The 288,358-nt window shown below is 40.7% G+C and overlaps 1 protein-coding gene across 1 annotated transcript; it reads right to left on the minus strand.

Moving 5' to 3' along the window:
* Positions 1 to 884: 884 nt before the first annotated feature.
* On the minus strand, positions 885 to 240,494 carry LOC309601730 (leucine-rich repeat transmembrane neuronal protein 4-like; the record flags this gene model as incomplete). The annotated part of the gene is made up of 4 exons (XM_082334894.1): positions 885 to 1,106; positions 81,734 to 81,808; positions 238,582 to 240,128; positions 240,419 to 240,494. 4 exons carry the CDS (start codon positions 240,492 to 240,494, stop codon positions 885 to 887), a joined length of 1,920 nt encoding a protein of 639 aa, XP_082191020.1.
* Between the last annotated feature and the right edge of the window lie 47,864 nt (positions 240,495 to 288,358).

The raw sequence follows: 288,358 nt of genomic DNA on the forward strand, positions 1-288,358 counted from the left end.
TTTCCTTCTGATCCATTTCAAGCACATCACTTCCATTTTGGTTCCCAAACGTCCATTAATTTTTCTTAACAAGCACCGCTGGACTGTAAATATGAGTCTCGTTACTCCTTTGCATGTTTTCCCCTTTTTTAGAGCCCGAAAAGTAATTATAGTGTCAACAATGAAGCACAATAAAATCAAAAGCACCCTCCATAGTGTACAGCCTGTGTCTTAAATGTACATGCACCCAAGTTTCTTTGTTTCTGCTGCATCAATTGCCAATGTCCTTTTGGTTCAACATAAGCTTTAATACCCATGTCTGAAGTTTGAAATATTAGCGCTTGATCACTAAAAAAAAAAACCCAACAAAAAAACAAACCCCCAAAAGAAAAAAGAAAATAGATATCGATCTTTTGTTTCTTTAAAAAGAACAAAAATATTAAACAAATCTTTGAAGAGTAATAAACACTTAATAAGGAAACATGGCTGACCTACCCCACCCAAACCCTTGCCCTCCCCACCCCCTTTAATTTTTACCTGTGGTTCTCCTTCCCTGGAACTGTGCAATGTAGAAAAATCAAATATACAAACAAAACTCTTAATCCGTCCCTTTATGTAGCTAGAGTGAAATCTATTTTTTTTTAATAAGAACTTGACAATCTGTCTTTAATATTTACATTGAGGAATTTGTTTGAAAGTTTAAAGCAAAGAAAACCCTGAAGTTCTCAGTGTGTACTGCAAGATAGCATTTCCACAGTCTGCGGAGTTTGCTTTATCCCCTTCCCTTTGTCTGTGTTGGAACATTTGTAATTGGAATGGTAGATTTTAGTTTCTGGTCTCTTCTGAGATGAAAGGTCCCTCAAAAGAACTCCCCACTCTGCCCCCTGAAGAAGTTGTCGCCATCATTAGTTTGGTATTCTCTCAATGTAAATGGCTGGAGCAGCCGAACGTGCGATTGTAGCTATGAAGCTGTGGTCTCGACTGAATTCCAGGTTGGTTGTCTCAGCCTGCTCCCGAGACATAGTATTGTACCCCTTATTTACATGGAGAGGCTTATGAGCTTGGCAGTATCCGATCACTGGTTGGTCATAACTGTAATAGGGTAAAGTCTTCATGTGGTGAGGAACCTGCACCAGAGAAACAGAGATCAAAGAAAAAGAAACATATAAATAATGTGCTTAGTCAAGCATTTCATACAGCATCTATTGCAATGTGGCCTCAAACCCGCTAGGTGCTCAGCACATCCGCATTCATTGCACAGTTCTTGCAGCAAGATAAACCTTTGAGGCTTCTAGGTTGTCTGTAGTACATGCAGAACCCTCTTGAACAGAACTGCTTAAATTTGTGTTGGTCAGTGGGTCCCCACTTGTGGATGGACGTTATGGCTGCTGAAAGCCTATGTAATCAGAGACTCCTCTGGGCCCTTTGCAGTGTGCTGAAGCCAGATTAGAGGGGGCTACTATCCATTTCGGTGACTATGTGGGCAGATTTCCAAACTGGTCTTGCGTGCCGAATTCTGACCTCTTTTGGACAATCCGTCTATGAAGGGTAAACTGGAAGCTGCTGGTAATACAAATCTTTTAAAAACTGGCCCTTCTTCCAGTGCCTCAAAAGAGGCTGAGCATTTCTACAAAACCCAGACCAGCCTGAACATGTCAAAGAACTGGAAAACCTGGCTGCCAGCATGTGTAGCTTTCAGCACAGCTGGAACCCATGTTTATTTCTTCTATGACAAAGCTGCTTGCCCAAGGTCACGATTTCCTGGGTTCTTTATCTTACAACCTCACTGAGAGAAACACTATCAAAGAGCCTCAACTGATGCTTGCTGGAGCTGAGCAGATCCACACCTTGTAAAAATGGTCATGTATTTGAAAAGTCTGCAAGATCTATCCTGAATCCCATCTCTCTTCTTTATGTAAATACTCAGAAACTGCCAGCCTTCTTTTTTTTCCATAAATGTTCTATGCTTGCAAATGTTAATCCTACAACTAAATATGATTTATGGCACAACATCAGATACAAATCTTTGCAGATAATTTTATCACCTGCAAGAGATGAGCTGATCAAGTACAAAGAAATATGCTTTAAGGAAAAAAACCACACACTGCAGGAGATACAGGCAAGAGTTTATTCTAACACTGCTAGAAAACCTGAGCTCATTGCAGCTGGAGATATCCTACACAATTCAATCTTGTAACAAATGCCTTTTTATTTTCCATGCCGAACTTTAAGTGAATACAGAGCTAATTCATGACAAATTTCCATTGCATGGCACACTTCATTCAAAAAGGTATGAAAAAAGCAAAGGCATTAAGACTAATTGCAAGTTTTGCAGGGTTAGAGTTCGTCCTGCATTTGGATCTCCTCAGCAGTTAGATTCCTCCCCCTGCTTCTCTGCAGAATGCTGGAGAGATTCCAAAACTCTTCCACTAGCTGGAATTCAGCTAAAAATGTCATTTTACGTGACAGTTGAATGGCAAGAATGCAGAAGACAAGCTGTTTGGTAGAATTTGATGGGACAACTGTGTTCACTTGTGGATCAAATTCAGCCACAGTGCAAGAAACTATAACTCCCTTTGGATACAGTAGTATCTATGCCAATTCGTATCAGGGCTTGAATTTGTCCTCAGCCTTTAAGGCAGCTCTTTATGATTCTATAAAAGCCAAGGACTGTTTGTGTTCTGGAGAGCTGAGAGAGTAAGGTCCTGGCTTTACAGCAATAAGACACAGTACATTAACCACCCGAGTCCTGTGTGCAGCACTGCTTGCTTGTTTTCTCCCCTTCTCCAAACAGGAGCCAAAAGGATCAGGATCTCAACAACATCCCTGAACGGCGGATAAACACACTTCCTTTTCAACTATTTCTCAGTAGTTTTATAGAATCTCTTACTTGTTTTCACTTAAAAGTCAGGTTTGCGTGTGTCTGAAATCATATTAATAAGGGTCGCTGTGCCGCGTGTGTGGAGGGAAGGTGGATATTCTTTGTCAATGTAAAAAATAACATAAAATAGGTGTATCAGGCAACCCGTAAGATTAAGGAGTTGCAGGTTAATTTGTAGAAAGCATTCCTAGGATAATGAAGCCCAGCAATGGATTTGCACCTCCCTGTTCTCAGGCCTGGCCCTTGTACTATTCTTCCTCTCCCTCTTTTGGGTGCTAGATCCCATTAAGGGAATTTAAAAAAAAAAAAATCATGTCAAATGACTGTAAGGTACCTCCAGTAAAGACTGAATGAAGAAATACCAACAATCTCCCCCCTCCCTAGTTAGTTCTTGTGATGCCTCTAGAATTGAGGTAACAACCATACGAACAATTCAAAAAAGAACCTTCGTGATCAAAGCGAAAGCCTCCAGAGGACTGTCCCCACAAAATGGGGTGTCCTTTCCTTCCCTGAAACTACTTCTCTGAAACATAATGTTGCATTTTCAGAAAGACATGAGGGATCAGTTTTCATTCACAGTGAAATGACCATACGTGAAACCCAAGCCCACAAAAGCTTTTTCAGGACACAGTCTTGACTGTAGAAACTACTGCAAATGTGAGCAATTGTACCACCACACAGTTTGATGCAAGCAAAAAAGATGGAAAATACTGATAACATTGTTCGCTCTAAACAAAGCTGATACTATTATATTTTTTCTGATTCAGAGATCAACAAAACATATTTAAGAACATCTAAGTTGTTGAAAATTAATTTTATAAGTATTTTTTCTCCAGGTTCTGAAGTAACTTTTTTGTTTTGTTATTGCTATGGAACTAATGTCTGAGGTACCAAGAGATGTGACCTTGGACAAGTCACTTTATGAGCTGGAAAATGAGAAGATTAAGTCCTGCCCCTGCTTGCTCTTGGAAACTAGAGCTCTTTGACGCAAGGGCTGTTTGTGCAGGGACTAAAACAACACAACTCTAACCTAAGCTGGGGCCTTTCAGCTGCTATAGCCTCCTAAAGACAAAAAAAGCAGATAACTAGAGTGAAAAAAAAATCCAAACAGGTCACTAAATGCCTCAGCAAATAAATACAGACTCTGGGATTCTGTCATCTCTATCTCAAGGCCTTTTCCACAGAAGACACATTTTTCACCGGCTAGAAAGTGGGAGCAAGGCTGAGAATTTACCTGCCAGCAAATCAGAGCCAAGAAAAGAACTGGGATCCTCTAGCACAGTGTCCTTCGCTGTCTCCTCCATGCCACTCCACTGCCACTAACCACAGCCATTCGTGCTACAAAATTCTTTAAATTTCATTTTGGAAGAAGTTAAATTGTAAATGAAGATAAAGAGTTACTCACATGGAAACACAACAGATAGATACAAAACAAAACTCTTTCTTTCATATAATCTGTCATAACACCTGATTCAGTTCTTGGCTTCGTGTGCTCACTCACGGTTAAGCTCCATGACAGCACAGTCCAGTGCAGCTAGTGGAGCTCAGGGGTGGGACACAGAATGCTGAGATGTTTAACAGGAGATGATGCATGTGTCTGTTCACAGCGTTTTCTGAATAATTTCTATTTTAATTTCTAAAAACAACACTGCCTAATACTTACTTGAAGGATTAAATCTTTTTGCAGTAGGAAAAACATAAATCAACAGGAGAAGGCACTCCAAAGTCACTGATGTACATGTGATGGACATTTTGGTTTTAGCCCATGTATAGCACACCAAGTAGGATTTTCTTCTGCTCTAATGCCTTATTATAAAGGAGCATACTGCCTATCCAGTGTTGCAGATAGTTGATTAAGTCAATGAATGAATCTGTGCTCTGAAGAAAGCATTGACTCCATTACGCAATGAGCTTACTGCCTTATAAGCACTGTAAGTATTCAGTGAGGATTTTGGGCTGGATTAGTTAGCTAGTATTGACTTCTGAAGTCCACACCTCTGTAGATCTTCACTCTAAATACAATAAACATTGCATCTTAGCAGCCACACACTTCAAACAAAGGTTCTATTACAAGAAAAATCCCCACAGCTACAGAAGGAAAATAAAAGATTTAGCGGTGGAAATTTAAGAATGCAAATCTTTCCTTTCACAGTCAAATTGACATTGAAGAGGTTAACAGCTCAACAGCCTTGCTGCTGAATAACAGCTCCCTTAGAAACAAGCTGGACTAACTTGAGTTTACCTGAAGTTCAGTGAAATTCTGGCCTGCATTAAAAAGATATTTCTCAACATTCCCTGTCCACTTTCCCTTTGACATTCAGCAATGATGTTCAGTTAAACCCTTAGTCATTCCAACATGCAAATACACGTATCCATATTCCAATTCAGGTCTTTTGTCTTTTTAATTTTTTTTACACTGCACTGGATTTTATCAGCAGCTTTACTTACTTATGTCAGAAATACTAGGAGGTAAATTAGCTAATTTATTCTATAAATTTCTGATGATTACTACACAAGAAAGTTCTATTTAAAAATTTCAGTGATAAGACTTCAGCTTGGACTTCTGCTTCTCATAGGTGCAGCCATTAAAACCTAGATTTTTATCAGAACATCAATAAAAATCCTTATTCTGGAACTTGGAAAGTACATCAGTAAAGACGTAACCTTAACATATAGCCACTGAATCTAGTGAGCTTTAAAAAATATTGGATTGGGGACTAAGTGAGTATCAAGTGACCTTATTTCTAAAATACTTTTCTCTCTCTCTACCGCCTCTCCTAGTATGTTAAACACTCTCATACATTCTTAATTGCTTTCACTGCATCCTAACAGGACGCTTCAGGCAACCTGAAATTCAGCCCTGATATGAACTCTAAGGTATGACACCCCTCTATCAAGTAATGCCAAGAGAGTTTAACAGAATACTTTCTTCACACTGACTGCAACTCCTGCTTAAGTATTTTCTTCTGTGCTCACATCAACAGACTTATTGCAGTGAAGCTAGCTGAGGATCAGACAGAGATTAACATTCTGTCTCATTCAGAATCACTTGCAGTTCAGCAAGATCTAATCACTAGCAGTCCCAGGTTGAAATAATTTCCTGGTAAACTGTTAAATCAAATTTTGGAAACACAGGTTTTCAGAACAGATCTATTTCATGTTGGAAATATTACAAGTTTTTTCAATGCTCAATTTTGAAGAAAGATCTCCAACTATTCATTATCCTGCAGAGAAGGAAATTCTTTCTTGAGAAACATGAATGGCCATGGATGTCTAAGTGACTCACAGTACCAGAATTATCAACAAGAAGATAGAAATGTAATATAAGGAAGGAATGACAATCCCAGCACAGTTTTCTGGGGGGAAGTCTGTGGTGGGAGAGAGTTCACTTTATTTTTTTCCCTGAAAGCAGAATGGTGTGAGGGCACGAACTGTCACAGGATCCTCAGACAAGTAACTGCTTTGGCAAGAACCTAAAACCTGGAGAGTGGCAATAGAAGTGATGTACTTTTGAGAACCAGACTGTTTCAGCTGTCTCAGTCTGGGTACCTTGGCCTTTTACTTTCACTGTTTAGACACTGCAGTTTATGTGTCTTCAATTCTGTTGCTTCTGTTTTCAAAGAGAAAGAACAATCTGTTTTTAAAACTAAAGACATGCTCCATTCATCCTGATGGAAAATGCCATAGGACAACCACCACTGTCTTGCACTAGACACATTTTCCTTCTAAAAAACAAAAATGAAGCATTAACATTCTCAAGCAGTTGAACATTATCTGGTTTCACATTTGCTGGTACTCTATAATCCAGGTAAACTGATTTATGTGTAAATACTTGCCTAGTTAATGATTACATGATTAAATTACATGCAACTTTAGAATTTGTCCATATGTAGTGGAAACTCAGAGTTATGAAATATGGAAGCTATGTTTTCTCATTAGTGCTAATATTTAGTCACAGAACACCATGACTTCATTGCTGAATTAGCATCATAGCTGTTGATAAAACAAATTCAGAGTTCATTTTAAACTCTATCATAATTTAAAGTAAAAATAAGCAAGATATACTATCATAGCTTTACGATTAGTGAAACACACAGCTTCACCTTAGAGACAGATTGATTAGGCACATTAGGCAGATATAGCTGGTATAAACAATTTCAGTGGATTTCACACTGCTGAAAAATCACAGTTAACAATCCTGGAACATCCCTTTGGAGTCAGCTCAGAAAAACATTCCTTTTCAGGAAAATGCACAATCATACACATCCTATTAAACCCATTAAAAGGGACAAATGCAGGCACTGAAGTTAGTTCTGAAATATGAATGGGTACATGTTTTCTTCTGTTTCCAATTGGAACACACACAAAAGTGCCTGGCTGTTTTTTAAAATAGGCCTTTTGTTCTGAAATTCATGCTTCCTAAGGTAATTCTCGCATTGACAAAAAAATCAAAATCTTGTTTATTAAAAAAATTCAGAACTCAGAAGTCTGAGTGCTCTGTTATGAAGTGGTATGAGGATCGCATCACCATGTACCAGTACTTAAAGGGGAGCTACAAAGAAGATGGAGACTCCCTTTTTACAAGGAATCACATGGTGAGGACAAGGGGTAACAGGTACAAGTTACTCCCAGGGAGATTCCAATTGGACACGAGAGGAAAATTTTTCACAATGAGAACAGTCAACCATTGGAATAATCTCCCCAGGGAAGTGGTTGACTCCGCTACGCTGGACACGTTTAAGACTCAGCTGGACGTGGTGCTGGGCCATCTCGTCTAGCTTGTGCTAGAAAGGTTGGACCAGATGATCCTTGAGGTCCCTTCCAACCTGGTATTCTATGATTCTATGATTCTATTTTATGAGTACTGTACAACTGTACTGTACAACTGAGCATTTCAGAAAACTGTCAACTTGATTTTTATGTGAAGGTCTTCAAAATCTTTAATTATCCCAGGTTTTCTAAGAGTTATAGATCCCACTGGGAACTTTGCCTGAGGTTGGTATGCCTACATTAGGCATGAAGCATTGAGCAAGAGTCTTTCAGTAGCTTGAATTGTAGGTGCAATTCCCACAATCAATTTCCTGCAATTTCATGTTCAATTTTCTTCCCACAGAAACCACTTATTTGCCTTGTCTATCTGTTTTCCACCAAATGAGATTAATGGTCTATGCAGATCCCCTTGGGAGATGAGACAGACAAGAAGGAAGACTCAGGCTGTAGGCTAAAGGTCCCATGCTACGTGGTACTGAGCCCACTGCCCTGAAATCATTAGCACCACGACAAGAAACACCAACTCAACAAACCCTACCAGTTTTCCCCAAGAAATCGAGGACATACTGCTAAACATCCACAGAGGGCTGGTGTTCCATGGGGATGGATAATATTTCCTTATTCCAGTTCCTAATCTCTTGTGTGCTTGTGCACACACATACAAACTTGCATATATGTTCTTAAGTCAAAGTGCTGTACAAAGTAAGCTTGTCTTCTAAATAAAGCACAATACCTCCTTTGATGTACTTCTCTGCAGTGTCTTTTTTTCCTTGCCTTATGCTTATGTCCACTGTAATAGTCCTACAAACTGATCTTATGAGCATCCTACCACCATTTAGCCCTCTGCATGATGTGACTCAATACTGATAGAATCACACATCTGTCAGGAAGCACATAATGGGAAGAGGATTAGTCAGCTCACTGGTCCACTTGGATCCCATCAGTCCAGCAGGAATTGTGGCTAATGCAGAGTTCTGTTAGTCACTGAACTACAGCTGCTGAATATGCTTTGGACCAAACCGGACAGTGCATTTAGCAGACTGCAGTTTCCCAGTCAAAACAAGCAGTGAGCAGCCAGGACAAAGACTGCTTTCCTGACCAGATCTGAAGATTAAATCAAGGTCTTTAGAACCAAGCCCAAAATTTTTTGAAGGATGTAGGGGTTGGAGGAGGGCACAGGACAGCTTCTTCAACATATGGAATGGAATCCTTTATCAAAAATTAACGTGGAGATAAAAGGTTGTGGTTGGCAGGTTTCAGACCATTTCCTAGTAAAAAAATTGGTATCAGTGGAAATTTGGAGCCTAAATACTATGAATAACTGACAGCTGGGTCATTAATCTTACTCAATTCTTGTATTTCTGGCCAGGAAAATGGGATCCCAAAATTGGCATAGACTGCCAGAAGAGAGGTCTTAGTATGAAAAATGTAGAGAAACAACAGACAGGAGACACAGGGCTTTTGCATGTCCTCTTAAAGGTCTGTTTATAGTTCATAAAAAGTTAACTGATAATTAATAGACATAATAAATAACTACAGGAATTAAACAAACATCATTGTATTAAATATGATTATAAGCATATTAACCTAATAAATCATGTCATGCTAATAAGCAGCTTATGGATATATGGGACTATATAATTCTCTACAAAACTGATTGATTTCATATAAAACAAAGTTAATTAAAATATATCTATTAATTTCTTATGTGGCATTAAAATATTCACCAACTTCTAAAAACATCTATAAGCTATACAGGATATACTATAAAGACAGAATATTATGATTTATTCAGTCATCCTTGCAGAGTGTATTTCATGTTTTAAACCCCTATGTAACATCACCCTGTCAGTTCCACCGACACGGTGAACTGGATTTTAAGCTTTCCTTTTCTTCCCTACAGATAACTTCCTAATCCTTCTATCCCATCACACAAATGCCTTTCCCTTTAAAACCAAACCTCTCAATGGACAGTTTAACTAAGTGTGCTTTTCTAGAGATCAGGAGAAAAATCATGCACACCCCACTGCTCCCTCTATGGGCCGATTTGATCTTTCAATCAGTAAATGAAAAGGTTTCCCTAAAGGAAACTCCCAGAAAGAAGAAAGTCTTCTAAGCCTTGTTATTGTTCCTTGGGCAAAATATTTCTTTTAAATTGCTTTATCTGTTTTTTATGGAGTATCTGGCTCCTGACAAAAAGGCCCACTGATGAAAAACTTAAAGTGAAATTCACAGTAACCTTCGATTTTCTGCTGTGGAGGGCCGATAAAATAAACAAACTATCTAGATATTCTAATTGGAAAGTCATTAATATTGCTTTCAGTGCTTTTAGGATAATTTCCTATAGAATTCAATAGGAATAGAAGCCTGGTGGTTCAAAAAAGCTTAGGGACAGAAGATTAGATTTTCAAAAGAGATGCAGTACATTGTAGTAGTTACCTATCTAGATGCAAAAGAATCCCTTTGGGTGCCTCTCCATATCTTTGGGTGCCTAAATACACATACCTTCAAAAATGTAGTCTCTTTTAAGGCAACTAAGCTTTCATTTAGACACTTTAAAAAGCTATATTCTCACCAGGAATTTCTGCTCCCTATGCATTGCATTAAGAGCTGCAAAGTGTAGATCATTTGTACTTAACTTATTAGGACAAGTCAAAGGTCTATCTAGCCAAGTCTCCAAATGATCAAGAAGAAAGAGCAGAGCACAGGTCAACAATTCAGTAATAACTTCCACAGAGCATTCTCCTGACCTCCAACACTCCCAGCTTTAGTTAGCTTTCTAAATTGCTGGCATTTCAGGCCTGAAATTCTATGGAGCTGGACCTTCCAATGTATTTAAGAGCCTAAAGCATCCTCACAGGCCCTAGATCCAGTGCAGCATTTGGGAAACAGAGCACATTGCATCTGTCAAAGAAGAATTATGACAATAAGGGAAAAGGTAGAGTTGTTTTTCCATGCAGTGATCATAAAGATGGCAACCTGCTCCATCCATTACTCACAATAAATAAGCACAGTATTTAATATGAACATCAGTCGGCAAGGCACGCGGCGGCAGCAACGGTAAGTCCTGCGACTGGGCGCTAGATTGGGGTGGAAAAGGGGGTTTCCTCTGCCGGGGAACCCGATAAAGAGCCTGGTGGGGCCCTCGCGCCAAAGGGAAACCAGCTGCTCTCGCGAGCGAGGCAGGCAGGGCTTGGGCATTGCTGGGGCAACCGCGGGAGATTTAAATGGGCGTCTAGGGAGCGCGAGCGACCAGGATGGGCAAACAGGGCGTGGCGTGTCAGAAAGGGCGTGGCGCGGCAGTTGGCACAGCAGTTTGCACGGCAGTTCGAGCAGGCAGCTGGTGAGCTCTCCTTGTGGTCTACGCCCTCCCGGAAGAGACTTAGCCATGGTTTCCGCTTGGACAAGAGCCATCGCCAGAAGGGATGTGGCGACCCAGACGGAGCTCCCACTCAAATATGCAGCCACCCAGGTCTCTGGCTGCAGGGAGCGCCAGAGCCTTGCTCTGGTGACGGAGGGCTGCCGAGACAACACCTGTGTGAGGTGCGAGCATGTGGAGGATCTACTCAGCCTGGTGGCAGAGCTGAAAGAAGAAGTTGCGAGACTGAGAAGTATCAGGGAGTGCGAGAGGGAGATAGACTGGTGGAGCCACTCCCTACCATCCCTGAGACAACCATGCCAGATGGAAGCATCAAGTGAGGGAGAGGCTCCCCTGCCCCTGCCCTTGTACCGTCAGGCAGAGGAAGGGGACCCAAGAGAAGAAGGATGGATGTGGATCCCAGCTCGGCGCAGCAGGCAAATCTTCTCCCGGCCAACCTCACCCCTCCAGGTGCCCTTACACAACAGGTATGAGGCTCTGGAACCTGAGGGCCAGGAGGATGAAGATACAGACAGGGACCCATCCAAGGGGTTGACTGGGGGGAAGCAATCAGCCCTGTGCATTACAACGGCCATCGGCAAGAAAAAAAGAAGGGTAATTGTCGTAGGTGACTCCCTTCTGAGGGGAACAGAGGGCCCGATATGCCGACCGGACCCATCCCATAGGGAAGTCTGCTGCCTCCCTGGGGCAAGGATAAGAAACGTTACCAGGAAGCTCCCCAGGCTGGTGAAAGCTTCCGATTATTATCCACTAGTGGTTGTTCAAGTCAGCAGTGATGAGGTAGCTGATAGTGGCATCAAGACAATCAAAAGGGACTTCAGAGAACTAGGGCGATTGCTTGAAGGATCAGGAGCGCAGGTAGTGTTTTCCTCCATCCCATCAGTAGCCAGGGGGCATACGGAAAGGAACAGGAAGACCCACCTCATCAACACGTGGCTCAGAGGCTGGTGCCAGCGGTGGAATTTTGGGTTTTTCAACCATGGGGCAGTTTACATGGCACCAGGCCTGCTGGAGACAGATGGGGTTCACCTGTTGCAAAGGGGGAAAAGGATCCTGGCCCAGGAGCTAGCAGGCCTCGTTGAGAGAGCTTTAAACTAGATATGAAGGGGATAAAACCAGGCTTGCTAGGGATGAGCCTAGGGGTGGCATCCCTGTGTTGGAGAAGAGATCTATAGCCCAACTGAAGTGCATTTACACCAATGCACGCAGCATGGGCAATAAACAGGAGGAGCTGGAAGCCACTATGCGGCAGGAAAACTATGATGTGGTCGCCATCACGGAAACATGGTGGGATGACTCACACAACTGGAGTGCTGCAATGGATGGCTACAAGCTCTTTAGAAGGGACAGGCTAGGAAGGAGAGGGGGAGGGGTAGCCCTGTATGTTAGGGAGTGTTTTGACTGTCTAGAGCTTAACGACAGTAATGATGAGGTTGAGTGCTTATGGGTAAAGATCAGGGGGAAGGCCAACAAGGCAGATATCCTGGTGGGAGTCTGTTATAGACCACCCAACCAAGATCAGGAAACAGATGAAGCATTCTACAAGCGGCTGGCTGAAGTCTCACAATCCCTAGCCCTTGTTCTCGTGGGAGACTTCAACTTACCAGATATCTGCTGGAAATACAACACAGCAGAGAGGAAGCAGTCTCGGAGGTTCCTGGAGCGTGTGGCAGATAACTTCCTGACGCAGCTGGTAAGCGAGCCAACCAGGGGAGGTGCCCCGCTGGACCTGCTGTTTACGAACAGAGAAGGCCTGGTGGGCGATGGTGGTCAGATGCCGTCTTGGGCTCAGTGACCACGAAATGATAGAGTTTTCGATTCTAGGAGAGGTAAGGAAGGGGGTCAGCAAAACTGCTACCCTGAACTTTAGAAGGGCAGACTTTGGATTGCTCAGGAGTCTGGTTAACAGAGTCCCTTGGGAGGCAGTCCTGAAGGGCAAAGGAGTCCAGGAAGGCTGGACGTTATTCAAGGAGGAAGTCTCAAAGGTGCAGGAGCAGGCCGTCCCCATGTGCCGCAAGTCGAGCAGGCGGGGGAGAAGACCGGCCTGGCTGAACAGGGAGCTTTGGCTGGAACTCAGGAAAATAAGGAGAGTTTACCGCCTTTGGAAGAAGGGGCAGGTGATTCAGGGGGACTACAAGGATGTTGTGAGGTTATGCAGGGAGAAGATCAGAAAGGCGAAGGCCCAGCTAGAATTTAAACTGGCCACTGCCGTTAAAGATAGATAACAAAAAAAGTTTTTATAAATATATCAGCGACAAAAGGAGGGCCAAGGAGAATCTCCCTCCTTTGTTGGATGCAGAAGGTAACCTTGCCATGAAGGATGAGGAGAAGGCAGAGGTATTTAATGCCTTCTTTGCCTCAGTCTTTAATAGTCAAGCTAGTCATCCTCGGGTTTTTCAGGCCCCTGAGCTGGGAGATGGAGATAGGATGCAGAGTGAAGCCCCAGTTGTTGAAGAGGTGGCAGTCACCGACCTGCTCCTCCACCTGGATGCGCACAAGTCCATGGGGCCAGACGGGATCCACCCGAGGATACTGAGGGAGCTGGCAGAGGAGCTGGCCAAGCCACTCTCCATCATTTATCAGCAGTCCTGGTCAACCGGGGAGGTCCCAGCTGACTGGAAGCTAGCAAACGTGATGCCCCTCTACAAGAAGGGTCGGAAGGAGGATCCGGGGAACTACAGGCCTGTCAGCCTGACCTCGGTGCCAGGGAAGGTCATGGAGCAGATCATCTTGAGTGCCATTATGCGGCACGTGCAGGACAATTGGGGGATCAGGCCCAGCCAGCATGGGTTTATGAAAGGGAGGTCCTGCTTCACGAACCTGATCTCCTTCTGTGACAAGGTGACCCGCTTAGTGGATGAGGGGAAGGCTGTGGATGTTGTCTACTTGGACTTTAGTAAGGCCTTTGACACTGTCTCCCACAGCATTCTCCTGGAGAAGCTGGCTGCTCATGGCTTGGATGGGTGCACTCTGCGCTGGGTTAAAAACTGGCTGGATGGCCGAGCCCAGAGAGTGGTGGTGAATGGAGTCAAATCCAGTTGGTGGCCGGTCACGAGTGGTGTTCCCCAGGGCTCAGTGTTGGGGCCGGTCCTGTTCAATATCTTCATTGATGATCTGGATGAGGGGATCGAGTGCACCCTCAGTAAGTTTGCAGATGACACCAAGTTGGGTGGAAGTGTCGATCTGCTGGAGGGTAGGAAGGCCCTGCAGAGGGACCTGGACAGGCTGGATCGATGGGCTGGGGCCAACTGTATGAGGTTCAACAAGGCTAAGGGCCGGGTCCTGCACTTGGGTCACAACAACCCCATGCAGCGCTACAGGCTGGGGGAGGAGTGGCTGGAGAGCTGCCTGGAGGAAAAGGACCTGGGGGTGTTGGTTGACAGCTGCCTGAACATGAGCCAGCAGTGTGCCCAGGTGGCCAAGAGGGCCAATGGCATCCTGGCCTGTATCAGGAATAGTGTGGCCAGCAGGACCAGGGAGGTGATAGTGCCCCTGTACTCGGCATTGGTGAGGCCGCACCTCGAGTCCTGTGTTCAGTTTTGGGCCCCTCACTACAAGAAGGACATCGAGGTGCTGGAGTGTGTCCAGAGAAGGGCAACGAAGCTGGTGAAGGGTCTAGAGCACAAGTCTTATGAGGATCGGCTGAGGGAGCTGGGGCTGTTTAGCCTGGAGAAGAGGAGGCTGAGGGGAGACCTTATCGCTCTCTACAACTACCTGAAAGGAGGTTGTAGCGAGGTGGGGGTCGGTCTCTTCTCCCTAGTAACAAGTGACAGGACGAGGGGAAATGGCCTCAAGCTGCGCCAGGGGAAGTTTAGGTTAGACGTTAGGAAAAACTTCTTCACCGAAAGGGTGGTCAAGCATTGGAACAGGCTGCCCAGGGAAGTGGTTGAGTCTCCATCCCTGGAGGTATTTAAAGAATGGATAGATGTGGTGCTTGAGGACATGGTATAGATGGACTTGGCAGTGTTAGGTTAACGGTTGGACTCAATGATCTTAAGGGTCTTTTCCAACCTTGACGATTCTATGATTCTATGATCTGATAATGTTGCTGCCACAGTGACAAATGAAGGTACTGGAAAATGAGTGAAATAAGTCTTTGTCTCATATTAAAATACTGCCTTTTCATTAGATCTGCCTAGAATTTATAGTATGCAAAAGAGCTATCCAGAAATTGATGACTTCTTTAAAGATTTTTAAATACTATTGGAAGTTGTACATGGATTCTGTACATCAAGAGACCAAAAATGTACTTCCTAAAGCTGGAGAAACATGACTCAAATGGCACAATATTTTGCCCTTAAGATATCAGTAGGTATAAACAGGGCAACATGATGGCTTATTATTAAAACCCACACCAGTGCTAGAAGAAAGGGGATACTGAGTGTCTTATCGGACTGATAAAAGAAATGGAAGTTTTTCCTTCTATGTTATCTAGTTATACTATACCCAAAAGGTTTTGCCTGGAGTCAGATGACAGTCTCAACCCATTTTTGATTAAAAAAATGCTTAGAGCCACATTTATAATTGGCACTAATTCCATTTAACATGGTAATATTAAATATACAGATAGTATCCAGCCCCTGCATCCCCAACAAGCTATAACATAACAGAGTCCTTCTCCTCTGTCATCATTTAAAAGTCAATGATGTTCAACATTATGGCATTGACCTAAGAGAGCAGATCATTTGTTTTATTCTTCAGTCATCTCAAGACAATTTGAAGGGGTACTTCTTTACAGAAATTGGGTGCCAAAGAAAAGAATAACTGGCAGAAAAAATAAAGAAAAAAGATGCTCACGCTACTGTTGTTTCACCTGATTTGGGGATCAGATGGTCAGACCATCAACATCCAGAGCTGTTGATCAGGAATGTCTTAAACTAAAAGAAGAGAAGCAAGCAAAGCATCACGACTGTAAACTGAGCACAAGTTCAAGGAATTATTAATTTCTCCTGAGGAAACAGTGAGATAAATTCACTCTAGTAGGAGAAAAGAAAGAAACCGCTGGCATTACAGACCTTCTCGGACATGGGAGGGAGCTCCTATTATACTGAATGTCTCAGCAGAATTCTATTCATGAGAAGTTACAAGATTTTAATTGCCTCCACTGTCTCCTAGCAGAGGAATCAGTGTGTACAGTGGCAGAAACATACTGGCAAGAACATTAATCCAGTAGCAGAAGGGACAGCTTCTCCTCCTGATGCACGTATGTCACTTTCATTAGCACTGATGGGAGCAGTGTGCCTATGCCGAGAGGAAACTGCAACCCCCCAGTTTCCAAAAGGTAGTGATATGACTCATATTGGGGTGAGGATTTATATAATCACCATCTTTGCTGAAAGGTTAAGGAACAGCCTGCATCTTGCAGCACCATAAGTTAAGGTAGAGTAGGGCAGAGCTAGAGGGAAATGGCTATTTTAGGTTGAGGGAAAGAAAATAATTTAGGATTAAACAGTAGTTTAGTGACACTTTTAAAGCAGAAAGGAATGTCTGGATGACATTAAAAAAAAAAAAAAAACCAACACAAACCACATGCTAAATACTCAAAACAGCCACTGTATAACATGAGAAGAAGGTACAGCAACTACACAGAAAAAACACTGAAACACCAGAAACTAAGGTTTAGCGGTCAACCCACCAAGAATTGGCATGGAAACTACATGGTCAAGATGGTTAAGAAGTAGAGGAAAGGACAGATGCTCCAAGCTGTCTTTTCTCTGTGGAGATGGAAAGCAGCAAGTCGTCTTAATTTTGTCCCATTTCTAAGTACCAACAGAGAGCCACTCCAGACAGAGGTTCAGGATGGAACAGCTTTGGGACTGCTCTGTGTCAAGATCACCACTCTCCCCTTTGAAACAGCTGTCAGCTGGCATGAGCCAAAGCTTTAATTACTGGCAAACAGATCGTGATGTGTAAATCTGACCAGAAGCCTAAGATGAGCTCTGAAAAACAAAAAGTGTTCAGACACATTCAGACAAACAGAAATAAAGCGCCTTGCCTAGACAGTTGAGCACTATTGAATCTAGCCAGGAGAGGGCTGTAGAGTACATGGACTTTGGTGCCTGCTAGCTAGTTGCACTGTACAGACTCTGGCATTTCAGGAAAGCCAAACAAAATAGTCTCGTACCTATTCTGACGCAATGAACATTAATAAGCAAAAATAGTTGTTGCCCACTTGGACCGTTTCTGTGCTTGAGCATAGCAGTAGTGATGGAGTGTAAATGAAAAGAACCAGGTTCAAAGAATCCTGCTGGAAAATAAAATCTGCCCTGTGAGCTAGATTTTGAAAACCAAAGGAGCTGCTGTTAGAAATATTTGCATCTCACATCAACAAGAGACAGCATGCTCGAACAACCTCTCAACCAGCCAAGCATGAGCCAATGGTTTCCAGCTACTCTGATATTTTTTAAACTTGTTCTGTTTGGGAAAGGTAACTCCAGTGTGTCAGAAGGGATCAGCAAAGAGGTAAGTAAATCAACTTTTTTGGAGTGTAGTATTACTTTGGTGCATTACTGGCATGGTGGAACATGGGGCTGTAACCGTTAACAACCTCCTGCACAAGATCTGTCCCTTTGATGGGTCTATACCAGTTGCAGCCACCTAGAACAAATACTCGATGCCTAGTTCATCTGTAAGATCAAGGTGGTATCATGACCTGATCACTAACTACACAAGGGTGAAACAGACTGGGAGAAGAAATACAAAGAGATAAATAAGCCTCTCATCATCCAAAATCTGTTGTTTATTTGCAGTGCCTAGAGGCCTTGATCAAAACTGAAACTGCACTGTGGTAACCAATGCTCATGCGTTCAGTAAGAGTCCTTGCCCTGAAGAGCTTGTACTCCAGACAGGCATGACAGATGAAGGGTGGGAGAAAGCAAAATAGCAAACAAGAAAAAGATCTCTAAAGTGATGCACAGATTGAGGGACAGATTTTTCCACGAGCTAAATACATGAATACAGATCTTTTATCCCTAAATGACTTCCCTCATCATGTGGCCACTGTGACTGTGTATATATTTGTAAGTGATACGGCCTAGTATGAGAAAATCTGCAGAGCACAAGAGTTGGTGTTGAGTACACAATGTCCATAACATACACATTTCAGAGGATTTACATCAAACTAGCTCCAGTCTGGTCTCAAACTCTCAGAGCAGATCCAGTTTAGCTTTATCTTAAAGGGATTTGGTCTCTGTTCTCTATGACTGTTCTGGGATGTTAACTGAAGCACATTAAGTGAGGACAATCTCCAGACCCACATCAAAAGTACGATCCTGATCTGAACTAAAACACTAATGTAAATGCATTCTTTGGGAGCCAGGGAAGTGATTCAGCTCTCTGGTGTCCCAAGACAGCACAGCAGAACTCAACCCTCCCAGTTTAAGGGTGTTTTTGACTTTGACACCAGAGTTTAAGGTGATGCTAGAAACCTCCACGCAAGGGGTTTGCCTACTGCTACTTTTAAGAGCCCTCTTTACTTTCACACAGTTAATCCAAGATCAACAAAGCCTTCACAGAACTGAGTGCTTGCAAAGATGGATGCTTAAGTGGGTCATGCTGGGCTTCCTTCTAGAGACAGCACACAGCGATCTCATTGCATCCCAGAACACGAGGAGAACAGCTCTTTGGCAGAGTCTCTGAATTGGATTTGCAGCCCAAAAAACTGGCTAGGTGCTGAAGATAACCTGTGCAAACCAGAGTCTTGCATGCATCTCTGGCAGTGCACTGTGGCTGCCATTGCCCTGAGGGTTGTTCAGACCCCTCTGCTCCTTTCCTGTCTCTTCACTCCAAACTAAAAAGAGAACAGAGGTGACATTGTGACTCCAGGCCACAGTCTGTGCACTTCTCTGGTGAAGAGACAGAAAGAGGAAGGCTGAAAAAAATGATCCCACAGTAATTGCAGCAGGAAATAGATAAAAGACTGTGGAAAAGACATTGGATTTCTATTGCACTAAGGCTTCTTCCTCAAGAGCACAGAGCACACTCTTGAGAACACACTCTACATCGAGGGTTTTCACTGCCATCAGTGACCAGCATGAAAAACTTGAATAAGCAGAAGGGATCAGATCAAATGTGTGCTGCCCACAGGGTCTCTGGAAAGCAAAGCAAAGCAAATCAAAATATCTCTGAGAATGTTTTCATTCTCACAAGGGGGACTGGACAGGCTTCCTGAAATACAGAGCACACTGTTTGAAGATAGACTCTTTTCTTTCGTCTGCCCCAAAACAGGGATGGAGCAAATGAGGGATAGCAATAGGTGTATAAAGATGAATGTGGAATACAAGAAAGGCAATTTATCTCAATGATCTGAGCTCTGTAAAAAAGAGCATAAAGCACTGGCCATTTCTCCATATCCTTTAACATTATACATAATAGTGTTTTTCAATCACTAACAGAATGGGTTCATGAGAGGGTATTTCAGGAGCCAAACGATCACCCATCCTTTTCACATTGGTGGAATGGTTTATGTTTGGCAATCAGAAATAATTCAGACTTGCACGATACGAGATCTACTGCATATATATCTTCCACAAAAGTAAAACATGGATAATAATACTAATAAGCCATGATTCACAGCAAGTGTACTGCAGTCCCATCAGTGTTCACCCATCAGGTCTTTGCAAAATTTTATATAGAGTGTGTTTTCAGCCTGCCACATTCGTAAGTCAAATCATGGTAGCAACAAGAACAAACATCAGTTGTTTGCTCTTCTGCTGCACCTTTCATCCAAGAGCTCTGCAATCATTATTCAGATAAGTCTTGTGTTGCTGCTTTGAGATGAGCAGATATCATTACCCTCACTTTATAGATAAATAAACAGAGGTCAAAGAACTCCCCCAAGGCAATCTGGAGAGTTAAATACCTACATCAAAGGGGTTAATAAAGACTGGTATCACTGTTCCTACCAAAAAGACAGAAACAGAGACAAGAGTTGAAGCTGTTAGCCCAACATCAGATAACTGGCTCTGGATCTTTGGTCTCTAAGATAACCCTACCTGAGAGTTGTCTCCCAATTTAACAACTAGTATCAGATCTATCTAGAAACAATCATAATAATTTATCGCACCTTAATGCACCCCTGTGCTTGCTTATTGCTATATTCTTCGAACAAAGCAAGTGATGGGTTTTCTACATTAATTAAATATTTAGATGGAGTTTCTGGTCATTGTTTCTCACTGTTTTCTGGCACTGTTTGCCTGGTGCCTCTCTTCTGTGTGCATATTCCTTCCAGCCTTTTTCTTCTCTGGTGTGTCTTGCCTGTGGCCTTCACTGAGAAGGGAAGGTTCATGATGGTGTGACTTGTATGACCCACCCTGTGGATGAACTTTGACCCCTGGCAGCTCCGGCTGTTTTCTCAGCTGTCTGTGCCTGTTGTCAGGACCTGGCAGCAGGACAACCAGCCTCACTACTCACCCAGCATTGATATAGATGTTACAAAGTTCCTGAATAATTCTTTCATATATTTAATATTTGCATATTTCCCTAATCCATGAATTTTCTACCAGACTTTTGGTTAGGGCTAATGCTAATTTAATACTTAGATACATGGCTCTATTGTGTGATATGGCCCAAATACAGTCAATCATAAGGACCCCATTGACAAAAGACTTTGGGGGGGCACACTAAAAGGGGCTTTAGAAGTCTCATAATCTTAAAACCTGGCCCCAATGTTGCAGATCAAGGGCCATTAAATCAATTAGAGATGGTCTTCCAATTCAGGAAAGTGAAACTATTATATTGTTTCTGCAGCCCAATATATAGCCTTTTATTTCATCTCCATCAAAAACTTTCCTATAAGGCGCTGTAAGTGTTCTGGTGATTGACTCTTCCTTAACTACAGCCACACGCAGTGCCTAGCCAAGCGGGGCTGTGATCACAGTAAGGCTTACAGCATCTGCTATAATTCACTAATAATCACAATACTTAACAGAAGGGTCACAAACAATGGGGTCCTTGAGAAAAATTGAGTCCTCTGGGTGCCACCTCAGTCTAAATAATAAATACAGCCTTTTTCTTTGGCCTGTGTGTCCTCCCACTCATATAAACAAAAACAGGGGAAGGTTATTTAAGCATCCATTAGTTTCCCAGTAATTATGTTCTTCCCCTCCCTATTCTTTACCCTGGAATAAAGTACACGGACTTGCATCAAAACACAAAAGCAATCAGAAAGATCAACATGTACCATGATTATAACCAGCTATTCACTGCCTCAACACAATACTCATTGCTCTGAGGAAGAGCCTCAGAGCCCCCATCTCCTTGTTATAAACAAGCTACCAAGGTAAGACGAGGTACGGTGAATGATAGTAGTGCAAAGTACTGGTTGCTGGCTGGACAATGGTTGACATGGTTACCGTCTTCCTTTTTGTGCTACAGGTATGTAGTAAGTTCAGCTTCAAAACCTTACTACAATATAACACAATGCAATGCAGTCTCTTCCTATTGCCATGGAAGAAAAGAATGTGCCATTGACAGACTTCTGTGCCCTTTTAAAGCAGAACAGCTCTGACATCAAAGCTCACAGCACTCCTCTGCAATAGTTATTCATCGTGTCTTTGTGGTCAGGAACTAAAACATTTTTATGAAGTTCTAAGGGAAAAAATTATCATCTCCTGAAAATGAGTCTCTTGTAGTAAGTGCTGTAAATAATGAACAGCTGCACTGTTTCCTTTGGAAGGTGAAACTAAGAAAATGCAGTCTTAATGTGCATTTAAAGCAGGAATGGTTCAGTCTCCAAGATGTTTATTGAGCATAATGGAAACATTGAGCTGTCAAAGGAAACATTAAAAAAAAAATTGACAGATTTAGGTAGGATGCATTATTTAAACACATATTTATCTATCAGAAAGAAAACAGCTGCAGATTAGAGGGGAGTGTGATCAACCATGGCTCAATTGTAGCCTCAATCATATGGGTTTTGCCTGAGAAATCAGGGGACTATCCCCCCCCCCCCCATTTGCAAGTGGGGCCTAGGTATCACAATACAAAAGGAAATAAAGTACATATATCCTCACAAAATGTCCTTTCATTGAGGGCTCTGCTGCCACTCGTTGACATAAATGACAGTTCTCTCAGCATACCTGATGCAGTGTGAATTTGTACACTAAGGGCGCAATGACAGTTCTTGTGCTCAGACTCTGCTGAAAGACTCATATTCAGTCCCTTCAATCCTGTTATCCGTCAGTCATCTTCTAGAGGGAGTGGTCTTCATTCTTTTCCTTCAATGTCAAACTAGTGGATATTTCATTCTAAAGACCTTGGTTTCCAGGTCATTTCTACAGACTTCTGCAATAGCACACTCCACCTGGCCTGCTCTACATATATTAACGCTCCAACATTTTTCTTTCTATGTGTGTCACCCAAGATAGTCTGGAAAAAAAAACCAAACACCCAAACCGTACTGCAGTCTAAGTCTATTTTTTTTAAACAGAATAAAATATTGATAATTTATGTTTCCTTTGTGATATATGCAGTTGCTAGAACTTTATGAATTTTGAGGAGAAAAGTTTACAACACAACAAAATAATAAACATTAGAAGTTGACACAAATTTAGGACAGAAGAGAAACGAAGGACCTGCACACATAAAACACTTGACTGGTCTTCCAAGCATTATCAGACAGACTCTATTACTGCAGGCTAAATACTACACAAACATTCTAATATACAAGTGCATTAGGTAGAAACTACAGAAGACAAATATATGGAAAAGCATGTTTGGTTCTTTTTTGGCTGTACACCAAGGGAGGGAAGGGACAGTTAACAATTAATCACTACTTACTCATGTATATCCATGGAATTGCCTAGCTTTTGGAGTCATGGTTGCTTTGGTATGAAACACTATTCAGATCAAGCTCAGAAAAGATGCCAGATCTGGCACCCATAGCACAGAGGCTGCCACACTGGAGCTCTGATCCTAGCTTGAGACCTTGAGGAGCTCCAGTAACACAAACCAATTAATTCTAGTCCTGTTGAAGACTAATAGAACCTTTGCAATCGATGTGGCTGGCCGCAGGATGCCCTCTCAGGCAAGAAAGAAGAACAAATTACTTTCCCCTTTCTTTTTTACAGAAATCAGACCTTTCAAGTAGTGGTAAACGCAATTATCAAGCCACAGTATCTTTTCTGTTCTGACAAGCTGTATTTTACCCAACCCAGATGTGAGGCAAGGTGCTCATTCTGCAACACTGCAACCTTCATGCTTTCCTGAACATGAATATTCATTTGATAAGCAACCTTAATGATGGGACACAACAGAAACTTCTCTTCCCCTCATCCATGCACATGCTCTCAGAAGCAAGTATTAACCGTAAACACATTTTGTATAAAAACAACAGCCACAAAACCCATTCAGGGAAAACCTTGTCCCATCCAACATTCACTGTGAAAAAAACCTACTGCAAATCTCTCCTATCCCTGACTCTCCCTTTGTGTCTGTGTTTACCCAAGCCTGAGAGCGCAGATATGCTAATATAATTAGTACAGTTATGGAATCATTATTCTGTTGTCTAGCAAACTAACTCCATGGCAATTTTAGCCTGCGCTGGATTATTTTGACTAAATAAATCTCTAGCTCAATCTAAGCAGTATGTAGAGTCCATAGCAAGATTATGACTCCATTTTCTTAAGCCCTACAGAAAACACACTTCTGTCCCTGAAGAGCTGACATGCTAAAAAAGTACGGTAAGATTCTTGTGATTTTGTGAGACCAGTGAACTGAGACACTATGATAGCAAGGACCTTCTTTTATAGAACTGCAACCAGTTGAAATTTGTTTTCAAACATTTCTGCTCAATTTCTTTTATGTTTTACAGGACTTTTTAATTGATCGGGATAAAATGAAGTTACCCCTTCCTGTACTGTGAGAAACAGCATGTAATCCTTCCTCAGCTACTGTTGCACTAGTATTTTATAACGTTATAGATTTCATCCCATCTCACCCTCAGTCGTCTCTCTTCTGAGGTGTGGGATGTTGTTCATTTACCATCTCCCTCTACGTAAGCCTTTTCATACCTCTGATCTTCCTACTGCTTTTCTCTCTGTTTTCCAGTTCTACTAAACCTTCTCTGAGGTGGGGTGACCAGAACTTCAGGAAACACTCACATGCAGTGAGTAGGATGGAATAGTGATGTTTTCTGTTTTGTTCTCAACAACTTTTCTAAATATTTGCCCTTCCAATCACCACTGAGCTTTTTTCAGAGAACCAGGCACAGTGATTCCAACATCTCCTTGAGCGGCAACTCTGACTTCTACATAGTTTTTAAGAGCCCTATTAAAAAAAAAAAAAATATCTTATATTTGCTACTTTTATTATTCAATGACGGATATAAGCAATAGACACCCCACAGTTGTTAGCTTAGCAATTTCATATTACAACAGTCCTTGGAAGTCTGGGGTGAACACCATCTACTCCTAGTAATTTGTTGCCATTCACGTTATTGATTTGTTCTAAAACCCCTGCTACTGATCCACCAGCCCCCAGTGCAGAACAACTTAGGTTTGATTCTGCCTCAACACAAAGTTTTCCAGTTGCTCCAGGGAGTTCAGGATTCTGGCTAGCCATTTCCATCAAACATCATTACTGATTTCCAGCTTGGACTGGATACAGCAATTCATTTAGACATATTTCATCCCACTTGACGTTAGGTAATTTGTTTATCTTTAAATAAAGGGAAGTAGCATCACTAAAGTAAATTGAGATATCACTTATTGAAGCACACAGAACTATTTCTGCATATAAAATGAAACATGTGTTTACTAATTAACACAAAACAAGCTTTGACAGTACAATCTTTTGTGGCACTGAAAAACTGTTTACATAATCCAATCCACGTAACAGCAGCAACTTCTTGGCATAGTGTAACGAAGGGCATTTGTCTCCTAAACACTTAGCCTACTGAGATAAGGGAAACAAGGGCTTTTTTCACTTTTTTTGGGTTGCATTAATAGGAACTCTCTTCACTTATTGTCACGAGAGAGCTATGGCTACTAGTAACTCCACTTCTTGGAGATGTTGAAAGAAGGTGAGAGAAGTCCCTGTTCTTAAAAAGCCTCAGTGTCATTTAATCTCAAACTGCTAGTTATTTGTTCCCCTTAAGGAAAATTCATTACTTTAAATTTGTCCCTAAAAGTAATACTGGCTTTACTTTTTTTTGGGCAAAGGTGAATTTCTTTTTATTTCCTCTGTCCCACTTCCATATTTTCAAACCATACAGAAAGCTTGGAAAGCTTACACCTATTTTGAAATTATTACCTTTTTTCCTTTTTAATTTAGCAGCTCAGCGTAAAGCAGTAATAAACTTCAGGAAGTTTTCTTCTTTGGTGATTTATCTGCTGTGTTGTTTGGGTTTTGGTTTTGGTTTTGTTTTTTTTTTAACTATCTTAGCTGTATAAAAACTGAGTTTTGTATCGCAGAACTTTCAAGATATGTTGGTTTCAGGAAGATCAAGCAAAAATATCTTATGCATTTGCAGGTTTGGGTCCCTTGTATAAAATCCTACCAATTCCAACTTTTCCAAACTTATTGCTTCAGGGAGAACACACTTGAAAAGTGCTTTACAGGCCTGAAACAGACTTTGTTGCTGATAGATTATATCGGCAAAAGCACTGTCTAGAAACAACATTGGGGTTGCCTACTATTTCAGGCTCTGTTTCCAGAGGTTGGTTGTTTTTTCTTTTACTGAACTTTTAGAAAGTCACTAATAAAACATGGAGAACCAAGATATTTAGCTGTCTAAAGATGGAAACTGATTCATCTAGTGACTTTCAAAACTGTTTTCAGAGATGAAAATTGTTGAAAATTAAGGAAGTTGGGTCCTAGCCTTCTGAAACGCTTCTGTAAATCCCATAAATCACTTTTCTAATATCTTTAAGCTACCTGAAAGCCTTTGGAAGTCTGGCTCCAATGTTACATGTGCTTAAAGAGGGGAAACAGTTCAGATTAATTTTTTAAAACTTATTAGAAATGAGATTCTGCCCTGCTGTTCTTCAAATCTGTAGCACAGAGTCCACTGCAAAAGGAGAAGCTGGACCCCTTCTAGATTAGCAGGATGTCTCCAGTGCTTCTGATAAAACCAAATGAGAAACTAAACTTAATGGGAAGCGGGCTTCTTCACAAGAGGGGACACACTGACAACCACCTAGCGTAAATGCCGTAAGAGCAGTCAGGTAAGGCTTGCTTTTGTAGACATAAACTGAATGACTGCAACTGCGCACCAAACCCTGCTCAAACATCCGTATGAAATTAACTGCAACTCTTCTATGTTTCCCCAGAGGTGTTTGCTTAACAGGAATTTCTTTGAAGATGAAGCATCTTTAATGATTCTATCAAATCCATGTTAACAGCTTGGGGATGTATAGCCATTTACTCTAGCATCAGAAATGCCTGTTTTAGACATGTCTGGTTTTTTAATTCTCAATGAGGTTGTTCTGTTTAGCTGGATCTCATAATAACTCATCAGTACTTAATTGTATTAGAAACAGCAACAACGGCCTTAAATCCTTTAACCTTACTGAATCTATGAAACTAGGAACAAATAACTGAGCCTGTTTCCACATAAATATGTAAAATATATGCATATTATTACTCTTTATACACACAAGTAGAAGTAAGGATATAGGGCTTATACTCCTTTTAGTTATGCTAATTCTGTTGATGCCAGTAGATTTACTCCTGATTTATATTGGTATAACTAACAAGAGGATCATGATGCATATTTTGACGTATGCAGGGAAAACTGCAAACAGCATTAGATTTCCATCATGAAAATCTGATGTCTCTAAAAATCCAGTATTGATGGTAAGAAATGGTATAAGCAGTAAGAGGTCCAGCATGTTCCCCACTGCTATACAATCTCTTTTTAGTAACTACAACCAGCCTCACTGCATTTCTTTGTTCTTGCCATGGTAACATGATATTGGTTTCACAGAGCTGATTTTTAACATTGTTTATTAAATGCAAAAACACGTTGAAAGATTGCTCGTCCTAAAAAACAGTACTTTATGTCAGAATGCTATATAAATTTCCTTATAAATTGTGTGTTAAAACAGAAGGTTGGTTGAGTAATAAAGGGATTGGTGTGTACTAGCACTATTATGACCATACCCAAGTTTTTGTAAACAGAATCATGCAATTGAATACAGAATTTTTAATTTTGTATCTTAAACTATTTTTAACTGTGCTGTACATCACTGAATCTAACAGCAAACTGATGTTTAAGGAGGGTTTGGAGCACAGTTGCAAGTAGCTGAGCTATTATCTTCAAAAGCAAGTTTGACCCTACTGAGTTTAACTCATTCCCACCAACCGTTTGCCTCCTACAGAAATCTGCTTCCCATTAATTTGTGTTCTTTTGATGTTATCAAATCACATACTGAACCCAAAATACCCAGCTGTCCTTAATCATCTTTAACCTATATGTCCCCATGGCCTTCTCGTATCCCCTTCCCATGTCTGTATCCCCAGATTAGCACTCTTCTGTCTTTTGTCCCACAGCCGTCTTTTGCAAAGCCTTGAATCCAGAACTTAAGAGCAAGGTTTCTACTTTTTTTTCTAAATTCCTTCCAGTCCTTAGCCAGGGCTTGATCCAAACTCAAGAACAAAAAAAATGAGCAAAGTAACTCCAGCCCCAACCCCCTAAACAACCCTAGAAAAAGCTTTTAGGTTTGTGTCGAGGACTGTTATGGGACCAGAATTGTCTCGACATTGCCGTTCTACCGCCATCTTCTGGCTTCGACATCCAGCCCCCGACGAAACCGCCACAGGACGCCTGTGCAGAGACCAGGGCGCGAAAGGCGGGGCCATGGACTGCACGCACGCCTGCGCAGAGACCAGGGCGCGAAAAGCAGAAGCGCAAACTGCACGTACGCAGACCCGTTCTGCGCATGTGCATGGCCCTATAAAAGGACCGCGTGCGCCTTTTGAGGCTTTCTTTTTTTCTTCTCCTCCTACCCCTCGCACTCCTTGGAAGCTGCTGCTGCGGACACAGAGGCTGGACCGACTGGACCTTTGATTGACGGGATAACGCTGGACTCGGAGTGGCGGTAGCTAGTTCCCCTACGTGGCTCTTTTCTCACCCGCCTGAGCACGCTCTTTCTCTCTTTTCTCTCGCCCGCTCTTCTGCTCGTTTTTTCTCTCTCTCTCTCTCTCCCCCCCCCCCCCCCCCCCCATCTCCCTACCCGGTCCTCACCCCTTCGTTCGCCAAAATAAAGTCAAAAGGTTGTATGGCATTTGACCTCGTTTGCGTCTTAATCTCGTCCTTGGGATCGTATCGAAACCTCCCTGATATTGGATCGGGACATTTAATTGGCGTCACGGACAGGATCCCCTGAGACGAGAGTGCCGTACTACCGTGTTGCGGTGTGCTGCGTGATTGTGGGTGAACGAGACGTACGAGCAAGTACGAAGTGAGTGTGGAGTTCCGATCCGCGGTTCTGCTCTCCCGCGAGGGAAGCAGCCGGAGACGAACGAAGCGTGAGGAGGGAGTGAATGTTGGTGGTTCTTTGTGCATAACTTACATAGTAGTGTACGGTTTGGTCTCCTGGGAGCGCATAGGGGAAACTTGGATACTGAAGCGTGACCCTCTCGGGGCGACATCCCCTTTGTAGGTGATGGCCGCCCGCAAGGCAGTCGATGTTTGTGACCATGTGCTTTCGCTGGATGAAGGGACAGAGAAACTGTATGGCCTCTTGGAGGCGCACCGGTCTCGCCCCTCGCCCCAGGGACAAGACTGGGCAAGGGAGCACTGGTTTTAGTTGCAGAGTGTGGTGGATAGAATAAGTATATTGCAGAAGGAGGCTAAGGTTAAGAGGGGGAAGGGATTGCTTGTTTTTCTTTTTTTTTTTTCTCTCTTCCCCCCCCCCATCTCCCTACCCGGTCCTCACCCCTTCGTTCACCAAAATAAAGTCAAAAGGTTGTACGGCATTTGACCTCGTTTGTGTCTTAATTTGTCTTTGGGATCGTATCAAAACCTCCCCTGATATTGGATCGGGACAGTTTGAGACACTAATGTAGATAGGAAGAATTTAATGCAAGTGGAATAGAATTAATTTGAAGGCTTTACAAAATTTGATATTTATGGATATTGCACTTTACAAAATGTCACATCCAGCAATAGCCCCAGCAGAGTACTGGGAAAAGCAAACTTGTTTCTGACAGTGATTGGAAGTGAGCATACATGCTTACTCTGAGAAACTCTCTTCTTGTGGACACCACCAGAAGATCTGTCTGCTGTAAGGATGAATGCATCTCCCAAGGATACATTTCAACTCACTGAAACCAAGACACCTCAACCCCCCTGGCACCATATTTTCTTGTCTTTTTGTCACTGAGATTTCTGCTGTCTCTTCTAGACAGAAACACTGTCTTGCAGTCTTAGACTTGATGCCTGTTCTGGGAGCAGCACAATGAGCCATTGTAAGTATCAAGCACAAAAGAGATTATTAAAACTGTCTTACAGATGTCAGGACCACATCACAGAATCTGAAATCAAAGATAAGAAACCATGACATTCTCCTGTCACCGAGGAATTGTTCTCTAGGGTATATTAACAAGGATGGTAAGCTCCTGTCTCCAGTTGAGGATGGTCTCATTTATAGAGTTTCCTACACACAGGTGCTCAAACCCCTCTAAACGAAGTCTCTTGCTGGGATTAGCTAATTTGCGATTGTATTCTTGAAAAAAGAGTGATGTGAAGACTTTCCTTTATACCCTGCTAAGAATATTCTGTAGTGCATAAATGGTCAGATAAAGATGAAAGCTGTTATCTTCAACTGTTCTGCATCTTTGATTTTTTTCACTAGTTGAGTCATTACTACGGAGTCATCAGACTTCTGATGCTTGTTTAACAACTGTCAGATCAGTGATGTTACAAAGGTAACAAATGTAAAAAAATGCTGCTCCACTCCAGACCAACTCCTGAGGAAAGTGTTTCTACATTCAGGTTTACACCAATAGGAGCAAATAACATGCTTACAGAGATGCAGCAAAGACATGTACAAGAAGAACAAAACCCAACTACAATTAAAGAAACCAGCATGAGACCTTAACTTATGGAAAGCATCGCTTAGTGAAACAGCAGCAGCCAAACAGAAACACAGCGCAGAGTACAGCAAGAAGTATCGGATGATGTGTTCACAGGAAAGCAAAATGACACTGAGTGCACGAGACTCCTGCCCTGTGAGGCGTGTGCAGGTGGCTCTAGGGAGATATAAATCCATTCTACTCCCAGCCACCAGCTAATGAAGTCAAATGGAGACCATTTGGACAAGTTTTCTCTTGCTGTTGCAGGCTGCTGCCACTTTGCTACACTGACACAGTGCAATTGGCTCCACAGTCTTCTGTTGTTAATGCTGCAGGATTCTACCAGGTAAAGCCTAGGCACCAGTTATTGCAAAACCTGGCAACATTGGGTCACTAGACAGAACACAGTTATGCTAACAGCAATGTTGTCAGTACACTATATATTTATATACATTGATAGAATGCACATTTCTGTTTTAAGAAGTGCACCGGCTATTTAAAGGAAGCAAGACCTTAGTTTCAGTGCCTATCTGAATGATAGTAAATCTACGAATGCTGTGGTCACTGGCATCACACTCTAGCTAACCATGAGGGCAAATAACTGATAAATGCTTGTAAAGCTTTTGGAAGATGTGTAATGTAAGTGTGCAGTGGTACATATCAACTAAAACAACTAATCTGCTCACTAAGAGTCCCAGCTAGCAGCAGTGGCTTCCTGGAGACTGATATTCATGCAACAGGCATATCCTTCTATACAACAATGGTTTTTCAATGAACAATCTACCAACAACAACCACTTTGAGTATAATTAAGTAATTATATTTTCTAATCTATTAAGCCTTGATTGCTTAGCAAAGCATTCAGCTGGATCATTTTCCTCTCATTTCCAATTAATTTTGCCTTTATTTTTTTAAGCAAAGGAAAAAAAGTCTCTCAAACTTCATGGGGAATCAGGGCTTCAGTGAAGCAGAAAGAGCAGTTGCTATTTCTTTCAAACTATAGCTTACTAATGGGTGATGATGTATACATGATTCCACATAGGTAGAGTACCCGATTGCTAGAAAGTATGAAATGCTTATCTTTCGCATTAGTGAAAAACTCATAAAGCCAGTAATGCTTTTATGGCTCTAATAATCCCTGAAGTTATGCAGTTGCATTCACCACAGTGCAGGATTAAACACAGCAGCATGGGGTAATTAGTGCAATCAGGAATTAAACTCATCTGTCATCACAACTGCAAATCGATACAGACTGATATGTAATATTCATAAGTGCTAACTAACAAAAATAAAAAATACTGAGACATTCTCGGATGGCTGAAACTTGCACAGCTTCATCAAAGTCCATGGGATTACTCTGCTTCAGGAGAACTGGAAATCCAGTCCACATTTCAGTCCTGATTGTTAAAAATGAGTATGTACCCTACAATTTTATCACAAAATAACCTTTTTTTTTTTTTCCACTAATTTTTCCTGGGACTTTAAGTAAGCACAGAAAACAAGTGAATATCCAATAAGGGGGAAGAAAAACTTGGTTGTTGCAGATCCCTATCGTATTTGGGATGGAATTGTTTGGGAGAAAACCCGCACAAAACTGTGTGTGAAAACATTGCTCCAACAAACTGTTTTACCCTGTTAGTGTGATAAGGCATTTAATAAGATGGAATTTATTTGGTCTAACAATATACCCTGCTGTTATGTTTGATCTCAGAGAGAGAAAAAAAGATAAAAAAATCAATCTCAACAGAGACAAAAGACATCAGTGTTATTCATGTTACAGGTAATTAAAACCCCCTCAAACTGTGGCCCTTAAAATTTCACAACTGCAAAAACCAAGAAGAGGACAAATTTTCCTGTCATGACACTAGCTCCTCAAGAACATTACTGTGGATACAACACCTCGGATCACAGCACTCCCCTTTCTGGACAAAACATTCAGACCTGCTAAGGACTAGGACTTAACCTCTGGGAACAACTCGGAACAAAACAGTTATCAAGGCATTTAGATCTCTTGGGAAGGGTCTGAAGCACAGCTTCAGATTCTCTTACATCCCTTTCATTTGCATTAGCAGCAAATTACAAACCTCTTTGCATGTAGTCATCTATTAAACTAATAAAAAGTAAATGAACCAGGTTTCCCCCTCCTTGCTCCTTGTCCAGCTGGACCAGGAATGCTTTCGCATTACATACAATCCATGTAAGTAGATGATTGATTACTTAGTCCCTTGTGAGCATATAATCCAGCCATAATGAATAGCATGGCTACAAATGAAGTGCTCTGGTTTATGTATAGAAGTATACACAATGTACTACATACAAAATACATAGTACATATGATGATACAGAAATTATAATCTCAAATAAATATGATGTATAAATACAATGTATAAATACACGTTTGTGATTACAGTGTAAGAAAGAGTGATCCCTGATCCCTATACAAAATAAGATGTAAAACATAGTGATAAGATGGGAATTTCTCTCTGATGAAAGAGAAGAGGATAATCTCACTTATATTGGTATGGATCCAAAGTTTCACTGCTGACTATGTTGTAAAAGCAAAAGATGTGGTTTGTCTGTTATTTTTTTCCTTATGAGTGATGCCAGGATTTCTAGGGTGCACGTAGGAGTAGGGATGATGCTGCTTTTCCTTCCAGCCATGGAGCTCTGACAGTTTACTCTTTTTACACTGTTTGTAGAATTCTGTTCTCAGTTCAGCTCTGGGATGTCAACTGGGAATACCACACAGCTAGTACAAGCAGGTCCAGAAGATTCTTAAAGCATCTGGATGATACCTTCTTGGTACAAGTACTAAGAGAACTGACCAGGAAAGGTGCCTTCCTCGACTTGCTGCTTACTAACAGAGAGGGTCTTGTGGGTGAAGTGGCGATTGGTGGCTGCCTTGGCCACAGCGACCACGAAGCAGTCAAGTTTAAAATCTATGGCAACAGGAGGAAAACTGCCAGCAGGACCTCAACTCTGGGTATGAGGAGAGCTGACTTCAGGCTGCTCAGGGAGCTACTTAGTAAGGTCCCCTGGGAAAAAGCTTTTGAAGGTGCTGGGGTCCATCAGTGCTGGTCACTTTTTAAGTACCACCTCTTAAGAGCACAGGAGCAGGCAATTCCAAAATGTCGGAAGTCAAGCAGGCGAGGTAGAAGGCTGGCTTGGCTGAGTAGGGATCTTCTTCTAGAACTAAGACGAAAAAAGAAAATGTATGGCCAGTGGAAGCAAGGTCAGGCGACATGGGAGGACTACAGAGTGGCTGTTCGCCACTGTAGGGAGGAAATATGCGCGGCCAAAGCTCAATTAGAGCTGAAGCTGGCCAGTACTGTGAGGGACAATAAAAAGGGCTTTTTAAAATATATAAATAGCCAAAGGCAGGCCAGAAATGACATTGGCCCATTACTTGATGAGCATGGTCACCTCACAAACAGGGACATAGACAAAGCAGAGACGTTTAATGCTTTCTTTGCCTCGGTCTTCAACACCGATGATGGGCTCTGGGACCCCCAGAGCCCTGGGCTAGAGAACCATGACTGCGAGAATGACAAACTCCCAACCAACCCCGAACTTGTGCGGGATTTGCTGCTCCAGCTGGATCCCTATAAGTCAATGGGGCCCGATGGGATTCATCCGAGGGTACTGAAAGAGCTGGCTGATGTCATAGCGAGACCTCTCTCAATCATTTTTCAATGCTCTTGGGAATCTGGGGAGGTCCCAGTTGACTGGAAGCTGGCAAACGTTGTCCCAGTCTTCAAGAAGGGCAACAGGGATGACCCCGGTAACTACAGGCCTGTCAGTCTCACCTCTGTGCCTGGCAAAATCATGGAGAAGATTATTCTGAGAGTTATTGAAAAACACCTGAAAGACAACGCAGTCATTGGCCCCAGCCAGCACGGGTTTGCGAGGGGAAAGTCCTGCTTAACAAACTTGATTTCCTTCTATGACAAGGTTACCCACCTAGTTGACCAAGGGAAGCCAGTCGATGTAATCTTTTTGGATTTCAGTAAAGCCTTCGATATGGTCTCTCGCAGTATCCTCCTGGACAAAATGTCCAGCATACAGCTGGATAAACGCATAATGCAATGGGTGTGCAATTGGCTGGCGGGTCGGGCTCAAAGGGTTATAGTAAATGGGGTTACATCGGGCTGGTGACCAGTCACTAGTGGGGTTCTGCAGGGATCCATCTTGGGGCCAGTGCTCTTTAATGTCTTCATAAAGGGCTTGGATGCAGGACTTGAAGGTTTGTTATCAAAGTTTGCCCATGGCACAGAATTGGGAGGAGCCGTTGACACTCTCGAGGGCAGAGAGGCCCTGCAGAGAGATCTGGACAAATCAGAGCTGGGCAATCACCAACCATATGAAGTTTAACAAGGGCAAGTGCCGGATTTTGCACCTGGGACAGGGCAGCCCTGGATGTACATACAGACTGGGGAATGAGAGGCTGGAGAGCAGCCCTGCGGAGAGGGATCTGGGGGATTCTGGTCAACGGCAAGTTGAACATGAGCCACCAGTGTGCCCTGGCAGCCAGGAGGGCCAACCGCGTCCTGGGGTGCATCAAGCACTGTATTGCTAGCCGGTCGAGGGAGGGGATTGTCCTGCTCTACTCTGCACTGGTGTGGCCTCACCTTGAGTACTGTGTGCAGTTTTGGGAGCCACAGTACAAAAAGGATACAAAGCTACTAGAGAGCGTCCAGAGGAGAGCCACAAAGATGGTGAAGGGTTTAGAGGGGAAGCCGTACAAGGAGCGGCTGAAGTCACTTGGTCTGTTCAGCCTGGAGAAGAGGAGACTGAGGGGAGACCTCATCGCAGCCTACAGCTTCCTCATGAGGGAAGGAGGAGGGGCAGGTGCTGATCTCTTCTCCCTGATGACCAATGATAGGACCTGAGGGAACGGCAGGAAGATATGCCGGGGGAGGTTTAGGTTGGACATTAGGAAAAGGTTCTTCACCCAAAGGGTAGTGGAGCACTGGAACAAGCTCCCCTGGGAGGTGGTCATGGCACCAAGCCTGACAACGTTCAAGAAGCATTTGGACAACGCCCTCAGACACATGGTGTGAATTTTGGGGTTGTCCTATGCAGGGACAGGAGTTGGACTCGATGATCCTTGTGGGTCCCTTCCAACTCAGGACATTCTGTGATTCTATGTTTTTCCTCAGGACACAGCAATCATTTCCTGCAGTTGTAAAAGTCTCTGCAAATCTAACACAATGTGTTAGAGCACATAAGATTTCTTTATTGGGCAAGGTGGTTAAAGTTATACTGAAGCTGGGAGAACAGGACTGGAAAATTACCCAGCTGGGTACTGATACATCACATGTAAAGTACAGTCAATTGGAATAAACCAGACTAAATTAACTGCATTCACTTCTGCAGATAATGATTTGAAAAGATGCTTCATAAAACAAAATGTAATGCTAATTATGCTTTTATGGAACATGATTATTTAGCCTGACTAGCTATAGGGAGTGGACCATCAAAGCTAATATTCACTGAAGACACCAGCTGTATTCCAAAACAGTGTTTTTCACACTTTTTCGTCTTGGCTGCTATCAACCCAGATGCACCATCATGCAATACTTACATCTCAGCTAAGTTTGTAAACTTCACTACCTATGTGATTCCATGAATCATTTAGAAAGACTGTGTTGGTAGCTGCAAGTTTTCCATTCAGACTGACCATTTCTATTGCTTGGATGACAGCCTTGAGCACCCCGTGAAAAAAAACAATAGGGCAAAATATAAAAGAGAGAGAACTTAAACATTTTGCTAGGACAATTTTCTATTGAAAAACACTGTTTCTGCAAAAATCAAAGGCTTTCATAGGACTGTATCAGTCCTGATTAATTTCTTAATCAGTAAAACTCAGAATTTTATTTCAATTACATTGTTTTATAGTAAATATGAAGAAAAGTATACTTGTATTGGCTTCTTGAGATACTAACTGAATAAAAAATTCAGAAAACATCTTGCAAAAATGTTATCCACATGAATAGATTTCAGCAATCCCAGATAAAGTTCCTCATGTCTCAAAACTGTGACTTTTTCATTGCGCCTCAATATTACCCTCACCAACCTAACCTTTTCCCCTGCTATTTCTGCACATCTGCTACTTCTCATTAGCTCAATGCAAAGGTTGTGTCATAGTTTAGACTGACAAGAAACCTAGAATGCTTTTAGCTTCAATTAAGAGTAGCTGTGAAAATGCATGAAATGGAAACCTAAAGGGATTCTCGGTGAAGTAATTGATGTCTCCAAGACTCCACGTCTAATCGTATGTCACAGAGAGTATCCAAAAGGTAGGAACCTATATAGTTTAGTCCCAAGAACAAAAGTCTGTCCTTCTCCAAGGACCTGAATTTTATGTCAGTTGTATGAGAAAATGCTAGGGTCAACAGTAGCTAGAATTGCGTCCGGAGACCTGGGGAATATGTTCAGTGTTCACCAGAGTGTCTCTGAGCAATGCTTTCTGCACCTGTTTCAAATTAAAATCCAGTCTTAAACCTTGCTTTCTGCAAGAGCCTCTAACTTGTATTTTTCATAATTTTGGGCACATACCATTGATCTTTCCTTTCCAAATGTAATAAAAATTTTGTCATTCAACCTGAAAAACTTAACTGCCACTTTGCCTTTTTTGGATCTGTAGCTAATGTATAGGTATGGCGGGGCTTTCTGCAAATACAGTTTGAGAGATGCACGCGTGCATGCGTGTTTTCTTCCTGGATATTTTTTCATGTTTTATAGTATGATTTACATGGAACACAAGCCAGTTACTTAAAGGAAAGATCTACACAGGTGAAGATAAATGGAAGGATCTGACCTTGTTATTGTTACTGTGAGACAATGAAGGCTTGTCAGGCAAGGAGTAGATTTGCTCAGCTAATGTACTTGACCCTCCTTGCTATGCTAATGCTCAGAAATGCTCATACTGGGGCAGGGTGGAGGGGAATGGGGGCAGGATGGGATGGGATGACAACATATATGGTAAAATTGCCTGTATATTGAAGAAATTGCCTTCCCTTCTTTTTCTTTGTTTCTTTCTAAAAAAACCCGAGTGGACAATCAGCACTGAAAACTAGTTAAAATAAGGCACAGTATCTATTTTCTCTACATCACAAACACACTTAAAACTTCAAGATATCTGACTGCAAGGTAACGCAGCAACAGCTCTAGACAAAGTTCTCAATAACCATTTTCTGCTCTAAATAGCCTGTTATGTTTCCTTAATTAACCTATTTATTTTTAAGCTTATGTATTAAATTATAATTATTTTATATATTAATTAATATATTATACACAATACTGTAAGATCTAAACCCATTCAATTAAGACTTAAGCAAAGTTGTACCTTCCCCACTTCATCATGGGCTTCAAACAGGGACTGGAATGGGCTAGACAGATAAAGCACATGGATAAATGAATTCCAGGCCACAGCTTCTCCAAGAGATATAATCACCTGCCAGAGATAAAGGAAAGAAGGAACAGACCCTCGTTTGCACGAGATTATTTTCTCATTTCAAATCTCTGATGAGTCTAACATGCAACTGCATACACAATGATGAAGTAGTATGAAAGCATTTTATCAGGTCAGCGTGCCTGCAAGGAGAGCAACACAGAAAAAACAATGCTGTGCTGGTAAACAGAAGGTCTCTTTACTCCCCTTACCTGGTGAGAAAGATTATCCCATTTGGACATTTGCTAACTGTCCACCGCCTCCTTTCCTTTCCCCTAAAATAGATTTCCTTTCAGAAGCCTCAGATCTTACACATGGGAACAATCTTTCCCCTTAAGTGATGGTTACATTTTGGCTATTAATGACACAGAGATTGGCCCCATGCCATTCTCATGCTAAAGAAAGGGATATAGACTATATAATGCTTTTAAATTGCTTCGTCTAGGATCAAGAGTGGAAACTTAAAAATCACAACAGAAAACTTCCTTAAGAAAAATAATCAATCAAATCTATGTCCGAGATTCAACTTGGTGGAGAAATTCATTTCTCTGTCAATACCAGAACAAATAGGGTTTCTCATCCTTCTCCTTGGGTATTGAAAGTCATTCATTAAAAATAGATATATAGATGTATTGCCATTTTCGACTGCTAAAACAATGCACTGGAAAGACAGTTAACCTCCTCTGGATAGTAAATAAATTTCCTGCCTTATTGAGTGAGGTGAATACAAAGAGATAAAGCACTAAATCCTGCCCATGGCATGCCATCTCTATCTTACGTTGTCATGCCAGCAAAAATTATATTTAACTCAGTTCAAGTAAATTCTATCTCAGAAACATTGTTATTAAATATGTTTGGGAAGATTCATGCCTCTGTTAAATCTGCGTGAATCTGCAAACTCTTAAGCACGAGTCTGTATCCAGAGTTTAAGATACTGACAGCACTATTCTAGAGAGGAGAATTTCATCCTATGTCCTGAGAAGCTTTCAACAAGCACTTCAGCATCAGAGAGAGAGAATCTGTATGAGCAACTTATGTTATATCACTTAAACTCTCCTAGGTCACTGTATGAGGGAAAGCAGTTTTAAAAACGTGGTTTCAGAGAGTTATAATCCTAAGTGCATTAAATTAATCATAAACACTTTAATACCTGGTATGTCCCTCTACAGATTCATTCCACTAGTCCTTTCCTCAACATCTACAATCTTAACGTACTGTAGTGCTGGTTTGCTGCCAGGCACACACGAGACTCACAGCCACCTTAGACTGTACGTATAAAGTAAACCCTGAAAACAGTGATAAATGAACAGATCAATTATGGTATTTTAGGTAGCTGCAAAATAGAACAGGTCCATATTCAAGAGCATCCAATTGTTGTAACCAACACTTTTCTTCCCTCCTCACCTCAGCCCATTTCACATACTGTTGTTCCAGCACAGCATTAGAAGGTGCAACCTGATTTTTTTGCCTTTTAAAAAGAATAAATATACACACACACACACACTATTTTGAAGTGACTGGGCCTGCTCCTGGAAGAACAGTGACGGCCTTTAGCACTCGTTGTTTGGATTTATGTCACGGAATGGCAGAGTTTTTCAATCACATCAGCTAAGAGCTAGAGATAAGATAGAGCCAGAAAGGGAATTACATGGGATATACCCTGGTATAATTTGGCTTTATTGCTGGGGAGAAAAAAAATCAGAGGCAGCCACAGAAAGCCCTAGTGATTGTAAGATTTCATCTTTAAAACAACTTATTTACTGGGAGTCAAAATTGGGATAATGCTTCAAAAAGCATCTCTGTGGCTTAAAAGCTTGAATCTGGTTGTCAGACCTGACTTATGCACTCAAACTTCAGTTTAAATTTTGAGTGCCTAGGTGCATGAAAGCAGCTGAGATTTTTGGGGTTTGGGAGTTCAGAGGTTTTTTGGTTGGTTGTTTCTTACAAGAGAGGCTACTAACTGCCTATATCACATCTGAAAAGGAACCTTTATAATCCTGAACAATTGGAAAACTTAAACTAGAATAGAATTTCTAAAAGCTCAAGAGCTTTTTTTTCACAAAAGCTCTGACTTTTCTAAAATAGGCAGGTAAGAATACTTCAGGGAAAATTGTAGGACATTCAAACAACTGCCTGCATTACACCTCAGGTTAACTATTTTCCTTTAGGTGTTTCTATAGTACCTGGCACAATGAGCCCTGATGCTAACTGAGGCCTCTAAGTCTAACAGTGAGGACAGAATGGTTATGTGACCCATTCAGAATTGTAGCAAACCAGGGGCAGTTTCCTCAGACCTGTTTTCTCCAAGTCCTATCCTCTAACCATCAATGTGACAGTTGCCTGTGGCCAAATGACATTTTGGGTGTAGGAAGTGAAGAGAAAGTGATCCACAGCCATCTAAAACACTGAGTCATGGTAACAGCTACAAAAATAATACTTCTACTACTACAGGCTCATATTGCTTCAAGGGAAGACTTTTTCCCTCCTGGCCTTCCCCGACTCTGTGCTAGGTGGTTTGCAGCAGGGCAGCAGATTGCCGATTGCAATCGGATGGAAACCAGTAGCAGCACCTGCTACAAGTTAATTAGTTCTTCCTGGATCCAGAACAGCTGTTGATTTTGGTGTAGGTTTTATCTTTATTTCATTTTTCAACTGTTTGTTCAATGGAGCAGGAGACAGGGGGAGCCCTGAGCATTTGGTGTTACATAAAGGCACCCAGATGTTTGCGAGGTCAGCTGTTAAACTATAGTCTCAGCTACAGGAAACATTCCCAAGTAGGACAGTGTCTGAGCAACAAACAATGAAAAGAGAAATGGTAAGCTCAGGCTAGTTACTATGGAGAAGATATAATCTGATTTAATATATACTGAGTGTGCCTGTAGTTCTCTGTTTTGTTTTGTTTGGGTGTTTCTGAAAAGCACTTCTCCCTCTCTTCAACTCCCACCCAACCTCACCTTCATATACCTAAGTTTATCCAGACAAAGATTTAAGTACCTGCAAAGCCTCCAACAGGGAAAAGGGGTGAGCTTATACACACATTGTATGAATACCTTTTTACTTGGAGCTACGTTAAGGCCAACAAATTGGACCACTAAATGGAAATAAGACATGTGTACAGAGGACTGGATTCACATGTCCATCCTCAGACCTACCAAACGGAGCCAGATCCTTTCCGCACCAAAAAATGGTATCAAGTACTCAATTGGAAGAATTTTGGCCCAGATTATTACCAGGCTCTGTCCAGGTCAGGTGAGCTCTGAGGCAGTACAGCTTGCAGCTACAGTAAGCGACATCCTCCTGTTAGGAAGTACCGGTTGTCTCCTATACCTGTAAATTATCCAAGATAGTCGACTGCATTTGTACAGCGACTCGCAAAACGAATTGTGACGGTCTTATGAATGAGTTCAACACAATCATAATTACAACTGATCAAGAGCAAATTCCCAACTAACACCACTGCCTCTAGTCCACTAAAATCAGTCCCTTTTAAAAAGAAGTACAGGCATCTTCAGAGGAAGTGCATGCTCTGCTCAGAGAAGTAGCCAAATTAAAACAATCATCTGATGATTTTAGCTATCTTGGCAATCAAATTATACATAGAGACTAATACAGTTATGTGTTGTCTCCAAGATGAGTTGAATGATGAAACTGGTAACGAGTACATGACCATCTACAATTAAAAAACTGAAGCTTTATAGAAATAGCAAACCAATCAGCAGATGGCAAACAGATGGATACAAGATTCAGAGATGTGTACATACAAAACTTAATTGAAATTAAAATTATTATTCATTGCAATAAATTCAGCTTGGGTGGATGAAAGGCAACATCCTTAAGTAAGTAAGGGGAAAAACAGTTGTAAATAATTAAGGCTCTATTTATGAATGTTTCCTGAAGTATTCATGAGAATCTCTTTATAGGGATAATAAAGAATATATTGCTTCCACGTGACAAGCAAAGGTATTCTCTGAGCTATAACCCTTACAGATGAAAGCAGTATCTGCCAGTTTTAAGAGGCTAGAGGACAGGTAAGAAATCCCAGCTTGTGGGTTGGGATAGCAAATTTGTGTACCTTTGGAAAAACTGCTGTGGCTCAGGCAAGCTACTGTTCAACCATCAAGCACTAGAATCAAGATCTTTCTCACCCCCTGTTCATTTGCCTTGTCATACTTTTAAAAAAGGTGACATAATGCATATTTCTAACTATTATGCTAATCACTCTTTGCAAATGTTAATTAACGGTAAACAAAGAATTATTTCTTGCGTTGTAACAGTGTTGATTCAGTTAATTGTAGCATTGTTCTACATTTTCCTTATCCAAGTACTGCCAAGCACAAAGAGCTCAAACTTGCTCCCAGGAACCCAACAGCGCTGCATCACACCTTATAATGACACACAAACGGCTTGCTGATACAAGGCTAAGCAAAATTTCCCAAACTCTCTGATTCCAACAAAAGCTGTGGGATCCTGGCAACTCGTACAATATTCTTCCGCATTTGGATTATAGGGTTCACAGGGTCTGCCTTCGAGGATCTTGAATACCTGCAAACCCTCTGGGATTTCAGTGCAGCCTTCAGCTGCTTAGCCCCAAGGGACAGTCTGTCCTTGGGACAATCCCAGTGCAGTAGTACAGCTGCAGAAGCAAGCAATGAAGCCTGGCAATGAACATCAGAGAGAGCACGAAAAAGCGTTCAAAATCCTGTCACTCGTATATATTATAATGCAGCAAGAAGACAGAAGGATTTATTGTATGTTTCCCTTCTTCTAGGGCAGCAGCATCAACAACCACCCCGTTCTCCAGGGACAGAGAGAAATGAACTATTCTGTTAAGTACCTTGACACAGCCCCAGTGCAATTCCTTAAAGTCAGTGCACCACATCTGATCAAGGGCCGATGATGGGCTGCAATGGTAGGGGTTAATGCCACCACAGTACAACAGACAGCAAAGATCTACTGTGCTTGCAAGCTCTGCCACTCCTGTCTCAGGTGTTGCCTCTGCTCTGCTGGCCTTTCTTTCACCTGCACAGAAAGGGCTAGATTTGCTGTTAGTTTGGTTCTGCTCTCACTCAGTCTGGGAGCTGGTTTTATTTTTGCAGAGAAGGGGAGACAGCCCCTACATGCAGATTTGTCCCACCACAAAGCCCTCATCACTGATTGATAGAAAATACTTTAACTCTGCCTCTAGCAACTGAAAGCACACAATAAGATTTTCTTTTCCAACTGAAACTGCAAGCAGAGAAGAGGGAGTTGGAATATTATTACCTGGGTTGGAATATGCTGATACAAAGATCGGTGTTCTCCGAACCCCCTTGCTTTCTAACTTTCCTCACCGAGGTGGGAAGCTAGGTGCAGCTGGGTAAGAAAACCGATGTAATGAAACTCAATAACAGAGTGTTATTAAGCAGGCATTTTATTGCAGCGCTGGGCAGCACTGGGGATTCTCCACCATAAGCGCTCCGCCGATTTGGTGGACTTTCAGAGATTATATACTATAAAGTCCTACGTATTCACAGGATTTCCGAGAACTCATTTACATAAACATGAGATTTCCTGGGACTTATTAACATATGCAAATGTCCGATCCGCATGCGCAGTCGTCTCCCATGGTGGTCTTCGGGTGGTCGTCGGGGTCTTCAGATGAAGGCTCGTAGTCTTCTTCACTGTGTTCGCTGACTGACCTTTGCTTCAGTTCTGGGACCATGTCCTTCAAGGCTGCTGTTGTCATCCTCTTGCAACTTTCTTATCTTCCATGCATTTGTTCTCCCGAGGCCCAGTTGTCTGAGATGGGATTATCCCAGAGCCCCCTTATCTTGCAACCATTCTAACTACTCCCTAAATCCCAAAGGCCTTTCTTTTGTTTAGTTAAGTGACTAAGATATTTAAATATCCTCCTTGCCCCTAGGCTTTAATTCTTTCAGGAGGCATTTTAATACAATGGCTTTGTCTATCTTGGCTTTAACCCTTTCAATGCCTGAAAGCAGATCGCCCCCTTCTCTTTAAAGGAAGAAAAGAATAAAACAGGTGCTCATTTCTGAGATGCATATAATGGAGCAGAACTAAATTAGAAAGAATTTGAATACAATGTTCATCTCCTTGATCTTTAGAAGGATACAACAGGTCTCAAATTGCACACAGGCAGATATTTCCCCTACTGCAGGTGGCTGCTGCTGTTGTTTAAACAGAAGAACTGCATTCCAGTCTGCTACCTAGATGCTGTCTAATTTTAATGAATCGATACCAAAAATTCATTCGCCTGCAAGCACAATTCAGCCCTCAGATAAATAAGCCCAAGTTCAGGCTGGCAAAAAAAGCTGCTGTTCAGTATAAGTCAGACCTGGAACCCACAGAGCTGCCCGCAGAAGATGCTCCAGGACAGAGCAACACCATGTGGCCTGGAGACCCTGGGGAGAGGCCATGCCAGCCCCAGCTCTCAAACAGTGTGCACCTACGCAGCAGCAGCTGGAACTACGAGCTGATTTTGGCACTACAGCCACTTGCCCCAGGGGCTCAGAGGTACTGCAGACATCATCTGCCCTTCCCTAGGGGTACATTTTCTTGTGCTGCACCTGCTTTTGCTGGCAAACGGGCTCCAAGCTTACGGTGAGATAAGTCAAGCCTTCCCTACACATGGGGACCCCAGAGAGTATGACACTGGCCTGACTTGACATGCAAGAAATTTTAGGTTTTAATGGACCAATGACTTCCAGAAATGAGTGAATTCATTTGCAGAAGCATACAGAGATTATGTTTATTTGTTCAACTCCAGCATGCTTCATCTACCCACTCTGCAGCATGCACTCACTCCTTAGGTAGCAGAGCAGCACACCGAATCCTTCACTGTGTCACTGCTGCCGAACAAATAGTGCATGGCCACTTGGGTAAACATCCTGCCACTCGTAGACTGGTGGTTATGCCAGGCTTCTCTCTTTCTCTCCCTCTCTCTGTTTCTATAATTAAAAAAATGGACAAACTCTATACAGGCTACTGAGCATGCCTGCCATCCACAAACCCATTTTCAGACAATGACAGCCTAATTAATCTTCTTTTGTTTCAATAGCATACGGTCTCCGCTCAGCTGTGGAATATGGTGGAATCTTGCTGAGAACACATCTGTCAGGACTGCAGCATGAATAAAGGAATATAGCAGGCTTCTGTGTGATTATATCTGTATTTATATAGCTATGTGCCTATCAAGTGCTCCATATACACGTAGGATAGAATAATCTATATAGTAATGTTCTGAATTTTGAGAAACACCTGTGATCCCAGACACTCCAGCATCAAAATGCAGCAGGAAAGCCATCTTTTTGCCCAGGGAGACATCATTACTCCCACACACAGCACTCAGGTAAAGAAAGATTACACAACTTGTCCAAGGTCACACAGAAAAACTGTGACAGAGCTGGGAACTAAGCCAACGTCTCAGATCATGAACTTAACTCCTAAGACACCCTTCACCCTTGTTTTCCAGGGTCTGCCTTCCCTCTTTCTTTCCAGGATTCTAATTATAACAACTACTGGCCCATCATTAGCACTTCTATACAGCTGTGAAGCTGGAAGCCCTTATTCTGAAAAACTCTTGCTGAGAGCAAAGCAGCAAACTGAGATACTTGGTCACAACAAAGTTCCACTCATCTGAATGAAACCAAAACCAATCTTTTTGTTCAATCTTTACTCACGCATTAAGAACTTCTTTGGCCCTTGGGTGCCCAGGTCCTGCATTAGCTGTCCACCCTCTAACCAGTGGCACCTTGGGCTGTCTGTGCTGTGAAAAGGTTGACTAAGAACTGACTAAAAACATCTGTAGTCGGTCATTCCTGTGAACGACATTCTAACCTGTGCCAAGTCTTGGTCTGCTTACGGTGCTGAACACTCTTAGGGTTTATCATGTCTCATAATATTTGTTTGTTCTTAATACTTCAGTTTCTGATACCATGAAATTACGAGATTATCACAATTTTCACTGAAAAAAAGGTTTCAAGACCTTTCACCTAAAACATGACTATGAAGCAAACCCTCAAGAGCTCCAAAGAAATTAAGGACTCAAAGGAAATCAGTGTGTCATGGTCTTTTGACTGGGGTTGGAGGCTGGTGTTTGAACATCCAGGGTTGTCAGTGCTGCGCTTAAATTACTTCACTGCAAAATAATGAAAGGTCACAGGATTTCAATCAAGATACTCAGCCAGTATAAATCTTGTCTCTCCATGGAAGCACTAGGTGCTGTATAGACTTATACCTGCTAATGTCAGGCTCAATTTATAGTTTCAATATCAATCAATAAAATTTGGTGTCTTGATTTTAAATGAGAGCGCTAAATTTGTCTCTACTTCAAGGGAATGCAGCTACACTACCTTCAGTGTAGTTTCTTGTATTTACACCAACAGAGAACCTGATCTGCATTTGGGAATTTTCTAAAGGCAAAAGCTCTGCTTTGCACGAGAGTATTTTTTCCAAATTGGTTGCCTAAATTTCTGACAATGGCTAAAGAAATTATTTGGCTAATGAGCAGCAATACCAACCATTTTCATCAGGCGCTACAGTGATAATTAGGAAGAAAAAAAGGGGGAGAGGAGGAGGAAGAACCTTCAGGTTCTTTAGGATAATTATAATTTGTGTCAAATAAGACAAATATTTCCATTTCGGGCAACATGTACCTTCACAATAAATGTGGGCTGTTTTAGTCACAGCATGTCATGGGAAGTAGTCTGATCCGATATTTGCAGTCATACAATTAAACCTGGCATGTAATAATTAGGAAGGCAGGTGTACTCAATACATACTATAACGTTTCTTACTAGCTGTTGTCTTACATCAGCCCATCCTTGGTTAAGTGATCATGGAGACAGAACGCAACTGCTTACAAATACCCGAAAGATACAAAAGAGAGGCTGGAGAAAAATTATTTATGGTGGGTGTGATTAAGAGCAATGTGAAGTGACTGAGAGGAATTGGAAATGAGTAAGTGGGGAAATCTCCCTGCCAAAGACTATGAAACCATAACACATGCTCCCAGTGGAGAAGAGCAGGATAACTAACCCATGTGAGACAACTTCATGGGAGCTTATGGAGTAGCCTTCTGAAATGTAATAGGGAATTATCCTATCCAAGGTATTTTTCAAATGCAATTAGGCACCCTAATGCAATTAGGCATGGAAAGTGGAGAATGATATACAGAAAAACTATTATGATACATGTGTATGATATTCTAGTACATATGTAGCATATTCTAGTACATTTCCAAAATGTCATCATGTTATACAAGTTATTTTTCCAGAGAGCAAAGCTGAGTTTTTGTAAATCTCTCTGATTCTGAATAGAAAATCCTGAATACTAGGACCACATCTACCACCAGCGAAGTCTCTTGAAATTCTGATGCCTGATAATCCTTACAAAAACATCAGTCAAAGAACAGTTATTACTAACAGTAATAAACATTCAGTACTACCATCTTGGAGAAAATTAATTCCTCTGTTAAACAAGTGTCCCTATCAGTGAAAGCTCGTGCTAATGAGAACTGTAGTTCACATATCAGTGCACAATGAAACAATTAGGAGTTTTGTCCTACTTCATAAATACCAATATTGATAAAGTAGTAGAACCTAAAATGCCATTAGACATTTTTATGGTTCTTAAGAACTTCTTGATTTATATTAAGTGGGTTAAGGAGTTAAAAAGGAGTATAAACTCCCAAGCCAACAACGAAGTGCTTAGAGTCAGAAAGAAAATGTCACCTTCAGAGCAGGTCATTATATAATTGTCTATAACAGGATTTTTTAATCATCTTATTCTGAAGTATCTACCACTAACGAACTACATACACAATTCAACTAATTCTAAATGGTTACTTTTATGCCTCCCACTAAAAGAGAAGATTTTTCAAAGCTACCCAGGGCATTTAGATGCTAAATTCTCATAAAAATTAATGGGAACCGAGCCTCCTAATTCCCTAAGCGTCTTTGAAAATCTCAGACCAAATATATACAAGTTCTATTCATTCTGAAGGCTCCTAATGCACTTTACAAGCATTACTGGTTCGAAACAGAATACATTTCACTGAAATGTAGCTACCTCTGTGATGAAACACAGCATAGGAACACTACATAAAAGTTTAAAGACTGGAAGTGAAGATATACCCAGGGGTAACTGGGTGAAACTTAATGGTCTGTGATATACAGAAGTTCAGAGTAGATGATCTAATGGTCCCTTCCAGCCTTAGATGCTATGAAATTAAAAGTGACAACACAGACAACTGAAAGTTCAGGACGACCTGGGAAGGTGAGGTAGGTGCTCGAAGGAGACAGGCAGCTCCAATTTCAACCTTTTGCAGAAATAAGCCTGCTGCATGGGGCAGTGCTAGTGAAGGAGGGTAGAGGAGGGTGCTAGCTGCCTTCTCCTCTTAGTAAATCTGACTTGGTACCAAGCTGGAATTGCCAGAACATCAGAATTAACTATATGGGTTCACAAAAGTGTTTGAGTGATGTACAAAGGCTCCAGAGCAGTCAGGAGCTCAGCTTTAACACTTCGTCTAATGTAACCCTTGACTGGGAGATTGACTGGCAACACTATTGGGCAGGCAGTGGCCTTACGAATAAACATTTATATAGCCTCCACTAAAACAGCGGCCCCAGTCGCCACCTGCAACTCTTAGCTGCTCTCCTAACTCAAAGGATCTTTTGGTATAATTGAAAAGCACATGCAAAACCACAATGTGTTTCAAGACAGCAAATGATGTTTCCTCTGAACAGGAAGAAAACAACCGCCCCCTTTACACCTGTGTCATTTCATCATTTTCATGCAAAGACCTCGGTATATTTCACAAACAGTATGGCTTTTTTCCTGCCGATACTGATATTGACACAAAGGCAAATAAAATACTGCACAGGAAAGTCTGAATATGTGCAATTATGGATGAATATATTGTTTGGAGCATACTTAAAAGGATTATCATTTCATGACACCAAAAATTATAATAATTATATCCACAATTTTTCATACTTACTTATTTGCAGACTATTATGGGTCCTCTGGAAAACTGAAATTGGCGCTTGCAGCCTTGACAGCAAAGGACAAATGCCTTGACAGGACATAATGCTTCTCTAAGAATAATTAAATCAAAGTATGGTATAAATCCCAACGGTGCCTCTCCATTGGTAGTATTTCTATCAAGAATCTTCAAAACCTTAAATCCAATATCTAAAATTTATGGGTTTCAAGGCAGCTGTAGCAATGCTTTGGTGCTTCTGTCTCTCTCACCTTTTCTTTTAGTCTGATAAAGAAAAATAGTAGAACAAAACTCTCACCTGCATGCCATCGCATACATAATTTCTATCTGAACAAACACGGGTAAAAGGGTTATGAATAAAAAAATCCCCATAAGCCTGATGGGTAAACATAAATACAGTATGAACATAATTGTTTATACTGCAATCTAAATGTTATATAAATAGGGGCCCCAGGCAAGGTCAGGAACATGTATTAGGAGACATCACAAACAGACAAGTAGAACAGAACTCTCATTATCTTTGCTTAAAAATAGGTAACTGATGCACAAAAAAGCTCAGTAAATTGCCCCAAATTATCCAGGTTCCTGTCAGAGAACTAGCCAAGAACTGTAACTAAACACTCTCCATTCAAACTCAACTCAAATATAATCGAGACAAAGAAGAGACACAAGAAAAGAGACAAACTTATTTATCCTCCCAGCTACATCAACAAGTTAGTTAGAAAAGGGCATTCCTACCTGCAGCAAAAAGAAGGAAAAAAAGGGTATTTTCATGGAGAATCTTACAAGGTTCCTTCAACCATTCTGATAGCCACCATAGGAATCATTAATCGGTAAAAGCAGGATTGTGGATGTCACAGTATTTGATCAGAAGAGTTTCCAGTTTAGTCCAAAGTCATAATGTCCATCACAAAGGTATCAATCCTTTGAACAACCTAAGTTCAAACCTTAACTTTTGTTTTGACATCAAGCATCTGCACACTTTGCTGAATTCTGAACGTCTTTGAGTTCAGCTGTTAACAGCACTGAGAGAAATCTTGTATCAGGAGCTTTGGGATAAATGCTGGATCTAAGAAACATGAAGGATTGTTTTCCTGTTCTCGCATTCATTGCTAACAAAGGCATTGCTCTATTAACCTCTCCCACTTGGATTTCCCTTAATCTGTACATGCAACATGAAGCCCTTTAAAACGTTTCCTCTGTCCCTCCTGTGGTTTTAAAAGCTCAAGTTGTGCTATGATCTTTGCTTAAGAGAAGTTACTGAAGCAATGGATTCTAAATGTTGTAATCCAAACAGTCATGGCTGGATGAAAATCCAGTTTATTCAGTAATGCTACCACCCCGGCATGCAATTGTATTCATTTATGAAACTGTTCCTGCCTGATGGGTTGAATAATGAAACTGCAGTAACATCAGCTTTGAAGATGAAGAACAACGGGGCATAAGTTTTGCTAGTTTTAATAAAATATCTGTAATATCGTTTAGGAGAAAAACAGCTGCTTTAAAGCAGTCCAGATTGACACACTGAACTTGATTTTCACCTTCAAAGATCAACTTTGGTAGTGTGCCAAGACAGTAATTGCTTTTAGACCTTGTCCATGTTGGGATTTTGTCTCCCAACTGATGGCCAGCTCCCAAAACAAAGCCCCAAGGCCAGCTGCTTAGCTGGCACGGATGAACTACTTCCACTTCAGGCAAGGAAGGCAGCTATGCCAGTGTACATCATCTGAGCATGTAGCCCCAGCTGTGGGCCAGGGAAGCAGTGATTTGCAGCACAGGTGATAGTTCTCTGGAGACCATTTAAAGCCCAGATTCTCAGTGTACAAATCCTTCATATTTGTCTGTGTGCACAAACATGGTCTGTAAACTGGAACAGTCCAGTCCATTTGCATGCTGGAACAGTACAGAGAGACTTGGAGAACTTCATTCCTCGGTGTGAGATGGCTGCCTCATTCCAGTAAGCTTTTACTGGTAACCCAGGGCATCAAAAAAAGCGAGGCCTAAGCTAAAACAGTGATCTATTATATCAGTTAGTCAGTATACCAAAGGAAAAGATTTGATTAGAAAGGCAAGATAACATTCTGATTTAATCTATACCGACACACGACACGAGCTCTCTGCCATCCTCCAACTACCTAGGGATTGCAGCTGAGCTCAAAGACTGTTATTTTAAACCTCACAGAAGTCAACGGAGAAAACACAGGAGCAGAAATAAAGCAAATATCATAGAGGGGGAAAAATTTTATTCTTCTCCACAAAAGCTTCTAGGTCAGCTTTGCTGGGGCTCTGTCCTTTCAGCCTTGTCAATGCTGAAGTACTTTGCAGTGTAAGCTCTGTGAGTGCTTTCCACTCAACGCGGAGTGCGGTATGGAGTACACGAGGCACTGCAGTCAGAACCCAAGCGCCTTGGTTGAAATACCCAGGGAAAGATCGTATGGTAGCAATTCAAGTAAATTAAATCCTAGTGCGCTCACTGCTACAAAATGCCAAACAAGCTGAAAGTAATGAATGAGATATCATATTTGTAACTACTTAGCAAACACACTAAGACAATTACAGTGATGAAAGCTACAGAGGCAGTACTATACATCAGACTTATTTTGCAGAAGTCCATAAATAAGTAATTTGACTTGGTAAAGCACTCTGGGATGGCTTGGGGTTTGAAAAGCGATATTGAAAAAAGAATCTATGTGTACACATGCGGCTTATTATACTGCAGCACAAGCAATTTCATACCTTCCTCAATGTATTTACATTGCAATGCAATAAGAAGTAGGCTATAAATGAATGGTTGATGCCCCCTACTACTTATTTTTTGAATAGAGAATACTGTTATTAGCTAAGCAAAAAGATCTGTGTTCAGATGGAGCCACGTTCACAGATATTCTGAGAACCGTAGGCTCAGTTCTGAAGCCATTTTAAAAGGTCGCGTGGATGGAGAGAAGCAGCCTGCTAGACAATGTAATATATAAAATTTAGAATGTCAAATCTAAAGTAAACTTCCAAAAGTCTTTCCATAGGGGATGCTGAACAAGGAAGATGAAAGGATGAACTGATGTGTAATAGAACAGAAAATCAGGTGCAGGTGGTGTTAAAAAGTATCATCTGCTTAAAAGATTACTAAAATGCTAAATTACCTTAAAATACTCATCACATGAGAACAGAAGGTATATGTGAAAAATCTAAACATCATTAGAAGGTGCTTATCAAAAGCTTTTAAGGGACATGTAGTTTTCGAGAGTGTGTTAAGAAAGGATCTCTACTATGAATTGATTAAATAGCTATATGTATAGAGAAAACATTAATACAGAAACAGCCCTGCTTTGATCATTGACCTGTTGAACACGACATCTACCTCTTGTAGACTTGTAATTTATTGAAAATATCCAATGATCACCGACTAATCTTTTACTAATCTTTTATAACCTATTAATAGATGACCTCTTAATAGAGCATGTGATCCAAAAACCTAGACAAGAAATATCTTGGGGACTCTGATGCAACACTGTCTCACAGTTGTCTGTTATTATTCAGTTCATTTTTCTCTCCTCACATCCAAAATATTGTAAAAAGTACAGGCTTGATCCAGAGCTCACTGAGGAAATCAAGGGGCATTTTTTTTTTATTCTCTTTGGTACCAAGAGGGTTGAAGAAAAGACTGATAGAGAACATTATCATGCTTAGAGATGAAAAAGACATTATACTCAGATCTCTTTTCAAGGACGGAGATAACCCTGTGATAGGGAACTTAACATATGTTCAATTGCTGCTGCACTTGAACAAAGTCAAAAGGCCAATATAGGAAGGAGGAAATGTCTCAAGTGAGGCTATCCCCGGGTGACCTCATCAAGAGAGGCATAACACCACCATTTAGAGGGTTTTGACTGCACACAACAGAAAAGAGAAACTCTAACTATTTGTAGCAGACCTAGAAGAGTAGATTTTAAGGACAATGTAGTTATTTCCTACCCCCTAATAGACCTCAATGATTGATCTCCACAGCAGTCTGCATAACATCATCTTTTTATTTCCCTGCATCTAAATTTTCTCTCTCTTACCTACGTTGCCTTGTTCCCACTGTTATATCACCCCAGGGAGAGGAGACTGCAGGCAGAAATAAAGAGCAGTCATTTCTGCACCCTCTGACACACATGATACCTATGCCCTTCCATCCCCTGGGACGTGCAAACACAACTCACCCTGTCAACAAGATCAGCTCTGATTGATAGCCAAACTATTCAACACATCTCAGCAGGGCTGAGTTAACGCTTTAACCTCCACTTGCTGTGCTGCATCGCAGCCTCTCATGCCATGATGAAGCAGAAGATAAAGAGTACCCTTCCAAGACTCCACACAACCAAATGACCTGCAACAAGGTCCTCAAATAGACTGGTGCTGTCCTGTTAACATTAGTGTACAACAATCTTTTTCCCTGAGACTCCAGTCCATATCTTTGCTTCTTTTATAATTAGGATTTCATTTCTAGCTTTAGCCTTTCTAATTAATTTGTTATACATCAGTAATTTTCACTGTAAACTTTTTCAACACCTCCCTTCCCTAGATATTTTTTAAGTCCGGCAATTAACTTCTCTCATCTCCCTTATCATACTGCCATCTCTGCCATGTGCTCACAGTTTGGTTATTTAGGTTTTTTTTAAATCACATTCGGTAGTTACTGACAGCCAGTGTCACTGTGTGAATGGTAGTCTCTCATTAATTAATATTTTTACACTCTGAAAAAAGAGTATGAGCATCTAGAGGGAAAACTAGAGTACAAGAACTAAAAATACAGCTTTGACTGTCTAACTGTCAATGTATGCTATAACGATATAGTGCTCTTAGTAGACAGCTAATTGAAAATGTGAGTTTAGAATGAAATAAATTATCAGCTGCTCTGTATTTTCACAGAAATCAAATGCAAGTTGTCCTGTGCCACACACTCAGAGCACCATAAGTTCATGGGGACTGTACCTCATTGCAGTATGAATGGGACAGCAGGAGTCTTTGGAGAGGAGGCTGGGGGAAGAAAGAAACTGAGAAAATCCACCAGTTGCTCAGAAAACAGCTCATAGCAGCAGTAACATCAACAACAACAAACTGAACTAAATTTTGAAAAATAAAATTTCAGGGCTGCTAAAAACTCTGTCAGGGAATTGTCTGGTTCCTGGGCTTAGTCTTGGCATATTTAGACTAACATAATGCTGTACCCTGTAGATGAGGCTAAATGAGAAGACTAAGTGGTACCTCTGGCCTCAACATCTCTGAACCTACAATACTGAGACAGAGCCCTTTTCCTGTGATTCTGCCAGATGAAAAACATTATCATAGAACACCTTTATCAGTTCACTTCAGTTTCATTTCAAAACAATCAACCATTCTTTGAAGGAAGAGTGAGCATGGAAAAGTGATCCAAATTATTATCAGGTACCATACTGTATATTAGCGGTTTCAGTAAAACAAAGATATCAGTAGATTAAGTAATGTACATGAATCCATGTACATACAGATATATAGTGAGCCTGTGGCTTGAGAGATGCAGTGATGCCCTGTTTCATACAAGGACCTGGTTGCACAACTATACTGAAGATTAGGAGGAGCTCAGATTCTGTGTTGTGGAAGTCACAAAAGTAGATGAGATTTAGCATGCTTTCTACCTCCAGCCAGGATTTGCAGCTCTGCATTTAAAAAAAGACGGTCACAATAATGAGGCTTTCTTAAGCAGCTGCAGTACAAACACTGTCTGCATTATACAAATTCATGGTGTTAGTGCTTAATGCACAGATCAAAGCTACCTAAACCTGCATTGACTTAATAGACACTCACAGTTCCTTTGAAGGAACCATTGAGTCAGCCAGCAATCCATGGATTAAGAGTTTAGTGGTGGACTTGGCAGTGCTAGGTTAACGGTTGGACTTGATGATCTTAAAGGTCTTTTCCAACCTAAGCCATTCTACGATTTTAAGGACTAACAAATTTATATTAATTTTGTATAAAAGATATTTGAATCCTGTTCGTGTTAATGGCAATGGTACAGGATCAATTAGTAGAAAATAAGGTCTTTGTTTATAATGCTCTGATTCCTTTGCACCCAGAATTGTTAATAATACAGACTTTATTTTTAAATCTGTGATTTTCAAAGGAGCCTGACAATTGTCAATCTCGGCTAGATTAAAATTATCCTAACACCTCATGATTTCTAGCATGCACATCCTTCATTATCTTGGTGAATTTAGGACTCACTAACATGAATTTTAAAGATGATGAAAGTAAGGTACAGCGGGAAAGTAAGTTCTGGGCTCAGATGTTTGAAGGATTATAGTTATGTAAGTCTCGACACTTTTACAAGGGAATAACAGAAATACCTGTGAACATAAGGGCCTACGTGAGCTATCTAAATCAGTTTTGGATGGACACTGAAACCAACCTTGGTCTCTTTCGTCTTAGGTGGATGAAGGAATGACTGAGCCACTTGTCTCATTGAAATGCCATATTAACACCATTTAAATGCATTTGAAATGAAAACTAACTTTGTGACTGAAGTTACAGACCAAAATTCATTAGGAGTTGTTGAAACTATTGGCCCTTAACTTTCTTTCAAGGTAATCAATGCTTTGCATACAAAAAGTGATGTCAAGGGGAGCTTTGTCTGGATGCAAGGCAGTAATATACTGTTTCATGGGTGAGCAAGCAGGGCGATTGCTCGGTCTCTCTGGCCCTGGGTCCAGCTGGGGTAGGGAAAGGCACTGTGTAGCAGTGCAATGTGTTCAGCATGTGTGGGTGGATGAGAGGAGTACAGTAGTGCAGTGCAATGTAATATAATGTGATGCAAGCTCTGATGCCACAGTTAAATTCCTTGTTGATGTTTTCCACCATTCCTCATAAGAAGGGACTCTAAAAGTCTAGTTCTTCTTGCACATTGTTTTTCATAGAATAGAATCATAGAATCGTTAAGGTTGGAAAAGACCCTTAAGATCATCGAGTCCAACTGTTAACCTAACACTGCCAAGTCCACCACTAAACCATGTCCTCGAGCACCACATCTACCCTTCTTTTAAATACCTCCAGGGATGGAGACTCAACCACTTCCCTGGGCAGCCTGTGCCAATGCCTGACTGCCCTTTCGGTGAAGAAGTTTTTCCTAATATCCAACCTAAACCTCCCCTGGTGCAGCTTGAGGCAGTTTCCTCTCGTCCTATCGCTTGTTACTTGGGAGAAGAGACCAACCCCCACCTCGCTACAACCTCCTTTCAGGTGGCTGTAGAGAGCGATAAGGTCTCCCCTCAGCCTCCTCTTCTCCAGACTAAACAACCCCAGCTCCCTCAGCCGATCCTCATAAGACTTGTGCTCCAGACCCTTCACCAGCTTCCTTGCCCTTCTTTGGACACGCTCCAGCACCTCGATGTCCTTCTTGTAGTGAGGGGCCCAAAACTGAACACAGTACTCGAGGTGCGGCCTCACCAATGCCCAGTACAGGGGCACTATCACTTCACTGGTCCTGCTGGCCACACTATTCCTGATACAAGCCAGGATGCTGATGGCCTTCTTGGCCACCTGGGCATGTGTCTCCAATAATTCATTATAGTCTATATACAAGCCATCACGAGTCAAATGAAGCACGTGATTGGGAAAAGCCAACACGGCTTCACCAAGGGCAGATCGTGCCCAACAAATCTGGTGGCCTTCTACGATAAAGTGACCTGCTCGCTTGACATGGGGCGAGCGGTCGACGTCGTCTACTTGGACTTCTCCAAGGCTTTCGATACGGTTCCCCACGGCCTCCTCCTGGAGAAACTGATGCGTTATGGCCTGGACAAGTGGTCTGTGCAGTGGGTGAGGAATTGGCTGGCGGGCCGCACCCAAAGGCTGGTGGTAAATGGCTCTTTTTCAAACCAGCAACCCATCACAAGTGGGGTCCCCCAGGGATGGATACTGAGCCCAACACTTCAATACCTTCATAAGTGATCTGGATAACGGGATCAAGCGTAGCCTGATGAAGTTCGCAGATGACACCAAACTGAGTGGGGAAGTAGACACTCTGGAAGGGAGAGCCACCCTGCAGGAAGATCTGGATAGGCTGGAAGAGTGGGCTAACAGGAACCTTATGAAGTTTAACAAGGACAAGTGTAAGGTCCTGCACCTGGGAAAACATGATCCAGGAGTGCAGCTCAGACTGGGATCCACCTGGCTGGAGAGCAGGTCTGTGGAAAGGGACCCGGGGGTCCTGGTGGACAGGAAGCTCAACATGAGTGAACAGTGTGCTGCTGCGGCCAAGAGGGCCAATAGGATGCTGGGTTGCATCAAAAAGGGCATCGCCAGCAGAGATAAAGAAGTCATTATCCCTCTCTACTCGGCGCTTGTCAGGCCACACCTGGAATACTGTGTACAGTTCTGGTCCCCGCTATACAAAAAAGACATGGACAGGCTGGAGGGGGTCCAGAGAAGGGCCACCAAGATGATCAAGGGTCTGGGAAGCCTGCTGTATGATGATAGGCTGAGAGAGCTGGGCTTGTTCAGCCTTGAGAAAAGGAGGCTTAGAGGTGATCTCATCACCACGTACCAGTACTTAAAGGGGAGCTACAAAGAAGATGGAGACTCCCTTTTTACAAGGAGTCACATGGTGAGGACAAGGGCTAATGGGTACAAGTTACTCCCAGGGAGATTCCAATTGGACACGAGAGGGAAATTTTTCACAATGAGAACAGTCAACCATTGGAACAATCTCCCCAGGGAAGTGGTTGACTCCGCTACGCTGGACACGTTTAAGACTCAGCTGGACATGGTGCTGGGCCATCTCGTCTAGACTGTGCAAATTCTTGCTTAGAAAGGTTGGACCAGATGATCCTTGAGGTCCCTTCCAACCTGGTATTCTATGATTCTATGACACCTTTCTCTAGTTTTGGAAAAAAGTCCCCTGCCATTCTGGCTGAGTCCCTAGTTTACGAATTTCCAGTCTTCCTATTGTGATTTATTAATTATGCAACATGCACAAACAAACAAAAACCAGTTTACACACAGGATTGCTTTTTAAACAGTCGCACATTACCTTGAAAAACAATCAGACACACATTGGAATTTATCTGTGTGACCTTGAGCAATAATTAATCAGAGCTGCTGTGAATCATGACTGATTTATTTCAGGTGACCTTCAAAGACTGTGCTGTCTAAGAAGTTTTACAGGGAAGTGATTAACGACAGGCCCAAAGCTTGAGAGATCTGACATATGCCTTATGGTTGTGACTGTTCCACTGCCTCTGTCCCAGCACCTCCCAGGAGTGGACAGCTGATTTGTGTCCTCTCTTTGAGGACCTAACATCTAGCTGATGCAAGCACGTGCCAACAGTGCATCCTTGCAGCACAGAAGGCCAACAGCATTCAGGGCTGCATTCAACAGAGCATTTTCCCTCGGCACCGGTGAGACCACATGGATCTGTATGAAACAGTCCTGTGTCCAGCTTTGGGCTCCCGGGGACAAGATAGACATGAACACACTGGAGTGAGTGCAGTGTACGGTCACAGAGATGATTAAGGGACTGGAGAATCTGACATATGAGAGGTTAACAGAGCTGGGACTGTTCAGCCTGGAGAAGAGATCCTATCAATATGTATACTTATCTGACAGGGGTGGTAGAGAAGGAGCGGGTAAAGACGAAGTCTGGAGCCAGACACTCTGGTATGCAGTGAAAGGACAAGAGGCAATGGGCATAAACTGAAATAGAGAAAATTTCACTTGAACATCAGAAAGAGCTTTTTTACAGTGAGGGTGCTCAAGCACTGGGGCAGGCTGCCCAGAGAGGCTTCTGAGTCTCTGTTCTTGGAGATATTCAAAACCCAACCCTAGGTGACCCTGCCCTGAGCTGGAGAATTGGAGTAGATGATCTCCAGAGGTCCCTCCCAGCCTCAGTGACTCTGTGATTTTGCAAGGTACTTTAAAGCTAAGCACACTAGATGAAGAAGTTTCCAAAAGACAGAAAAGGCTGGTACTACCCCCACATATCCCCCTTACTGAATGTCAAAGGGAATGTAACTGTCTCTTGAAACAGGGTTTTAATGAAGATTATATTGTGTTTGCACCTTTTCTCCAGTAAACACTGCTGTTCTGTGCAAAATGGCCACTACAGAGCATATACCGAGCTATAATTTGCTGCTTACATAGATTTCTTACTGTAAGGCCTCCATCTGTTTCTCCATGCTTGAACTTTGGAAGAGCTGAAGCCTCTCCTTTGCCTTTACCCTTCACTACTCAAATTCAGATCCATGTGATAACTGTAGCTTTATTTTGTTCTATCACTCTTGCTCAGTATCACAGAAAGATGAGTGTAGCTCTTGCAGGCAGTTTCTATACACTTCGCAAAGCAATCTTCCTAATCATGCAAAAATCCAATTACAGGCCCACTCTTCTGTCCATTAGATTACTATTAGCAAAGATAAAAGCTATTGCTTGTAGCACTGCCCTCCCTCTCTGCTATCCTAAAACCTCCCACTCAGACAGCTCTAGAAATAATAGCAACACACACTGCTATGGAAGGATCCATCAGGAGGAATATCTTCCTTTCCGGTTAGCAGAAATTAAGGGACCAGCTGCTTTTGTAACTGATGGTGTACGTGAATCGTGCTCATTACAGTCCAAATTTGAGAAGAGCTCAATACCTGATCACTGTCTCCCTTAGGCACTACAGGGGTAGTCAGCTCTTCAAAACTGCTCTGAACTCCACAGTTCCCACAGAAGTCTTCTGGGGTTTGATGCTTGGTGCTGAGTGCTTTTGATTAAAAAAAAAACTGCCCACAACCACAGATGTTGGAAACTCTGGCCAAGTATTAACAATTAGATACAGGAACACTCTCTCTTCTTTTTCTGCATCTTGCTGACCTTCACTACTGTGAAGAGCGGCCGCAATGGATTCACTGTGCAAAGACCAAAGGAACCATTTCAAGAGTAGCGAGGGAGGTCTACGTGAAGTAGCCAGCACAAATGTTGGAAAGGGGAGGCAAGGTGAAAGCAGATGCATACAAGGGACAAATGTACACAAACCAATCCCTGGAAAGCAAGGGAGCACATTTACAGGTGCACTTCAGTAACTGCTAACGTCTCTTCTCTCTCTTTGTGATAACCATAACTTAACTTTGCTCCCTTTCAGCCATGCTCCAAAACACAGGAACAGATATAAGCTTGCTATAGCAATGTAGACAAGGGGACAGGGCATGTAATTAAAATGCTAAACCTGGCTTTGCCACTTACTTATTTCTTGTGGGATCTATCACTTCAATGGTCCATACCATTCCTCTCTATCTAGCTCATCTGTTCATAGCAGGGACTGTATTCTCCTTAAGCACCTGTACATCACTAAGCACAACAGGGCCCTAATCTCAGGATATCTCAGCATTCCTCTAATATAAATAATAATATGCTTAATTATATATGCTGATAGAGTGAAAAGATTAGATAAACACATTTTACATAACCCTACCAGTGAATCTGCTGCTCTGAGAGCTTAGAGATCCCTTTGAGCTGCTCCGGTGGTGAATTTGATCCTTTGTATACAGACTCCCTTTGATGTTTTCTAATCCTTTCCCATTGACTCATGTTCATAACACTTGTTTCTGAATTATATCCCAGCACTAAGTGGAGCAGCACAAGTTGTTTCAGATTATTTTCCATCTATTTAATTGTACCTGTATGCCTTGGATATATCCATAGGAAACCCTTTAGTTCACTAAGGTCTTTTTCATTTTTCACCCTTGTCAAGTAAATATATATGTATTAAAAAGGTAACATTCATCATGTCCAAAGTATATAAGAGATCCAACTCCCTGAGACCCCATTACACTTGTTGAGATGATCCTGGCTTAAGAATCTTAACTAATTTTCCTTGACAAAGATGTCTGGGGTGATATTCATCCTCAATAGACATATAGAAGTCCACCCTCCAACAGAGAGGTTTGAAGTAGCCCGTTGCATTTCTTATGATCATACACAGGTTACATTCACTGTGCAAAAGAGCTTCTTGTTGAGGTGAAAAAAGAAAAAAAAATTAAAGAAAAGGCAAGCGGGAAAAAAAAAAGGATTCACAAGGAAAGCTAGAGGCCTAATTTAACAGCAGTTTTTCATGTGCTTAATCAAACTTTAGGTTTTTGTGTTTATCCTTGATGTTTCTCCAGAAACTTCAAACTGCCAGAGGTACAAGTCCAATGAAAATCACGAGCAGTTATTGGATTTTAAAGTTGCTCACAGATATGCCATGCAAATACCAGCTCATTTGGTTTTAGATATTTACTATCTTTAGCACAATGAAACGTGACATTGCTTCTCACTGCTAACTCAGACTTCTTTTTTAAGCTTATGAAACAAAGTGCTGGATCCTTGGCTTGTTGAAATCTCAGTATTACTCTGTAGAGTTGTGCTAAATTGCACTTGTTTAGGAAATGCCTGGCCATTTTTTTTTCCATTTGCCTATAGCACTTTTAGTGTACCTATCCCTACAGTTCTAAGTACCCAAGGAAATTTGTACAGTGGTCGGATTGGAGAATTCATTCCTGTGCAGGCTCAGGGAAAAAACAGAGTTTCCAAATTGCTTCTTTTTATAGTGCATCAGTGTTTTGCATTGCTACACTTGGGTATTTTCCTTGTTGTATTTTTATGTAAATGTTCATATGCTTTGACAGAATGTGGATTGATAATTTTTTTCAGAAAAACAAATCTTTAATGAATATATTTGTATCTATATATGGTACTATTTAATACGCATGGAAACTTCATAATAGGGAAGAAATTGCAAAGAATTCTCAACATGCTGTAGGAATTATTCAAGGTTATAGAATCCTGTCTTACAGTAACTCAGCTGAGCAGCTCATTCCATTCAATAGGGATGGTAGAGATTTCTTCAGTTAAAAATAAGGCTAATTTGTTCAAACAAACATTTCTTTACATGAAAGAACACTAAGAATTTCTCATTTCAAAACACAGTGTGCAAAGCTCAGACTATTAGCAATTAATTTCGAGGGTAGGATTAACCTCATCCAATTTTATAACATATGTGGATGCATGCATGTATGTATGTTTGTCACCTTTGCAAATATTCACTAAGATAATTTCAGAAGACCAAATCAGGATTTTCTTAGTGATAGATTGTGGGCTTTGGCTGCTTAAATCTTTCCACTGTTTGCTATATCCTCCGCCCAATAAATAATAACTGTAGGATAAAAATTTATGATGATCTTCTGAAGTCAGGGAACAAGAGATTAAAGTTTGGGAGGTTTTTTGTGTTTGTTTGGTTTTGTTGGTTTTTTTTACTCTAAATGCATTCTAAACAGTAGGTTGCTCTTTTATGCTAACTATGTCTGGGAGAGTATGGAAATACTTGCTGAGAGAGAGGCATAAATAGCTTTGATATCAAAGGCATTGAAAAGCTTTATTTACATTCTCTCTGTGTGAATACCAGCTTCCATATGGTCAAACCCATGGATTACAGCTCTGCGGGGGAAGGTGAAGAGGTTATATCTAGAGCTTCTTGTACAAATTGTAGTCTTCCAGCAAATAACATAGTTCTCGGCTTCTTCTGTTTTATTAGGTCTGTCTGAACTACTTTATCATTCAAATCTGTTGTGAGCTGAAGTAATGTGAAGTTGCTCTAAACTAAGTGAATAAAACTGAAAAAAAGAAAGCAGAGGAGATTGTGTTGCTCTTCGAGATCATTATAAACAAGCGTGTTTTCTCTCCAGTGGGGATTAATGGAGGGGACTATTAGAAACAGAAACAACAAGTGGTGGAAAACTACTTCATAGTCCTCTCTTACAACCTTTTCTTATGCTGCTGTAATACTAGAGTGATACAGTGGCGCAGCATAATACTAAAGACTGGTTGACTGAGAGTAATGAAGCAGCGGCTTTTGCCACCATTTGAGTTGAAGAATAGCTGCTTTAGCAGAGATACAGCATTGGATCTTGTGCATGGTAAGACAGCTTTTCTACTAGACTTTTAACAGTATTAAACACACTGAGAAAATTCTCTCATCTATGTATGATACAACACTCCAAGTATCTATCCTGGAGCAACAATGCTGAAGCAGATCTTTTAGCAAGCTGCTAATTGGTTATCAAAGGGGTGACGGGGGACAGAGAGAAGAGAGATGAATTAATACACATCAAAAGCTTCCAACTCTGGCCCAGACAAAACACTTCTCAAAGTCATCAAGCAGAAATGGACTTATCTCACCCACTGGAGTACATGGCATATGAGAAAAGGCTGAGAAAAGGCTATTAGGCTTGTTTAGCTGGAAGAGGAGGAAGCTAATGGGGGTGAGAGGTGTAATCCTCTATCTACAGTAAAGGTCTACAGAAGATGGAGCCAGACTTGTTTCAGGGATATACAATGAGAAGACAGAGGCAACAGTCACAAGTTGCAAGGAGGAAAATTCTGATTGTACATATAAAAAAAAAAACAAACCCCACATAATTACCAAGAGAGCTGTTAAAGACTGAAATATGGCCCAGAAAGGTTGGTGAATCCTTGTAGATTTTCAGACCTGGCCTGGGCAAGGCCTTGTGCAACCCGATCTAGCTTTGAAATTAGCCCTGATGAGCAGGGGGTTAGATTAGATTACCTCCAGAGGCTGCTTCCAAAAGAAATCTTTCTTCAATTCTATGACTGTAAGTTCTTCCATCCTGTTAAATCCTAATGTTGCCATGAAAAAATGCCCCAAAAATGTCATGTCCTATGGCAATATAAACAAGTTAACACAGTATCAAGCTAGAAAAATTAACAGGATTTCAAACAACAGATGCCTGCAGACTGTTAGTGCCTTCAGAAAAACAAGCAGCTGTCAATACACAGTAGGAACATCTCAATAGCCTTAAGAAATCCACTGCCTCTGATATGGCAATATCAAACATGAAAGCCTCTTTACTTTTCTGTAGATTCACATATAATTTTTATAATTCACTGATCTCGCAGATATTAAAGTTAGCTAATGATAACCCTTCATGCTATTCTTCCATCAGAACCTTTAAAGTATTATTTACAGACAGGAAGAGCTTTGCTTTGACTGCTGCCTATCTGAACCATTGGGTGATCAGGCAAAAATCAATTATTTCCATGCCTGTACAGTTTCCCTCATTTGACGCCTTTGAAAGACTGAAGAAACAAACTGCACAGAATTTATGCTTTACTTTGTTCAGCAAAACAATTAGCTCTCTCAGCTCCTTAAAGATAAATGTCAGTAAATGTCATTTTGACTACTGTCTTGCTTGCTATGGATCATCTATGCAACAAACTGTGTGTATTGGCAGCGTGCTACTAATTAGCCTCAGGCCAACAGGAATAATACAACTTTTGACAGGAGGTAAGCAGAGCTGGCAAAGGAGACCTGTGCTCTGATGCTTACGTGACTGGTTAGGCACAGTATCAGAATCACGGAATGCAAAGGAGTCAGACCTGAGAGAGGCAGGTTAATAGCATGAACATGAACAGGGGCAGGACTCGGATTTGTTTCACCCAACTCTCTGTTCCTAGTTTAGGAGCTTAACTTCCTTAGTTCTGAGGCACATTCAGAAAGCAGATCTGATCTATTCACTGAAAATCTCTGAGGACTCAAGTGACTAGGCTCCTAATTTTAAGCCTTTCATTAAGAAAGAATCCAGAATTTCATTAAACCTGTAACATTTAGGTCATCCTGGAGTTGTTTTAAAAACAGTGCTTTGCAACTCTAAGAGAAACAGAAAGCAAATAAATACACAGAATGTTGGGGCTTTTTTTGAACTCACTATTTTTCAGTCAATCCAATAACAACTCATAATTATTATAGGCTTGAGATTGGCATCACTGGTAAAGGATGTTTTTCTGTGCTCTCCAAAATACTTTAGCAGCAATTGTCTGTTAACCCAGGGACTTTTCCAGCAAGCCAGCACAGTGCTTGTGCCAAACAGCTGATTTCCATGCAGCTGCATGATTTCCTACAAAATTATTCACAGCTTGGTGATGGAAAAGATAATAAACATATGGAATAAGATGGTGAGGGGTTGGAGAAAAGAGAGCATAAATAAAAGTTCAAAAAATGCCAGCTGGGGAAATATGAGACAGAATAGGTATGAATAAAAGAAAAATGGGATCAAAGAGACAAGACTGTCAATATTCTGAAAGGAAATCCCTCTATAATGAAGAAAATTAATGAAACAGCTACCAATCCCAGGCAGTAGTAACATTTTCAAAGAATACTAATGTAAGTAAAGAGATGAAGTTTCATTTTCAGAGACCTCCCAGTTGCCAGTCCAGAAGATAAATCTCAATGAAAGCAAAATGTGCCAAAGTGACTTTCAAAATCAATTTTCACCTATCCTGTTACTTTTTTTCTGGAAAAACATATCTGGAAGCTGAGCTATCTTAAGAATTAACTGAAATCATCTTGCAATATAACATACCCCATGGTAGGAGTAGGAATCTCATAGATCAGCAGAAAATACATACAAAGAGAGCGCTACACACATATTACATCTACTCATCCATATGTACAATTCTTTTAGTTGCTTTAATAGCTGAAATTCACAGAAAAAGAGAAGAAAGCACAGGCTGTGAGGGGTGTTCTGTGGTTCAAGTCATGAAAATAACACCTTCTTCTATACTTTCGCTTCTCATTTCCCATGAAGCCTGCTGAAAACACACTGAGCTTTTAGCTGCTAGAGGGCAAGAGAGGATAATATTGTAGGGATGAACAGATTAACAGGAAAATGGATAATGGAGGAAATTACAAAGTCAGCCCAGTTCTGTGGTTCTCAAGCAAGCCAGTCTCTTGCAGATGTGTAATTCGGACTGTACCATTTATAGCAAAGTTAGGCTGGAAAAGAATATGATACCAACAGCATTCCAAAAATTCTGGCTCAGAGAAAGAGCTAACAATTACCCTGTTTTTCAAATGTCAAGATGGAGTAAGCAAAATATTACATCTCTCTTGACACCATGGGAGATATCCAGTTCCATTCATAACCGTGCCATCTGGGCTGCCTGTCTTCTGTTGTACTAACTTCCCACTTCTGTAAACAGTTACTCTTGCTGGAGGCAGTTCTGTTTCCTAGAAATGCCAGTGTAACATGGTCCTTGGCACAAGGAGGCACCAATCTAAATGATGAATGTACACCCTGGAGTGTTTATTCCAGTGTACTGCATGCATGAAGAACACAGTTTGCATTCTACAAGTACTTATTGCATCTCTGCATAGGCCATACCAGGAAATTAGAAACTGCACTAATTTCCATTTGTATCAGCATGAGTCAGCTTAAGTAAGACAACATAAAACACAATGGAACAGACACATACACCAGACTTCCACCTGAAAACCTTTAAGATAATATGTTCCGATTAAATCACTGCTGCTGCAGGCCTTGAAATACTTGTTAAAGTTTGACTTTAATGTTTAAGATCCCAGTTCTCAGGATTTTTAACTGTCCCAAATTGGCTATGACAATGCAAAAATTCACGATATTTTCTCTGGTATCCTACAGCACGTCTTTGAGACAGTAGTTTATCCCAGACTTTCATTTAGGACACAGGATTTTCTCCCGTTCCTCTCCTCAAACCACAGCACTGGTATCCCACCTATTCCGAGCACAGTGACAGAGAAACAGGAGACTGGGACCCAGGCCTTAGGCTGCACTGTGGAGTGAGTTGTAGTTAGCATGTCTTTTGGATAAATACCTGGTAATACTGCAAAAACACTGGGATTCCTGCTGACTAGCTCCCAGACTAAATACATGCTATGTGCACCACAAGTCTGCTCACCAAGTATCCCTCTATCCTGGTTTAAAACAACCTAATGAGAGATTACAGAATGACTGTGAGATTTTGTATTGCATTCTCATCATCCCCAGGCAGGACAGAGATAGAGGACATTACAAGAAATATCAGTCTCCAAATATCTCAGAGCAAATTTTTACAGACGTAACAGTTTAAGTAGTTAAAAATAAACCAAAAAAGTTAATGGTTAATATCTTGCAAAAACATCATTGCTTGCTTCTGTGCTGTCAAGAAAAGCTCTGAGGAAAACTGTTTTGGGGAAGGAGGATGAAAGTACCTTTCAAACACCGAGTAAAATAAACTGTGGAAATTTGTCAAAGAGTTTAACTCAAGTGTTTTATTGCTTAGTTAACACTAAACCAATGACTTCAAGTTCATAGCCACCCTGTGCAAGAGTAATTCAATGCATTTTACAGAAACATGTTATATTCCAATCGCTAAGAAATCCTGTAATAAGTAACATCTATAGATAATGGCTTTAGTCATCTTTTTTCAAGATTTAGAAACAGTGCTCCAAAACACAACAGTGTGGGAAAACAAACATTTGATTCTGTGCTCTGCCACAGACTTCCAATGTAATCTTAGGCAAATCACTTGAATCTCTGTGTCCCCTGGGGGTAGCATCACTCTGTATTTTGGGCACTTTGTGAAGAGGAACATTATAAATAATGTTCTATGTCTTTAAGGTAGAAGAGTATGATGAATCATAGAAATGTTTATGATAAATAAACATTCCCAGATGTCATCTTGCTTCCTCTGCAGGACACAGTGAAACCCCTGCCCCACAACAGTGAAAGCATTCTTTTAGGTTCAGGAAATTATCTTTCCCTGCCTCTCCCTCTTCAGTCTCAGCAGTGCTGTTCTTGTCAGATGCCAGACATCTCCCAGAGCCCAGCTGCCTTCTCCTGCTCTGCTACTTTCACAGTAAATCTGTTTTTGTTTGTTTGTTTGTTTGTTTTTTTAAATAGAAAAATCTCTCCATAAATTAACTGGACCTACCTGTTTGAGTATGAAGCATTGCTTAATTTACAGTTTCTACTGACACTGAAGAGGCAAGAACCCAATGTGGCTTTTTAATTACTAGATAGCTGGAGTTTTCATAGTAATACTGATGGAGTCTAGAAAAAAATGCTCTGACTTAAGTGCTCCTTGCTTTGTATTTGCTTATTTTAAAGCACCAAATGGCAAAAGCAGCTTTATAAACTGCAGCTAAGTGTGTCCCATTTTTGATGTTGAGCTCCGAGCGTGCGAATCGGCTCCTCATTCCCAGTTCTGACAGAAGCTACCTCCATATACGGAGAATCAGAGAAACAGCCAACAGAAAAGGAAACCCAGCTGACCCTGTACCTGTCCCTCACAGCTCTGTAGCTCCCTCCTTGCACCACCACTTGCCAGAAGACAACCCTTTGAATTACTATTTGAAATGAGAAGGAATTCTAGGGATGGAAGATCCCTCTTCATCACTGCATTTTATGATGGGTCTGAAGGTTGTGCCCTCTACTAAACAGAGTAAGCCAAATCATATGACACAACACAAAATGGAGCCACTGAAGTCAACAGCGTCGTATTAATACATACCAGCATCTGCTTTAAATTAACCTCCACCTCTATGTTTTGGTTTTTGTGCAGGGTTTGTTTTGTTTTGTTTGTTTTTTACAATTGCAATGGGCTGTGCATTGCTCACATACTTAACATCCAAAAAGTACGACGGTCACATCCAAAGATGCTGTACACTGATTTATCTCTCCCTATTGCCATTAGGACACTAAAGAGCCAATGCATTTAAATGCTTTTGGTGCAAGACAGACCAGCAGATAACACCAGAGGAAACCACATTACAGATACATATTTCAATATTGTCGTGGTTTAACCCCAGCCAGCAACTAAGCACCACACAGCCGCTCGCTCACTCCCCCCACCCCCCCCCATTGGGATGGGGGAGAGAATTGGAAGGGTAAAAGGGAGAAAACTCGTGGGTTGAGATAAGAACAGTTTAATAATTGAAGTAAAATGAAATAGAAGTAATAGTAATAGTAATAATAATACACAAAGCAAGTGATAGACTATACAATTGCTCACCACCCGCCAACCAATGCCCAGCACGTCCCCAAGCAGCGATCACTGCCCCCCAGCCAACTCCCCCCAGCTTATATACTGAGCATGATGCCATACGGTATGGCATAGCCCTTTGGCCAGTCTGGGTCAGCTGTCCTGGCTGTGCCCCCTCCCAGCTTCTTGTACACCTGGCAGAGCATGGGAAGCTGAAAAGTCCTTGATCAGTGTAAGCACTACTTAGCAACAACTAAAACATCAGCGTGTTATCAACATTATTCTCATCCTAAACCCAAAACACAGCTACTAGGAAGAAAAATCAACTCTATCCATCCCAGCTGAAACCAGGACAAATATGAACACTCTTCAGGCCAGATCCCTCACCTGCTGCACACAGGATAGCTCTAATAACTTCAACACAGCTATACTGACCTACCCACAAAGGACACTGGTATGTAATTAACATCATTTATTTTCTGTAGGTGGATGAACTGCTGTCATGCAATATGTATTTTAATAGTGAATGCAAAACCACCACTGCAAATCAGCATCATTATATTTTATAGTATCAGACACTTTCTTCTCTTTGTCTGATAACTGTATTTTTCTTCCCTTTATCTAATTCATTAAACTCCAAAGCAAACAGAGAATTTCCCTACCAATTTCAAAGGGTTTACGAAGCAGATCCTCAATGAAGCTAGATATACCTTAATTCATCTGTTAAATCACACTATTGATTTAATATACATGAACATTTCCTTCATCTTGTGTAATCTAGCTGGATCAGGTCGGATCAGATTATTCAAGATGGTAGGGTGGAAGTGTCACTTGAAGGCAGAGAGAGATAAAGGATTAGCTGAACATTTTGACTGGGAAGTGGGTCATATTTTAACTTCTGTCAGTTCAAATATCTGACAATTCATACTGGCACCCTGCGTTTTATCCTAACTACTAAACTGAAGCAGATGGAGGAAGAAGTTCGTGCTCGAGAATCCTCTTCTAATCGAGAGGCCAACAGATAAGGAACACAATATAATCTTTGCAAGTTTCCCAGATGCAAAGTGTTAATAAAATGTTTCATTAACCTAAGCACCCCTCTCCCAGTTTACTTTCTGGTCTTTTCATATATGATCAATGCAAGCAGAGGAGAGGCGAAGTGGTTTGCCAACACTCCTTCAACTTGTCAGTTGTAAACCCAGAGACACAATGTAAATGTGCCTGCTCTGAGCTTCTCTCCTCTGATTACAGGAGTCTTATTCTGCTATTGATTTGTTACATACAGCACAGCAACACAAATCCCAGATTGAGTTTCACGATTGAATTTAGTAATTCATTACTGCCGTGGGCCAGTTGGTATTACAATAATACATCCATTAGCAATACCAAAACAAGAAGAAAGAGTGAGAGAAGAAAAATTCCAGCAACGGCTTATTTTGAATGTTCTTTAAAAGACAAATTTAGGGTGGATGGGGCGATTCTGAGCAAAGAGTCTCTGAAAGCACTTTTTAAATAGGAATTTAGATTCATCATATACTAATTTAAAAGTGGGCCTGTGGACAGATGTGCATAATGCATGATGGAAAATGCTTTGGGGTATGAATGGTGCACATGTGCAAAGTGAACTCAGGCAAATGCATCTTTGCTTGCATAAGTCAAGTGGAACAGTCTGGACTAAGAGTGTTATTTTCCTTCCTTTTATCAGGAAAGTACATGCTGTGGTGTTGTAAAGCCATGCTCTGGTTTGCACATTGCAGCCTTGCAAATGGCTTATGGACCAAGCACGCACTTTTTTTTTTTCCCCCCTAATAGGAAGGTAAAGTATTATTTTCTCTTACAGAACACGTATCAGTGGAAAGGATCTAACACAGTTAACACTATTATGCCTTTCTGCTTTAGCTGCAATAGCAGCAAGGAATGCAGCTACCTGTAAGGTTTTGGGCCTCTCTCCCTGCAAATTCTAGTTTCACTGACGTCAGTGGTCCATCACATGTTCACCTTAATAACGCTGAGATTCCATCCTTACATGTCCGTTTGCATGAATAATCCTCAGGTGAATGTCAAGCCTAAATCCTTGACTGAAATCATTAGTGTTATGCTCATTCCTATTCTTCAAGCCTCACTTCCCGTCACTAGAGGCCCACAACTAAGTCCAATCACTTGCTATTGGAGACAAAAAAGTCATAGGATCCTTTTCAAGCAGATCTGGCTCATTTGCTACTCTCAAAATGAGTGATTTTCTTTTGTCTCTAATGTTCTAAACACAACACTTATATGCAAATAGGCACAGCCCTTCTCTCCCAGAGAGAAATATGGTCAACTACAATTATTAATTCTCCATTGTTGTTATGACTTTAAACTGTTCTTTAAAGCCACTGTGATCTCTTTCAAGCAGTGGAGAAAAAGAGCACTTTAATCACTAAAAGTGCATTAAAAATTCAACACTTGAATCCTGCCTAATAGATTGATATTTCCCATGAGCTGTCAGGGTAAGATTAGTTATTAAAAATTCACTCATCCACAGGCATGTTAAATCTACCTGAAATTGGGCTCTGCTTGTTTTCTTGCTTGTTTGTATATTTAAAGAGATGCTTAAATTCTGATTTATTCACAATTTAAATAAATCAGAGAAATTTATTTGTGTCTTTTTACAATGTTTTAAGACCAACTTCCATTTCAAGAGCCAGCAGACACTCGATCCTGCTTGTCCTTTCCAAAGTGTCAAGGCTGTCTCAATGTCTATAGCATACCCTAGATAAGGAGAATAGTGCAATAACAATTGCGTTATAATTTGAAGCCATGTGTCTTAAACCACTAACTTTTCCATTAGCTGGGGTGAGGCCTAAATTAGAGAAGAGAGACAAACATCTGCAGAGAATCAGGAAGCCCAGTTAAAGCTTAAATTAGCCTCTGAAAGTACGTACTCCTCTCCACTGACCGAATGGATTTAAGGTACATAGGTAGAAGTCTATCCACAGTCTAAAACCAGGTAGAAGCAATCTACCCCTTCCTCAGTTCTTCATTCCTTCCATCCACTCCTTCAGAGAGCTGCCTCTGTTGGTACTGGCAAAGCACCAAGATGTTCAGTGATGGACACACATTATTTAAAAAAAAACCAAACCAAACCAAAACACACCAAACAAAACCCCACAACTGTCCCACCCCCCAAAAGCCAGACTTTGTTAGTGGCACAGCTCAAAATACTATTTGCAGAATCCATGGATTATTTTTTTCCTGGGATGCATTACTAGCTTTCTTACCAGCCAAAGGAACCCTGTTGCTGGCCAGGATGCTAATGTGCTATATGGATACAGAATTGAAGGAGTCCCCTCCTCAGCAAGCTTACATGCAAGAACAAGAGACCTCAGACAGGACATAAAAAGAAAGACTGGAGTAATATCGATCAGCATGGTAAGCAGTCGTCACAACGTCTCAGCAGATTGATTGTTGTTGAGATTTTTTTTTTTCTTTTCCCCTATAAAAAGAGAAAGAACCTGATTTTGCACCTGGGACAGGGCAACCCTGGATGTACATACAGACTGGGGAACGAGAGGCTGGAGAGCAGCCCCGCAGAGAGGGATTTGGGGGTTCTGGTCAACGGCAAGTTGAACATGAGCCACCAGTGTGCCCTGGCAGCCAGGAGGGCCAACCGCGTCCTGGGGTGCATCAAGCACTGTATTGCTAGCCGGTCGAGGGAGGGGATTGTCCCGCTCTACTCTGCACTGGTGCGGCCTCACCTTGAGTACTGTGTGCAGTTTTGGGAGCCACAGTACAAAAAGGATACAAAGCTACTAGAGAGCGTCCAGAGGAGAGCCACAAAGATGGTGAAGGGTTTAGAGGGGAAGCCGTACGAGGAGCGGCTGAAGTCACTTGGTCTGTTCAGCCTGGAGAAGAGGAGACTGAGGGGAGACCTCATCGCAGCCTACAGCTTCCTCATGAGGGAAGGAGGAGGGGCAGGTGCTGATCTCTTCTCCCTGATGACCAATGATAGGACCCGAGGGAACTTCAGGAAGATATGCCAGGGGAGATTTAGGTTGGACATTAGGAAAAGGTTCTTCACCCAAAGGGTAGTGGAGCATTGGAACAAGCTCCCCTGGGAGGTGGTCACAGCACCAAGCCTGACAATATTTAAGACGCATATGGACAATGCCCTCAGACACATGGTGTGAATTTTGGGGTTGTCCTATGCAGGGACAGGAGTTGGACTCAATGATCCTTGTGGGTCCCTTCCAACTCAGGACATTCTGTGATTCTATGAATACCTTGAATCCTGGCAATGTTGGACATCTTGTAGCTTTCTGATCGTAAACAAGTAACACACAAAATTTAATTTAGAGGAAAATCTGAACCATGTTTGCCAGTCTAAGTGAATTCTCCTATGATGAAGATTCTATAGATATAGCTTTCTGTTTCATTTCATGGTATTTCTTCCACCATGATGTTACAACCAGAAACCACACTGGGAACAATTTGGGATTGAATAGAAAAAGTGTCTAGACAGCAACTACGCCTGAAGTATTTTCGAGGAATATAAAAAACAAGCATTACCATCAGCTCCAATAGCTAGAAGTTAATAATGACAATGTTAATTTTAATTTTAACTGATTCAAGGTAGGTATTTAAAAAAAAAAACACAAACCAAAATCAATGACCTGGAATACGAATTCTAATTTTCAAAGCTGGACAATTATTAATAATTTATATTATTCAATTAATACTGACTTTTCTAATGAATAGTGTGCTTTATGTCCCCATCTGGTATTCAAACACATCATTCATTTTTATTCTTAAGAAATAAACAGAGCTGAAAAGGCTTTTGATGCACAACTAAAAGAAGAAGAGTGAAATTAGGCATTGGATTCCTTTCTGCGTTTTAGAAAAATCATTCCCTTGAAAAAGAATTCTTTTTTTTTTTTTTTAAACACTCCAAGGATTTAATTTCTTGTATTCCATCTGCACATCTTCTTTTTAAAGGAGCTTGCCAAAATTTTTATTCACAGAACATTTTCCCTGTCTTTCTGTAGTGCAAGAAGGTTGGTTAGGTTCAGACATTCAGAAAGAGGTCTTCATGCAAATATTTACACACTGAATGACCCAGACTAAAACTCAGCACTTCAGCTAGTCAAAAATATTCCTACAAAACTTTTTTTTGGGTATCAAAATGGGCTGCTCTGACTCAGTAAGAGTGCCTTACAGGAACATGTCACATCAAAGTACTTGCAAGAGAATTTCAAAGCATTTGGTTCTATTGAGGTCAAATTAAGTCAAACTGGCAGTATTTAGTAATATTACCTCTATTTCATGAAAAAAAAATACATGCTTTGATTTTTTTTAAACAAATATGGATTTGAAATTTAAGAATTTCATGTTTTTAATGCCAATCATGTCTTGCCAGAACAAGAGCAATAGCTAGGGCTATTTGGATCCAGTGGGGTCAAGTATTTATCACAATCTGTTCCCATATGTCCAAAACCAAGGGCACATTTTTAAAAGAGCTCATATAAGTTTTGCAACTTAGCTCCCACAGCCAAAGCTGCAACTAGCTTCTTGACTTTTTTCTTGAGTAATCAAGAAAAATTAGAAAAAGAACAGCATCAAAACACTTCATCTTGAAAGTGGCAGAAACCTTCACATTAGTGAAACAGCTTCCAGCCTCAGTCCGATGCTATCATTTCAAGGGAACAACAGAAGTGGTCTTTAGGGTCTCTAAACCAAGTGGCTTCATCAAACGCTACCCTTTCCATAATAATGCCATTATATTCTATTGGTGGAGTCTCTGCACGACTGCACTGATAATGAAGTCCATAAAGGATGCAGTCTGCCTTCTGCAGAGAGTCTGGAGCAGCCACTGCCTGGCAGGGAAGGAAATCAATGACTCCAATGCAAGCACCCTGTTGGCTACAGTGTGGAGTTATCAATTTTCTTCCCAGCTAGACAGCAGCTATAGCAGCTGCTTCAGTCACTCTGTAAAAAAAAAAAAAAAAAAAAAAGGAGAGAGAGAGAGAGAAAGAAAACAAACAAAAGAAACAAAAAAACATCCTCCATACAGCAGCTGGCCACGACATCATAAATCAGGCTAGAAACATTTATATGGAGGAAACTCATATTCATGTCAAGCCGAAGATCCAGATTCTTTTGATAAGATTTCAATTTTTACCCAATACAATTTCTGGATCTTCAACCTTAAACACCAGGGCACATGTTCAACTTCATACATGGACCTAACACTGAAAGCAGATCACCTCAGCTGCTGTGGATAGTTGAATAAGCTCTACAGATACGGAAGGCTCTCCCACTAGGTCACTGCCTGGCCCACTGTCTTCAACAAAATATATTCAGTTTAACATTGGTAAAATGACTCATCTATTCACAGCCTGATTTTCCCATAAAAAAAAAAAAAAAAAGAAATTATATCTGTAACCAGGCAATGAGCAAATAGAAAATCATAACCATGGCTTCAGCTCCCCCAAAACATGCTGCTTGTGCTTCTATCTAGTATGCTAGTTTTTAGCATTGAGCCAGACCCTGACCTGGTTAAAAAAAAAATCACTGAAATGAATGGTACTGTGTGACGTTTTTAACTGTGGTTGCTCCAAGGCCTCACTCTGTACACGTTCTGACTGTTCATCTTAAAGAAGGGCAAAGAGAGACACAGGCAGATCAAGATTTTGTCTAAATAAATTAATTGTTCTAAGTATCCCAGTATAGTTAAACTGGGACAGCACTTTTCAGAACAAGCATGGTTTTACAGTATGAGAATGTTCTTTAATGTGTTTTCCTTTATAAAAAGAACCATAATACTCTATCGAATTAAAGCGCCATTACACTGAGAAAAATTATGAAATAAACACAAACTCATCCCTTAAAACCTCACAGACAAGACCTACCTGGTTTTCCCATAGTTACTTTGAAAAGTAATTTGCAGAGCAACAAATGTAATTCATGAATCCCGATCACAAATTAAGTTTTAAACTTATTGTACATGATGGTAACCACCCACGCATGTGCATTTATCCTGTGGTAAATGAGTTGTAGATGGTATCTTTCTTGGACAGGAAAGTAACAGTGCTTATTATAGATCAGGATGATAGCATGGACAAGACAGACGACCTGTAGTAAATACACACCTTGGTTACCTTGTGGACAGTGGCTTGCTTGCCTGCCCACATACTCAACTCACTGTCCTGGCAAGTTCACAGCATTAACACTCTCAGGGCCTTTGAATTAAATTGTTTGTGCTTTTCAATTTGTTAGACTTTTAAATTAATAAAACTGCTTTCCCCTTCAATGGTACACAATGGATAATGAGAACAATCATCTTGAATCTCTAAAATAATCTCGGACACTCAATAAACTAGATACAGTGCATGCAAGCCCATAATTTGCAGGGGAAAAGTAGCAGATATTTCATATTTAACCACTGCAAGTGTCAACTCTGTGTACATGCATCACTGAAAGACTAAGTGAAGAAGAAAAAATAAGAAACTAAATATATTTATTTCAAACAAACAGAACACTAGGCATTCACATAGATAGCACTAGCTTAATGTAATATTTAATTTAAAGCTTGGGCTGCTCTACTAGCATTACCAAAGTTGTTTTCTACCACAGAATATGACTGTATGGCTCTGCCATTAACCAATTCTCTATATCAGTTCTGAACAGGGCCAAGTGGAAACTTGAACACAAACACTAAGGCAGCTCATGCAAATTCTCATCCTCTTTATCTTCTTTCACCTTTCTAGGACTCCTGCCAAATTAAACTTGCTATTTTTACTTGCACCCAGGTAAAGATCTATGTGGGCTTACAACCTTCTGAGCCCCTCTGCCTGCTTGCCTACCTTTTGGGTGGCAGGAAGCTTACTGCAGGAGCTAACAGGGTTAAGCGTTCTTCCACAAGAAGTTTTGACTTTCAAATGGAAGCCTTCAGGATCAAGACAAATCCATCATTCTAATGCTCAGAACTAAGCTGCTGAAACCAAAGAAAATTAATCCATACAGTGGATCATTAGCCATGCGTAGAGCGCAGAATTAATAGATGCTATATCATGCCTTGGGGCTACTTTCAACCTGTTCCCAGTCAGCTGGAAAAGGACAGAGGGAAATTTCTATTCTATTTTTTCCCTGCTCTCTCTTTCTTCCTTCCTGCCTCCTTTTAAAATCCACACTGCTGAGAACTTCTCCACAGAGTAATTCATAATCTAACTCTATTAAAATAAGTGCTGCTGCTAAGCATAAACCCAAAGATAAATTAGCAAAATAGTACAATAATACTAATGATGAGGAGCTGCAAGCTCTTTCCATACATGGGACTGTCTTGAACTGAATGTCTGTCTACCCCCTTGAGATCGGGGCTCCAAAGCACCACAACATCTGCATAAGAAAACAACAAGAAAAGTCTGATTTTACTGCTCAAACATTGTCGACCTTTAGCGCCTCTTCTGGTTTCAGACTGATCATGAAAGCAAGGAGTGTTGCTTACTCCTGATCATACACCAATAATAAAATCTGTGTAGAACTGTACATCCACTAATTAACAATTAACATATACTTCCTTTTACCTAAAGGTTTCAAAGTGCTTTCTGAGCCTTGAGATACATCCCAGCGACCCATTAAACAAACAGCTCCTTTTAGATTGCTAAACACTATCATAATCTGGCTATACAAGAGAAAAAAAATCAAACCCATGAAACATTCATTTGTGTAAAGCAACAGGCCTCATAACTTGCTCAACTTTAACCCCAGGCTCCAGTCCTACTGCATTCAAGGAAACACTCAGTTATCTCAGTACTTTTTCAGTGTCTCACTTTTTCCCCTCTAACACAGTCAAGGGCTGTGTAGCTTTGAACGTATTTTGTCAGAACAAAGCAATGACTAACAGTATGTTCCCTGTGAAGTTTGCAAGGCTTTTTGGGCAGTATTCTCAGTCATTCAACCTATCTTTCCAGTTATGAACATTTTCAAGTGTTCTTAAATGAGCAGATCTAGTTTGGCCTCTACTTCAGTAGAGAAGATGATAGAAAATATTCAAACATCTTCATTGCAATGGTCTTCAAGATTGCATACACGAAAGAGCAAATATTTAATGTTAGAGTGCTCATGAATAAAACTGGGCAAAACAGGGGGAAGGGAGAAGGGGGCTTTTGACTTTTCACGGCTTGGATAAGTGCACTCTGTGCTGGGTTAAAAACTGGCTGGACGACCGAGCCCAGAGAGTGGTGGTGAATGGAGTCAAATCCAGTTGGCAGCCGGTCACGAGTGGTGTTCCCCAGGGCTCAGTACTGGGGCTGGTTCTGTTCAACATCTTCATTGATGATCTGGATGAGGGGATGGAGTGCACCCTCAGTAAGTTTGCAGATGACACCAAGTTGGGTGGAAGTGTCGATCTGCTGGAGGGTAGGAAGGCCCTGCAGAGGGACCTGGACAGGCTGGATCGTTGGGCCAGGGCCAACTGCATGAGGTTCAGCAAGGCTAAGGGCCGGGTCCTGCACTTGGGTCACAACAACCCCATGCAACGCTACAGGCTGGGGGAAGAGTGGCTGGAGAGCTGCCTGGCAGAAAAGGACCTGGGGGTGTTGGTTGACAGCCGCCTGAACATGAGCCAGCAGTGTGCTCAGGTGGCCAAGAGGGCCAATGGCATCCTGGCCTGTATCAGGAATAGTGTGGCCAGCAGGACCAGGGAGGTGATAGTGCCCCTGTACTCGGCACTGGTGAGGCCGCACCTCGAGTACTGTGTTCAGTTTTGGTCCCCTCACTACAAGGACATCGAGGTGCTGGAGCGTGTCCAGAGAAGGGCAAGGAAGCTGGTGAAGGGTCTGGAGCACAAGTCTTATGAGGAGCGGCTGAGGGAGCTGGGGTTGTTTAGCCTGGAGAAGAGGAGGCTGAGGGGAGACCTTATTGCTCTCTACAACTACCTTGGTTGTAGTGAGGTGGGGGTCGGTCTCTTCTCCCTAGTAACGAGCGATAGGACGAGAGGAAACGGCCTCAAGCTGCGCCAGGGGAGGTTTAGGTTGGATATTAGGAAAAACTTCTTCACTGAAAGGGCAGTCAGGCACTGGCACAGGCTGCCCAGGTTAGTGGTTGAGTCCCCATCCCTGGAGGTATTTAAAAGAAGGGTAGACGTGGTGCTCAAGGACATGGTTTAGCGGTGGACTTGGCAGTGCTAGGTTAACGGTTGGACTCGATGATCTTAAGGGTCTTTTCCAACCTTAACGCTTCTATGATTCTATGACTGTACTTATAGAAAAAAAAAAACCAAAAGGTCTGCTTCCTAAAACATTGCTTTTTGTCTACAAAGCTGCATATCTCAAAAAATCAATGTTTTTAGCTCTAAGCGGTGCTGCATTGCTCTAATGCAGCTGTAGTTCAAATTTCTCAGTCCCACACAGACCAGGGACTGACAGCTGCTCTGATGAACCCCTTCCTATGATGTGTGTATGAACTGAGGGATCGCTGTCAATTGAAAGCACCCAAACTAATTTCAGATGGTTATATGTACCCCATCTTTGCATGCAGAAAATATTTTAAATTTCTATAACCATTTTAAAAAGCCATCATTAGAGAGCACACCACAAAAGCGATCTATGTTACATGGACTACAGATCGTAATAATGATCTTAATTCTACACTGGTTTCTTGCTTTTTGAAAACAGAAAAGACTGCCAAGATGTCACTTCAAAACTGTTTGCAGCTGAAAGGTATCCACCATGCTTATGATTTCAATAATTATTGCTATTGAATGAATCTATTGATCTGTGACTTCTAGTGATGGCAAGTTTCCTTTTTGCCGTGTTACAGCCTATGGAAATACAGTTTTTATATATATGCATATATACAGGGAGTGTGTGTGTGTGTATATATATATGAACAGACTCAGGAGCAAGTACTGAGAATGAGTAATTTTGTTTTTGAAATCATGTAAGTGAAGTCAAGCCAGTGCACTGTGAGACAGAACTGTGGCATACAAAGCACTTCACTTGATATGAGATTTACAGTTTGCAGTAAAATTAAAGCTATTTATTAACATTAGTCTTTTAGCTACTTGATAAGCCAAGATGACAATAATACCTTAACTCTAATACAGCTCAGTAGATCTCAAGGCACTTTTTTAAACTGTTCCCAAATGGAGGGGATAACATACTCTTTCACAGAGTCATAAAGTGGACTACCAGCACAAGAATGAACCCAGCTCCACTGCCTTCCACTCTAGTCTCCGTTTCACCAGCCTATACTGGTGCTGTCCTCCTTATAATTGTCACTTTATCCCACATACACATGACTTCAACAGACTGAGCTGCTTGTTTGACTTATGGAAAAAAGGCTTATAGTAGGCTTGCAGGCACTGTACGCTGCACATACACATAGGGATATCAAGATTCTATGGTCACTTAAATACAGGCTGTCTCATCTTTTCAGCTATAAAGTACAGATATAAATACTGTTCTGATCTAAGTAAGCTGTATGTTTCCTCACTCCTCACTTAATTCTTTTACTCTTCTATAGAAGTACTTCACTGCTAAAGACATTTCAATGCTAGATTACACTGGCTATCTGTAACTAGTACAATTTTACAGGTAGCCAAGTAGACACTTTCTATCCCAGATCATACTATTCCACTTGTTTCTCCAAATAAATCCAGTAAACATTAAAAGTACAGTTATATATTCTAGGGAAATAATTCTTGGCACATGAAAATATGTGAGCTGCCAAAAGATTTTCCAATTTGTTCGCTGCTATAACAAAAGCATTCCCCTGAACTGGAATTAAAATGGTGCAAGACCCTGCTTTCCTATAATTTGAAATGAAGGGAAGAACTCCTCAACACATCTGCTCAAGAAACAGCACATCTTTGATCCCCGCTGGTAACTTATGCAGATTTAACTCCTAAAGTATGCAAACATTTATTTACAAGCGTATTATCTTAGGTACTCAGATGCCAACAATAGCAGTGTCAGTACCACTAAACTGAAAGTGAACTGATTTTCAGAGATGCTGGGAACAGACACCTTTAAAAATAAAGAAATAAATAAAAAGAACAAGCTGTTGGAAGGGCAACAGATGCAAATTCAAGATTTCTTGATTTTATTCCAAGCTTTTGCCAGTGACTTAATGAACAATCACAGACAAGCCACTTCATGTTGTTCTCAATACATTAATTAGGAATAACGACACTTATCTCACATACAGTTCCACAGCTGAAAGGTGCTCTGTGGCAAAGATTTCATTTTTATTTAGTTTAAAAAAATCCAACACCTGGAGATGATACAAACAATTTGCCAGAATTCTCCACATCAAAACAAACAGCAATTCCCAAAGAATGCCAAAAGCAATAACAACAAGCTTTCTGTACACTGAATGGCACTGTGCATATCAAAATTCATTTGCCATGAAGAGCTACATATTTAGGGCTACGCTCTACTAAATCAGAAGGAAAAAGCCTCAGAAAATTTACTAGTAAAAGTTTTTCCATGCCTAACTATCCAATTTGAAAGAATATATTCTATACAAAAATATAGACCTTCAAATTGCCAACATTCAAAATTCTTGCTGAAGGCAATTTGCTTTCCATGCTACTAGGAGATGCAAAAGGAGGAGTCTCAGAAGCCCAAGCCATCAGAACACTCTTGTACTGGGGTAGAGGACACAACAGTTGATCCTTGTCCACAAATGCTCAAGTTTTCATCTTACAAACCAATTAGCATGTCATAGCATTTATTCTCATGTAGATGAGATTACCTATGGTGGCCCTACTCATCAGTGTGTTTACACAGGCCTTAATTTAGTATTCCAGTCCAAAGGTTGGAAGAAGGAAGGGTTGTGCTTCGGTTCTATACAATAGATGACAGGTACAGAAAGACAGCTTAACTTTTTACAGTGAACATACAACAGATCTGAAACTGGCTTTGTATTTTGCATTTGATCGTATATTTTAAAGACAAAGCAAAAATGATTTAATTATTGTCATAGTATTTTTTCATTTTGTGTATTCCATCGTTGAATACTGTATCTGTTGTAAATTAAGATAAGGAATATAACAGCTACAGTTTAATTTGCTCAGCATAAAGAAAACTGCAGAGCCTGCATTTAAAAATCACATCTTTCATTGAACAACATTGCCAATTTTTTAGCAATCAAAACTTTCATCAAGTATACATTGTGTCAAAACTATGTTCTGAAAGCTTAAGCTTTGTTCTAACTAAAGACCATACCGTTATTTTCATCAGTTCCAAAAGAACCAGTCAGGATGATGTAACATTTCAGCTAAGGAAGGAAAATCTTCTTAGAGGTACTGAACTATGCTGTAAGCTTCAAAACTTTTCCAAGACAACAAAGCTGCAAAAGAACTCTGTCCTGTATCCAGAAAAATAAGCTTAAACATTTTGCACATTCATTAGTAATTTGCTAAATTTTGAGATGACTGCTCACCTTTGCCGGATGAAGAAAAGCTGGAGCAGAGAGTTCAAAGCCTTTGTGTAAAATCTCACCACTGCCTGACAGAGCCTGCAACACAGAGGTTCCTCTACTCTAAATGCTAAACCAGATTCTGCCCTGCATTAAGTGATGTTAGCTTTGCTAAAAACCAACAGGAATTGCCCCTGCTCAGTTTGTTAATTCAACCCCACTGACGACACAGATGACTGTTGCTTTGAGTAACTGATTCTATTAACAGCTATAATAGCTACCAGATCACAAGTGGCTTTAATATCAGAAAGGTTTGACTATCACTAAAACACACACCGTATTGCAGGTGTGTAAAGTTATATGGAAACATAAAAGATAAAATGAATGTTATTAAAATGTCTCACAGACATAATGTAAAAAGTCATAGCTTTATCTTAAAAGTTGTCGTTTTTGATCATTTTAAGAACTCTCTAACATACCTCTCTTGAAACAATATAATTATATATAATTATATATAATTAAACCTGCAATCTGGAATTTTTGGCAAAGAGCACTATAAACATCTGGAATTCACTGCTGCAGTGAATATCATGGTTATGTATTTTCTAAACATTTGAATAAATGAAGAAGAGTTACTAGACAGAAAGGAAATAAAGTAACTTATTTGATACTAGATTTGATCACTAAAATGATCTGTGGTTTGCAGGTGATTCATAACTGTAGCAGATCTTTTCTTGTAGGAAGTATATTCTGTACTGGAATCAACAGCTTATCTAGTGCCATCCAACTGTGCCATACCATACCCATCTGTTGTGGCAAAAGATGTTTCAGAGGACTCATTTGTTAGTCCAAGCCTGTGTTCAGTCTTCCATACTACAGCCACTTACAGGTGTTCAGTCTTTACATTATACCACTAGAACAATCCCACAGAAATTACCTTATTCAGTGGGAATTAATCAAATTACAGCAAGTCCCAGCTACCCCCTCTTGCTGATGCAAACACTGCCACTAAAATAAAAAATAAAAGGTGCCAAAGAAGCAAAACTACCCAGTGAAGAAGCCTTTTCATTGCTTATGTATAATTGGATCCGGTAAAAGAATCAAACAACAGGATCTGATCCTCTGTTGCAAGGAAATGGAAAACCTGAAACTGAAAAAAAACCCCAATATCCACTCCTCTGACCCTGGAGTTCATTTAACAGATATAATAATGTGGGCCTTGCAGCAACAAAACTAATTGGAAGCAAAATATTTGTAAAATGCATAGAGGCCAGTTAATGATTTTGTAATGGGTTGACATAAAAAGTGGCATCCGCCACATACTGTCTTGGTGATAACAGGACGCTGGTTAGTACCTGCTGTCCTGATGCTGCAGTGACACACCTTTTCAGTATGCAGAGCCTGTAGTTCTCATTGGTTTTTGGTTCGTTGCTGTTGTCGCTTTCTTTAAGTGAGAGAAAGCAGAAATCTTTCTTCAGCCATATTTCTTAGCCTTAAATCTTTTAGTGAGTTAGAATGAGCTGCTCTCTTGATTAAACACAGGACTCTCTTTTACTCCATCATTTTCAGTATTATCACCAAGAAGAAACACATAAAAGTCTCACTGTAAATGAGCAAAGTTAATGAAAAAGAGCCATGTGAGGCTTGTAAACCATCTCACTGTTTCAGATCTCACTATAACCTGTAGCCCTTGCACGCCATCTTACTTAGAGAAAAAGTGCTGCAATGTAAATGAATCTGTAAATTATCTAACATAGGTAATTGGGAATGGTCAGGATGAAGAAAGCATCTTAGCTGGAATGATCTCCAGGAAAAACAGAAAAGGTATTGAGAGGAGGAATTTGTGCCTGAAATTTAAATTTTCAAGGCTCAATTCTCATTGCAGCCCAGCCTGATGCAAAGCTTACTGACACTAGCAGATAGAGATGGTCTGATTTCAGTGGGTTTTGGATCAGACTCCTACACCAAAACACCATTTACCCAGCATACATTAGAGATCTATGCTTTCTCATAACTCAATATTCATTAAAAGAGCAAACAGACACAAAGACTATAACAAAACAGTACATGACTCAACAATAAATCATCATCCATTTCGCTAAGCCCTCTTGAACCTGTTTATATGATAGAAAGCAAGCCTAAAAGGAAGCCTCGCAGACTGCAACACAGTATGCAAACTACCACAAAAGGCTTGGTGAACCAAGTGCAGTACTTGGCTAAGCTAATTATTCTCCTCTTTCAGATTATTCAAGGAAGATTTATTACTTGTACGGAAAAAAAGCCTACTATGTCCTACCATATTTCTTTTTACTAATTTTTAATTCATTCTCTCTTAATTATTAGGACCTACTCTGCAATGTCCTGGACCAATGCTAATAATTAAAGTACAGGTATTTGTTCTAAATTAAATCTGACCTCAGCTCTTGGGGTGGGGTGGGGTTTTTTCCTCTTTTGAATAAGGAAAATTGAGGAGATGCATTTGTTTATGACATCAACAGAATAGCTGGTTCTTAACAAGACAAATATTATACCAAGTTAATTTGAAGGCAGTATACATAATGCAGCATATCAATTTTGTATGACATATAGGATTGTGCCTGCATAATAACAACTTAAAAACAACATTGTGCTGCCAGTGACAATTACTATACTGTAAGCCATTTCAGTGGGGCACACATTAATTTAATTCATTGCAGCAGGCAGGTTGGCACACATAGAGAAAAATCACTGCAAAATGACGAATGCTTTACATTTTACAACATAAATACCTACTTCAGGACTACAAACCCCTGTCATGACAGAAGCACCTTCTGGCATTATTCCAGTTTATTAAGTCAGCCCCACTACAACAAAAAAAAAGTACCTGCAAACATACATTACAATCATCATCAACTCCATTTTACTCTGCCCCTCATATGGATGCAACAGCAGGGAAAGCATCCAGGAGCTTTCATCTAAAAATCATGAAGAGTACTATGAAATATAAACTTAGGAGCACTTCTTTTCTCTTCCAGCCAAGAAGTTACCTGTAAACAAGCCCTCAAAATTCATGACTCAAGAAACATTTCACATGATATTGTGGGCAGCATGCTCAGTTGGGGATCTCAAAAGAGTTGGATTCATTTTAGTTTGACAGATATATGCTTTAATCTCATCAAATGGTTGTGTCAATTCTCCCAGTGATGCTAATATAATAATGGAGAATTCTATTCATTTTAGTGGAGCTAAAGCCTGTATTGGAGAATATATATATGGATCTGTAATACTTCTCGTTCTTCAAGGTTAGATCCTGCAAGACTGCCCAGCCATTCCACTGGTGATCTTGAAAAGCACTGAGAATGCATACTTAATTTATATAGGGAGTTTCAGGGGCACGTATATATAGAATACGAACATAGAATGACTGTATTTTCCTGCACTAATTTAATCTAACTAGCATGCATGAGAAAAGAATATGTACCGTTCTGAAGGCCAATATGCTGATATCACCAAGGGATTCTCAAGAATGAACATGCAATTTACATTTCTGGTCTTAGCAGTGGACCACCGAGCTTACTATCTTGTTGACAGTAACAGTGTCTTCAAGCTGCTTCAGAAGGGTAGATAAGAAACCATCAAAATTAGTTTGTTCATTTAACAATTCTACTCTTGAACTTCCTTTCTTGTTCCTATCTCCATGTGAAATTGTCTCACACAGGAAAGGACTGTATCACATCAAAACTATTTTTCAAATATACTATGGAGACATTTCACAGTGTAAGAGCCCTTGCTTAGTTCTTGAAAGCAATGGGAAATCTGGGGAAAAAAAAAAAAATCCCAAGTCACAGGATCTTAAGCCAAAACACCTGGGGGGGGGGGGGAGAAGTCAGATTATCCACTGTTAAAAACCAGTTGTAAAATGCAGAGAAACTTTCTACATGCTCTATACAAGCTACTGTCTTTCTCGTCCTTTCTATCGACTATTTTAAGCCATTTTATCTGTGCTGGCGTCAGTTGTTGCTAACCATAGTAATCTCCTTTTACGTAAAAAGAAAAAGGCTTCATGACATTATGTAAAGTCAGCCAAGAATAGAAATGAATATAAATACCAAGGAATATATCGGCTGTTAACATTCAAGACAAGATGTAATCTTTGGGAAGCAAAATCTTTTAGATGTCTTTAGTAGGCATTCACTCATTTGTATAAGAACTACAACATCTTGAACTGATCTATTTAGACAGACTTGGGGATGGGATTTCCAGAGAGGCTGGTGCAGCAGCAACAGCTTTCTAAAGGATATGGTCAGTAGTATTGCAATCAGGACCTTAGCTTAACCACACAGACTGAAATCTCTCATTTTTGGCACTGAAGCAAAACTGAGACCTGGTCTTTCTGTTTGTTTGTTAAGGGAGGAAAAGGTAAGTTATTTAAGTGAGTTTCAGGTTTTACCAGTTTTCATGCTTTTTAAAGATAGCACTTTCTCCTCTTTTTTTTTTTTTTTTTTTTTTTTTTTTTTTTTGTGCAGGGGGTGTTTGCTTTTTAATTCTCTTCCCTCCATCATCATAATTTCACTTTTTCATAGAATGAACAGCCTGAAGCAGAAACTGAAGATGACTGTAGTCCTGACCCCAATCACACAGAACCCTGATTGCACAGAAAAGCTATGCAGAAATTAGCTAGAGCTTCCAGTTCTAATGAACCAGGTTAAACAGAGAGAGTGTTTACATGCAGGAGAACCAAGCTTACTCCAGTTATTGCCACTGTCTTAAAGCGAGGTACCCAGGGCTGCCAGTTCTCTTTTGGTTGCAATTCCCAGAGGTTTAATTTACATCTTTGTGATACCTTCTCTCATAGCTGCTGCTGGACATGATTAGTAGCTTGCAAAGAAAATTTAAGTGAAGGCAGTCAGAAATTTTAGGTGATTTGGCTCTACAATGCTTGGGAGTTCACGGATTTCACCTCAGTGTTCTGGGGCATTCTAGAAGACTGAAAAGGTAAATTTTCATGTTCCTCTGAAGTTGCCCATATTTCTGCTCATCTATTACAATGTTTTGCAACTTCTCTGTAAGAAAAGCTTACATAAAAAGGATGCCACAACTGACATATCCTTCCACCACCCTCAAAAACTTCAAAAACCAAGCAGTGAATAACTGTATCTGACAAATGGTTTGCTTCAAGGGAAAGGAATGATTAGCGCTAATACTAGATCATGTGAACAGGGCACGTGAATGCCTGCCTACGATGCATTCTAATGAAACTTGCAATGAAATTGTTCACAATACTTTTTTTCTCTCTCTAAATTCTGTGTTTCAGAGTACATGAACTTCTCTATAGCTTCCATTATAATAATTCTTAACATCCAGAGGTCACACCACTATTCTCAATGCGCTGCTTTTTCTGCGACAAAAGATCTCAAATATTGGCCATCACAGAGCAAGGTATAAAACAGAATGGGGAAAAGCAACGCAGCAGATTAAGCAAAATACAGTTAAGTGCTTCTTTGAACAGAATGTGCATAAGCACTTTCTTGAATGATGGCCTTAGCTCAGAATCTCATTAAATCAGACGAAACTGCTGAAAGGACTTACTGGCTTTAGCTCCCGAAAGTCATTGTAAAAAACATTTTAGGCACTTAGGGGCCCATGTCTTGTCAATTTATGGCTATGATCACTGAGTCATATCTGCAAGTCGACTGAGCCTTGGCACCACTCTGTAGCAACAGGTTCCTGCCCTCACCAGAAAGATACCTGAGCGTGGTGTGTCTCCTCAGCCACCAACGCTCATGAATTAAAACATTCAGGTACAACACACTGATCTCCAGCCACATTAATATGCCACATAGCAAGCTGACAGCTGATGAGCTGACGTTCAGGTACTCCTTCCACAGAGAAGAGAAGAGGGCTGCCTGACTGCTGGGGATCACTTCTGCTACTGCAGATTGGAAACCAGAGCCTCTCAACTATGAGTCAGGCTTTAAAGGCACTTAGAGCTACACTTGGTGCAACACCAGCCAGATAAGCACCATGCTGAGCCTGAGCCTCTTGGGTGTAGGGCTCTATCAGTGTGGTAATATTGGTCCCAGACCTATGCCAGGTACCTTCCCTTGGTACTACACTATGCTGCACGGCTGACCAACTGTTCAGACACATCTCAGGATGCATTGTCATATTGAGCTGCACTGAACAATACAGATTGCTAGAAAAACATAAGCAGGTCTGTAAGCAGTTAATCTACATTAGAAATTAATTTTATACCTATCTTGTTTAGCCCTAGATACTTGAGTGTTTACAAACTTGGCCATAAGTCACAACTGAAAATATTATCTTCCTCCCGCCAAATCCCTTTCTGCCCATTAGATCAAATCAGAAATTCAGAATATTGAATATAAAATATAACATTGTAAATGTCAATGCTAACCCAGTATCTAACACCTGTGTATAGTATTATTCTGACACTTGAACATAGAGGAGAATAAAATTTAAAATAGATTTCAAGTCACCATGATTAAGAAAGTTGTGACAGTACTTTTTGAACATGAAAAGCCAAAGTAAGACACACTCCATTTTTAATTCATTCCACTAGTTACAAACAATACAGATTCTTCAGAACAGTGAATTACATTCCCTCTCACACTCTGAGCACAGCAATAAGAATGAACAATGAGATGTGACTATATGATAGAAAGCCAGCCTTTACATCTAAATTTCAACCGTGTAGTCTTTCTGCATATCCTCCCTCACTTGTACCATTGTGAACTGCAAGTGCCACAATGCTATCTGTGAAGTAATTAATCTTCTTACTTCTCTCAGTCTCTCACCTACCAAACTATTATGAAAAATTCTTGTGCATCCTGTTTCTGTAGTACGATACTACTCCTGAATTATCTGCACATTGAGCATTAATGATAAGATGCCTTGTACCTCTGTAGGATAAGATGCCTCCAAGTTTAAATTCTAATGATTTCCTTTGTGAAATAAATCTGTATGCCTGATAAAAGCACTCCTCCATCCCCGACAGACTGCATCTGTATCATCATGCGCAATACAGATGACATAGCTGTGTTTGCAGAAAAGCGGGGTTATACCCTTATGCTTTGTAGTCCTGTAGCCACACAAGAGAGGGTTAAAAACTGCCAACAGCAGCAAGGCTTCCCCCTTCCCATGTATAGCCCTACCTGCTGAAGTAAGTATAATTCCTTAGTATAAATACTGTAAATATATTAAAGGCACTGCCATTTTTCTGCTGCCAAAAAGCAGCAGGTGGATCCACCCATCAACTGATCCAGCATTTAAACTGGGGAAGCTAATACCCTGCAGAGTTACAGTTTCATGCTGTAGACTGAGGCAAGGAACACACAGAGGAAAACTTGGCTTGGAAAGAAGTGTTCTGAGAGAGCGCTCTCATCTTACCAAAAGTAGCACTAGATGTGAAAAATCACATGACTCCAGAAGCTGACCTATGCCACAGTATTAGCAATAATCATGCATTGCTCATCTTACTCATCAGCAAGAAGATATTCTTGGAGGCAGGCTGGATCCTTGGGAGCCATTATCTACCTCATGGAGCAGCAATGCTCTTTGGCTTACTTGGTACCTCCTCTTCCTTCCTTCTTGGTTTTGATCCACAGCCAGGGATCAAGCCTTGCAAAAGAGAAACTTAGCTATTGTAGTTTCCAATTACTCTCCCCTCCCCTTTTCATATCATCCTGGTTAATTACTGTGAGTGGACAAAACAAATGCTGTTTGCCAGATGAAAAAACATGGTAATCAGCAACAGTGTGCCAAACATATCCCAACTAAAAAAAAACCAAAAAACCCCCAAAAAACCCCAACCAAAAAAACAACACCATTGAGATGAATATCTGTTTTGCCATGTCTGGAGTTGATTCATGGTCCTTCAGTGATTTTACCAGGAAACTGAAATAAATATATCTGAAATTTGCATGTGTCTATATCATACACTTAAATCAGTGGGACTTCCAAGTCTTTTATTAAGAAAGCACAGATAATGACTGAAAGAAAACGCCAATTCTATTTGGTGGCTCTCTCTCCATTCAACTTCACTGATCAGACAGACAAATTAAGAAAGATAGTGTGCTTACCCAGAAGCCATTTGTTAGACATCTTCAAAAATCGATGCTTGACACAATTGAGTATCTTTTTGCAATAGAATTTTATTTGTCATGTCGGGCTAGAAGCGTCAGTTAATAAGTCACTCCACAGTTCCATAAACCTCCATTGCTATCTTTCACGCAACCTTGCAGTGTCACGGGCTGTTGTTAAGAGTAGCTTAAAATAGTCTGTTATCAGTCCTGACCCTCACTGTTATAACTCAAACAGATGCACTATCTGTGATCATTCTGACAAGGAAACAAAATAAACAACCCAGTAACTTTGAAAAGGACGTATACACACTGAATACATACACATATAATGGCTACCCACTCAAGAGCTCATACTGTAAGCAATGGAAAGGTCAAAACAGCAACACAGAACTGCTGTCCCAACCTTATTATGAACTGGGGATGGGACAGAGTCACTCAGTTCTGATTCAGATTTGGATTTTCTGTTTTCCCAAGTTCTTGGATGGTTGCACGTATGCATCTGGTTTGAATGACAGAGTTCAGAACAGTCAAGCTGCAGGTCAAGATAGCTGGAATTAGTATGATTTGAGCATACAGGTAAATACTCAAAGTAGCGAGGCTTAGTGATCTACAGCGTTCCCCACAGAAATCTCAAAAACACAGAATAAAAATATTAAGTAGGCAAAGTAGTTTGGGAATGGCACCTCCTTTGAGTCAAACACACCGTTCTTAATTCTGCAGTGTCAAGAGACTTCCCATCTTCAGTCACAAATACATCATATCTGATTTAGTTCAGCTTCCTGATTTTCAAGCTCATGAAAGAGTGTCTCAGCTCTAAGAATCAGCCTAAACTTCATTGCACTATAAAGGCTACAACTTATACACGCCCTAAGTCTTCAGTCCAACAAATAATATTTTTTGTCTGGTAACAGAAAAACACACACATAGAGACAGAATTCCTTCTCTCAGCCATGACATGTAGTTGCAGGGCTATACACATGCCCCAGGCCCTTCACACACAAGCTAAATCCAGTTACTTTTCTCCTGCTGTATGTTACTTCCTTCCTATGTGAGGTTAGACTATGGCATGTAAGCACTTCACCTGTGAGCATCTCGGAGAAATACTCTTTGACTCCCCAATGGACAGCTTAGGCTCTTACCCAATAAACAACTCCCAGCAGATCAGTTCTACTACAGTTATTTATTGCCTTAAATCTTTACAAGAAGCTTGGCCTAAGGGTCAACAGACCCCAACAAGAGAGGGGTCACTCTGTTGACTCCGGAGGTGAAGGAAACTCCAGAGCACAGGGACTTGCCGTGAAAGTTTCTGGATGAAATTTCACTTCTCCAAGTCTGTTGTTAAATGTGTTCAGTTCAGTTTGTTTCTGCAGTAGTGATAGAACCTGTGATTGCTACTTGTTTTGACAGCATGGCAAACTCTCCATAGACTCCCGTTATCTCTCTTCCACTTAGCACATCTTGATAATGTAACGTTGTCTCCACAGGCTTGTGCATTTAATGGGTAAGCAATTGCAGAAACAATTCCATGTGCTACTCTGGAAATGGGGGATTATTGGTATAGGAAATCAGAACAGAAATAACTGTGGGGCAACGCACAGCAGTCATTTATAAATGCAGAGGGTAGGATGCTGCTAATGCAATTTAACTTTTAACACAATAGGAGTTCCTCAAATACCCGACTTTGATGGATTCTATACAAGCATGTGAATACACCTGTAGATTTGACTGCATGATGCCAGCAAGGAGGCTATTTTGGTGCTACGTTGTTTACAGTCTAAAGAAACAAAACCTGGCAGAGTGAAGAAACACTGAGAAAACAGACAAGCTAACCCAAATTCATTATCTCACTGTTGTACTCTTCCTTTAAAATGCAGGATATGCAGACAGATGGAATTAGGAGCAAAATCCATATGCTTTCTTTAAAAAGTCTCACAGAAAACTCTCTGAACTGTATTTGTGGAATTAATCAGATGAGTGGCAAACATTACAGATTTGTAATGTGCATAAGCAGTGTTGCTATAGCTAACACTGAATTGTTCCATTACAAACTCTGATGTTATGAGTTTAATATTCCTAGCTGTGAAAAAAACACTTTGGGCTGAATGCATTTGGAATTGTACTGAAAAAGTACCTATCTAGTTTCAAACTTTGTGGCACTAACACAGAATATAATTACTACTGAGCTAAAAATCGATAGGGCAAGAAACAGGGGAAAACGCATTCCTGATCTATGCAAAAATTAAACTAAACACCTATTCATTCCCATTAGTTTATAAGAATATCATTAAAAATTCTAAACACTGAACAATCTGCAGGCAGCACAAACAAGTCTGGACAGAGAATTAATTATAATTGTCAGCAACAATTCAAAAAAAGACATATCTCTAATTTTAAAGATTTGCAAATTTGTAAATAACCAGATAGATAGTCTCAAAGAAGGGAATGTTAATGGCATAATTCTGAGAACTACTAGCAAACAGATGTTACTACGATTAAGACAGAAATTAAAAAAGAATAGGTTAGGAACTTTTTTCCCATTGTAATTGAGATGTTGTTACTCAAGGGCATCTAAAAAAAATATTTCTCTAGTTCCAGTGTAAGCTCTTAGGGATAAGTTAATGGTGGGTGAACCATAGAAGGTGTCTGGTCCCACACTTAGCAATATAAATGCCTGCATGTTCTACACTACTTAAGCCCCAGGACAGGTATGGCTCCCCATTTTTTATTTTTAAAGGGTAAAGGAAATCAACTCCAGTAGCTTATTTTTACATACATCTTTATCTGTTGTCAACTATCTACCTGGGTCTGGAATAACAGTATCACAGCAGTTGCTTGTTACTGTTGGCTCATTTTGTCTTCCATTGCCTAAAGCAGGTTGCAGCCAGAGGTGTTTCTGAAGTGGAAATAACACACAATTTCTGTGGTTGGTTAGGAAATTATCAAAAAATGAAAGGATGGAGGAAAATACTACCAATCTGTCAGACTATATTTAATCTTCACATATTATATTAAAATCTTTATTACAGAAAACACCTTTTATCTTAGCAACCAACAATTGTTTATATTGGTCACTGCAGTGATTCATAAATGAGCTCTATTATAGGAGAACAGTAGCTGTAATTTTATGGTGCTGCCTATTGGAAGAGACTTTAGCAAAACTCTGATCTTCCACTGCAAACAGCACTGTTTATAGAACTTGTATGACAAATAAAACACTTTGTAAAGAATATACAGAAAAGCTTTGTGCTAAACTCCTCTCATTATATAAAGGCTTTTAATGTATTACCAGTTTTAAACAAATCTGCTGAGGAGATATTGTCTCTGCATAACAGTAATGGATTTAGATTACACTATCATCAGGAATCTCTGTTTTTGTGATTGAGCACAGGCTAAAGGCTTAATGCTTGAAAACAGGGTGGGCCTCACTGATTTATGAGGCCTGAACATAATTAAGCATCCTCCCACTTACTGTGAAACTCATGACTTGCAATGCACACAATATACTCTTCAGTACTTCTTTGTCTTATATACATACATATATATATAACCCATTACATGTATGTATGTACATTACAATGAAAATCTAAACTAAAAGGATAGCAAGCAAATATGTAGTTGCTCATACCACACATTTGAGTACTTGGATACAAGAGGACTCTCCATTTTCCTAGCTGTTAACTAACTAACTGCTAATAATAGCATTAAAGTAATATTACAGTAGTGTCCCTAGGATCTGCTAGGCTAAAAAGATTCCCCATAGGATATGCTATGTGGTTATATAAAAGCGTTTCAAATGTTAGTGAAGAGCCCGATATGATACAATAGCATAATCTGGGAGGAAAAGTTAAGTTCAAAGCTAAAAAACCCCAATCTTTCCTCCTCATGCAAGCAGAGTTAGAGCTCTCTTTGCATGGTGCCATATGGACATAAGTTTGAGGCTATCCTAGCAAAGAGGGATTTTAAAAAATGAGAGAGAATGAGTAAGACCAGACATTTTCCTGTACAGTATACAATTAAATGAATAGTGAAGAACAGGTGTGGCATGCTAGTTAAATTACTTTGTTGGTTAAATTTAATTAATGTCATTATTCCTGGCTGCCTAGTATATCAGATCTGTAATTAAGCAAATACTCTCCCCTGATTAAAAAAAGTTATTGTAACTAAAGGTTTGAAACAAAGATAACTATACTTGACAACATCGTCAGGTGGTTCTAAGTCTGTACTTCAACTGAGTAGACATTATTCCTAGTATCCCAGTCCATAACTAGGCCATGCTTTCCCCAAAAGAATATTTATCTATCAAGTGTTGCAATTTAGATTCCTAGTTTAAAACTGCATGCCTTGTAACATGCAAAGGTTAAAATTTCCCTCCCTTTACCAGGGGAAGGGTTTGTATCCATCTTTTCCTTCAAGCATCATCAGATTTAGCCTGAAAACTAGAGTTTAGCAGACTGCACTGCAGCACATAATATTTTTATTTATATTATATTATAATATTTTAAAAAGTAACAAGGTCAAAATGAGCAGAAACCATTTTAATCTTCATCTTTTTTATGCTGGAGTAGTTTGATCACCTTAAGGGGATTCAAAATAAAGGTCTGAAAGTCATATGGGACAACACCAACATTAATCTCGTCTGCCCTCTATGCCCTCCTCACTCCCTCCCCCTGTCTGCCCACTGGATGCACTTGATTTGTCGTGTTCAAAAATGACTCAGAGCTGAGGTCAAACGACGTGCAGAATGTAACTGTTTCACTCACTCAACGTTCCCGTGGATTACCCCAAATGGTGAGATTAGAGCAGTGCAGGCAGCTGGAAACCTCACCCCCCTCCTTTCCCCCTGCTTCCATCCGCTGTGTGGGAGGAGGGAAGATAGGTCCAGAAATACTCGTACACATCAGCATGCTTTTTGGGGGGGTGTCCTAATTTAGCTGTGTTTAAACTTTAGCCTGCGGTCTTATCCCCTTTTGAAGAGACAAGAAATAACTGATTGGATCCTCAGGTGCAAGAAGTCAGAACTGGCTTGAAAATGATCTCTTGGCTCCATCTAGGGTTAACGAGTGAAATGCTTCAGTTAGAGAGGAGACTAAACTGGATTATCTAAACGTTCCTTCCGGCTTTAAAAAAAAATACATATAGAAATCTGTGAGAGACAGCTGATTATATGGCTCAGTATCCTAAGCCTGAACACCGGGCTACTGAAGAAACAATTTCAAAACACCAGTTTATGAAAGAAAAACTGGAAATACAACAGTATGTAAAAGGTTTCTAATTATTTATTTTTACCACTGCCACAAAAATTCTGTCTGTAGGCATGCTATACGTTCCCGCTTGCTCTCTATCCCATGGACAATTGCATGGCAGCAAAATTAAGTCAAGTCCCACAGATTTAGGTAAGAGCGGAATCCACTGTGCATCCAGCCTGGTGCAGTCTCTTTCATTTCTATGACTGGCATGATCAGATTCTACTGAATTTTAGCTCATTTAAAAAAAAAAAATCCTTTATGCATATCTGTCTAGTATTTCAAGTTTTTAGGAAGCCAGAGTTTTATTATTGCCCTCTGTTGTTTCTGTGCTATGTGGAATGAGTACAAAATGCTGACAAACCAACAAAGGAGCATGCATTTTACATCCCTGTTGCACAGGGGTAGGCAACCACACGAAGTACAAGAAAATCCCAGGACAACACACAGGAAAACCCACTCAAGTCCCTAGATCTCCACAGAAAACAGATGACAGTATACAGTGTCATCTGTCCAGTAAGATAAGACACCATGGCAACACATATCTGACACAGATGCAAATACTTACCAGCAAGAATTCTAGCACTGAGGGAGAAAGGAAAGAGAATAATTCCACTGAACAAAGATACAGACTTCCTTATAGAATTTCCTTATTAGCTTTGAAAAACTACTGTGTATTAAAAAGACCACAGAATGCATTTCATTTTTTCAGTCCAGCAAAGAAACCAACTGACATTCTGCCATTTGTTCATTTACAGCAAATATTAACATGGAACACAATTTTCTGCCTGACACAATCATTTTAATTTTTACCAAGACAAATGTTTTGAACAGCAAAGAATAATTAAATCATTTTCTATTCCAAAAGAAGCCTCACAGTCTCATTGTGTGTTTTCACTGTTTCGTAAATCATCTAATGATTTTCTGCTAGTTTAAATATTACCTCCCCGTACCAAACTGATTAGCTAACAAGAAATATACATGGCAGAGGGACTTCCAGGAGACACCAAGTTCCTAAATCATCCAAAGATTTCCCGCTACTGTGAATGTTACTTGCCCTATGAAACAGGTTAGGATAATCCATAATCAGCAGGGCCAAATTCCTGTCTGTGATGTTTCTTGTTAATTTAAAAACAACTAATCTGCTACAAAAAGAGAAATTTCACCTTGAAGCTCAAATTTTCAAATTAACTCTTCAGTCACTGAAAAGAAAAATATCTCTCACTTTGCTCAAGATACTGTCTTTTGAAAACAAAAGCTACCAATCAGCTATAGTATACATTTTATTAGGATATACAGAAAAGTCTATCTGTAGACATAAACTGATATTCTAAAACATAATTCAAATCTGATACACAAGGGTCATAAAACAGTGAAGAGTTGTCATTCTCAATTTTTAAAATGGCTTAGGTGAGCAATGAGTAGCTATTTTCTTCATAAAGAACATGGTCTACATTTCACTTCAAGTGCAATATGTGAGAATAATTTTACCTAAGCGATTTACAGATCAGGCCTCTTATTCTTTGTTTTGCTCAAAAACGGGGGAGTAACGGGCTTACCTCAAACACAAAAAACCTGACAGAAAAGCATTTGATGCTTTGTGCATTGCATGAACCTTTAAAAAGTTGGATCCTCTAAGTGGATAGGGATATCTACTACCACTGAAACCTAAAAATGCCTAGTGACAAAGCTGTCTCAAGCCTCCCCAGCATTCATCTAGAATTCATCATTCTGACCGAGAGATTTTTAAGAAATGTTGAGCACATTTTCATTTAAAATGAAGCTAAACTGTTCATCCCCAGGAATATTAGAAAAATCTACTCATTTTTTCCCTACCTTCAAAAATATTGCCCTCACTAAGTAATTCTGATCTCTCTCTTGGTTACTTTGCAGCCATGAAACACCAGCTAGATGACCAGTTTTTTCCAGTTCTCAATAACATTAGAGAACCTGGCTATCAGAAGGAATTCCTTTTATTCTGCTGGATCTTAGAAGCAAGTTAAGCTGGACTATTTCCCAGGCATCTGTGCAGCAAACACATCCCAGATCAGGATGCCTGCTTGCTGCTACTGTAATTTTGGAATGGGCTCAGACCATTAACAGATAGGAGATGATTGTTAGGCTTGTGGACACAAGCAACAGAATTTTGCTGGAAACAACTCTGATTACAGCTAATGCATTAATGCTCAGAGATGCAATTGAACAGCCCAGTTTAGTGTATCATGCCTGTCACGATGACATGAACGCCATCCCATCAATAATGCATATTCATTTCTGGCACTCTCATGTTCCTAATTTCAGACTCTGATTCTGCATCTTATTCTGTACAGTCTGACCTGCGTGCCCTCACAAAGGGATAGTTAAGTTCATAGTTCTGAAGCTTTAGTGTAGAGTTTTGTATGATAGCACATTAGAGACCGTCAGTGTGATTCAGTAAAAGACAAAGCTCTCAAATTCATACAGAGTAGCTAACTTGGCATCCTAATGAAGTACTGCTCTGTTTTGCAAATGTGAAAACCCGATAAACTAAATTAATTTCTCAAGGTCACAGAAGGAGTCAATAGCAATTTCAAACAGAACTCAGCTGACTGACACCTTAATGACAGATTGACCATTACTTTGCACTTTGACTCACTCACAGCAGTGTGAAGGTGGACCGAGGCTTCAAAGTCAAATGATTAGATTTCAATTTCACTTTGCACTGGTAGAAACAGGGACATAGGTATGGGACAACAGCTAATCCAGTCTCTAAAGAGTAAACTACATGGAAGCTCAGCTGCTTCATAATCAGAATATATATGCCTTCTCCTTGAATCACACACGCCTACATAGCTATCTTATTTCTGCTGGGCTGCATCAGTTAAGTAAGAGAGCGCTAACTCTCTTCTGCACCGCACATCAGGTGTTCAGATAACCATAGTGATCAGAGTAGCAGAAAACCAGACCAGAACAATGAACACAGTTGTCACACTGGAAGAATGGGAGTGGAGAAAGTAGACTTATACTCTGAATTCCAAATTAAGTTGATTTCTATCAGAAACTAGAGAGGATGACCAGAGATTCTTTTAGTATCAATTTAAAGATTTATTTTTCTTGCCATAATGAACCTGGAATTCAAGTTTGCTCAATGATAAAAATTTGAATTTTAAAAGCATAAGGCTAATATAAACACACTGAATTTTTAAACCACTGGTTTTGTTGGGGGGGGGGGGGGGGGAGTATGACAAGTTAACAATGGTTGCAAATTATATAAAAGGCTTACTGAAAAGAAAGGAGGATTTGCTTGCATTTACATGCAGGAAAACTGTAACCTTTTCTGCCCACACACCTCCAAAAGCATCATTACTCTATTCTGCTGTTAAAATGACAAAAAAATAACCCTCCGCCCCAAGAGATAATGCAATTTATTAGTATTTCAGTGCTGAATGCACTTGTCAAATATTTAATCATCCGATTCTTTACATTAAAAACTGTGCAGAGGGAGTCTGCCACTGGGGAACAGTAACAATCCACAGAATGGGAATATTTTTGGAGGATACTTATCAAGAAGAAATGGAGATACTGGTAGGAAAGATGGTACTGCTGCTATTGTATGCCAAGGAAAACATTAGAGGTGGCTGGGGAATAGAATATGTGAGAACAGCAGGGCTCATCCATGATTTGCTAAATGCGCACTCGAGAAAACTGGTTAGAAAAGATTTGCACACCATGATCTAGGTATGCCTTTGCATACAGAAATAAGAGATTTCTTTTAAAGGGGCATGGAAGCAACAATCTGTTTGGCAATGCTGCCCCCTTAAAGTCTGCTTGTTGTAGAGATTCCAGGAAAGTCATAATATTTGTTAAATGAGGGAGACAAAGTCAGAAACTCAAGCTGCTCAGAGGCCTGTTGTAAAAGCTCCAGAGCTGGCACTGAAGAAAAGGGTAAGGTGATGGAGGCTGTAACTGAAGTGACAGAACAACAGGATAGAAGGCAAAAGTCTCAGTCACACTCCTAGATTTTCCTTTGGCTCCCCAATCACAATAGCATGAACTGACAGAATGAAACAGAATTGGGTATAACTCAGAATTTAACAGAGCTGACACAACAACTTTTTTAAATTTGCATCATCATCTATCTCTTTTTTCCTACCTAATTCTTTCATTACTTTTTTGTTATTGCTTCTCCCCAGCCCGCCAGCTGCCTCTTTTCACAGGTTGACCATTCCTACTTTCCCTACAACATTAACATTGTAAATTATGAGTATGCAAAAAATCTAAGTGATAAAATAACTGCTCACTTCGGAACAATACAAAATCCTGACAGCTGACCTTTCTATCAAACTCAATCCATTTGTGCTGTAAAGAATTTCAAATCTACCTTGTATGAGGAACTTAGTTGGTTTACAGCTACAGAGGTTTATGTCTACAGACTTAATATTTATCTTATGAATAATCTGCTTGCTGTTTTGCCTCACTGTGTAACGGACCACTTTCAATAATCAAAATTTCAGAATAAAGTCTTTCTTTGGTTAGAAGCTACTCAAATTTGTTTACATCAGTCATTTCATGTGAGTCTAGCTCAGCACTTATAACACCTGCACTGCTTATTTAGCAGTTACATTTCATCAGTGTCTCAGCCTCCATTTGCACATCAGGATCTATAGATATTATATGGACAGATCAGAAAGCTGATTCCTTGACCCAGAACACCTATATTCAAGATACAAGACATGAGTCAAGAGATAAAAAACAGATCAGAAAATATACAAAATCACATACCAGCCAGTATTAGAGCTGCCCCAGAAGACAGAATTTCCCTCCCAGGGAAATTCTGCTGTTTCAAATTTAATTTTCCTCTAACAGAGGAACAAGAAAATACCTGCTACTTTCAGCAAAAAAGATCTGAACTTGTTTCAGCCCTTGTAGACAAAAGGTTTTCAATGTTTCTAAGAACAAGTAACACAAAAAATAAGAACACCACCACAATAGTTCAGTTTTATATACATAACACCCTGATATTCACAAATCACATGTAAATCTAAGCAATTTATACTGATACATCTGCAGCCTGCATCAAAGTAAACAATGAACAAAACTGTGTTTCTCCTAAAGGTCTTTACATTCCAGCAGGTGTCCACACTGTACGGCTATAAATCATGTCTTTCCTACCTGCAAAATGGCAAGTATCAGAACTATAACACAGGTAAGGATATATCTGGAATTCATAGAAAAATACATGCATCATTTGCTTCACAGTACATGTTAAGAATTCATCACCAGCACAAGAAAATACTACTCTACACCTCATCTCATTCACTGGTATTCCAAGAAGCAACCTTAGCTCTCTATGTTCTTTCTGTGATGACCTGAGAGAGGAACCACAACGTTATTTTGACAATATACTACCAATCACCTAAAGAAACTTGCTACCTTGTGTCAAACACCCCCCTCCCCCGCCTCCTTACATTGAGTCGAAAGGCCATTCAATAAGAGAGGCATCATTTCAACTGATCATATGGAAATGGGAAGCAGAGAGAACTCCAAGAAAGAGAAGCCTCAAATTTGAGATTCCAGGCAGAAATGCCTCTTAGGAACACAGTGCTGCTTTGATACCAAAAAATGAGAACTAAAGCTGCTTGCTTCTAATCCCCCCTTGCTGCCTTTTAGGTTAGCTACCAGGAGGCAGACTCGGTTTTTGACCACTATCTGCTGAGAGTCACATGTGACTGAAATAAAACCTCCAGCCAACAGTGTGAGAACATACCCTATGCTAGAATACCTCATTGCTATAGAAAATTTATCAATTATTAATATCACTGAGACTTAATCCTCATCAACTAGATCTACTTCTGTTGGAATTCCAGCAACCCTTCAAACAACAGGACTATGGTATTACTGGTATCAGCAACATTCACAGCAGCAACAGCAGTGAAATTCCAGAGTAAAAAAGCTAGACAGTCACAGCACTCACAATCTTTTCAAACCATCAGTTTCTGATAGTCACATGGGCATTAAGTTTCCTTTAATTAGATATGTATGATCCAAATCAACTTGACTGTGATGACTCACACATTACTAAGAAGGCACATGACCCCTAAATATACCACACCTTTTAGCAAAGAGATTGAGTCATTCTGCCCACTCATTCTTAGCAACGTGCACCAGGAGCATCAAGACTCAACTACTCTTTCAAAATAATCTTATTTTATCTGTTAGTTTAACAATAAGTTCTAGAGTCCCTCACTGAAAATGTAGCTCCTTGCTATCAAATGCAGTACACATGGACTATCGCATACAATTTATTTCCTTAAAAATCTGAAAGATCAAACAGCCACAGGCTTAGAATGAAAATGGACAGAAGAAGAATAAATAAAAGCAAGGTATGTAGACTACATATGTAAAGTGTCCTAGGCAGTAAAATGGTAATATTAATATGAAATTAACCTGAGTCATTTTGTTATGATGACTACAGTATTACTTATCAGTGTATGGGGGAGGGAGGAAAGGTAATGAAAACTGACAATAAAGACATCGATAACTCTGAGGTATTAGCTAGTGGAACTGAAGGGGAGAAGTCATGTATTTCTCTTCCATATTTACTTTACTATAATCATGGTTTTGATCTCTGTTACTGACATTTACTGTGCTGAAAAGACTATTAAAACTCACCTGGCAAATTACAGGAAGCCATTCCAAAGCATGACCCTCAGGTGCCCTTTGTGCAGGACTGCAGAGGTGTAAAATATATGAACAACAACAACACTTGGTGATAATTAATTTCAACCTCATTTGCCTCATGTCAGCCCATCAAATCCTCCCTCAGAACAGAACTTCTTTCAGTTATGAAGAAAATGTCACTGAGGTAATATATAGTTCAGCCATAACATACTATTAGCTGCACTTCCAGCCATGTGGATGAAAACAGTGCTTGGTGCAAGCACTCTATCACAAATCATAAAGTAACTTAATTCACAGATCTACTGATTAGCTGACAGAAGAATCACTTCACCAAGTGATTTCATCTTCGGGAATTATGTAAGTTCCCACTGCTGTTGGGAAAGACAAGACAACAAAACTGAACCCTTGGTAGTCTCAGAATCCAACCTGGCCACTGTGAAGTCAGTGCCAGGCTGCATTAAATCCTAGATTCTCCTTTTGCCAAACTCAAATATTGGAAATGTAACTTTGGTCACTTCACAGGACGTTGAAACAGGAGCCCTCTGGAGAAAGGAAATAAATTAAGTTAACCTGTTAGTAGCTGCATATTTTGAGTGCTGTACAGTACCATCTGGACAGTGTGCACTAAGCCAGGAGCTTAAGGTTTGCTGCACAAGACAGCTTAGTTTTAGAATTCAATCCACTGCTATGCTAAGTGCTCTTCAGATAGGAGGTCTTAGTTTGAGACTACAGATAAATCATATTACCTGCTCTTGGCAGCACTCAGTTGCATTTTTAATGTGCAGAAGAAGGCAGCAGTTGTGTTCTAGTGACTTTTAGTTTTGTTTAGACTTACAATTCTGCCTGGCAATTATGAATACCAATTCTTGGATTTCAAAAGTAGGCACCTTTAGCACAAGGGAGATAAGTGACACAATTACACAGCAAGTCAATGATCAAAGCCCTGATTCTATTTTACAATTCTAGTCACTAGACTGCTTTAGCTCCCTCAGCAATGCTCTCAGATCAAAAGAGCCTTGCCTTGACAAAGGCCCACGTGTACAGTGATGCAATTTCTATAAATAGTGAGACATGAACCTTAGTGGTTGGCACAGGTAACAGAATATTGACTCTTGTGGTTTTACAGAAGTTGTAACTACATCAAGAGCTGTTACAGATATCTATACAGGCTAACAAACAGGATGGCATCTGCCTGAAGCCACTTACCATAAATCTTAGTCATTCCTCCAATACGAAAGAAAATCAGTGGCCACCATTCAGAGGGTACTAGCACAGTCCAATACAAAAATCCTGTCTCTATACTGATCTTTCAAGATGCATACGCATGCTGTAAAATACCTGTAATTGAAAAGATCATCTACTTCAATGACCCACGACATGCTCCTACCCCCTCCCATGAATCTCTCTTTACTGAGGCAGGCAATACTACATTATGTAGTACTATAGAGCACATGCCATATCTAAAGCTGATGTCCCCATGTCACATCTCATATCTATAATTAAGACACTTGCCCGATTGTATTCAGAACTCACACACTACTTTCCTAAAATCAAAGCTAGAGTTACTGCAAGTGTTGTGGGAAGGCAGCACTGGAATTAGATTTCTGTAGAAACCAGTTCTCTTCCTCCTGACATTTTCTATAGGACTCAGAAAGTTTCTACTTCACAGAAGTCCCTATTTTATTGTAACATCCTGATCACTTTTTCCTCGTACTTCTGCATAGCATATTTTGACATGCTTTTTGTTATCTTCATGAAAAACTGTTGTAATGTTTAATGAATAATGAAACATAAAAATAACAATTCATTTTGTAGTGAATTTCCCTCCCTAAATTAAACAACCTAATTACTCCCTACTCTCATTAAATAAGTCACTTTTATTAGGCTATTTTACAATATACCTAATGTAACTTGGCTCCCAACTATTCTGAACCCAATTATAAAAAAACAGTACCATCTTTATTGCATTCAGCCCATATTATGCCATTATACTCCTGGCTCCTGAGAATAGTTTTATAATAAGATAGTTTGCAAGAATGGAAATCAAAATTGATATTCAACCAGTAAGTCTGGCTAAACAATCCCAGACCTTTAACAGAGTAATGGGTAAACTGAGCCAGAGGGTGATCCACTGACCACCTACTTTTGACCTTTTCTAAATGGATATATTTTGCACACAGAAGTTAAGTAATTTCCTAGAAGTTAACACAGAAGGGCAATGGCAGAACTAGAAACAAAACTTTTTGATTTCTCAGTCTCAATTTTTGCATAAATTTATTAGTCAGTGAACTAATTTGGCTCAAGGGGAACTATACATGAGAAAACAGAAGCATTCAGCCAAAAAATCCTCCGGGCCAGATTCTCTGCTGATACACAATAGCACAATTTTACTGGCTTTCAAGTTAACCCCCAAACACATGGCCATACTTGAGAACTGTGAGCTTATAGTGATGGGGAGCTTGCCCAAGGGCTAGGAGGAACCATCACTGAAGTTGTGTTTTAGGAGATATTACAGGAAAGAGAAGAGACATCGAGCTACAAAGTCATCCAGTGAGCAGATAGCAGGAGCAAAGGGCCAAGACTGCAGTTACTGTCCAGGGCCTCCATTTCTCCCACTGCTTCCAACTGCAAATACTGTCACCATTGCATCAAAAACATTATGCAATTTCCTTGTCTTTAGAGCTTAATGACAGGTTTTAGAATAAAGGACCTTTTCCAGTGAGATTTTGAAACTTTATGCGTAAAGCAGATATATATAGATGCATTTCCAAGCTCTGGAAGCATTTGAGGGAGTAGTTTCCAAAGTTTTTATTACACATTAAACCACAATCTCGTTTCTTGGTGTTATGGGGATTTGTACATATTAACAATACGATTCAGCAAGGCATGCAGTTTTCACAAGGGGGTAGGAGGCAAATGCAAACTGTCAAGTCATATATGAGGGCTAAAATCTCAATCGAGCATTTTGAAACCTTGTCAGGAAAATTAATTACCCTCTTGATTTAAGAAGTTAATTTTTGTCCCCACAGACAAAGGCAGCATTTAACTATTAAAAGCTTATATTGGTCAACAACTGACATCCAATGCGTAACATAGCCAAAGGCAAAATATAGCATATTCAAAATAGAGATCCCCCAGGCACCTAGTTCTTTACCCCTTCTGTGTATTGTTTTGACTTTTGTCAAAATTTCCCTAACAGTAAACCCTACGCTTATGCAGAAAGATTTGTCAAGGAGTTCTTCAATTCATCATTTTATTTCCTCAGAGGAGTGATTTTTAACCCTAGTTTTCTGTGAAAATAGGACACTTCAAAAATTAACAAAAATCCCCACATTAGATGGAAAATGCTTAATTGGCCCCAGAACACACACACTTCACGCCCTGGCTCAGAAGTAAGCTGTCTACCCTGGTGGCTAAACTCTAACAAAGAAGAAAATCAGGACTCTCTTCCTTCCATGCTATTCACTTGTGTCCATTAAGTTCACCATGAAAAGGGAGCCCAATGAGTAATAAGGTCTAATGCAAGACACTGAACAGGCGGAAACACAGTGTGCAAGCATGAGATGAAACAGAGCCCCTGAAATTAAATGGCTTTTTTTAATGAAAAAAATGGGTCATAGTCTATTTGTCTATATGTGTACTCAGAGACAGAAAACAAATACGAACCACACACAAAATCTTCAACTACATGCAAGGTAGAATAAAAAGAAAGAGAATTCTATTCTTCAATCATCAACCCCCACGATACATGGCAGCAATCACAAAAGAGGAGAAACTGTAAAGTGTATGTATATATATATAGGAGAAACTGTAAAAAACATAATTTAGCAAATGAAGATCAAAAGCACATACTAACAACAGAAATTTTCAAAACACTGCAAAAGCCTTGCCCATATGAGATCAGAAATAATGGAAAACTCATGAGAACATCTTTTTCTACCTTCCTCTACATATGAAACCACTCTTCAGCAGCACTGTCCAGCCATAACTGAATTAAGTCTCTGGATTACTTTATAAAGTAGGTAAGAATTATCACCTATGTTTTAAGTGCGCAAAAGGGTTTCTCAGTGTCAGCAGATGAGTCAGAAGTGGTGAGGCCATCACACAGCTTACTGTATCCCATAAATCATACCAGGATGAGTAAATGCATCCAACTTTATACCCATTCAATTAAAGGGAAGATTGCCAATATCATCAAGGAAAAGTAGCCCACTAATATTCTTTTCCTTTTCAGATCTTTTAAACTCCTAATCTAACAAGCCAATCATCACTGTTCCTTCTGCCTTATCTGCATGAGTCTAAATTCCAGTACAGGACAGCACTCTTTCACTACAGCCAACTCAACATCAGATTCCCTGCTGTAATTCCTCTCAAGCCCTTAACGCTGTAAAAGTCATCAAGTGATGACTTTATTTTGATATGCAAGCAAGGCACATTGTATTAAAAACAACAAAAAAAAAATCACCCAGCACAGTCTTACAAGAGATATGATTAGCAGATGTGCTAAAAAATGTCACATAATCATGTGAATGTTCTTACAGGAGTGCTGAGCCAGTAGACCTTCAGACATTTAACTCTTCTCCTTCATGATATTTTTACTGAATAATGCAAGGAGAGTATCAGCAATTGTTCTTTGAGCTGACTGACAAGTGCAGTACAAAATTTCTTTTGATTTCTCAGCGTTTCATAATCTCTATGTGGTTAGATGCACAGAAAACCATTCGAGGTTTAGGGGGTTTATGCTCCTCACATGATTAATGCTGGTTTACACTCCATTAAAAAATTAGGCCGTAAAACTGCTCTAATACAGATGATACGGTCTTCAGTTGTGCAAAAGAGTAAGTGAAAGACCCAACTAATTTTATTACCAAGATTGATTTCTTGTCACCATATTAGCTTTACACATGTAAACTACTACATATTTGGGTTTACCCTGTCAGCCAAGCAGAAGCGGAAATGTAAGCATCTGGAGGCAGCCTACCAGACAACACGGGGAGAAAAATAAAACAAATTGGGGGCTGTAGCAGGAGAGGGAAGGGACAGAAGAAGGGTGGCAGGGGAAGTCACCAAACATGACCTGGTTTAAAAACAACAACAAAAAAACCCCACAACATACACACAAAGTAAAAAACCCAGAAGCCCCTAAACATTCAAATGAAATAACTCCAGCAAAGTACTAGAGGCTAGATTTTTAAAAGAATTCAGCACACAGCACTACAGCTAGCAATGTTGGGTGACTGCTAGTTTCTGGAGTTCCTTTCTGGCCTCATCAAAGGTGTGAATTATTCGAAACTCTGGCCCCTTTTTTTTTTTTTTTTGCATCCTACATTTTCATTTCAGTCATGCTCATGATTTCCTCCCCAACCTTCCCTCTCCCCGCAAACTGACATGGGCCAACACCACAATAAACATACTGAGGGCAGGCAATTACCAACTTGCCAAAATGAAACCCTCAGATACCTTATGTGCTGCAGGGACTCTGCAGCACAAAATAGAATGAATCATGTGTGTCCTATGAAATTAAACCAAATGCAATACAGTCTAAGTAGAGCCATTCATCACTCAGAGGGCCAAAGGGACTGTCATATTGTACGATACACTGGTAGCATTCTGAAGAGAATACTTTCTCTTTGTAACTCGGGATGAACAGGGAGACTGTAATGCAGTGGTTACAGCAACAAGAGAGAGTGCAGCCATCACTTGATTTAACCTACAGAAATAGATCAGACATATTTTTGGGATTATTTATAAATAAATGTGAACAATTTTGCAGCATTTAGCAAATGACCACATATATTGCAACAGCAGTTATAAGATGATCAAGGTACCTTTTGGCAATGCACCAACACAAATGAACGTTCCTGACAAAGAGATTTTTTCAAGCTAATGATTAGACTGAAGAAGACAGAAAACATGAATATTGGTGAAGCAGCAGTAGTCTGCATGATTAACTGTCAGCTCCAAGCACTGTCCGAATGCCATTTTAGACTTTTTTGCAGACAGCATGATGAAAGGAGTTTTAAAAGAGCAATCAATCATCAGGGTTATTTTGCAAATTAACATGTAAATTCTGCAAGCACATGAGGAGAAGGCATAAAAGTGCTTGTAAAACATAACATAACATAAAGAAACAAACACAATTATCCAACATAGAGCCATTCGAATTGCTACAATACTTCTAAAATACATAACATGAGCTTAATCACTTCAAGTCCAATGCAGTGGGATAATGAATACCTCCTGCAATGTGCTGAGCACCCTCACCAACACAAATTGTTCCTAACAGCTGCCAATTTACAATGTTGGTAGTAGGTAAGAGCTACCTGCTTCCGATTCTGTCCATACTAATTGATTTATTGGAAGCACGCTTGCTCAACCTGTCCCCAGCCAGACTCTAGCTATTCTGCTCACCAGTCTGTCCAAATACTACCATGATAGCCATCTTTTCTGGGTACAGTAAATCACAAACAGATATGAACACCAAAACAACTGTCCTCATTACAAATTCTTCCTCAACAATCTTCAAGACAGTGAAATCACCCTTCCAGCTACTCTCCTTAGGGGGATGCTTTTATAGGATCTGAAACCAGGATCTGTTACATGATGCTTCTCACCTGAATATATGAAATACAGATTTACCACAACGACACTAGCAAGGGCTGATGCTCTGCACAGTGCAGTTGTCTGGACACACAACTGAAAAGCAGAGCCTATCAGAGGAGGGAACGTTTTGGCCCTCATCAATATTGTACCTAAGCACCTGATATCAGCATTCGTTACTCCCTTAACACCTTTACAACAGGAAAGTCTTATTATCAGTTTACAAAGAGAGAAATAGGAGAAGATGAAATCATTTGAGCAAGCAAAATCCAACCTGAGCTGGGAATACAATTGATATCTGCTGTGTCCCAGTTTTGTGTTCTGCCCACTGGGTCAAACATCAGATACAGTGAGACTATCTAAATCCTGTGGGTTTCAGTCCTCTTACAGCTTTGTCTGTTTGTAACAAGTCACCCTGTTATTGACATCTGTAAAGGGGCATGGGGGGAAATACACACAACAAACCCAAACATTCTAAACCACAACCTCAGCAAGCTCAGCAGGATGTTCTACTCATCTTAATTCTCTTTTCGATTTTTCTTAAAGGAAAAGAAGCCACATAATGTCTCTGACTTTAAAATGTGCATAAATAGCCTGAATAATTGATGAGTTTTACACTTTATAATCATTCTGCACTGAATATGGATTATCTTTTTTTTTATAGAATAAAATTGATAAAAACAATTGATACATTAATAACATTTTGGAGGATGAGAAACCTCCCTCTTCTATTCACCCCAGTGAGATGAAGTCTGATGGTTTGATCAGGCAGTTTCTTCCGTCTCATGGGAAAAAGGTAACTATGGAGATAGTCAGCAAAATCATCAGCATAACTGGTTTCATTAGTGCCTGATACAGAGCATGCAGACCTTGGGCAGATTCAGTAACCTTTTTGTTTCTCTTAATTATTAAAAGGTCCTTGCTTTTATCTGGAACCGCTAAACTGAAGGTGGCAGTTTGGGTTTTACACTACGCACTTGAAAGAAAAATATTAAAAATATCCCAATCCTGGCTCTTAAAAGCCTTCACTACTGAGTGAGGATGAGCACACATGTTTCAGGGAACAGTTTTCTGTTAGAATGTACAATTTCATTAAAATTGAAAACATACATGGGAACATGTCTGTACTGGCAGAGCAACTTCATAAGTCAAAATGTTTTGTTCGAAGTTTCCCATTTAATTCTGAGAATATCCAGACATTTGGTTTTGTTGAGATGAAATAATTTGGTTTCAGCATTTACAATCCATTCATTTCAGTATTTATATTATATGAGAATATCAGTCTGATTAGGTGGGATTTTTTTTTGAAAGTTTGCTCCATAAAAATAAAACATATTTGGTTTATGTTCAGTTGAAAGGGATTAATTTATTTCACAAGCAAAACAAACAAAACACCTAATTCTAACCTGTCCTTGCAACAAACACTCATAGCCTGCAGAGAATGCCAGCTATTGGACTACACGTTCATAGTTCTTGGGGATGGAGGTGTGGATTTAAGTCAGTCTGTGGTGTGCTAGGTACAGAACAAAACAGAGAATTAACAGAGGCTTGCACAAACAGGACAAAGCAGAGTCAACATCTCTATCTCACTCCATCTTGGCAGTAGAGAAAGCCTTGGCTCCACCTTCTAAAATACTAGTTACTGCAACTAAAACAGTATGGATAGTTATTTTAGCCTGCTGCTAGTATGTGGGAGCAGCTGAGTTGCAATGGCATTTTGAGTTTTCAGGAGATGTATATACCGCTTCCTGATGACTGCTGTATCTCAAATCAGAACATGGGCTAATGGATTCTAAATAAGGTGCCTTTTCCTGTACAATATTTGGGGATCTCAAAATGAGCTCAAGTGCACTTCTTAGTGTGGGTCCAATGGACACTGCTTGTACACTAGTGTTCTATGCTTTCAAATATGGCTTACACAACTTGGAACCCGTACAATCTATTTTTTCTTTAAGCTCTGAAATAACAAAAAGGGAGTCCAACATGGAACATCCTTAATATTAACATCCCTTAATGATTTCTTGTATCACTGTTGAGTTTGAGAAGGACGATACTGGGCATGGCAGTAAAACAATGAGAGGTAATACTGGATTTGTTAGAAAGGAAATTACTACAGGAATATTGCAAGACAAGGCACAAATACTTGTCATGTTTCTAAATGGCAGTCTCTTCATTCCCCAGCATGAACATGGTCAGAAAACATGGGTTTTTTTCCTGATGTGCTCTTAAACAGTAAGCAGTGATAACAAAAAAGTACTTCTGCTGACTCAGAAAGGGAAGCAAGGCTAAAGATAAACTAAAAGAAACAAGATGACACAGTAAAGGATAAACTTTAAAGATGCTGACAAGAGCGCTAAAGCAATTTGTGCCTCTTACTTTCACTTGCACTGTATTCCTCAGTTCAGGCCATGTTTTGTATTTTAGACTGGAAAACACAAGAACAGTAGAGAGTAGAAACCTACAGTTTTTGGTCCTCCTCCCTGCCCCATCCTCATGATAGAGATAAACAAACAACTCCATAATCTTCAGTAAACCAATTCAATAAACCCTAGCAGAAAAGAGTATTTGTGACACTAACCTCACCAAAAGTGGGAAAAAAAACAAAGCACAACTACAAAAACAGCCAGGCAATGCAGTTGCACATACTCTGCCAGTGTAAAGACTTCACTTGCTAAGTGACTACAGTGTCAGACAACTCAAAAATGCCAGACGTACCTACTGCTGCGTTACACTTGCCTTAGACATGTGCCACCATTAATCCTTAATGTCAAAAGACTAGCTACTAATGAATAGGAAAGGACACAACTTCTTCGACTACAAGAAGCCTTAAAACCTGAGAAACATTCTTTTGCAGAAAGAAAGCAGTAAATCTCTCGATAATTAAGAAATGTGAATATTTAGCCCACACAAGAGGAATGAATTATAAACAGATAGCCACGAACACCAAGCATCCTTGAATTTGTAAAGTACTTACCCAATTTTTAACAACATTTTTTTCATTATACTATTTTCCCCTCTTCCACCCACCCCTCACAGAAATATTATTGTTGGAGGATGTCATCAGTGCTGTTTCAGATCTGTCAGATATAATCTTCTAATCTGCCAACTTTTCACAAGGAAGAGATGAGCTCATGTACTGACTGACAAGATGTGCTGAAAAGTCTGGGCTTTCTCAAAGCCTGTTAAAAGTTTAAGTTCCCCCATTGTGTGAACACTGTCAAACTTGGCTCTGCAATTTTCATAATGACAGCTGCTGTCAGTTTAAATGGGTAAATTATTCAGTTCAACTGGGAATGCTGACAGTAACTGTAAAAAGGGCCTTAGCAGTGGAGAAAGGAAAAAGGTTCCAGGTATCTAAGAAAAGATGTAGTAAATTCACTAAGACACCTTAGAAATACTCAACTTGAGCTATTTTCTAGTCTCCTCCTTCCAAAAATCTGGGAAGCTATTTACTTTGGCAAGAAAAGAACAACATAAAATGAAACCACATCAGTAATAAAGTTTAAGAGACCTACAGCCAGGTTTACAAAGATATCTTGATGTCTGTAATTACACATCTTTACACCATTTACACGGACACCAAACAATTTAAATTGTCCAACTCCTGTGTACTTTCAATGGGAGAGCTGAAGTTATCTGACGTATTTTTTAAAGTAATTTAAAAAGCTCCATTAGGTGCCTACCTGCATTTTTTGAAACGTGTTTCCACTATTTCCTATTATGAAGGGGACTTACCATATATACTTTGCAATTTCTTCTCCTCTGCCCTACAGCAGAGCTAGAGATCCACCTTTGCAAAACACATTTTGAGATCAATCCATTTTGGAGATGGACAGAGAGAAATAAATTGCAATTTCATCATTGTACTTGTTTGAATGAAAATGAGGAAAACAAACAGAAAAACATGACTTCTCAGCACTGCAATGTGCATCATTTATCCTTTGCAAACACCTACTATTCCCATTCAAGATTTTCCATCTGCTCTTTCCACAAATTGTGCAGGTATGAAGGATGACAAGCAATAGCAAAAAGTGAAGAACGAACTTACTCTCCACCATCTACAATTGTATCTCCAGGTTCCTTCTGGAATAGGTGAACATGAAGCAGGTATCAACAACTACTTTCTGTTCTTACTGGGAGACACAGCAGTACTCTAAGCCTGAAGCTTGCTGGGACGTTTCAAATGCAAAATGTCTGTTGTAATAGATACAGAGTGTTTGCCATGTGCTGTTAATATATTTCTGGTTCCTAGCAGTCAAAAAAGATATATATAAACCAAAGGGGATGTGGCTCTTTGAAAAACTGGGGTTCATTTAAACTGAAATGCATTACGTCAGTCTGGAATAAGATAAAATAATATCATTACCATACACCAGCCTGAATAAAGCACTACCTAAATCCATTACAACTTGCACCATCTATTCTCAATTACAACAGACACTATGATACTTGTACATGAGCTATCAGAAACATTAAATTAACTATGAAGTGATACAATCTCCCTCAGTAATCGTAGTCATCAACTTTCTACTCTCTAAAGAAACAAATCTTGCTGGCTGTAATTGCATGAGAGTTCAGAGCATCTCTGCTCACCTGTGTTCCTGCTAATTCCATGCTCCGTTATCCATGTGCCCTGATTTCAGCTGGGATAGAGTTAATTTTCTTCTTGGTAGCCAGGGCTATTCCATACCATATGGCGTCATGCTCAGTATATAAGCTGGGGGAGTTGGCTGGGGAGGGGCAATGACTGCTGCTTGGGGGGACGTGCTGGGCATTGGTTGGTGGGTGGTGAGCAATTGTAGAGTGTATCGCTTGCTTTGTATTACTATTGTACTATTATTACTTGTTTTTATTATTATTACTATTACTACTGTTCTATTTCTATTTTACTTTAGTTATTAAACTGTTCTTATCTCAACCCACGAGTTTTCCCCTTTTGCCCTTCCGATGATCTGCACCATGCTCTTGTTTTTGCTGTGCATGTTGAAGATTGGCGTGGGATTTTTCAGTTTGCTGTGCTCTGCAGTGATTAGTGATGTTTTGCCTGGGAGACTTGTTATTAAAACACTGACCTTGAGCTTTATCTGGTATTTGGGTTCTGTACTGAAGCCATTACTGTACTTTGGGTACCACCTCATGGAGACAATTAGCAATTATACCTCTTCCTCTGAGAGATTTTTTTTTTATGGAGGAAATACAGAATACTTTGTTGCTTTCTTCTATGATGTTTTGTCCTTCATTACAACACCTTTTCATTATCTTGAGCATCCTTGGGTAGTTAAGATACATCCATTGGTAGTTCTTAGGAATATTGTTTTGGTTTTGTCTAAGGTTAATAAGCAGTTTAAGAATATCATCCAGAGATCTGCCCCAAAGCTGGATAGTTATGAGTGGCAGGGTGTGTGGGAGAGCACGGGCAAGTACCTAGGACGGTGGGCCCCTCCAGTGTTTTGGAACTTCATCCCTGAGCAAGTGCAGAATCCTGAAAAACTAGTAAACTATTTGGAAAAAGTATGTTGTCACCCTGGCAACTCCAGAGAGACACAGATCACCGCAATGTGCTGGGGCCTGGCCCACGCCTACTGAGCCCTATTCAACACTATTCAGTACCCTCAAGGGAAAGAGAAGGTCTCTGGATAGGACAACAAAATGACGGCCCCCGTGGCTGCGCCAGCCCCTGCCACAGGCACTGTGGCTGCACCAGCCCCCGCGCCAGCCCCCGTGGCTGCGTCAGCCCCCGTGATAGGCGCTGCGGCTACGCCAGAGAACCAAGCCGTGCCAGCATCACTTGCCCCTATACAGAAGAAAAAATACATGAGAAAATCAGCTCGTTTAGTAAGGGCTGATGATGAACCAGGGCCATGACAAGAACAGGAGGAGGAAGAGGCAGAACCCATAAATGAGATGGTAACCACCCGATCCCTGTCCCTGAGTGAGCCGCGAGATATGCGAAAAGATTTCAGTCGTGGTCCAGGCGAGCACGTTGACACCTGGCTGCTCCGATGCTGGGATAACAGGGCTAGTGTCCTGGAACTAGAGGGTAGGGAAGCCAAGCAGCTGGGATCCCTTTCTAGGGAAGGGGGCATTGACAAAGCGATTGGAAAAGGGGCACAAGCCCTCAGCCTCTGGAGGCGACTCCTGTCAGGCATGAAGGAAAGGCATCCCTTCAAGGAAGATGTTATATGTCACCCAGGCAAGTGGACCACCATGGAGAGAGGTATCCAGTACCTGAGGGAATTAGCTGTGCTGGAGGTGATTTATGGTGACCTGGACAACGAGCAGTTATCCAAAGATCCAGATGAAGTTCAGTGCACACGACCCATGTGGCAGAAGCTTGTACGAAGCGCACCATCATGACACGCAAACTCATTGGCAATAATGACCTGGAAAGATGAAGAGGGACCAATGGTGGATGAAATGGCTGGCCAACTCCGACAATACGAAGAAAGTCTCTCTTCCTCCCTACGGGCCTGCATCTCGGCTGTGGAGAAACTGCCTGACGTGCTAGCTGAGAAATTATCCCGGGAGTTCCAGCGATTCAAAGAGGACATGTCCTACTCCTCACCCGTACGGACCAGTATCTCAGCCATTAGGAGTAAGCGTCCCTCTGCTCAAGAAAGAAGATATAGTGGATACACACCACGGGCCACCCTGTGGTTTTATCTGCGTGACCATGGAGAGGACGTGAGGAAGTGGGATGGAAAATCTGCCTCGACCCTAGAGGCACAGGTACGTGAGTTGCAAGGAAAAACAACTACAAAAGGGGGTTCTCCCAGGAGAGCTGCGGCTCCAGTTTCCAGTGAGCAGTTCCCCAGAAAGAGCAGAAGGGCTGATTTTGCTTCCGATCTTAATAAAGGGATTTTTGATTAGCATTTACAAGAAGTGAGTAACGAACGCTATGACCAGGACTAGAGGGGCCCTGCCTCCAGCCAGGTGGAGGAAAGGGACAACCGGGTGTACTGGACTGTGTGGATTCGATGGCCTGGCACATCAGCCCCACAGGAGTAGAAGGCTTTAGTAGACACCGGTGCACAGTGTACCCTCATGCCATCAAGCTATGAAGGGGCAGAACCCATCCGTATTTCTGGAGTGACAGGGGGATCCCAAGAGCTGACTGTGTTGGAGGCTGAAGTGAGCTTAACCAGGAAGGAGTGGCAACAGCGCCCCATTGTGACTGGCCCAGAGGCTCCGTGCATCCTTGGCATAGACTGCCTCAGGAGAGGGTATTTCGAGGACCCAAAAGGGTACCGGTGGGCTTTTGGTATAGCTGCCTTGGAGACAGAGGAAATGAAACAGCTGTCTACCCTGCCTGGTCTTTCGAAGGACCCTTCTATTGTGGGGTTGCTGAGGGTCAAAGAACAACAGGTGCCAATCGCTACCACAACAGTGCACCGGCGGCAATATCGCACCAACCAAGACTCCCTGATTCCCATCCATAAGTTGATTCGTCGACTGGAGAGCCAAGGAGTGATCAGCAAGACTCCCTCACCCTTTAACAGTCCCATATGGCCAGTGCGAAAGTCTAATGGAGAGTGGAGGCTAACAGTAGACTATCAGGGCCTGAATGAAGTCACGCTGCCACTGAGTGCTGCCGTGCCGGACATGCTAGAACATCAATACGAACTGGAGTCAAAGGCAGCCAAGTGGTATGCCGCCATTGACATCGCTAATGCGTTTTTCTCAATCCCTTTGGTGGCAGAGTGCAGGCCACAGTTTGCTTTCACTTGGAGGGGGGTCCTGTACACCTGGAATCAACTGCCCCAGGGGTGGAAACACAGCCCCACCATTTGCCATGGACTGATCCAGACTGCACTGGAACAAGGTGGGGCTCCGGAACACCTGCAATACATTGATGACATCATCATGTGGGGCAACACAGCAGAAGAGGATTTTGAGAAAGGGAAGCAAATAGTCCAAATCCTTCTGGAGGCTGGCTTTGCCATAAAACAAAGTAAGGTTAAGGGACCTGCACAGGAGATCCAGTTCTTAGGAATAAAATGGCAAGATGGGCATTGTCAGATCCCAATGGATATGATCAACAAAATCACAGCCATGTCTCCCCCAACCAGCAAAAAGGAAACACAAGCTTTCTTGGGCATTGTGGGTTTTTGGAGAAGGCGTATTCCAAATTACAGTCTCATTGTAAGCCCTCTCTATCAAGTGACCCGGAAGAAGAACGATTTCAAATGGGGCCCTGAGCAACGACAAGCCTTTGAACAAATATAAGCAGGAGATAGTCCATGCAGTCGCCCTTGGGCCAGTCCGGGCAGGACAAGATGTAAACAAATGTGCTCTACACTGCAGCTGGGGAGAACGGCCCTACCTGGAGCCTCTGGCAGAAAGCACCAGGGGAGACTCGAGGTCGACCCCTAGGGTTTTGGAGTTGGGGATACAGAGGATCCGAGGCTGGCTCTACTCCAACTGAAAAAGAGATATTGGCAGCATATGAAGGGGTTGGAGCTGCTTCAGAAGCGGTTGGTACTGAAGCACAGCTCCTCCTGGTACCCTGACTGCCAGTGCTGGGCTGGATGTTCAAAGGGAGGGTCCCCTGTACACATCATACAACTGATGCTACATGGAGTAAAGTGGGTGGCACTGATCACCCAACGGGCCCAAATAGGAAACCCCAGTCGCCCAGGAATCTTGGAAGTGATCATGGACTGGCCAGAAGGCAAAGATTTCGGAATATCGCCAGAGGAGGAGGTGACGCGTGCTGAGGAGGCCCCACTGTATAATAAACTCCCAGAAAATGAGAAGCAATATGCCCTGTTCACTGATGGGTCCTGTCGTCTTGTGGGGAAGCATCGGAGGTGGAAAGCTGCTGTATGGAGTCCTGTATGACAAGTTGCAGAAACTGCTGAAGGAGAAGGGGAATCGAGTCAGTTTGCAGAGGTGAAAGCCATCCAGCTGGCTTTAGATACTGCTGAATGAGAAAAGCGGCCAGTGCTCTATCTCTATACTGACTCATGGATGGTGGCAAATGCCCTGTGGGGATGGTTACAGCAATGGAAGCAGAGCAACTGGCAGGGCAGAGGCAAACCCATCTGGGCTGCCGCATTGTGGCAAGATATTGCTGCCCGGGTAGAGAACCTGGTTGTAAAAGTACGTCACGTAGATGCTCACGTACCCAAGAGTCGGGCCACTGAAGAACATCAAAACAACCAGCAGGTGGATCAGGCTGCTAAGACTGAAGTGGCTCAGGTGGAGCTGGACTGGCACCATAAGGGTGAATTATTTCTAGCTCAGTGGGCCCATGACACCTCAGGCCATCAAGGAAGAGATGCAACATATAGATGGGATCGTGATCGAGGGGTGGACCTGACCATGGGCACTATTGCACAGGTTATCCATGAATGCGAAACATGCGCTGCAATCAAGCGAGCCAAGCGGTTCAAGCCTCTCTGGTATGGAGGACGATGGCTGAAATATCAATATGGGGAGGCCTGGCAGATTGATTATATCACGCTCCCACAAACCCACCAAGGCAAGCGCCATGTGCTCTCCATGGTGGAAGCAACCACCAGATGCCTGGAAACCTATCCCGTGCCCCATGCCACCACCCGGAACGCTATCCTGGGCCTTGAAAAGCAAGTCCTATGGCGACATGGCACCCCAGAAAGAATTGAGTCAGACAACGGGACTCATTTCCGAAACAGCCTCATAGACACCTGGGCCAAAGAGCATGGCATTGAGTGGGTATATCACATCCCCTATCATGCACCAGCCTTTGGGAAAATCAAACGATACAATGGACTGTTAAAGACTACACTGAGAGCAATGGGCGGTGGGACATTCAAACACTGGGATACACATTCAGCAAAGGCCACCTGGTTAGTCAACACTAGGGGATCTGCCAATCGAGCTGGCCCTGCCCACTCAGAACTTTTACGCACTGTAGAAGGGGATAAAGTCCCTGTAGTGCACGTAAAAAATATGCTGGGGAAGACAGTCTGGGTTACTCCTGCCTCAGTCAAAGGCCAACCCATTTGTGAGATTGCTTTTGCTCAAGGACCTGGGTGCACTTGGTGGGTGATGCGGGAGGATGGGGAAGTCCGATGTGTACCTCAAGGGGATTTGATTTTGGGTGAAAATAGCCAATGAACTGAATGGTATGATGTTAGTTGCTATATAATACTGGATGTCATCACTTCTGTGATTACTATGTGCCATATCAACAGTATTACAGTAAGAATCACCCAAATTAATGAAGAATGAACTCTGAGGAAACCAAGCAAAGTGCAGAGGCGATAGAACCAGAACTGGCTTCAGCATGCTACAGTCCAACGCCTCACACCATCTCTCCTGCCCTGAAAGACTGTTATGACAGATGAATCCCAAAGTCATAAACTAAATGAACTCAACAAATAGTACTATTGTACTATTATTACTTGTTTTTATTATTGTTGTTATTATTACTATTACTACTGTTCTATTTTTATTTTACTTTAGTTATTAAACTCTTCTTATCTCAACCCACGAGTTTTCTGACTTTCACCCTTCCAAATCTCTCCCCCATGCCACCGGTGGGGGAGTGAGCGAGCAGCTGCGTGGTGCTTAGTTGCTAGCTGGGGTTAAACCACGACACCATGTCTCAGCAGACTCATCTACCTATTTGGAAATAGGATTTCAGCTTCTATAAGAACATAAATTCTATGCTCTGCACATACTTGCAGAAGTAGGCACTCTTTACTTGTTTCCTAAGGGTACGAGAATCTAATCAATGCTTCAGTTCTTGGGGCTAAGGAGAGGTTGAACATTTAAAGACTTATGCGGGTTCATCTTCATCTCTCCCTCATACAGCCATATTTTAAAACTTGATTGCTGCAACTGTAGATAGATTCAGAGTTATGCAGATTCAACTCTGAAAGAAATGCATCACCCAGTCTATGAAAGCAAAACGGTTAATGAATACCCTAAAGGTGTCTGTAGCCTTTTTCTACTGCCTAGGTCAAATGAGCACTCACTCTCTAGAGAGATTTGTTATAAGCTGTTAGCCATTCCCTTAAGATATCTGCAGCACATTCTCCTTCTGAAACAGGAACTCTCATAAATCTTCTAAAAATGAATCTGAGTTCAGAAAACTTTCAGAGCAGGCTTGAATTTAAGTTTTGTTTCTCCCTATAGCTAATACTGAATAGGGCCATAATTTACTGAGAATATCAGCCAGCCCACAGCACACTGTCCAGCACAGTCTGTAGCTCAGAATTCTCAATCACTTCCTTCACGTTCTTACCAAACACTGAAATCATTTCCTCCCAGTACCCAACAGTGCCATTAACGTTAAATAGATAATGATACTGGTGAGATTTTACGTGGCTCCCAGAGTCACTTTAAGATTGATGCTTATAAAGTTGTGTTTAATCTACAACATAATTTTTAGCAAGTAAATCATGCCTCCTCTTTATCTCTTGATAACGTGCCTTCTTAATAGTTACTTGACAGTTATATTTAAACTTACCACAAACTCATGTATACAAACATGCCTTTGCTACATGAGGCAACAAGGCCAACCAAATAGTCCCTAAACACCAAAGCAGAAAATAAAGCTTCTGCCATTAACCAGCTGTCTTAATGAAACTCAAAGGCTGCAACCCTGCTGCAAACAGGAATTGTGTTCAGCATACCTGAACTAAGGTAACAGTGTTGTGAAGAAACAAATAAGAGAGTCTGTACAAATTCATCAGGACCCAAGGGCATTTAAGAAACTCTCTCAACGATGAAATCAGTGATACCATGCCCTCACTACCCTCACTATATGAACCAGCTCGGACAGGTCCACCTGTGATGCAGCCAGGCTTCAGTGGAACACAGCAAGAGGTTTTCTACCTGAAGCAACTCTACTCGACACCTCAGATCAAACACAGCTCGGGGTGGGGGAGATGATGACAATTCAAAATTCATCATCTCCTAAGGAACAGATTAAAAATGTTACAAGCAGGAAACTCTTTCCCCAAATGTGGGGGGAGCCTCTACCAGATCACAGGCTAGTAAGCTTAAGGTTTCAGACTATTTGTTATGCAAAACTGCCCTAAAAAAAGAGACCTCAAAGTCCCATATAACCAAATCTTGCATGATTTTTATCTCCCAAAGAGTTTTCTAGCTGTTGCACTTGTAATTAACACCAGAACAACCTTTTGCCATAGTTCTTTTCATTTCTAGTTCTAGGGGAAAAAATGATAGGGGAAGGTTCTCTGGACAATCGAGAACAGCCAAAACAAACAAATCCCCTCCAAATTATTCCCAGTTCTTACTCTTGCCAGTGGTTCAGTGGCTTTAAATTTTATTCAGATGATTAGTCAGTTTCCACTGTCAAAAAGATTGACAGATTGATCTTTAACTAGGATTAGAGTAAGGCTTTTAGTATTTTTTCTAAGCACAGTGCACATTTTTAGTGAAAAGTTTCCCCTTCCAGACCCAGCTGTTGTATCATTAGGAACAATTCTGTTCCTTTTATTCTTTCACAATCTTTCAGTCACTCCTCTTATGGATGATCAGATGACAGTGCTATGTCAAGCAGTTGCTTGTGTAGTGATGTTAAGAAAGTATCTGAGATAAATACAGTTCTATGTATGTAGTATTGTTGCTGAAAATAAGGAGGAGGAGCTGATCTTACAGGACCAGCTAGCTCTCCATGAACCATCAATGACCTACAAATCACAATTTAGTAAGCTCTGTGTTGCAGAGTACAAAAAAGGGTGATGCTTGTATTTTGTACATAATGATACCGATAACTTGGGGCCGTTGCACAGCAGATTCTTCTATATTGCAAATGGAGCTGGAGAATGTTAATATTACCCATGACTGATGCATTCTAAATAAAGCCAGACTTACAGGATCTTTCAAGAAAGCGTTATTACTACTAATCATTTTACAGCATCATTATACATCAGAACAAACAATTTAGGGAGGGGAAAAACCAAATAAAAAACCCTCTGTACACATGCCAGTACTTCAGATGACTGAAAGACTGATGGAAGTTGAAAACCTCCCCACTGAGAAAAGTAGAAGGAAATAATACAAGTGCCACTTTTGCAAAAAAATTCCCCTTCTTCCCCCTGCTAGTTGTGTTTTATAGCAGATTTCAAGAGGTCACTGCCCTTGGCCTCAGTTCTCTTCTCCAGTACTCCTAATCTACTATTTTCAGAACAAGAGTAGATCTAATCTCCACTGAGCATCTAACTCCCTTCTGGTGCTCCATTAACAAGACAACGCAGACCTACTACAAGGATACACACCTTAAATGAAGAAACATCACAGTAGGCATGGAGGACCAGTGATAAGCATTGTATCTTTTCATTCACAAGGCCTTCTTTTAATTTCCCCCAAACACAGATTTGGCTCCTCTACTATATCTTTGTGTATTTATATCTGACTAAGTAAGATCAGCTTGCCCTCAGTACTACTTTTTCTGTTTTGCAACATTCTCTACAATGAGGTCATCGAGACCATCAGGTTCCAAATATAGCATCCTGGAGTCCTACACCCCACGCTAGAGTACATTATCTACTCCAACGTAGATTTGATGCTTCATCTCTTCATTTTTTTTTTTATCGTTTCCTTTATTGCTTTTAAGCACCATAAAAAAATATTTAGCATTTCATTCTCCATAATTTCAGTATTTCATAGCAAATAACTTCATTTAAATAAATAGAATTTTTACAGTGTCTTCAGCATCATTTTAGTTATATTTCTATCCAACCAGAACTATAAAACAAACAGTCTTATTTTCATGTGACACCCAGTGCCTGATACAGAGAAATGCCAAGCATTAAAAGCTCTAGGACAAGCGTAGCTGGCTCAGAATCTTGACAAATTTCACATCCTACCAGTCAGATCACAGGAGAAAATCATAGAATCACAGAATCATAGAATAATTAAGGTTGCAAAAGACCCTTAAGATCATCAAGTCTAACCGTTAACCTAGCACTGCCAAGTCCACCACTAAACCATGTCCTCAAGCACCACATCTACCCATCTTTTAAATACCTCCAGGGATGGGGACTCAACCACTTCCCTGGGCAGCCTGTTCCAATGCTTGACCACCCTTTCGGTGAAGAAGTTTTTCCTAATATCTAACCTAAACTTCCCCTGGCGCAGCTTGAGGCCGTTTCCTCTCATCCTATCCCTTGTTACTAGGGAGAAGAGACCAACCCCCACCTTGCTACAACCTCCTTTCAGATAGCTGTAGAGAGCAATAAGGTCTCCCCTCAGCCTCCTCTTCTCCAGGCTAAACAACCCCAGCTCCCTCAGCCGCTCCTCATAAGACTTGTGCTCCAGACCCTTCACCAGCTTCGTTGCCCTTCTTTGGACACGCTCCAGCACCTCGATGTCCTTCTTGTAGTGAGGGGGCCCAAAACTGAACACAGGACTCGAGGTGCGGCCTCACCAGTGCTGAGTACAGGGGCACTATCACCTCCCTGGTCCTGCTGGCCACACTATTCCTGATACAGGCCAGGATGCCATTGGCCCTCTTGGCCACCTGAGCACACTGCTGGCTCATGTTCAGGTGGCTGTCAACCAGCACCCCCAGGTCCTTTTCCTCCAGGCAGCTCTCCAGCTACTCCTCCCCAAGCCTGTAGCGTTGCATGGGGTTGTTGTGACCCAAGTGCAGGACCTGGCCCTTAGCCCTGTTGAACCTCATGCAGTTGGCCCTGGCCCAACGATCCAGCCTGTCCAGGTCCCTCTGCAGGGCCTTCCTACCCTCCAGCAGATCGACACTTCCACCCAACTTGGTGTCATCTGCAAACTTACTGAGGGTGCACTCCATCCCCTCATCCAGATCGTCGATAAAGATATTGAACAGGACCGGCCCCAACACTGAGCCCTGGGGAACACCACTTGTGACCGGCCGCCAACTGGATTTGACTCCATTCACCACCACTCTCTGGGCTCGGCCGTCCAGCCAGTTTTTAACCCAGCGCAGAGTGCACTTATCCAAGCCATGAGCAGCCAGCTTCTCCAGGAGAATGCTGTGGGAGACAGTGTCAAAGGCCTTACTAAAGTCCAAGTAGACAACATCCACAGCCTTCCCCTCATCCACTAAGCGGGTCACCTTGTCATAGAAGGAGATCAGGTTGTTCAGGCAGGATCTTCCCTTCATGAACCTATGCTGGCTGAGCCTGATCCCCCTGTTGTCCCACACATGCCGCATAATGGCACTCAAGATGATCTGCTCCATGACCTTCCCTGGCACCGAGGTTAGGCTGACAGGCCTGTAGTTCCCTGGATCCTCCTTCCGACCCTTCTTGTAGAGGGGCATCACGTTTGCTAGCTTCCAGTCAGCTGGGACCTCCCCGGTTGACCAGGACTGCTGATAAATGATGGAGAGTGGCTTGGCCAGCTCCTCTGCCAGCTCCCTCAGTATCCTCGGGTGGATCCCGTCTGGCCCCATGGACTTGTGCGCATCCAGGTGGAGGAGCAGGTCGGTGACTGCCACCTCTTCAACAACTGGGGCTTCACTCTGCATCCTATCTCCATCTCCCAGCTCAGGGGCCTGAAAAACCCGAGGATGACTAGCTTGACTATTAAAGACTGAGGCAAAGAAGGCATTAAGTACCTCTGCCTTCTCCTCATCCTTCGTGGCAAGGTTACCTTCTGCATCCAACAAAGGAGGGAGATTCTCCCTGGCCCTCCTTTTGTCACTGATATATTTATAAAAACTTTTTTTGTTGTCTTTAACGGCGGTGGCCAGTTTAAGTTCCAGCTGAGCCTTCGCCTTTCTAATTTTCTCCCTGCATATCCTCACAACATCCTTGTAGTCCTCCTGAGTTGCCTGCCCCTTCTTCCAAAGGCGGTAGGCTCTCCTTTTTTTCCTGAGTTCCAGCCAAAGCTCCCTGTTCAGCCAGGCCGGTCTTCTCCCCTGCCTGCTCGACTTGCGGCACATGGGGACGGCCTGCTCCTGCACCTTTGAGACTTCCTTCTTGAATAACATCCAGCCTTCCTGGACTCCTTTGCCCTTCAGGACTGCCTCCCAAGGGACTCTGTTAACCAGACTCCTGAGCAATCCAAAGTCTGCCCTTCTAAAGTTCAGGGTAGCGGTCTTGCTGACCCCCTTCCTTACCTCTCCTAGAATTGAGAACTCTATGATTTCGTGGTCACTGAGCCCAAGACGGCATCTGACCACCATCGCCCACCAGGCCTTCTCTGTTCGTAAACAGCAGGTCCAGCGGGGCACCTCCCCTGGTTGGCTCGCTTACCAGCTGCGTCAGGAAGTTATCTGCCACACGCTCCAGGAACCTCCGAGACTGCTTCCTCTCTGCTGTGTTGTATTTCCAGCAGATATCTGGTAAGTTGAAGTCTCCCACAAGAACAAGGGCTAGGGATTGTGAGACTTCAGCCAACCGCTTGTAGAATGCTTCATCTGTTTCCTGATCTTGGTTGGGTGGTCTATAACAGACTCCCACCAGGATATCTGCCTTGTTGGCCTTCCCCCTGATCTTTACCCATAAGCACTCAACCTCATCATTACTGTCGTTAAGCTCTAGACAGTCAAAACACTCCCTAACATACAGGGCTACCCCTCCCCCTCTCCTTCCTAGCCTGTCCCTTCTAAAGAGCTTGTAGCCATCCATTGCAGCACTCCAGTTGTGTGAGTCATCCCACCATGTTTCCGTGATGGCGACCACATCATAGTTTTCCTGCTGCACAGTGGCTTCCAGCTCCTCCTGCTTATTGCCCATGCTGCGTGCATTGGTGTAAATGCACTTCAGTTGGGCTATAGATCTCTTCTCCAACACAGGGATGCCACCCCTAGGCTCATCCCTAGCAAGCCTGGTTTTATCCCCTTCCCCCTTCATATCTAGTTTAAAGCTCTCTCAATGAGGCCTGCTAGCTCCTGGGCCAGGATCCTTTTCCCCCTTTGCAACAGGTGAACCCCATCTGTCTCCAGCAGGCCTGGTGCCATGTAAACTGCCCCATGGTTGAAAAACCCAAAATTCCACCGCTGGCACCAGCCTCTGAGCCACGTGTTGATGAGGTGGGTCTTCCTGTTCCTTTCCGTATGCCCCCTGGCTACTGATGGGATGGAGGAAAACACTACCTGCGCTCCTGATCCTTCAAGCAATCGCCCTAGTTCTCTGAAATCCCTTTTGATTGTCTTTGTACCTCTATCGGCTACCTCGTCGCTGCCAACCTGAACAACCAATAGTGGATAATAATCGGATGATTTTACCAGCCTGGGGAGCTTCCTAGTAATGTCTCTGACCTGGGCCCCAGGAAGGCAGCAGACTTCCCTATGGGATGGGTCCGGTCGGCATATCGGGCCCTCTGTTCCCCTCAGAAGGGAGTTGCCTATGACAATTACCCTTCTTTTTTCTTACCAGTGGCCGTTGTAATGCGTGGGGCTGACTGGCTTACCCTAGTCAACCCGTTGGATGGATCACTATCCACATCTTCATCCTCCTGGCCCTCAAGTTCCAGAGCCTCATAGCTATTGTGTAAGGGCACCTGGGAGGGCGAGGTAGGCCAGGAGAAGATTCGCCTGCTGCGCCGAGCAGGAATCTGTTTCCATCCTCCTCCGTCTCTTAGGTCCCCTCCTTCTGCCTGGTGGCAAGAGGGTAGGGGAGCCGCTCCTTCTCTTGATGCTTCCATCTGGTGTGCTCGTCTCAGGGATGGTAGGGAGTGGCTCCACCAGTCTATCTCCCTCTCGCACTCCCTGATACTCCTCAGTCTCGCAACTTCTTCTTTCAGCTCTGCCACCATGCTGAGCAGATCCTCCACCTGCTCGCACCTCACACAGGTGTTGTCTCGGCAGCCCTCCGTCACCAGAGCAAGACTCTGGCACTCCCTGCAGCCAGAGACCTGAGTGGCTGCATATTTGAGTGGGAGCTCCGTCTGGGTCGCCACATCCCTTCTGGCGATGGCTCTTGTCCAAGCGGAAACCATGTCTAGGTCTCTTCCGGGCGGGCAAAGACCACAAATAGAGCTCGCTGGCTAACTGCGCAAACTGCTGTGCCACGCCCTGGTCACTCGCGCTCCCTAGACGCCCGTTTAAATCTCCCTCGGTTGCCCCAGCAACGCCCAAGCCCCGTCTGCCTCGCTCGCAAGAGCAGCCGGTTTTTGGCGCGAGGGCCCCACCAGGCTCTTTATCGGGTTCCCCAGCACAGGAAATCCTCTTTTCCACCCCAATCTAGTGCCCAGTCGCAGGACTTACCGTTGCTGCCGCCACATGCCTTGCTGACTGAGTGATCCACACTTAAAATCTGACAGACTATAAGAGTGGACTTAGGCAAATAATTTATCTGTTTTTCCCCCTCAATTTCCTAGCTGTCCAAGTTTATTTTATTAGCATCTAAGTATCTGAAAACCATGGATGCTGTGCAGTGTAAAGCTATTTACCACTGAATGCTTACAGGACTGTTTACTTTCAGCTGAAAAAGAAGAAAAAAAAAATCACAGATGATGCTATAGCTACATCATTTCAGAATTCATACTTTTTGTATTGCAAGCAATGGACAAATTCGCCTTACAATGAGCTAACTTGTTAATCCGGACCCCATCTCCCTTCACATAACAACAGCCTCTAACTCAATGTGCGCTCACCTCCTGGCAATAGATAGACCAGGCTATGTGTCTGTAGCAGAAACCACCTGATAGGAGCTGAAAAACTATTAAAGAAGAATTTCTTAATTTTCTTTGTTCAAAAACATAATTATTGTTGCCACAGGTTATTTATAGTACAGTAAACACAGCACTAATAACTATGGTGTGGAAACATAAGTTTAGAGTCCTTAAAATGAGTGGAAAACACCAGGAAACAGATTGGTTTTTTTTAATCAATAAAGTTGCAATAACTAAATTTATACCAAATGCACAGCCACGTGTCACATTCCAACTTCTCTCTCAAAAAGCTTTTGACTATTATTGCCTAATTATTTGCCTTATTGACTAATAAGAGACAGGAAACTCCAGCACTACTACCACCAATGACTCCACCACCTGAGCACACAGTTTCTTGCCAGATGTTTTGCTGTGTGCACGAGGATACCGCTGAATGGACACACAGAAAATTGCGGCATAGAGGAATACATCCAGCAAGCTGCCACCCAGTAGAATTCCACAGTGAGTCTTTCCTACTGACTTCAGTCTTACACAGTAAGATTCACTGCCATGTACAGATCAATGCAAGACTACAACTTTGTGGTTTTAAACATGCCTCATATGATCCTGAAATGCTATGTTTTTCCCAAATGGATGAAATCCAACTTTCCTAAGCACTTACTGTAATTAAAAATTCTGGTTAGGCCAAAAACTAGCTGATTTACTACAGAGGGATCTTTATACAGAGATAAGAAAGGACATGGCCTGAAGGCAATCCTCTCCTCACCCCTCACTGGTAAACACAGACACATTACAAAAAACGGTTCCATTTGGTTCCATCCAAAAGATCCATTTACCTTTGTCGTAAGCATCTGCATGAAGCCTCTGGCTTCTGGCTCAGAATTTCTCAGCACTGTATTTTGTATTTTTCTTAATTCTGTACTTCCAGAAGGAGGAAAGAATTCCCTGTTTGCTCTCACTGGGTCTGTGTGTTTTTTTCTTTCAATTCCACTGAATAATAGTTGCACAAAGAGAAGAAAGTGCATAAGAACAGAAGGATCAGAATCTGGATTCTTGAGTTCCATCCCTGACCATCGCCTGTGCATCACATGAGCTAAAGATTTCATTTAGAGCAAGATTTGCAAAAAACATTCAGTTTTGACTTCCATCTGCTCTAATTCAAGTCACTGAGAATGGTAATTGTCAACTACAGTCAGAGGAGAGCTAGGTCAACAAAGTGGGATTTTGGAAATCCCATATTCAATATATTCACTATCATGCCTTGCCATCTCATGAAGGTGTTGAGAACATTTAATTAAAGCTGATACAACTCTGAGGTCCCAGTTGTGAAAGGCAAAAATCGATGCAAAAATTTGTTAATTAAAGGCCTTCTATTCAGATAGCTTTCAAAAATTTGTCTTCAAAAGAGGACAACAAACAAAAAGTTGCAAAAAAGCATTTTTGTAACAAATTTCATCAGTTAACTACTATAAAGTTCTTTACCTGTACTAGCTTTTTCCTTTTTTTCTGAAGTATAATTGACTATTAGATTCTTACATCAACACAGATAAACACTTTGTAAAGGATCTATGGACAATCAAAAAAATGAACAACTTAACAAGGGTAAAATTTTGAATGCAATGGTGAAAGTACAAATACAGTTTCAATAGAACTATATTTTTAATAGCAAGTAGTCTGGTCTGAGTTTGATGACAGTGGTCAAGTACACTGCAGCATGCTGTAAGAGTGAGTTCTACACTGGCAGAGCTGTGGGAAATACCAAAGTTCAGTAACACCTTTTTCACCCCTCTCACTTTGTGTAATTTGTGTAGATCACACAGAGGAGGAAGCAGCCAGTCTCCTGAGTAGGGGACAAATATGCTGAGAGATTTTAACTTCCTCAAACAAAGACTATATGCTTTCCCTTAGCTCAGTAAGCAAGTTAACGGCAACTAAGCTTGAAAGACCTATGCCTGCAATCTTGATGAGGTCTCTAGTACAGTAACAGACCTGTGATCATCTCATTAGGTGAGTGATAAGCAAAGGCTATCAAAAAGGCAAATGTGAAATTCATACATGATGCTGGAAGCATCCTAGTTTTACGGCAGTCCTAGTTTTACAACAGAACACAGAAATCTCTAGCAAAAAACAGGTTCACAGGCCCTTTACAGACACAAGGTAATAGAAAGACGTTTCCATTCAGCTGCAGCACTTGAATTCCACTCCAGACTAGTGGGTGCATGGGTGGGTGTCTCAAAACAGGACGAAGTACAGAAACAAGTCCTGCATGCCTGAATGGAAGACAGATTTTAAGTGATACAACTTCATCCACTAAAATTACACACAATGCTTAACGTATCACCTTTCCTCTACTATTGTTCTCTTGAGGATAGAGATATTCATTGAAACTTACCCTGCAGCATCTGAGTGCTGAAATCCCAGTGAATTCATTGGGTAGCAATGAGCAACCACAGGATTGGCAACTGTTTGTTAGCATTTGTGTTTCCCTTGAAGCATGAAGGCTGTTATATGCATGTCAAAAAAGGTTATATGGAAGCATTGATACCAAAAGCAAATTTTCAGTCATACATTGATTTGAAATGGCTCTGAGGTATCAAACTTTAAAGACTTCAATATTTCCAAAGATTGAACCTTTCCCAAACAGAGGTTTATAGATGTTTTTAATTTGCAAGACAGGATGACAAAGCTGCACAGTGAAACACTAGCTATAGCCAGTTTTGAGGTAAGTCCCTAGCTCTGGGAAACACTCTCTGGCATAGAGGGGAAAAATGGAGGGGGGGGGGGGGGGGAACAGAAAGGAAAAAAAAAACCCACCAGCAATACTCTCCATCTTATTAACTGAAAGGAAACAATTACATGGATTATCATACCAGCATTACTGAATCAGTACATCTAATTCTTCATGAGGCCCTGTATAATTTTGTGAGAGCGATTCAGGTGCTGCCCACACTGACTAGCAGTGGAACCAGAAGTGTTTCTGCTTTTGGGTACTACAAGGACATTTGCAAAACAGTAGATTGAATTTTTGGTAAACATCTATCCTTTTGTATTTCACTCAAAGAAATGGAATAGAAATGACTTGTCTAACAGCGTTTACTAGCAAGAAAAATACCGCAGTTCATACTCTGTGTCATGGTATTACAAAAGCAGTTAATTTGCAATGTTGAATAAATTTGTGCAGGTGCACAAGGTTTTGCAAACTATCTGCTGAAGCACTTTTACAGTCTGAGTGTCACAGTGATAAGTACTGTAGAAAGTAAATAAATATTTAGAAAGAAGTTAGATAAGACAGACAGACCCTAGATCAACTGCTGAAGTTGCAGAAAGCCTGTGGCTACTGTGCAACTCCTAAATCAGTAGGATAGGATACAGGGCTTAACTATTATTTAGTCATATGCATAGGCACACACACTCCTCCTCCACTCTCCATTCCTGCCAATGTACTCCTTTTTGATGGCCCTAGGCATCATACAGAAGCAGCAGGCTCCTGTTGTGCACTACAGCTTTGGTCTTATTGCGTCCCTAGATCTAAATCCTTCATACGCTGACTTTTAGAAAGAAATGCACAATGCTTTGGAGAGGCAGACGCTTTTGTGCAAAGGCAATTCTTGCCCTACTGAGGGCTGAAAATTCCTAACACAATTGCCATGCTGCACACTTATCTTTTTATATACAAATGAATCAAAGCCCGATATATACTAAAGGACAATTCAAGGTGTGGGGTTTGTTGATGTTGTTGGGGTTTTTTTTGTTGTTTGTGTTTTGTTTTGTTTTTTAAACAAAGTGCAGTGTTCCCCAAAATTGTTTCCACTTATCCTTTAGACAGCTTAAAAGCATACATGCAAAATGCATTTAGGATACATATGCACACGCTGGAAGCCTTGTTAGCATCCTCCTTTATTTGGTGAGAACAAAGAAAGTATGATTTAAGCTGCAACTTCAATAAAAAGAAAAAAAGAAATTTTATTACAGGTAGCAGGATAAAACCCTCTGCAAGGGCTTGACAGCTCAGAGAAATAATGTATGTTGGCTCAGAGTAATGGAAATAATTAAAGGGGGAAAACATTAGAAGGCAATACTGCTGTAAGTAAAACTGAGTGGATGCATCAGTAAGCTATTGTATATGTCAAAAAGCTCATCGAGACCTAGCTCAGAGCTCATGGAGGTGATATAATGAGCAAAGTGAAATATATTCAAAGTAATTTAAGAATCGTTAGCCCAGTGTAAAGATCTGCACTGTATTAAGCATAATTATCAAGGCCAGCAGCCTGAAAAAACCAGACATACACAATATGTGACTGATGATGAAAGCAATTGGTATATCAGTCAGTAAGGCCAGGCACACCTGTGAGGTCACAGAAAGGGATGAAGGAGCAACAGTCTCAGCTTGTGTTACCACATTCTGTGTGAAGAGATGCCGAGGCACTAAAAGTGCAGTAAAAATTTTAGGAAGACTGAAATAAAAGGGAAAAGGCAAGCAGAATGCTCTCTAGTCCTCTTCTCATTCTCCCTCCTCTCCCATCTCTGCTGATCACCGAGGTATTACAAAGAGATAGCATTCCCAAACTGAGACACTGATAAACACGTGGAGGAAGGCGGTGTGAAATGACATTTTCCTTTTCCTGAAAACAGGGAACAGCTGAATGTCTTCGCTTGTATACACACAAAGTTGGGTAGGTATGCAGCCCCTAGCCACTCATAGTGAAAGTCTGCTGCTGTTATCATCATGTTATACAGGAGTCTTCTCTAAACTGGTGGTGCCTAAGCCAAAGTAGTACAGAAACCACCATTTGAACAACTATTTTTCATTACTGTGAAGCAGCCATGGATGATGTACATGATTTTCAACTCTTCATTTTGTGGATCTCCTACTAATTAGCCTAGAGTTTCTAGAGGATATCTGGAATAAAGCACATCTTGTCTGTTTTTGGTGATGCAAGAGGGGACAAGGTTGCACTGCCTTGTATTTCCCTCCACATTCCATCATGCACACAGGTAGTGTACTACCAAGGCACCAAAGGTTGCAATCAGATGAATGAAGTACACAACTGCCCAAGATTGAAGGATGTCTCATCCTAGTTCTTGTTGCTCAGCCCAACTAAAACAACTCTACTCTGGGAAGTGAATCAGTGAAATCAGTGCCCACTTGCACTCCAAATGGAACTAGCTTTTCAACTTTTCCCAACACCAAAGCAGCATGACATATATGGATCAGACACTGCCAGATCTCTTCTGGAGTATGACACCTCTTCCAGACTAGTTTATTATTTAAAACATTGAACCTTCATGCTTGAAAAGCATATAGCCTTTGGGACATCATCAAAGCAACAGTAATAATAAAAACTTGGAAAAGAAAGAGGAAAAATGAAGAAGATTAAATTTACCAAGTAATGTTGGATGTTTGACAAAAATTTCTGACTAAAGAACCAATATTAAGTGGTTTTTTTTTTTCATTGAAAGATTGAACAGAGTAATTTGAAGTGACACTTAGGAGTGGGAATAAATTGTTGTTCAATACAATGTAACACAGAGAACACCAAGGGTTGCTGTTTTACTCAGTTACTGTGATTAACAATGTTGTCCACAAAGACTGAAACTTAATTAACATTTTTAAATTGTGCTTTGACATTTTTAGCTCTTCCTATAAAAGCACTTGTGCAGCTGTGTCATTAAAACAGAGAAGCTTCACAGCTTTAACTATTTGAACCACTCACCCACTGGAGGCTGATTGTGTTTTTAGACTTCTGCCAACAGAAAAACACTTTGAATCCAGATATAACTTTCTGAACGTTAGCAACGTACATCAGCAACGTACATCAGCATTTCAAGAACTTGCTACAAGCTACTGAGGTAATTTAGTGACCAGTATTGGACCCCTCCTTCTGAAACAGGATTAAATCACACAAAAAATGTGGTATTAACTTTGGTAAAAGAGTTTTGTTCAAATAAAATCTTTCAATGCCAGAGTACAGTAAGTTTGACCTTGGTGAATTGATAACACATGTATCTTTTGGTGAAAAGAAAAAGAAATTGAAGCCTCTCCAAGAACTTTTTGTGCGTCGCTCTCATTAAATTTCAAAAGTAAGCTTCCCAATTAAAGCAGAAGTACCAAAGATGATGGAGGAATGGGACATAAATGTTTACTCTCCTTGTGAAAGGGCAGGGCCTGCAATCAGCTATCGTTCTCCTCCCTGCTGCCAGTAATGCCCAATTCAATGCACAGACTCTTGCAGGCAGGAGCCTTACGAACAATCCCATGGGACACGCAGAAATGTACAACTGAGCGCACTTTTTTCTTGCTGACCCATGAGCTCCCAAGTACCACCCAAGACATTCACTCTCTGACCCAAGTTTATGCATCTGCAGTGGAGCTTTTTGTGGATTTCTGTAGAAATTGTGCATGGCTGCTGCAGCATGAAACTCAGAACTATATTTAACATTGACTTTGGGGTGCTGAAGACAGTTCCTCATGCATTGCCAGTCTCCCAGCAGTTTACCCTCTTTTACAAGTCACTCCTTGACAGTTTCACAGGTTTTGATCCAAGGAGGGTCAGTACTTCTCTTTGGTAATTTCCTTTCTTTGAGTATTAAAAAATAGAACAGAAAGACATACACACTGGAAAAGAAGGAAATTTAATTTTCTGAAGACAGAATAATGATTCTGTTAAAACAGTAAAGGAAAAGATATAACAGCTTTGTGTTATACATTGAAAAGTAGGGGAAAAAAAGAAAAGGTTGCGAGGAAAAAATTTTTTTCCAAATTCTGGTGGAAATTTACAGTCCCTTAAAGTCTCTCGCATGCAACAGAAAACGTGTCTCATCTCCTTTAGAGTCAATGGGATTTAATAAAGTTCACTCTACTGGGCAAAGGAATTTTAAATAGCTGGAGTTATGTATACTGCAACAGGTACACACTGTAATGTGTACATGCACCAACTAAGACATGCTACAGTAAATAACTGTCATTTGTTTTACTGAATATTTAACAGCTTCATTTAGAAAGCAGAGCTATTTTACCTTTTATACGTGTACTGGGTGTCAAGACACAATCACATATCAATCTATTCAAATCAAACCTAAACCAGAGCCTCTTATATAAATATACAATGCAATTAGAAGGAAATGGTCATCTCAATATTGCCACACTAATGAGAACTGCCTCTATGAAATGACTATATTCATTTAATTAAAAAGCCCATTGTGGATCCCATTCAAAACGCTGTTCATTGAACTCTTTCATATAAATCTAATTTGCTTTTGGAGAATGTTAGGAGTATTACGTTTATTTGTACAAACAGGTTCTGAAGAACAAAGTCTTCGGAAAATACAGTCAGCCCCTCATGAAAGGGCTTTAAAAGAGCTAGCTATGAATATGAACACTAAAGATTATTTTCTAAAATACCCGTGACTCAGATTCATGAATAGTATGGATGTAGTAGTTTCCAACCAGTTCCTTTCCCAGAGTACCTGTTCCACTCCTGCTGCAGGGACAGCTCAACTGCATGTGCAGCAGCTGCTGAATCACCACAAACTGCAGTCAGACTGTTTTAGAAGCAGCTGTGCTGTCCTGTAGTGGAAGGATGAAGCTCAGAGGGATTAGCTGCAAACCACTACAGCAGTCCCCCAGTGCAAGCCATCCCTAATCGTTAGTAAATTCATACGGACAAAGAGGCATTTATCATACAAAGTTACTCGCATACAAAACAGAAATAATGAAAAATGCATCAGGACAGAACTAAGGATGGATATAACAGGAAATGACGTTTTTCAACAGTTGCGTACGCTGGTTTTGGTCTTCACTAAAAAAAATAGTAGGAGTTGAAGCCGAAAGATGCTAAAGAATATGAACCACTACTCTGTGAAAACTTGAGGGGAAAGCACTGTAATTTTTTTTATGGTAAGTTAAAAAGCTAGTATCAGCCAGATCCACAACTTTTGCTTTGAAAAGGCCCTGCAAGGGTAAGCAGTTGTTTGGTTTTTCTCTCCCTTACCTCAGAGGCATAAGTAGCAGGGAATAAGACCACCTTCAATATGCAGAATCACTACTTTAACAGATAAGCAAGTTCCAGAAAGGTAACCCCAGCATAGTGGTATCTGCAAGATATTTGCCCCTGCTAAAAGAAAGGACATCTTCAGCTCAGCACCATACCCGAGCTGACCTAGCTATAAGAAATGCACTGCAACACATAGACTTACCCGGAGTCTCAAAGACTACAGCATAAGCCTTTGCACTTCACTGCTTTGCTTAGTACAGGCACACCCCCGTGTACTGAATAATATCCCCCCATGTCCTTCACCCACCAGGCCCCCATTACCACCAGTTGAGCAGGAATGGCAAAGGTGGGGGGGAGAATTAAATCTGACATGCACATCTGATCTATTTAGATTTCAGGGCTTTGGGATCAACTGTTGCCTATGCAATGTGTGTTTAAACATGCTGAGACTCTAGTTTCGGATAATATCTCTAAGTTCAACAGGAACATAGAAAAGTTATGGCCAGCATGTTAGAGAGGCACTCAATTCCAGGGCTGAACTGTAGTTTCAAACATTAAACTTAGGTCCAGACATCACAACACTTGAATTTTTTATGTGATTGCTAATGTTAAGACCTAGCATTTAAAACGAATGCTTTATGCCCTAGTCTTTGGCACACACACTTACTGCTAATGAAGGCATGTAATGCCAATGACCTCTATTCCAGATTTCAGCTACACTTAAACTTTAATACACTGGAGACTGAAAATCATGGGCTGCCTGTATTTACATCCCATGCAATCCTCTTGAAATTAATAAAGCTTTGTAGTATACATAGCAGGCAATTTGGCCCAGAGTAAGCAGAAGGCACACTTTCAGCTTTTAGTGCAGATTATGGCATGTTTTGTTAAGCTGTCAAGCATCTCTGGTAAAATGCAGGCTAAAAGAGTGACAAGCCAACAGTGTTGCCCTTTAGTACTTCAAATTTTACAGCATTATTAATTTCCACAGCCCCTCAGAAAACAGGATTTTAGGAGAGCCTCATTAGTCATAATGTCTATTTCTTGTCAATGCAATTATGTTCTACCAGATGTTGCTAAGTGTTTTGGATGGTCTTCTCTAACCTACAAGTCTGTATTGTTGGCCATCACCGCACCAGCTCAGGATCTTCTTGTGTATCACATAGGTATCAATGAGGTTGATGTGAGGTCTCATGGATCTTTCTGTTTGGGCACTGCTACTGAACAAGATTTGGCACTTTTCTGAAAGTAAAAAAAGACACAGAGAATACAAAATAGTGATATAAAGGGTAATTCTGAATGGAAGCCTTTGTCAGAGAGAGAACCATTTGACCATCATTAGCAAATGCTGCCAGAGTCTAGATATGTCCAGTTTCTTCTGGAAGTTCATTTTCTGAACTCTTGAATAAGACTATTTTGTTCTCTTTCATATGTTAAAAATGAAAACCTAGGAATAATAATGTAATTTTTTTCTTAAAGAAATCAAGAGCTTCATTTTAATCTCATGCAGCTTTCACATTACCAACATTATATGCTGAATATCTTTGCTACATGTCCCATAAGCTCACCTATGGACATTTCAGCATTTTCCCTGTATACATCTTAAATGCATTCTTGATTGGTTCATACCTATTTACCCTCCCGTCAGCACGGGACTTAGAGCTTTTCCCGCTCCCTGCGCCTCGCTCTACACGAACACATCAGCAGGGAGACCCTTCCCCCTCGTCCCGGCAGCCCTTCAGGATCTGTCACGACAGCCAGAGCCGGGTCTCATAGGTTTCAGCGCGCGCGGAAACACCCCGCCCCGCAGCGGCCCCACGGCCGTGGGGCCCGCCCTCCGGGCGCGCGCGCGCACTCTCCACCCGTTGGCGGGAGGGGCGCCGCGCGCCGCCAGAGCTGCGGGACGTCCCCGGCCCGGCAGGACCTGCCCCGAGCTGCTGTGGTGAGAGCAAGGGCTTGGGCTAGAGGGTCCTCGAGGTCCGTGCACCCCAGATTAACAGGTAAGGGCAATACTCCCGTGACAGACTTCCAGAGAGCAAGCTTCCTACCTCAGGTCACGGATACCCCAATGGTGACGCGTCAGAGAGAGAGAGGGGATGATCTGTGAAGTAAATGGGAGAGAAATTCTTCCTCTCTGAAGAAGCGAGACCCTCTCGCATCCATTACTCCACACACCAAAAAAAAAAAAGCTCAAACTTGACACCGGCTCCTGGATTATGTTAAAGCTCCTCCATTTCTGGACAGAAAACTATTGCGCCTGACCTCTGGCAGTCAGGGCCTATGTGGCACTGCCAGAAGCAGCCGCCGAGTCTAGTAATTTGCAAACTTCATGTCTGCAGCTGGTAAACGTTGGTTATTCCTGCTCAGAACAGCAGGAGCAATTATACTACAGGATCTGTCACCTTAATCAACCCAAGAGCAGGACAATTTATTTTCAATGGAACATTAATTTCAGACAAGCTAAAGTGAAACCTTTTAGCAGCTTAATGCAAAAAGGGGGAAAAAATTGTGGATGTCCCACTAAACTCAAGCAGTTAAGGATGAAAGGTAAAATAATAGCTACCATGGGAAGTAGTGGAGATGAAATTCATCCTACCTGTAAGAGAATAATTAGCAAGATACAGAATGCACAATCAGGAAAAATAAAAAAAAAAAAACAACCACGTATCAGGGCTTGTCTTGTACATGGAATTAAATCCAGGCCCTATAGATAACAATATGTACTCTTGCTAGGGTTCAGGTTCTGTGTATATAAACACACACTTACACATACAGATCTCAATTTAAAGTGAAAGTCGGAGATTTACATTGGCAAAGAGATGTATATGCACATGACCCTGTGTCTTTATTATTAATTTTTTTACAGAATGCCACCACAGTGAGTTTAATATATTGCAACCATATCTGGTTAGTAAGAAGTCTGTCTAGCTGTGGCTATCACCTCTATCATTGCACACTCACACACAGAAATCAAAAGCTTGACATCAGATTCAATGTGAAATGTGGAGGAGGAATGACATACCCAGGGACATGCTGCAGTTATAGTTGGCAAAGCCAGGAACTGATGCTCGGCTATTAGGCATCACTGCCCCTCTGATGTACATACACAGAGATGATCAAATAAAACAATCAGTGACTGTCCCCATCATCTAGGGGGAACCTAACAAACAGCATTTATTACCTCTCATAACAGCTCCTATCTCAAGGGAAGCCCACTGTCAGATCAAGCTGTATGTGCTGTTTCAGCAGACCAGTCCAACCTCCATTTCACATGGAATTTCAAGAAGAAAAGCCTCTCATTCTAAGGTGAATACAGAAGGCTCTGTGAGTATCTGTGTCAGGCACTCAGAGTATGTGGTCTTGGCATGCTACTCCCCCTCCTCAATCAGGTAAGTCCTTTAAAAAAAGAAACACTTTTTCTTTTCTCTTTTCCCTCTTCTCTTTTCTACTTACAACTACTTAGCAGTCCATATGAGTCATCTGTACTCCCTTTGCTGATACAACCACAGAGGATAGCAGGTAACAACTTGCAAAACTATTTCTAATCAGTTGTCTTACTTTACATCACCTACCTCTACTCACTGGTACTACAAGAATGTAAATACAGCTCTAGATAATTTGCAGACTGCCAGTAAAGATGGCATAATGGAAAGCATATGCAAGATTTGCACTTGTTGGCCCTTGGTTCATTGGTGCTGAGTGACCTTGTCTACGCTGACTTGGAAAAGAAGACAATCTGCTACCAATACAAACCAGGCCATGTTCCCCTCCTTCTGAAATAAAAGAGAACTGGGATTCATGCTGTAGGGAAGAAATATTTATCCTGTGGGTAAGATGGTATGCAGCCAGCACATGCTGTGCTCTGTGTCTGGAGGTGCTAGCTTGTCTTCAGGGGACAGGCAGACAAATTTAGAGCAGCCCCTAAGCAGCCCTTGAAGCACAAAGCTAGCATAGAGGTTATTCCAGGCATTTCCTAAGAGCAGATCTGCTCTCTGTTCTCTCCCTTACATACAAAAGACTGAAAGAACAATATAATTATACTTATGAATCAGCAACACTTAGTTCTTGAAAAATATGATAGACTAATGAAAGTAGCTCCTTTCTGTGTAATTTCTATACTTAATGCAGGTTTATAGTTAACATTGAGACACTAGAATTTATATTAAAGATTGCTGCTTTACCCTTCCTCTCTATAGCCATTACAGTATCCACCAGATAATACAAACAGCTTTCACTTAACAGGCAAAGGAGGAGAAACGACAAGGTCTGGCATTATATTAATATATTGGAAGGCACAGTATTATTTTGTTCAAATATGGTTTTGGAAAATTGTTATCAAACTCTGAGGATATGGCTCAAAACCCCATCATTCTCTGGAAAAAAGTAATAGTTGCCCAAAAGCCTCATATAGACATCTGTCACAGAGTCCTCCCAGCCTGAAACGTTCTATTATTTAAATCTTGCAATATTTCATGTTTACATAAGGAACAAAATTTCTTTATTCTGTAACTTTCACGGATTTTGTCAATTCTTTATTCTGTCAATTCAGGGATTGACAGATATTGGTGGTATAAATCTCATGTCAAGGACGTGAAATACAGATATGTAAGAAGTGGACAGCTGGAAAGAGCCGGAGTTTACATGAGTGGTCCCACTGCAAACAGTAACATCAACATGAGTTGGGCACAGAGAAATTTAAAGAATGATCTGGGGCTCGAGAAACACAATTCTAACTTTCCTGTGCAACTGTAGACATATGAAAGAAAGCTCTGTTTCTTTACATAAATAACATGATATTGAATTCTAACATCAGATTCACATCAGAATTTAAATAAGAGCTGCAGTGCATACATTAAGAGCTATGTTTGCTAATACTGGTTCTTAATTTGTCATTTCTGTGCTTGATTGAGGTTACTCCCCGCCCCGCCCCGATTCCTGGAGCTTAATGCCAGAAGTAACTGTTGCATCCACTTAATCTGATGACGTATTTATTATAAACAGAAACTAATCCTGAACAGGTAAAATCAGAAGCCAGTGAAGAGTTAAATCAAAAATCCCCAGCTCCTGGGAAAATGCATACCATTTTTTCCTGAGCTTTCCCAAAAATAAAGCAAAAGGCAAGACTGAAAATGTACTAAGTAAGTCTAAGCCTACATAAATCAAACTGTTGTTAAGAAGATACATACAAGGTCTAAGTGTACAGCCTGTTAATAAATCCATCCCTGACCATACAAAAGGTATTGTTCAAAACCAACATTTTATGATACTCCAGAACATAAATGTTTCTTTCTAACAACACATCAACAGACTATACCCTCAACCCATGATCCTGACAATAAACATCTCATCTATACCCTCAACACATGATCCTGATAATAAACGTCTCATTATCAGACTTTTCCTTACGGCTCATTAACTTTTTAAAAAGGGGGGAAAGAAATAGAGAAAACACTTAAGACGCATCAGTGGGGTCTGATGTATATTACAGTAAACAATGGTTCCTTCTGTTCAGTGTCTCTGGTTTGTCCTTCATACTCCAACCTCTGCATTATTCCTATCTTAGGGTAGGGTTTCAGACTCATAAAACAAGACACAAGCAATAAACTGTGATTCGACTAAGCTGAATTCCTTTTTAAAAGAAACATCTCTCTCAAAGAATTTTGTGTTGAAACAAAGGGCTAACAGTATTAAAAATGGGGTATGAGAATAGAAGAGAAATTTGCATTTGCAAAAGTGAGAACAATGCACCCCTGACTTGTATGCACTTTTACTGAGGTTAGCTCCTTCAGGCTGCCTTTAAAATACCTGTCTCGCTTCTCCTGAGATAACTCCAGAACAAAACATTTAGGAAAGATTTTCAAAAGATTTCAAACACTTAAGTCCACTTCCATTAACTAAACAGTATTCTACTCATTTACTTCCATAGGAATGAAGCTAGTAAAATAGCAGAGCTTTTTGAAATTTCAGCCTGAATGGCCAGAATTTCAAAAGAAGTTGGTATGACTGGGTGCACTTCCCAGTGGCTCAGCATGTGTCCTACAACTACAGTCCCTACCTACCACAGACACTGGAGCTACTCTTAACTCCTGACAGACGGATATGATCAAGGATTCAGCCTCTTGGGAGAACATGGGGCTGACGCTGGTGAGTTACTAGTGCTTCTTCTATTATTGTTCAACCCAAACGAGTGAAAAAGTTTGTTCATATACACTTCAGAGAAGTACTAGAAAATGCAGATATTTATATAAACAATTGAAATAATGTGCTTTGCCTTCTGAAGCTTTATCACCCTGGACATCAAAGCATGTTAGTGGCATTACTGAATCAAGCCTCCCTAACAATGATCTTTGCTAGTGCATCTGGGATTTCTAAAATTGAGGCTAGCACAAGAAGCGCAGAGCTGCTGAGCAGGGAGAAGGAGAAAAAAAAAAAGTCAGCCAGTTTAGTGTCTCCTGGCTACTCCTCAGCAAAATAGTATAATCCCTAAGGTTTCAAATGATGAAACTGTTTCCTCTGTTCCCAGAATCTACCTTGGTGAAATGTATCTTCTGAGTGGACAGTACAAGATACATTAATGGACAACCAGTGAGATGCTGTTCTTGTGCTATATGTATACGGAGGCTCAAATGTGATCTGAATGACTCCCTAGTGTTTGAATTTATATGCAACTTGGGGACACTGTGTGTTGCTACGCTAAAACATTGCAATCTGTTTATAACTCTTTGAGAAAAATGCATTTTCCTGAGCTGCAGCTATGGCAACAAGCAACCCAATATTGAGCTGGGTTGCATAGTGTAATATACAAAGGATTTTTTTTGTTAACTTCTGAAATAATTTATTGGAAAATCTGGGGCAATTAGACTGCTGTCCATGTATTTATTCAATATGGATGGGTTTCATGTTCTGCAATGTTGTCTAGTAAAAACTGAAGATTTTTTCCTTTGTTTCTCAGAGCTGTTTTGTTTTATTTTAAAACAAAACAAACAAAAAAGCCCCAACTGACACACCCCAAACTTCAAATTCTGAACTTTTGTGAGAATCTGTGATTTCACAATTGGCCCTAAAGGTTCCAGCTCTTCCAGAAATGAGACACCTGATATCATCATTCTGAACTTTGGGGATATCTATTACCATTACATTGTTTTTTGACTGTGGGACACCTTTGTGATGTGGATGCAGCTGTTCCTGAATTACAGCAAAGATGAGGATAAAGATCTAGGTCTTAAGCCTGTCTCTTTAATAAATACAGCTCTAAAATATGTCTACTTTTGTTGCTAAGTATTTGAAATATTCAACTTCTGGCACCAATATGTTTCAATTAACAGTGTCCTTGGTATCACCTGCTTACACGTTCTTAGGATGTTGTCATCTGAAGTTGTCACTTTACAGGGGAAAACAATCATTGTTGTGATACTTTTAAGAGACAAATTAAAGCAACCTCCACAAATTATTAGTATATCGTTATTTGACCAAGGGAGTGACATTATATGTTCATAGGCAATACATGGCTAAAATCAGTCAACAAACCAATATATGCCTCTGTATCTCAATTTCCTCTTTTGTAAAATGAGGATAACAGTACTGGTCTCCTTTGTAAAATACCTTGAGATCTATCAAAAAAGGTTATGTATTATTGGCAATATCCAATTTGAACATGAAATCCCTAAGTGTGTCTCCTGCAGTCCCAGGCAGTCATAAAGTAATTAAGAAACAGTCCACATACAAATTACCAAATAATGGACTCCAAATGCTTGTATTTTCTTTTATTTATTCTTAACACTGCTGCAAAAAGTGCAACCTTTCTTAACTGTTTCTTAAGACTTAAGGTTGGCAAATACTGAACACTGAGAAACTAACCCTGTACTCCGACATCATAATGCACCAAGTAGGGCCTTTCCTGACCATTTTCTTTGATGTCTGTCCCTAATGGAAGCAGATCACCTCTCTCTATCTCCACTGACTCTAACTTTAATTTTCACTTCTCTGGCTGGAAACCTGTAGATTAGAGCAATCAAAGGTAAAAGTAATACCCTTTTTTAATAAAGAAAACAACATGGATAAACTTTCTGAACCTTGACAGGACCCTCAGGGTTTCGCTGTTCCAATGTAGCCACTTGCCCTGCAAAATGTTTCTTTTGGCCTGAATGAATACAGAGAATCAAAAAAGGTGCCTGTTTCCAGCATTTGCTTGACCTATCTGCCTCATTTGGCAAGATATTTAAGCATATACCTTACTCTAAGCAAACCCTTTGGGGACTATTTGTGCACGCTAAGTAACTTACTCAGCGACCATCACTTACCACAGTGTAATTCTCCATTCCAAACAAATTCAGTCTATAAAGCTTCAGTTGGACGACTGAATTTCACCACAGAGTGTGGAAGGAACAAAAGAGAGAAGGAAAGGGAAGGTTAAGAGGATTTGTCAGGTCTGCAGTCCTCATGGGAAAGGTTTAGATTAGAGCCCAAAACTGGACTCACGTGGTGCTGACACAAAACTGCTAGAGTTTGGAATGAATATTGTTTAGCTTCCTTAAAAAACAGTCCTTTTGCTGGCTGCTGCTGAGAATAAATTCTAGTCACTTGGGTCAGGGCTGGTTTAAAATCATTATGACTCAAGCAGAAAGTCCATTATCCATTCAGACATTTGGCCTGCTCTTTTTTTCTTTTTTCTTTTCTTTTTCCTTTCTTAATACTACTGCACATCAGATGATTGTATTGACTCATCCTCTTACAAAAATAAACATTCTTGGATGTTAAGAGCATATTTGAAATCAATGTCTTTCTTGACTCACTGCTACAAATATCCAGATCTTTGGGCTCATTTGGGGTCCTTACTAAACTGAAAGGCAAGACTCTTGTTAGAGACAAATTGGCTCCATAAGTAATACAGATCCCTGAGACCCTGTAAGGTCCTGCAGAGGGAATTTCTTTTGCAAATGCCAGTCAAAGGACTGAACAAGTAAGGTCAGCATTAGGCTATTTCATCAGTAATCCACACTCTACCTTGCTGACAAAGCAGACAGAATGTGAAATGGCATGAGCAGAAACAGTGAATGGGTTTCTCTGAGGAGAAAGGTATATGTGAAATGTACATCTCGAGTTCCCCCTCTCTCTTTATACCTGTTTGGAGACCCACACAACATAGGCCAAAACTAGATATGCACAACTCCAGTCACAGATCCTTCACAATTTGGCTTACCTGTTTCAGCCAGTTAAGCTGCTTAAACTTGGCTCTCACTGACTGGAGAGCAGATTCCTCTGTAAAACATGGATTTTTTAAAATTGGAAAAGTACAGCAAGACAGGGAAAAAAAAAATGACTGGTAGGCTTGAGAAAACGTTCTTCAGCAAGAGACCTTAAGACCTCAATCTATTTATCCCATTAAAAAAGAAGAGTGACTAGCTTATCATGTATCATACAGATGAAGCATTCTACAAGCGGTTGGCTGAAGTCTCACAATCCCTAGCCCTTGTTCTCGTGGAAGACTTCAACTTACCAGATATCTGCTGGAAATACAACACAGCAGAGAGGAAGCAGTCTCGGAGGTTCCTGGAGCGTGTGGGAGATGATAACTTCCTGACGCAGCTGGTAAGCGAGCCAACCAGGGGAGGTGCCCCGCTGGACCTGCTGTTTACGAACAGAGAAGGCCTGGTGGGCGATGGTGGTCAGATGCCGTCTTGGGCTCAGTGACCATGAAATGATAGAGTTCTCAATTCTAGGAGAGGTAAGGAAGGGGGTCAGCAAGACCGCTACCCTGAACTTTAGAAGGGCAGACTTTGGATTGCTCAGGAGTCTGGTTAACAGAGTCCCTTGGGAGGCAGTCCTGAAGGGCAAAGGAGTCCAGGAAGGCTGGACGTTATTCAAGGAGGAAGTCTCAAAGGCGCAGGAGCAGGCCGTCCCCATGTGCCGCAAGTCGAGCAGGCAGGGGAGAAGACCGGCCTGGCTGAACAGGGAGCTTTGGCTGGAACTCAGGAAAAAAAGGAGAGCCTACCGCCTTTGGAAGAAGGGGCAGGCAACTCAGGGATTACAAGGATGTTGTGAGGATATGCAGGGAGAAGATCAGAAAGGCGAAGGCTCAGCTGGAACTTAAACTGGCCACCGCCGTTAAAGACAACAAAAAAAGTTTTTATAAATATATCAGTGACAAAAGGAGGGCCAGGGAGAATCTCCCTCCTTTGTTGGATGCAGAAGGTAACCTTGCCACGAAGGATGAGGAGAAGGCAGAGGTACTTAATGCCTTCTTTGCCTCAGTCTTTAATAGTCAAGCTAGTCATCCTCGGGTTTTTCAGGCCCCTGAGCTGGGAGATGGAGATAGGATGCAGAGTGAAGTCCCAGTTGTTGAAGAGGTGGCAGTCACCGACCTGCTCCTCCACCTGGATGCGCACAAGTCCATGGGGCCAGATGGGATCCACCCGAGGATACTGAGGGAGCTGGCAGAGGAGCTGGCCAAGCCACTCTCCATCATTTATCAGCAGTCCTGGTCAACCGGGGAGGTCCCAGCTGACTGGAAGCTAGCAAACGTGACACCCCTCTACAAGAAGGGTCAGAAGGAGGATCCGGGGAACTACAGGACTGTCAGCCTGACCTCGGTGCCAGGGAAGGTCATGGAGCAGATCATCTTGAGTGCCATTATGCAGCAAGTGCGGGACAACCGAGGGATCAGGCCCAGCCAGCATGGGTTTATGGAAGGGAGATCCTGTTTCACTAACCTGGTCTCCTTCTATGACAAGGTGACCCACTTAGTGGATGAGGGGAAGGCTGTGGATGTTGTCTACTTGGACTTCAGTAAGGACTTTGACACTGTCTCCCACAGCATTCTCCTGGAGAAGCTGGCTGCTCATGGCTTGGATGGGTGCACTCTGCGCTGGGTTAAAAACTGGCTGGACGACCGAGCCCAGAGAATGGTGGTGAATGGAGTCAAATCCAGTTGGTGGCCGGTCACGAGTGGTGTTCCCCAGGGCTCAGTGTTGGGGCCGGTCCTGTTCAATATCTTCATTGATGATCTGGATGAGGGGATGGAGTGCACCCTCAGTAAGTTTGCAGATGACACCAAGTTGGGTGGAAGTGTCGATCTGCTGGAGGGTAGGAAGGCCCTGCAGAGGGACCTGGACAGGCTGGATCGATGGGCCGGGGCCAACTGCATGAGGTTCAACAAGGCTAAGTGCCAGGTCCTGCACTTGGGTCACAACAACCCCATGCAGCGCTACAGGCTGGGGGAGGAGTGGCTGGAGAGCTGCCTGGCAGAAAAGGACCTGGGGGTGTTGGTTGACAGCTGCCTGAACATGAGCCAGCAGTGTGCTCAGGTGGCCAAAAGGGCCAATGGCATCCTGGCCTGTATCAGGAATAGTGTGGCCAGCAGGACCAGGGAGGTGATAGTGCCCCTGTACTCGGCATTGGTGAGGCTGCACCTCGAGTCCTGTGTTCAGTTTTGGGCCCCTCGCTACAAGAAGGACATCAAGGTGCTGGAGCATGTCCAAAGAAGGGCAAGGAAGCTGGTGAAGGGTCTGGAGCACAAGTCTTATGAGGATCGGCTGAGGGAGCTGGGGCTGTTTAGCCTGGAGAAGAGGAGGCTGAGGGGAGGCCTTATTGCTCTCTACAGCTACCTGAAAGGAGGCTGTAGCGAGGTGGGGGTCGGTCTCTTTTCCCAAGTAACAAGGGATAGGACGAGAGGAAATGGCCTCAAGCTGCGCCAGGGGAGGTTTAGGTTGGATATTAGGAAAAACTTCTTCACCGAAAGGGTGGTCAAGCATTGGAACAGGCTGCCCAGGTTAGTGGTTGAGTCCCCATCCCTAGAGGTATTTAAAGAACAGATAGTTGTGGTGCTCAAGGACATGGTATAGTGATGGACTTGGTAGTGATAGGTTAACGGTTGGACTCGATGATCTTAAGGGTCTTTTCCAACCTTGACGATTCTATGATTCTATGATCCGGCATGGAAGATTGAATTATTTCAGTAGTTCAGTTTCAGTACAGCATCTGATGTCCAGACATTTCTAGCAGTGATCATATTCTGCTTTGCCATGCTTTTTATGATTGTAGAACTTAATATGTTGCTTCTTGACAGTGAAACATTCTTGTGATTACCCTGTGATCTTCTACATAAGGAAATGCCAAAGACTACAAGTACATGCTTTAGCAGAAAGATTTTTAAGACCATCCAGACTATGCAGATGTCCTTTCTTTGCTAATGTAATTTAACTTAACATTTTCTCTAGCCTAAGTCTAACACATCCATGTATTTTCTGGATTCTGAGCAGTGGTGAATGTTGTAGATTCTGCAAACTTTCTGTTTAAAACAAAACAAAAATCCCCATAACAAAACCATCTTTAAACTCAATGAACTCGAAACCTCCTTTTCTCATGGTTTGATCTGTTCTCCATCCTGTTGAAGCTGTGAAGATGCTTCCCCATTGCTCTGCTTATATAAATGCTTTTTGGTTGAATGAACAGCAAATTCTGCTGTTTATAATGCTTTATAGATGGGAATCGTGATCCAATGCATATAATTTTTCTAGATTAAATATTGTATCATCAGCTCATTTTCTCATATGTGATTTGACAAACGTGGCCACTGTGACTAGCTAAATACTGAAGGATACCACCATTTCTGCTGTGCATCCTTTTGAATGGGGCTAATTCATTACAAGTGAATGATAAAGATGTACCCCTTGATTTTATGCTATACTTTTTTAGTCTTCAGCACAGATCATTCAGTTCAAGTCACGGCAGAAATTCCCAACGGGAACTGGTGTGTCTTATTTCTGTTTCAACCGAAGCCAGCGCCAATTTTGCCACTGATTCAGAAGGTTAGTATTTGGCTCCTGTGGCTTGGATCTGTGCTATAGAGATCAAAGAGGCATTGCATTCACAACCAACACTCAGTGCTAGAAGAACTACTAGTTCATTTTAAGGAGTAATGAGCAGATCAAATCAGTCAAATCCAGTTGGCGGCCGGTCACGAGTGGTGTTCCCCAGGGCTCAGTGTTGGGGCCGGTCCTGTTCAATATCTTCATTGATGATCTGGATGAGGGGATGGAGTGCACCCTCAGTAAGTTTGCAGATGACACCAAGTTGGGTGGAAGTGTTGATCTGCTGGAGGGTAGGAAGGCCCTGCAGAGGGACCTGGACAGGCTGGATCGTTGGGCCGGGGCCAACTATATGAGATTCAACAAGGCTAAGGGCCGGGTCCTGCACTTGGGTCACAACAACCCCATGCAACGCTACAGGCTTGGGGAGGAGTGGCTGGAGAGCTGCCCAGCTGAAAAAGGACCTGGGGGTGTTGGTTGACAACTGGCTGGATATGAGCCAGCAGTGTGCCCAGGTGGCCAAGAGGGCCAATGGCATCCTGGCCTGTATCAGGAATAGTGTGGCCAGCAGGACCAGGGAGGTGATAGTGCCCCTGTACTCGGCACTAGTGAGGCCGCACCTCGAGTCCTGTGTTCAGTTTTGGGCCCCTCACAACAAGAAGGACATCGAGGTGCTGGAGCGTGGCCAGAGAAGGGCAAGGAAGCTGGTGAAGGGTCTGGAGCACAAGCCTTATGAGGAGCGGCTGAGGGAGCTGGGGTTGTTTAGTCTGGAGAAGAGGAGGCTGAGGGGAGACCTTATTGCTCTCTGCAACTACCTGAAAGGAGGTTGTAGTGAGGTGGGGGTTGGTCTCTTCTCCCTAGTAACGAGTGACAGGACGAGAGGAAACAGCCTCAAGCTGCGCCAGGGGAAGTTTAGGTTGGATATTAGGAAAACTTCTTCACCGAAAGGGCAGTCAGGCATTGGAACAGGCTGCCCAGGGAAGTGGTTGAGTCCCCATCCCTGGAGGTATTTAAAAGATGGGTAGATGTGGTGCTTGAGGACATGGTTTAGTGGTGGACTTGGCAGTGCTAGGTTAATGGTTGGACTCGATGATCTTAAGGGTCTTTTCCAACCTTAACAATTCTATGATTCTATGATCTGGGAAGTATTGGTTCCTTTTAGTGAAGTCCATTTACATTCTGGTGTAGGGAACTAAAAGAGTCAGGGGAGAATAGATGCAATAGATGCAAAATAGATGCAATTTTGTGGAGTCTTGAAAGGGAGCAGGCAGAAGGATAGAAAGACCTGAGAGTATTAAAGAGCCAAACAGCAGAAAGGGAAGATAAGTTTTAGCCATTATGCACCATATTTTCCAAAGAGAAAAGTATCTTCTGGATAAAGACTACTGAAAGCAAATGGGACTTGCGTATTTTGAATTGCATAATTCCGCTTTGGATTTTCAAGAGTTTGGTATGTGGGATGTTGATTAGAGCCTATCAGAAAATGAAAGGAGGTGGGAAAAAGGAAATTATTTTCCTCTGCTGAAAGTTTTGATGAAAATGAAAAGCATTTTGCTTTCAGATTTGATTTGCTTAAATTTAGGAAACACAGGAAGGAACAGGGCTTTTTTAGGAAAAGAAATAATGATGCACAAGCAATATAGAAAGCACCAGACATTAGAAGGAGTACATTTTTTAAAAGCAAAGAAAGTCGATCAGATCGAGTAGACTTTTTTTCCCCCCCTGGGTGATCAGATAACAACATAGTGCAGTTGTTTGACCTTGGAGCACCTTAGCCATGAAGCAACACATAGCTGCACAAGGACATTTTCAGTGCTCTTCATTTAGAAAAATGCTGAAATATGTAACACCTGAAATTTCTAGGTCTATGATCAATGTTTCACATACTGTATAATATCTGTGTTTTATTTTTTCTTCAGGAGCAGTGTTAATAATGTGAGAGCCAAGCTTTAAAACAGTATTAACATATTCTTTAATTTCTCTGTCATCTCACAGCCCGTCTGCCAAGCAGCCAGTGACGAGGGATGGGCAACTCTGGGCTGTGGTATAGAACTTTCATAGGCCGCACAATTTATAGATCCGCAGAGATTTATAGTACCATTGGCTCTAATCTTCTCTCTGGGGAACATTTTCCAGAGCTAGGTAATTACCTGAGTTCTGAAAGCAATGTGCCATCATAAAACACATCCTGATGTTCTCCTTCCCCTTATTCTTTTTACTGTAACTATCTCTAGTTTGAAAGCCAGTTTCTTTTTTTGTGAGCCTAGAATAGCTTCCCTGCAGTGTTTGTCTTGGGTTGTGCAAGAATTCCAAATGCCAGCAAAGAAAGAGCATTACTAACAAGAATTTACCTGTATGATTCAGTGAACAGAACCATCCCGCAACCATATGATCATGTAATTGCTGCTGTCATATATAACAAAATAGGGGCATGAAACACCAAGTGTTCATTTCTGACTGGAATTTCTTGATCCATGTAAGCAGCTCCAAGGGCAGCCGAATTGATGGACTTGTGGCTTGCAGTCCAGTAGACTAGCTGTGTACTTGGCAGGCAGAAAAAGCTAATTATTGTCAAGTTGTTTCGATGGACTTTTTTCATTCTTTGTAGAGTGTTCACATTGTTACTCAAGTGTTGTGAAGTGTTGTCTTGAAGTTTATTAGGTTAGTCTTCATATATGCTTTTATACTCAAGGACATTCTCAGGACTCTGACATGTCCCATTTTGCTACCTAGAAAAATGACCACATGCAGTAGGGTAGAACAGTACTTGGCACAGTTTGAATTCAAAGGCATGTACTCTGTAAGCTAAAAAAGCAGGTCCAGTTATTAAAAGCATCTATTAGCAAACTGGCAAAGAAGGTATATAATGCACACTTTATGTCAATATGTCTTTTGCTGTATATGCGTAATGGTCTTTATGTTGTCACTGGAGTGTCCAAGAAAGAGTATGGAGGTGCTTTTTCATAGTCCTTTCCATCCTTTTATGCTTCTGAAGTGAGCATTTAGGCAGATTAGAAAGATCATGAGATCATTTTATTGAAGTCCTCCCAATAGAGAGCTACCATGTATGTTCATTGAGAAATTTCACCAAGTGAAAATTCTCAAAATCACATTTGGAGTATAAATTCCATTTTCCAAAAGGACTTATATGAAAAGGACCCAGATTCACCAGTTTTTATGCTTGTAACATGCAAATGAAATCAGTGGGAAATCAGGAGTCTCTATTGAATCTGGCCCAGAGGAGCCAGAGACTCACCAGGAGTCCCCTGGGTACATAGCCATTAGAAGAAGAGAATGTCATCCTGTATATGTCCAATAATTCCCCAAATGGGGAAATCTCTGTCATCCATTTATAGTCTTTCTGAGCCATCCGGTCACCTTGGATGTACTAGTCTGGCCCTTTGGTCTTTGCTCCTGTCTTTATTTCTACTGCAACCATTATGCAAGCTAATAGAAATAAAACTTGGCCTTTTTGCCCTGTTTAGCATTGTGCCTCGAGCACAAGTCATTGAGCATAATGTTCATCCAGTAAATACAAGTGAAAAGGATACTATTCATTTGCAGTTCTATTAGTGGAAGCTACGGTTAACAATTCAAATCTAGGGAGAAAGATAATTGCAGGAGCTGATTGCCAACCATCCTCCTATGTTGACTCACAGGGCAAAACAAGTGAGAGTGAGAAAGAGAAGCTAAAATTATAGTACAGCTCTCTGAAGAATATTAATGTAATAGTTTTAACATGATCCTGCTCACATTTTATCAAGTAATGTTAATAAAAAGGATGGCTCTGGTAATTTTTGCAATATTACATTTTCCTTGGAATAATTGTGACTTGACACTCACTTTGCAAACTAATGAAACTTTTACATTTCTGAATGTTTTTATAATTTTTGTTATTTAGGTGAACATTATACCCTTGGGCTGAGAAAGTGCATTCTGGAATTTTAATCTTGTTTGCTAAAATATTTATGTGCAATGCTCTGAAGATACTGTACAGTGAAGAATCTTTGTGGGAACATGTTGTTATGAAATCTCTGGGATTGCTTTGAGAAGTTCATTAGCTATGCAAAGTAGGTTCATTTTGGGTTAACGCAAATATAAAATTTTCATTATAGCCCCAGTCAAGAATCTGGGCCCCAGTGTGCCTTGGCATTGCCCTTGCTTTGTAACAAACATATAGCCACTTCCCTAGAGAACTAACCGTCTGCTCACCAGATAGATTGCTGCAAGCAGATGAAACACATGAGGAGGTAACAACAGGACCAGTGGAGCTTGGCTAAAAAGCAGAATTAACAGTTCACTGCCTACATGACCAATTGTTGAATGGTTTGTAGACACTGAAGTGAAGATAAGTTTTAGCTTACTGTTAGACACAATCTGCATGCCCTGTGCCCTCTTAATATTCAGCCTGTGCTGTGACAGGAATGGAGCGAAGATGCAGATACTATGAACTTCAGCAGAAAAGTGACTGATTTAGGGACCTGAGCCACTTTCTCAGTTGCCTTAGAGGTAGGTCATGTAATAACTCTGTGAGAGCCTACAAGAGTCCTAAAGAAATAAGAACCATCTGTAAGTCTGATCTGAGAACAAGCAACTGAATAACAAAGGACAATGTTCCAGCTATGTCCAACTTGATTGATTACTTGTAGTTTGGCTCTGCTCAGTCCGCACTCTGTAGCCTCTCTAGTTCCTCTGTGGTGATATCTTATGTTCTGTGTGTTTTATTTCTTCAGCTGGAGGGCCTGCCTGTAGGTATATTGTTGGCCAGGCATCTGGCACTTGAGCTAAAGAAGTGCCATCATCCAGCAAGCAACTAACAATAAGCTACTGTTCTCTCAGCCGACTTACCTACAAACCATGCACCCTATGTGTCTCAGACAGACATTAACCCTTTCCTATAGTGGGACAAAATGGGCTTTTTTATGCTGTCATTACTAAATCAGGCTATACTTTTCTCCATTCCCAATGCATTTTTAGGTAAGCTCATTTTTAGCTCTCCTGCTTTGCCCCTTATCTTAAACCCAGCTTATTATTTCCTACTATTTGCTAATGCTTCCCCCCTACACAGCCAATGCGTTTTGTACAAAAACCACAGAAAACAGAACTAAAAATTTCTGTTAGGTTTATTTTCCCTTCCTGTGCTAGGCAGCTTAATGAGGCCAGTCCAGGATAAAAAAATATTAGCATCTGCTGCATGGAGCAGCACAGAAAGCTAATGCAATGCATTCAGGTAGGTCTTATGTATTCTGTCAAAAGAAAGTACCTCCTGGGTGTTCATTCCTGCAAATGAGATATAAAATAGTTTCACGTTTCCCTGGGGTATCAGCACTGTTCACTCCATCAGACTGCAGTGGACAGAGATCCATTAAAAGTTTTAAAACTAATCATCTGCTCGGTTATGATAGCCTCACCCTGCTTGGCAAGGTATTGTCAGCTTTCCATCACTCTGTCAACAGTGCCGGTTTGCCATGGTTAGAAGTGTAGCTATTTTTTGCAGCTATTAACAATCTAATTCTTCCAGTCTTTGTTCCTACCTGCCACCTTCTGAGCATGTGTTAGATTCAGTTTTATAACATGTACAGTACCCAGAAGAAAAAGGTCAAGAAAGGATTTTTTTTTTTTCTTTTCCAACATATATCTTCAATAGAAATATATAGAGATAGCAAGCTAGCTAGGTTGAATTGTTTTCATTCTCCAGTGTAGCTGCAATGGTACCTGCTGAAAAGCTGATGTGGTAGTACATTCTATGTTGTAAATTATACACACCTCATTAGACCCCTCCCTTAAAGAGATCTGAATTCTTTTCACAGGGTACTGAATGCCTTTGAACTCTCACTGAAGTAAATAGAAATTATATCTTGTAGGATCTCTGTTACTGGGATTTACTGTGTCTGTTGCTGACCCTTGTGCAAGATGCTGTATGACACAGAAAAAGTCCAAGTGGAGAAAAAATCAGATGATGACTGAAGAAAGGATCATAAGATAGGCATGAGAAGTATAGTATTTTAAAGATAAGAAGTTTTTGGAGTATACCTTTTTGTTTATCCACATGATCTAGAAAATGTCTGTGGTTATTCTTTTTTAATATAAAGGCTTAAATTCTCATTATTAGCATGACCCTCAGTTTAGACTTGTTTTCCCATTCTCATTTCTGCTCTTATTTCACTGATTTCGGAAGTTGACTGATACTTTTAAACAGCTGATATTTTACCACATAGGAGCAGGTAGATGCCCTTTGACACCTTTAAGGTGTGAAAGAGATTCTGCATCCGCTTTTTACTTTCTCTAAGACATTATTTTCTCTTTTCATGAACTGAACTCAGCTGAGTTTCAGCTTTAAAAGTCTGCACATCATATGCTAAAAACTGTACAGAACACGAGTGACAATACTGTCCCTAGGAATCTGCAACTTCCAGTGAGACTTTTTTTAAGAAATGAAAGAGATTCTCATTTAAAACAAAGGAAAAAAATGCCTCAATATGGCATGTATTTCAGATGTTGCTTTCCACCTTAGCAGTCTTTGAAGTGAATGTACTGATTCCGATCAGGACAGCAAACCATCTTTTAAAGAGGAGTTTGTTCGGATGTTATAGGAAGGGATATTTTTAGTTTGTAAGGAAATTATTGTTTTCTCAGTGTGTGCACGTGCGTGCACAGGGAAAGGAGGGTAGGAAGCCTTGTTATCTTGATTCACAGTGAAAGTAATCTTCCTGGTTGGGATCCAGTAATATAATCCAAGATACTGTTCAGACAGAATCATTGCAGAGAATGCAGTTCTTGGCTGTGTGGGAAAGACAGGCGCGTTCTAAACATACACATATTATATATACATGTATGTCTATATAAGAAGCATTTGTATCCTGGTCATATAAAATTTCCTTGGACTGTAGTTTTAAAACATCTGCTACCAAATGTATTGCAGAATCAAGGTACTCTGAGAATTACTGAGGGAAACCATTATTATAATAGCTAGCAGTACTTCTTACTACAATATAGAAATATCCTTAGTGATGTACACCTATATTTCATCAATTGATCATAATTGTATCACAATTGTATCATAATTGAGCTTTCTTCAGTATGAAGCCTGTATTCAGAGGTTGGGGCAGCTAAACTGAATTTGGAATTGTTAAAATGCACAAAGGAAAGGGAGAGGAAAGCACAATATATTGTTAAAATGATTAACACTATGCGCTCACTCAATACATTCTAAGGCTGGAAGGGACCATTAGAACATCTAGTCCCGCTTCCTGAATATGCAGGCTGTACATTTCACCTGGGGTTATTGAACCCAATAACTTCTGTTCAATTAATGCATACTGCCCAGGCAGTCATTCAGTCTTGATTTGAACACTCCAAAAGACAGAGGTGCGTCCACTTTCCTTGGCAGTTTGTTCCGGTGGTTAACTACCTTTGCTGTATAAATAACTGAATAAATCCTGACTTCTAGTTTGTATGAGTCTTGCATTTCATGTCTAGCTACTGTTTCTTTTGATATATTTCTACACTCAATTTAAAAAATCTCTTTGTTACTTTCTATTTGCTTTCTCAAAAGGTATAGAATCATAGAATCATAGAATCATAGAATCGTCAAGGTTGGAAAAGACCCTTAAGATCATCGAGTCCAACCGTTAACCTAGCACTGCCAAGTCTGTCTATACCATGTCCTCGAGCACCACATCTATCCGTTCTTTAAATAGCTCTAGGGATGGAGACTCAACTACTTCCCTGGGCAGCCTGTTCCAATGCTTGACCACCCTTTCGGTGAAGAAGTTTTTCCTAATATCTAACCTAAACCTCCCCTGGCGCAGCTTGAGGCCGTTTCCTCTCGTCCTATCACTCGTCACTAGGGAGAAGAGACCAACCCCCACCTCACTACAACCTCCTTTCAGGTAGTTGTAGAGAGCAATAAGGTCTCCCCTCAGCCTCCTCTTCTCCAGGCTAAACAACCCCAGCTCCCTCAGCTGCTCCTCATAAGACGTGCTCCAGACCCTTCACCAGCTTCCTTGCCCTTCTCTGGACACGCTCCAGCACCTCGATGTCCTTCTTGTAGTGAGGGGCCCAAAACTGAACACAGGACTCGAGGTGCGGCCTCACCAATGCCGAGTACAGGGGCACTATCACCTCCCTGGTCCTGCTGGCCACACTATTCCTGATACAGGCCAGGATGCCATTGGCCCTCTTGGCCACCTGAGCACACTGCTGGCTCATGTTCAGGTGGCTGTCAACCAGCACCCCCAGGTCCTTTTCTGCCAGGCAGCTCTCCAGCCACTCCTCCCCAAGCCTGTAGCGTTGCCTGGGGTTGTTGTGACCCAAGTGCAGGACCCGGCACTTAGCTTTGTTGAACCTCATACAGTTGGCCCCGGCTCATCGATCCAGCCTGTCCAGGTCCCTCTGCAGGGCCTTCCTACCCTCCAGCAGATCAACACTTCCACCCAACTTGGTGTCATCTGCAAACTTACTGAGGGTGCACTCCATCCCCTCATCCAGATCATCAATGAAGATATTGAACAGGACCGGCCCCAGCACTGAGCCCTGGGGAACACCACTCGTGACCGGCCGCCAACTGGATTTGATTCCATTTACCACCACTCTCTGGCCTCGGGTGTCCAGCCAGTTTTTAACCCAGCGCAGAGTGCACTTATCCAAGCCATGAGCAGCCAGCTTCTCCAGGAGAATGCTGTGGGAGACAGTGTCAAATTCCTTACTGAAGTCCAAGTAGACAACATCCACAGCCTTCCCCTCATCCACTAAGCGGGTCACCTTGTCATAGAAGGAGACCGGGTTAGTGAAACAGGATCTCCCTTCCATAAACCCATGCTGGCTGGGCCTGATCCCTCGGTTGTCCCGCACTTGCTGCATAATGGCACTCAAGATGATCTGCTCCATGACCTTCCCTGGCACCGAGGTCAGGCTGACAGGCCTGTAGTTCCCCGGATCCTCCTTCCGACCCTTCTTGTAGAGGGGTGTCACGTTTGCTAGCTTCCAGTCAGCTGGGACCTCCCCGGTTGACCAGGACTGCTGATAAATGATGGAGAGTGGCTTGGCCAGCTCCTCTGCCAGCTCCCTCAGTATCCTCGGGTGGATCCCGTCTGGCCCCATGGACTTGTGCGCATCCAGGTGGAGGAGCAGGTCGGTGACTGCCACCTCTTCAACAACTGGGACTTCACTCTGCATCCTATCTCCATCTCCCAGCTCAGGGGCCTGAAAAACCCGAGGATGACTAGCTTGACTATTAAAGACTGAGGCAAAGAAGGCATTAAGTACCTCTGCCTTCTCCTCATCCTTCGTGGCAAGGTTACCTTCTGCATCCAACAAAGGAGGGAGATTCTCCCTGGCCCTCCTTTTGTCACTGATATATTTATAAAAACTTTTTTTGTTGTCTTTAACGGCGGTGGCCAGTTTAAGTTCCAGCTGCGCCTTCACCTTTCTGATCTTCTCCCTGCATATCCTCACAACATCCTTGTAATCCCTGAGTCGCCTGCCCCTTCTTCCAAAGGCGGTAAGCTCTCCTTTTTTTCCTGAGTTCCAGCCAAAGCTCCCTGTTCAGCCAGGCCGGTCTTCTCCCCCGCCTGCTCGACTTGCGGCACATGGGGACGGCCTGCTCCTGCGCCTTTGAGACTTCCTCCTTGAATAACATCCAGCCTTCCTGGACTCCTTTGCCCTTCAGGACTGCCTCCCAAGGGACTCTGTTAACCAGACTCCTGAGCAATCCAAAGTCTGCCCTTCTAAAGTTCAGGGTAGCGGTCTTGCTGACCCCCTTCCTTACCTCTCCTAGAATTGAGAACTCTATCATTTCGTGGTCACTGAGCCCAAGACGGCATCTGACCACCATCACCCACCAGGCCTTCTCTGTTCGTAAACAGCAGGTCCAGCGGGGCACCTCCCCTGGTTGGCTCGCTTACCAGCTGCGTCAGGAAGTTATCTGCCACACGCTCCAGGAACCTCCGAGACTGCTTCCTCTCTGCTGTGTTGTATTTCCAGCAGATATCTGGTAAGTTGAAGTCTCCCACGAGAACAAGGGCTAGGGATTGTGAGACTTCAGCCAGCCGCTTGTAGAATGCTTCATCTGTTTCCTGATCTTGGTTGGGTGGTCTGTAACAGACTCCCACCAGGATATCTGCCTTGTTGGCCTTCCCCCTGATCTTTACCCATAAGCACTCAACCTCATCATTACTGTCGTTAAGCTCTAGACAGTCAAAACACTCCCTAACATACAGGGCTACCCCTCCCCCTCTCCTTCCTAGCCTGTCCCTTCTAAAGAGCTTGTAGCCATCCATTGCAGCACTCCAGTTGTGTGAGTCATCCCACCATGTTTCCGTGATGGCGACCACATCATAGTTTTCCTGCTGCACAGTGGCTTCCAGCTCCTCCTGCTTATTGCCCATGCTGCGTGCATTGGTGTAAATGCACTTCAGTTGGGCTATAGATCTCTTCTCCAACACAGGGATGCCACCCCTAGGCTCATCCCTAGCAAGCCTGGTTTTATCCCCTTCCCCCTTCATATCTAGTTTAAAGCTCTCTCAATGAGGCCTGCTAGCTCCTGGGCCAGGATCCTTTTCCCCCTTTGCAACAGGTGAACCCCATCTGTCTCCAGCAGGCCTGGTGCCATGTAAACTGCCCCATGGTCAAAAAACTCAAAATTCCGCCGCTGGCACCATATACATATATATAGATCATATACTATGTCTTAAAAAATATTTTTTCTACATAGAAGCAATGTCTTGGGTTTACCAACCTAATGATACTGACAAAATTGTACTGGTAAGAAATTTAACTTAGTGTAAACTTCCTTTTCATATGCTACTTCATAGTAAACACTTCAAAATACAAAATTGTAGGCACAGTTTTAAAAGTAGTCAGTTCCTTTTTCCATATCTAAACAAAGCGATAAAATGTAATCACAGTGTTTGTTTTTTCTACAAGTGGTTGAATGCTGAGTAGTTTTTAAATTCTGATTGCTTATTTACAAAGCTAATTTTCAACATTTCTGAATGCTCTCTGAAAATCTGACCACTGTTACAATCTCTGGCTTAGCAGCTCATGGTAAAGCTCAGCTCTTTCGAACTCCCTGTGTGTATTTGCTACCTAGAAACTTAGGCATAAATGCTTTTGAATATTTCTACCAATGTATCTGCATGGAAGTTCCTGAGTTTCTTCTCAAAATAAGATGGACTCAGCGTAAAGAAATAAAGATGCCTGTCATACAAATAATATTATCTTTTCTATAGCTGTATATACTTAATATGCTTTTGTCTATTTAATATGTGCTTCAAGAAGTCTTCATAATTAAGGAACGCCTAGAAACTCTATTACTAAAAGCTCCATCTACTGGTTATGAATGAGTACTAAACTCAGAAACATCAATGTGCATCTTGCCAGCAGTTCATTAATGATATCAGAACATGATTTGATTCTTGTTCCCTTACTTCAGATTTTCCTCAATGTGTCCCCAGGCTCATGTAAGCTACTCTCAATGGTAAAACGTCCTGAATGTAGTTTGTAAATCCTCAAGGGAAAACTTGAGTGAGTTGTAAATTTCATATACACACATGCCTTCTGACAACATTAAAAAAAGAAGAGGAAATTTTAAAGACTGTAAGATTATTCTCATAGCTGTTTCTCTACCAGGTTTCAAACATGCACACAATATAAACTCCTGTTTAAATTCCAAACTACAGAGACAGCCATCCAAGGGCATAGATGGCTTTATACCACCAGTGACACATGAACGCATCAGATGTAAAACCAATGTCTTACCTAAGTTTCAAATAACTTAGATTTTATTATTATTTATTTATTATTATTTATTTTAATGTTAGAGTGACTTCATGTGGGGATTCGGGCTAAAAATTGGAGTGTTTGTGGAATCAGAGTTAAGGAAGATTCTCAAGACTCTGAGTTTTCTTGTATTGCTTTGTGAACGATTTTGACAGCCACTGAAAACTTCCACAATTAATGGTTTCGGCTTAGGCCTAGAGAATACGTGAACAGCCACAGTTCAATGATACAGCAAATCTAGCTTTAGGGCTTCTAGAAGCAGATGAAAACCACAGTGGCCACATGATGCAAAGCAATGATTTGGTAGGAACTCAGTCTTGTGAGTATACAAAAGTCTTGTTTCGTTTACAAAAAAACCTGATGTTTTAACCATACCAGTCTTACAGGCTTTATGCTAGATTGGATACTGTTTGTCTTTCCTATCCATGCCGCTCCAAATTTAGGCCAGATTGGGTACTGCCTCTCCTTCCACAGCCAGCAGTGTACATCAACTGGCAAGGATGAAATAAGTTCATTATCTTTTTCTCTAGCTTGAAAGAAATGCGATCCTCTACCCACATCTGATCAAGATTAAATTGGTACTACTGGTAGTGCACAAATGAAGTATGACTGCAAAACTACAGACTGGTCCCGTAGACCTAAAAGGTTGAAGAAACCCTCTAATTTACTTGACTTCATTCATGCATTGCCCTAGAGTAGATAAAGAAAGTATTCAAAGTAGTATTATAACACAATAGTGATCATGAGCTTGATAAAGCTGCACTCTTGAGTTTTAGAACATCTAGCTGTTACTCTACAACTAGTACAGACTTTCTTGATTCTACAGTTTGTTTCTTTAAAAAAAAATTCTGGTGTGACTTCTTATGTCTATTGAAGCATGGAAAAAAAATTTTACGGTTTGAAGATGATCAAAGTTGCCCACCAAGACTACAAATTCTCACAAGCTGTATTGCACATGAATACTTATGAGCACATTTACTGAAGCTCTAAGGCAAGCATAATCAGAAATGTCTTCCTGAATCAGGGCCAAAGACTATAATCCCAGTTCTTTGTTTTCCTTTTTACAGCAGGGAGAGATGCCCTTGTTTCTCATTAGCTGAGTTGGAGTTAAGTGTTCACAAGAATGAGAGGCAGACTTGTTTGCGCAAACTCAGATCAGAGTTGAGAGTTCTAAGCAATGTAAAAGATCACTCCATTTCTTGATCCAGTGTGTATGTTACAGTGAAACGGTAATTTCAAGATCCAACTTTACATCATGAAACAAGTAACTGTATAGTTAACAATCATATGAACTAGACATGCAAGATACCTTTTAGAGACTGTGCTGGAAAACAGGAGAGTGCGCTCAAGTCAGAGTGCTGTGAACCTAACTAACTGACACATCATTTCCTTTTTCTCTGTCCTGGCCCAAAAGCCAAAATGTACCCAATTTTCAAGCCTAGCTCCAGCCCCACAACCCAAAAAGCATATTATGCAGAGGTTGTTTATGTCCACCACGGATGACTGAGATCTATTATCCATTTAAAAAAAAAAAAATCAAGAAAAAAAATATACTGAATTTTTAAAAATTAAAGAGCCTCTGACAAAACAATTCAGAAACCGATTCTTAGGAGATGCAAGAAGGTGCATCTTCCACCAATTTCTTTTCTAGTTTATGTCAGAACTTGAAAGTCTGTCTGGCTGCATAGATTTCAGAATTTCAAAGCTTCAAAAATACCCATGTCTGAGAAACAAGAGAAACGAGAAACAAAGGAAAGAAAAAGAAACTCTTTCAGACACTAAAATCACCTGCTGATCTATACACTTTAGAGCTTCCCACCAGCACCTGGCAATGCACTGGGCTAGCCATTCAATGGTAAATCACCTCTTTCCAGCATAATGAATATATCATACATACCAAGAAAGTTAAGAAAAGGTTTCCTTTTCAATGTCAAAACTTATTAATCTAATTTTTATTTATCTTGCTCTTTTAGTAAGTAGAGGCAAATACTAAAGACCTTGTGATATTTACATCAGGAATTTTGTTAGAAGTGGAATTATAACTTCTTTCTGTAAGTCTTTTCAAGAAGAAGGGTGCAGGCAGGTGACTGAAGCACTAGCTTGTAACTCAGAAAATAAACAGTAATAACGACATTTTTACATTTCAATCAGTCTGTCTATCTCGAAGTGCTGTACAAAGGAACTCTAACGTTATCACCATTTACAAATGGGGAAATTGAGACATTGCAATAAGCTGATCACGCTCACTCATTATACTGATGAGCTAAAGACAGAAACCAAGTTTCACAAGTCTTAGTGTAGCTCTCTGTTGTGTTCAATTCCTAGTCCAGTCAGACACATATCCTCAGAGCAAATCAAATTACTTTCTGTGTAAAATGTGTTATTATTTTCCTATCATCTATAAAGTACTCAAACACTACAATTTTGAATGTTATATAGATATTTGCATTTCATACCAACTCTGGCTGCAATTTTCCACAACCGTATCACCTGTGCAAAAATGTATATATCTAGCATGGAAACATCAGTCAGAAAATAATGAAAATTACTTTCCAGCCTCCCTGAGATACAATATTCCAGTCAGAAACTAATATGAGTTGACTGAGGAAGCCATATGCTACAAGTTATTAAAGTCCTACAAAATGCAGAAACCTTGCTACATTCTTAGCACTGTCTACTGACACCTCACATGTTACAGCCATGTCTGTAACAATAATCAGAAGTATGGCTTCAGAAAATTGTTGTTTTCTGTTATGCATTATGCTGCAGCCCCTAGATCTGGCTTGACATGAACAACTAAAACACCATTGATTAAGTAATTGTTTATTTGAGTGTCATCATCCTCACTCAAGACATAGACGTAATTTTGCTCCCCGAATTAGTATTTTTACTGTTTTTTATGAAAGTTCCCTTGAGCTGACTGTTTCTCTAGTAGCTCTTTTGGTAAGGACATCTCTTCTAGCTCAAGTGTTAAATCAAAATCCTGATCAAAGTGGATTTTTCTGTCCAAATTCTTTCTGCAGTTTTATCTTGAAGTGTCCCATGCTGGTTTTCTGTTCTGTTAAAGAGCTACTGCTCCTTTCCAGAAGGAGGTACAATTCAGTGTTGGCTATGGAAGTCTCTCCTGAAGTCCCATAATATGATCCAATGATACTGTGTCATTTTTTCCAGGTTGATACAGACACCAGTGGTTATTACGTTAGTCAATGCTACACCCTGCAGATCTGAAACATTAATTTCACCACTGTTTCTCAGGATGACCACCTGAAATAGGATTCCCTATATCATATTCTATTAAAATCCCACCACAGGGAAGCACCCAGTTACATACTTCAGCAAAAAGCCCATTGACTTCTACTGACCTTCAGTACATGCCTAAAATTTAGCATAACCTTAAATACTGTTTTGAAGAGGAAGACTTCCCTTAGCTGATACCTACAAGCCCAAGATTCCCAAAAGAAATCTTTGTATTTCATATGACTTCACAAAACTTTTTGTGTGAAAAGCACTTTGAACTCCATAGAAGAAAACTCCTATGAGTATTATTATATTCATGTCGCCTTGGAGAAGCTGATTATATGACACTAATACCTTGCAAAGAATCTTCCCCCACCCCCCAAAAAAAGCTTTCTTCCTCTCTCTGCTAGCAGAAACTGCAAACTTAAAGCATTTCATTTTTACACTAATAACATTTCTCTACTATGGCTTAAAAAAAAAAATCCCAATCTGTTTAGCACTTTCTGAATTTCAGTCCTCCCATCATTCTTCTAGTTCTAATTTGTGAAGAGGAAAAGAAAAAAATTACATAGAGTCACCTTGAGAACATATTTGAAATACATGAGAGTGCAAATTAAAATGATGATGAGAGGCTAAGGTTCTGTGACTGTGTCATATTTTTAGTGACGTCCATCGAATCAATCAGCAATGAAGGAAGATTAAATTATTGCTGGGTAAAATATCTTTGTTCTGTTTATCTTTCCAAGGGTTGGACCTGGTGTTCTTTTGATACTGTGCTTAACCTTCCCTTGAGATTTGTACCTGCTTGAAGCTATTTGTTTAGGCCTCATCATAGAGGTTTGAATAATAATTAGAATTTCATGATAGAGAACCATGTTGTTGGCTAGATTTGTAGCATGCCAGATGGCTGGGAGATGCCAGATAGATTCCAATATTTGACTGCAATGAAGAGTAAATTTAAGATTTCCCTCAATGACCTAACATGGAGAGAGATTACTGTGGCAATTACTGTACGATCTCTGTCACCCCTACAACATTTTGTAAAACCACTGGAAATGCAATTAGTTTTCTGCGTGACCCACCTTATTTACAATGTGCACTGTTGTGTTAAATTATTTGGCAAAGGACAGTGATTTCCAAAGCAATGGCAGTTCCAGGTGTTTGCATTTAACAGAGATATAACAAGATATGGTAGGCACAGAGCACAGGTCATAACTTAGAAAGTCCACTTAAGTGGCTTGGATGAGTGAGGTCAGGACAACTTCTGTTCTCCTTGCATACAGTCAAACAATTGCCCTAAACAGCTGCTCCTTTCAAGGCTGACATTGCAACCTGAGCTCATAATCATATTACATTATGTCGACATGTTCTTGCATTTATCAAACTTGTAATCTTATTAAAACAATAAACTGGTTTAATAAGAAGACCTATACCTATGGTTCAGGCTCCTAAGGAAGGAGCAGATGGTCCTGTGAATCATTCTGTTGTATGCTCATTTATGATTATGGGGGATGGGGTTGCAAGACCCCACTGCTCCTTTCTGCTCTATGTTCCTGTGTTCACCAGCACATACCACCTGCTGAACAAGACTTTTTGGGAAGCTTCTGTCAATAACAGTATCATGACTGCAACAATATTAGGAAGAGAGAGAAAGAAAGGGAAAGCAGTTTACACAAGGCCACATACATGTGTTAGATTTTTCTATCAATCACTGCAGTAAAACTTACCTTAAGGCTACCTGAGCACTAGGTTTTGTAAAATACCTTGCATTTCTGAGGCAGTGTCCACAGGTCACTAGACTGAGATTTCAAAGGTCTGTTCTCTTTAGTGCTAATCATATTTGTGATTTGGAAAATTCACCTCTCCCTCTCTTTGCTGCTCTTCCCATTGGAAGTTTGTTTTTATTACTAAGGTATGTAAGCTTCTTGCTACATGGAATACCATTTACTGCAGGCTTGTAGAGTCCACAACAATAAACACCCTTTGAATTACTGCAATACAGATAATAGGTAATAGATACTGTTTGGATTTTCATTGATAAAAGCATGCAAGTTAAGTCCTCATTTCAAGTGCTATGTCAGTATTCTCATTTCAGTTCACAAACATTTGCTTTATCCAACTGATTCAAATATAAAACATCTCGAAGCAACAGAAACAACATATAACCTATTAATTAGACATTCAAAGGTCATTCATTTGTAAAGAAAACAGATTTCTAGTGAATACTTCATCTACTCTGCTCTCAGGTTGCCAGTTCAGTGGTTTTCAGCCAGAATTGTCAGTGTCCTCCTACAAGATAAAATATTCTCAACTCTAAATTGGTGCCGTTTTTTTTCTCTTCCAGGACAATTTCTACTTCTATGTGACAAACAAAAAGGAAGTCAGGAGGAACATGGATCTTCACAGAAACACCTTTATATTAGAGGCAGAGAAAACATTTTTCCTTATATGTGCATGAACACAGGCACAACCCCATTCACATGGTAATCTTTAAGCTGTCCCATGTGGGATGACATTAGCTGGAGTGATACAATCACAAACTGTGAACCAGAAAATAGCTTCTAATCTTGCATCTCAAATCAGCTCTTTGCTAGTTGAGCTTTGTCATTTCACCAATCTATACAATGCAGATATCTTAATAGAAACCTATTTCATGGCTGCAGAGGTTGCTATTCTGTTGCAACATCAGTGAACACAGTATTGCTTTTAGCGAAACACTCATAGGTTCTTTCATTAAAACACTTTTGGGATGAAAAAGTACTTTCATTATTAGGTATCAAGGTATCTTTTAAAGTAACAACAAAACCGGAATCTGCACTTTAAAAGAGGCAAATTAACAAAGGGCTACGAAAATTATAAAGTTGTTATGAAAGTGATGAACACTGCAGTATGCATATAAAATGCTCAGGCTTTCTGAAAATATTCTGTGGTATTTTCCTTTTCAGTGAGAGTTGGCTGATTTATAATACCACATTATGTCAACAGACAAAAATCTAGAGGGTATTGGGTTTTGTTTGTAATAAAATTTAGTGAAGCAAAGGGCAAGTTTTTCTGGAATGCTTCCCCTGCCCTGACAGCTCCCAAAACAAAGGAATGAAGACATGATTTTCAAAACCTAGAAAGCACCAGTGAAGTTACAGGCCATTCCATCAAGCTGCTATGTATATAGAAAAGATCAGTCCATAGCAATTTATTTCCTTTAGTGGGAACTATGGTAAGATCTGTTGCATCTGCCCCACCAGAGCAATGTGGGGGCCTCAGCTGATTACTCAGTGGGGCACCTTAAATTCTCTAAACAATATGTTAATGAATCATATCAGAGGAGTTGAATGATTCTTCTCTTTCCAAGTCTGTCATTCTCTATTTGGGTAAAAATCTGTTAAGGTTGTCATCCTTCACTGTGTCCCAGGTCACCATAATTATCTTCTGCACTACCTGCCTCAGAACATGAGAACACTGAGAACAGTGGGCTCCCCTGACTGTAACACCTCCTCCCCCTCCCTTGTGGGACCTGCTAGAAAAGCAATGAGAAAATCCTCCATGATTTGTTTCCACATATATCTGAGATAGCCATTGGTTTATCCTTAGCTTGTTCCTCTGTAAACATGCTTGTTCATACTCATCCTGGATGGGCACAGTAACCAGACAGAATAATTTGAGTCAAGTAGGTATTTGTGCAAAGATACACAAAGTATGTGCATTATAAGCTTTTTCAGGCCAGGGCCATCTCTGTGATCTCTGTTTGTACAGCTTCTACCACAGTGGGCTTATGATCAGATGCTACCTTTGAGTGCCACCATAATAATAATAAAAAATGAATGATATACCAGTGCCTTTCCAAACAATAAGCCGGGAGTTGCTGTACAAAGACAGTGTTTTTGATCAGCAACAGCCTATTTCTTCCATGTTTTCAATCTCCAACGGACCTTTCCAATTTACTTATATAGCCTCCATTACCATGGTAACTGAATATGTCACAGTCTTCATTGTACTTACCCTCACAACACAATTGCAAGATATGGAAGCACAATAATTCTGTGGGTAGATTCTCAGATTACTGGTTTACACTTCAAATCCTGTCACTATATATTCACTACTATTGCCCTCCATGCTAACTAGACTAAAACCAGTGTGCATATGGCTCCTACAAATAGATTTTTCCCTTTTGCTCTGAAGTCAGTAACTGGGGTAAATACCCAGAGACCCCAGCAAGCTCATCCAATCTAGACCAAAGTCTAGCAGGAGAATTCTCTCTTAAAACTGCAATCCATAACTACCTAGGTGAAAGATGAATGCATGTATGACTACCTGCATTCCAGTCATATATTAATTTGCTGTGCAGAAATACTCACAGCAATGTGAAATTAGCTTTCATTTTCTCTTCCCAGCCAATACACCTATCTGCCCTGTGTCACAATGTATCCCAAGACGTTCTAACTCTGAGGCACTGTGTGCATTTATGCCAAGCCAGCCATTCCAGCTTAACTCTGAGCTGTGACAAGAATAGTAAATGATTAATGAACCCTTCTCCAAAACACTGTCTCATTAAGAGTGCGTCCTCATTAAAAGGGGCAAATTTACCATAAACAATTGCATCCCTTATGCACAGACCTCAGCAGCAGCTGAGCATAACATACATTTACCCCCTGCTATCCAGTAGACAGTAACACTGAATGCTCTGGGATTGTAACTAAACATACTATGTGGACAGCTCTCCACCCAGTACAGCCAAAGCTTCAGGGAAGGAGATCCAAATACAACGGGCTCTGTTTATCCTTCATTTGGTATATGTAGTGTATTGTCCCATACATCTATTCTGATATATATGAACCCCTCTGCATTATACAGTTGGGATACTCGGGTACTTTTAGAAATTCCATCAGGCAAGTGATCTGAATATTTTAGCACGTTCAATACCATTAAGCAATCAGGCTTCCAAATACATTTTTAAGGTAAGTCCTAGGCACTGAAGTCCCCTGCATTGACCCAACAAAAAGTCCTTTTCTCTTCTGTATGAACTTATAGCATGCTCTACAAAAGGAGTCTGACATGCAACTCAATGCAATCAAGATTATCAGAATACTAACACTACTTTGAGAGGCAGTTGCCTTTTGGGAGAAATCGATTTATTGTATATGAATATAACGAGGCTTTCAATTATATTCAATCTTTAAAGAAAAATTAGACTTAAGAGTCAAGCTTATACAAATTATTAAAAGATGGACAAGTATATAACCTAGTTCCAAAACCCCTCTTAAATGGAGACTCTCTTAAATTAATGCTCTATCCACATGATGACCCTTTTACAAACCACAGTAATATAAAGGGGCTTTTCTATAAGCAAGAATTGGGTTCAAAGATTTTTTCATCCCAGTTATACACATATCTGCAAATAACTCATTTGCTGGACAATGAGCATATAATGAGAACATTACAAACCAGATGATTAGAGGGAACCTTGATCTGCTGAAAAGCCACAGAAGTTTCAAAGGCTAATCTACAGCATAATGTTTTAAATCAAACTAGCAACAGTCAATAACGCAGAGAAAGTGTATAGAAGACAATCTTATAATTATCAATTGTAGAATTAACGTGCAGCATTTGTTTGTGTGGTTAAGAATCAATCCAGCTGTTGGCCCTCTGGAGAGAGGACCTGATGACCTCACTCTCTCCCATCTCTAGGTTCTTGTCTTTCAAAAATCAGCTCTGTAGACACCATCTCCTGAAGATTTCCGGATTTTTTTTGGCCATAATCTTAGTGACATTTGGTTATGCTCTATTTCCATAAGCTCTAACAGTACCACAAAAATTTTGTCCATTTAATCTCCTAAGAGTACACGCAGAGAACCTTTTGGGGGCACACAGTGGCTTTCATTTGGTCATACAGTTAGGTTTTCTTTTACAATCACCATGGGATATGGTGCAGCTGAGGACATGGCCATAAACTGAGAAATGCTCCCAGGTATTTAGTCTCTACACAGACCATGTGCTTCAAATGCATCTCACCGTTGCATCCCCATCAGACCTTCTAGTGATAGAGCCAACGGGGAGTCCTGGCATCAGTTCTAGCACAGCCGGGTGAACACACCCTTGCACGGCATTGTACTGAATGGGCCATCTCTGCTCCCCGTGAGCTTTGAAACTGTCAGTGTGGTATAGACTGACTTTGGGAAAGCAGGCAGCATGAAGCTGGAACTGAGAAATACATATCTCCTACTAAAGAGCACACACAATTAAAAACCTCTCACATACCGACAAAGTCCTAAGGCCCTTGGGAGACTTGTGATGAAAGGTGTTGCTATTTATGCATACATGCACACATATACATCCTTTCACATACATGCCTATGGGCAGAGAGTTAGGATATAGGAATATGTGGAAAAGAGCATGCAGACCTCAAAATTAATTTTGCATATTCTCTCCCAAATAACTGATGTAAGTTCAGGAGTCATCCCCTCACTATTTTTTGTTTGTTTGATTTGTTTTTTTACCTTCCCAGATACAAACACTCTAGCTGCCTGTATATACACATCTCCCTCTCCAAATACAGGTTTTTCTTCTTACACTTCTATTGATCTGGAAGACAGAGAAGACGCAAATCATGTTCAACTCTTTTAATTGGTTCTACTAAGCATCCCTTTATTGCTTTTACATAGCAAGCAGTGGCACCTCCTTTGCAAACGTAACACCATGCTTCTGGCCAGATCTCTACTTGTCCTCTTCTAAGCCAAGCATTTGGAGAGAATTATGCTAAATGGCTATGTCCTTTTAGGCTTATGACAGATAGATAGGTTACCTCTGGTTGGTCTGACCAAAACATTTGCCTATTATCCTATTTACCTTTGCTTTCTCTTCATAGTTCTCCCTCTCCAGCTTCATTTTCCAGTTGGCATGTAAGGGCAGATTGTACCCAGTGCTATTACGTTAGGTGCCTAAGCAAGGATTGCTTCTCACTCACCCCTGAAGCCCTCTTAACAGTAGGTCACAGTTTTGGTGTCCGCATTCCCCTGAGGCTCAGCATCTTCCCAGCAACTCATGAAAACACTGAGCCGTGGTAGCAAACAGCAGAGTTATGATTTTCCCATTTGCACAGGTCACCACCCCAAGGCCTCAGATATGGACGTTTCCTAGAGCATTTAAGGGCCTCTGTTTTCAAGGATCTTAAATACAGAATCCCCCTTCCCAAGAATGTTTAACCCTTTAACTCCCCTATGGCCTCATCAGGGCCTGATACTACTGATACACATGTGCTTAACTTCAAGCATACAATACCAGTAATACCAGTAATGTTGACTTATAAGCTTGTGCCTCAGCATAGGTAAAATGACCATCTGACATCACTACTTAAACTTGTGTCCTTGTTTTCTCTAAACAGCTTTAGCTTAAAACAAAACAAAACAAAACAAAACAAAAAACACCACAAAAAAATCCAACAATTTTCATCAAGATCTCACAAAATTTGGTGGTAGTGAAAGGAGTTCACTAAAAAATAAAAACCAATTACCTTTGCTTCGCACTAGAAAAATACATCAAGATTTGTTTGGGTTTGTTTTTTTTCCCTCTGCTTTACAAAGCTTTTTTTTTTTTTTTTAGGATTAGGGATGTAAATTCAGGGTGGGGAAAAAAGGGTAGACATCAGAAAAATCTCATTTTCTCATAATTTTTCTGGGAGAAAATAAAAAAAAAGGCATTTCCTGACTGGCTGCAATTCCAAATCCTCACAAACAGGGACTCTCTTCATTTGTGTACAGGATATACTTCCAGGAGTTCTCATTATCTGGTTGGAGACTTAAAGTGTCCAACTAATAACAACAACAATAGATGAATGAGAAAATTTAACACTCAAAGCAGCCTGAAATAATGCAGCATCTGTTGAGGTAGATTAGCACCAGTATAACAGCTGCCAATAATAAGTAAAACTAAGAGACATACTCAGTATAATCCCAGTTTCCTTGCAATAATCCATCCAGAAATGGAAAAAATACTTTAAGAAAAAAAAAATTAACATGAGAAAAGTTTGCAGAAATCAATTGTGCCACCTGATCTGACGTTCATTAGGAGACCCTTGGACAAGAAAGTTCTGTGGTCTTTTGATTTGTTCACGGACATAATGTTATACAAAAATAACTCCATTTATTCTTTTTCTTCCCTACTTTTTCTTTTACTTTAAATGTACATCTTCAGATGCTACAGCTCAAAGCTGGTTCATTTCCAGCTTCCCCTTTATGTACATTATCTGGTTTCTTTTTCTGCAGTTGCCATAAAAAATATGTGACTCAGAAAAAATAAAAATGGATATATATTATATCACCCTACAGTACAAAATAATTATAGCATTCCCTACTGAGTGATGGGCTCAGATATAAGCCTCACAGCCTGTATATTTAATCACATACATTTCTATTAGCTTTCGAACAACAGGTGCTGCTGTGTCCAACTTCAACACTCCAAGTAACTCTGCACCCACACTGCCATGCCTTCTCATGGCCTGGAAGGATACTGCTGATTTGTATCATCACAGAGGGATATAAGCATTAAAAGCTTAACGATGCAGCTCATTTAACTACTGAAGTCAATGAGGCTACTCACATGAGTAAATGCTCACCAGTACCAGTAAAATGTCTATAATTTGGTCCCTAAATAGTTATTGCTTTTGTTTTTCACACATAAACAGAAAGAAACAGATGCAGGCCAACAATTTATAAAGGGGCCTCCGCTCTCCAGCTTTCATTATTTCATCACAAAACCTGACATGCTGTAAGCCAAGACTTAGAGGCTAGGAGCATCTCAAATTCCAGTAAAAGCTGGTGGACCTGCAGCATCCTGGCAGATCCAGAAACTACACAAATTGCAGATTTCCTTTTTCTGAGTCACCCGTTCTAGCTGCTGGATAAAATGAGCACGCTTATACAGGCCAAGCAGTCTTCAGTCTAATTTATCACAAGTCCCACTGCATAGCACTTTTTAAGAAGGGAAGAGATTCCAAGACTTCCATCCTCTTTTGCTCCCTCATTTCATTCTTTATCACTCAACATAACAGCATTGTGTTCCCCAGCAGGACAGCAAGCTAGCCTTGTGAGCTTGCAAGCAACATAGGTATGAGACACATAGGCCATAGTACAGCCATAAGCTCATGCAGAGGCTCTGGCACCAGGTACACTTGGTTTTTAGGACTGAAAAGAGTGGCTAGAACTTTAACCTCTTTAAAGCAGTCCAGCTTTTTTGGACCTTCTCCCACTTGTCATAATCATATCCATTCTGCATATGCCTGAGTGATGAATTTTCAGAGAGACGAATAAAACAGATTTTTATGCAAGTTTTATGCATATCTGAATTTTCTCCCCCCAAAAGCCTTCATTCTTCTTCTTCTGAAAGCTCTGCCAAACTTAGGTGCTATTTCTGGTTAGCAATTAGTAAAAGAATCGGTCCCAAAAATACTGCCGTTACCAAGCAGCAGGGTTTAGTAAAGAGGGGGAAAAAAAGAAAGAAAAAAAAAATTTAAAAAGGAACACATGCTATAGCCCACTGGCATATGATATTCTTTTAGAGTATGAACAGGATTTCACATCGCATGCTGTGCTTTAATTTGAGAATCCACTGTGCTCTTTTTCCTCTGCACCACAATTATACCTTATTGTGTCCTCAGATGTCTGATTTCCCGATCCCTGGCACATCTAGCTAATTGACCACCTGCATCTGCCGTCATCTGACATGTGGGGCGACGAAATGTCTCTTTTCTTAAAGTTCAGCTGCCACTATACTTGTGCTCTGCCTGCTGCAAAGTAACCCACACACTGCCCTTGATGATATGGATGGGAATTTTTTTCAGGCTCCAAGTCGTAAGGACAACACATCACTGTCAGACAGAGTCTGCAGTAGCAGGTCTCAAGCACTTCATGGTGAAAATCATTATTATTATCCCTACTTGTAAAGTGGGGAAATGGATATCTGAAGAAATATAATTACTCACTCAAGGTCAGTGGACCAGTGGCAGAGACAGACATGAAACCTAGGATTCTTGAATTCCAGTCATACGTTCATCAGGACTTCCTGATGATGCAACATCAAAAAAGATGATACACAGTGCACATCCTCAAGTCACTACTGATTGCATTTACCATTGATTCCAGGAAACATTGCATCTGTCATAACTGCCAATAAAGCTATACCCTACTTCCTTGGAGAACCAGGCTTTGCCTCTGGGAGTTAGAGTGGAGAGGAAAAAAAGGTAATATGTGCAAGATGCATTATGTCAGAAACAACAGAGAAATTCAGAAGCGCTTTCTTGCGCTAGAAGGCCTTTCTACCTCACACTCAATTCAAGTCCTCCCCAAAAAGAGATGTCATATAGCACTGTGATGGAAAACATTTTCATTTTATTGTATTATTATATGTATTAAGGTGCTTAATTATTCTGGAAGCACCCTGTTTTGCCACATATCAAGCTGATGATGAATATGCAACCTAGTCATGTTGAGCTTTTTAAATTCATTTATCTTCCAATCACCTTCATGACTTCTCAGATTAGGTCAGGCATCTGTTTCCTTCTGTACAGGACACACTCCCTGACAACACATCCTCATTACTCTTGAAGTAAAATGCAGGCTGTTCTTATATTCAAGTATTTCAAAGAAAACTTTACATTTTGCACTAATTGCCTTCAGATTCACAGTTTATTAGAAAGAAAGAAAACTTGCTTTTCTTTTTAGGGTCTATTTCAAAGTGATATGCTCACCGCTATTGTATTTTCTAGTGTATGCCTTCTCAAATCGGGCATAGCATCAGTGAGAATACTCACACATTTAAGCGCTTATTGTCTGTACAAGTTCTTGTATTTCTCATCATAGTAATATCTGAACTTCTTCCAGCAGATATTAAACTATTTTAACAGTAGCCAAGATGGGTAGCTCTGTCTCCCTCTAATACCAGCAACATAAATGCTCTGACTTACATTCTTATTAGAATCTATCTATTGCCTTGGTAATATATTTTGAACCTTCGGCTGGGGCTGCACGGCTAGAAGGCGCGTCCCCTGGGTGGTGGATAGGGGATCCCTCTCTGGAGGGTGCACCGGATAAAATTGAAGAAGGTGCCGCGAACCAACGCAGCCTAAGGGAAGGCCACCCTGACAGAAAAACCACTGGCCCTCCAAGTCATGGGGGTTGGGCAGGAGGCCAACTACCTCCTCCCGGGGGGGAAAAAAAAAAAAAAAAAAGTTGCAGAAACGACGAGCATCAGAAATAGCGGGGATGGAGAAAATCGGTAACGAAGTGAGGAGGAGGAGATGGAGCTGGATTGGTCGTGTCCTGAGGGGGAAACCAACAGAAGACTGCGCTGTGGCCCTTGGGTCTCCAGAGCACGCAGCCGCAGACCGATCGAAGTGGAAGAACGATGTTTGCGCCTTGTGTGCCTCCTGGCACTGAGAGAATTCAGATCAGATATATTTTGAAAGTCAGTTCTGTGAGGCAGTTCTTCCATATGTGTAAAACACCTACTACAGTGCATCTACCTGACACACAATAAAAAGAAAAAAAAAAAGAAAAAAAAAAGAAGGAAAAAAAAAAAAGGCAAAGAATGGTCTCTGCCATCTCGACAGGAAAATGGCCAGATTTGTGATAGTTACTCATTTCCCCAGAGGAATTAACGTACAACATGGTGGAACTGGCCCGCAGAACATGTTTGCTTTAGTACTGATGAACTTTATACAGAAGCATTTTTAGAATCGAGAGAAGAGTCCTCAGTGCTTTGCAAGGATCAAGTCTTCATAGCCAATTAGTCTTGGTGCAAATTAATATGAATATAGAGTACAGAGTAAGGCATTGTGTGACACAGTTTTGGCAGCCCTTAGGATTCAGTGGAATTGTAATGCCAGTATTTTCACTAGTTCACAGCAGAACTTTAAAAAAAAAATCTGTTGAAAGGTTGGCATGCACCACTTTATCCTGCAGAAATTAAATAATAGATCCAACTGACACAGGTCTTACTGAACAGTGGCATGCTACACATAGCAATCCAAATCGGACTTCATCTATTTCTGCAGAAGCGAGCAGTCAAAGTGAAATAAAGAACAGAGGGAAGCCAAGGTACTCGTTAGTGTGTTGAAGGACTGTGTTGCAGAAGAAACAAAAACACAGGGGGAGGGACAACACAATGGGAAAGTGCTGGCTCTGGGAATTAAGAGAGTAATTCCTCTGTGGGTCACCGCTTGTGAATTGGAAAGAGATTGAACAGAACAGAAAACTGTTGCCTTCCAAGCATCTGATTTGAAGTCAGCTTGGGAAGGAAATGGGAGAAGGGCTATCTTGCCCATTCTTACTAAATAAGTAGCCACCTCAGGATTAGTACTAATTGGCGCTCTCAACAATGAGGCTGGTAGCAGATAAAAGCTCTGCTCTCAAGGCTGAAAGCTACTTGGTCTGAAGGGCAGGACTGGCTACTGTTCCCAGGACCGTCAATCGAGCCTTCTGGCCAAGAACTAAAAGCAAACAAACAATATCATACCTGAAACATTCAAACAACACAAAATAAGCCACTACTTTCTGGCTGCATCCAGGACTGGATGGTTCGGTGGAGGAAGCACAGACAATTTCAATAAAGAACAGCAAAACTAGCTCCTCATTATTTCTACCATTCATCAGCTTCAGTCTGAGGCTTTTTGCCTAACAGTGTACAGAATATACCAGTAGGCAGTGAGCAGAGCCGCAGCAGCACAGCTACCTGAAATGTTTGACACATTATCTGTCTGCCAGCAAGCATGAAACACCTATTGAAGAGTGCTAGTACCTTGAAGGACAGAGATAGTTTTACTCTTATTTTAAACTACCTCATTATTTTAAGGCGAGCCTTTTATATGGAGAAGCATTACACAGACGACATTAGTTTGCAAGGGACTCGATTACAAATCAAGCCTAGAAAGTAAGGATTAGAGGTTAAAACCAGCAAACTAGAATTGTACATACTTCCAAATCAGAGCAAGTATGCAGTAAAGAGACCATGTGACTATCAAACCAGGATTCCTGGGTTCTCTTCACAATGCTTGGAAATTGTGTATGATTTAATAGCATAGGAAAGAATGGGGGTCACAACATCTTCCCCCCCCAGCCCTCTCTGGCCCTAGAAAATAAGGTGTGTGGACCCACCAAACAAAAATAAATGACTGTGGGCAAGGCTGTAGCTTAGTGGATTCATAACTGGGACACGGGAGACAACACTCACTACTAGTTCTTAGGCCAAACTTCTTGGCTAAATGAAGCACCCACTTGTGCTCAGAACACAACCCTGGGAGACAGGATTCTTGGGCTATTTCTGGTTTCAAGATGGACTAATCTAACATTAAAGCAGACTGATCAGAAGTCAGAATTTCTGGGGGAAGCAAATTATTTCAGTTGTCATAATATGTGGAATAGTTGAAGTCAGCTGAATTATTTGTTGCACTGTGATGGAAACTAGAATTTCTAGCAAAGGGGGCTTTTGGGGACTGATGTTGACAGAATGCCTGTAAACAGGTTTTGTACTTTGTTCAATAGGAGACCCTGTGCTTGAGTGTAGAGACAAAACTTCTGCATGGAGAAAAGGAAAAGGATGGTTTGGGGCTTGATGAAATGCAGCGGGTCAATCAGTATGACTCTCTTCATTTATGTTCCTCACTTCTTAACCTGTAAAATGGGCATAATAATGGACTTTTCTGTCTTGCCCCTGTTGATTTTAAGTTCTGCGGAAGATCTGTCTTCTACTCCCTGAATCCTATTCACACATTCTCAGTTGGATGCTATTCCAATACAAGTCAAGTCATGTTACTACTCAGCCTTGTTCTGCAACCCAAAGTAAAGACAACATGTTCACTTCAGTAGCATTTTTTATCTACTGTGGTATCCAAATTTTTTCTTTATGACGACATTGTCATAAACAACTAAAACTGCAAAAATGTACTTATTTTATTCCACACACAATACTGCACAATTATTGTCAAAAGCTCTTTGATTTACTGGCAGAGAAGAGGAAGATTGTGCTCAGTCCCAGCCAAATGCTTTTTTCTTAGTATCTGGCTTGCCCACCTACCCTTTGGCACAATTTGTTCTAGAAAGTTTAATGCTACTGCAGCTTCAAAGGGGATGGGAAGTATTTCAGGCTTTTCTCTTTCAGGAGCAAAGTCAACATTGTGCAAAGATTGATAGAAGATTGGTTCAGTTTGGCTCGCAATTACCAGATCATGAGAAAGCAGCCACAAGTGTTTATGGGGAGGATGAGAACTAAGCAAAACCTATGTCTTGGTTAAGATGGTTATTGAATGGCTCATTCTGGTGACCTTGCTGTTTGGAGCTCATGCATTTATATGAGTGTTCTTTTACACTTATTTTTGTCTTCATCTGGGAGCAGTTTAGAATTAAATTTACAGTCATTGCACCTCAGTGTTTACTTCTGTTTATACTGTGAAAAAAACTACTTACACAGCTCACAGAGAGCAGGGAGCTTAAGAGTTAATCAAACAATGCAATTTCTACTTGCTCCAAACATACTCAGAGAAACTGCTCTGAGAGGCTGACACAAGGTCAGGAAGAACTGCAGTCCTTACAAGGAGAATATAGGCAGATCTTCTGCCTCACTCTGAGAGGAGAGACAAGACAAGCTAAAAATCATGACTACTGCAAAAAATGAGAGGAGGAAAAGCTGTGTTCTGGGACACAATGCTTTTGAGAGCTCCCGCCTTTTGGACAGTCTGTCCTAGGTCACTTATAGTACTTATTTTTTTATAATATTTTTAAAAAATTTTATTACTACTATTATTATTTTCAAATCCTTGGATGAAAGGTGTCAAGCCAGAGGTGATGTTAAAATATCTCACAAGAGGCAGTTGATGGGGGTGATCATTACTGTTGTTATTTTAGGAGGTCCTTGCTGTGCCATACATGTCAGATGAGTTTGCAGTCTGAACAGGTGTTTGGTACTGGGGCTGGTGAAACATTGTTAACCCTCAAATTACTTCCTTATAACTAAGCTGTTAAATGCTGCGTCATTGCCAACACAAGGAGAACCTTCCAGAAGGGCAGGCTGTGAGCATCAGCAAAGACACCACAGGAATTGGAACAAATCAGAATTGTATATCCAGTCCTATAAGCTATGGGGTCTGGGGTCGAGACCTGACAAAGACTCCATGAGAGGCAGTGGGAGTGCACGAGAGCTAAGAGCTGCCACCCCAGGGCCCCACGCCCAGACTGCGCACTGCACAGCTGGAACTGCCACGATGACCCACCCGACTTTCTTCTGGACCCCACTGCCTCCCCCGTGAGACAGGGGGTCGTGTTCGAAACCATTGCGCTGGCTTACCCAGCTTCTCTCCAGGATTGCACCATCTCTTCTGCTGAACGAGGGCGTTGTGTCACTCGTTGACATTAAACACACCTGTGATTAAAAATGCTTTGGTATCAGCCCATTTCATCTCCACATTGTCAATTCAGTCTCAAACCACGACAACAGGAAAGGTAAAAAGAGTGAAGAGAACAGAGGCAGAAAGAGATCAGGTGGAAAACAGAACTGAAACTTAGGCCAAGGTTGTACTTCTCCAAACCACAGATGACAAACTGGATCTAGCACAAAACACATGTAGCCTATTGTGAAGTAGGTTGGAAACTGGTATGGGTTAAAATTTATTGGCTATTATTCTTTTATCATACATCATGACCTTCCAGACTTCAGCCCTTGTTATTTAGTTTATGTCCTTGAACATTAGACTTGGCATCCCTACCAAAAATCATGACTTCTTTGAATAATAATTTTAATCCTGAATATCCTAATTAATCAAATACATGTCTTTTGAAAATACATTATTTTTACACCTTGTTGCTCTCTTAATTTCAAAGCCATCTCACAGTCATGAGTTCCAAAGAATGACTTTATGTTACATAACATGAAAAAAATACACTGAAAAGCTTTTGTTTTAAATGCTTCTTGTCAGCTTCTCAAAAGGTTCCATTCTTCTTTGGGCTTTTAAGTGAAATTCAAATACTACACAATGCTTTACTTGCACTCTTTGATGAGCAGAGATTTGCCCTTAATTCAGAGCATCACATATGAAGAACTGATGTACATTTTGATGTAAGATCTAGCACGTTATAATTATTAAAGCAAATTAGATCATGCAAAACCTTTAAATAGCCTATCTGGATTTTATACCCTATGTTATTTTATTATTTATCATAATTAACATATGGTATTTGTTAAATATTACACAGGCCAAAAGCAGGATGTCTTCATGTGCAGTAGGCCTAAGTGACAGATAAAGGTACAGCAAAACCTCATATTTTATTTATTCTTAAATAGAAATGAATTTGTGTGCTGAACTGCAAACGATCAAATTAGGTAATTTCAAATACACCTCTGAACTCAAGTCACATAGAACAGCTTCCATTTTTTTGTCAGAAGCAATGGCTGATCTTTACCTACAGACATTTTTCTGTTCCTCGCCTTCCGATTTTTGTTCACAACATCCAACCCGGCAGTTCCACGCAGATGATAACAGATCATTTAGAGCCTTCCCTGAAGTGACTAATGGATTCAACCCATTCAACACAGATAGAACTGAAAATAAACTGGATCAATGGAGTAGAAAGAATGGAGCTCTATAATCAGATTATTTGACCCCAGGCATAACAGAGAGTCTACTTCCCTTTTAAACCACACTAAACTTTGGTCACAATGCATCCAAGAAGTGAACTGAGCAAAAGGACACAGATAGTTTATTTAAAGAATTTAATGAAAAAAAAAATCTCTTTGATGAAAAATTTTTAAGAAGACAAAAAAGAAGCCAAAAAGATTTATGCACTTGGATTCTATGATCATTCATGGGGAATGATCATTCACGGGGAATTACGTCCTCTACTTCTTTAGCTGCCTCTGAAAAACTAGCACTATTGCAAGCAATTCCTTGATAGCTCAGACTTTCACTGTGCCACACCAAAAGCAGTAGAAAGACCCTTCAGATTTCAAGTTCTTGTTATATACAGCTCACTTAGCCACCTGTCGAATGCAAGGAAATCTGTCTTAAGTGCCATTCCCTGCATATGGAGTCTAACAACTTCTATTTCTCCCAACAGAAAGTAGTGTTGTATACATAACCTATGTACATGTGCACCTTAAAAGCCAGCTCACATAACAATACTGTTACTGCTAAATGCAAATAATTGGCCCAGCGCATTCTGTCCTATGAAGGCAACCATCCCCATTAACCTCACTGGGTATTTTGCTTGAGAAAGACCTCTGGATACCACTGTTAGTGAACTCTATAACAAAGTTTCTGTCACAAGAAATACCCTCAGTGTCCTTTCGCTTTAAGAGGCAAACTTAAAATGAAGTTGGTTTTGGTTCCCTTTCCCTCCCTTCAAACTCCGATATGTTTATATGGGATTTCTTCAAAAATTGTTTTGCCAAAGGCTACATCACTCCAGCTGGAATTTAAAGCTAGAAAGATGAAAATAACAGGCGAAGGGCTCTGAAGATATTTCTGTTTGGGGTCAAAAGCAGGCGAGAGCAGAAATACTACAAGAAAACTTACTCTAAGGTTTTTCAGCCTGGTGCGGTTGACTTGAACAGCTGCTAAATTCCAAACTTCTGAGTTTTAACTCTTAACGCCTAGCATGAACTTGATGCAACAAGACTACCAAGAGCTGTCTTCAGTCAGACATGCAATCCCGCATCTGGAACCTGGTATTTCATACCCAGTCATACATCAAAATATACAGCACTTGAAAAGGAAAACTAAAGCAAAGCCAGTGATAATGCAGTACTGTACTACTAATTCTTCAAAAGACTGGGTAACAGAGCAGATCAGATAGAAAGCCTGGACTTTACACGAGGCTGACACCACAGCAGTGCTGGTGTAAGCTGCTCCTCCTCCCTGACTTCCCGGACACTTGTCTCACCTCCATGTTGCCCCTCTCATTGTGCTGGTACAGATAACTGTGCAGTTGCACAGTGAACTGGATCAGGGAACTGGTCCAACTCAATAATTTTCTACTTATTTTTCAGAAATAAGTACAATTGTGATCAAATAGGAAATCATGGGCCCATCAGGAACATCTGAGAATGGATAAAAACATTATTTCTAAAAAATATTTTCCTTTCAAATAAAAGCAACTTATCTCCCCTTAAAAAAAAGCAATAGCTGACATATTGAAAAATACTAACCCAAACATAGCCTGTGAAACTATCTATCTTTTTTGCTGTATGTATCATTTTATACAACAGTACTTAGATTACACCAGATTCAAGTAAGGACCAAACAGCAATATCCCAATTTGGACAAGAATGTCTTGCTGTAGTTCCATAAATGCAAATTAGACAACATCTACTTCGAAGCATTTTAAAATTTATGTCTCTATAAATTGTATTTTCATACATGCATTACATTATATTTCAAATAGGAAGGAGGATGAGATTTTTCTTTTTTTTTTCCTCTGCAGTTGAGCCCAGAACTGACTTAATTCCAGTGAAATCTGCACAGTTTTGCTGTAACTGTACTTTTTGGGGTTTCACGCTTTTTCCCTAGAGTACTGACCACTGCAATGCCAGTGTTCACCCTGCTGTGATACTGACAGTGTAAATAGCTTATGGCTAGATCTTGGAATTTATTAATCTGATCGGATTCACCAGTGAAGGCAATGAAGAGACCCTAATAAAAATGATCTGTTTGACTACTGAAGTCAACAGGTGAGACCTCAATGCAATGCCAATGTATGATTTGCTACCATATACTAGCTTGGGACCCATTTCACTTCTGGAAATGGCCTGACGCTATTTAAGCTGTCCTGTTCAACTGATGTCAAACCTATCTTTTATTTCGATTCTCTTTTGTTTTTCCATATAAAAAGTAAATTGCATTAATATGGTTTTAATTAGTTTGAGGTTGATAAATCTAAGCTTTCAACTCTAACATTTGTGGAATAATATAAATCAAGTTTATACATGCTATGTACCGAAACTCATCTCATTTCTGCTTAACCAACTTAATTCAAAAGTCATGGTGGCAATATCACTTTCAAAGAAAATTGTAGCCGTTTTTTTTTTGCTCAGCCTGGAATCTGCATGTTCAAAACATGCAATGAAACTGCAATGAACCTGTGTGCCCACATTTTATCTACTCTTTACAAGTGAGGCCTATACAAAAGGTTAATGTTACTTCAAAAAAAACAAACTCTTATTCCATCTCATAACATAGTCTACTCTAGGTCTAACGTTTACAGATATGGAGAAAATTCTGAGAATATGAATGGAGAGTCCTCCAAATGCTCAAAACGTGAAAGCAAATGGTGACAACTTCAGATTCAGGACTGTGTGCTTCCGAGTTCCATCAATTTAAACTATCTTTGGGATTTTATGGTATACATTTAAACATATGAACTCTGAATTTTGGCATTAATCATACTTGTCTTCAGTCTTTTCCATGACTAACATGGACTATACATACTATGCTCACACCTACAGTTCAGACTGGCTATAATACTTCCATTCCACATTCAGAGTCTCCAGATTAGAGACAGTTTCAGGTCTGCTTCTGCATTTCCCATTCATTTCACTTAACAGTGCTGTATTCATTGTAACTTAAAACATTCATCTAAAACATGATGTTCTTTAGAGATTACATCAGTGTTTGTAAAAGATGCAAGTCAAAAAACTCCCTATGGTAAATTAATGAATAACTTATGTAACAGTTAAGGACTGTGCTTTTATCAAGCAACATCTCTAATCTGGAATGAATGTGCTGACTTAAACATACTTGTTGACAATGTGCAATGAAGTTCCCTAGAACATGGCTCTCTTATAAGATCCAAGGGTCGTTGTTACTGGTAAAATTCTAATTAATCACTAGATTTGCACAGTGAATAAACAAACTTTGAAAAAGGAACATGACATAGACAAATTACTTTTACTTTGGGTAAAAAAAATTCAAGTTCGGAGCCTAACTTCCATTAACATTTAGTGGCACTTAACCTCCGAAAACAATTGGGACAATAGGGCTTTTTTTAAGTGTAACCCATTACCACTGAAAATATTTCCTGGACACACAATCTACATTTCTCTTAGCTGAGCCCAGTGCCATTAGTTTCAGTTATGCTCTACTTGGAACACATTCTACCCATGATATTCAGATGTGGCTGACATATTTCCATCTAAGTCATTATCAGCTGAAAAACTCTGTAAATGCACGACACGTCCCCACATCGCATCCGAGTCCTCCTTTCCTAAAGCTGGATTTGTCAGGATTGAGCTAGAACCAATCAGGGGCCGAACGGGATGGGAAGAGCAGCCTCATTCCGCTCAGATGTGACTGACTGCACTGCTGCTGAATCGTACCAGTGGGACACTGCCCTGAAAAGAACATTAGAGAACCTGAGATTATATATATTAAAATAGCTGCTATTAATAAAAACTGCAGTACACAATGTTTTTCACAAGAAAGACTCTTTTCAACCATGATTAATTTGTAAAACAGCTGTGTTCTACCTGTGCATTGTATCTGACCTAATTATGGTAATGTGCGTGGAATAGATTTGATTCAAGTGGCACAAACCATGGCACTGTTAATCATGTACAGTAGTGTGAATAAACAGATGAACATGTTTTGGCTATGGGCCACCTGGTAGTAATGAAATATCTGTGCTCTAACCACACATCACCACTCACTTATGGATCTTTAATCAAAACATTTGACCCCACCTCAGGTTACTTATGAACATTCAAACAGTGTTTGTTTAATAGTTTTTTTGTTCACATAAGGATGATCAGAATGCAAGACTCCCCCTGTGGGGTGCAGTACCAGAGAAGAAAAAAAAAAAAATGCACTGAATTTGTTTGACACCTGTCACCCTCACAAGTTTGGTAAGTGCAAAATTTACCTGTTAATTCTATGTTAATTGATGCCGTTATTCCCCGAGGGCTGTTTAGATGAATTGGGATGTTTTCCCCCTTAACATCTTTAGAAACAGTCATTAGAAGAAGGTACTAAAATAATGTCCTGAATTTTAAATACTGTCTTTAATAGTCCCAAACACCATTAACTATCAAACAAATCTAACCCCTCATCCCACAAAGCAGTGGATATCACGGTGAACATGTGGTTACTAGAAAAAACAGGTGTACAAAATTGAGCCTAAATTTCTTGATTCTAAGTAGAATTCTCCAGGGAATTATTTTTTTCTTTATGGGATTTGATTTTTCATAATTATTCTCTGTTCCAGTATTGGAATAGCAACTGCAAAATTTCATGAAGTAAAAAAATCTTTAAGCTGTAAATGCTGAGCTATTTTTTTTTAAATAAAAACATTCATGTAAAATAATAAACAACCTTTCAAGTGGAAAAATATTTTATTATTAAGTGCAGATTAAAAATGGGATTTTTGTTTCTTTTTTTTTGATTGCCTGGTTAGTGGCATATTATTTAAATACAGTATTTTGTAACAGAAAGCTTTGCTTATGACAAATTTTTTTCCTGACAAAAAACAAATTGCTTGTTTAGTTTTTCTCAATCTTTTTCAGTTTCACTAAAATTTTCAAATTTGGGGGATGTTCCCAAAAATTAGGCACAGCAACACTGTCTAGTTCTTTTGAGCTACACAGGATCAAGCAGAAATAGACACCCAGGAGACGAAAGATATGCTTTTTAGTAAATGTGCCTGTGAGCAGCAAAGTTGTGAAGGATGCAGAATGTAAATGGCTGTTATGTTGGGTGACACTGAGGTTTCTGTGTGAAAAGGTGTTCAATTTGAATCAGCTTATTCGGACATCTGTACACCCACCATACTAGGCCTATGGTTTTGCAAGAGGGTTAATGGCTGCCATTAATCACCAATCTGGTTAAAGTATATTGGTAAATGAAGCTGCTCACTAAATCATGGATTGATTAAATACCCTTTGGTCATGTGAGAGCTAAAATACTGAAAGCCAGTACCCAAAGCACTGTAAAGATGGCAAAGGCTAATCAGAAGCTAGGCTACGTGAATGGGATTTCCTTAGGGACTAATAGCAAACATAAGGTATTGACTCCAAGAAGCTAAATGAGCATTATGCCTGCTGGGGTAAAGTGCATGAATGTGTGCAGGAGGGAAGCAAAGACTTGCTGAAAACACAGCCTTGGAAGTAGTGAGCATTGAAACCGTCTCTTGTTTGTCTATTTTCTAAAAAACAGTATTACAGAGTTGCACTGATAAACTGTATGTCATCTAATCAATTTCTCTTTCACTTAAAAGTCCTGAACATTTCAGACTGTGAGATTACATGGTTCTGTGTCCAGTTTGGTCTATGAGACTGCAGCTCACTGATACAAATCATGCAGTAGCAGCCATGCCTTCAAGTATCTGTGCCACACTCACAATTACCTCCAGCCATGGTACCTGCCACAGGCCAACACTCTATTGCGCCAGCACTGCTTATGGGCAAGTCATTAACCAGATCATTAAATTGATCCAGCTTAAAAAGTGCCTCTCTTTCTTTAAAAAAAAAAAAGAAAGAAAAAAGAAAAAAAAGGCGCCTTGCCCATATTACTGATCAGTGATATGGCTTCCCATTAATGTGATGCACGAGTCCTAATCGCTTTAATTATTGTGAAGGCTACTATCCTTCAAAACAGCTTTTTCTTTCCTTCTCACATATACACACAAACCGTTAAAAACAAAACCACCCTTTCTTCCAATATCGAGACATTGCACATCAAGTTTCATCTCATTGCTAATGTTTCCTGCCACGTTATACTCCTGAAAACAGGGTTGAGAACAGAATGCCAACAGACTTAGTTACAATGGCAAACTTCCCCATCTTAGTGGGTCCTCTCCTTCCCTTCCCCCACAATACATCCTCAGTAACACCTCAATGAGATGGCATTATGCAAAAGAGCTGTCACTGCAAAGCATTTTATTACGCTTTGCCTGATTATGCTAATTCTAACTCTATGAAGCCACTTTCTCTCTCTTTTCTCTTCCCTACTCCCCTCACTTCTCTGTGCTGCTAGCAAACGGTTTTTATTGAAATGGGGAACATGAACGCAGTTATGAAACAAAACAAATTGAACAGAACAGTTGGGATCACTTTTCTTTCACAAGACATTGCATATGCTGCAGTAACAGGGCTATAGAAAATGGCAGCTCTACCTTATGCGCTATCTGTTTTTATTTTTCAGCTATTAACGTTATATGCAAAGGAATACCGTGACTGCCGTGTTAAGGGGCCAGATTTTCAAGAAGGCTAAAAGCCTAGGGCCATGTGCCACTGTGCCCATCACTGGTGCACAGGCAGGCCTAGACCTGGCATTGCTGACCTGACTCCAGAGAAGTGTGTAGAACCATAACTTGAATTAAGGGCTCTTATTCTAAAAACAGAGAAGCCATGTCTGTGCACACAGGTAACTGAAACATTTCTAGTTCTGGAAGCCCAATGGTATATATGCATAGGTTCATTCATGGTTTTTATTTGACTCATTATAGTATTGATAAACCCGACTTCAATAAAGGCCTGAATCCCAAAGATCTCTAATGGTAGGGATGCTCATACACTCCATATGAGACTGGAGGTGACAAAGTCTTGTCCCTTATACCCTGAGGCCAATCACCCAACAGAAATCTGTATCAGACAAAACCTCAGAACCATTCCACTCATATGCCACAGGCAACACACTACCCCCAGAACAAAACTAAAGTTTTGTAGTAAGAGAAAAAATTGCAGAAGGGGCAAAAGATATCAAGGATCCTTGTGAGAGCAGCAGATTTGCTGATGAGGAATGAAATGCTCCAGCCCTGCCCCACACTACAAAGGAGAGTAGAATATCCCTGGCAACTGACCCGCAAGGAAATATTCCTCCTTGACTCTAAATGCAACAACTGGCTTAATCCTGAGCCCAGGTACAATGTATACCAAACAGGCACCTGAGAAATTTTATCCTAAATTCAATTTGTGGCCCTTGCTGATCTTAAGTACTTCAGAGAAAGGAAATCAAGCTCCCTGCAGAAGCTGCCACACATCAAGGAAGGGGAGGGAGGAAGGTATTTTCTTCCTGGTCTCTGCAGGCAACCAACAAAAACCCCAAAGGATGGGATTAGTACAATGCAAACATGGTGCAAAGAGACAGAAACCTAGTTCCCTGACAAAGTATCTTGTAATACCAATGCATTAGATATCTAAGGGCTTATATCAGAAGCTTAATTATTTCTCTTCAGGAATTCTCCTGTTCTGGAAAAAAATCTTTTATAAAATTATAAATCTTAAAAAAACCCTCAGGATCCTGTTGTAGAACTGTCCTTCTCCAGTCTGTTCTACAACTTCACTCCTTGGAGATCTCCTACATGCCATCCTGACTTCTAGCCCAAGTGGAAGGGAAAAAGCAAACGATAAAATCTGGTTCTAAAGTGCCAAGACAAGACTGGCGCTGGAGATGAGGGAGAAACAAAGATCCTCCCTAACTCTCTTAACAAGAGCCACTCAAAGTCTGCTCTTAGTTGACTGCATTCCCCTCAAAGGTCCCTGTTCCATTAATGGCTGTATCACTGACAAGCTGGCTTGGTTCCATTAATGGCTTTATCACAAACACCAAGGCAGTTGTGCAAAACATTTATAGGAGACATGTTTGCCCTCATCTCTGTGGGGAACATATAACTCCTTTGGGAGTATCTCAGCTAGGTAAATTTGGTACAGATCAACAGATTGCATCATCCTTATTAAATGCCTGCAATTTTTATGCTCAGCACAGAGCAACTTCCTCCTCAGGAAAGGGATTTATCCATTTCCTATACCATCTGTCCCTATTCTTCACACAGTGAAACCAAACATTCTCAGTGTTTTCATTTATTTGTGAAGAGTATTTTTCTCATATTGTCATCTAACTCTTGTAGGCTTTCAAGTCATGACTGCAAAAAACAGCCAGCACCTAGGTAAATATTCACCTCCATGAAAGACTTCCAAATTAGCAAGTCCAATGTCATTCCATATTAGGCCTTTATTAACAGCTGCATTTTGTGGTCACTGCCTGGTAAGTCTGTCAAGCTGGATGCCCAGTACTCCACTAATTGTGAAGCTAACAATTTTATCACCTTACTTTTAAAAGGCACTGTTGTTTAATGCACGCATAAAAATCATAAATACATACCTTTTACAAAAATAAAATAAGCCTTAGTATTGAAAAGTAGTGACAAGAAAAGATGGATGAGTGGAAAATGCTTTCTTTTATGAATGGTGTGTGAATTCATTGTTCAGCAGCTCTATTTTCATGCTTGTACTGCAACAGTCCTACTTGCAAAAAACCCATACATTTTGATCTCAGGATTTCTGCTAAAGAGATTCTTAACAGCTCAAAGACGACAATGTAGAGAACAACAGGAGCTCATAAGACAAGAGCAGATGTGATCAGGGATAAGAATGAGTATCTGGAAAAATCTAGCTTACTTTTTTTCCTAAAGGCTGAATATCAGGAGTCTGTATATACCCCATTACACACTTCCTTTCCAGGGTTAGAAATAAAACTAAACCATGGCATTGATCAGAAAAGGACTGATGTCTAACAGTATCACTTGCTGCTTCAGAGACCAGAAACTTCTTCACTCTTTCTACTTGTAACCCTCAAATTCTCTGTATGCGAGGTTTTCTTATGGCCAACAGTGACACTTAAGCCGTTCTTTTGTCACCTGCTTAGTTCCTCTACTCAGTCTTGAAAATGTGAACTTCTGACTTGTAGGGGTGGGGATGGGAGGAGTCCTTCACATTCAGAATACCCAACAGCTAATTCCCAACACCATAAAGAGTACATCATCAGTGTGAGCTGACAGTACAATGAGCTCAGCAAAACTTTCAAAGGATTTAAACTTTTTTAGGACTTTTGAAGCCAGCCTCCACATGCTGCTGTAATAGGAAGAACACGAGGCCACACAAGCATACAGCATTAGTAGTCCCAATATACAGACAACCCCCCCTTAGCACCCCCCAGCTTCTCTTATTAAGTTTACTTGTATTCTATTGCTGACCCACTAAATGTCTCTGAGTGCTGTCTCGAGCTGGAAGACATTCTCTGAATCACCACATTTCATTCTGAATGTTCATTGAAATTCCATAATTTTCTTTACTAACTTGTTTATCAACTGCTCTAGAAAAAGAACGATCCTCTAAACCAGAACTCAAGCTGTGGCAATGCCTTTTTGTCTGTGGCTTTGGCTTAATTACTTCCTCTTGCTTAACTGGATCACCCATCCCATGTTTTATCTCAATTATTAATTAAGGATGGCTTAAAATCTGAATCTATACTATACAGTCAAGACTTCCTTCTACTTTGATATATGTTGATAATTTCTTTGATCCTCCAGTACATTAGCATCATGGGATACCAGTTTTGCAGATCTTTCTAGGGAACATGTCTGAACATCAGATCTTTTTCTTCCTATGAGACAGAAGTCAGCTATATTGGAATAGAAATTTGCTTTTCTGCTATTCAGATTCATTTCTCTGGGGGTGAAGAGGAAAAGGTATTTCTGAAAGCTCATTTAATACACTTAATGTTTCAAAAATACCTAAAGAACCCATGGAAAAATAATTTCTTTGCAATCCTAGCAGTGTTAAATAACACTATATAAATCACTTTTATAACAGCGGTGCCTCTTTCTGAACATCCAGCGACACAAAAGAGGCAGTCTATTGCAAAAAAATCCAAGTTATATTGAACCTAATGAAGATTCAGGAGCAATACCCAAATGTCCAGTATTTTGCGATAATGTTTGATATTCCTAATTAACTGTGATAAATCCCCTCTAACAGTCTCTTCCCATTCCAAAGCCTGCCTGAGTCAGAACATATGGAAAACCCAGCCAATGTAACTGGAGGATGGTACTTAACAGATTTTTTTTCAAATACCTGTCTGAGGGTTGTCTTTTTTCCTGTCACTACTATAACAGAACAGTAAGTAGAAAAAGCTAAAAACACCAGTAATGATTACAGCATTTCCAATGCCATCCTGAGGCATTTTCTGGAATGCATCGTGCCCATTATATCAGATTTATAGAGGGTCCCTTTCTGTTCCTATTTCTTAAAAAGAATTCTAGGTGTTCTTTAAAGAAATTTACAATTCATATCCTTTTAAACAGCTATCCTCCCCCAGCCTTGGAAAAGTAACTAAATCCAAAAAGAGTCTGAATTTACACATGCAAGCTTTCAAACACCTTTTGCCTTTTCCTTCATTTAATTCCATTCTACTTGCCTGCTTGTAAAGACTATCCACTGTACTTTTATGGTCTCCATCAACTAAGAGTCTTGCAATATTAATAGCACCCATTTTTGGACCATTATGTGTTGATCTTTCTATTTTAAACATAGAGCACTGAGGCACAGGGCATCTGTGCAAGGTTCTCAGAGGCATAAAGGATTCAGAGAGTTGAATGAAAGTTGATCACAACTGACTCGGTCTGTTTCTTTCTCTGGCTTACACATGAATGATATGGTTGGTTTGGGGCTTGGTTGTTTGGGGGTTTTTTTTGTTTGGTTGGTTTGGTTTGGGTTTTTTTGCTTTGTTTGTTTGTTTGTTAAAGGTGGCTGGTATAATGCAAGTCTAGCTTAGAACCAAACTACCTGTAACACTAAGCCAGTTACCAAAATGGCACACACAAAACCCCGACATGGAAAAGAAATAGGACCACAAAGGACGTGAAAGAATCCTCATCATTCACAGCTGCATATATCCACCAAATATGTGCTCAAGACTTATTTTTTAATTAGCAACTAAAAGAATTAAAATATCTGAGAGACCTAAATCCTACAGTCTCTCTCACCAAATACTCGAGGATTTTGGCCTCTGCACTTCAGTGTAAGATAATGCATTGGCTGCAGTCACTTCTGCCATAGAACAGCAGCAGTTGAGATATAATATTTATTCATGTTATTCATTGCCCTTAGACTTTGAACTCTGTTTTAGAGCTGTGAAAACAGGACGTTAATCATTATGTTTCTGACAGAACACAAATTTCACACTTTTTTTTGCCCTGTATAAAGGACTTCACATCAAGAAAGGGAAAACAAAGAGTGTGTCCTCTACTTGTTGAATCATAGAATCATTGGATCGTTTAGGTTGGAAAAGACCCTTAAGATCATTGAGTCCAACCGTTAACCTATCACTGCCAAGTCCATCACTAAACCATGTCCTCGAGCACCACATCTACCCTTCTTTTAAATACCTCCAGGGATGGAGACTCAACCACTTCCCTGGGCAGCCTGTTCCAGTGCCTGACCGCCCTTTCAGTGAAGAAGTTTTTCCTAATATCCAACCTAAACCTCCCCTGGCACAACTTGAGGCCGTTTCCTCTCGTCCTATCGCTTGTTACTAGGGAGAAGAGACCAACCCCCACCTCACTACAACCTCCTTTCAGGTAGTTGTAGAGAGCAATAAGGCCTCCCCTCAGCCTCCTCTTCTCCCAACTAAACAACCCCAGTTCCCTCAGCCGCTCCTCATAAGACTTGTGCTCTAGACCGTGTCATCTGCAAACTTACTGAGGGTGCACTCCATCCCCTCATCCAGATCATCAATGAAGATATTGAACAGGACTGGCCCCAGCACTGAGCCCTGGGGAACACCACTTGTGACCGGCCGCCAACTGGATTTGACTCCATTCACCACCACTCTCTGGGCTCGGCCATCCAGCCAGTTTTTAACCCAGCGCAGAGTGAGTTTAAGTGGCTTTGACTAAAAGGTGGCCTTTATGGACAGAGCAATGACAGGCCCCTGGAGTCAATTCTTGCACCACAGAGAGCTGTAAGAGGGATGACAAACTGTGGCCAACGAGCAGGAACAAAAGACAGGAGAATGGAAAAAGCAGGAACTAGGCCCTTACTGCTAAAAAATTTTTGCAGTGTAGCCCCACGTTCTTGTTAAATCGAAATAAATCACATCAGACGAAGTTTTGAACTGTGTTCAGTTTTTGATGCAAATTAAAGACAAATCCAAGTCAAGAGCTAGTCTTAATTATAATTAAAAGCAAACCAGTACATACATAAATAATGAATCTACTGTAAAGGAGGAACACTTATCTCACTGACTATCTGGCTACAGTTGCTGTTCAGCAGCAGAGCATTACATTCTTGTAAGGACCAATTACCAGCTCCCCCAATTCCCACTCACATAACTTTAAAAATCTTGCCTGAGCGCCCTCTGTATGCTCAAGTCCCCTCATTTTTGCTGTTGGCAAGCAATTTCAGGGCATGGGTTGTTTTTATGTTCTGTGATTCAATCTGAGGTAGAACCCTGAAATGCTAATATAACACAAGCAATTATTTCACACACCCCCACACCCCCAATAAATGATACCCAGCCCAGGTTTCAGTAAAATAAATATCTTTCTTGTTTTGTTGTTGTCATACATATTATTCTACTATCTTCTACTTAAGATAGATGCTTTTATGTTGTTTTGTACTCTGATTTTGTAAATGTTCATCCTTTTAGTGATATTTTCCTGATAACGGAATGACAGAACAAAAAAGAATATGCAATGAAGTTAATAGAATATGAGCTATAAGAGATACAGGTAGGTGCAAAAATGATGGTCTAACCAATATCTACAGTCAGCAATGAAGAACTATATCCATAACACATTTCAGTTGGTAAACATGTTAACTTGCTTCTCTAGCTTCTGAAATGTAACTTGTTTATCATTTTAACAGTGTAAGTTTTCTCATTCATATGCCTAGGACACTACATGCAAATGATGATTTATATTCAGCAAAGATGAGTTGCTATAACACTGAAGTGCCAGTTTAAGGGCAGCTACTAGAGAAATAAAAGAAAGTTTTGCATCTCTTCATCAAAGGAGGCAAATACAGCTAAAAACATCCAACAGGTATTTGCTCCAGCTTCAAAATAAGCAAGTGCTCTCTCTGAAGCAAGGACAGGCAGGTAATCGATTCCCTTCCACACAAATTCCTTTCACAGAATTCCCTACTGGGCTATTATTGTTCCTCTACTCACTTCAAATGGAATATTGGTTCCGTTAAAACCAACAACAAAACTTCTTGGACATATGATTTCATTTTCGTCTTCTACATACCCAGGAAACACAGGTGGATAATACTTTCAAAGGAAAAGAAGCTTCTCTTCCGTATCCTAACATAAAAGCAGGAAGAAAGTATGATGAGGGAGGTAAACAACCATCACCAAAAAGCAATAGGTGCACTGAAAAGCAAAATCTCAGCTACAGCATAATGAGAGACAGCAGGGAAGGCGAGGTATCTAGGTACTCATTAGCACAACCTCATTGTCAGCTGAACCTGTACAAGGGTCTAACTTTTCTCTAACAAGGCTAGGATTATTGTAGTCATCAATCTAGTGAAATCAGTTGCCTCATATCAGCAAACATCAAGGAAAAAATACATGAATGAATCAGTAGCCAAATACAAATGCATGTGCACATACACACATCCAAAAGTGCTAAGTTAACAGAATGAGCAACATTTATTCCATTAGACTCCCAAAATAACATACTAGATCTAGGACAGAGGTGACATCACAGAATCACAAAATCGTTTGGGTTGGAAGGGTCATCTTGAGATCACCCAGACCAAACCCCCCCTGCTCAAGCAGGGTCAGCCAGAGTAGCTACAAGGAAAATATCTGTTCCATTATATACAGGAAATAATTATCCAGAATTAAGACCATCAAAACCAATTTGAGCAACACAAGCATTTAGCCTCACTCCTGCCCCTCTTCCTGCACAAGTGAAATAAATAGATCTTGCAGTGTATTCCAATTCTTAATAAACTGCCTGCCTCAGATGAAAACAGAATGGATCCTAACAATAATTGTGTCTCAGAAAATGTGCTCTTGCCAGCAGCTCCCTCCTATTTACATCAGGAGGGTTCAAGCTTGAGTTCCTCTATTGATTGCAACTGTGGGAGAGAGGTGATCTCAGCCAAATTTCAAGCCATTCAAGACTTTAGAGGTCAAAATCAACACCTTAAGTTTAACTGGAAATAAGGCAATCATTTCTGATCTCAGAAGATCAATGCTGTATGACACCATCGTGATATGCCACATAACAGGCAGGACTATATGCTGTCTTCACTAGGTGAAATACTAGTGAATAGAGCCAACGAAGAAGCACAGAGCTAACACAAGAATGAGCACAGCACCAGCCAGAGCCTCATAAAACTTCTAGGTCAAGTTCACAGTTAGTGTGAATAGCCATGGCTCTGTTAAGGTAAATCCAGCTATATGAAACTATCCTATCCACACAAATTATTGTTGTTTTTTACTAATGTAAAGGAGTACTTATTTTGAACATATCTCAGTGTCCTTTAACAATATTTACAGAAGGGAAAGACTTAGTATAAAATACAGTTTTCAGGTTCTGAAATTCAAGAGGAATCAATCTCACCAGATATGTGTTAAATCCCTACAGTTTCAAATAGAATGAAACTCCTGCTTTGCTTCCTGCCTCTCCCCATCACAGTATTCAACTTATATCAGTAAAGCTTCAAACTCTATCCCTTGAAGCACCAGCTAAAATTAAAATCTATTGTAATTATGGCTGATTGAAAAATAGAATTTTTGCTGCGTAGAGAATTCAGATTGTTTTTGCATTTGTTATTGATCCAAACCAAAGAAAGAAAATGTTCGACAGAATGAGAAGTTCAGCAAAAGTCTATTGAAAAATGCCAGTAGTATTTCAGTTCAAGTCAGTCCCTTATAGAGTTTGTAGTTCAGGAAACCCTGCACCTCTGCTTTTTCTGATGGTCTCATTCTGCAGCTGGACTTTATCCCAACCATGACTATGGTCACCCTACTGACCCCCAGAAGTCCCAGTAGACTCTGACAAATTACACGCTTGCCAGGCAGAAGGTCTCAAGAACTTCGTGGCTCATTTTGAAATGAAACATTTTATTCATATTTCAGAACCCCAAAACTTTAATTTCCCTCAGAGGAAAAAAAAATATTTTTTGATAAGATGTGGTTCATCTGAACTTTTTTCACCAGTCCTTGTTCTTATACTTTGTAAAATGGATTCTCTATTCCATAATAACCAAATGGGTCAGTTATAATGCATATGTACACCTTTTCCTTCTGCCTTTAGCCACTCCATATTCTCCTGCAGTATGTTTTACATTGCTAGCCAACGGTGTTAGGATGAGACCACAGCACAGATACTGGCAGAAATGCGAGCGCCATTGAACATTGTGCTTATTCTAAATGCATCCCAATTACACAAAGACCTGGGCTAAATAACTTTGTGCTCATGCACTGTGAGGCTTCAGTGCTTAATAACCCTCAAAATTTCTCATTTCGGTGTGGCAGGGCAGATTAGGGCTCCCATACTGGGCTGCAACGCATGGTGCTCTTCCAAGGCAGATTTTTCTCACACCATCTTCTTGGACTTGCTTTTTCTTTCCTACTTGTCACTGTATGTTTTTATGCACTTGCATTTCATTATCCAAGCCTCTTTGAAAGGGGAGGGGAACAAAACATCTTTAAAAATGCTGTTTGTGGGATGGAAGGAGAATCTGAAAGAACTGACCTTTCATCTGGAACCGAGATCCTGATTCAGCCATCCACTCAAACACAGGGCAGCAAGGCTACTATGTGTTACAGTTAATAGGTACATGGGAGTCTTGCTTAATTATAAACTTGACTGCCTTATCTGCCAGTAAACTGCAGATAAACAAAATTTAAAAGTGCTAAAAATTCTTGATGATTGTAATGAAAGGACGTGTACTCCAAAGTCACATAAACTCTTCTGAAGATCTTGTCATAGTATCCTGAAAATGTGCATACTCCTCCAACTAAGAGTTCCTTACAAATACTCCTTATGCCCAAAGGTGCCATCTATTTACATATTTATGAGCCTAATAAGAAAACTGAAAAGATACAACTCTGATGCTTGTGTTTGCCTTTTCGCTGGTGAAGTGAATAAGCTTCCTCTGAGTACACAAGCTGGTGAGTTTTGCTACACCTGGTCATCGTAGAAAAAAGGCCATGCAGGCCTATGTTCACGGCTATCTTGGCCACCTTTTGTACTCTTTGGTTAGCTTCCAACTTCCAACATCCACTCTTAGCGATCTGGTGATAAAAGCTGCTATACAAGCTGATTCTAGGGAACTGAAGTATCCCCCTCTCTCTAATTCTTGCATCAATTCCATGGTGTAAAAGAGCCAGAGGGGAGAAAAAAACCCACAAGACTATTTAGGGGCAGCAAGTTACAGACTAATTGGAAGAAATGAGACAAAACCCAGTATAGATTTCTCCCTAGCAGTGACTCAATGATTTTAAACTATTACAAAATTAGGTTATGAAAGTCAACTAAATCTGCAGTCTTGAAGCTTGAATACCAAGTGCTTGGCACCTAGCATATAGAACACAGGGGTTTTTTTTGTTTTTTTTTTGTAAATGCTCAACACAGAATTTGTAAACCTGCCCTTAAGAAATCCCCCAATCATAATCTGCAATAAGATAACAAAGCAAATAAAGGAAACTTATTTTCACAACTCCCTGTTAACGCTGAACCTTCCACAAATGATAGCTTGGTACCGAAAAACAGAGCTATGCCTTAATTTGTTATGACGATGACTCTATTAGCTTGAAACGATTTAAGATATCTTTGCTGAGTTCTATCCCTTAATTAATATGACCTTTCAGTGCTGCTGTTCAGCTTCATTTCCACTTGGCCAACATGGGCCACTTTTATGAACTTTTGATCAACTAAGGTCTTTAGGATAGTTGAAGAAAGCAAAACACAACAAATGAAAGTTTAAACGCCCAAAGAAGAGAGACTTGATTAAATATGCCCTTCAAAGCACAGAAGACCATTTAAGTTATGTCTTCCTTCGCCTTATGCAGTAGGAATTTCTTGTATGTTTCTTCAGCCTACTTAATGAAATCTATTTGTTGACATGCAAGAAAATAAGGTGATTGTATTCTCTCAACTATGCTGAATTTTGAGCCAGGTATTAAAGCAGCTTGACTCAATATATGAAATGGAACAATAACATCAATAGCACTGTGCTCTTAGGAAAAAGAATACAATCTTCCCTTGTGCCAAAGCATTCTGTTAGAAAAAATGATGTACCTGTTAAAAGGAACATAAAATTATGGATCCTCCTTCTACTGTATTAAGTTTTTTAAAATTCTTTATTGCACGAGTGCCTTGAAAAGAACTAAGGCAGATTTAAATCACTGAACAAGATTAGGACTTCCCTTTGTGCCACTCACATAGTAAGAATTTTTCTGTTTCCAAGTAACTTATAAGCTAAATAATCAAAACAAGGCAGGGAAAGGAAATCAGGACAGAGTCTGGATTTTGTTATTGCTAGCTTTATTTTTTTAACATTAAGGAGTTAGATAATTAGAAGAGAACTAGACTCAAAGGACTCCCTAAATCCAGGAATTGCAGTCATCCCAAATTTTAGTCTATTTTAGAGATATTATTACCTTAATATTTGAGTAGGACAGGACAGAAAAAAAATGCACAATTATGATCACCTTTGCCCCCTTTTTCCATGAAACTCAGAGTGTTACCACAAATTTTCATCAAAAGCACAAGTTTTTATCTAGCCCTCATTAGTATCCATGACAGATGCATATAATAGTGAATTTCCATATGTACAATAAGCATGATTACTCTCATCTCATAGCCAGGGAAATTAAAAAGCATCCATTTCTTTAATTTATCTTTGTCGGAATAAGCCCTTTGTAATATTCCCATGATCATTTTGGGACTACTTCTGTAAGTGGAAGAAACAAAGCATGCCTATGCATACATGTGTACATAAGAATACATGGAGGTTTTTTCTTGTTACTAATTAGAAGGCCCTTGGATTTGATAGCTACAACAACCATTAAGGAGTACAAAACTAAAATAAAGCAAATTTCATTTTAGACAAGTCTACATAGTCTATGCAAAAGCTAGGAACAGGTCTCAGATCTTCTCAACTATCCTATTCCCTGGGAAATTTGGCAACAGACTATAAATTGCGCTTAATCCTAAAAATATTTATCAGTTGACCAATCATCTGTTAGTCTTTGGTTGTCAAGGAAACAGGCATTTATGAACATCTTTTTCAGACACACCATGCCAAAACAACTGTAACTGAAATGCAGGAGAGCAGCCAACCAGACCTTTTCTTCATCTGCCTCACTTACATTTTGGGGCAGAGCAGTGACACGACAACTTTCATTACTACCCAGGGCAGCACCTACCCAGGTACCACTCAGGATTTTCAGGGAATCTCCCTCTATAGAGCCCACTCCCCTCACAATGAGATACACGATTTTCAGCTGGGGCTTCTAGTACATGAACTCTTGCTCCCTAAAGGCATGTGAGTGGATGCCTATATCTGAGTGCTCATTCATTGTAGTCAAATCCTACTCTTTGGCCACTAAACAACAAGTTTTCCACCCACAACCCTCAGAGAAATTGCTGACAGCCAAAAGATGCCCTGGCTTCTAATTATGAGATTCCAGATGTCATTCCTTTAACTTGGGAAACTACCTAGGCACAGAGACTTCTGATCCATTGTCACTTAACAGAGCAGTTTACTTCTTGACAAGATTCATGCATGAGAGCTACTTTGAGGATTAATTAATGCCTTTTTCTTTGAAATTCTTTGAAGATCAGACAGCTAACTATGCCTGTATGGAGCGAACACGAATTCTGCAATCAGATCAGACACATTTATTTCTGAGGCATGTATGCCCTTCCTTTTATTTTCTCAATAAAATCTCTTTATACTTTTTTTAATGAAACACTATTAAAATCAGTCAGTGTCAAACTACGAGGAACAATTCTGGAAAGTACGTTCCAGGCAGATATTTATAAATTCACTGCATTTGACAAGAAAGTGGCATTTTCTGATTCTTACTGCAAAGAACACAAAAAACCACCTAGTTGCTGTGGTTACCCTAACGATGCTATGCCCACCATAATAATCCCTGGAGCTTTCACAGACTAACATTCTGCATTTGGACCATATTTGTATTTTTACCTCCTCTTCTTTAAAATAGAGCAGAAAAAATGACAAGAGGAAGAAATGAGAGACTTCCTTGCAGATCTATTACCCTTAGCCTTCTGTTCCATCTGCATTCAACACAGAAAATTAAAGTGGTAATTAGTGGTAATTTTTAGTGTATAGCTTTGAACAGCAGACCAAAATCAGAGCAACTGTTAACAAAAAGTGTGAATATGGCAGACAGGAGAGGAGGTTCCATAAGAAATACATATATAGTGGCATTTCCCATAAAGGGACAACCTTGCTTGACATAAAAGAACTACCATGGTATTTAAGAGCCAGGGCCTTTCATCTCCATCATACAAATGTAGATAGGTCTGCTGAGGTCACAAGAAACTCTACAGCAAGAAGATGAGAAATAAATTACCAAACAAGAAAGTAATCTTTTTCCTCATGATCGGAGACTGCCTTAAACGTGAAGAATGAAATTTTACATCTGTGCATATTTTTAAAACATTACCTATAACATTTTTAGTTATTCTTGTTCAGTCCTCTTTAAAAGCAAGGAAATCTCAACCTGTGGACATCTCGTGACAATGACTTCTACACATTTCTTTCAGTGGAAAAAAAGGGTTTTTTTTTTTCTGATATAGTTTTTTTTATTTTCCTATCTTTCAGTTTCACTATCTTCTAATTTTTGAGTAATGAGACAGAAGAAAAGCTCCAAATAACTATTCTCCAAATCAGTCATTATTGAGAATACTTTAATCATGCTTCATCTTAGTCACCTCTTTTCTAAGATTAAACACTTCCAATCTCACTCATGCTCCAAAAAATGCTGGGAAAAACAATTAAATAGCAAATATGAATACAGAGACATTTCCAAAAGAAGTATTGACAGATTATACTTCACTCCTGGTATATATATGTGTGTGTGTCACTGCATACTGCTAAATGGTAAGGCTTCTCAGGGAAGCACTTCAAAAATCGGTAAGCAGAACTGCTTTGGGATGTCCAGGCATGTTGCCACATCGGCTATTTGCAAACAGCTTGTAAAACCAGAGGCAAGCCATCTCAACACACAATAGCAGCTTAGGGCCTGGAAAACACAGGGGCCCTATCTGAGTAGTTCCCTCTGTTCAAAAAGCAATGTGCCTTCAGTGTGAATGCCGCCATCTTCACGCCTCATAACGCCCCCATGTCAAGACAGTAAACATTGACCTATTTTAGAGATAAGAAAACTGAGATTTTGGGGACTTAAGCAGCTACTGTGACATTGTGGTAAATTGTTATGACCTAATTAAGAGAAGAGGCATTGTCTAAGGGAATGGATTTCAAGAAACCTGCATTTAATTCCAATACAATCACACAGAATGGATTTACTCAACTCACTCCATGATCGTGGGCCAATCATTTATTCCTTCCCTCTATATCCATTTCCCTTCCCGTTTTGTTCCTTCTCTTCATAGCAATTCACATTCAGGTCAATGAGTATAAATGTACAGCACCTTGCACAATGAGGTCTTACACTCAGCTGGGCCTAGAGGTGCTGCTACAATATAAATAATAGTCACAAAACAGCATCAAATGACTAAAGGAATTGATTACATAGAATATAAAGGATACCTTTTACTATCATTATGGCAAAGGTGAGATCAACTACAGCCACAACACCTGGGAATATTTTGCAAACAAATTCACAACAGTAAGGGTAAAAAGCAAAATTTTCTGGATAATTTATTCACAATGAATAATTCCTCCCACTCTAATAGTAATACATAATTACATACCATGATGGAGTATTATGCATTAGTTGGGGGTACTAATTAGTTAATGTTTGTACAGCTTCTTGAATATGTAATATACTTAAGCATTATTATTAAATGGAGCATTCAGTTTTAAATTATTTTTACCATAACTCAGAGCAATAGCACCTACACTCTTTCAAAGAGCTGTGATCAGTTGAACATGGTATCTACTGATCCTTTGTCATGAAGTAAAATTCACAGCACAAATTAGCTACTAGGAGGAAGTATTAACAGCTCCCTTGTTGCTGAGCAGATTAAAAGCGAGATGATTTATTGCCATTTTAAAGGATCCTTCTTTGAAATAGAGGCATGACTTTATCTGACACACAAGATGGCATCAGCTAAAGCTTATCAGGTAAGATCAGATGGACTCTTGATTTGACAGAATACCAGAAGCTTCCACGGGCTTCAGAGTGTTACAGCAGATGCTTGGTACCTCTAATAACCAGGCTACTAAAGTAATGAAGCCATACAGGTGCCTTACATTGATATTACTTAGATTAGAAAAGTCAAAAGCCACAAGATATATCTGTACTTGCCCAAGCCCGATCAACTTACTGCTCAATTACTGCAGAAAGGAGGGAAAAAAACAAACAAACAAAAAACAAAAAAACAAACCCAAAAACCTATTTGATATTGAAAGCTTTAATATCTGCTTCTGGGACTCAGAAAGAGCGAACTCTGAGGAACTGCAGCATTATCATTAAGAAGGGCTTTTAATTTAATAAAATCTCCACTATACACAAGACAAATGTAACTTATCCATAAACATCACAGGTTAATATGCTCCGAACAACCATGCCAGACAGTGCATTGCTTTTATTTTTCCCCCAGTTACAGAGACAAGAAGTAAAGCTAGTGGAAATTTTCAATGTCAGAGTAGACCACTATCATTTGGAAGACAATATATTGGTATTTATAGCTGCCAAACTCAGTCCAAAGGACACTAATGCAAGCAAACACACCTTCATTTTTATGCTAAAAGAACAGAGGATTATTTTTCATTAGAATTTTCATCAAAAAACATCTAGCTTTCTTTCAGAACTTTCAACATTTGCATTCTTTAATAGTTCTAGGCCCTAGGTAAACGATCCATGAAAGAGAATATAGTGCACATCCATTTTATGCAAGATCCACAGAAAATGCATGTCAGTTTTCATCTGCAAAGGCCAAGCACTTTGGCTTTTGCCTCTGGAACATCACCAGGAGCATCCCACACTAAAAATCTCTGGACTGAGGAGTCTGGATCTCACAAGTGCCTTTGCCACTCATGACTCAAGGAAATGTTTATTTATTTAAGACAGTTGTTACACTTAGCTTGTTTGTTAAAACTATCTAGTGTGGTTTCATAAAGGGTTTTGGCCTCCATTTATGAAGTCAGAGAGGAGATTCATTACACAACTTGCAATCACATTCAGTTCCTGACAGTCTATTTGTGTACACACATTACTCTTGACAGATGCTAAAATGAATGTCTCCTAAATCAAGTGCAGTGTGAAAATGAAAATCAAACATTTTACGTTTAGATGAGTCATTGCTATTAATCTCCTGTATCTCAATTCTTCTGGGAGTCTAACTCCACAATCTTATCCCAGTGTATTTTTTTTAAATTGTATGTGAAACTACCATAATTGAGTGGTGGATTGTGCTATTTCACATCTCCCTTTGTGAGTCCAAGTTTAGATACCAACATGCAAACACATGCAAGTTTGGTCCAACTGACAGCTAATGGATGCATTAGCACTCTTAGTGTGGAGCTGTTCAGTTTAAACTATGCAAACAATGAGTAATGGCTAAGGAGCTCTCACTTGAAGAAAGAGATGAGTTGGCACATTTTCAAGGCCAAATTAAGAATTTAGAAAATTGCGCTTGCGTACGTTTGCAGCAAATGCATTCATTTTTCCTCTAGATTTTTCATCAATATGTTATAGCCATTGATGCAGCTTCTATTAATTCAACAGCATCACTGCCACTATATGCTTAATTCAGTGGCGTAGCACCTTAGCTGAGCTAAAATTCATTGATGAGCATAAAACATAATTTTAATGATTCAAGTTACATCACATTCTCACCAGGACATAATTATCAGCAAACTCTTGCATTTCCAACTCAACAGGCTCTTCCATGTCTAATTTTGTTCCTTCCCCTCCCCCAGCCCCTCAGTCAGAAGACCAGACATTGTGGACACAGAAACAAGTTTTTTTTCTAGGGTTACTCTTGATTACTGTCTTGTACTGGAGGTAGGGTGCCCCTTGGTCACCTTTACTTTCATTAAGTTACCTGGTACACTAACATACTCTGTACACGTTCTGTTTTTATTGTAAGCTTGCCCTTTGGACAATTAAGGATACTGTGCAGTGTAGCAACTTATTCAAGACCCCTAAACAAGCTTAACTAACCAGCACAAATCCCAGATCAGCTCCAGAAAGGAATATAACCATGTTAATGTGGCATTGTTGCCAGGCTAACTATCCCTGCTTCTCAGCAACACTAGCTGATCCAGTTTGAGAGCCATGAGACCATTATTACACTGCTTCCCATTCTGAAGGTAGCTCGCTCAGTGCTAGCTTGGGAAACTGCAAAGCAGTAGTACCCACAGATGTCCTTGGGAGAGCTGTGTTGGAAATATTAACCTCAGACCAGAGTATGCTCTGAGCCAGGGGTAGAAGCCACAAAATCAATGGCCGCTGCAATGACCACTTTCAGACTGCCGCACTGTGCTCCAGGATCAAAGCTTTCCCAAGAATGGTTAGCCACTATGCTGCAAAGTAGGCATGGAAAATCTGAGTCAAGCATAGGATCTGTGCAGATATCTGTGTATGCCAAGAGCCTGGATCAATAGCTCTGTGCTCAAATACCCCTGTTCATTTTAGATATTAGGCCATAAGCCACCAGTATTAACTCTGGAGTCAAAATTACTCCTTTATCTCAAAAAATTCCTTTACCTTACTTGGGTCCATTTGTGAGCAGACTACACTTCATAAAAATCAGGCAGATAGACAGCACAGCTTAGTACAGTGCCTACATACAAATTCATTTATAAATTCATGCGTACTTGGCCATATTGGCATTACAATCCATTGTAATCTCTTTCATCAAGTTGCATCATTTAAGTGGTTAGCACACAACCTTGCATTCCCTGCTATCCCTCAAGAAAAGCCCTGCCTTTGGAAGAAAGCCAGCACTACCACTCTGGCTGGGGAATTTATATGGTGAGTGTGTAGAGATCGCACAGAAATTGTGTGGGAGAGCAGAGACCTGAACTGAGCAGACCTCAAAAGTCCTAAACTTTCACTGAAAACTTGATCCTCATTCTCTACATGCATATAGAAAGGCTAAGATCAGTAATCTCTATCAGAGATATAACACAAAATTAATTAGCTCTTTAATTACTTATAATTTTAGGAGAAAAATGACTACAGAATCCTACACAAACATACAAATTTCATTCTGCAAGGAGTCAGATCAGATGATACCCACTGTGAGCCACAGTTGCCTGCTTCCTAAATTAAATATGAAAAATCCAGAGCATCTGTAGGTTTCTTACATCGGCCTTGTGAAAATATCTCTGGACACATGAGCCAGAAGCACCCATCTTCAAAAACAATCAAGAACATGTCCCCCAGACATTAACAGTGACAAGGTTGAAGGTAATTCTAAAGTAAAAAGCAGACAATGCAAAACAAGATGATGAATAAGAAAAAAAGATAGAGCACAGCTGGGAGAATCTCTGCTCTTCTAAAAATGGTGACGAAGACTGCATGGTAATACTGTTAGCACTGTGCTAAGCAATTCCTCCTTACTGAAATGAAAGGCTGTACCACATGGCATCCAATCAAATGATGTTTCTGATCTTTATTTGGCATTTTTATTTGCAAACTTTGTTAAAATGTAGAAATATATTGATATATAAGCAATTCTACTAATAATGATTCACACTCAAGGAAGTCTAAAGAGATACCATTTGGAAACCATGACAAAAGGCCATTATTGTTTATAAGTGAGTGCTACTTCCCTCTCAGTTACAGTGGCAACAAAAAGACAGGATCATTACTTCAAGATGACAGTTTCTAAAACACAAACATTGGGAGAATACAGTGCATATAAACATCTGTGAGACAAGCATAGTCATAGCATAAATGCAGAAACAAGTTCCAACCATAGAAGTCCAAAGAAAAGATTCCTTTAGGAAGTTATGGTCACAGCTGTGAATTTCTAAGGAACTCCACAAAACAAAACCAGAGGGTTTCTGTTATCTGGCCATTTTTACAGACTCTGTACCTTTTTTTTTTTTCATTCTCTGATTAAAATGGTCTCACAACAAATCAGTCTCCTTGAATTTAGTCTCTATTCCAATTTTCCTCCCAAAAAGTATTGTAATTCTTTGACTGTCAGCCCTACAAGAGCAGTTCATTTGAAAACTGAGATGCTTCAATCACTGCAGGAATACACCAATTTTGAGGTTGCCCTGTACCACTTTCTTGCAGTGGTTTTATCTGTCAAATTGGTTAAAAATAACATCCAGGTCATGCAAATAATTGGTTAAATACATGTATGCAGATGCTATAACAACCGTATGCAGTCAACACCGATACTCTCTTGATGATTCAGCTGACATAAATAACTTAAAGACTTTGCAGGAGCCGGGCCTAATTCTAGCACATAAAGTACAGTAAGGTCAATAAAACATACACACATGATTGTCTTTAAGTCTATTGCCTTTCTTTCTCAAAGAAATTTTTCATTAAAGCTTTAATAGCACAGTCATCCATATAGAAATAACTGATTTTTTTTTTTTAAATCCTTGGTTAAAAGTTGATGCCCTCTAGCCAAGAATTAAGTGCAGCATGTCATTTCTGATAGTATCTATTAGTATTACGAATACTTTTGTAGTTTCCTAGTAGCACTTGTTCACACTTGGCTAAATCAATAAGCAATTTCCCCATATGTGTGCAACATACAGTAGCTGTGACAGGAACCAGATGGCTTATTCTATCTGCAATTGAGTTTAGTATTTTACAAAAATAATAAGAATAAGAATAAACAGAATGAATTTTATATATAGACAAAAAAATACTCTTTGCTTAATTCCTCTTGTGCTACCTACCACAGCAATAATAAAACCAGCATAACAATAAAACACCAGCATAACAAGGTAGTAGAGAATTAGAGACTTCACAGGCACTGTCATTGCACTACACACTGCAAACACAGACCAGCACAAGACCAACAGACATGCAGTACCTGCTGTAAAAGCCAAACCTTCTACGCAAAGCATTCTGGTGGGTAGAGATTAAGGCCTTGGTACTGGCCAGTGGGGGGTGTGGGGGCACACTGGGTATCTTAACTGCAGTGCGACTTTAAGGTCTAATTCTTAATATTCTCAAAGGACAAAAGTCCTGCAAAGGCTAATGCAAGACCACACACAGCTGAAACCACAAATGTCCATACTTATGTTTCCCTTCCACACAAGGCAGCTTACTTCAGTTCAACCCTTTGCCAACTGCGGCTGACTCAGTATGTAATAGGGAGAAATACATTTATTTAGTCTGTATACAAAGTGAAACAAAACCCACATGGAACTCAGAAAACAACTGGCAGACTGGTAGACCAAGTTTTTTCTATCTCTTGCTCATATAGCACATCCAAGGACCAGGAACAACCTACTACTCAAACTTAGGGCCCAAACCCTGGAAGCTTCAGTGTTTCAAGCAAGTCTCAAAGCATTCTGAAAACCAGATTCAACTTCCTACTAGGTATGTACTGTAACTCCTAAAACACTCAAGGGAACATTCATGTTAATTATTTAAAATCCACATAAACACCGGTTTTATTTTTAGATTATCTTTAAATCTTTTTATTAAGCATTAAGGAAAATGAGATTTGTTCAATTAAAATATATTGGCCATTACTTAGAAGAAGAAAGGCCAAAGCCCATCACACAAAAAAAAGAAAAAAAAAAAGCTCAGGCCCATAAAAGTCATGGGAGGACAGAAAAAAGAGAGGAATATTGATAAGGAAGTCTTTTTAAGTGTCTCTTGTCCTTAATTTTCCTTTAAACAACTTTGATAGCCCCCTTGTTCAAGAGCTTGTTAGTTTTGTTTCCCTTGTGCCTTTTTCTAATCCTGTTCAGGCAGTCCCAGCATACAAGAGTGCTAAATGATTCCTATTTCTTAACTACGTGTTTCTAGAAAGCATCCCATGAAACCACAGCGAGCACTGGAGAGGTAAATGTTTGCAAATGACATTTTCATATGGTTATGTGCTGCCTGCTTTTCTAAATGGAAGCAAAAGTGAAGACTAATGTGAAAAGGGCAAATTTATTATTATTTTTATTGCAATAGCCTTTAGAGGCCCCAGTGGAGACACAGGCTCACAGACCTAGGAACAGAAAGTTATGCACAGTCCTGTCCCAAAGAAGTTTACCGTCTGAACTGACAAAAGGCGAAAGGGAAGACTGAACTACAAGGAAGGAAGCAATTTGTTTAGACATGAACAGGGGTGTGAGAATTGGACCCAGACCCTGTGGCTCCCAAGGCAGCGCTCTCTAAATGCTGCTTCCCAATTTTGTATTTTTCCTCGTTAAGTAAAAATGGAAAAACTGACAACTCTTGCTGTTGGAGATAATCCAGAAAGCTCATATTTTCTTTTAGGTTTGAAAGAAGAGGTGAGGCCTCAGTGAGGGGAGTACAGACAGACTTTGGAACATAATTTTCTCTCAACTTTCTTGATGACATAAGGGGTATTTACGAGAAAGCCACTATCATCTGTTTGTACACATTTAAATATCAACAGCTTGGGACAGGCTGTATTATTTTGTTTATTCATTTGCATCTAATTTAGTAGAGATTGAAATAAACTGCATATACAGTTGGGATGTGCATTACTGAAGCAGATGGATTCTTTGTGTGGGGGAATTTAGTGTTCCAGATTGTCAGCTCTAGAGACAGGAGTCTGCTCTGTAGCCACCAGACAGGTACAACAGCTGTGCCATCCCCTCCACAGAGCGTTTCAAACCTGAGGTGAAGGAATAATTGAGTCTGTAATTCCTGGTATGTCTGTCAAAGCTGCTAAAGTGCTGCTTCTGCACTGGACTATTTCTGCAAGTATTATTTCTTTTTGTTGTTGTGAGTGTTCTGGGTGCAACACAAATGCAGAAAAGTGTTTCCATTCATCCTTTAAGAAACTACCTGAGAATTAGTAAGTGCTTTCCACATAGGCCAGAACACTACGGAGCATTGAATCTTTTCGTCTGTAGTTAATGTAGCTGGATTTAAACTGACAAATTGGAGGTAAGATCTGATACAAACTGCCTAGTGGCAGAGTCTCCTGTCTTTCAGATTACATTCTCAGAGATGTACTCAGCACCTACCCTTCCCTGCATGTTTAGCCAGTCCAGTGCACTGTGCTGCCATGCCACCCAAAGTAGCCAGGGTGTGGTAGAGATGCTCCAGCTGGGCTAAACAATCCTGTTGATAAACGGTTTTATCAACACATATCACATCCTGTGCATTACACACACAGTAGTGCCTGCAAGCCCATCTTAAATGAGGAGCAGATTACCCTGACACACACTCCAATTATGAAAGGGGCTGAGTGTTTACCACCAGGCTCTGCATTCTCTCAAATCCTACAGTTTTTACTAGAAAGCAGTGATGACTCAACATATTGCAGGAGGTCAGTGACAATTAAAACTGATACCATTCTGCTCTGCCTGATACTTTGTTACTGTTAAGCTATTTTCCTGTTCTGCGATACCTGTTTCATGAATTGGTCATACAACACTCAGCACCACACAGTGTGGCCAAAATGGGTCAGCACACACTACTACTCCTACCAGCATTATAAAGAGGTTTTCAAGGTCTTTCTGTAATTTTGGAATGGAGGAATGGCACACCTCAATTTTCATTTCTAGGCTTTGTTTCCATAAATACTTCTTGTGTCCCATTTCTGCTATTGCACATATACATAAAACTACAATTTTGTAATAAGCCTATTCTAAAGCAGTTCAAATGAAGGAGAAGACTATGTCTCTCCCAAATAGCTCATTCCTCAGATCTTGGGAGTATGCAGATAATCTCCTAATTGGCATGTTTCACTTGCCACCATGGTGTGCTCATTAAGAGGATTCTCCTGCACACCCTGCTGCACAGGTACCTGAAGGAATGGCTGGGCAGGAGAGACCTGGCTTTACACCAAAGGCAACAGTCAGTGAAGCCCTGGGCACATTCGTGTGTATTAATTAAAGGGAGTCAGGGGTGGTCTGAAGCCTGTATGCTCCAAACACTCCCAGACATTATCCCAACTGTCTGCTAAATGGATCCCTCATGACAAAGGCAGAAACCGTACTGTTAGGATAATGAATATGAATGGAGTGCTAAACCAAGCTGTGGTAAATCGGAATTTCTCAAATGCTTCTGAAGGAAGACAGCAATACTTCTCAGTGTGGCTCTGTAAACGTCCTGGCAGAGATTATATCCCAGAGAACAAAGTTCTCAAATGGGAATCAGACTAGAGATACTGGGCATCTGGATGGCTTAAAGAGAAAACTTAGTTTAAAGCTGGTAAATCCTGATCCTGTTGTGTATCTACATGGTTAAAGCCATTACACAGTATTTTGGCTCCAATAGGATTCTGTACATGAGAAAGGAGATTATGAAAATCAAATTTATAGGACAAAGGTCTGGTTAATAGCACAAGAGGAAAAAGTTGTAGAAAGACACAGCAACCTTATAACCTAGTCACTAGACTAAGAAACAAAAATGGAGAGAGACTCTGCAGACAGGGGACCTGTCTTTGGCTACAAGACAAATATTACATCTCATTGCATGGTGGGTCTCTAGTTGGGAACAGGGGAATAAACCCACCTGTTGCCAAAACAATGTTTTGTACGTGGTGTATAAGCTGAGCAGGAACTTTAACAATGAAAGGAAGGAGGGAGAAAATAGCCGTGAGAATGAACAGTCCTTTTCATTGTATCCTGGTGATGCGGGAAAGCATTTGAGCCCAGAGCACACTGTTCCTGAGCCCAGATACAAGGTCACACTAACATAGCAATATTTTTAATTGGTCTAGAACTGCCCCGTGTCATGCTAGCTTGGAGCACATGGAGTGAGCTCAGCTTTGTCTCCACTTGCCTGTATAGACCTGCACTTAATAAAATTGAGGAACAATTTGATTACAATTTGTAAGTATTTTTACAGGCTGTTTAGACAGCCAGTTCACTGTAGCAGAGACAGTCTAAAAGTGTATACAGCATCTGGAATAGGGGGGTCAAACTCAGCAGAGCCTCTATGATGCTACACTACAATAAATATAAATTACTGCTGTGAAAAGCAAAAATGGGGGGAAAATCATGATCAAACTTTTCATGGATAAAGTGATTTTTTGCTAGAAAGTTTAAGATAGCCTTGTAAAACATGAGGAGGGAAATATCACTTCAAACTGCCTTTAAAAAAGATAAAAATGGACAGCAATAGAGCAGCAGCAGCCTTTTCTAAGGATCCTTACTGTAAAGAAATCTGGCAAGTTCAAGGACCTTCCTTGAAGAAATCAGCTGAGGCTCAGAGGTAGGTAAAAAGATATGCTAAATAAAAAAAGGGGGGAAGGGAGGAAAGAAACGCTTCCGATGACAAAACATCAAATAGATGAAGAAGTGGAAATAAAAATAAAAAATCAGAACTGATTCATTGGAAGGGAGACAGGGGGCAAGCAAAGCTCCTAACAGCTCTCTGTTTGATATTCATGCTGTTGTCTGATTCAAAGATGATGATGAAATAGTCTCAAGCAAACGCTTTTAAAAGGAAACAAAGCAAACCTTGCATCCACATAATTAGAAAAAACATAAGGAGAGAGGAAAAATATTTAAGTGCCTACCTGAAAAAAAAAGAATATTGCAGCACTCCGAAACAAAGCCACAGCCTGATGCACAGGGAAAACTAGCCATAAACACTGGCTTTAAATGAGATCACAACATATAAATATTGATTCAGTAAACATAAGCAGAGAGAAAAGCTATTTTTTTTTCTTTTTCTGTTTTTGAAAGGCAATAACTACTTCACTTGAATCATTTCTGTCACTGAAAAAAACACCACATAGTGTTTCTTCTATTTTGGAGAGGAATGATGGTCTTGCAGGTGCACTGGTTTTGTGGTTTCAAGTTCTAACGCTTCCAGATATTTCCTAACTGTAGAGAAATCAAGTCTCATTGCAAGACTTGCATTTTCCACACAATTTCGTCTTGTTCTGATTTATGCAGTAGACTGGACCTCCGTCATGGGTGTATGCAGAGCATAATACGAAACATGTAGGCAAACATTTTCAGAAGTCACCTATATCTTCCATGTACTTCTGTATGTTTTGCATTAGCATGAGTCTTTGGACAGCCTGAGTTCTCACTCCCATCTGTCTCCCCCTGGATAACTTGGAACCTTTGCTGTAAACAAAGTCTCTTTGGGATGAAGGTGCCCCAAAGCAGTGTAACTTAATAAGCTATAGTAAGACATGACTGTTTCCATGCTAAGGAGTGAGGTAGTGAGCCTTTTGACTACAAGTTAATTCAAACCACACAACTCCTCTATTTAAAAAGTCCTGAATTATATAGAATATCCAAAATGAGACCTCTAGACTTTTTAGCTGACTTTTTTGGCTGACAAATGAGACCTCTAGACTGATAGCTGACTTTTTAAAATGCCGTCTTCCAGACTGGGAACTGGCCAACTGATGGGTCTCGAGTCTCTACTTTTAATCTCAGCATCAAATATGAACAATTATAAATTATGTTTTGTTCACTGAATGTTTCAACCTAGTTTCCCTGAATCAGTGAACTGCTGTTTCTGTGAAGTAGACATTATTTTTCCAAGGTTTCTGTTTGCTTTATGACTACAGCTCATTTGAATATGTCTCAGATCTGGCATGCATTTGTAAATAGCTTATCAAGAATTAATAAATAATTAATACATGCTGTAAGAAATTATCAGAACTCACATGTGACCTCTTATTTATGTGCTTGTCCTGTTTTAAAATTCATCAATAATTCACTAGTACTTTTTAAACCTCTTACAAAATGTACACATAGCAACTAATTAATGGCTATATTAAGTTTGAAATATGGCTAACCATATTTACTAACTGGCCCACAACACTACTCAAATCTCTGAATGTTGCTGGAAGTCTCTCCAGTCCTCTCCACTTACTGCCTGCTTACAATCTTCCCTATGTTTTCAGTTCATTTTTGCATGGCTGTGCTCATTTTTAATACTCTGACATGGAGAGCCCGTGGTCAGTGTGACCCTGCAGTCAGTATGGTCATCTTCTCCAAGTACAGATTTTACCTCCTTACTTCCTTTACTTATGCTTCTTTCTAACAAGTAATCATTCATGCTGTATCCCAACGATGCCAGACTCCCTGGACAATATTATTTCTTGAATTACGAGGTAATATAGCTGTGCCTGTAACCCAGTGGCACTCATCTCACTGCTTCCTATGGACATGTAGAAATTTCAGTGAATATCACTTTGGTTTTTTCCTCTTGTTCATCCATCTCTGAACGAAGTTCTGTTGTGCCCATCACCTGAATATTTGATTGCTGGATCAATATTTGAAGGCCAGAGCAATACTTGTGAAGTCACTAGGACATCTTCATTCTTAAGAAGATACTTTATGTGCAAAATAATAAACCTCAATGCCAGATTTGTCACCTTGACAACTGTTTACCTTAAAGAATTGCCTTTATTACATTCCTGATCTTGAATTAGACATTGAGAATAGCCATATATTTAAGGCACACATCAGCTTTCTCTTCTGCTGCTTTTTGTTAAGATGTGCACATACACACACACACCAGTATATATAGTGTAAAATATCACCCTGCTTTAACAAGTGTTAAGATTTATCAGCGATGCTTTCAAACCTTGGGTCTGTGCCTTTACTAATCGAGACACCAAAAGAGCTCTGCCTGCTTGAGAAAGGTGCTTTAACATAGGAAGGAGTGCTATTTGACCAAGCCTGCTTTTAACATCCATCTTTCTTCCCTTTCCTTTACTTTCTAACTGTTGGCCTACTGTCTGCCGAGGTGCTGCTGCTGTTGCAGCAGGGGCTGTGCAGGGACTGCAGAGGGCACGGCTCAGCAGGGGGAAGAGAACTTGCAAACAGCGGCATGGACTGTGGACAGAACCGCTAGCCTGACACACACCCTACTCAGGAAAGGTGGAAAAAGAAAACTGTGCTTGTGCATAAATAAAAAAAAGAGCATTAAAAAAAAAAAAAAGTGTTGGCAGGGGGCAAGGAGGATCTGAAGAGAAAGAAAAATCCAAGCTGAAATTCAGTAACAGGAAACTAATGTACCTCAAACAATAACCTTGCCCCTAACAGTAAAAGTAATGCCATTAAATGAGTAGGAAATAGTGCAACTCCAGATTATAAACGAAGATATTGCTATTTTCTACTCACATACATATATGGGAATGAATGAAAGAAAAGCCTCCTTATTTCCTTTGAGCTGAATTCAGTTGTATGCTGCTAGTTTTGATTACTATTTAATCATTACTTCATAGAATCATAGAATACCAGGTTGGAAGGGACCTCGAGGATCATCTGGTCCAACCTTTCTAGCACAATCATCTAGACGAGATGGCCCAGTACCATGTCCAGCTGAGTCTTAAACGTGTCCAGCGTAGCGGAGTCAACCACTTCCCTGGGGAGATTGTTCCAATGGTTGACTGTTCTCATTGTGAAAAATTTTCCTCTCGTGTCCAATCGGAATCTCCCTGGGAGTAACTTGTACCCATTACCCCTTGTCCTCACCATGTGACTCCTTGTAAAAAGGCAGTCTCCATCTTCTTTGTAGCTCCCCTTTAAGTACTGGTGATGAGATCACCTCTAAGCCTCCTTTTCTCAAGGCTGAACAAGCCCAGCTCTCTCAGCCTATCCTCATACAGCAGGCTTCCCAGACCCTTGATCATCTTGGTGGCCCTTCTCTGGACCCCCTCCAGCCTGTCCACGTCTTTTTTGTATAGCGGGGACCAGAACTGTACACAGTATTCCAGGTGTGGCCTGACAAGCGCCGAGTAGAGAGGGATAATGACTTCTTTATCTCTGCTGGCGATGCCCTTTTTGATGCAACCCAGCATCCTATTGGCCCTCTTGGCCGCAGCAGCACACTGTTCACTCATGTTGAGCTTCCTGTCCACCAGGACCCCCGGGTCCCTTTCCACGGAGCTGCTCTCCAGCCAGGTGGATCCCAGTCTGAGCTGCACTCCTGGATTATGTTTTCCCAGGTGCAGGACCTTACACTTGTCCTTGTTAAACTTCATAAGGTTCCTGTTAGCCCACTCTTCCAGCCTATCCAGATCTTCCTGCAGGGTGGCTCTCCCTTCCAGAGTGTCTACTTCCCCACTCAGTTTGGTGTCATCTGCGAACTTCATCAGGCTACGCTTGATCCCGTTATCCAGATCACTTATGAAGGTATTGAATAGCGTTGGGCTCAGTATCCATCCCTGGGGGACCCCACTTGTGACGGGTTGCCGGTTTGAAAAAGGGCCATTTACCACCAGCCTTTGGGTGCGGCCCGCCAGCCAATTCCTCACCCACTGCACAGACCACTTGTCCAGGCCATAACGCATCAGTTTCTCCAGGAGGAGGCCGTGGGGAACCGTATCGAAAGCCTTGGAGAAGTCCAAGTAGACGACGTCGACCGCTCGCCCCATGTCAAGCGAGCAGGTCACTTTATCGTAGAAGGCCACCAGATTTGTCGGGCACGATCTGCCCTTGGTGAAGCCGTGTTGGCTTTTCCCAATCACGTGCTTCATTTGACTCGTGATGGCCCCCAGGAGGATCCGTACCGTGACTTTCCCGGGGATTGAAGTAAGACTGATGGGCCTATAATTACCCGGATCCTCCCTTGAGCCCTTCTTGTCGATAGGGGTAACGTTTCCCTTCCTCCAGTCCTCTGGGACATCCCCTGATCTCCACGACTTCTCGAAGATTATGGAGAGTGGCCCCGCAACGACATCAGCCAGCTCTCTCAACACCCTCGGGTGGATGGCATCAGGGCTCATCGATTTGTAGGGGTCAAGCTCCTGTAATAATTCACGTACTAACTCCTCCTTCACTGATGGTGGGTCTATGTTTGGATCATCCTGGATTTTCGTTCCCAACGCCTGGGGTCCAACAGTGTTGGTAAAGACAGAGGTGAAGAAGGTGTTGAGAACGTCTGCCTTTTCAGCATTGTTGGTGACTGATTCACCTCTCCTGTTTAACAGTGGGCCTATGTTTTCCTTCTGTTTCTGCTTGCAACTTACATACTGGAAGAACCCTTTCTTGTGATTTTTGACATCTCTGGCCAGTTCCAATTCAAGCTGAGCTTTTGCCTTTCTAACTGCATCTCTGCACGCTCTGGCAATGCCCTTGTAGTTCTCAGTGGATAATCTTCCACTTCTCCATCTCTGGTACGCATCTCTTTTTTGGTTTTAAGCAGACCCAGGAGCTCGTGGTTGAGCCAAGGGGGCCTCTTGCTCCGCTTCCTTCCCTTTCTTTTATAGGGGATAAACTGGTTTTGTGCTTCCAAGGGAGCATTCTTGAAGAACTCCCAACACTCGCTGGCTCCTTTATCCTCCATGGAAGCTTCCCACGGAATCCCTCCCAACTGAGCTCTGAGCGAGCTGAAGTTTGCTCTTCTAAAATCTAGAACCCTTGTCTTGGTGCTAACCTTCAGCATGCTCAGCTGGATCCCGAACTCCACAATACTGTGATCACTGCAGCCACGGTTGTTACTGACCGAGATATTACAAAGCAGGTTTTCTTGGTTTGTGAATAGCAGGTCCAGCAGCGCCTCCTTCCTGGTTGGCGCATCTAACATTTGTAAGAGGAAACAGTCCTCTACGCGTTCCAGGAACTTGATGGATGACATGCGAGCTGCTGTATTGTTCTTCCAGCAAATGTCTGGGTAGTTGAAGTCCCCCATGAGAACCAGGTTCTGTTGACCAGAAGCTTGACTTAGTGTCCCAAATATTGCTTCATCGGCTTTATCATCGTGGTTTGGGGGTCGGTAGCAGATGCCCACTGTAAGGTCCTGCTTGGAGACGACCCCTCTCATTTTAACCCAGAGGCATTCAATAGAGCATTCACAATCACCGTAGTTGACTTCGATACATTCGAGGTTTTCCTTAATATAGAGCGCGACTCCTCCACCTCTTCTTCCCTGCCTGTCTTTGCGAAACAGCCTATAACCATCCATCGTGATTCCCCAGTCATGTGAGTCGTCCCACCATGTCTCAGTTACTCCTATGATATCATAACCTTCTGACTGGGCACGGAGCTCCAGTTCCTCCTGTTTGTTTTACTTAAGACAGTGAACATGAAATAGTTAAATCATTCACAGGCGTAAATTATCTTTTTGAAATGGCAGACAAGAGTAAAACTGTTCTGCGAATCCCCCTGCTGAAGGAAGGGAGTTAACGCTTGCTGGGAACGAAGAGAAATCATTTTCATTTTTTCACCTGACACGTTTTTCAAAGGGAATAATATTTTTTCATTTCAGGTCCTGGTATTTCTGCTTAGTGATGATCTAAGATGCTGTTATATCTAAAACTAAAAGATAGATTGTAAGCCCTTTCAGATAAAGATTTATTTTATAGTAACACATTCTGTATCTATAAGATATCTCACAAAGTAGGACCTCGACCATGAACAGGAATTCTAACTACTGCTGTAATGAAAAGAGGTAGAGAAGTCAGCATATTTAATTCCTGCCTTTAGCAGCCCTGACTAAAATTGTCACTGATTGATTATTTTTTTAAGTGAAAAAAGCATTTTTTTATTCAGAAATGAAAGCATCAGTAGGAAACATCCATTCATGATAAAACTTTAGAGATAAGTACTTAAAAAAAAAAAAAAAGAAAATTCTTGGCTTAGGGATATGGCTGGCTGGTTGGTTTTTTTTTTTTTTTCCCCTGAAAACAAATACCTTCAGTTTTGCAGGTTCAAGTTTTAATGAGGATATCAAAAACTCAAGATATTTCTGGAAAAAAATGTTCACAAAAAAAAAATGTTTTTTCTTGTCCTGCAATAATTTCCTCCAAGCTCTACTGTCCAGGTTATGACCTGCAATTAAACTCATAATAAAAATTTAAGAAAATAAAACTTGAAATGCAGTTCTCAACTTTTATACAGATCTGCAAGCACCTAGGAAGAGAACATAAGCCTTATTCATCTAACTTTAGAGATGGAGAAAGATAAGCACAGGTGACCTGTATTTGTATGCCCAAAATTAATCAGCAGTCCAGTGGCAAAGACTGAAGAAAACCCAGTATGTGCAAATGCAGGGTCTTACCTGTTGTATAAAGGAAAAGACAAATAACATCCTCTTCCCTCACAACACTTTGGTAGTGAAGGAGACCATAGGAAATTTTACGCTCAGTATTTAACTGCTGACCTCTGCTCCATCCCTTGACCTTGTGCAGCGCACAGCTAAGGCCGCAGTGTTCCACAGCCCCTTCCACCCCGCTCGCTCCCCTTTCCCCAGTCTCACTTCAGCCACTTGACTGCATTCTGCTGACACAAGACCCAATTACTTGATTATGATTTCCATGGTCAGTAGGTTTGCACTATGAGGATCCATTTTAATTGTAGGCTCCCCAGCAAAGAGGTCTGTGCTCAAGAAGTGCACACTCCACACAACTGACCTAAATGAGTGGGTGATCTATCTATAGGAGAGATACCTAGCATAATGTTGCTATAATACGCCTACCGGCTGTATGCTCACTGACGAAGGAAGGTCATGAACTGTATCAATGGCATCTGCTTCCAGAAGATTGCCACTTTCCCCTCAAACTGTCAGTTTTTTAATGATAAGACATTATGATCAATTGTGTCAGAAACACTGTGGGAGTTGCACACAAGAAAAAAAAAAAGAAAAGCGCCTAAAAATTAAGCCACTAAGTATAATATATCCACTCAGATGCATACAATCCCAAGGATATATATGTAAATATCTGATGCATCATGTAAATTCTTTATCTGTAGCTCTTCAAAAGTAGAGGAATGGTTAACAAATAGATAAAGTAACAGGAAATCCTATGAAGATTATAGCAACTGTAAACAATAAAATAGGTTAAAAGATGCCCAAGTAAGCTGAGTGCTAAATCTGACTTTCTAAATCAATAGAAAAAGATATCACTGAGAAGCATCACACAATACTTAAGGTAAAATTTAGGCAATGCTGAGAGCTAGGTAGAAGGTGGAAAGATACGTGCTTTAAGGAGAGAACAGTGTGATGAACTGAGACAGGGAGAAAGATCTGGGCACAGAAGCAGCTCAGAAGTACTACAAGATGGTTTTAAATAGAGCTTGATCCTGCATGGCATTTCAGTTATTCTTGACTGCTGAAGTAACCAAGAGCTGAGCTAGCTCCAGTAAGTGTTTTGGAAACTACCACGCTCTTGTGACATCAACTTTGAAACCATCTTCAGCAATTTATCATGCCAAATTAATGGAAGAAATAAAACTGGTACAATTCCTGGACTCATCAATGATTTTTAATTAATTACCTATAACTGGAACATTTGTTAATTCTGCAGAACAAGACAGACTTGGTATCACTGACAAATGCCTTCATTTTTTCCTCGGCTCAATTACCAAAATCCTGTATTTACAGAAGCTCTTGAATATACTTATTCTAGAGTAATACCTATCCTACAAGAGCCTGTTCTCTTATGGGTAAATAGCTAACTGAAGAAATCATTAGCAATCATATCCCCATTGTAGCAGTTCATTAAAAACAAAACAATAAAAATCCATGTAGCTGAGGCCAATGACCCACCAGATGTGGGGGGTGAAAGAGCCTTTTCTTCAGGCTGTTTAAAAGCAAGCAAGCAAAAAAGGCCCTTTAGAGTTGGACAGCAGATATATAACAAATTATTAAATTGCACTGAATAATAAAGGAAACACAAGTTTCAGAATTCACACCAATCTTGAAATATAGTAATAGAATATTGAGCTTTGTTTACAAGCAGTGACTTTTGCATACACAAGTCTTTTTGGGACTTCCAAGTTAATGCAAACTTATATTACACTGCTCTAGCAACGTGCCTTAAATTGTATTTCGTAGTATGATAAACCACTAGCGTTTTTAATGCCATTACCTTGAGATTGTTATCATTGTTCCATTGACATAAATGTGGAGCTTGTCACAGACTTCAATCTATCTCATAAGAGGTCTCCGTTTTTCTCCTCTAGGTCTAGGGATGTAGGAACAGTGAGTCCCTGCATGAAAGACCAGTGGAGAACTCCAACACAGAGCAAGGCAGGACCATGAGTTGAAAACTGCTTACTTCAGCAGTTTGGATAAATATATATTTTCCTATAATGATTCAATTAAAATGTAATTTTCTTGAAAGCTAGGAGTGGGGCTATTTCAGTATGCAAGCCTCCACATGACCTTCTGTGGTTTTGTTTGTAACTGCTCTTCACTGAGCTGGATAACACACACAGATATCCTCAGCCACATATTAAATATCAGATAAGTCATCCTCTCAGATTAGCTTAATGTCATTGTGAAGAAAGGAATAATTTTAACAGCTGAACAAGTTATTTTTCACTGTGAAGGTTATTAACCTTTGGAACAAATTATCAGAGAAGTGGAGTTTTCTCTCTAAGTCCTCAAGTGACTCTCTGGATGCACTTTTTAGTCAAAATAAACTATTGGTTTTATAAAACTGTGTAACTTTGGGAAGTTTTGTGGCCCTTGATATACAAGAAGTCAAAGCAGATGGCTAACTGCCTCTTCTCCACTTAAAATTTTTTATGTGTATCAGGGTAAAATATCCCCCCTCCAATCTTCATTAGACATGAGAGGTAGCAAAATACAAAATGTTATGCCTACCTTTTACTTATAACCTGTGGAAAACTCACTGAAGCAATGTTAATTCTAGTCCCTTGTCTGTTACAGAAAAACAAAGAAGTCTGGACCTTATTTTCAAAAGCTACTATAATAAATGTTTGGGAGCTAATCATAAATAAGAAAAGGTTAATTAGTTGTCGAGGCTTCATGCACACTGGGCCTCAATATATTCAACAAAGAAAAGGCAGCAAAGAAAATGCCCATAGATTTTGTTTTCAAATAAAAATTTCTAATACTTTGAAATTGCCAGTGGGTTGCTTCCTTTTTTGATTTGTACAATTTGTGTTCCAACTGCAAAAACACACGAACTGCCTTCATTTCCCCATTTCACTTTGCATGTGACGTTGATGTGGCTTTTTAAGCCAGAAGCCTAACATATAATTTAGAGGCTCTGGGAAAGAAAATGATCATGCTGGGGAAAGAAATGGATCCGAAATTTACATTAAAATCATGCAATTTAACTGCACTGCAGAAAACTACTTGGACAAGGGAGCACCTGAGTAGCTATAAGTCAGTCTCTCTTGCATCTGAATATAGTATAGACATTTTAAAAGAACTAAATAGGCATGTGCTAATACCACACCGAGACAAAGCAGACCACTTCAGACTGGCTTTTATGCTAGGAACAAAACAGACTCAGTAGGAGTCCCTTAAGGCTCCAGACAATACTTTTTTCTTTCATGTTAAAGTAGTAGTTAAAGCCCCAACCCAATTCTGTTAGCCACCACGTATGAAGAATAAAAGGCAATCCTCCCCAACTGACCCTCGGTGTAAGCAGAGGGGAGGACAAAGACTACAAGAAGACAGGAGAAATTTTCAAAGATTTAAGGATTAATTTCAATGCTCAAATTCTAATGAAAGTCAATGCAACCTTGCTTTCCTTTTTTCTTTTGACAGTCTGACAGTTTGCAATGAAACCATCTCTCCCAGCTCACACAACAAATTAACAGCAGAGTTTAGCACAGTTCCTAAATCTTGTGGCCTCCAGCCATAGCTGCCTGGTGGATCACCTTGCTTTCCAAATTCACAAGGAGGGAGGATATCCTCCAGTCTTGGAAAGAAAGGTTGAGCTTCCTGCATAGAAGCTCTCTCCTATATATTCTTGAATCTCATTTAACTCTGAATTATGCCAGTCAGAACTGAGTCAGAACTCAAAGAGTTCAAGTAAGAAAGTGGTATGGTTTCTTTGGATAATTGGAAGAGTAAGGAGGATCCAGAGTAGCAGACTAAGATCTAGCCTTAGGTTCTTCCACAAATTAGAGCTGTAAACAGCGTACAGACCTACATTAAAGGGGAGCCACGCATAATTGCCTAATGGGATTATGCATAATGCAAGCCTGAGGATGTTCCCACTAACATCATTTCTACCTCATTCTCACACACATGGGACAGAGCTGCTCTAAAGCTAGGGAAGATCAAAAGTCAAGTAGAGCGCTCTGTACAAATTCTTGGTCAACTTCAATATTTGTAACATTTTTTTCCTTCTCAGTACAAAGAATGAAAAGAACTGTAATCAGAGTTCGTTTCCAAACAATGTGTGATCTTATTAAGTTGTTCTGCCTTTTGCCAGTTACAGCACAGCAATTATACACCTTCCCAGGTGAAGGCCTACCACATGGGAGCAACAGAGGAAAACTATGTTAATAACACTGAGGCTTCGATTTCCACAAAATCTTGGATGAGACATGACATTATAGATGGAAATAAAATTATTACTAAAATGTATTAGTCTTAGGACTTGTTCTGTGTGTTCTGATGTATGTTTGTGTGTGTGTGTATACACACAGACACTGAACATCTGCCCTGACCTTCAGTACTCCTTAATACACATTCTGTTAAATTAAATGGATAATGATGACCCAGAAAAATAATTTCTCTCGTCTTCACATAATGTGAGAAGTACATGGTAATTAACTAGCCTTTAAGAATGACACTGTCAATTATATCAGGACAATCAAATAATAGCAGAGAAATGGAGTCTGAATGGGAAGGATGGTGTCAGATGTACAGTTTAAACAATAACTGCTTTGCCTGTCATTCATACCAAATTATTGCAGGAGAGGGGAAAGAAAAACTATTTATACCCTGCCAGTCTCAAGAAACCACAATTATGATGATTTAATTAACACATGGAGAGGCTTCAGGCAATCACATTGTTCTAAATTTAAGTAGCAGCACATTTCAGGCCCAAGATGATTTAGAACATTAACAAATGCTAGCTGAACCAGGGCAAGAATTTGATAGCTTTGTTGGTTCCTTTTAAAGCATCCATCACAGCACAAAGAAAATACAAATGGATGTGTTAGTGAAAGATGAGAGCAATGAAGAATCATCTGGGGTTTCAGAGACCATCACACAGAAGGAGAAGCTGATTTTTAATGAAAAATTAGTTTGAAAATGAGCAAAACCACACAACTCAAGTCTATTCATCAAAGACACTCTACGCATTGGACCAGCCTGGAAAAAAATTGAGTTAGGGTATATGAGAGTGAAGGCACTAAGAGTGAGACTGACCTTCCCATGGAAGACTTGTGCTCAGTGCCAAATAGATCTTTCCTTGGCCTGATGCCCAGGAGTGAGTTTTAACCTGTACACAGTGCAATCACAGAACATGGGATGGCCTTTTCACTGCATAAGACTGACAGTTGGAGACATCCAACAAACAGAATATTGTCAAAGGTTTCTTAAAACCTAGATTGCAGTACTCACTGGTCAACACATCTCCTGCAAGTAAATCACTCTTCATGTCTCCGTTTCCTCTTTCTATGCCCTACTTGTTTAGATTACCTGCTGTGTCCTATTCTCCCAGGCACAAAATGATTCCTTCAATATTTTCATATGGTGATTAAACTTGGGAGTTGTCAGCTGCTACCCAAACACAAATAGTTATAATAATAATACTACCATTACACTGAGCTTACCTTCTTTCACTTTCTATTGCCTGCTTCTTAATTAGATTAAAATACAAGTAACATAAAGGAAAAGCCTACTTCTTCCATACAAGAAAAAAAATCTTGACCAGAGTTTACAAAGACAACAAGTAATGAACCTCCTGCTTTAAAAATGGTTCTTTCATTATCTGTCAAAAATTGGAGATTGAGATTGCTTTTTCTACAATGTCTATTTATATCAGTATGGAGTTGGAAGCACTGTGCACACACCCAATGCTGAATGTACCAAAAGATCTTTGTATACTACATAATTACTAAGCTGTGCCTGTTCAAATGAAGGACATGCCACGTTCCCACAATACATATAATACAAAGTGACTTAACAACCATCTAATTCTTCTCCTGATGTAACTTCATTTTGCAGTTGAAATGTTCGGACAGAAGAGACTATGTACTTCTATATCACAAAAGAACTAACAAAATTCAGTATAAAATCAAGATTAAGGTCAGTCTTCCCTGTTTAGGTCTTCACATAAAGAAAACACATACCAATACAAGCACAGAACATCAATGGTCCACCTTTGATCATAAACAAACCGATCATGCTAGTTTTCCCCATAGGCTAAAACCAGAAATATTATTTTTCTTTTTATTGTTGTGTATTTCTGTCTTGGTTTCAGCTGGGAAAGAGTTAATTTTCTTCCTAGTAGCTGGTATAGTGCTGTGTTTTGGGTTTAGGATGAGAATAATGTTGATAACACACTGATGTTTTAGTTGTTGCTGAGCAGTGCTCACACTGGTCAAGGACTTTTCAGCTTCCCATGCTCTGCCCGGTGCACAAGAAGCTGAGAGGGGGCACAGCCAGGACAGCTGACCCAGACTGGCCAAAGGGCTATTCCATACCATATGATGTCATGCCCAGTATATAAACTGGGGGGAGTTGGCCGGGGGGGGGAAGCGATCGCTGCTCGGGGATGTGCTGGGCATCGGTCAGCGGGTGGTGAGCAATTGTATAGTGTATCACTTGCTTTGTATTTTATTATTGTATTATTATATTATTATTACTACTGCTATTCTATTTCATTTTACTTCAATTATTAAACTGTTCTTATCTCAACCCACGAGTTTTCTGACTTTCACCCTTCCAATTCTCTCCCCCATCCCACCGGGGTGGGGGCAGTGAGCGAGCAGCTGTGTGGTGCTTAGTTGCTGGCTGGGGTTAAACCACGACAGTCCTTTTTGGCGCCCAATGTGGGGCACGAAGGGTTTGAGATATTAACAGATTAACCAGAGCATATTAAGGAATTTGTATCTGTTAACAGTTGCTGGTCATAATATTGATTCATCTGTTCTGGTATTAGTCTACTTGATCTGCACCATGTCCTTGTTTTTGCAGTACATGTTAAAGATTGGTGTTGGGTTTTGCAGTTTGCTGTGCTCTGCAGTGATTAGTGATGTTTTGCCTGGGAGACTTGTTATTAAAACACTGACCTTGAGCTTTATCTGGTATTTGGGTTCTGTAGTGAAGCCATTACTGTACTTCGGGTACCACCTCATGGAGACAATTAGCAATTATACCTCTTCCTCTGAGAGGTGTTTTTATGGAGGAAATACAGAATGGCACCTTGGCTGCCTTCTTCTGTGATGTTTCCTCCTTCATTGCAACAACTTTTCAGTATCTTGAACATCCTTGGGTAGTTAAGATACATCCATTGGTAGTTCTTGGGAATAGTGTTTTGGTTTTGTCTAAGGTTAATAAGCAGCTTAAGAATATCATCCAGAGATCTGCCCCAAGGCTGGATAGTTATGAGTGGCAGGGTGTGTGGGAGAGCATGGGCAAATGCCTAGGACGGTGGGCCCCTCCAGTGTTTTGGAACTTCATCCCTGAGCAAGTGCAGAATCCTGAAAAATTAGTAGAATATTTGGAGAAAGTATGCTGTCATCCTGACAATTCTAGGGAGACACAAATCACCGCAATGTGCTGGGGCCTGGCCCATGCCTACCGAGCCCTATTCAACACTATTCAAAACCCTCAAGGGGAAGAGAAGGTCTCTGGATCTGATGACAAAATGACAGGCACTGCGGCTGTGCCAGCCCCGGTGACAGGCGCTGCAGCTACGCCAGAGAACCAAGCTGTGCCAGCATCACTTGCCCCTATACAGAAGAAAAAATACATGAGAAAATCAGCTCATTTAGTAAGGGCTGATGATGAACCAAGGGCCATGACAAGAACAGGAGGAGGAAGAGGCAGAACCCATAAATGAGATGGTAACCACCCGATCCCTGTCCCTGAGTGAGCTGCGAGATATGCGAAAAGATTTCAGTCGTGGTCCAGGCGAGCACGTTGACACCTGGCTGCTCCGATGCTGGGATAACAGGGCTAGTGTCCTGGAACTAGAGGGTAGGGAAGCCAAGCAGCTGGGATCCCTTTCTAGGGAAGGGGGCATTGACAAAGAGATTGGAAAAGGGGCACAAGCCCTCAGCCTCTGGAGGCGACTCCTGTCAGGCATGAAGGAAAGGCATCCCTTCAAGGAAGATGTTATATGTCACCCAGGCAAGTGGACCACCATGGAGAGAGGTATCCAGTACCTGAGGGAATTAGCTGTGCTGGAGGTGATTTATGGTGACCTGGACAATGAGCAGTTATCCAAAGATCCAGACGAAGTTCAGTGCACACGACCCATGTGGCGGAAGTTTGTACGGAGCGCACCATCATGACACGCAAACTCATTGGCAATAATGACCTGGAAAGATGAAGAGGGACCAATGGTGGATGAAATGGCTGGCCAACTCCAACAATACGAAGAAAGTCTCTCTTCCTCCCTACGGGCCTGCATCTCGGCTGTGGAGAAACTGCCTGACGTGCTAGCTGAGAAATTATCCCGGGAGTTCCAGCGATTCAAAGAGGACATGTCCTACTCCTCACCCGTACGGACCAGTATCTCAGCCATTAGGAGTAAGCATCCCTCTGCTCAAGAGAGAAGATATAGTGGATACACACCACGGGCCACCCTGTGGTTTTATCTGCGTGACCATGGAGAGGACGTGAGGAAGTGGGATGGAAAATCTACCTCGACCCTAGAGGCACGGGTACGTGAGTTGCAAGGAAAAACAACTACAAAAGGGGGTTCTCCCAGGAAAATTGCTGCTCCGGTTTCCAGTGAGCAGTTCCCCAGACAGAGCAGAAGGGCTGATTTTGCTTCCTTTGATGCCTTTGATTGACTTCTGATTCGCATTGACAAGAAGTGAGTAACGAACGCTATGACCAGGACTAGAGGGGCCCTGCCTCCAGCCAGGTGGAGGAAAGGGACAACCGGGTGTACTGGACTGTGTGGATTCGATGGCCTGGCACATCAGCCCCACAGGAGTAGAAGGCTTTAGTAGACACCGGTGCACAGTGTACCCTAATGCCATCAAGCTATGAAGGGGCAGAACCCATCCGTATTTCTGGAGTGACAGGGGGATCCCAACAGCTGACTGTATTGGAGGCCGAAGTGAGCTTAACCAGGAAGGAGTGGCAGAAGCACCCCATTGTGAATGGCCCAGAGGCCCCATGCATCCTTGGCATAGACTACCTCAGGAGAGGGTATTTCAAGGACCCAAAAGGGTACCGGTGGGCTTTTGGCATAGCTGCCTTGGAGACAGAGGAAATGAAACAGCTGTCTACCCTGCCTGGTCTCTTGAAGGACCCTTCTATTGTGGGGTTGCTGAGGGTCAAAGAACAACAGGTGCCAATCGCTACCACAACAGTGCACCGGCGGCAATATCGCACCAACCGAGACTCCCTGATTCCCATCCATAAGTTGATTCGTTGACTGGAGAGCCAAGGAGTGATCAGCAAGACTCCCTCACCTTTTAACAGTCCCATATGGCCAGTGCGAAAGTCTAATGGAGAGTGGAGACTATATAGTCTGATAGTCTACTATCAGGGCCCCCGATAGTAGACTATCAGGGCCTGAATGAATCATAGAATAGAATCATTTCGGTTGGAAAAGACCCTTAAGATCATCAAGTCCAACCATTAACCTAGCACTGCCAAGTCCACCACTAAACCATGTCCTCAAGCACCACATCTGCCCATCTTTTAAATACCTCCAGGGATGTAGACTCAACCACTGCCCTGGGCAGCCTGTTCCAATGCCTGACTACCCTTTCGGTGAAGAAGTTTTCCTAATATCCAGTCTAAACCTCTCGGGCACAACTTGAGGCCATTTCCTCTCGTCCTATAACTTGTTGCTTGGGAGAAGAGACCAACCCCCAACTCACTACAACCTCCTTTCAGGTAGCTGTAGAGAGCAGTAAGGTCACCCTCAGCCTCCTCATAAGATTTGTGCTCCCGCCCTTCACCAGCTTCCTTGCCCTTCTTTGGACATGCTCCAGCACCTCGATGTCCTTCTTGTAGTGAGGGGCCCAAAACTGAACACAGTACTCAAGGTGCGGCCTCACCAGTGCCGAGTACAGGGGCACTATCACCTCCCTGGTCCTGCTGGCCACACTATTCCTGATACAGGCCAGGATGCTACTGGCCTTCTTGGCACGCTGCTGGCTCATATTAAGCCAGCTGTAGACCAACACTCCCAGGGCCTTTTCTGCCAGGCAGCTCTCCAGCCACTCTTCCCCAAGCCTGTAGCTTTGCATGGGGTTGTTGTGACCCAAGTGCAGGACCCGGCACTTAGCCTTGCTGAACGTCATACAGTTGGCCTCGTCCCATCGATCCAGCCTGTCCAGGTCCCTCTGCAGGGCCTTCCTACCCTCGAGCAGATCAACACTCCCTCCCAACTTGGTGTCATCTGCAAACTTGCTGACGGTACGCTCAGTCCCCTCAAAGAAGTCACGCCACCACTGAGTGCTGCCCTGCCGGACATGTTAGAACTTCAATATGAACTGGAGTCAAAGGCAGCCAAGTAGTATGCCACCACTGACATCACTAATGCATTCTTCTCAATCCCTTTGGCAGCAGAGTGCAGGCCACAGTTTGCTTTCACTTGGAGGGGGGTCCAGTACACCTGGAATCAACTGCCCCAGGGGTGGAAACACACCCCCAACATTTGCCATGGACTGATCCAGGCTGCACTGGAACAGGGTGGGGCTCCGGAACACCTGCAATATGTTGATGACATCATCATGTGGGGCAACACAGCAGAAGAGGTTTTTGAGAAAGGGAAGAAAGTAGTCCAAATCCTTCTGGAGGCCGGCTTTGCCATAAAACCAAGTAAGGTTAAGGGACCTGCACAGGAGATCCAGTTCTTAGGAATAAAATGGCAAGATGGACGTCGTCAGATCCCAATGGATGTGATCAGCAAAATCACAGCCATGTCTCCCCCAACCAGCAAAAAGGAAACACAAGCTTTCTTGGGCATTGTGGGTTTTTGGAGAAGGCGTATTCCAAATTACAGTCTCATTGTAAGCCCTCTCTATCAAGTGACCCGGAAGAAGAACGATTTCAAATGGGGCCCTGAGCAACGACAAGCCTTTGAACAAATATAAGCAGGAGATAGTTCATGCAGTCGCCCTTGGGCCAGTCCGGGCAGGACAAGATGTAAACAAATGTGCTCTACACTGCAGCTGGGGAGAACGGCCCTACCTGGAGCCTCTGGCAGAAAGCACCAGGGGAGACTCGAGGTCGACCCCTAGGGTTTTGGAGTCGGGGATACAGAGGATCCGAGGCTGGCTATACTCCAACTGAAAAAGAGATATTAGCAGCCTATGAAGGGGTTCGAGCCGCTCTGGAAGTGGTTGGTACTGAAGCACAGCTCCTCCTGGCACCCCGACTGCCAGTGCTGGGCTGGATGCTCAAAGGGAGGGTCCCCTGTACACATCATGCAACTGATGCTACATGGAGTAAAGTGGGTGGCACTGATCACCCAACGGGCCCAAATAGGAAACCCCAGTCGCCCAGGAATCTTGGAAGTGATCATGGACTGGCCAGAAGGCAAAGATTTCGGAATATCGCCAGAGGAGGAGGTGACGCGTGCTGAGGAGGCCCCACTGTATAATAAACTCCCAGAAAATGAGAAGCAATATGCCCTGTTCACTGATGGGTCCTGTCGTCTTGTGGGGAAGCATCGGAGGTGGAAAGCTGCTGTATGGAGTCCTGTATGACAAGTTGCAGAAACTGCTGAAGGAGAAGGGGAATCAAGTCAGTTTGCAGATGTGAAAGCCATCCAGCTGGCTTTAGATACTGCTGAATGAGAAAAGCGGCCAGTGCTCTATCTCTGTACTGACTCATGGATGGTGGCAAATGCCCTGTGGGGGTGGTTGCAGCAATGGAAGCAGAGCAACTGGCAGGGCAGAGGCAAACCCATCTGGGCTGCCGCATTGTGGCAAGATATTGCTGCCCGGGTAGAGAACCTGGTTGTAAAAGTACGTCACGTAGATGCTCACGTACCCAAGAGTCGGGCCACTGAAGAACATCAAAACAACCAGCAGGTGGATCAGGCTGCTAAGACTGAAGTGGCTCAGGTGGATCTGGAGTGGCACCATAAAGGTGAATTATTTCTAGCTCAGTGGGCCCATGACACCTCAGGCCATCAAGGAAGAGATGCAACATATAGATGGGATCGTGATCGAGGGGTGGACCTGACCATGGGCACTATTGCACAGGTTATCCACGAATGTGAAACATGCGCTGCAATCAAGCAAGCCAAGCGGTTCAAGCCTCTCTGGTATGGAGGACGATGGCTGAAATATCAATATGGGGAGGCCTGGCAGATTGATTATATCACACTCCCACAAACCCGCCAAGGCAAGCGCCATGTGCTCACCATAGTGGAAGCAACCACTGGATGGCTGGAAACATATCCTGTGCCCCATGCCACCACCCGGAACGCTATCCTGGGCCTTGAAAAGCAAGTCCTATGGCGACATGGCACCCCAGAAAGAATTGAGTCAGACAACGGGACTCATTTCCGAAACAGCCGCATAGACACCTGGGCCAAAGAGCATGGCATTGAGTGGGTATATCACATCCCCTATCACGCACCAGCCTCCGGGAAAATCAAACGATACAATGGACTGTTACAGACTATACTGAGAGCAATGGGCGGTGGGACATTCAAACACTGGGATACACATTCAGCAAAGGCCACCTGGTTAGTCAACACTAGGGGATCTGCCAATCGAGCTGGCCCTGCCCAATCAAGGCTTTTACGTACTGTAGAGGGGGATAAAGTCCCTGTAGTGCACCTAAAAAATATGCTGGGGAAGACAGTCTGGGTTACTCCTGCTTCAGGCAAAGGCAAACCCATTTGTGGGATCGCTTTTGCTCAAGGACCTGGGTGCACTTGGTGGGTGATGCGGGAGGATGGGGAAGTCTGATGTGTACCTCAAGGGGATTTGATTTTGGGTGAAAATAGCCAATGAACTGAATGGTATGATGTTAGTTGCTATATAATACTGGATGTCATCACTTCTGTGATTACTATGTGCCATATCAACAGTATACAGTAAGAATCACCCAAATTAATGAAGAATGAACTTTGAGGAAACCGAGCAAAGTGCAGCGGTGATGGAACCAGAACTGGCTTCAGCATGCTACAATCCAACACCACACACCATCTCTCCTGCCCTGAAGGACTGTTATGATGGATGAAGCCCAAAGTCATGGACTAAATGAACTCAACAAACGTTTTATCGGGATGACCTATAGACTAAGGAAATGGTATCTGTGTGTATATATCAAAAGACTGGAAAAGTGGTGGTGATTAATTGGAATGTATTGGAAAGGGTAGGACCTGGGCATGACGTATATGGTATGGAATAAGGGGTAGATACTGTCCTGGTTTCAGCTGGGATAGAGTTAATTTTCTTCCTAGTAGCTGGTAGAGTGTGTTTTGGATTTAGGATGAGAATAATGTTGATAACACACTGATGTTTTAGTTGTTGCTAAGTAGTGCTTACACTGATCAAGGACTTTTCAGCTTCCCATGCTCTGCCAGGTGCACAAGAAGCTGGGAGGGAGCACAGCCAGGACAGCTGACCCAGACTGGCCAAAGGGCTATGCCATACCATATGGCATCATGCTCAGTATATAAGCTGGGGGAAGAAGAAGGAAGGGGGGGACGTTCGGCGTGATGGCGTTTGTCTTCCCAAGTAACCATTACGCATGATGGAGCCCTGCTTTTCTGAGGATGGCTGAACACCTGCCTGCCGCTGGGAAGTAGTGAATTAATTCCTTGCTTTGCTTTGCTTATGCGCATGGCTTTTGCTTTGCCTATTAAACTGTCTTTATCTCACCCCATGAGTTTTCTCACTTTTACTCTTCTGATTCTCTCCCCCATCCCACCGGGGGGGAGTGAGCAAGCGGCTGTGTGGTGCATAGTTGCTGGCTGGGGTTAAACCACGACACTGACCCAGACTGGCCAAAGGGCTATTCCATACCATATGGCATCATGCTCAGTATATAAACTGGGGAGAGTTGGCCGGGGGGGCAGCGATCGCTGCTCAGTGACGTGCTGGGCATTGGTCAGCGGGTGGTGAGCAATTGTTTAGTGTGTCACTTGATAATATAATAATAATATACAAAGCATTATTATTATTATTACTACTACTATTACTACTATTCTATTTCATTTTACTTCAATTATTAAACTGTTCTTATCTCAACCCACGAGTTTTCTGACTTTCACCCTTCCAATTCTCTCCCCCACTGGGGTGGGGGGAGTGAGCAAGCAGCTGTGTGGTGCTTAGTTACTGGTTGGGGTTAAACCTCGACAATTTCTGAGGAAACTGAATAATACAGTGATGGTGAAAGAACAAAAAAAAAAAAAAGGAACCTTCATAGCAAAGAGTTGTTGCATAAGGTCATGATCTACGTGACAGAGAAAGTAAAAATTAGGATAATGTTACTTTCCTGATGAGTTTTGAGAACTTCAGATAAAAATATTATGCGAAGAAGTCGTTGCTTTTTTGTCACACAAAGGATAGAAAACGAAGAGAAGTTCAAGCATCCTTGCAAAGTCCTGTCATTTTCTGTAGGAAGTTGCCCACTGACAGAGACACAGCCTTGGACCACAAAGCTTTTCGGAAAGACTCTTTGGCTTGCTAGCATCCATAAGCTTCTCATATTCTAGCCAATTATATTTAAATGTATCTGAAGAACCTCAAAAATAATTTTAAAAATAGCTTGCACATATTAATCTATACTTGAACTAAGAAACAACGGTGGAGATTTTGCTGTAGCTAGACTATACCCCAGATGGTGAGAGATTAGAGATGATCAGCATTTTCTGGCCTTTCTTGCCTTCCTCATTCTTGCAGGTGGAACAATTCCCATTCAAATGCCCATGAGAATAGTATGACTGATATATCTACCAGGAAGATCTTTCTATTTCCTTGTGACTTAAAAAGGCAAAGACAAAACGAATTCATTAGGCCAAGAAGCCAATATTCCATAAAGCAAGACCCTCTCACACCATCCCTTCGCTGCATACCCTGGCTTCTAACAAAGTTGGAATTTTGCAACTAGGAACAGAGAAGACAACTCCCAGGAATTCCCTCAGAATTGATCCAGTCATCTTTCTGTGTAGATGGAGAGATCTACAGGCATTCTAAGCTTATTTGGCTGCACAACAGGCAGATGTGATAAAAGCTGATTAGCGTCAAAAATGTTTACTGCTGCAGCCCATCTGTGTTCAGTCCTAAAAAACCTGGCTTGAAATGACCAAATACCAGGATGTTAGTAGCACTATAAACGCAAATCACACAGGAATTTTTCGTGTCAAAATGTTTACAACATGGATAGCACTATAGAGTGCTGCATGCTTCTGTACGCCAAGCAGCTCCTGCTAGAAAAGCATGCGATCTCCTGAACATAACAGATAGACCATCTCAATGGAAGTAACACACCTGCACAGCTGAGACCTGAACTGTAGTCCCAAAGCCTTTGAAACGTGTAGGTCTCTTCTACCAGGAGCAGATTGTCTGCCAAAAGGAATACATGTCTAGGAACATCACTGTCAAGAAGCAGAGTAAACCAGCACATACACAGCTCTGGTTATTTCCAGCACCCAGACCAGCTCAGATAGCTCTGTGCTGTAACAGCCTGTGTTGTTTAAGCAACAGTCTTAACATCAACAATCAGGGCACCTGTATTATTCTGGAGGAGAGTTTGAGGAACATTTCCGGCAGCAGGATACTTACTAATAAGATTATTTGCCCCTTTTAGATTGTGTTTGGGGTGTGTGTGTGTGTGTGTGTTTTTAGAAGAAAAAATAAAACCAAATTAATAGCTTCAACAGATTTCTTCACTATTTCTGTTAGCGTTCTCCCTCCTGGCATGAGCTACATAATGCACTAAAATCGATTTTTTTCTCCTCAAAGTACTGGCAGCACATCACAGAGTTTACGCAAAAGCAGAAGAAGGGGTGAGAGAAAGGAAAAGAGAGATGGAGAGGGCAAACTGCACCTGTCACAATTCCAGCAACACAGGAATCCTTCATAAGGCCTGAGCAACGATTGTAATATGAATACAAGTATTTTCTTGTCTTGTACAAAGCTTTTACAATGCAGCATGCTCTCCATTTGAGCAGTTCTCACTGTGCATAACTCAAACCATGAAGTTTCTAGAAAGCAGCAAAATTAGGGGAAGTAGGAAAAGAGGTGATAAGAAGGCAGGGAGGATGATAGTCAATCAGTTACCCTCCCAGCTGGACACTGTGTTTAAGACTACAAATCCTCAGTGCAATTTCAGAGTTCTGTCAGTTAACTGTCAGCCCCTGGATGAGACACAGTGGAGTAAACAAAATGCCTGAAGTGTGGTTAGGAAAGTTCCCAAGCCTAAATGAAAATGTGGGAGCTGTGGGTTTAGCTTCTTCCTTTGCCACTGATATCTGCATTATCTCAGAGCAAATCACTTTTAAGGTGTATTGCAAGAACAAATTTCAGACAAGCTAATCTCTCATCCAAGCACCTGCATAAAGACTGAGTAAGACTTTCAGAAGCATTCAGCATCCTTCTGCAGCTCCTTTTTCAAATTTACAGCCAGTGTCTCAACTGCTGCTGATGCACAGCTGGATGAGTTCTTCCGGAAATATGGACAGTCATTTTGGTAACAATCTTTGGGAAGTCTCACACTTTACAAGTGCTAAGCCCAGGAAAATTTGCCCCTGTGCATTTATTGCTATATCACTAGCACTTCTATAGCACAACTTTCTGTATACTTACATTATACTTGCAATAACAAGTATGCAATGCTAACGAAGCCTCTGAATGGTAACAAACACAAATTTCTACCTTTGGTCCTAAACCTGAAGACCTTTCTAAAATTTATCTTCTCCTCAAACCTCTCACTGGCCCTGTGCCTAAAAGATTTCACCTCTGAGCCACTTCTGACATATTTCTTCCAGATATACTGCACTGAGGAAAAGTGCTATCAGCTTAGTCTTTGCTTACTCTCCCAATACAAACATAGAGCTTATGACAGAGTTTCATTAGATTGATTCACCCTTCAGTTTATAACTCAAGCAAGAATTTAAGGTCCATCTATAATCACAGAGATGTGGAGAAAGAGAGGCAGAGGAGGAGCCATAGCACAGAAGGATATGAGAAAGCTAAATTAACAATGCCCATCCGACAGTGTTCCAAAACAGAGACACTGGCAAGACAATCACACCACTTTGGCCCTAAAATAATGACAGTAGGCTATCTAATTAACGATTACTGCTTCCCATACTCCTCACTCATCACCTCCCATATTCTTCTCTTTGTAATGCACTACCTGTGGAATCACCTTCCTTTTGCATTCCCCTAAGCTGTAATGAACTTACACCTCTGTCATGAAGTTCTTGCTAAAGTATTCCTTATAAAAACGTAAGGCTGATGACCAAAGGAAATACAATCAACTGTTCTTAAAAAAAAAAAAAAAAAAAAAAAAAAGCTGCCAAATCATTGAGTGATTTCGCTCATGAGGTCGCAATACCCCATAAGCTCATGCTTAGCCCCTGGGCAGCCCTTCCAAAGTTGAGTTACAGAACCAGGAACACCCTCACAGAACTGGAACCTCGGATTAAACAGTATCTGAGCCATGGAGATGATTTTGTTTTTTCCTTTTTGCATCTTGTTCAAAACAACACAGTAATGGTGTTTAATAAATAAATAATAAACAGTGGCATGTCGACATTTCCTTTTAGATTAGGCTCAAAAGGAGGAGGTCAACAGCAGCCCATCAAGTCTGCATATGTTGTATTCCTTTATCAATTTATTTCTTCCCACTGGCAAAAGGGGAGGAAGCAGAATTCAAAGTGAACATAATTTTGTGTGACTGATTTAGCATGTGTGAATACATTTGACAACTACCCTGGTTTTCACTCCAATGGAAAACATGGGAGCATCACAGCAGAGATGTACTTGTATATCAACAGGTAGGCTTGTTTGTCAAGTGCTGGGGTATGATTAGAAATTGAGAAGTGAAAGTGTAAAAAGTAACCTCACAGGGTCTGTGTCAATCGTCTCTCAAAGGGCTTCACATCAACTGTGCTCAGTTAACACAGAAAAGATGTTCACTTGTTTGGTTGATTGTTGTTTGTTTTGTAACTGCCAGCCTGAGAAATGGGAGATGAATAACCTTCCAGTAGAAAGGAAGAAACATTTTTGTAGCAATGGTCCTTCTCCCCATATACCTTCATAGTGTGCTGTATACAGATATTTTGTGTGTGATACATATGAAATACATAATATTATAGCTTGGTTTATGAAATTGCTTTTTATGGCTCCCAGATCTTCAGCAAATGTACAAATAAATATCAAAAGAGAGAGGGAATAAGATGCACGTGCACAAAGCAAAGCAAATACCAAAATGATAGCGCAGCAGTCTGCTAACTGGATGGTGAGAGCCAAAAATCATAAGCATCCAGTTATTTTAAAAACCCTTGCCAATAGACTAAATAGAATACCATAGGCCAGGTGTCAGTGATCATAATCCCACTGATGCCAAGAGTGTTGCTCCCATTTACAGCAAGCCTGACTTTGGCTCGCTCTCTGTAGTACAAGAAATAATTCAAAAAGCATGGACTTGAAAAAGCAGCCATACAAACCATACCTGCAACTCCCCTACTTGCAGAATAAGTATACAATACAGGGCAGCTCTCATACGCTTGTGTTGCTTTGTTATATGCTAGAAATGTCACTGAACTTAAAACAACAACAAACACCGCCCCTGCTCACGTGCATAGCTGCTGTGAAAAAAAAGAACCTGCATAAATACCTAAGCATGTTATTTCAAGGCCAGTTCTGCCATGGAAAACAAGTGGTTTATGGATGAGATGAGCTGGATACTTCTAAAATCAAAAATCATCACTGTGAACATAATAGGCATGCTCACACGACCTTAGGCCACGCTCAGAAACCATTCATTATCACCCAACTACCAGCAACAGAGTATGCTCAGGCATCTTTCCCAGGTTAAAATGGGACTAAGCCATTGTCATGGTTTAACCCCAGCCAGTAACTAAGCACCACACAGCCACTCGCTCACTCCCCCCCGGTGGAGAATCGGAAGGGTAAAAGGGAGAAAACTCATGGGTTGAGATAAGAATAGTTTAATAATTGAAGTAAAATGAAATAGAGGTAATAGTAATAATAATACAATAATAATATACAAAGCAAGTGATACACTCTACAATTGCTCACCACCCGCCGACCAATGCCCAGCACATCCCCGAGCAGCGATCACTGCCCCCCGGCCAACTCCCCCCAGTGTATATACTGGGCATGACATCATATGGCATGGAATAGCCCTTTGGCCAGTCTGGGCCAGCTGTCCTGGCTGTGCCCCCTCCCAGCTTCTTGTGCACCTGGCAGAGCACGAGAAGCTGAGAAGTCCTTGATCAGTGTAAGCACTACTGAGCAACAACTAAAACATCAATGAGTTACCAACATTATTCTCATATTAAACCCAAAACACAGCACTACACCAGCTACTAGGAAGAAAATTAACTCCGTCCCAGCTGAAACCAGGACAGCCTTTATTTCCTTCCTGAAAGCCACACAATTTTTGGACACCTTAGCTTCTTACAGGCATGTGTGTGGGTAGACATGTAAAAGCAGACAATCAATTGAAAAATATTACTAAAAAAAGTAAAATCAATAAACTCATAAGCAATGAATCCTGAAAGCCTGCCTGCCTTAATTTTGATAACCAGACACTCTTCTCCCCTCTAAGTGGTCCTTTTTTGCAAGAAACCTCAATCTGAGCGCAGTGAATGAGCAAGTCAGACTGACAGAAGGATGGGCCCAAGCTACGTCTCACTTGTACAAAAGAATAGTTTTCCCACACGTATGTACATCTGGGTAAATTAGTAAATAATGAGATGTTCCATTTTCTTTTTTTTTCCCAAACATAAAAGCTTTCCACTGCTGAAGACACTACAAGGATTTTTTTTTCTTACTATTTTTAAGTATCGTACAGTGCGTATCTATCCTTTTACAAGTGGAACCTTGTAGCTATGGAGATGAAGAATGTTAAATTCAAGCTGAAGACAGTATTTCAGTGGGAGCTTATGGTTGCTACATGTGCCTTCAATGATCTGCTGTTTTCTGTCTCCTGAAGTCTTCTGTACTAATAGCCAATGCATACTAAATCACCACGCATATACAGAGTGTACTTTCTACTAGTCACAGCCTGGGACAGCACTATCATGTTCAGTACAGTCTTACTGATTTACACCATAACCAAGAATCCTACAGACAACACGATAAACAGCTTGAGGTCTGCAAAGTTGTGCACCAGCTTAACTTAACCTGAACAGAGTAGCGGAATAAAATTGTTCTGGTACTGCGATAGCACCTGGAAACCAGGTGAACTGAGGTCCCCTTGTGTTTAATGCGGTGTGTGACAATCGACATCAACATGAAGAAATTATGCCACATTGACCTTCTGTTACTAGACCTGGTAGGACTCTTCAACTTTTTATTTATCTGCCATAATCCAAATTATCAGTCTCCCAAACAACATTGCATATTCCCTATCTTCTGTGCACTACAATCATGATCCAAATTCTGTAACAGATTATGGTTTCATTACATGGACTTTCAGTTATGGCATGCAGATTCAGCTGTCTTCCATATCATCTTGGTGTAAATTAAAAACATTTTATTCAAGCTAATGAAACTTCAGCGGTGTTAAACTTGAGCATGAAGAGAAGACAGCCTTTCAGGTCAAATTAATGCTCCTTGTGACAGCCAGTGAAAATTCAAAATAACTTTGTTAGCATCACTTACTTTCTACTTGTGCTGCTAACAGGAAAAAAAACCCCACACCTTCATTCACATGATACTGGTAGAAATGACAAGGTATGACAGGTGGTTTTCTTTTTTGAAGACAATACTGCTCCACAGAAAGCAACCCCAAACATTTTTTTTTTCTTCCCCTTAGCTCCATGGTCCAAAATCAGCTAGGGATTTCAGGTGCCAAATATGAAACATCTTAGATGCCCTATTGTCAGAAAATGAAAACATCCACTTTCAAAAAAATCAGGATCCTAGAACTGCAGCCTGCTCAACGCTTCTCATCTTTAACACACCTTTCATACTACCTGGCTGTCAAAGACATTAGTCAAAATCTACTATAGTCAAACCCAATTTGCATAAATTGATATGAATAAATTTCAACAGGCACATTAAGCACTCTCAGGTAGGATGTCCACAACCAAGGAAGCAAAATCAGCCATGGTCCCCTAATACCACATCACATGCAGGATTAAGTAAAAAGTGCTGAAATGTAATTGCACTAATCCTCCTTACCAGGTATAAATAAGCAATGGCATTCACAAGTAAAAACATTTCTTACATACACATTAATAATCATTGACAATACAGCAATGAAAAAATTAAATTCAGCCAAAGCTGAACAACAGACAAAAGAAGCACTGAGAGCTTTTCCTATTTGCATTTCCCATGTTGCCGAGTCAAAATCATAACATGGCCTTAAGTGTGTGAAACTATTAACTCCAGTAGAGTTCTCTCTCAAGCTAAGCCTTCACTGATCACTAAAATTAAACACCCCAAGAATCCCCCTCTCCCAACCCAGATATTTGCAAACTCCTCTGTTTCTACCAATATGTTAAAAATAGGACTCTCTTGTAGCCACTGCTAATAAAATGGGTGCAAATAGGAGGAGAATAACACTCCAGATGCCTTTATCATAGTTGTTTACTTCAACTTAATCTATTTTTTTATAAGTCTGAATTATTCAAAATAATTACCATCACTTCCCTGACTGTTGTTATTTAATGAGATAACCTTTCATACTGAGCAAACCCAAAAGCAAAAAAATCCCATTAATCTTTCTAGTGTTTAGAGATACCTCAAGAGCTTCAAACATTTACCTCTCCTTCCCAGCAGCTGAAATGGTTTTAGGAGGATCATGGTTCATACCTCACATTCCCTGGAGCCAGAGATGGTATACGTGCAGGGCCCAGATCCATTAACCGATACATCCATGGTCTCAGAGTTTGTTTGCTTGTAGTCCACGTAATACTCCTGTAAAGGGGAGTTCATTTGCCTTTCAGACTCTCTGGCCTTTTTCCTGCGCCTCTTCATGAGAGAGTGCTGCTGGAGCTGTTTCGTACTGGCTGGATAGCGCTTCCATGACATGTAGATAACCAACAAAATCATGGCCACGGAAAGAAAGAGGGCCACGCTCCCAGCGATAATTTTGTGAAAGGAAACATGCTCATACTCTGGTTCCACTCCAGGTGTTGGGAGGTCTGCAGAAGGGCTTGGCATAACAGATGTTGGCTGATTGCTTTCAAGTTTGGAAATGGTAGGTTTAGGAATGAAGACAGGTCTCTGGGGGGTTTTGGGTACCTGGTATGATCTTTCAGTAACCGCCACCTGGATTTCAGCACAGATATTATATGTTTCCACAGCGTCACTCACTTTTTCACCCTGGATATGTTTAGGGCCTGCACATATCATAGCGCTTTCTTTATTTCCCTTGAAATTCTTAAGCCAAGTAAACAGAGGGCAAATGCTTCGAGTACATTCCCACATATTTCCAGACAGAGTAATGGAGATGAGCGAGATCCACATATTGATGGTCTCCTGAGAGATGTTGGTGAGTTTGTTGGAATCCAGGTTCAGCTTTTGCAGGTTGGGGAGGCACTGGAAGGTCCCAGGCTCTATCCCTGTAATGTCATTTCCTGATAAATCCAAGTTGTGCAAGGAACTCCAAGTCCACGTTAACCCTTGGCTAATAGACCGGATCCTATTCCACTGCAAATAAATCGAGCGAAGGTTGAAGAGACGTGGAAAGTGGGCAAAATTGATCTTAGAAAACTGGTTGTGCTCCAAGTGGAGCTCTGTCAACTTCAAAAGGCCAGCAAAAGCATTACGGGATAAGCTCCGCAGGCGGTTGTAGCCCAAATCCAGAAAGTCAAGGTTTCGGCAGTCTTGGAAAACTCGGATCGGCACAGTTTTCAGCGAGTTCGACCGCAAATGCAAGATCAAGAGTTTACGAAGGCCCTTGAACTGCTCAGACTGCAACACCTGCAACTTGTTGTAAGAGAGGTCCAGATTGCGGAGGTTAGGTACTGGGTGAAATGTTTTGTTGTGCAGATGGGTAATTTTGTTGGAGCTTAGAATTAATTCCTTCAGCCTGCGGATCCCCTGAAATGCATCCTCATCCACAGAGCTGATGTAATTATGGTCAAGATAAAGCCATATGAGCTGATTCAGGCCCGCAAACTGATTTGATTTAAGCTTCTGAATGCTGTTGTACCGTAACGATAAGCCTTGAGACCCTCCAGAAATATTCTGAGGGATGTCTCTGAATGCATGAGATTCGCAGTACACAATCTTGCCATCGCATCTGCAGTTCTTGGGGCAAGCTCGCTGGGCCCCCACAAGCATAACAAACAGCACCATAGGAAGTAGTACTAACATCACACTCATGCCTCTCAGCTGCTTAATTAAATGGAAACCTACAATATTAAAAAGAAAACAAATGTGCATAGTAAAGCTATTAAAATAAATCGCCAACAGATTACTAACGTCAATGGGGTTTCTAATAAAGCATTAGTGAAGCAGTGGATTTTGAAGACAACCTGTTTGCCTCCTGTCTTGCACTTTTTGTTGTGTAAATGCCTGTCCTTTGAGTTTCTGGCTTGCCATCTCTCCTACCCACACCATCACCAGTACTACTCTTGTTATTCAATTACTTTTGTGTGATTTATGATCCCTTAGAAGGGCCAAGAGCCTGTTCTCTATTTGCTTTTCTCCTCTACATCATCTCCCAATGTAGCTGGTATATCCTTATCACTAGATGCCGAGGTTTTCACAATAAACATATTTGTCGAATCACTGTGCTGAATGCTCCATAGTGCTGGAGAGGAAATGAGACAAAGCTTCTGGTATTTACATGCTGCTAAGTATGTTCTTTAATAAAAGCAATTGCAAGTCCAATTCCTCCAAAAATTACTGCAAAAAGTGAGAAATCTACTTATCATAAAGTTTGATCCATCTTTAAAATGTGTATTTATTGTAAAATTTAAACAGTAAGTAAAGGCTTTACTTTTTGCACCGAGTGATTTGTTTTTAAGAGTAGGTTTACTCATCATTTTTTTGTACCTAAAATATATAAATAGATGCACAGAAACAAAGTACAACCATATAAAGTATACCATATAACACTAGTATGGGACCTCAATACCAAGATAATGGTAGAAGACATATTTCTTTAAAATGAATCATAGTCTTAACACATATTAATTTAAAGTTATCTACATGTAGCTGTGAATACCTAGGCATTTATTATTTTGTGTATACATTATATACTCTATGAAAATATACACACAAATACTTACATATAAACACTGCCTTGGGAGCAGCAATACACAGAAAGTTTAAAGGGGTATATTTCTATTTCAACTCCCCTCTCTCTTCCACAGCAATACTGACTTTAAGATTGTGCATTTGAGATGTCAAATTTATCATATAGTAGCAATGCTGTTACATGAAGACAGACACATTTTCCACATTCTTTGAATAAGTATGAAAGGAGGTTGTCAGAAAATCCAACATACATACGCACACTTTCCTTAGCCTGTAATAATTTTAGGACTGGTGCCTCTGTCCAGAGTTGCAATCTTGCTAAGAATTAAAATGCATTCTTCCAACAGAGAATATTTTAAGGTCTGGTAACTCCTTGATAAATAACTACTTTATTATTTGTCACACACACAAAACCAATCCTGTGCTGCAGTTATTTAATCCAATTTTAAACCAAGGGGCAATCTGCAAAATAATTCCTAATGTAAAATGCCCCTGACTATGTGTCTCCACCTTTCACTTTAATGGTCAGATTTTTAATTTAAATCCTCATCTTTTGCTACTGCCTATGTGCCAGCAGCAGCCAGCTAGAAATATGTTCTGGCTGTTACAGACTTGGGGGTTTGGGGGGGAAGGAGGGAGGGAAATAAACCTGTCACACTTGAAAAAATAAGACTGGCAAATGACTGCTGGAAATCTAGCAGCAATATTAGGGGTATCTTTTCAAAGACCAAACAAGCCTTTTCAAAACCACCTATACAACAAAATCACCTCCTCTCCTTTGCTTCCCACATACTGCAAAGTGTTAACAGTCCTTTCTGACAGCCTGAATAATACCACTACAGGCTCATCGAACATGAATATAAACCCAGGAGAAATTTTGTGTGAGCGTGCCTCATGCATACATGTACTTATCTATACATGTGCAGGTGTGTGGGTGGGTTGTACAGACAGCGAATGTACTCTCTACAGTCCTTAACTCAGTGCATGCATTTACAGATTAATTACGTATAAAACCACTGCAGGAGGAAAGGTGTGTATGTGCATGTGTGGGGGGAATACACGATCTAAAAAATACAATAGCAAGTACAGTGAGTCACCTGACAAAGGAATGCACTGCTGCTGCTTAGACTGTTTCCCCCTCTTGAACAGATAATAATCCAACTGAAAAATATACCATACAGCTACATCTGTGCTAACAAACAAACAAGAAAAGTTCACTTACCCATCCTTTTGTCATCAAAAACGTCCTCCTTTTCCTTTCTCCAGCTGTTTTCTTCTCTCTCCTTTTTTGCTTTCCCTTTGCCTCTCCCTCTCTTTTAAAAACTGATCTCTTTTCTTTAAACCATCAGAATCTTCATGTCACAGCACGGTTGCCACTCACATCACCACCATCCAGCGTGCATGCCAGTAACCCACACAAAGTTCCCTAGAGAGGACAAGCAAGAATTTTGGGGATGAGGAAGGGAAAGGATAAGGAAGGGGTTGGGGATGGGGAAGACAGGACGAAGGATGGGGGGGAGTGTGGGGGGTAGGGAGGGACTCTAAGCTCTGAGAGCCATTGTGTAAGTCATCAGAGAACCATCAGCATTTAAGTGGCAATCAGCAGTAAAAGCTATAGCAGACCACAAAGGTAAACCAACTTCTCTGGGAGAAATAAAAAAAATCTTTCCCGGTACCTAGCATTTCTCATTCTGCTGCCTTTTGCCATTCCCAGACACAGCAATCCATCCTCCAGCTTCCCAGTTCTTGAAGCAGGCAGGCCTCCTGTGCTGTGTAAGACCTCAGTTTAAAAGCTATGCAGGATAGGTTTATCCATTTAGCTGGTCAGGTTTGAAGTGTTTTGTAGCTGTGCTGAGAGGCAGCTCTTGTCTAATTCAGAAGGCTTTCCAGAGAGTGATAATGCTTTGGAGCTTGTTGGTGCTAATGTTCTAGTTTGTGATACACTGAGTGCCCTCCACTGGAGAAAACAGATCACACATTAAAGGCATGAACAAGTGATCCTGTCATTGCTATGCAGACTTTCTTCCTTCAGAAAAGAAAATTAAAGACACAGTATTGCTTTGCCCACCATCATCTCCCCGGACTCCCTTTGCCTTCCCTAGATTATTACATGTTTATATTGTGGATTTTCTGGCAGCCAGTGTAAAACACTAAATAAAACACCTGTTCCCTGTGTATTTGGCAACCTGATCTTTTTCTAATCCACCTGACCTGTATATTTTTCTTGGGCAAATTCTAAACTGTTTTTGTTTTCCCATATTCACAGGGTGAGAACAGCAAAAGCAATGTTTGCAGATTAAAAGTGAAAGTCAAGTTAAAAGGTCGGGGGGGGGGGCAGGAAATGTACAAACTAATCATCCACGCAAAAGGCATTTAATTGCATGCACCAAATCCAAATGTAAACATACTGAAAACAGCTTGTTTTTTTCTTTTTTAATTTAAGTACTTTTTAGTCAGAAAAATACTGAGTTTGGTAAACAATGCAGAACTGAAGCTGCAGAATTAGCGACACCTTTTTTTCTTCTAATCTCCTCTTCTCCCCCAGCTCTCCCCCACTCAGAAGCAGTGACTTCTCACAGCCAAGAGTGCTGGTCTGGATTTCAGCAGACTTCAGCCACAGACCTTGCGGTGTGATCTAGGGTATGACACTTCTACAGTGTTTCACCTCCTGCTATTTGTCTGGCTAGCTTACTAGGGCTTGAATTAATTCTCACTCAGTTCAATAGAAAGATGTCAAAGGGATTTGGAGCAAGTACATTGCTCCTTTGAGTTAGTTCTGGTTAGCCCTATTAACCAGAAGCAGCAGAGAATATACGCCTCACTGGAGCCCCACACAAACACAAATGTACCAGTTTTGGTTTCAAAGCAAACTCAGGCTTCTCAGAGGGCAGCACTGTACTGTATCTTAACATTTTTAACCTGGGTTCCTAAAGCTAATATATTTGTGCTGTCTGTCCAGCTGCTCCCTCCTCTCCCTGTGCTACATAGACATCAGGTATTTTGAAAACAATTCCCCACCCAAAGCTTGAGTTTAGATGCCAAAATGGTGGAAGTACTTTTTATAAAATCTGTCATGAGCTAACCATTATGTGTTACTTATTTTTTAAAATATTTCCCCCTATGACTAAAGAGCACCTTGTTTAGTATTTTACAGCCCATATCTCTTGAGGTTTCTGTGTACTACTACTCATAATTCCACTACTGTAACAAAAATGAAAATTGCATGAAACTCAAGGCCAGATTCTGAGCTCTTTTATTTTAGTTCCTTATTCCTGACTCAGATAAAAAGACCATTGCTGCAATCCATTCCAAATGAAGTCACCCCTGCCCAGCCTCAGTACCTGGTCCCCTCCAGGATCTCCATTGGAGCAAAAAGGTTGGGACACAGAATGGGTAAAGTAGTTCAACTCCATTTAAAAAAAAAAAAAAAAATCCACAAAACAATCCATAGAAGGAAACTTTTTATCCCCTGTATCTGCATCCAGACTGCAACTTCTCAAAGCTTCTGAATAAAAAACCTGGTTTGTTTTATCCTGTTATGAGAATTCATTGCTATCTATAGATCAGAGATTTTCTGTAAGAAAAATATCATAATTAATCACTATATTTTTACTCTGAATTGGCCAGCAATACACACCTCCCTCAAACAAGATTCAGAACTTAATTATCATAAATGATGTTGAAAGTACTTTTTTCCATATCTCTGTTAACTACATCTGCATTAGTCAGTATCATTTGAGCTAACATTCATATTTTTTCATGATATAATTTCCTAATAAAGGTAAAAGCTAAAGTGTGCAGTTATTAGACCTTGTATTGATAATTCTCCAGGAAGAGTCTATTTGAAATTCTGCCATATCTGAGAGTGAACTGAGGAGAGTGATGTCTAAAGAAACTGTACCAATTTTCATGGGATGTCTTTTCCTGGATCCTTTGATCCTATGAGAGCTGAAGCAGCATTGCCATAAGCTGTCCTACTGCCATATACTTATTGAGACTAAAAAACCCCACATTCCTACAAAAAGTTTTGAATAATTTTGTTTTCATAAAAATCCTGTGATACTGTAATGGAAAATTTCTCAAATTCCAAACCAGAAAACTTTACTACCTTTAGTAGAGGTAAAGAGGTACTAAAGAGGAAGAAACAGGAAAATTTTAATCAGTCTAAATAAGTGACTCTAAAAGGTAAAAAAACCTCATAGAAGAAAGGAGGATGAAAAAGTCTGTTTGTGGGTTTGTTCCATTTCTTTAGAGCAGCAAGAGGTACAAGATCTCTGCACACAGCTGAAACCTGAAATGTTCTAAGTGCTCAGTTGATCCTCCTCCAACTGGCAGTTTCCTGCCACCTGACCAAGAGTTACCTAGATAAATTATCCATACTAATAAGTTTATGTCATGTGATCTATAGTTTCTCTTTCAGGACAATGGATCTGTACGTGTCTAAGTTTTTGATCAATACTAACAGTTGTGATTATTTGTGTGTGTGTGTGCGCACGCGTGAAGTATATACACACACACAGAGTCAAGTATGCTTGGAATTTTAGCCTTGAGCCTTTCAGCCTACCGATTTGTTTCCATGCACAAATACTTAAAAATTAACAACAACAGTAACTAATATTTACATATTACACTGACTTTGCAAAATGTACCAACACCAGCAGCCCTCACAACATGCCAATAAGGAAGAGAAGAACGTATCTATACCTTCCTGTAGTACCAGCTGTTCAGTTACTGGAGATTTACAGCCTTGAATAACTTCTCCTAGTAGCATCGGTGGTAGAACTACTGCTGGAAGGAAATGAGCTAGTGCTCTGTGGCCAATTTCTTATTTTCTATCTACAGAGACCTCTAAGGTTTGCACTGCTCCTGCACATTCTATTCAAAACACTCCTTAGTGAGAAAGACATGAGAAGAATAAGTAAACTTAAGAGGTGCTTGGGCCTGTCCACAGTACTGCCAGATCCAAGTTTACATAGCTCATGACTCAGGCAGCAAATAACACTTTATATTTCCCCTTGATCTACTCAGCCATTAGGTTGCATTCAAGTTGCATTTTCAAGGCTTTACAAAATCAGTTAGACTTCTTGGATAGATTTAGAGGTTTCAGGCACAAAAAGAACAGTTACAATCATCTAGACAGAATATAAAACAGGAATCCTCCCCAAAATCCTCCCACAACAGACCCATAATTTCTGCAGTGACGTCCATTTCATAAAGATGAGTGGCCTTTATTTGAAATCCACAAAGGATGGAAGAGCCACCCAATTCCTGTGCAAGTTGCTGCTGTGTATAACAATCTGCACTACTGAAGAGTTTTAAGAGTCGGAGCTCTTTGGAAGAGTCTGTATTCAGCATGAGCCCCGCATCAATGTCTTCCCCTGACCACCTTCAATCTTACAGCAGTCACACATAAGCCTTTGCTCCCAACATCTCCTTTTTTATCAGATGCTAATGTAACCTGCTGATGCGTACGATAGATCCGCCGATGTGCAACCAAAGACACAACCCCAATACAGCCTCTTAACTAAAGAATTTTTGCTCTTTAGTATAACTACAAAGGTTGATATGACTCAAAGTGTAGAATCGGATCGTCTCAGCTGTGGTGATCCCAGCTTCAGTCTCTGCATCTCATACAAGACGGCAGAAAATACTCCAGGAGAAGACAGACTCGACACTAGCCCAAATACTGGTTTTGGATGCTCTCAAGCTTTTTATTTTTTTTTTCAAACCGTTATTCTCACAGGCATATCATCTTCAGCAACATGCATTTCCTCTTCATTTAATTAAGGTTTTATTTAAATTTTTCTCAGACATCTAATAACTATTTTTATTTATAAATTTATCTGCTTAGTGACAAATATTTAATCTCAGCTCTAATTGTTTTTAAAGCATCTAACAGCCTTAGCAAACCCAATCCAAAAATAAACAGGCAGCCCAACAATACAGATATTTCATACCCTAAGATTAACTAGAACATAACTCCTCCTCAAATGCAAGCCCTGATTTTCTATCCAAATGTCAATTCCTTAGTTTATGCCTCTAACAAATAGTTTGCAGGATCATATATCGGAATTTGCTGGCAGCATGATATAGCCAAAAGATGCTTAAGATGTTTACTGCTGTCAACATTTGGGAGACTGAAATGAAAAGGTGGTTGCAGCCACAACAGTTTGACCACCCTCTACGTTAGCTGGGTGTGTAGTGCACTGTAAAAGTGGAAAACAAAATGCTGACAATGTTTTTCTGGAATAGATAGAAGCCTGTCCTTGGCAGACAGTAGGAAACTAGAATGTGAACAATTAATAATTGGTCTGATTTCATAAAAGCAAAGGAAATTAAATAGATGTACATACTCACAACTTTCATTTTCAGAGAAATTATCACAATGACTTATATGCTGTAAAATTTTAGCTAGAGGAAGCATCCTCACAGCATGATCATGGCACTGGAGTGCCATATCAGTGCATCTTGCAGTAAATAGTGTGGGGGTTTGCCCATATAGTAGTTCTCTAGATAAATTTCATCTGAAATTACAAAAGCTTTTTTTTTTTTTTTTTTAAATTCGCATCACTGTTATTTCCCAAATAACAACACACCAAGGAACTGATTGAGCAGTGAGAAGGTAATCAATGAGTAGTATCACAGGTACAATATCAACTCTCATTGCAACTGTCAACAAACAAAAGAAAAGCTTGCCTACGAAAAAGATAACACATGCACACACGTGCAAACACAGAGTAACTAAATGCAACACGAAACTGCGCCAATGAGCTCAAGATTAAACAACTTCAGCTTCTTTGTTGTATTTGGCTGCAATAAAAAGGGAAACTCCTGCCCTGTGCTGTACTTAGAGCAGAACGTATATTCCCTCATGTGTACTACAGCAAGTGGTTCCTCCGTCAACGGCATGACGCACCAGCAATAAGAACAGTCCCAGAGGTTCAAGGCAGCTGGAAGGAGGATTTTTAAGCCTGTTCAAATGCTGGGAAATGCAACACAAATCCAGCAAGAACAGGTAGGACTAGAAGACTGAGCCAACAATTTTCAGTACAGAAGAGAGACAGTTAAACAAGAATGTAGTACTCGAGGTGATCATCTTATAATGCTACACCAGCTCTCCAGCTCCATCAGCCAGCACCCTTGCTACAAAGCAGGCCAGTTGCCAACCCAGACTGAAGCAAAACTCCAGTCCAGGTCTGTGCCCTCAAGCTGTGCCAGCAGCCCATGCCTGCGGAAAGCTCAAAGCCAGGGCAGCAGGTTCTCTACTCTGAGGAAAGGGTCAGATTAAGGCAAGATCTGCAGCAGTGGGGGACTAACCCATTAATGAAGACACATCCTAAAGCTGTATTTATTATGTTACATAGGACACAATAGCAAATTTGCTAATGTAATACTTTTTCTGGTGTCACGGTGGTTGCAGCCAAAAGGCCTTGTATGTCTTTGCATTTTAGGATCTACTTTAGGTCAACAGTAGCTAACAGAGTAATTTTAGAATTGGTATTTTGTCTTTGATAAAAGATTTTGCCAATGCTCATTCTCCCCCCCGCTCCTTTTGCTTTCAGAACATATGCATTTGAAATTGTTATATGGTGTATTGATCAACCAAAAACTAGACAATGGATTTCTCTTCTATCAGTGTATTTTTCTCTCCCTCAACAGTCATTGAAAATATTGCCTCCATACAAGGAAAGATATATGGTCACAGTTTTGTAGGTATAACTGTAAAGAAAAAAAAAAAAAATCTCTTTCACCTTCTGTGCTGAGGAGTAGTCTGGGCAATCTAAAAGATCTACTTAAGCAAACCCTTACATTCATATTTTCTAAAGGTCTTAACAAATAAAATTAAATTCCTTCTGCCTCCAGCTATGCATACTGCTAGGGACTTCTGAAAATACAACCTTTAATTTCTTTATCATCTGCTTTCTTTCAGTGATAGATAAGTCTACATCAGGTAATAAGAGATGCATTTGTTCTTCAGTAAACTCTAAGAAACTAAGTTAAATAAAATATCCCCACCCCTCAACTGTATCAACTTGATTATGAGTCTACAGAGCCTTCTTTGAAAACTCCTACAGCTTCTAAAAATGCTATATTTGTTTAAAGAACTAATCTCTAAATGCAGCCAAGAAACAAAGCCTCTGCTTTTGAGCAGCATTTGTCAGAGCAGTCTGGGATCTTCATATGAGCACCCTGGTTCCTCATTACTTGTCTCCACAATACAGGGTGTTCCAGTTTTCAAGCTTGGGCCATATGTGAAAACTTCATGCTTCCTCTTTGTGCCACCAGCACTCACCAAGTCAAACCTGTGTGATGACAAATATATGACCAAGGTCAGACACGCAGAGTTCACCTTAAGCTGAGTGGGCAGGAGAGTGGTTTTCCCTTCCATCTCTCCTTTTCCAGTGCAACAAAAATGCACGTTGAATTGAAGACACAGCTGTAAAACATTAATCAGAGGGTATCTGACTCCTTTTCTTCAGCTAAGAAAGATGGTTAAAGCATTTCCAAAGGAAAACAAACAAAACCCAAGCAACTCACCAACAAAAATCCTAGTTTTGAAAAACAATTCCTACAGAGGTTGGAAAATACCTGAAACCCTAGATGCCAAGAATGAAATTTTTCAAATGCTAAGAAGTTCTCTTTCATTTTAGCACTTTGCTGAAAAGCAGTTACATTTTTAAACTAGCCAGGTTTTGATTTTTCATCCATAATATTTCTTGAAAACAATCAATAGGAAATAGTGAGCATTTTAAGTGAGAGGGGAAAAAAAAAAACAAACAAAACAAAAAAAAACACAAAAAAACAACTTAACAACTTCCTACTATAACTTCCTAAGACTGATGGCAAGCTGACTGTACCACTGTCACTATTGCTGTATCACTATGATAATTTTGGTATAAGAAGCCAGGAATAATCTCACTTGTGAAAAACAACTTTTAATCATCTTTTCCTATTTCTTCATAATGCATTGCAACACAGTTAAGTATATTTAAGATTTTTCCTACAGCTTCTCATAACTGCAGCCAGCTGAGTAACATTGAGCTGTTCTTAAGATTAGCCTGTTAAGATATTCAGTGGATATAGAAAACAGCAATATTAGCGCAAGGAAGGAACATGTAGTTAAGCTCTCGTCTACTAAAGACAGCACCAAAGTACTGATCAACCACTGGGTAATACTTTCAAGCACATTTGTTAGACCACCCTTGTCAAGCAGCTGGGTTTTGGCAGACATTTCAGTGGGCATTTAAGGTTTCATTCCAGCTTTTAGAAAGTGTTTCATTAAAACAGATAGGATTTAAATAAATTAATTCATCCCAAAGGACATCTGGACATCTGTTATGTACCAAAGTAAATTTCTATTTAGCTAAATCCTGAGGCTTTATCTATCAGATAGATAATCTTTGGCATTTATATTCCCTCACCATTCCCACCTCCCCACCCCCCATCATTTGGCACCTGCCAATCTTGAATATACATTCTGAAAACAACCCTGCCTATCTACAGAGAAGGGACTGGGAGAGAAAGAAGCTAATGGCCCAAATCCTCAAAGGTATCTCACCTTCTAACCCCCCTAAAGTCAGTATTTTTTTAAATATAAGCAGATCCCTGAAAGGTGACCTGGACCACAGCTGGACCAGCTATTGCGGAAGCCACCAGCCTATTCCAGTCTAATATATTTGTCAGAGAAGCAGCACATGTTATATCTGAAAGTAACAAGATAAAAACCAACTTTTGTTAGCGAAACATTTCTCTCCCCTACTTAAATTTCACTTATTAAACTCAAGATGATACTGAAGCATGTAATAATCTGCCATTTACCCACATCTCATTTCTCCTTTCCCCAGTGATTGTGTTTAAGGTCATCATTTATAATGAAAATTATCCTTGAGTTAGTTAATTAAATACAAGCAATCCAAATCTGGCAATTGTTAATAAATTTGAAGTCCTACAATTTGGTTAATTCTTAGAACCATCAAGAGGCTAAAAAGTCACTTGTCTTTATCTCTAATGTTATTAAAGATGGAAACATCTAAGCTCTGCAATATTAGGTTGCTGCATTACTGTACTGTCACTTATGTTTCAATGTGAAAAATTAGAGTGTTGACATTCAGGAACGGCAGCCATGATGATTTTTAAATTGAGACAAGATTTACTAAACATGTCCCTAACTTTGTAACAGAACCCATTTTATGTCACAAAGGGAATATTTTCACACTCCTCTGGATGATTTATCCAAGAATGTTAATCAACAGTCATTCAGATGATCACCCTTCAGAGGGTTTGTGGTTTGAACCTCGTTTTTTTGTTTTGATGGGGAGGGAGAAGGGGTCGAGGGGATTACAAGAACTTTGAAAATCCAAGGTTCTGATGTTTCTACATTCACAGCTTGGATAAACACTGTCTACCATGGGATGACACTGGGGAGGGTGGGCAGGGTGTGGTAGGAAAGGAACGCCTTCTTCAGACTGCAAGTTCAAAGCCTTTGAGCCATCTGCACACTCCCAACAAGACTCCTTTGCAGTTAAATTATCAGTCTCAGAATTTACTCTACTTCCATGCAGTCTTAATGAATCTATCGATTTTCTTTCTGATGACCTAATATTTTTTCCTGATTTTTTTTATCTATTCAAATGAAATTATTTGTCATCTGTGGAAAAAATCTCACAAAAACTCCTTACTGCAAACTGAATAAACTTTCCCTGCTTCATCTAGTTTTATTTTGCACTCTTATTTCTAAGCTCAGTCCAAAAAATGAGTATCATGTATAGAAACAGTACTTTGGGAATAGTTTATGAAGGGTTAATACAATGTTACCACGCGTGTTAATACTCTCTTAATTGGCAGTTGCAGTTGTAAGATATGATTTATAATGACATCTTAACCATCTTTAACATCTACAAACCATGCATGCAATCGCTATTTATGCAGGGCTAACGAATGCTAAGTTACATACAACTATAGTCCTAATATGAAATATGATCAGCTTCATTCTAAATGTGTAATTTTCATTCTACATTCTTCTTCTATGCACAGTCCATGGAAAGTGCTTAAGCACAGCAAAGTGCTTTTGCATAGCAGGAAGAAAGCTTACAACATTATGAATCTGAGGAAGTGTAAATTCAGAGAAACTACTCATGGACAAGATCAGAGAGGAAGCGGGAAAACTGGAAATAAGGAAAGAAACTTCTTGATAATCTCTTTACAGTTTTCCTAATGGTAAGAAGAGACTATAAGGAAACAGCATGTGTTTACTTTTTGTCTCCTCTTTTTAGTACTAAAAAAATGCCAAATTAACCAGTTTAAAAAAAAAAAAAAAGGACTTTTTTCCTCCACCCAACAGTGTCACAATTAACTAGTTGCAATATAAACTTCCATGTTGTCCCACCAACATGCTTCATTTCAGGAAATGAGAGCTCGGAAGACTGTTTCATCTCCAATGCACAAATCAAACCTTTGGCTGAGCCAGCGAAAAGGTCAATGAGATGGCTTAGTAGTGCCAGTTGTGATGGTGGTTTTGCAACACATGCATTTGTCCAGTAGACCCTGAAGGAGGATGATCAACTAATTTCCATACCAAGCATCACACTGCCACTAGCCAACCCTGGCTGGAATCAGAACAGCCTGGACTCAAACCAATGACCTCCTATGAAAGGCTGTGTCAATGTAAACCCCAAGCGCTATTGAGGCAGAGAGATATTTAATTAAAATAACAAGAAGTAAGAGACCATTCCAGCTGGACAATTATTCAACACAGGACTGACTATGCACTTCATTAAGAGACTGTTAAAGGTACAAGCATGTCCACGTTATCAGGAACAAATTAAGCAAATTCCTTCCCAGCTCCAGGATTCAGGGTGAGGAGGTGCCCATTATCAGGCAGGGGCTGTCGCAATTGCCCACTCATTAAAGGGAATCCCACTCCACATTGTATGAGATCTTGCACAGACACCTGGGATCTTGTTATTCTCCTATAATGCTATGTGCTTTGCCCTCTTTAGTCTCAGGTACACCACTCCCCCATCAGTCACTCTTTCCAACTACTTAGCATTATCTCCGATGGAAGTTATTGACACGTCCAATTAGCCTGTTTAGCTTTCAAGTAAAGATCTTCAAGTCGCTGCATCCCAATGAGCTTGCAAATTCTATAATCTAGAAATGTGTATAAATTCTCCAAGCTCATCTGACACATTTTGAATGAAACAGATATGTCCATGTTTGATGTGTACTAGTAATGTGCATACACAGATAAAAAGAAGTCTTTATGTATGTAAATAGGCGTATGTATTTCATGAACTAGCTTGCACATCAAATTTTGCTTAACGTGTACTTTGCACAATACCACTGAAATGAGAAGGACTGCAGACATCTGTATAAAGTTAATTGGCAAGCCTTTCAAAACATTACTTCCTTCAATGCAATTCACAGGCAAAACAATAATTAGGGGGGCACAATTTTGTGATTTCTAAGGTATCTATATTGAATTTTGAAATGTATCTGCAAATGAGTGCCAGTTAGGAACAAGAAGGAAATTGGACCCTGCCTGCCTAAATTATTTTAGGAGAGTTCCCTGGAAAACCAAGCATTGGGGGTGGGCGCAGCAGCAGACAACCAAGGACAGGGACAGACAGAGAGGGTGTGTGCATGCATGCATGCATGCATTTCAGTTCTCCAAAGTAATCAACTCTTTCATAGTTGAGTGACAGCATGAGCCAAATCCATCCAAAATCTGCTCCTGCAGTTTCAGATCCACAGAGACTCCTAAACCTTCTGGGTTTTTCTGCTATGAAGGTGTCACAATCTTGTAAAGATGAAACCCGGCCTCTTTGATGACAGAGCCATCCTCTGTAAGAGGTATACTAGGCACAGCTAAACTGATTCAAAAAACCGTGTCCTTTGCCCATGTTTCATAACTAGTAAAAGTTTTCCAGAATACACTTGTTAATAAAGGCACACAAGAAGTGACCATCTCTCACTTCTCTGCTTATATAGCAGCTAGCATAAATGGGTCAGTATTTCAGCATATCTTTATCTCATTAATACATTTTAACTCATGGTGAGCATTTTTGTAGGGATAACAGTCTTCAGTACAGAGATATGTGAACCAACCAACAATAACAATTCAAATCACAGGATTAAACGCTACGAACTCAGGGTGGGTTTTTAGGGAAATGAGAACATGTTTCACCATATCATCTTGAACACGATTGCCTTATTTTTGTTAACATTCAGCTCCAGTGGAATGATTTGGTGATAAGGCCTACTTCGAGTCAATTTATCTGGGCTGTATTCACTTGCTTCCTTTTAATCCGGTCTCATTCACCAAGGCTGAAATAGATACATGTCTCAGAAATCAAATGCTGCAAATAAAGCTAGCATGCGTCTTTGTTTCAAGGGCTACTGAACTCAGACCTTGGGTTTTCCTTTCCCCCTCTCTCCCCACTGCTAGTAAACTATGAATAAATTAGCAATTGGAGTGTAATGGCTGGAGCAACTTCATTAATGTACCTCTGCACAGGAATACAGTATAACTTCTGACATTGAGGCTCTAATGTCCTGTGAATTACTGGTGGAAATGTATACATCCAAGTTCTCATCTTCAACTCTTCATATGCTAAGCGTTTAATTATCAACAATTCATGACCACTGCCACTTGGCTGATACGTTAAAATCAGCATGCAATAAAACCCTTTCTGGATTCCTGAATGTGTTTCTACACTATTAAAGTATTGTTGATTTTAGCGCAGCATTTACAATCAGCAATACTGTTCCCCTACCTGTATGCATGGTGAACTGAAACTTCAAAGGACTGACATGCCCAAAGTCTCACAAAATATCTGTACCAGACTTTAAACTGAACCAGCACCATTTCAGATTCCATCCCTGGATTACCCATGACTACCCTTCTTGTAGTCCAACTAAGCTCTCAAGTTGCAACCAAACAAAAAAATCCCCGCAGGATACAGTCAAGTTCCCTAATTCTGGCCTACGTTAAATACTGTAGGTTAAAAGCCACACTAACATGAGCCACAGAAAAAGGAGGTGCACAGCAATAGGACAAGAGGCAATGAATACAAGTCACAGCACAGGAAACAGCAACTAGATGGAAGGAAGGATGTTTTCATCATGGGGTGGTAACATACTAGAATAGGTTGCTCATAGAGGTTGTGGAATCTCTGCCCTCAGAAATATTCAAAACCAGACTAGACATGAGCCGAAGTAACCTGATCGAGTTGAACTGCTTTGAACAGGAGGGGCTGCACTACAGATGTCCAGAGGTCCCTTCCAGCATCAATTACTCTATAAAAGGAAACTAAGCACCTGGAACTTTAGGGTGAATTAGATATATACCTTAGTGCTTTTGTAAAATTCTATCAGGCACCAGTCAGCATGTTCAGCAAGCAAACAGCTTTGTAAATCAGGACTGAAGTTCCTCATATGATGTTCTCACATGAAAGGATAGGTTTTCAAATGTGAAGTACCCACAACTGGAACCTGAAATGGAAAAAGAAAACACTCAGAACTCAGTAAGTTTCATTCTTCCAGAACTCTGAATGACCAGATGGGTAAATAAACAACAAATGAACTCTTCAGATACTGGCAACAGTTAATTCTCATTTAAGTGAAAGATTCCAACTGATTTTGATATTTAATTGGATGTCTATGCAAGTGTATTCAAAACAGGAAGCACCCCGAAAACAGGATTTTTTTAATCAGTGTTTATTCCATCTGACATATACAACCTGGAATACCATAAGCATCAATCCTTGCTATGGTTTTCATGTGTTCTGGAATTCCAAAAGGCTTTCTTAAATTTTTCCCCTTGTCACTCTACTTCTTATGCTCCTCAAATCCTGTTCCTAGGAAGCTTCCAATCTACTTAGCAGATTCATGACCCAGATGATCAAGAGGGTAGACACCTACTGTAAGGACTTGGATTGACTATAAACTCCACGCACATTACCACCAGGTTGTTTTCTCACTAAGATGAACAGGAGTAGGTACTGGCCTCTATCTAACTATATATTGAAATTGTATGTAAGCGTCAGCATAGTACATTCACACTGTAGGCAGTTTGTGGAACTGTGCTTAAAAGACAAGACAGAAAGGCAGTCTACTGAGGATGATTTGCAAAAGAAAGACCTATTCCTACAAGCTTACCCCTGCTCAAGTCCTAGTGTGGGTGCAGGGACCCCAGTCATAGAATCATAGAATCATTTAGGTTGGAAAACACCTTTAAGATCATCAAGTTCAACCATACGCCAATGAAGGCTTCTATTCGCATTCTCCCGCAACTGCACTTCCAAGCACCAGCCATAGTATGAAATCTGTTTCTTTTAAGCATTCGGAATCTGTGCAAAGGTAATTTCCTTTTTTATTCCTTGATTTCCACAGGAAAGACTGAGAATGGCAGCCTGTAGTTGTTCCCCTTCTAAAAATATTAGTAGAAGCTACTGGGATCCAGCTGCCGCTGCTGGTCATTTTTCCTGCATCGTTAACTTCCCTTCTTGTACAGTGGAGTGGAATGACAGCTGAAGGTTTTGTGGTATGAGAACTTTCTGATCCTGCTCTCTCTGTACCCACTGATGTCATTGCGGCAGGTATACCTGCTGATCAAAGTTCACAAGCATGCAGCCTTAACATCACTAATTTTCATGTGTTCACAGCACTTGCAGGCGTCCTACTAGAAATTTTCCTGGCTATGGAAGAATGGTGCTATTCATTTTTTTCCACAGACTGCAGTGCAACCTAGAGGCTTCAACCCAAAGCAAAACCACACTGAGGTTATGAAAGCATACCAGGCTCCAGAGTACTTTCTCTGTACATTGCTATTTATATGATTATTATTTAAGTATAATATTATTTATTGTTTGCATTGCAATGGCATTTAGAAGTCACCATCATGGACAAAGGTACCAATTGCTGTGCAGATAAATTAAAAGATAACATTGTTTGAGGAGCTAATAATATAAACAAAATAAAAAAAAGCAATAGGTGGATATAAACAGACAAACTTATTCCTACCACAGAAAAGTAGTAAACAGAACTGATCAGTGCAATACACAGTAGCATCAAGTAGAGTTAAAATATTTAACTATGTATACATTTTCCAGGAGGAGAAAAAAGAAAGAAAAGTTTCGGGGCGGGGGGGGGAAGGGAAGGGAAGTGTTCATTCTTACAACAAACCACCCACAAAATCCTGTCTCAACTCAGGGATTCACCTGGGAAAATATCATTCAGCAGGTCTTGGAAATATATCTTTCATGTTCTTCCTTGTTTAACACTACTAACCAGTGAAATTTATGACCACAAGATCTCATTAATCTGCAAATCGAGATTTTTAAAAATTTTTTTTAAAAGGTATGGAACTTTACAGTGATTACCAATGCCTTCAAATTAATAAGGAGCAAAACAACATCCAAGTGTTTTGGAAGGGAGCTAAATCTTCTTATGTACATCAACCTCTTATTAATGGGTGCTAGAAGGATGTCCTGGTTTCAGCTGGGATAGAATTAGTTTTATTCCTAGTAGCTGGCATAGTGCTGTGTTTTGGATTTAGGATGAGAATAATGTTGATAACACACTGATGCTTTAGTTGTTGCTGAGTAGTGCTTACACCAGTCAAGGACTTTTCAGCTTCCCATGCTCTACCGGGTGCACAAGCAGCTGGGAGGGGGCACAGCCAGGACAGCTGACCCAGACTGGCCAAAGGGCTATTCCATGCCATATGATGTCATGCCCAGTATATACACTGGGGGGAGTTGGCCGGGGGGCAGTGATCGCTGCTCGGGGACGTGCTGGGCATTGGTCAGCGGGTGGTGAGCAATTGTATAGTGTATCACTTGCTTTGTATATTACCATTGTATTATTAATACTACTATTACTACTATTCTATTTCATTTTATTTTAATTATTAAACTGTTCTTATCTCAACCCACGAGTTTTCTGACTTTCAGCCTTCCAATTCTCTCCCTCATCCCACCGGGGTGGGGGGAGTGAGCGAGCAGCTGTGTGGTGCTTAGTTGCTGGCTGGGGTTAAACCATGACAATTTCAGAGGAATATTTCCTAGTGGAGAGAATTATCCTTTATCTATTACATCATATCCTAAAGGAGTTACTACTACCAGCTGCTGAAAAAGAGGATACAGAAACAATTGGACCATTTGTGTTAGTCATTGGGAAAATACTATTTGGAACCCTTCTGGAGTGTTATGCTACAGAGAGTTGTAATTTCTAGCTTCAGTATTCTTCCAATAAGACTGCCCTGCCCTATCCTAAGCTAGTTAAATATGAACAAGCTTAACCTGAGGACCTTATATGACAAGCAGGTCCTAAAAGACAAAGCTTCTCTCAAATTTCCTTATGAAAAACTTATTTTGGTTGAACACTTAAGTCATTATGAACAGGGACATGAAAAAAAGCTGAGAAAGTTTCATATGAAATGTGAAACAAATACCCGGTGCACCAACAGGAAAATTTTGCCTTGCCACTTCTCATTAATACAGCTATTATCAGTGAGGTTAAAGCCTTGTCCAGAGCACACTCTCCAGAGGCTGAGCATCCTTAAAACCAATTGACATCAAGGGCACTCAGCACCTCAGAAAAATCAAGCCTTACTTCCTAAGAGTAGTTACCAAAGAAGCCTCTTGTACAAGCATGGATTACACTTGAAATAAACTGAACATATTGCATAGGAGAGAGACTTAATGTAGCAGTTTTTGAACTTAAAGATAATTTACAATGCTACAGTAATACATGGGGCCTTACTGCAAGTCCCCTGAATGTTTTCAGAAGAAAAATGAAAATAAAACCTAAGGCTGATTTACAGAACCACTAATCTGCATTTCTGAATGCTGCTATCATGTATGAAATGTACTCGAAGACAACTCATGCCAAATTCTGACTTGAGTTATCTAGGAGTAAATCCAGACTGGGTCATGACAAACCCTGCCCCCCCCCCCCCCCCCCATCTTCAAAAAAGCAGTGGAGAAACTCACTCTGTTTAGAAATAACTCTATCCATTTCACCACAGGCTTTCCAGCATTTCTCACTCTCATTGCTAAGGGCACTAAGCCACAAAGCCTTGCTTGTAAAGAAATGTATTGTAATTGAAAAATACTGTCCCCTTTAGTATTCTGCTGTGTATACTCGTTTTGAGTAAAAGCAAGCAATCACACAGTCTAAGAGACTGTCACTGATGAACCCTGAAATAGCCATTTAGCAGAAACCACAAGCAAAAGCAAAAAATAATGGTAATTTATTTAATTTTGAAATTTACCTCACTCCTTGCATTGTGCTAAATAAGCTATAAGGATGACAATTAATTGAAGTGGATGCACATCCTGCCAACCAGGGGAAAAAAAAAAAAAAAAACCTCGCCTCTAACCTTTCTTATTTTCATGACAATGTCTGCATTTTCTCACTTTAAAACACAAACAAGTCAATGTAAGCATGGCTGGAAGGCTAAGATGATTACAGGATAATTCGTGTTTGCAAGAGCAAACAAAATCAATTGCAATTGTTTAGGAACCAAGCACATTAAATGGTGGTGAAAAGATATTTGCTGGACTTTTACAACATGGCTTTTTTTAATCCCAACAATGATAAAGGATAGACTGACAAAAACCCTTAGGAACTGTTTTAGAAATGTACACACTATCCTATCCACAGTAGTAATGGAGGGAGTTATCTGTATCTGCTGCAGATGAAACAAAAGTGGATTTGGACAATACTTAAAAACCAACAACAAAGACCCAATTCCTCCTGAAAAACAATATGGGAGAGAGAGAGAGAAAAATTGATTGGTTCAGGAAGTCAACTGAATTCTCTGTTATAACACATTAAATACAGAATTACTCAATTAACTTCAGATTAATTATGCCTTTCAGGTAAACATGATGACTGTCATCTTGGCTAACACGAGGCACTGAATCATGAGATATTGAATCAACTGCTTCTCACCCTGACAACAAGACCACGCTAGCAATCTAAAAAGCCCAAATCATTCCCCTTTCCATGTATACCAAACATCCTCCATTGGCTGGATATACACGATTCACAATTCCTGTTCTGTCCTGTAGATTTCACTGATATTTTTCACTGAGGACTATTTAGCCTCAGGAAAATCTTATCTATGTGTCTAAGTACCTGATGGGAAGGAGTAAAGATGACAGAGCCAGACCCCTTGTGCTGCCCAGAGACAGGATAGGAGGCAATGGGTACAAACTGAAACATGGGAAATTGCATTTAAACATAAGAGAAAGCTTTTTACTGTGAGGGTGCTCAAACACTGGAAGAGGTTGCCCAAAGAGGTTGTGGAGACTCCATTTTTGGAAATATTCAGAACTGAAGAGGACACAGTCCTGGGCAACCTGCTCCAGGGCTGATCCTGCTTTGCACAGGGGACTTGGACTGGTCGATCTCTAGAGACCCCTTCCAGTCACTTCTCTGAGAATGATTAAAATTACAGCTCTGTATGTTGGTAATCCACCCATAATACAAATTATATAGATAATGAAGGAACTTCAAGGTGCCTGAGGAAGGGGAAAAGAAAAAAGTTCAAGTAATATGTCTTGGTTTAATTATTTATGGTGATACTTGATGGTCTTATTACCAGATCATACATGACCTCTGGGTAGTGTCTTCATCCTTCCAGATTAATAAGTTAATGTAACACAAATAACTTTGGCAATTGCTTCTTTAGTGCCACAGAAATGTGTATTTTTTGCTGAGGAAAAAGGTTGATTTTAACACAAGCAAATGTCCTTTAGAAACAGATAGTATCATTATACTCAAGAGGCCAATAATTTACTCTTTCTTCTTTTTTTTAATCCTAGTTTCTCCTTTATAAGACTACAGCAAGTTGTGAGGTGTTATCTTTACTGAGGTCCTTCAGACAGTCTGCACAACATGTCTAAGAGTATTTTAACATGTAAAAAATTTGTCAGACTGCTGTAAAATATGTGCATTGTCAGGAAGCACCCATTTTTAAGGCACTGATTCTTATTCTAATTTAGTAAATTAATATCTTTTCTTATTTATCTTCAGAACTCCTCTATAATATAGAAGTACTTGCTCTTTAAGGGCAGCTAGATTATAGAACATCAATTTCCTGGAAATTACAGTCTTCTGGGGAAAAAGAAAAAAAAACAACCCAAAACTCAAATTAAGAAAAGACAAAGTGTCATACAGATCGAATTCTGCTTATTTCAGTACAGAAACACTAAACTATATTACATACTTAGGTAAATACCATAGGAATTAAATACTTATCTAAGTAGCGCAATGTGGGTTTTTACTTGAACCTGAAAGGAGAAAGTGGAGTGGAGGATTCCAAAATCACCTCCTGAAATGAACAAAAAAAGTCTATTTTTTTTCCTGATATGAAGACTGTATTTTTCAACTGAAAATTTTTCCCACAACAATTTTCAACTAACACAACTGCTGCCCCTACCTCTCAAATCAGCAATGGAAATTATATTCTTGGCTACATCCTCCAAATAGCAGACATGTCTCCCTAGGGTATCACATTATTTAAGCACTGGGCATATTCATCAGAGGGCTGACAAAGAGGAACACTCTATGAATTATTTACACAGATTACTTTCAGCATCTGATCATCCCATTTTGCATCTTTGATTTTCAGTCTCACAAGCAAACCACAGTTGGTGGGTTTCACGTTCAACAGTGATGAGTTCTTTCATCCTTTTAACTTGACAGTGCAGGGCTGTCTCACCTGTTCCTTGCAGTGCTAAATTTCTTGGTGATCTTTGTCAGGCAGGGCAAACACCTGATGCATGAAGCAACAATGCTCAAGACTGTTCCGAGAAAGCCATTCAGTGAATTTATGTATATATATATATATAAAATAATATATATGAGTATATATACTCAAAGGACACAGCTAAGGGTGGGGGGTGTGGGGATATCTTTGTAGCTGGCTTCTTCCCATCTCTGTCCAAGGAGGTACTTTTATTTAGTCAGAATGCTTGCATCTTCAGCTACCCCAGACGCCTCTGAAAATCTCACTCATCGCTTTTAATGCTAGTTCCCATCCTTGCAGCTGTTTGTGAAGCTAAAGAAGCCCATCATCTGGGGTTGAAATTTCACATAGCATGAGAGTTATTCAAGATTATGCTCAGTAACAAATGCCTTGAGGGGAAAAAAGCAAGAATCCACTATAGGAAATTATGTGATCCATAACTATTTGAGTCAACATTCAATTGTGATTATGAATGCCCTAAAAATGCTGATCTACACTAATCTAAAAAAAAAATTATCAGGAAATAAAGTATGGGAAAACACACAGCAAAAAACATCATCAGACAGTGTGGGATGAACCTGGAAATATGGTTTCTATTTCTGGCTACATTTTGACAAGTTACCTCCCCTGTCTGTTCTCATCTTTCCTCCTACTGGGACAAGGTTTTTCTCTTGCAACTAGTTATGTATGATTTATGCTGTGCTGCCACCTAAAAGTGTAAACCATGGATTGTGTCCGGAGAACTTCAAGAGATGTTCCCTACTCAAAAGAAAGTGGCCCAAGACACCTGTGATCTTGGCTGGCCTCTTTTAATGCTGGTTTATCAATAAAGTCCTTGAATTTAAGCAAAGCAAACACAGTATCATGCTGAGAACTGTTTAACACAACTCTTCTCAACAGCGCTGGCTCAGTAAGTGTATGTTCATCACGGAGCTAAATGTAGAATCACACAAGAATCTAGGAAAGCTCTTCCACAGTGAACAAAACCTAATAAGTAAATAACGTTTTATCACATTTTAAAAAATTTCTATTTACCAAGGATGAAATACTTCTGAAAAGGCTGGTTAAGTCTATTATTTAAATGTAGGTTACAGATACCCAAAAGCCTGCAATGCATAAGGAAATATCTTCTGTTAACATGTTTATTTACCTGAGAGGTTGGGAATGTCCCTCATAACTGTGCTGGGTTTTACAGGTTTTTAATAAAATCAAATATAAAACCTTGTTTTTATACTCATCATCTAGTCAACACACTTAAATAGCTCCTCAAGAGCTGCTTTGGTCTGTCCTATATATAGTACTGTACATTCAGTAGAAATTGTTCCAGGGACGCACTTTTTTCCCCGCTTGAGGGGTATGGGTGTGTGTGGGTGGGTGTGTGGGTGTGTGTTAGTGTTCCACTGTTTATGCAGCAGGCCAAAACACATCATAGAATCATAGAATCGTTAAGGTTGGAAAAGACCCTTAAGATCATCAAGTCCAACCATTAACCTAGCACTGCCAAGTCCACCACTAAATCATGTCCTCAAGCACCACGTCTACCCGTCTTTTAAATACCTCCAGGGATGGGGACTCAACCACTAACCTGGGCAGCCTGTTCCAATGCCTGACTGCCCTTTCAGTGAAGAAGTTTTTCCTAATATCCAACCTAAACTTCCCCCAGCACAACTTGAGGCCGTTTCCTCTCATCCTGTCACTTGTTACTTGGGAGAAGAGACCAACCCCCACCTTGCTACAGCCTCCTTTCAGGTAGTTGTAGAGAGCAATAAGGTCACCCCTCAGCCTCCTCTTCTCCAGGCTAAACAACCCCAGCTCCCTCAGCCGCTCCTCATAAGACTTGTGCTCTAGACCCTTCACCAGCTTCGTTGTCCTTCTTTGGACACGCTCCAGCACCTCCATGTCCTTCTTGTAGTGAGGGGCCCAAAACTGAACACAGTACTCGAGGTACGGCCTCACCAATGCCGAGTACAGGGGCACTATCACCTCCCTGGTCCTGCTGGCCACACTATTCCTGATACAAGCCAGGATGCCATTGGCCCTCTTGGCCACCTGGGCACACTGCTGGCTCATGTTCAGGCGGCTGTCAACCAACACCCCCAGGTCCTTTTCCGCCAGGCAGCTCTCCAGCCACTCCTCCCCAAGCCTGTAGCGTTGCCTGGGGTTGTTGTGACCCAAGTGCAGGACCTGGCACTTAGCCTTGTTGAATCTCATACAGTTGGCCCCGGCCCAACGATCCAGCCTGGCCAGGTCCCTCTGCAGGGCCTTCCTACCCTCCAGCAGATCGACACTTCCACCCAACTTGGTGTCATCTGCAAACTTACTGAGGGTGCACTCAATCCCCTCATCCAGATCATCAATGAAGATATTGAACAGGACCGGCCCCAACACTGAGCCCTGGGGAACACCACTCGTGACCGGCCGCCAACTGGATTTGACTCCATTCACCACCACTCTCTGGGCTCGGTCGTCCAGCCAGTTTTTAACCCAGCGCAGAGTGCACCCATCCAAGCCATGAGCAGCCAGCTTCTCCAGGAGAATGCTGTGGGAAATGGTGTCAAAGGCCTTACTAAAGTCCAAGTAGACAACATCCACAGCCTTCCCCTCATCCACTAAGCGGGTCACCTTGTCATAGAAGGAGACCAGGTTAGTCAAGCAGGACCTCCCTTTCATAAACCCATGCTGGCTGAGCCTGATCCCTCGGTTGTCCCGCACTTGCTGCATAATGGCACTCAAGATGATCTGCTCCATGACCTTCCCCGGCACTGAGGTCAGGCTGACAGGCCTGTAGTTCCCCGGATCCTCCTTCCGACCCTTCTTGTAGAGGGGCGTCACGTTTGCTAACTTCCAGTCATCTGGGACCTCCCCGGTTGACCAGGACTGCTGATAAATGATGGAGAGTGGCTTGGCCAGCTCCTCTGCCAGCTCCCTCAATATCCTCGGGTGGATCCCGTCTGGCCCCATGGACTTGTGCGCATCCAGGTGGAGGAGCAGGTCAGTGACTGCCACCTCTTCAACAACTGGGGCTTCATTCTGCATCCTATCTTCATCTCCCAACTCAGGGGCCTGAAAACCCTGAGGATGAGCAGTCTGACTATTAAAGACTGAGGCAAAGAAGGCATTAAGTACCTCTGCCTTCTCCTCATCCTTCGTGGCAATGTTTCCCTCCGCATCCAACAAAGGAGGGAGATTCTCCCTGGCCCTCCTTTTGTCACTGATATATTTGTAAAAACTTTTTTTGTTGTCTTTAACGGCGGTGGCCAGTTTAAGTTCTAGCCAGGCCTTTGCCTTTCTAATCTTCTCCCTGCATATCCTCACAACATCCTTGTAGTCCCCCTGAGTCACCTGCCCCTTCTTCCAAAGGCGGTAGGCTCTCCTTTTTTTCCTGAGTTCCAGCCAAAGCTCCCTGTTCAGCCAGGCCGGTCTTCTCCCCCGCCTGCTCGACTTGCGGCACATGGGGGCGGCCTGCTCCTGTGCCTTTGAGACTTCCTCCTTGAATAACGTCCAGCCTTCCTGGACTCCTTTGCCCTTCAGGACTGCCTCCCAAGGGACTCTGTTAACCAGACTCCTGAGCAATCCAAAGTCTGCCCTTCTAAAGTTCAGGGTAGCGGTCTTGCTGACCCCCTTCCTTACTTCTCCTAGAACTGAGAACTCTATCATTTCATGGTCGCTGTGCCCAAGACAGCCTCCGACCACCACGTTGCCCACCAGGCCTTCTCTGTTCATAAACAGCAGGTCCAGTGGGGCACCTCCCCTGGTTGGCTCACTTACCAGCTGCGTCAGGAAACACAGTGTCAACACAGTAACTAAAATAAACCAGTTGTCTAAATTAGTTATTGTCTTGAAAAAGACTAAAATGGAGAGTGAACATTTAGAAGGAAAAAGAAAAAGACCAAGAAACAGCAAAGCTCTTTCTCCCCCAGTTAAAAAAACTGATCCCAAACACAGAACACCAGTGTTTAGGTCCCTCCTCTGCCTGACTTTCACAAGGCAAATGTGATAAGGGTGGGCTTCAAAGCACCAGTCATTTCCAGGGTTTCCTGGCTCCAAGCATCCCAATAAACACTTAAAATGACAGTATACATCTTGGATTACTGAGGATTCAGGAACAATGGGAAGTTCAACTGAGGAATAACCAGTTTGATGAGACAGGAAATCCCCCCAGTTTGGAGCTTTGGAGAATTGGAACATCCTCCGTGATGTGCTCTGTGTTATCTCCAAATTGTACCACAACTGTTTTGGCAAAATTTGCTTCAGCTTTTTTATTTTTTAACAGTAATGATGAAGAATCCCTTTTGAACTTTCAAGTTCACAGCCTCAGATCAATCCCCCAAAACTCCAAGGCTATGCCTTCCATCCCTTCACATGCTATTCCATTAAAATGCACTGTTTCCTAAAGGATTAATAACAAGTAGAGCTCATTGAACAGCTATATCATCCTAATAGCTACAAGATAGAGATCTGAAGAAAAACAGGTATCTGGATTCCATCTTCATTGAAGATTAGGAGTACTTGCCAAATTGAGTCCCTGCTTATTTCTGGCTTAGCTATATTAAGCAGGGATATATGCATTCTGAATGTGCTTTTTATTTGAAAAGATACTGATAAAACCATACCTAAGTTCATCTCCTTGTTGCTGCCACTAGCACAAAACTTAGTCAAAAGTGACATGCTGCATAGGCACCTTTGAGTCATCTCACAGTGAAGTGAACATGTTAAAATTATCAGATCATGCTGTAATTTACTCTACACACATCGTCTGCCTCCCTGTAGATTTCAAACCTGTAATAATGGACCACCTGAGTTCAGAGAAATCAGATGTTTGTCAAAGGGTCCTGTATATTGCTTTAATTTAGGCCTCAATTCAACAAAGCATTTAAAATATGCTTACCTTTAACATCTGGTTAAACCCCACTGAAGCCATTCATACATGCTTAAGTGCTGTACTGAAAAGGACTGGAAATAAGCACGTTTGAAAAGTAGAAATACTAGGTATGTATTGAATGGGTCTAGCTTTCTACAACAATGCAGAGTTATTCAGTCTCCCGTTATAACCACAAATAATTCTTTATTGCACCATTACATAGAGGAAATCTGACTTTAAAAAAAATTACTTTCTAGAGCTCTGGGAAGTCTTTGTTCGTTGGTAAAATATAAACGCATTACAAGAGAGAATACATGGCCAAGATGTTCATCTATTTGGATTTCTCAAAGCGAGAAAATTACTTCCAATGAAGCAATACAGTCCTCAAGACACATTTCATGAGATTTCGGAGGACGCACCCCTCCCAATGAAACTCAGAATTTGTAAGACTGTTCTAACATTAGGAAAAAAATAATAATCTTGCAACAGGAGGAACATCACTGCGTCACAGTGTTTAAATGTACGGTCCATAGTGCAACGTACTGAAAGCAACTGAAAGGTACCGAAAGGCAAAATACAAACATCTAACCTTCTTTTTAGTCTGGGAATGACAATTTTATCCTGAGCAACATTCTGCCCTGATTTGCTCTTGACTTCAGTTAAAACAACATTTTACCTCAGACATTTCATATAGGCAGAGCTCGCATCATCTCTGTGCAACACTAGGGTTTAGAGATCTTTAGATTCTGGGGGCTTTCTCCAGTCTGTCTCCAGCCAAATATTCTCTGTTGTATTTCATAGCCATCCACGTTTCTATACAAACAAAAAATCCACAGCAGTAACTTGGCCTATTATAACCTAACTACACTTGCTCCTCATTTTTAATTCATCTTTCTCCTTTGACTCCAGAAGACAATCCTTCTTTACAGCCAATGAAAAATTCATGAGATACAGAAAGGAGATATTGAAAGCATCCCAGTAAATAATGATTAGGCAAAACCAGGATTTAGTCTAGGACTGAGTATGTCACTGGGTAGGTCTACTTCTGCTAAGTCAGGGAAGAATAAATCACTCTAAAGAAAAGATTTCAGATAGCAGATTTTCAGCTTGTGAGAGAGGGTTAGGGCAGCTTAAGTTCCATTTGTAGGGGAAACCTTGCTGATAGGAATTGCTGAGATGGATGTATTGAAACACAACAAATCAACCTGATCACCTCTCTTTCAATGCTGCTATCACCTCTTTTGTGGATATTGTCTCCAAGGCCTCTAACAAAGTGCACCAGATATTCAACTCTGTGTAAGAACGAAGACAGATTCTTAATAGGGGTAAGTAGATCAAAGACCCGGTTTCTGTGAAGTACCAGTTCTCTGTGAACAAATCCTAAATTACACATATAGGAAAAAATTTCAAAGGACAAGCAAGAGATCATAATGCCAAGTAAATCCAAATGGATTTACGATTGCATTTCTGTACCAGAAGGCAGCTTCCATAGCAGTTTGTAACATATACTTTTTTCCACAGCAAATCCTGTGTCTGTATGTTGAGTTTCTCTTAGTGGTCAGCAGATCCAACAGTGCACTTAATACACTGCTTACTTAGCTGCAAGCAAGCTGGATTCTCTAAGCCTGCTCATATGCTTAATACTAAGAACACTTTGGGATATGATGACTCCTCCATTTTTATACAGTTTTTATCAGAAATACAAATTTATATATCAGTACAGTGAATTTCAGCAGTTACAAGCTTTGGATGTGGTACTAAGTGTAAGAGTAGAAAAGTGGTGTACCGCATGTAAGCCCTGTTCAATTTTCATAGTAGAGCATATAGAACAGACTAGTACAGCTCTTTTGTGTATGAACTAATCCTGTTGCTGATAATAGGATTAGCATCAAGAACAGATGCAGAGTAATTCATGGTGCATTTCTTCCAGGCACAAAACTATGCAGAACAGTTATTCTAACAGTAACAGAAAAGGTAAATTAATGCCTGTATTTATCTCAAGCACAATGAAAATGCGCACCTTCCAGCGTGCATTCTAGTCTTAGTACATTTACAGGAGACAGAATGCTAGCATGGGAACAAAGAAGATGCAGTCATTGTCACGCTACAATGGCAGAAGGAGAAGACTAAAGTGTTCCATAAGAAATGCTTTTTTTTTTAAAAAGGAAGTACTTTGTTAAGGTATTTTTGGACTGTCATACTGGAGATGATAATACCTTTGGTAGTGACTATCTTCAGGCTGCTTAAAAAACACCACATCTTGAAATGACATTACCATTAAAGTAGATTTAACTATAATACCTATGTCACTCGGTTGCAGTCTGCTCTCTAAAATTCTCCTGTCCAGTTCTATGAGAAATTGTTGACCAGTAGACTTGACTAACATATTTCCAAGAAACTAAAATCACAAAGGACAGAAATCACCATTTTCAGAGATTTCAATTTTTGCCTAATGTACAGTCACACAAATCAAGAGAACTGCTCAGATTTCACTTTACAAAAACTAAATTTCTCATGTAAGCATGCTATTGATTTAATTGTCATTCAATTATTTTCACATGGTAAACATGACTGTGCTGTTTGACTGCAGAAAATTGACACCACGTTTTTAATTATGAAATATGGCAGGACCAAAGCACGAACTGATTTCAGACTGATTGCAAAGGTACAGAGAGCTTTTCCTTAGCTTTATAGCTGATAGGTACCCAGCATCTTGACGCTACTTTCATGATACACAGCAACAAAAACCTGTATGGGTGTTTTACCAGAAAGGTCAGACTCCATTTCTCCTCTTCTACATCACAACAAGAATCCATGGGCCCAATTCCCTATTCAGTGAGTTTGGAATGGCCTCACTTAGTAAACCAGATTTATAGACTTCCACTAGTAGAGAAAATCTACCTCTCAAATATATTCTTAAGTGTAGAGGTGATGCTATAATTACCTTTACATATAGTAAATAAGGAATTAAAGCCCAGCAGTGCCAGGCTTATCTTTGCTGTATCAGGTCCTAATGCATCCTATCTGGTTTAGCTTCTGGAGTTCTAGATGAAAAAATACAATTATAAATTTAAGAGAAATAAAAGTTGATCTTAATGTGCCATGTGTGTACTAACAAAAACAATAAAAAGAAGGAGCATGGAGCTGAAAGAGGTATTTCTTTTGGATAATCCACATTCTAATATAAAATAGCCTTTCAGTTTTGTTATAAGCCAGGTACACGGTACAGAAAGAAACAGTCATTTTGATTCTTTCTTTAATTTAATCTCCCATTTCACACCACAAAGCCTTAGGAGGGTGAGCCAGCCAGACACACTGTCAATAAATGGAAATTGAGGTCAAGTTATCTCTTAGGGAATTTGAGTTCATATACAAATCCTGTAAATTGGAACCACAATCTCAAGTTATTATCTGCATTTTCACTAAAGTAGTAATAAATAATACTTGGTATTTCCAGCATGCTCCTCACTGAACGAGCTCTATGATACATTAAATGCATTTTAATTAATTAAGCCTTCCATTGGCAGAGTATTACACATATTTTATGACTTAAATCAGGTGACCATTGCTAATTACATTAAAGAACCTCATAGAGGACCTATTTGAAATCCAAGTCCATGGTGCTAAAGACTGTACATATGGTAATAAATGACAGACCTCTGAAGAACCTGGAATTTAAACGTAGAAGATAGATAGATAGACAAAGACAGGAGAGAAAAATAATACACTGCCCTTATTTACAGATGGAGAACCAATATGCAGAGATAGAGGGCAAGATTCTGAGAAAAAAAAAAAAAAAAGATAATATTTTAATACAATGAGTATAAATTTCAGTTCCTAACTTAGCATTTAGGATTGTAGTAAGTACCTTAGATTTTCAAAAGGACTGAGCAAACACCAAATTCAATAAACGCTAAGCACTTGCCAATTCTGAAAAATTAGGCCATGTATTTCAGGCTTCCTATGTAAGCTTCTATTTTTCCATCTTCTTCACCCAAGTGCCATGTCAGAAGCAGGCAGTCTGCTTATCACAAAGTTTTCCTGAGTGACAGATAATGACTTCTCAACATCACCTGCCATTACAGACTGCCTTCAAAGATGAAGGCCTTGTAGTTTCAGGCCTTTCAATAGTGTGAAACTATTCACAGGTAGCATCTGCGAGTAAGGGATGACCCACTTCGAATTTACTTACCACACAAAATGAGGAACAGCACAATACACAATAGAGTTTTCATTTATAAAAATATTGGTAAAGCCTGGTCATTCATCTCCTATATATTCCTTTGTAAAATTCTAATCATTTTGTTTAAAAGCACAAGCTTTGTGGGAAGTTGGCTTCTTATGCATTAAGATTCTTTGATTCAAAGATATATTTTACTCTCTGGAGGGATGCCACGTGTTCATTTTTCAGTTACTAATTTTTGCTAACAGTTCAATCTCTGCAAGATCAAAGATAGTTTTTCTATTTAGGTCAGCCACATTTTTCCCAAAATGAACGAAATGAAAGTTTATGCATAGTGCTATTTAAAAATAAAATAAAATAAAGACATTTGCATGCTCTTTAAGAAAAAAATTAGTAGAAGAAAAATTATTATAGTTTATTGCAACCATCCCAATAAGGAATAACCCAAAAGCTAAATATACACAGGTTCACGGGTTTTATCTTGAATCTGCTCTACTAATACAATCAAGTGTCAGCCTATACTTGTGATCTTATTGAGAAGCAAATACTATTTGATAAACCTTGCCTGAGTTCCCCTTCATACCTCTACTCATCATGCATTGTGGATCCTCTCCCTGAAAAGTCACTAGAAGAATTACACAGAAAGATGAATCCTTTACCTTCCTGCCTCAGCAGGTATCACATCTCCAATTCCATCTAATAGTATCAACATCATCCAAAAGCGTGAGAGGTTTCAAGTGAGTTTTTCTTTTCCAATACTGTGTTGCTCACAGAGCCATCCTGACTTCACATTTAACCCAGGAAAGTCAGTCCTTTAGAAGCGGTTTATCTGCAAATGCAGGGACTCAGTTTTGCCCTTAGTTTCAACCGTTTCAAACATGTAAGGCTGAGTGATCTGGCCCTTGCTATTACTCAGGCCCAGATCATCAGTGGTGCTGGGTGCCTAATGTCTATGCAGGAACTAAGTCCCAATAAAATCAATACTATTTTGGCAGTCACAATAGCTTGTGGGATCTACGAACCAGAATGTTGCATAACAAAGCCCTTGGAGGATGAAGGGATAAATTCACCAACATCTTTCTATCACTTGTGTACTGTCCACCCAGAGCACCCATTCAACTTTTTTTTTTTGCATGCTATAGCATAGAGTCCTGAAAAAAATAGATTATAGCAGACATCTTTTATGAGTATGTGTTTTCCAATTTTTAACACAGTCCTTGTCAATACAGTTAACCTTTAACCAGTTTTTCTTTAATATTTTACAAGCAGTAGATTTACTAATTATTCACATAAAAGTTATGCTAATTAGTCTTTCTGATGTTGTAATACTGTCAATTTATTATGTTGTAAAATTAATTAAAGGGAGCTCACTGTTACAGACTTTTTAAGGCAAAAATGGGCATGAATTTTTCCAATAATTTTATATTCCATATATACATCACCAAAAAAAAAGGAAAACAGAAACATTATTTAATCCTCTATTTCATAAACAGTCTAGTGGAGAATACACTGGTCCCATTTTGGGGGTGCAGCGTCACCTAAAATTTGCTAGGCACACTTTTTCTCTGGCAACATAAACCTTAAAAAGAGCAGAAGTGAGACTTGGCATAGCACAGAAAGCAATTTAGTAGATTATCATAGCTCTAAATTGTACCTCCAGAAAAGCATATGTGGACGTTCCAAAAATAATCTGACAGTTTATCAAAAGTGGCAGGCACTGCCCCAGGTCATCAGCATAATGGCTAGGAAGATATAAACCATATATCACTGATAGAAGCGGATGGCCGAATTGGAAAGCAAAGGGGAAGGGAATAGGAGGGGGGGGGGAGAAAGAGAAAGGGGGACAGTGCTAATTAGCATGCCATGCTGATGATGACCGGGATGATGCAGGTATAGAATACTAATGCAGCTAGTATCCAAGAAGGATCAATTCGAAGTGTCGTTCCCCTTAAAGCCTTACCAAATAGTAAGACTGCTGTCAACATGCCTATTACTGAATATTTCATTATAGCATATAAAAGCATATGCAAAAAGATCAGGCTTTTTCTTCCCCTACTATTTATTCTCCCGCTCCCCAACCATCTCTTCTGATTTTTTTTTCTTTACTGAGCAAAACCACAAAAATTTTCACTGTTTTGCATTATTTTTATTAAATGTAATTCTCCTCATTGTCATTGCAGAAAGAAAACGGTAATACAAGTTAACAACATTAGAAAAGGAAGATTTTTTTTTTAATAAACATCAACAGCCAAATGATTGTGCTTAGTAAACAGTAACAGAGAAATGCTCTTAGGAGTGGAAAAGAATCCAGACATAATGAAAATATTTAATCTCCAACCCCAGATGATAACATCACAGTCATTACTTACGCTAAGCTTAAGACAAGGCAAAAGTGCTCTAAATATCACAGGTTCGTGTTCCAACAGAGAGAGTTCAGAAGTTTTTTTCCTCTCCTTTTTGGTGGAGTTCTACTTCATTTGCTGGGTGAGGAGGGTTCCGGGACAGATCGTGAAAATCTGTGCCTGGCCTGCTGTTCACCAAGCAGTTATGGAAAGCCAGTAATAGGCATTATGAAGGCTGTTCGTGTTTTATATATATATATATATATATATATTAAAAAAAGCACAAGCACCAATTGACTTGTCCAAGGCTACAAATTCTGTAGGAAAGCCAGAATTGCTGCCAGCCCTCCTGTATCTTTTTCCATTGCCACAAGGCCCCTCTCCTTGCAAAGCCAAATTCAGTTATTAAAGGAAAGAGAGGAGTCTTTCCTTTAAGAATTGCAAGATGGATTACAATGTTGTTATGTAGAAAGATCTTTTCATGGATGCTGGCAATCAGGTTGGTTTCCTATAAGGAGACAACTGTTTATTTTTGGCATCTTGAAAAATTTTAGTATGAGCCTATTTCTGTTTACATTTTTGAACAGGAAAGGGTAATTCCTTTCAGTGGCAAGAGATGTTAACATTGATTTAGGCACTCCTTCACGTGCCTGGTGAGTAAGGGTGCATTGCAAAAGATGAGACATGGAACAATTGAGTAGTTTGGTGAAGTGCTGGGCAATCAGTGGCACCAGCAGGAACAGAATCCACCAGGCATGACCTAAGCCTGTGCTGTATGTGCTGGTTGAAGCTTCCAGCTGACATCCGTGAGGCATTGGAAAGAGCGCGGTGGTACTACATGAAATTTTTTTGAAGCTGGAGTCTCAGGAGATTTTGAAGTGAGTTTTAGTTAAACTTAGGCGCTAAACTCCGGCATAGATAATTTTTGAACAACTGACCATTATTATCATGTTCTAACAACATACTTATGCCATGCAAAGCAAAACCTCCCTGTTGTAAATGTATTCAGTGTATATGAGAAAGAACCACAGGGACAGAGATTGGTAGAAGGTGCAAGCACAGGAAAAATACCCCCAATGTAGGTTTAATCAGCCCAGAGTCTTCAAGTTGTAGCTGAATCCCAATAAACAGCTGCTTTTCTACCACCATCTTACCTGCCTGCTCATTGTAATACCCCAGTCCAACCAGTGCAATATTGTCTAATCCATTACTAGGTGTACAAAGAGTGACTCTGATTAGACCCTCTTCATTTCATTTCTGTCACAGAATCACTAACAGTTAAAAGTGCTATGGGAGAAAAAAAGAAATGGTGAAGTTGAGAACTCACTGAAGCCAGAGCAGTTACAGCTCATAGCTCACCAGTGGGTTACTGCAGCTTTAAGATGTCTGGCACAGAGACAGAGCAGAGTCTGCTGAGCCAAATCTCACACAAGCTCCTTTTATTTAGTTTGCCACTCGCTGAGGGGGGAAGGAGAGCAACTGTGGCAGAAACAATGTGTGACATGAACACAAAACAAATGCCTGAATTTCAACTAAATTCCCAGAACACTATTGCAGAATATAGAAAGAGTGAAAGCGAAGGACAAGAAGGGTTTGTGTCCCCTGCAGATAGAATAAAAGAAACTAATAGATCAGCTCCAATATTTTCAGCAGCAATTTTTGTAGTGAATCCAGTCCAGGGTTCACTTCCATAAATGTGTATCCAGAGTAAATCTATTGACAGGGCAATTGTGAGTGTCAAACCAGAAGCAGACCCAAAGAAACAAACAGGCAAGTCTGCATTAGTGAAAGCACATACACTGAAAAACAGGAACAAATAATGTAAACCATTATTTTACCCCCTAAAAAGGTCTAAAGATTATCTAATTCTGGAAGTGTTACTAGCATTTACATGCCTAATATGTTTGAAAATTCCAACCAGCTTACTACAGAACCCTTTGGCACACTCTGTGGTGTAAAACACCACTTACAGACAATTATTATTAATAAAAACTTTATAAATAATTTACAGTATCGAAGTGCTTCAGGCTGTGAACAGTTTGGAAAACAAAACTGGGTAGAGCGCATCAAAGTGAGGTTTCACAATGTTTTGCAACAACTGATGAAAAACTTCAGTTTCAAGTTTGGATGTAGTAACATATCCCCTATCTGCTCTTTTATCAAGGAAAGGAAGCTTTGATTTACACAGAGCCACTAACAGAACTGAACATGAAAAGGAAATCTGTGGAGCTTGGGATTTTCAGAGCCAGATGACCCGAGTTTGGGAAGCTGCCTTAATTGAGACACTTCAATAGATCATTTCCCCAGTAAAGTATGATGAAGCTGAAGGTCACTTAACTTCAGCAGAAGATGAATTCTCTGCAGTGTCCTGGCAGAGTTAGGTATCATTGCATAAGAGAGAAGCTATCAGAATTGCACTTGTTATCATATCCAACAACCACAACAAGATTCATCCCAACTAGTAAACATGCTTGCCGATATTTCTTATTTTGTAGGCCAACTAAAAAGGGCAGAGTTATTTCTGAGCAGCTAACAATTTTAATCATAGCTATTCTTGTCCATAGTAGTTTCTAATCCGCTATTAACAAGGTTTAGGCAACACCTGCTACTTTCCTAATGGAAGCAAGGCTCAAGAATGACCTCCCTTTGCAGAAGAAATTGAAATAGAAGGTAAGGGATGCACTCAAGGTCACCTAGTGATTCAGTGACAGAGTCGGGAACAACAGAGTAGTTTTCTACTCTAAGCATTATATCACACTGCTACAAATTTCTTAATAGTTTGAATACCTTAAACATAAGGAGATTATTCTCCTTGTAGGGGTTTTCTTGCATCAGTCCCTAACTGTTTTTATCTCAGTATCCCTAAAGCAAACAAAATCCTGTAGAACAGCTGATGTACAAAACATTGCTTCATCTTTGTGCTGTTCTTAATGTGTGCAATACTTATTTTTAAACAGCTTTTTTCATACTCCTGTCCATTAAGCCTGAGGGGAAAAGAAATGCCTGGTGGGACCTGCTTCCATTCTGTGAAAAATAAAATATTCTTCAACAGCTTCACATTTCTTGCGGTTGCACTTCTTCAAAAGACATATAACCATTTAGTGCATGCACTGTTAATGAAATAAGTTTCCATACTGGCTTCAGCAAAGCGTTGTGTTTGATTCCTTTATGCAAGGTTCTTAGTAAGTCTCTCCTATTCTTACCATCTTGTGTTCTTGCTGGAAACCATTTTTAGTATGGCTGTTTCCCAGCATGCAAACCTGAATCCTGTGTTTTTCTTACCACCCAAAAAAAGTATACAGACAAAGTAAAGACCTTAAACATCAAAATATCTTAGAAGATAATAAATGTTGGCTTCTTTCTGTTTGCCTTACTTAGTGAATCTTAAGGGATTGCATTCCTCAAGAATAGGAAACCTATTTTTAAAAGGCTAAATCTTGTATGATAACATGATGCCTGCAGACAGCGGTTTAGAAACCCACACACAGACTTCATTAAGCTATCCGAGGTATTGCTAAGAGGTTATTCAAAACTGATCATTATATATTAACTTTATTCTGCTGAAGCCAATGAGAATATTCCGTTTCAGTTCATTACAAAGAAAGAATCATGATAAAAGTAGTGTGTCAGGAATTAGCTTTTACTGCAAGTTCAAGACCACTCTTAAGTAATTTAAATTTTATAGGTAGAACAGCAATAAAATGTTAGATGCTGATGAGGTTTATTCTGAATATACAGACCATTAATACCCTTTTCCATTTGCATGACTTGAACCCCAATTTCAAACCCTATGGATCAGCTGCCTAAGAAATCATAAAAGTTGTAATTCTGGCTTCCACAGTATTCGTCTCCTTCAACTTTCTCACCTTTGACCAGGAATTGATCAGTTGCTGCATCCTCTTATAAGCTACCCTGACACATTCAAACAACGCAAGCATGGCAAGAGAGATCATTTCCAGTCTTTCCTTCTATTCCTCATTCATTAAAAATAAAAAAATAAAGAAAAAGAGCAGAAGAGAAATTTTCCTGAAGTTGGAGCTGCCTAGTTTCAGTTTTCTGACAGAGAGTCTTTGCATACATTGTGATATCCACGCTATCTGAACACTACAAAAGAAGTCTCTAGGAATTTCCTAATATGACCGTAGCTTTTGCTATGATTTTTTGTTTACAATAATAACATTTAGGAAAATAAAAGACAAAGGGATTATATTGGTTTAAGTACTGTTTTAAAGAATGCTTGCTCTTAGGAAGTCATAAACTAGCATTTGGAGAACATGCAATAGGAGAGTTATACAAGAAATTGGAGGGCTTTTGGAAGACAAAGTGATAGCAGAAACACGTGCGTTTGCATTAATTGTCAGTGCTTTGTTGGTGTTTGTCTTTTTTTTTTTTTAAAATAGTCATCAGAAATTGCCAGCTAACCAGAACCAGATGGTAGACCTCACTAGGCACCACAGCCATATTCTGCATTCATTATTCATTCACAACTCCTACTGAAGTCCATGAGAACACTGAACAAACAACAAACACCTGCTACAAAATCCAAAAACTTCAGCAGGAATTCCACAGAGAGATCAGGGCCTGTTGCTCAGCTATCCTATAGCTTCTTTACCCTAGGAATACAGAGTGGGTGTGAATTTAAGTGCAACAGAATTCAGGCCAAAGGGTAGAAAATAGCAATTGATGTCTTCTCTGATACAAAGCCTACTGAAGTCAATAAGGATTTTGTAACAAAACTGAAGGTATAATATAGCAGTAAATGCCAGGAAGAATATAGCAGTAAGTGGCCGATACAACAGCAACTATAGACATTAGTCAGCATTAGTATCAAGAATAAGAAAATCTCCTGCTCAAGAGAGACTGCATTTTGAATCTTCCTTTGAAGAAGCAGATTAGGCTCATGTTTCTGTCTATCGTGCGGGCGGGGGGGGACTTGGAATGCAAACATCCACCTTGTTTTCTTCTTATGGCTCTACACTGTTTAAAATCTACCAGTTCATAATCTCCTTTCAGAAGATTTAGTTGGAATTATGTGGCTGAAGGAAGAATAGGGTGCAATGACTACAGGAAGAGTGAGGAGGAAAGCGAAATCTTTAAATTGCCATTATCATCTGAGTAACCGAAACCTAAAGCTGATGACTTCAGGTCAGGATTTTTTTCAAATCTGTGTTGGGAGCAACTGCATGCTTCTGTGGACTGGCGATGAGAGATAGAGCCTTTTACCCTTTAGGAGACCAGTTCAAATCCAGGTCGTTAGTGGCTTTAAGCAATAACAGGGACAGACCGGAAACAGATTTTCCCTCCTAATCTAAAAGTAAAGTGGAGTTCTGCTTCAACTGGCCATATTGCAGAGCGCCCAGCTCCCCTCCTCTAACGCTGCACTGAGAGCTCCCCCTTCTGTTTTGCTTTAACTGCTAGTGACAAACTGCTGCAAGCAACGGGGGGCTCACACGAGATGCAAACTGGTCTTGGCTAGCACTGTCCATTTAGCAGAAGTCATAGTTTCCCCAGGTACTAACAATTGTTTGTACGACTCCAGACAGATACAATCATAACACTTTCTTTTTTCCTTTTTTTTTTTTAAAAATAGAAGACACTCTACACAGACACGTTATCAATACTGGCAGTCTGCTGCACCTTCCTATTGCTTACAATTCCCTGTTCCAATAGAAGCTCAAGAAACAAAAGCCCTGGATATTTGTAGAGGCACGAAGAATATGCACTCTACTCACCAAAAAAGAACCCATGATCTCAGGGCACATACTGAAAAATTGCTTAATTTTTTGCAGTATTTCCATTGACAAAAAAATTCCAATTGCAGTGGAATCTGCCATATAATGCTAAAACAAGAACAAAACTAAAAAACTTTTCACTCCAATGGATCAACTTTTCCATCAGTGCAATGAATGGCTGTGCAAGGTTTTTAGTGCTACTGAAATTGCTTCAGTATAATCATTTAATTTTTCCTTTTTTTCTCCATGCTACTTTACAGAGAATTCTGATTATTCACTATGATTTGGGGCAAGAAATATTTCAAAATACCAGTTTCCAATGGAACAGATATCCTGAGCTTCACATCGTGCTCAATTTAGAGGGGAGACAGAGATAAATTTAGGAGTAGGTCCACAAAAAAGAAAAAAAAAAAAATCTTAGGGACTTGCTTCTTACCCACTGTCCTGGTCATAGCATTCGTTACTCACTTCTTGTCAATGCGAATCAAAAATGCCTTTATTAAGATCGGAAGCAAAATCAGCCCTTCTGCTCTGTCTGGGGAACTGCTCACTGGAAACCGGAGCAGCAATTTTCCTGGGAGAACCCCCTTTTGTAGTTGTTTTTCCTTGCAACTCATGTACCCGTGCCTCTAGGGTCGAGGCAGATTTTCCATCCCACTTCCTCACGTCCTCTCCATGGTCACGCAGATAAAACCACAGGGTGGCCCGTGGTGTGTATCCACTATATCTTCTCTCTTGAGCAGAGGGATGCTTACTCCTAATGGCTGAGATACTGGTCCGTACAGGTGAGGAGTAGGACATGTCCTCTTTGAATCGCTGGAACTCCCGGGATAATTTCTCAGCTAGCATGTCACATAGTTTCTCCACAGCTGAGACGCAGGCCCGTAGAGAGGAAGAGAGACTTTCTTCATATTGTTGGAGTTGGCCAGCCATTTCATCCACCATTGGTCCCTCTTCATCTTTCCAGGTCATTATTGCCAATGAGTTTGCGTGTCATGATGGTGCGCTCCGTACAAACTTCCGCCACATGGGTCATGTGCACTGAACTTCATCTGGATCTTTGGATAACTGCTCGTTGTCCAGGTCACCATAAATCACCTCCAGCACAGCTAATTCCCTCAGGTACTGGATACCTCTCTCCATGGTGGTCCACTTGCCTGGGTGACATATAACATCTTCCTTGAAGGGATGCCTTTCCTTCACGCCTGACAGGAGTCGCCTCCAGAGGCTGAGGGCTTGTGCCCCTTTTCCAATCTCTTTGTCAATGCCCCCTTCCCTAGGAAGGAATCCCAGCTGCTTGGCTTCCCTACCCTCTAATTCCAGGCTACTGTCGTGGTTTAACCCCAGCCAGCAACTAAGCACCACGCAGCCGCTCGCTCACTTCCCCACTGGTGGAATGGAGGAAGAGAATCAGAAGGGTAAAAGGGAGAAAACTCATGGGTTGAGATAAGAACAGTTTAATAATTGAAGTAAAATAAAAATAGAACAGTTAAATAGGCAAAGCAAAAACCGTGCACGCAAACAAAGCAAAGCAAGGAATTCATTCACTGCTTCCCACTGGAAGGCAGGTGTTCAGCCATCCCCAGGAAAGCAGGGCTCCATCACGTGTAACGGTTACTTGGGAATACAAACGCCATCACGCCCAATATTATCCTCCTCCTCCTCCTCCTCCTCCTCCTCCTCCTCCACTGGTGTAGGCATTGCTTAGCAACAACTAAAACATCAGTGTGTTATCAACATTATTCTCATCCTAAATCCAAAACACAGCACTATACCAGCTACTAGGAAGAAGAAGAAAAAAAAAAATCAACTCTATCCCAGCTGAAACCAGGACACCCACATTCCAATGCAAGTATTTACTGCCACAGCTTAGATCCTTAAAAGGCTTCTCTCAGTTGCAGAATATCTCAGAAACTCTTCCAGTCCCTATGTAGTGGTGGTTCCTTTCTTCTTCAACAGAAACTTTTTCTCTGTTTTCATCCTTCAGGTTAAGAGAGGTTTCCCTTAGACCCCCACTTTCAGCTGAATTGCCCTTCTAGTTGTCCAGAGTAAAACAGAGCCGAAACACAAACCTCGCAGCAGTCAGCTCTGCAGTCTCTAAACCTGTGTCCCTCATATATGACTTCTGTGAAAGGTATGCAAGACCATGCCTGCTGTATGAAATTAAAAAAAAACTAACAGGGTCCCTTGATTCCCATACTTCCCTTGAGTTTGTTACTGCAGAGTACTAAGCAGCCTGGCATGTGTTCAGCTTTCTGCATGCAAGAACTGCTCTCAAAGTAATGTACAATCCTGTAAGAGACTGAAGTGTTAAGAACAATTGTCTCAAAGCTTGCTTGTGTGTTTATCTGATAAGACCGGACAGTAGACCACTCTTTTGTCTGACAAGACCCGAGGGCAGACCACTCTTTGGCTTATCAAGTACCACCATCTGGCAAGGAAACTTTTGCAAACTTGCTGAAGCAGCAGGCCATTCTTTGGCTTATCGAGCACCACCAAGAATAGGACACCAACTGGTATCTGGTCAGGCCGCTTGCCCCACCAGTAGATGTGCATGTGTTGGGTACGTGATGTTGCCCTGGGTAACCAAATGGAAACGAGAGGGCAAACTCCCTCTCCAACACCAGATAAAAGACGGCACAACGAAACCTGAGTGTGGCCATCCACCACCGAAAAACTGAAGACAGGACCAACGGAACGCCGCTGGATCCATGGTGGTGACTATCCTTTGCTTCTCTCTCTCTGGATGCTTGCTTAATTTCCTTTTAATATTTCCTGCCTTTCCTATCGCTTTACTCTTCTATATTTACCCAATAAAACGTCTGATTGGCAGCATATGACCTCGTTTGTGTCTTAATTTCGCCCTTGGGATCATTACAAACCTTCCCCGAGCCTGACAATCAGACCGGGACTTAACAAATCCTTACATGATTCGATGAATTGGAGATTTAATCTGCAGTCTGTAGCCCCTCCCAAATTCAGGCATATTTAAAGTAAAAATGAGATGTCATGTTAGCCTTTCCAAAGATCAAACAATTGTAGCTCCATAAATTAAGACATCCCAAAGCTGACATTTACAGTCTTTTTTATAGGTTAACCAAAAAACATATAATCAAGAAAAGAGAAAACCCAAATAATCAGAAAAAGGCATATACTCCCTCTTTCGTACACTGATTAAACACTACTTATCAGTACAATTTGACACAGTAATTACACTGAAATATTTCTACACGAAGGCTGAAGGTAGAAAATGTTCATTATGTTTTTGCATTTCAGTATGATTCTCCAAATTTGGCTGCCTCACTGTTCATACATCAATCAATCAGGTGCACTAGATGAAAAGCACAAAAGATGAAAGCACAAAGGATCTACTGAATGCTCCCTAGCAGCAAGAAAATAAAACCTGCAATAAATTCACCCAACAGCCCACTTTGCCAATCAGCAGTTCCTGGTTCTATGGTCTCTGCCAGCCCTTTTTCTTAAACAAACTGCATGCAACTTGCTCAGAAAAAGATGGAAAATAATTGAATAAATCCTACCATAGCAGGTGATAAATATGATAAATCTAATAGTAAAGAAATAGTATGAGATTGTTCTTAATGAGGAACACAAATTACCTACACTGAGTGACCTATATGAGGGAGGTTGCAGGGTCTACACAGTTCTTAAATACATGCACATCCTGTTCATTTGAGAAATCCAATCAGTATGACTGGCAGCTGCAGGAGGTTGCCTTAACAATGTTGGCAAGATGGGGTAATTCTTTTTTTAGGCATTTCTATGCTGGAAAAATTCCTTGCAGAAATGCAATTATACCAGCAAAACATGTTTTCACTGGTCTACTTTACACTACTACTACTACTCCCTCGCTAGTGTGTGTTCCGCCTGCAATAGAAGGGATTTTTTCTAGTGTATGTATGTTACACAGTATTTTTTCTAGTGTATGTTACACAGTATTAAAAAGGAGGCATTACTAAACATCCACTAGGAAAGAGCCCCTAGAGAGTATTCTTTGCAGGTTCTCATTAGAGCTGGCTTAAACTTTTATTTTCATTTTGGTTGAAAATAATGTTTAATTTTAAAAACACCTGTGCAATATATCAAATAGATTTTTTAAAACATTCAAAGCATTACATTTTTCAAGGCATGCACCTACACAGAGAAAGACAACCCACATAGTGCCACAGGAGATAAGGTAGATATGACAAAGAAAGGAGAAACAACACAAGCAGGAACGAGGATTAACTAAGATCTAATCAAGTGAAAGGCCAGTCCCCAGAAGGTCAGATTTATTCACAGAAAAATAGGATCTTCATCCCTTCAGCCAGAAGAAAACAGGACCACAGGTGGGAAACCAATGTAAATGATTGTTTGGAGCTGGCATAACAAAAAGCATTTTTCTGCTATACATTTTTAAGACATACCACCTGCACAATTGAAGTTTCTAAATATAGAGTGCTATAAAGCTGAATTTTCTAAGTATAGAGTGCTATAGAGTATAGAGTGCTTGTAGAAACTTTATTAACTGTAGATATTTCCATAACACCATCACAGCTGCTGACAGCTCTTGGAGATAACAATCACAGCACACTTTTATCGCCTTTTCAGACACTGAACTCTTGTGGGGAAAGACACCAGAACTGGAGAGTATTTAGGCTGGGTGGATAGGTAAGAAATTCAGATCCGAGTTCTTCATAAGCAGAATAATGCAACAGTCTGCAACTTGTGTCTGTGCTCTAATTACAAGACTACTGGATGCTACATTATCTGTAGTATCACTTTCTTTCTTATCTCTGTGTACAGTTGTACCTGTACTATTTTTCATGTGGAGAGCACTACTGTAAGTATACGTAAAACATATTTTGAGCACAGCCACTCATTTGCTTCCCACAGGGAAGTTCAGTGAGGTAACACTCAGTCTGAACAACCCTAAATGGGAACATCTCCCCTTGATCCCTCTAAAGTCAGTGGAGTAGGATGAACTTAATAGTTGTTAATAAATGAACTGAACTTAATATGATTGATGATTAATATGATGGATGAACTTAATAGTAGTTAATAGATGAACTGATTAGTGCTTTGGGTAAGTTATACCTCTGTTGTGTACTGCCTGCTGGAAAGATGCATGGAGATATTCTTGACTACAGAGATAACCTAAAGAAATCAGTCTCCAGTATAAGTCTCTGATAATAGCACACTTTCACAAGGAGAGAGTTGAGGACTGAATTCCTCATTCCAAAATTCTTGACCTTTGATCACACAGGAAGATTGTAGGGTACCTACAGAGTAATCCACATCCCAGGCCTGCTCCCTAACTATTGAACCATCCTCTTCTATTGCAAAAACTTCTTAATGGCTTCTGAAATACCAGCTACCTAAATTTTGTTTTTCTTTTTTTGAACCCATGTGTTAATTCCCATGCTATTTGCACTATTTCATATGACATAGAGAATACCTAATGATAGACAAGTTTTGTTGAAGCCAGTAGCTAATTTAGATCTGGCTTTCCTTAACAAACCAAGAATCTTCATCTGTCCTTTTAAGTTATCCTCAAAAGACTTTATTTCAACACTGTAGATGAAGACAGTCTTTTTAAATAACTGTTTCATTCTCTTTGGGAGGCAATTAAAGAGTGCAAGAAATTACCACCTTCTGTTTCTATTCTTGTCATGGATGGATAATTGGTTTGTTTTAAGAGAGGGAAAACTAGTTGCCAGTTTCAACATTTCTAACTACTTAAAGATTATCAGTGCAAAAGCAGTTCTGTCAAATTGAAGGACAACATTTCTAATAGGTCCTCTGAATTTACATGCAAGCAGATGCACTCTGCAGCAACCAGTATCTGTCAACTATGGGACTATTCAGGTCCTCAGAAATGCATACAATTACCTCGGCAGATGCCTTCATCAATGCGGCTCCTGCCATCATCGCCCTATCTTTCTTCTGTCTGGGACATTGAAAAAGTTATAAAACAAACACAGGTAAGTCTTTGCAAGATCAGGCCCCAAGTGTGCTTTTCCTTTCCTTATTACATCACTGCAATGGTGGTATGTTGTTTCACCTGGAAAGCCAGCTACACATTACATCTGAAGGCTGAAAGTGAATACAAAATGAAGTACTGCAGATTGCATTGACTTTAAAAATCTCAATTTGACAAACCTTTCATGTTTCAAATTTAGTCCTGTTGACTGGTTTTAAGTTTCCTGAGTTTCAGTAAATATACCCAGATTAGGAAGAGGTTAAAAAGAAAATGATGAATTACAAGTTCAAGAACATGCTTGTTACCCTATCCAGCCTGTGCAGGAAGGAGGAAATGATGTTCTATTTGCATTCCAAAACAGTTCTGTTCTGCAGGAACCGTTAGCATCAATTAGAAGCATGACCTATGTTAATTTTTTGTCAATACTGTAACTAGTTTAGAGATTGCTCTTCAACGACAGTCTGGGAATCAACTTTTGGAAAGACAAATCTATACAATCACTAAAATTGATCAAGAGTGGACAAGGGAATTACAGAAAGTTTCTGAATTGGATGTATCCACAGTGCACACACCTAAACTTGAAGGCTTTGAAATTCAATTACAGAAACTAAAATAAATGACCATAATGTTTTCTATTCTCAGATACATAGAAACCATTTTCCCTTCCTTCCCCTACCCCAATAAAACAAATTTCAATTACTTTTTCCTAATCAACAAACTTGACCTTTTCTCTCAGAGTCCTTCAACAGTGTATAACTTTTAAAGTTAAATAATATATCATAACTGTAGAACAACATAGCAGAGGATTTTCAGTTTCAAAGTATAGCATCCTAGTTTAAAAAGCAAGTATTAAGTGCTTATAATGCATCTGGACTAACCAGATAAAAAGCTGAATATGCCACACACAGCCATTGTATGTAACACTTAAATCCTGGAAAATGAATGTGTGCATTCATGTTCCTTCAGACTTTGTATGAGACATGCATCGTGTGAGCTCTGTAAAACTCATGGTATGTCCAGAAGAATGCTCAAAAAAACCCCATCTTTGCAAGTCATACAAGTTAAGTTAAAAATTCATGGACATTATTTCCCCTCAGAATCTGGCCCTACACTGCATCTTGCTAAGAGGCAAAAAGACTTATCGATTGTATCATTTTCCATAAACAAATCGAGGGGCTAAAAACAAGGTCAAAAGCATGACCACAATGGAAGAACTTGGTACAAGCACTTAGTATATAGGTACTTGAGCTGGTATTTGGCTAGAACATTATTATGGCCAGGTTTACAACACATTTCTCTCACCTTAGATTAGTGTAATCAGTAAGGGCTGTGATCTACAGTCAGCATGGTGCTACTAAAAGTCCTTAGGATATATATGGATATGCTAGCAAAAGTACTTTATCTGACATAGAAACTGTCCAGAAGACAACTTCATTTCTGAGGCAAATTTTGAGATTTCAAGCCTTTCATGGTTTTTGTAGAACAGAACTGACATCTGAACTTTTCTCTTAAGGGATGAGTTGGGAAGACTTTGTAGCCCAGTTATGAGAGAACTGGCTTTAGCTGAAGAACCACCACATTAAAGGCCTCAGCTTCACCTGATTCATCAGCCACTTGTCAGATTGATTTTGATAGAAGGAACACTCTAATAGCCAAGATCAGTGTCGTAGCTGATCAGGCTTTTTAGCACAAGAATTTATTTCAATAGCATTTTAGATAGAATTAAAAAATTCCCACATAGCAAGTTATATTGACAAAATAACCCTGTTTAAAACATTACAATCACATCTAAGCTGTCTCAGCTACTCCTAAGCTTTCCTTTATAAGGTATATAAAATCAGCATTAGAAGAGCATTCTAAGCCTTTTCCTCTCAGTCCTCCCTCTTCCTCCTTTAACATTGGGACTCTAGTTTTACATCTCCACAAAAAAAAAAAAAAAAAAAAAGGCAAGCATTTTCAGTTGTCAGAGGAGCAGAGGAGAAAAGAGAAAACAAATATGGAGTTGCCAAGGTTACTGATAATCCTTGCTGAAGAGATGAATGAAATTGATAGGGAGGAGACAGGTATAAAAAAAGATACTCAACTCAATTTTTACGGTCCTCCTATTTCAGATGTGACTGGTCCTAGACTTTTTTTTCTTGTAGGAAACTTAAATCAATTTGTATGCAATAGAATGCTTCATATGCTGCCTTGCAAATGTAAGACTCAAACAGTATACATGAAATTGCCCTAGCCTTTAACAGTGTTGATCTGCTAAAGCTCCTATAGACCACATTATATTCAAATGATAGAGGTACATTTATACTGTCTCAAAAATCTGAAGCCAGAAATAGTAAAACTAAAAATAAGGCTTTTTCTTCTGCCACAAGAAAGAAGAACGAAGAAGATGCCATTCATCCTAACCATACTGAAATCAATTGGCTGTCGTGCCTGAACCTTAAGACGGTAATTTCTTAACTGTGTCTCATAAGCCCTCTATTACAAACAAGTTATTTGCCCTTGTCTCGGAGACAGAGAACAGCTATTTTAAAACATGAAGATGAAAGTTTCCCTATCATGGAATTCTTATGTGGTTTTGATCTAAATCTATCTAGGAATATCCAGTCAAAACTGGAAATAGCTTTCTGATGCAGTGGTATATTTAATGAAATTATCTTTCTAACCACCAATCTGCTGCAGCGTTGAAATTCCTAATCATTTTCTAGCTACTTTCTAGTACAGCAGATTATTAGGAGAGGGATCATAATAGCTAACTACAATAGCAACCTAGAAATGAAGGAACTCAGCTGGATTTGCTTTACAGATGATGCAGTCTATGTCTTCACATCCTTACAGCTCTATTAAGTCAATATTTTTAATATACTGCTGGATGATTAGTATGTTGATTTCTTTTCTCCTCTTTAAGGGACAGAGATATTAAAGAGTTAAAGCTCAAGATCACATTAGTAGCCTGTGACAGAGCAAGGAAGGAAACAGACTGGATCTAACTAGTGGTGTGAAAGGAGCAAAGCAGCTCTTTAAGGCTGGTGTGATACAAGAGAGCACACTGCACACAAGTGGAGTTAAGATGAGGGAAAAACTGAAGCCCCCTGTAAACCCACACCTGAACAGAGTAAGCAACTGACCCAGAGCTCATCAATCCCAGTCCAGAGTGTTAATTAGCCTTTGTCATAGAAGATTGATCAAGAGAGGAAATGGAGACAGTAATAGATATTGACCTCAGCAAGTAAAGGCTATCCAACCTGTCAGCATAAAGGAGAGTTCTGAGCCATCCTTCTCAATCAAGGACCTCTTTATTTGTCCATGTCCTTAATTCAGTGGCCCCTGCAATGACAGGAAGCAGTTGTTATACCTGGCACCCCAGAGAATGAATGGCATGTACCTTAATGCATTACTACTGAAGTTACTTATTAATTTCAGGAACAATGTAACAGTAGCCTCTCAAAGAATAAAGATTTGAAGATCAATTGCTTCACTACCATACTAACCTATCTTCAAAGGAGTGGACATACTTCTTCCCC

Source organism: Platalea leucorodia, assembly GCF_965183815.1.
Source record: "Platalea leucorodia genome assembly, chromosome: W".
NCBI classification, from domain to species: domain Eukaryota; kingdom Metazoa; phylum Chordata; class Aves; order Pelecaniformes; family Threskiornithidae; genus Platalea; species Platalea leucorodia.